This window comes from Cimex lectularius, unplaced genomic scaffold (assembly GCF_000648675.2).
Source record: "Cimex lectularius strain Harlan isolate CLEC.00 unplaced genomic scaffold, Clec_2.1 scaffold22, whole genome shotgun sequence".
Classification (NCBI taxonomy): Eukaryota; Metazoa; Arthropoda; class Insecta; order Hemiptera; family Cimicidae; genus Cimex; species Cimex lectularius.
The window spans coordinates 1,332,529-1,620,886 of NW_019392657.1; the positions used below are offsets into that span (position 1 = coordinate 1,332,529).

General features: G+C 35.8%; 8 protein-coding genes, 1 long non-coding RNA gene, 1 other non-coding gene and 1 pseudogene across 20 annotated transcripts in view; 4 read left to right on the plus strand and 7 right to left on the minus strand.

Moving 5' to 3' along the window:
* The window catches only part of LOC106662466 (ubiquitin carboxyl-terminal hydrolase 47-like), a 24,347-nt gene extending 2,543 nt beyond the window's left edge, over nucleotides 1–21,804 (minus strand). For 3 of the 4 annotated variants that reach the window (XR_001339903.2, XM_014386577.2, XM_024224752.1), the window contains exons 1-22: nucleotides 20,771–21,801; nucleotides 20,511–20,714; nucleotides 15,168–15,378; nucleotides 14,932–15,104; nucleotides 13,301–13,475; nucleotides 13,089–13,210; nucleotides 12,837–13,030; nucleotides 12,598–12,778; nucleotides 12,323–12,538; nucleotides 12,093–12,260; nucleotides 8,657–8,839; nucleotides 8,388–8,589; nucleotides 8,093–8,319; nucleotides 7,837–8,023; nucleotides 7,684–7,773; nucleotides 7,509–7,623; nucleotides 7,365–7,452; nucleotides 7,191–7,299; nucleotides 6,879–7,126; nucleotides 6,675–6,793; nucleotides 4,139–4,382; nucleotides 3,884–4,062 (exon numbers count right to left, since the gene is read on the minus strand). Coding sequence is in view for 3 of the 4 variants with exons in the window: in XM_014386577.2 (XP_014242063.1) it covers nucleotides 3,884–4,062; nucleotides 4,139–4,382; nucleotides 6,675–6,793; nucleotides 6,879–7,126; nucleotides 7,191–7,299; nucleotides 7,365–7,452; nucleotides 7,509–7,623; nucleotides 7,684–7,773; nucleotides 7,837–8,023; nucleotides 8,093–8,319; nucleotides 8,388–8,589; nucleotides 8,657–8,839; nucleotides 12,093–12,260; nucleotides 12,323–12,538; nucleotides 12,598–12,778; nucleotides 12,837–13,030; nucleotides 13,089–13,210; nucleotides 13,301–13,475; nucleotides 14,932–15,104; nucleotides 15,168–15,378; nucleotides 20,511–20,714; nucleotides 20,771–20,782 (3,647 nt within the window). In the remaining variant the exon portion in view is untranslated. Of the gene's footprint in view, nucleotides 1–3,883; nucleotides 4,063–4,138; nucleotides 4,383–6,674; nucleotides 6,794–6,878; nucleotides 7,127–7,190; nucleotides 7,300–7,364; nucleotides 7,453–7,508; nucleotides 7,624–7,683; nucleotides 7,774–7,836; nucleotides 8,024–8,092; nucleotides 8,320–8,387; nucleotides 8,590–8,656; nucleotides 8,840–12,092; nucleotides 12,261–12,322; nucleotides 12,539–12,597; nucleotides 12,779–12,836; nucleotides 13,031–13,088; nucleotides 13,211–13,300; nucleotides 13,476–14,931; nucleotides 15,105–15,167; nucleotides 15,379–20,510; nucleotides 20,715–20,770 lie in introns of all 4 variants that reach the window. The other variant, XM_024224753.1, reaches the window with a different exon arrangement.
* Nucleotides 19,532–19,652, minus strand: LOC112126195 (annotated as a pseudogene).
* A 2,081-nt stretch (nucleotides 21,805–23,885) lies between the features above and the next one.
* On the minus strand, nucleotides 23,886–34,038 carry LOC106673951 (ubiquitin-conjugating enzyme E2-22 kDa). Of its 2 annotated transcripts, none has more exons than XM_014406355.2 (5): nucleotides 33,106–34,038; nucleotides 27,693–27,845; nucleotides 27,546–27,628; nucleotides 27,308–27,471; nucleotides 23,886–24,461 (listed from the first exon to the last, which is right to left on the minus strand). In XM_014406355.2, exons 1-5 carry the CDS (start codon nucleotides 33,166–33,168, stop codon nucleotides 24,325–24,327), a joined length of 600 nt encoding a protein of 199 aa, XP_014261841.1. In that variant the 5' UTR covers nucleotides 33,169–34,038; the 3' UTR covers nucleotides 23,886–24,324. The 2 variants fall into 2 exon arrangements, with proteins under 2 accessions (XP_014261841.1, XP_014261850.1); XM_014406364.2 differs by lacking the exon at nucleotides 33,106–34,038 and adding an exon at nucleotides 29,162–29,221.
* LOC106673928 (ribose-phosphate pyrophosphokinase 1) lies at nucleotides 32,892–56,755 on the plus strand. Of its 2 annotated transcripts, XM_014406323.2 has the most exons (8): nucleotides 32,892–33,021; nucleotides 34,269–34,479; nucleotides 49,654–49,837; nucleotides 50,056–50,124; nucleotides 53,398–53,621; nucleotides 55,160–55,333; nucleotides 55,394–55,553; nucleotides 55,615–56,755. In XM_014406323.2, the coding sequence occupies exons 1-8, from the start codon at nucleotides 33,006–33,008 to the stop codon at nucleotides 55,705–55,707; spliced, it is 1,131 nt and encodes a 376-aa protein (XP_014261809.1). In that variant the 5' UTR covers nucleotides 32,892–33,005; the 3' UTR covers nucleotides 55,708–56,755. The 2 variants fall into 2 exon arrangements, with proteins under 2 accessions (XP_014261809.1, XP_014261816.1); XM_014406330.2 differs by lacking the exon at nucleotides 50,056–50,124.
* A 2,986-nt stretch (nucleotides 56,756–59,741) lies between these two features.
* On the minus strand, nucleotides 59,742–66,821 carry LOC106673943 (metallophosphoesterase domain-containing protein 1). Of its 2 annotated transcripts, XM_024224754.1 has the most exons (6): nucleotides 66,582–66,821; nucleotides 65,724–65,868; nucleotides 61,649–61,889; nucleotides 60,275–60,346; nucleotides 59,984–60,210; nucleotides 59,742–59,928 (listed from the first exon to the last, which is right to left on the minus strand). In XM_024224754.1, the coding sequence occupies exons 1-6, from the start codon at nucleotides 66,702–66,704 to the stop codon at nucleotides 59,804–59,806; spliced, it is 933 nt and encodes a 310-aa protein (XP_024080522.1). In that variant the 5' UTR covers nucleotides 66,705–66,821; the 3' UTR covers nucleotides 59,742–59,803. The 2 variants fall into 2 exon arrangements, with proteins under 2 accessions (XP_024080522.1, XP_014261829.1); XM_014406343.2 differs by lacking the exon at nucleotides 60,275–60,346 and having other exon boundaries at nucleotides 59,743–59,928; nucleotides 66,582–66,817.
* A 401-nt stretch (nucleotides 66,822–67,222) lies between these two features.
* On the plus strand, nucleotides 67,223–157,206 carry LOC106667003. The gene is made up of 4 exons (XR_001340508.2): nucleotides 67,223–67,390; nucleotides 101,860–101,922; nucleotides 133,155–133,380; nucleotides 157,125–157,206. It is a non-coding gene; the product is annotated as an uncharacterized LOC106667003 (long non-coding RNA).
* Nucleotides 157,088–177,815, minus strand: LOC106665492. Its single transcript, XM_014391942.2, has 9 exons — nucleotides 177,686–177,815; nucleotides 177,490–177,627; nucleotides 177,213–177,320; nucleotides 177,096–177,152; nucleotides 173,353–173,485; nucleotides 158,075–158,242; nucleotides 157,916–158,009; nucleotides 157,769–157,847; nucleotides 157,088–157,363 (listed from the first exon to the last, which is right to left on the minus strand). Exons 1-9 carry the CDS (start codon nucleotides 177,719–177,721, stop codon nucleotides 157,127–157,129), a joined length of 1,050 nt encoding a protein of 349 aa, XP_014247428.1. The 5' UTR covers nucleotides 177,722–177,815; the 3' UTR covers nucleotides 157,088–157,126.
* A 14,600-nt stretch (nucleotides 177,816–192,415) lies between these two features.
* LOC106664682 (meteorin-like protein) lies at nucleotides 192,416–225,222 on the plus strand. The gene is made up of 5 exons (XM_024224755.1): nucleotides 192,416–192,677; nucleotides 216,480–216,731; nucleotides 218,845–218,981; nucleotides 219,067–219,123; nucleotides 223,500–225,222. Exons 1-5 carry the CDS (start codon nucleotides 192,574–192,576, stop codon nucleotides 223,814–223,816), a joined length of 867 nt encoding a protein of 288 aa, XP_024080523.1. The 5' UTR covers nucleotides 192,416–192,573; the 3' UTR covers nucleotides 223,817–225,222.
* Nucleotides 225,223–256,811: 31,589 nt separating this feature from the next.
* Nucleotides 256,812–256,884, plus strand: Trnam-cau. Its single transcript has one exon. It is a non-coding gene; the product is annotated as a tRNA-Met (tRNA).
* A 2,330-nt stretch (nucleotides 256,885–259,214) lies between these two features.
* LOC106662578 (GPI inositol-deacylase) lies at nucleotides 259,215–274,047 on the minus strand. 5 transcript variants are annotated; one of them, XR_001339924.2, is made up of 17 exons: nucleotides 273,390–274,047; nucleotides 273,154–273,307; nucleotides 263,774–263,994; nucleotides 263,449–263,715; nucleotides 263,171–263,344; nucleotides 262,846–263,105; nucleotides 262,639–262,783; nucleotides 262,328–262,581; nucleotides 262,146–262,259; nucleotides 261,483–261,701; nucleotides 261,236–261,421; nucleotides 261,014–261,176; nucleotides 260,739–260,959; nucleotides 260,578–260,679; nucleotides 260,094–260,353; nucleotides 259,753–260,015; nucleotides 259,215–259,442 (listed from the first exon to the last, which is right to left on the minus strand). XR_001339924.2 is itself a non-coding variant. In XM_014386785.2 (16 exons), exons 1-16 carry the CDS (start codon nucleotides 273,525–273,527, stop codon nucleotides 259,876–259,878), a joined length of 3,018 nt encoding a protein of 1,005 aa, XP_014242271.1. In that variant the 5' UTR covers nucleotides 273,528–274,047; the 3' UTR covers nucleotides 259,634–259,875. The 5 variants fall into 5 exon arrangements, 3 of the variants coding, with proteins under 3 accessions (XP_014242271.1, XP_014242260.1, XP_024080524.1); XR_001339923.2 differs by having other exon boundaries at nucleotides 260,076–260,353; nucleotides 273,390–274,043; XM_014386785.2 differs by lacking the exon at nucleotides 259,215–259,442 and having other exon boundaries at nucleotides 259,634–260,015.
* Nucleotides 274,048–279,986: 5,939 nt separating this feature from the next.
* LOC106663854 (serine/threonine-protein kinase/endoribonuclease IRE1) overlaps nucleotides 279,987–288,358 on the minus strand; it is an 11,263-nt gene continuing 2,891 nt past the window's right edge. The window contains exons 3-14 of the mRNA XM_014389038.2: nucleotides 288,072–288,114; nucleotides 287,723–288,000; nucleotides 287,532–287,639; nucleotides 286,453–286,657; nucleotides 286,251–286,399; nucleotides 284,743–285,317; nucleotides 284,576–284,675; nucleotides 284,311–284,504; nucleotides 284,125–284,243; nucleotides 283,917–284,058; nucleotides 283,656–283,847; nucleotides 279,987–282,842 (exon numbers count right to left, since the gene is read on the minus strand). Of these exons, the coding sequence (XP_014244524.1) occupies nucleotides 282,405–282,842; nucleotides 283,656–283,847; nucleotides 283,917–284,058; nucleotides 284,125–284,243; nucleotides 284,311–284,504; nucleotides 284,576–284,675; nucleotides 284,743–285,317; nucleotides 286,251–286,399; nucleotides 286,453–286,657; nucleotides 287,532–287,639; nucleotides 287,723–288,000; nucleotides 288,072–288,114 (2,543 nt within the window). The 3' untranslated portion in view covers nucleotides 279,987–282,404. The remainder of the gene's footprint in view (nucleotides 282,843–283,655; nucleotides 283,848–283,916; nucleotides 284,059–284,124; nucleotides 284,244–284,310; nucleotides 284,505–284,575; nucleotides 284,676–284,742; nucleotides 285,318–286,250; nucleotides 286,400–286,452; nucleotides 286,658–287,531; nucleotides 287,640–287,722; nucleotides 288,001–288,071; nucleotides 288,115–288,358) is intronic.

The window sequence follows — 288,358 nt, forward strand, 5'->3', positions numbered from 1 at the left end:
TAAACAAGTGAATAGAGTGGTAACGGACTGAGTTTCTTGAAATTATGAGTGATTGAGTGAGTATGGAGTTCAATCCTTTTTAAAAAGATGGTTCCTACTCACATTAAGTTGTTTTGCAACAATCCACATTGAGCCCTTTAGCTCATCGTCAGGGTTGAAGGGTTTCTACAAACACGTCTCTCAACCCTTCAACCTGACGATGAGCTAAAGGGCTCAAAATCCGGATTGTTGCGAAACAACTTAATGTGAGTAGGAACCATCGTTTTAAAAAGGACTGAATTTCTTGTCACCCACAAGGTTGTGACAGTGTTGGGTGTTCCCAGGATTTTGTTTGGTACAGTTACACCCGTTGCTACTGATTCAAGATAAACCACTTTGCTTACTGCGATGAATTGCTGACAAAGCATGGAAAAATATAACAGCAACTGCAATAAAAAAAAATTAAAAGGATATCGAATGGCATCTCTTGTCATAAAATGAAGAAATTCCCATCACTTTTCAGAGCTTTGTTAATTTTGACAATGTCATTGCAGTTACGGGGATGATTAACGATGATCAAATTTTAACTGGAACAGACGATGGATGGTGAAAAAGATCCAAGTATACTAAAAAGGTCTAGAAATTATCAACTGCATGTCATTTTTTTGCGGAATCAAACGTGGAAAATGTGTTCGGGGCAATTCACACTATGGAATTAGCAATTGATAACATATGTTATTTTTTAATGCAAACAAAAATTGATAAATATTTTCACAAATACGTATAATGTTTGTAAAAATAATGATATGTGTACATGTAAAAACAATAAAAACTTTAATTACATACATATGTATGTACAATACACAAAAAAATTAATGTGTAGAGATTAGTGACCGTTAATCGATAGTAATTCAGATATCGTGAGATGCTGTCGACCGCATCTCACGATATCTGAATTACCAAAAAAATTTAAAACTCGATATAACTTTTTTTTTTATTTTTTACCCTGGATATACTAAACAAGCCATAATTTCAATACGGTGAACATTTTTTTGTAACTATCCTTTGTCCCATTGAATATATAATATATCGGGATTTAACTGTAATTTGTAAAATTTAAAAAAAATGCATTTTTATTTTGTAGAATTTTTTAAGCACAAGAAAGATAAATTTAAAAATGAAAGGTTTATTTTCTGTTTTATTAATTTATTATATTCTTCCTTTTATCACATTTTTTAACATTCATGTGGGCGCACAGGTGGTAGTCTGCCGCTCTTGTCATAAAATCGCTAGTAACTTTTTTCTACGGTTTTGCAGCGTCGTGTGGGGATTGTATTCTCGACTTACGATAAAACTAAATTGTGAAGTAATCATCTTCTGGATTGGCGAGTCACGCCTGTCATTCACTGACAAACATTTCTAGTCGGTAGTTTACCGCCTTGCATTAAAGTTTCACCATTTCAGCGAAATGTAATTATCAATTTTATATTGTTGTAGGTTTATTGTACAGAAGAATTACCAATAATATATTAACATTTTTCAATGCACTGCACTATTTGTTATTCTATCTAAAGAATCATTATGTACTGTTGGAATGTAAATTTGAATTGTTATAAAAAAGGCGGAACATGTTCACTAACGCCTGTTCGTGTAAAAAGTGTTATACTTGTAAGACCTGTAGTCACGTGGATGTTTGATTAAATCAAGACTGTAAAATTAATATCTTTTTTAAAACACTTTTTATTTTATTCCTTTATCCTACATGTACCATTCTCAAGTTTTTTCTTATTGTTAAGGTTGTTTTGTTCTTTTCATTATTAATTGATATATTACAATTAATTAAGGTTTTTAGTTGAGAGAAAAAAGTCAATGGCACGAGTGGGATTCGAACCCACGATCTTCGGCTAGATACCCGCTGCTCTACCACTTGAGCTATCGTGACCTCGAACCACTCGGACATCAACTTCCCATCTCAACTGCACCTTTTGAACTTTCCCTCCTTTTTGCCATTTTTCAAATGTCGTGTAATCCCACTCGTGCCATTGACTTTTTTATCTCAACTAAAAACCTTAATTAATTGTAATATATTAATTGGTCAAGCGGACCACGAAATTAGGGAATTTATTAAAAATGAAGTATACTTCACTAAAGCTCTCCGTGGCCATTTCATTTGTCGTCGAGAATCCAACCCGATTACACGACATTTGAAAAATGCCAAAAAGGAGAGAAAATTCAAAAGGTTCAGTTGAGATGGGAAGTTGGTGCCCGAGTGGATCGAGGTCACGATAGCTCAAGTGGTAGAGCAGCGGAGTATCAAGCCGAAGATCGTGGGTTCGAATCCTGCTCGTGCCATTGACTTTTTATCTCTACTAAAAACCTTAATTAATTGTAATATATTAATTGGTCAAGCGGACCACGAAATTAGTGAAATTAATTGATATATTTCTCTTTTTCTTATTTTCATTGCATACTAATCATAAAACAATAATATTATTGTAGGTAAGTACCTTCCAAATATACCTACCTACAAGGTGTAAATATATTTTCTCCTCATAAAGGACTGGGGTGTTTTTCACCTTTTTTAAGGTTCATCCATCAAATCAAAATGATTCTGACATTCAAGAATGTCTTTCACAAGTTCAAGTTTTCAAGTATATTTTTTTTTTGCGCTACATTTACTTCAAAAGACTGATATTGTCTGTTGATCTCGTATTGCTTGTGATTCATTATTTTGTCATTTTGAATACATATTTTCAATGTTTAAACGTGTGTGTTAGAGCGTCTATCAAAAAATACACCTATTTCATAGGATCGGGATGAAATATTGGATGAAAACGTGTTTAAACAAGTTGATGGTAGAATAACGCCCTGCATCCATGAGTGAAAAAAAAAAAAAAAAAAAAATCACGCCTGCATGAAGGTTCACTGATACGTGTAAATTACAATATTTTTTATTTTGCTTATTTATTAAAAAATAAATACATATTGTATGTACAAAATTTATATTTTGCATATAAATCCGTGCTCGGAATTGGCAAGAGCAAGTGTGGGAAAAATTTGTGCGTTTGACTACCAGTCCTAAGACAAATCCTCGGACTGTTTTGACAGTCAAAAACCAGTGAAAAACCTGGCCTGAAAACGTGATGAAACGTCTAAACTCAACTGAGCATACACCGGCCAGTTTGCTGAAGTATGGACATGTGATGGAACAAACCTTTATATTTTACAACAATTTTCAAGTGTCAGTATGATAAAATTTTAATAACATTATTTTTCATAATTACTTATTAATTTTATCTTTCATAATTACTTAACTGTAAGGTTATGAATCTCCTACACAACTTATACATTCCCGATTTTTTTATTGCTATCGAATCATTTACCACATACGAATTGCAGAATTATCATCCATTTTGCTCACTTGCACACAGAAACAATTCAAACTGAAAATTGATAGCTTCAGGGTAACTGGAAAAATTAAAACAATAGAAGAAGGGTAAGGGATTATGTCGTGAGTAGTACGGCTAAGCAGTTTTCCTATCTCAGTGAGTAAAGTGACTTAATGTATTAACAATTGAACTTAAAAAAATAAAATTAAAATTAAAGTACTGGAACAAAACAATTATGATGTGGAACCTCGATAGACATGTCTGAATAGACTAAATAAACAGAACAATAACAATGACATTTTTGTTCAAAATTTTCAAAGATTTAAGATTTAATAGAAGAAATCATTGGTGGGTAGATTAAAAAAAGAGACAAACAAGCGAAGAAAAAAATTCACTCATTCTCACAACAGCAGTGCGAATGTTAACAATCATCAGAGGCCAACCCAGCAAGGAGAGGTAGAGCGAGATGATCGGTAAGGATTTAAGGCAGACCCAAGAAGAATTTAAAATATTACCTGAAGAAAACTATGGTATCGTCCTCGGGCAAATATTTACAATCGTCTTCTCCGGAGTCGTCCTCCAAAGTCCAGTTTAACCTTGTGAGCAAGAGGGGCTGGATTTCGTCCTGAAAGCTTGTACCATCCCCTTTGGCGACTTCGATATTCTGCATGGGAATATCGCTTATTTCGGACAGCTGAAAAAAATTAATTGAAAAGATAAATTACTGTTTATTTGTGATGATGAGGCAATTAATTCAGATTGAATGTTACCTTCTGTTTGAAATTGACTAGTGAAGGAGACTCGAGCACAACCTCAACCAGAGGGCCGAGACTGAGCGACGAGGTGTGCCAACGGCGTGCGAATATCACCGAATGAGTATTCCTGTTCACCTGCTCGGGTTTGTCCAGGATCTGAACAAATAGTTCGACTGAAGAGCCCAACTTTTTATCCCAAACCTCATGGTCCAACAATACTGATCCGACACTCCTTGAAAACTTTTTCCTCAGACGGAACCTGATAATTTCAAAAAATTATCTGTTATAAAAACCTAATAAGTTATATTTATTTATTTTGCCCTTCTACCACTCCGCCAAGTCTGAGGGAGAATTGATAAAATAATGTACATTTGTTTAATATTCTAAAATTTGGTCTGACCATTTTCATCTGCCTATCTTCCCTGGGTGCCTGTCAGGCACACTGAAGATGGCAAAATGCTAAATTGTGTTTTGACAGACCGACCCAGTCTAGAATAAGGACAGGTAGATCAAAATCATCCGTAACGACCAAATTTCACGACTATCGACCTGGCAGAAATGAAAAAATTTCAGAATTTACAATCAATCTCTGAGAATAGGAAGTTTAATAATTCCTGTTAATTCTTATAACAAATAAATAAAAGCGCCATAGACAAATTGATTTTTTTTTTTTTTTTTTTTAACGAGGGTTTGCAACAGCAGAAGTCATATAAACCCTCAGGGTGCCGGTGTTTTTGAAAAAAAAAGCACATTTGTAAGTATGTCGTGTTTGAATGCAGGGCAGCTGGATTCGAACCCTGGACCTTTACCTTACAGTGATGAGCGCAGTGTCAATGCCTAAACTGTTGCGGCCACCGACGCCCTTCTAAATCTTAATATACATAAAAGGCATATAGCTCAACTCTAGCTATTCTTTATATTAGAACTCAATAATTCAAGTTACCTTCTACGAATCACTAATTATTAAAAAAAAAAAAAAATCAGTTTTAAAATAAAAAATGTAGAAAACCTAAAACTATAAAAGTTGGAAACAAAGTAATTTGGCCGTTTCCGATCATGTCTTGGTCTGCTTATCCATTCTGTCTGCTAGATGCATTGTGGCATTTTACCATCTTCAGTGGTTGATCTGAAGATAAGACAAAACCACTTTAGATGGAGAAATCCTAACAGATAAAATCAGCAATAATAGCTGCAAATGTAGTTTGATCATCCCAGTCTGCCAATTCTCACAAGAAATGGGAAAAACCGCTCTTTTTAACGATTGTATCAAAACGCTCACTCAGCGAAATGAATCAGATCTTTTTCCTGGCTCATTGCTTGCGCTAACCAAATTAATCTTATTTATGATTCTGTGAGTAAACTTTGGCGGGTTTTTGGAATTTCAACGTGCCAACCATAAAGATTGATTGTCTGAACTACAGGGTAAACCATTCTCATTTTTTATTACTACCCATAATTTAAATTCACTAATTTCATGGTCCGCTTGACCAATTAATATATTACAATTAATTAAGGTTTTTAGTTGAGATAAAAAAGTCAATGGCTCAAGCGGGATTCCAAAAATGGCAAAAAGGAGGGAAAATTCAAAAGGTGGGGTTGAGATGGGAAGTTAGTGTCCGAGTGGATCGAGGTCACGATAGTTCAAGTGGTAGAGCAGCGGCGTATCAAGCCGAAGATCGTGGGTTCGAATCCAGCTCATGCCATTGACTTTTTTAACTCAACTAAAATCCTTAATTAATTGTAATTGTCATTTCTTTTATATAACAATTAACTATTGTAATTTTAATTTTAGGGGACTGCAGTAGCGAAGGGGTCTCCAGGTAGACTCTTGGCTCATAGGCTCCATGGTTGTGGGTTCAATTCCTACCGTTACCCCTAGCCCTTGTTTTCATGCAACCCCCCCACCCCAACTATTATTATTGTTATTTAATCAACGGAATCATATTCTGGCTAATATGCAAGCTCATAAGACTATTAATTTTGAAATGTTTTGTGAACAAATGAATAAAACACAATTAAATAAACAGAATAAATAAATAAGAGCTAGAGTAATGCTCAAAGCTAGGAAGTGGGATCATGGAGCATAGAAAAACGTGAAAAAACAGGCGAGAGCGCTGTAGAAAAGCAGATTCCGGACAGCCTGGAGAAGATAATCAGGAGAGCAAAGAGCACCTTTAGGGGCAAACAGGGTGAAGTTGCATGTCAAGGTAATAAGTGGTGACAAAGAACTAATTCAAAACTAAGTGGCAACTGCTGAAGGGTAGGGATTTGAGCTACCTCTTTTATTTATTTATTTATTAAAAGAAAAAATTTTTTAAGCGGTTCATCGCTTGTTCAGTATAGTGAGTTAACTCTTCGCAATTTGTCATTGTCATTTCTGATTAAATATTTATGATGACAAAGCACATAATGTAAAACCTGTGATAACAAGGATAGACAAACTGTCCAATGAGAGGCGACCAAATTATTAAAAAAACTACAAAATATATTATTTCATCTCAAAACAACATTATAATAAAATTAATTTATAGAATAATTTGGTTAATTTCACCTGTCATAAGGTATTTTGATCTCAGGATTTCTCCTCTCTAACTCCTTAAGCATGGCCTTTTTCGTCTCTCCGACCGTTGTACCGAGTGTTATAACCCAGTCGAAAAAGAATTCAACTTTCTAAAATTTCAGAATCGCATTAATCGAGTTAAACGTTGATTTTTTTTATAGTTTGCAATGAAAATAGGGAAGAAAAAAAAATCACCCCTGAATCGCTGAGACTGAGCCTGTAGACTTTGACCTTCACTTCCCCGTCATTCAAAACTCGGTGCAGTGAAATTTTCACTTTATCATCATCCCTCAGGTCTTGCAGGGAACTGACGATGATCCCACTGCTGTCTGGATCCATGCCCTTGGTCAGCTTGAGATACTTGCTCGAGACACAGACGTACTTCTCCAGTTTGGATTTCAGGACGGGAATCGGCATCCGTACATCAACGACAACTTTTAATCCTAGTGGGAAAAATTGTTAAAAAATTTTCATTACGGTTATGTATATAAAAAAAAAATTGATTACGTCTATTTTGATTCAGGACGACTACAAAAGGGGATGCAGAAAAGTATAAGTTTTTGGCAGTGACTTCATCCCAGTTTTCTTCCTCCTGCTTCGGACTGAATCCCATACTCTGGAATAATTATAAAACTTTCAAGAATTTTCCATTTATACAAATGAAAAATAGTGTGAAAATACCTTTGCAGATGCTGGCTCCGGAGAGGACAACTGTTCTGAATCACTTCCACTGGATAATTGACATTCATTCTGTTCTCCGATGATTGTTCTAAAAATTAAAATCATATGAATATATAGATAATTTAAAAATTAACGCGAGTTTACCTCTCACTGTCTGTCAGGCTGCTGTCTTCACTTGTGCTCTGATCAGAAGTCCCGCCGAAAACAGCCTCTTCTTCATTTGCTCCGTTTACAAGAGGTGTACAGACTTGATTATCACCTATAGAAAAACAAAAGAAAAATTGTATCGGGTCATTAATATTTAAACAAATAAATTTACTTGTTAAAACAGGTTCCATAGGCCTTTCAGACTCAGAATTTTTCTCTTCCTCAAGAGGTGGGATTAGAAGATTCCATAATTTTTCATTAACTAAAAAAAATTTTTAATCAGTTTTCCTATACTTCAGTAACTTAAAATTAAACTGATCTGTACCTTCACAAGTAAGGGGCATTATAAATTCTAAGGATATCACATGTTGAAGCTCTTTAACCAATTTGTACAGTTGCGAAGACTCAAAGTTTGTGAAGTCATCTCCCTCGGTGCCTTTCGGGCACACAAAGACTTTGCATGTAGGATTAATCCTATACAACGATCTCATCGAATCTCTAGCAGCGGTGTCCTAGACAAAATTGAAATTATTATTATTATTATTATTATTATTATTTTCAAATAAAAACATTTTATTTACCCTGTTGTTACAAAATATGCTTTTGAATTGACATTTGTTATCATCGTTCAACAGGCAGACTTTAGGCGTCGTCAAGATTATGTGGAAGTCCATTGTATTAAGGCTCAGAGCTTTGCTGAAAAATTGGCGTAGGTCAGAGAGCTGCTGGTTCGGTGTCGTTCTAACGTGATGTGAACTCTGAATCTCGCCCAACTCGGGGTCAAGGACATGCACCACCATGTGAATATCTATAATTAAAAAAAAAAAAAAAAATTAAAAATCTGACGGATTTTCTAGCTAAAACAATATTTTTTACCTTCGGAGGTATAAGGCATGAATGGTTTGTTTTTATCCCTGAATTCAAGCAAGAAATCGATGTTGTGCGGTTTAGACTTCAGAATTTGGTTCAAAGGTTTGTCCTTCTCCGCCTCTAGACTCATTTCGATTTGGCCTGTGTCTCGGTTAAATAACACAAGCCGACATTGATCTTCAGCGATAATATTTTCCAAATTGAATTTCTATTAAAAAGAAAACCATATGGTCACATTTTTAGCCTGTTTTTTTATCGTATATATAATTAATTACACTCCAAGCGAGGCGGGTGGCGTCAGCAAGCGTGTCATAGCCATAGATATGTATCTTTTCCTCATGGATCATTACATCGTTCATAAGATCGATGGCAAAAATTTTCATCTTGACCATTTCCTCCTGTCGAGCTTTCATAGCCTTTTCTTCCTCTTCTGCTTTCTTTATATCCTTAAGCGTTTCCTATAATTAGAGATCAATTTCTAAATAAATAAAAATAAACGTAAAGTTTGAATATTTTGGGTCAATACAAAATGGAGGTTTTCCTTTTTGTTGGAGTTTAATAACAATTGTGTAAACAAAACTATAAGAACCATAATACTACGCGAAAGGGGGGGGGGTTCGCTTTAAGTGCCACATCGCCTGAAAGGCTCTTTTTCAACACACCTGGCATATGGCCTTATAAGTCACTTACTTGTTTATAAGGTGGGAGGCTACGAAATGCTCTCCGAACCTCTCGGCATCTCGTGGCCATTCCATCACTCCTGAATGGATGGGCCCCCCTTGGTTTCCTAACATGGCTTTCGATTTAAGAGGAATGTTAACCATTCTTAGGGAAGCCCAGTCACTCGGTGAAAGTTTCTGGTAAACAGAACCACCGAAGAGCAAGCTATGGGAAATTACTTGCGTCTATAGTTCAGTTGGTCATGTTCCATCCCCTGTCTTTTCAGACATGATCTGGTTCACTGATCCACCTGTGAGACTGATCATACACCCACTGTTATTTTACTGACGATTTCTTTCCTCTGCACACGAAGATAGTGCTTTAGAGGGTTCACTATGCTCTCTGAGCTGCACTATTATTTTGCACCGGTATGAATAAAGGAGTACTGCTGTTCAGGAGAAATGAAGGACATAAAAGATTAAAAAAGGGTTCCACCTTTTGGTACGTAGTCTTCCTAAGAAAACCAGGTCACTCCAGGCGTTTGTAAATGTGTCCATGAGTGTGAAGCTCACCTTTTCCAGTTGTGCTCCATACTCTGGGTCGATCTTGTTTACCTTTTTCATACCTTTTTGTGAAAGGGGCAGAGAACCGTACATGAAACAGTGCAGTGTTGGCTTCAAAAACTATATGAAAATTACCACCTTAAAACAAAGCAGGTGGCTAATCTGCTGTTTGACACCAGCTACAAGCTATGATCTTAGTTGACATCACAAGAACTACACAAAAAATGGTCAATCTACAATTGTTCGCCACATAGGACGGCTACTGGTAAAACAAAACAGCTCACCAAGTTGGTACTGCAAGTAGGAAATATGTTCAATGTTTTCCTTATGCACCAAATCAATTTCTTGATGAAATAACATGCGATGAAAAATGGATTTTACATGACAACAGTGAAAAACCAGGGTATTTTACGAAGCTGAGCTTGCACGCCAAAAAAATTACTGACCCTTTCTGGTAATTTTTTAAAGGATGACAGCTTCCTCACTGCGGTAAAATGTTGTAATGAAAATAAAATAGAGCAAAAACTGACGTTTGTTCACCACACTGATTGGACGGAAGGGGCGATTCACAACCACACAACACACATTGAATTATAGGCATATCAATGGAAGGCCAACCCAACCTCAGTGGCTACATGGCAATGGATCTGTTGATGCAAACCCCCATTTAAAAAAAAAAAAAAAAAAAAAAAAAAAGGCAAGAAATAGTTTATAAACCAGGGTGATATTGAAATTCCAGGGGTTAGTCAATTTCGAAAGACTCAAGTCTTCCGGGATAAATAAAATAGTTGTGCATTGACAAAAATGTATAAAACATAATGGAAATTATATTACAAGTATTGAGTTGATGATGGGTTTTGGTCTGTTTGTCGGTGAACTCATTTTCAAGCAGCACATGGCCCTTTTTTTCTCTCCATTCGTAGGAGACAGGCCCAGTTAGTGACCCTGTGATGCTTCAATATAAATATATTTTGTTAAACTACAGTTTGTTTTTAACACATTTAATACGAGAACACACAGGTGTGTCTTAAGTTTAAATCCAATGGGCCGATGGGATACTCTTGTTCATCCTAATTCCCTTTACTTTGGTGACTGATCAGCCTTCTCAGTTTAAATATTTTTCTTTTCATTAGGTATGCCTCATCCCCAATCTTCCTAACAAAAAGAAAAATATCTAATTCCCTTTATTTTCTTTTGAGGATTTGTAGGGTATGCTTTGTGTGAAAACGTTCTATTACCTGCCTGAACCAAGCATCTTATAGTGCGTTTTGCCCAATTTATTCCGACTTTTTTTTCTGTATTAACTTATGGCCGTTGTTTTGTAACACTAATCCTTTCCTCATATATGGATGTTGTTCCAAAAGACGCATCTCTTCTAGAAAACCCCTGCTTTCGAAGCTTGTTTTGAGGTGTTGGGGTATTTTTGGAAATGAATGGTGTCACGGGCATTTAGTACCACTTTAGCAGCTCTATTGTGAAGACCATTTTTCGATTTGACCTTTTGGAATTTTTTTATTAAAAAAAAAAAAAAAAATTAATAAAATGTTGGCCCTATCTCGGGAGAGTTTTACAAATTGTGTCATAACGAATGTGTTAGGCAGCCCATAGACGGTCAATATTATTGTATAATATAGATTGCACAATAATTTGACGGTTGCCCCTTAACGTTCAATAATATTGTACAAAATTTTGTTTGTGCAATGAAGTTGAATAGATTGAAGGTGATATTGAAGTTTGTGCAATATTTAGATACTGTACAAACTGACATATGGGCTGCTTAAAACACTTAAGTAGATGTTATTATTTATGTTTTCATGCATTTATTTCTTCAATTCAATTTATCAGAACTTATTGAATTTAAATTATTTATTTCATGTACATACTGATTCATTCAAATTTTTCACAGGTACATAATTTTTTTTCCGTCTTTATGACTGTTTTTATTGGTATATAAATATTTTATATTTTGTTACTATTTAGGGATGTCTGGGAAACAGTCGTCACCAACCCGGGCTGCCCTTCTAGCCTCCAAAAAATTTTCCAAGATTCATGACAGACGAGGAAATTTGTGTAATTCTAGAACAGGTTCCTACCCTAAGCAACCTGCTTTATGTTGTAAAAAATATCACAATTTTTACCAATATTGTATGAATTGCACAACTTAATTTTTGAAAGTATTTCATTGTACATTTATTTATTAGATTGTATTTTTATAGATTTCATTTGTTCAATGTACTCTGTAAATCTAGTCTTATATTTTACCTGACTAAAACAAATTCCATTACAACCTTGTTTCAGGGTACATTTACCTGAGTAAGAAGAATCGATTTTCAAATAAAACTAGGAAAATAGGTGGAAACTAAGAGAAGTAGAAAACAGGTGGAAAAAAAAAGTTAACGGATTAGGTTCCCGAACAATGTGTTAATGGAATCCAAAAACCTCCGTTATTATTGAACAAACCCGATATTTAAAATATTAACTTAATCACCTTGATATGAGGTGGAAAATTTTCTTCCGTCATTGCTGTACAGTTTTTATCTTTGTCGATTTGCCTGTACATTAGCATGTAAGCGTTAGTGCTCGAACTGTATGCTCCACTGTAGTAGCCTCTTGTCGGTCCACCTCCGTAAGTTTTTTCAATATCCTCCCTTGTAATCTTTATAAAGAAAAAATCAAAAATACAATTTACTGCCGTGCACCGTATCAAGAAAAACTTACAGTTGTGACAGTCTGATCATTGAAACAGTGCCATTCCCCTTTTGAGAAATCTTTGATGTAAGCATAATAGTGCCCACCGCTTGCACTGCCAGAATGGATCATGATGGAGTAAAGCTCGTAAACAAAAGGCCCTGAAGGCTTGCTGTCCTGACCGTTCTTATTATTTTCGTGGTTGTTGATTCCGTTGCTGCTCAAGTCGATTCCTTCATCTTCTTCCTGGAAACAATAATTTGCCAAGTAGCAACATTTTATTTTATTTTATTTTAAATCCTCACCTGGTCTAAATCTGATATGTCCATTTTCTTTTCTACCATGCTTTCTTCCTCAAATGGAGAATCAACAGTCGAATCGCACTTCATGGAAGTCTCAGAAGATTCTAACTGCTCAATGCCTTCTTCCGGCTCATCCAAACTCTTTATGAACTTGTTCAAATCGAGAATCTCCGGGAAAGAAACCCTGTGAATAAATTGTCCCTTTATTTTCTGTATATTATTAAATGCAACAGTCAACGAACTTATCATTCAATTTGATCCGATTCATCGATGAATAATCAAAATCGAATCTTTTTAAATGGAGTGTAAGCAAATAGGGAAACTTTGTGAATTTGAGACCCTTATGAGCATCGCATTTGCTGTTACACGACTCGCAGAAATACTGATTGTTTCCGTCCAGAGTTTCAGGTAGTACGAACGCATTTAGAGCTTCGGTCTGAAAATGAAGCAAAAACTGTACAAATGAAGACAAAAAAATTGAAATAATTATTTACAATGCTCCCATAAGCAACGGTACTACCAAATGGCCGGACAGGAAGAGGGATGTCTAAGAAAGTGTCCTCCCGACATTTCTCCTTTCGACACACAAGACATTCGACATAATCAGTCATTTTACCTGACAATAGTAAAAAAAAAGAAAAGAAAAGAAAAAATTGTAACAGATAAAAAGAAAAAAAAGTCGAATTGTATGTTTTTAAGTAATTACCTTGATATAGACGATTAATAAGATCAGCTTGTTCAGTATCTTTGAACTCGTGTTCTAACGCATCAAACATAACTCGACAAAGTTCCTGGATGTCTTGCTGTTGCCAGACTTCACCCGAAACCCAACCGAAGCTTCTTGTCAACTCAGTAGTTTCTACAGCTATTCTTGTAGAAGTCTATATAAAAATTAGTTACAACCAAAAATCATTTCAGTAATATATAAAAAATTATGTGATCAAAAATGAATAGTGCCTTAATTACTGGGCTAATGTAGCTTATTAAGGCTTAAAAGTCTCAGCATGACTGCTCAGTAAAGTCAGTAAGTAAAAAACTTGGTAGGCATCCGATAACCAACTAGCCAACTGGCGGTCAAGCAAGAACCGTAGACTGTCTATGCTAATTTTCAGAGAGTTACAAGTGCTGATTTTTTTTTTGTAATTAGTGAAATATTTTGTGATATCAAGTCAATATTTCAGTTTAGATTTACAGCGAACCACTCAGCCCAACATCAACATACTAAAGATATTGTAAAAGGATTTAAACTTAGCACACCATCCGCGCATTTCTAGATTTGGAAAAAGCTTTCGATAAGTTTGGCACTTAGGCTTAAAAATTCAGGTTAAAAATATGGGACTTCCATTATACCTTTACTCTCCTTAGCCAACGGGTCGTTCTACATTAAAATTATTGAGCATACCTCAGTGTCAAAGCAAATTAAAGCAGGCACTTCTCAGGGCTCTGTCCTTTCACCTATGCTTTTCTATACATACATGTGACCTTCCAAACCATACATAGTGACATTTGCAGATGCCGTAAGACACGCCAAAGATGATAATTATAGAGGCAGCATTTTTTATTGAATGCACTCAAAGAAATCAAATTGTACAATTGTAATCAGAAAAATGGAAAATCACCTTAGACGCATCTAAATGTGAAGCAAAAATTTTTCCCATTTTCCTCATGACCGCCCAAAGTTGATCATCAACAACCCGTGGAGCGATAAAAAAGACTTTTGTCCAATATCTTGGCATCCATCTGGATAGGAGACTTCCCTGGGGCAGACACATAAAGGAAAAAGGCTATGCTAGAGCTATGAAACTCATAGCTAAATAGAAAAAGAAAAAACAAAATTCTGCACACTGATATTCCAGGCGATATGTCCCTTTATCTTATATGGCATGAAGTACGGGGAGCTGCAGCAACCACGAAAATAAATCCAAGCACTGCAAAACAAAATGCTCATAAAGGTGGTAAATGCCCCATGGTACGTGAGAAACTCTCAACCTCATCGAGATTTAACTTCCCAAACATTAAAGAATCTATTACAACCAAATTCAAAAAATTCCACACTAATCTAGGTGTAAACGTAAACAGTGCCATTCACTTTAACCTGGGACATTCCGGTCAAAAAGTTAAATTGTGAACTTGATTTATAAAAATGTAACTGGTTGAAACTTCTTAATTTCTTCTAATAATAAAAATGGAAAAACAGTAAATTTACATTCGATTAAATTAATATTTAACAAATCCATTAAATGCATTTCTTTTAAAATGAAATAAATTTAAATCAACAAATGGCTGAGTTAATTGACCGTAATAAGTTACAAAGAAGCCTTTATAAATTTTACAAACCTGTAAATTGAGGAAGAGCTTTTGCAATTGATATGGTATACACATGTTAGGCTCGGTGTTACCGTCAAATTTCCAGATGTAAAGCGCGTTTCTGAATTCAGGCGTCATATAAAGCGCTTGAAGTAGGCTGTTGAGGTAGCATGTCATGGCCTGGTTCACAAGCCCGACAAAACCTTAAACAAAAAAATGTTTAATATTCGAAGAGTAATTTCAAATAAATTGTAGCTATAACCCACTGCTTCGTCGAACAGGGGGGGATGCAAAAGTGATTTCATTGTGAAACGGTATAAAAGCTTCTGGCGTTTTGATCTTCATAGCTTTATCATCGTCGTTTTTACTGGGCTTCGGCTCCGATTCCTTGATGACATCGAGAACAAGGGAGTTCCTACTCGGGTACAGGCTGAATCCAGCTGATTTCAACGTTTCCGGTGAAGACTTGGTAAACTCCTGGAATAATAATGAAAAAATATTTTTAAAAAGTTTATTACAACGGGAATTTCTGCTTTTATAAACTGTAAGAACACTTGGCAATAAAATAAAAACTTTTTTTTTAATGGTATCAGTGTCTACCACACTTGACAAGTCTCAATATGAGTATGTTGATGAATTTTTGGGATACGATATGGTTCAAAAATTTCAGCAACAAAGGTGGGAAGAATCAAACCCACAATCATGAGTAAGGTGAGTTTACACATGAGCTTTTTACTCTCAAGAGTGAAATTTGCAAGTGTAAAGGCTTCTGAGAGTTCAAAAGTAGAGGGAGAGCTCTCCATGAGGTGCAATGTTGCATCTTCCTCGCTAGCATAAACATTTTCCCAACACTCTCGGATTCTCTCAATCGTTTCAAAAAAATTTGAATTTGCTGAGAGTAAAACCCAAAACCCAATAAAAAAAAATAAAAAAAAAGACGGAAATTTGCAAGCTCCTTGGAGCATACAAATTGAATCCAATACAATTTTGGGACATCCAGAATACAGGTTTTAAAAATTAAGTTTAAAAAACCTTGTGATAGAGAAATTAGCAACAGACTTCAATTTCTCAACCCCTGAAATTAATCGTAAGGCAACCGTAAGACACTTACGAACAGAATTGCTTTTCTCATTGCAGTGACTTTGTTACAAATTAAGGGACCCACACATTCTACCAGTAATCCAACTTCAACACTTGAAAATCTGCAAAAATCCTAAATTGCAGGGTGTCCAGTTCCAATTCTCTATTCGTGCTAAAGGATTTTTTTTAAAGCACAAACCTAACGAAGCTGCTGCTATTTCTCTGTTTTGTGTTGAAGACACCTTGTCTAAAAATCACTCTCAGAACTGTCCAGTGCATGTGTAAATGGTCTGAAGCGGATTTGCGAGGGTTGTCATGGAGAGTTGCTCTCCAAGAGTGAATTAGGCGAATTTCACTCTCTTGTGCAAAGGGCTTGAAAGCTCTGGCTGCGAGTTCCTCTCATGAGTAAACGCACCTTAAGAGCAAAGTCTTGATGATCTAATTACTCAGCTATCATGGCCCCTTTTTATGTTTTAGAAGGCTTTTTAATATGAAATGTCAGTAAAATTAAAATAAAAAATAATAATGCATTATTCAAGTTTATTGTCATGTACTGATCCAGATAAATTCTCAAATTTATACTTTTTTCTGACACTCTAGACAATAAAATACTCTAGTTTTTCAACAAATAATCTATGTTTGTAAATACATTTTATAACAGGACTAGTAAAAGAACATTTTATAAAATTTCTGACAACGCTACGGATGAGAATCTGCTCTACATTTCGCCCACGCTTACTTGGAATTGCACAGAACTAAATTTAACTTTGGGCAAAGGCAATGCCAAAAAATTAATGACATAATGACTAAAATTGAACGGTTTACTAAATTTTATCCGCCGTAAGATTTAATAAATTAAACTGGACATTTTTCCATTAAATATTTCTTTAAGGATTTATAACGAAGATGAACCCAAAAGGGAGGTCAAGTTCACCACGGCCGTTTAGTGTAACCTGTGTCTTGGCGCATGTCCAGATCAAGAGTCAAGACGTTCAACAACCTGAAGCATTATTTAAGAAATCTGGGCTAAGCCAACGCTCTTCTCGTCTCAGCCCTTTTGAAAATAATACATCTAATTTCCTGTTTGGACTCTTCCTTAAGATATTAATACACCTGCCATCAGTGCTTATATTTTCTATATGAACTTTTTCATCTGTTATCAATAATAACATTAATTCAAAGCAAGTTGAGACAGAATCAAATAAGTGAAACTAACAAAATATTAGTAAATAAAGTAAAATAGTAACAAAAATATTGCTAAAACTATTATTTTAAATTGCATTTATGAATATCATGAAAATCTAAAGTTTAGACCTTTTTTAAATTAATACAAGAGAAAAAACACTAGACACCAGACAGAAAATAAATAAATCCATTTTAATATATTTTAAGTTCAGCCTTGAGTTTTCAAATAAAAACATAAAAAAAATCATCTAAATTGTAAAAGAACTGTAAATCCGTACTCTTTTTTGTGTGCTAATGGGAGGACATTCTATTTAAAGACAGGGTCAAATGGGGGTAGAACTTCCTCTTTAATAAAAGTAAGGGTAAAATTACTATAGAGCGAGAAGTTTTATTCATAGCTTACAGCGGAGGTTAAGTTTAAAAATAAATCAATAAAAAAATACTTAAGTTACAAATCTCACCAGCGAAATGAACTAGGTTAATGCAAAACTGAACCTATCCAAATGGATTGTTAACAAATTTAAAAGAAATACAAAAATATGTTAACTGTATTTTCCTACCAAGATTCATTTGAATTCAGATTGAAACATTTAGTTAAAAACCTGGTGGAACATTCCACAAAAACTTAATTGAAAAAGATATCAGGTAAAATTTTAAAACCAAGTTTTTTTTAATGTTATTTGTTTTGGAAGATGTTTCATGTTCCTTACCCTATCCAACCAACATATTTTGGCTGTATAATTTAGTCATAAGGACTTTGATATTGTCACCATCTTAAACTAATATGAAGCAAGAATGTATGAAAATGCATCTGAAATCATCGTACAAATGCAAACATCATCGATAATGAATCCTTGCCGTTTTTACAAGACACTATACTGGTAGACCACGTCTGTTTAATCATTCTTTCCGATTATCAAAAAAAAGGGATCTTTTGCCTTCCTTAGATCTTGCCTTAAAGTACGATGAAAAGGCCCAGGGGAAGGGGATCAATGATGATTAAACTTGGGTTACAACGCGTTTCAAATAATTAAGATTTTGTTTGATTAGAAATAATTAAAAAATTGACTCGATTGTTGGTACAGTAAAAACTCTGAAAATGACTTTTAAAAATGAATTTTTTTTGGATTACCTCAAATCTTTTTTTCTGTATAAACATCTAAATTTTCCCCTCATAAAACAAAAACAAAAAATGCAAGGAACAAGGAAAAGAAAATGTACTTAAGAAAGCCGTTCCTAAGCAATGAAAACTTCAATACCTCTAGAAACTTCACTTTAACAAATAAACGAAAATCTTCCATGAAACCCATTAGCAGAAATCAGACGCAAAGGCCCAAGTTTAAGTGCAAAAAAAAGAAAATCCACACTACGTTAATTTGAACTGGCACTGGGTCACTTTCTAAGTCCGCTGACTTCTGCAGGTTTTGATGTGACACAAATGCGTTTCATCGGTGTTACCCAGTCCAAAATACAACCATTGACATAATTTATAGCATACTTTGTTTACATTTATCGCTAATATTTAGCTTTGAATTAGTATTTATGTTTATAAGTGATGGTACTCTAAGAAAAACTCTTATTGTGTTATTTGTTGAAGTCGTGATTAATAATAATAATAAAATTTGACATTATGACATTTCCTTTTGAGGTCTGCAGGTTTATGAACCTTTAGGGTCGTTTCTAATCATTTCAGTCTGGCTATCCTTGTTGTAACCAAAATAATAAGTCTCAGACCGAGGATAGGCAGACCAAAACAATCAACAACCAAGCTAAAAATAATATTTTAATAAAATAAACAAATAAAGGAACCATAGGATGATTCATGATATTCCTTTATGTTTGTTGGATTTTGTTTAAATATTGTTAAATGGAACTGTATATAAAAATCAGCTCCTTTGGGGCAAAACTGGATAAGTAAAAAGCACGTTTCAGGATTTTAAAGTTTAGACCTTTGGTACAAGTGAAATAAAAAAAAAAATTAAGTGTCCAAAAAGGCAGGTTTGCATTTAAAAGGAAGTGGTTTCAACTTAATCAATTCCAAAGACTTACTGGACTAAGAATTTATCTCATGAAGCAAAAATTATTAACAAAACAGAATATTACCAATTTTGGATTATTTCCAAGTTGTTGCTAAGAAAAATCAAAAGGATAGAAAATATTTGCTATTATGTAAAAATACACAAAACTGGATTTTCTTGAAAAAGAGAAAACAAAAACAAGTCTTGTTTTTAGGTTAGTCTGGACATCTTTTTCTATTTCCCTGCACCTTTGCTTTACTCTCTGTATTTTCTGTCATCAACCTCTGCTGACGGCTATTCATATTTCCATTCCTGGATGGCAATTCCACATTAACGCATGACTGAGATTAAGTTCCTGCACTCCATAATTTTCCAAAAATCAATTTAAATTAAGTATTTATGTCTAGATGTTAAGTTGATAAGAGCAGATACTACACTTCAATCTTGGCCAAACCGCCTTGAAAAAATGTGGAACACTTGATGAGTGTTGGTCTTTGGGCTGGCCATAAATACTGTGGTTCGCCTGGACGATTAACCTGCGAGCAAGGTGTACATGGTTCGGTAAAACAACTCTTTTTTTTTCACGTATGATTCTTTGATGCGTCAGGCTCTGACTTCTTTATGAACATTTTGTCATAAGCAGCATCAGCAAGATCATGATACGGCTTGGTTTTTACACACACAATTCAATAAACTCTACGCAAAAACAGAAATGAAAAATGTGAGAGCGTACGCTTTTGACTAATCTGCATATTGAAACCTGTGCAGGTGACCGATGAGCCTCACACTACAGTGTAAGCTAATTCCAGTGAAGGTAGAAAGAATCAAATTGAAATCTAGGTTAGTTGAACAGGTCGCAACACCGCACAGTTTCACCGGAAGTATGTGGCACTCACGTACCGGTTTATCTGTACAGGTTGGCTGCAAATGTTTATGGCCGATGACGTATTAATCTTCTCTGTATTAAATTCACTAATTTCGTGGTCCGCTTGACCAATTAATACATTACAATTAATTAAGGTTTTTAGTTGAGATGAAAAAAAGGTTCACGATAGCTCAGGTGGTAGAGCAGCGGCGTATCTAGCCAAAGGTCGTGGGCTCGAATCCCGCTCGTGCCATTATCTTCTCTGTATTGTTCCAATTTTAATATATCAATGAAGTGGGTACATTGGATTTGACGGTTGTTGAAATTAATGAAATTGAAGTTGGTCGAGGTGATACCACCAGATGGTCTACTAACCTCAACTAACTTTATATAAAACAATTCAAATCATTTTTAAATGCGATTTTATGAGTAACGCTTATCAGTTCAGACTGAACACTTACCCTGTCACCACTTTTTGCCTGATATATGAGCTTGAACGTATCCGGCTCGTACTGCATGTGTTTGCCGACCTGGTCGAAAAGCTCCGAGAGGAGGGTCGAGTCATTGAGTGTGACCTCATACCTCTTGGGCCTGTCTTTCTGGCTCAGCGGGTTGTACCTGACGATGAACTGCACCCTGTGCTCTTCCTCCGATCCGCTCATACCCTGAAAAATTACTCCGGTCAAATCGGCGTCACAAAAACGATCAATCACAATTGTACCTGGAGGCACATGTTATTTTACTAAATTTTTTTCCAGAGTGTTCTCAAGTCGAATCTGTTTTTTTAAATTTCATTTAAAAACTTGGTTGCTTCGAATTTTTCGTTTGGAGGGGGGGGATTGAAATTTGAGAATTGGTATAATTATTGAGGTTTGGGGAGGGTTCTAAGAATAAATTTTGATTCTTAAAATATTTTTATATATGTATATATAAGATTATAATACAGATGGAAATTTTCTTGCTTGTAAAAAGGAAAATGAAAGGACTTTCTCGAATGTTTTTTTTTTTTTTGTTTTTTCAAGTTTTCCCCCGAGCGAACGGTCCGACGAGAGCGAATTTAAATGTCAATATTCACAGTTAGTAAAGTAGACTAATAGAAAAGTGGAAAAGCGACAAATTTGGATTGGAGCCAAGGGGGATTTTTATATTTAGGCACACAAGTGAAACATCTAAGAATAGTAACAAAACACATGAAATTTGTGAGAAAAAAAGAGATATCAGTCGTAACAACAAATAAATAAGGATGTAAATAAAGCGTTAAAAGGCTCCGATGGAGAAGCGGGTAAAATTCTAGGAGAGAAGAGTTAAAAACTGAGATCGAATGAGGATAAAAAGAGTAGATGAAAAGACTTACTTTGTCTTGGATAGAAAATAAATCCGAGGAAAGGGCGACGGAGAAAAAGGCCGGATCCACGAGGGCGACGAAGGATTAAACGTAAATTTGACACATCCTCCGATTTTGGGAATATCGAAAATAAAAGGGTATCAAATATCCAGCAGTTGTGCGTTTGATAACATTGCTGAGTAGAAGTGAGAAGAGGTTACGAATGTGACAGTGGGCCGGCGAGGGGCGTCCGGCCCTTCTAGGATTTCCGTTCAATTCTCAGAACGAGGCGGAGGACATTTCGCCCTGGGCCGTCGAGACTCGAGACGGGAAAGAATTCAAAAAACGCTCCGGATGAGGAAGAGAAAAAGGGGCGATGCGGATGAGGCCAGGCGAGGAGTGTCGCGTCGCGGGTCGCCGTCTTTTCGGGAGGGGGCCGCCTGACGTGCGACGTTTTTACGCATTCGCCTTGAATACGAGTTCGATCCGCGTTTCCCCGATTGATTTTTTATTTTATTTTATTTATTTATTTTTATTAAAGATGCCAAATACCGAAAAAGGAAAACGGCCTGGGTAAAGAATCGGACGGGGATTTTCTTTTCTCAGACACATCAGACCAAATTTGGAAAGTTGGTCTCGCCCCTTTGCGCGGGAGAGCCATTTTTCAAATTCCCCAGTTTATTTTTTTCCTAAAGGAAAACTTTTTAAAAAATATAAATCCAAGCGCTTTTTTTAATCTAGACAATCAGGAGACGAGGTCATGTCTCTACTGACAAATGGGGAAGACACAATAATAATACACAATGTCTATAGACAATCTGTAGACACAATAATATTAATAATCTACACAATGTCTATATTCAACCAGGAGACTCAATGAAAATAATTTAGACAATGTCCAAAGACAACCAGGAGACACGAGGATAATAATATAGACAATCAGGAGACAATGTCATGTCTCTACTGACAAATGGGGAAGACACAATAATAATATACAATGTCTATAGACAATCGGGAGACACAATGATAATAATCTAGACAATCAGGAGACAATGTCATTTCTATACTGACAATCAGGAGACTCAATAAAAATAAATAGACAATGTCCAAAGACAATTCGGAGGCGCAATGATAATCTAGACAATCAGGAGACAATGTCATGTCTCTACTGACAATAAGGAGACTCAATAAAAATAAGTAGACAATGTCCAAAGGCAATTGGGAGACTCAATAAAAATAACTAGACAATGTCCAAAGACAATCGGGAGACGCAATGATAATAAACTAGACAATGTAGTAATCTAGAAAGGGGGAAATTTCATATTTCTCCTGGCAATTAGGAGACCCAATAAAAATAATCTTGACAGTGTCCAAACACAATCAGGAATAATGTCATGTCTCTACTGACAATTGCGAGACAATAATAATAAACTAGACAATGTGTATAGCCATTTAGGAGGCACAATAATAATAATCTAGACAAAGTCCAGACAATCAGGAGACAGAGTCATGTCTCTACAGATAATTGGGAGATCAATTAATAGTAATAATAATAATAATCTACAATGTCTATAGATCAGGAGACAATCCCATGTTACTACTGACATTCGAGAGACTCTAAAAGTAATCTAGACAAGTCTATAGAGAATCAGGAGACTGTGTTATCTCTTCAGATAAACAGGAGACACGATAATAATAATCTATGTCCCAATGAATTTGAACTTGTTCTAAAACACTGTAAGGTAAAAGATCCTGGGTTAAAATATACCTATTATTTCAATATACCTATCAACAGGAACATACGTACCCTTTTGCTGTGTTGTGGGTTAGTGCTGTAATAACCAAAAAATATTTTGTTGAGCATCGGTAGTCGGATGTTGGCTATATTTTTTGACATTTCTTCCACACCGATGCTGATTGCGGCAGCGACACCATTTTGAGGTCAAGATTAAACCATTATTGTGCTACAATCAGTTATGCAAATTATGAACATAGTAAACAAATAGGTCATTAACAGTTTGAGAAAGCCAAGTGAATTTCCTACTGCTACCACAAATTATGTTTTATGAGAAATCATAGAATTAAAACAAAAATGTAAGAACAATTTTTTATTTATTGAAAACTATGCAGTACACCATTTTGATTCATTAATCTTACTTATTAAATATGTAATAATACAACAATGATAACAAAATGACAATTTTTTACAATTTTAATTTTTTTTTACAAATTATAAAATTGTTACAAATTCCTTCTTAAAAACAGTAATGGGAAGTAAACACAACAAAAGAAAAGAGGCTTTATGTACATGTCTTATTCTAGTTAAGAGAGGATGATAAAAAAGGCTTAACACAAATTGATTGACTAGCTATTAGCTATAAACAAATGTCAACAATCACCCCGAAGTTATGAAAAATTGTAACAATCTGTTATAAAATGTACGTAGAAAATAAAGCTATGCGATCTGTTAAGTTCATTATAAAAGGATTAACACAATAAATAATTACAAAAATTATATGAAAAATTTATTAACGATATTCTTTGAGAATATTGTGAAATATATCTGCTGTTTTCATCCAAGCAAGTATTCCTGAGGTGTGACTTGTGTGTATGGAAATTAGTTTTAGCTAAATATTTTGGATAAATGCAATGACATGATAATGCATATTTGCTTGTTTAATGAAGTGGCAGTGTAACTAAATGCAATTATATATTAAAAAAAAGAAAAATTTAAAACAAAAAAAGATCATGAAAATACTATTCCACTTTGAAAATGTGAGCATAAAAAAATATATATAATATATATATTTGAAAAGACAAGTTTCTAAGTGTGGATATGTCCGTTGGATCGTCTTACGAACAATTTTCAATTTTGGAGGTAGAAAGTCGCTTCTTTACAAAATAAAAAAGAAGTACACGTGTGTAAGTAGGGATAACAATTGAACCAGTCCCTAGCTGAAGAGGAGCTCGGTAGCACGTTCCAGGTCCCAGTCATACGAAGAGAGTGCTGTCACGGCCTTTGACGACTCTACGCCCATGTCTTTCAGCCTCTGCATCTTTTTCGTACATTCCTCATCTGCTGGAGGCCCTATACATAAGAAAAAAAATCGTTATCAACTAAATTGTTACAAAAGTCCACATACACAAATTTTTTTATTTCTTTGCACAATTCGATATCTGAGCCATAGCGCCTACTATTATGTTAACATTTGTTGGTTCAAATCCCAGCATTGCCCTTAGAATTTTATATAATTATATTTTAAAAAATAATAATAAAATAAAAAAATAAATTATAAGGTGATGTGACCAACACGCTACAGGCAGTTTGACTGGAATTACTTTTGAAGTTGTTGGGCTTGGTCTGAGAGTTTGTGAACTTTTGTTGAACTAGCTCTGGGTTACTTATTGGGTCCATCTATACTTGCGGGTTAATTGATTTACACAAACACATTTTGGCGTTGTATCATCTTCTATGAGAAACCGTCTGTCACCTTGTCCATGCAGGACATTATATATCAGACTTTTAGAAAAAATCTAGAATGGATTGTTTAATTTTTCTTACTTATATGCCTTCCACTATAAACTGTGCAATTTTCAAATATGTACATGTTTTATTGGCTTGGATTTTATTGGTACATGTCACAGGATGCCAAAACATGAACTTTTTTTAAAAATCTAAAAACATTCTTAAACATGTGATTTCACAGTTTCTGGTCAGGGTTTGATGAAAAACAAAACTGCAACTACTTGCCAAGCTTTCTACCTTTACAAGGTTCAAGCCATCCTCAGGGTCAGAGTAGAAGGCTAGGTTGGATACTGGGTAAATTATGTAGCCAAAATTCACTAATTTCGTGGTCCGCTTGACCAATTGAAAAATGGCAAAAAGGAGGGAAAATTCAAAGGGTGGGGTTGAGATGGGAAGTTAGTGTCCGAGAGGATCGAGGTCACAATAACTCAAGTGGTAGAGCAGCTAGCCGAAGATCGTGGATTCGAATCCTGCTCGTGCCATTGACTTTTTATCTCAACTAAAAACCTTAATTAATTATGTAGCCAATGTTGATTGATCATGGGTGACTTGGGATCTAGTTTTTGGTCAAGGTTTGATGGGGGGGGGAACTGTGCTTACATGCTTTTGAACTTTATAAGACCATCCTAAAGGTACTAAGGATTTTTAGACTTTGACTTTGAGCTTGATCCAGATGTCAAGGATAATGACTGAGCTTTACAATAAATCAAGTTTAAGTGGTGCCTGTATAGGCTCATGCACAGAAAATTGACAGCAATTGAAACAGGCAGTGTCTTGACAAAACTTACTTATATCCATGAGTTCCTGCTACCTGATGAGCCTTTACCTTTTAATTCAGCTTTATACCCCGGTGCAATACCAATTAGGCTATTGTAACGTAATCCCATGAGACAACACAGACAAATTTTAACATATTCAATGTGGGTAACTCCACCATGGAGTCAAGCCCCTCTCTCTGAGACATCAAAGTTTGTTTTTTCATTTTAATTCGTATTATGCTTCTGTAAGGCTGGAACAGTTCAGAAAAGACTTAGTGAGAGCATCATTCCCAAGTCTTTAACCTTAAACCGCTAGCTAGATAGCACTTCAAATGCTAACAACTTTCTTCTAAATAAGAATATGTTCTAAATTAAAAATAAGGTTTGTCTTTACATAAAACTGATAGTTTTTAATGCTTTAGTAAATAGAAAAAAATTACAAGTTGTTTTGAACAACTTCTACATGAAAGATTTTTGTTGACTTACCTATTTTGCGTCCAGTTTTGTTGGAAATCACCTTTGACAAGGTACTTAATTATAGCAGCAGTTAAATAAGTGAATTAAATTTTACCTCTATTTTCACGTAATGGATGATCCAGGTAAATATATTTTTAAAAATTCATCAACTGCTCTCAGTTTTTTGAAATTATAATTTATATTTTTATTTTCCTAGATTGTGTAATAATCATAATATTTTTTCCAGAAACACGTAAAGTTACTACTACAGGGATATGCATTCCAACATGTTTTTTTTTTGTTTAATTTCACAAGAACAAAATTTTTAAATCATTCAGGTAATAAAAAAAATGTTAATATTTATTATTTTTTTAATTGTAAATAGTTCCGTTGTTTTAATTTTTTTTTTAATTTTCATTTTATTTATATTCTTTTGTAAAAATTTTTTAATTTTAAAAAATTCAAATGAGTGAAAAAATTGGAAATATCATTTTACTATTGTAAATACGCTGTTTGTTTTTTTTAATAATAAAAAAAATCATTTTGTGGCCTTAAAATAGAACTGAAAATATTAGAGAAAATTGTTCTTATCTAAAACAATTTTTGTTCAGCATGGAAATATTCTTCACACAGTGGTGAAAAAAAAGTCGTCAAAATAAGTTTTTGAAATGGTTTAGAATATGAAAATTCCAAATAATTTGTGACTAACAGTCACACCAAGTTGAATCACACCAAGGGAAACTGGACTAAGTGCATTGAGTTGCGGGTTTGCATACTCAGATTCTCTGTGTACGGTTGACTCTAGTGTGGAGCCACAGTCTAACATCTTACAAAAATGCACTTATGAGTCATAAAGCATGATTTGCTATAAATGAGAATCTAAATATAATACTCTAAATGCAACCTATCAAGTTTTACTAAAAAAAATAAGTAAATAAATAAAAAATAATAATAATAATAAAAAATAATAATCCCTTAGATGGATGAAGGTCTCAAATTTTGATCCCGCATTTAAGGAAGAAGGAAAAAGTTAACTAATAAAAATAATTAGAAATTTAAAGATTCTAGGTGAAGATATGTAAAAAAATAATGTATTATATTGGAAGAAATAAATTTTGAGCATTTAATAATAATTTCTGATTAGAACTTTTATGCGTAAGGATTTTTTTAACTTTTTACAATAAGTTCACATACCTCCAGCGTATAATGAAGTCCAGTACCTAGCTGTGACCCTGAACATATCCTGGTTTTCTTTGTACTGCTTTGCGACTACCGCATCCTGAGGATCGTCTGGCTCGGGAGATGCCATCAACGCCTGCAGAGAGAGCAAAACGGTGCGTAATGTCATTGCAGCCGCCCTTGAACGTAAGAAATTTTAACGAAAAACTGTTCAAAATAGTTTAACAAAAAGGTCAAATAAATCAACAATTACCATTGGTCTTTTAATATGTCTAAACAAATAGCGCCCGTCACGGAGGAAATGTTGGGATGCCATATTTTCGTAACAAAACGCACCTTTGAAACATATGTAAAGTAATTTTGACACGAACTCAGATATTCTGAATCATTGTGCTCATACCTTAGGTGGGTTAAAAGGGTACGTTTCAGGAATTTTAATTTCTAACACAAATCTACCGCCTTCGTAAGGAGTGTCGGGTGGACCTCCGATCTCGCCTCGAAGCTCTGTGTACGAATCTCCCACCAGTTCCACTTTTATAGCGCATTTTGCTACCTAGAAATAGATTAAAAAATAAATTATTGAAGTCAAAGTAAAAAAATAACAATAATAATACACTTTTCTTTACACTAAAAGGTTACCATGTTAAACAATTTTTAACAAACAAAACAATTACAATTGGTTATTTATAAATAATATATTTGCATTAATTGTCATACTGTGTCACATTGCAGTTTTATTATCTGCAAGACTATTTTAAATCATTCATCAATGTAAAATAATGTAATAAAATAGTATTTTAAACAATAAAACTGTGTAAATATATCACAGGGTGCTAAAACACCCCAGGAAAAATAAATACAATTGATTAATTTACACAACTTCAAAATAAATTGCCTAAGAACAAAAACAAAAAGAAGACAACTATATATTTTACTTCAATTAATTAAGGTTTTAAGATAAAAAAAGTCAGTGTCACGAGCGGGATTTGAACCCACGACCTTCGGCTTGATACGCCGCTACTCTACCACTTGAAGCCGAAGGTCGTGGGTTCGAATCCCGCTCGTGACACTGACTTTTTTATCTTAACTTAAAACCTTAATTAATTGACTGATATTAATTAGTCAAGCGGACCATGAAAAATAGTGAATTTAATGTATATATTTTACTTTAATTTAAACAAAAAGTGAACTTTCGTGCAAAGTTGTCATCATCTGGCCAAGTTAAAATGAACACAGACCCCCCCCCAAACAAAACATTGAGATGAATAATTGGAAAAAGTGGGAAAATTAAACCTCCTTGTATAAATTTATACAAATAAAATTGACTTTGTACCTGCAATTTCCAAATGGAGCATCTAAACATATTTGGCTATTGGCACCATAACTGATTTTTAAATAAACAAATTAGTTGCAAGTAAAATGTATCATTATAATGTTGACTCATGCAATTTAAAATGCTAATAAAAAACAGGATTTTTCAGCATACTTTATGATTCAATTATCAAGCTGTGGCAGAAAAATTCTCATTATAATCAGGGCTTTGAACTCTTGCTATCAATTTGGCAAGGGCTCCAAGATGAAAAGAAAAAAAAAAAAAACCTAATAATAGAAGCACATTTAATTGGCCTGAGGGCAAGACTAGTACACGTTAATTTAAAAATGTTTGTATCCTGGGTCGATTATGCCAAATATGGATGTTTAAAAAAATAACTATGCGTTAAAATTTTTCTAGATTTCAATTAATTAATAATATCCTTGATTGAAAACAACCAAGAAAGACAAACAACTAGTTATCTTGAGCAACTAAATAAATGTATTGTGAGATAAGATTCTAAATGAGAGATGCTGTCAAAAAGATAAAAGACTTGCCTTGTATTTTTGTGTTCTCTTTAACCAGCTGGGAATAAATAACATATGGGAGATAAATTGAGAGTTGAGGATTTTTAATCTATCTTCATTACAAACAAGGAAGCAGTCTCAATATGAAAGATTTACATAATTATTTTAATTTTTTTTTATTAACGTAGGTTAGAAATTAAATCTAATTTAAATATATCTTATCGATATAAACTTCATTAGAAGAGATAATCGAGAACAAAGAAAAAAAATATAAGAGAAATTAATTTGGCTATTTGGAATGACAGAAAAATAAAGTTACTTGATTAACTATATTCACTAATAAAAAACTATATACAGTAAAAACAAAAATATAAATGGTGTATAGAAAAAAAGTCAATCATGATATAGCACTTCGTACATGATAGTTAATTGCTATCTGGAGGGCAGATCCCTAATTCCATATAGCTCTACTCCTCGGATTTGAACTGAAAATCTATTTAGGTGATTATTCAAAAGCAATTAAGGTCTTGTTAAATGTTGATTAAATTAGGCTCGGCACCCTGCATTGCTTCTTACAACAGCTCGGAATATGGCCGTGCTTCAATTCACACATAAACATGTGATTGGACATTGGAAGATTGGTGATGAGTTCTCTTTACTGATGAGGTGAGAGTTGACCTCAAACCTTCAGATGGGCATAATTTCATATGGAGCACCAGAGAGAAAGGTAAACCACATGCTGTCTGATTCTTCAGGTGGCATTCCATGGTGGATCATTTATGTCTGTGCATTTCCTTAGACACCCACACCGAATCGGTTGTTATACGAGAAAAATCTCTAATTTTACAGAGGTACTTACAAGACATATTCAAAGAACATGTAGTGCCATCCCCCCCCCCAACATTGGTAAGAGATTCTTGCTAATGCAGGATAATGCCAGGCTCCAAGACCACATATTATGGATGACTACCTGAGTGAGGTAGGAATTGAGTGCTTAGTGTAGCCAGCTCAAAGTCCAGATTCGAACACATTTGGGACCAACCTAGCGACGTACGATGGTGAAACCCAGGTCCTAACACCCTAGAAGAGTTGGAAATGACCGTTCTTGTTAAATGAGAAAGAATTTCTCAGAATTTTATCAGAAATCTTTTCCACGGAATGCATAGGCGTTTAACAGATGAAATTCGTGCTGGAGGTGGAAATACTCGGTATTAAAGGGACTGAATTTTTTTTCTTCTCCTCATCATGTTTGATTGTATTAATAATAATGTGATTTTGAGTAGGCACTTTTCAATGCAAATGTGTGGGTCGATGAACATGTACTTTGGTCTACCTTTTCGTACTGTTTTAGTCTGTCAAGATGGGTTTAAGCTTATGAGGTGAACAACTTCAGCCATCAATTAGACCTACTGAACAGCAAAGATTGGCAGACCAAAATAATCAGAAATCGAATTACACTTCATGCTGTAATTATAATAATAACCATGGGATTTTATGATAAGTATGTTATTTGAATTGATAATAGCGAGTGTGTGAGTAGGCAATTTTCAATGCAAACCTGTGGGTTGATGGACATTGTCTGATCAACTCCAACCTTTTAGCCTGCAATTTCTTACTGTTTTGGTCTTTCGAGACGGGTTTCATCTTCTTCACACGTTCGTCGATCAGTTTGTTTCTAATTAACCGCAAGGATAGGAAGAATGAAAATTATTGTCACCCAGTTCTCTGATTTTTTCCCTAACCGAATAGCAAGGATTGGCAGACCAAAATAATCAGAAACCGAACTACATTTCATGTTGTAGTTGAAGTAATAATCATCAAAGGTAGACTGTCAATAAAGCCTTTAGCTCAAACTGTTTATTAATTTATTCGGGAAGCCTTTCACTTACCTTGTAAGCATCTTCAGCCTTATCCTAATCTTAATACTTTACATCTAATGAATTGAATGAAATAATTACATTAATGAAAGAAAAACAACATAAACCAGCTAACATGACGATGTACTCTGTTTTTTGTCATTATCACAATACAGAGTGACTGGTGATACTTGTCTTAAATTTCAGGTGTTTCTACTCACCATATGCAACAAAAAACTTCCTATAAATCCCTGACCAAACCTCATCGGTAAAAAAGTAATTTCGGGGTCCCCCCCGCCAACAATTTTTTAAGCAATTTTTCAACTTAGGTCCTAAATACTACTAAATTGCTTATAAACTTCAAAATTACTGATTAGAAAAATCTGGTTTGTGCCACCTGAAAGAACGTTATTTACTGTAAGAAAACTTATTTACATTGCAGAATTGATGAAAAAATTCTGCATTAAAAATTCAGAAAAAACAAAACTGTTGAAATTTGGAATTTTTTGAAAATGTTGGATTAGTAACTGTTATTAACTACAAGCTCTTGGAGCTTTTGCAAATTCCCTCAAAAGTTCCCCATTCAATTAGCTTCCAGCAGTATATCCACCTTATTGTAATGCGCTTTTGGAAGGCCCAAAAATTTTGCATTTTGTTGAAAAAAACTGGTGTCAATGAAGGGGGGACACATTTTTCCAGGAAATCTGTCTGGCTCTTGAGTTTCGTGGCAGTTCTTTATTGTTCGATTCAATCAGTTTGCTTTACGTTATCAGCTGACAACGTTCTCAGGTTGGTGATTTAAATTATATTTTTGTTTCCTAATGAACATCTTGTTGATAGCATTTCATTTACGATTACTGCAATAGTAATGCAACTGCTGCAAAGAGAGAATAGCAAGCTTGTTTTTTCGCATCGAGATGTTCCAGCAGATCGCACCTTCCAACGATTTCATCAGAGGCTGAGGGAAACTGGGTCTTTCACTTGAAATATGATGAAATAATAATCGTGAGATTTCCTACTTGGATCTGCAGAGTGATGAATCTGTAATTTGATTATTACCATCTTTTCTGGTTCTCACTGAGTTTGCCATCATCTTCAGTCTGAAATGCCTGACCAACTGACCCAATGAGAACAGACAGACCAACATAAGGATCAAATTATGGAAATAATGTGTGGTGTTTATTGACCGTAGTCGATTTAGTTTAGTTAACGATTATTTGGAGATCGTGAGATGTGGTCTGGTATGATATAGGTTTTAGAAAAACATTTTCTTTATTGTGCCAATGTTTTGATGTATATTGAGATCATCTTCAGGACCTGGGATTTATAAACATTTATACAATGCTAGAAATTCACTTTTTTCATCCTACTTGTATTTGTATAATTTAAACAATGTTTATAAATCCCAGACCCTGAAGATGATCTCAATAAAGATCGAAATGTTGGCACGATAAAGAAAATATTTTTCTAAAACCTATGTCACACCAGACTGCATCTCATGATCTCCAAATAATACGGAAATAATAATCATCAGAAATAAAACCATATTATAACATAAAATTTCATCATGATACGAAGGAATGAACGACTGCAATGAACAAAAAATTAGATTAGAATTGATAAGAGGTATGCTGTGTTAGGGGCAAATTTAACGTGAGTTTGTGGTACATTTTTGTTCTACATGCACATGATGAATTGGCAAAAAAATTCGGCAAGATATTTATTCTAGTCTGAAAATTTCAGTATTTGATAAATCTAGGGTTCATGGAAGTGAAACAGATAAGATATTTCTTTTCAAAGGTAACGCGGATTTTATCACCCTTTATTTTTTTTTTCGTTGCGATCAAGGAGAGAAAAATGGATTGACCTTTTTCTCTACGATTCTCAGATAAAATCGAAAAATTGACGCAGTTCAGTTCCGTCGTAACGATAGATAAAACCCAACGGATGGAAAAAAATGGGGAGATATTGCGAAAATAAGAGATTATAAAAGTAATGATGGAAAAGAGCCCGAAGCAATGACTGACCCCCTGGGTAAGTTAAACTTCTTTTTTTTTAGGCGAATAAAAAAAGGGTAGATTTTTTTGTTTTATGGTAAAATTTTGTAAAAAAACTCACCTCTTCGCTTCGAATCACCTCTTTGAATTCCCTTTTGATCCTTTGGGCAGCTATGTTGGCCATTTCTCAAACGCTTCCCACTTGGTTTATACTTTTCTAATCGGGACCCTGGACCCCTTTACTGCTTACTGGCGAAGGCACTCATGTTTTTTTTTTGAAATTTTTTTTCGGGTGGTTCTTTTATGTCTTTATGTCAATTTTTCTTTGTTTTGAATATTTTTCCTTTTTCCCCTATGGACTGAGAGAAGAGACGTTACGCTACGCGGAGGTTAACCTTTTTATCCAAGACCTTTATGATAACACACTTCCCTCAAAATTTTCAACTCGGGTCCTGTTTTTTTTTTGTAAATAAGAAGATATTAAAAACCCCTGTTTTTTTGATCAGACTCGACTTAGAATTCGAACGAAAAAAATGTGTTCCTATTTCATTTAAAAACGAATAATGTTTTCAAAAATAAATTATTAACGGAAAAGAAAAAAAAACAGCAGTAACGCGGCCCCCTCAGGTTTTATTTTTCTCAGGGAATTTTTTTCAGCTGATTTTTTGCCAAGATTTTCACACGGGAAAATCGGATCGCGTCTCGAAGAAAAAGGGTCGGAAAAAAGTAAAATAGTAACAAAATGGGGCCAATTTGGTTTTTGCATGAGGTTTAGTGATAAGACGCGATAGATCGATTATCGACAGAACCTGGGTAAATTCGCACTAGATTATCGATATATTAACATAATCGATTGTTTCATCGAGACATGTTTTTCTTTAAATATTTAATAAATTTAAAAGTTTTAATATATAATAATAAGTTTTATGTTTCTAAACCCGTTTTGGGTGATGAAATTTTTTTAAAAGGTTTTTTGGTGATGAAGTAAAAATTCTTCTATTATGATCGATGTGTCATTGTTATCAAAATAAATAATAAACATTTAAGGGGACAGGGTGAGTAATTAATTTAAATAAATTTACCTTTTTCGATTTAATTATTAATTTAAATAGTTTTAATGATTAAAAATATAAATGTGAGTACGTCGGTATCGATTGGTCAGTTTTTGGGACGGATCGATACGGGCAGAGGTCCGGTGGGTTGATCGTAGCGCTTCCCGTTGCGAATCGGACAACGGGTATCGTCCCGGCCGGAAGGAGGATGGGATTCTGTGTGGGTTTTCAGTGATGCCCGTCTTATCAGAGTCAGTACGTGCCAAGAGTCTGTTGAGGTCGAAATTGGAAAAGTCGAATCTCCCATTCATCAAGAGCAGGATGCCGAACATAAAGGTTTTCAGCGGGACGAGCCACCCGGAGCTGGCCCAGAGGATCGTCGACAGGCTTGGCATCGACCTGGGGAAGGTTGTCACGAAAAAGTTCTCCAATTTGGAAACATGGTGAGCAGACCTTGTAAAAACCATTCAGTCTAATTTTTTTTTTTTTTAATTAATAACAATCCGGTTTTTCAACTTTTTTAACCCCTCAAATCTTCACTTTTCCAGTCTCTTAAACACTTTTGTATTTCAAACTTTAAAAAAATCATCAGCAATGCCAATAGAAATTGAAACTTAAGGTTAAAACATGCATTGTTTATACTGTATAATTAAATTAGTTTCTACGTGTCTTCTGATTCTAGAAACATTGTTGAACATGAACATTTTTCACTTGCGACACATTATAGAACCTCTCCAGCAATCAGTTTTATTCAACAATTTATAACACTTTGTCACTTTAAGTTTGTGGGTTCGACAATTTTCTCATTTAACAGACAAATGGTTAACCGATCGTATAATTTGTCCCTATGTATGCAGCATTTATAGTTTTTAATGGTCAGTTATTGTAATAGATGCTTCGTGGTACACTTACAAACTTCACGTCGACTTAACGTCGAACGAGAACAATTTGCCCCTTCAAATTTGTAGTTGGTCTCGACCATTTTTCTTTATGCTTACATACAGCATTTATAATTGACTAGTCAATCCTGAAACATATTCTGAATATAAAATGGTCAGTCAGCCAATCATAGTTTGGCATTTTATCTACATGCAGTACATGCATCATTCGTTGTAAATGACCAATCAGCCATTATAAAAAAAACTCATTTTACACTTAAACTATAATTTTTTCCTTTTAATTATCTTGGTCGTTGGTTTTGCGTACTTAACGTCGAACAAGAACAATTTGTCCCTTTAAATTTTTGGTTGGTCTCGACCATTTTCCAAATGGCCATCAATTATACAATTCGTTCTTATGTATGCATACAGCATTTATAATTGACTAGCCAATACTGAAACACATTCAGAATGTACATGTAGACAAATGGTCATCCATTCATCATACAGTTCAGCCTTTCGTATACATGCAGCAATATACCAGTCTGCCATTATAAAAAATTACTCATTGTATACTTGAACTGAATTTATTTGCTCTTTAATTAGCATTCGTCGTTGGTTCTGCGTACTTTTCTCATTATTTTCTAGACGTACTATTCTGGATTTATATCGACTTACCGCCGAACATTAACAGAATAACATTTTTTAATTACATTACATTTCTCCATGTAAATTTTCAGTTGGTCTCGGCCATTTTCGGATTATACAGACAAATGGTCAACCAATCACAAAATTTATCCTTATGTATGCATGAAGCATAATTTGTAAATGCCAGTCATTCATTGTGAAACATACTTCGTCCTTCACTTATACTTTGCTTCACTTATTTATTTGCTTAATTAGCACTTAACCATTTTATCGCCCACGGTTTAACGTCGAACATGAACAGAATAGATTTCATTTTCTGTACATTACATGTTATAAAAACAAAAGGAAATTTGCTTTTAATTATCATTTGTACACACTTGGTACGTGTCTTCTCATTCTACTGTGAAACGCTATGTATCTTGATTGACATTGTTCGAACTTAACATGAAAACGTTTCTTTTTCACTCGCTTTATACATATTGACATGCGATTACGGCTATTAATATAATAGTTTATCCTTATGTATATGTACAATTCATACTTAGTAACTGCCTGTCATTCATGAAACATAACTTCATTGTACGCTTTAACCGTCCTTATTTACGTTTAATTAGAATTCATCGATGCTTCTGTGTACTTTTCTCATTCTTTTCGAGATGTACGATTCTGGATTTACATCTGCATTAATGGAAAATTAATCAATATTTGTTTAGTGGTCATAATTGACTGTATTAATTATTCTTTTGATCTAAGGTTTTTGGTTGAGATGGAAAGCCGAAGGTCGTGGGTTCGAATCCTGCTCGTGGCACTAATTTTTCATCTCAACCAGAAACCTTACATAAAAATTATTTGGAGATCGTGAGATACGGTCTGGTGTGACGAAGGTTTTAGAAAAACATTTTCTTTGTCGTGCCAACGTTTCGATCTTTTCAATTAATTAAGGTTTTTTGTTGAGATGAAAAAAGGTCGAGGTCACGATAGCTCAGGTGGTAGAGCAGCGGCGTATCTAGCCGAAGGTCGTGGGTTCGAATCCCTCTCGTGCCATTAACTTTTTTTCATCTCAACAAAAAACTTAATTAATTGTAAAGTATTAATTGGTCAAGCGGACCACGAAATTAGTGAATGAAGTTTCGATCTTTATTGAGATCATCTTCAGGGCCGGGGATTTATAAACATAGTTTAAATTATACAAATACATGTAGGATGTGAAAAAAGTGAATTTATACAATGCTAGAAATTTAAAAACATAACAACTTACAGAAAAAGAATAATTTTAGTTGGAATAATTAACGGTTATTTTTAATTTTATATACTTTACATGCTAAAAATGATAATAAAATAAAAGGAAATGAATACCAAATTGTACACTTGCTGGGTTTAAATGAGCATTTCTTCATATTCTTACGTGTCAATCTTCAAGTGACATGTTACGAATTTACACTTTACATAATACATGATTTATATAATTGATGGTGTATATTTTTTTATTTTTATGTGTGCTGAGCTCCTTTCATCCTGTTGAATTGTTCGCTTACTATTTTCTGGCCAACAATTAAAATGCATATACTATGATATAATTTTTTATTTATCTTTTATTAGCTTATTTTGATTCTTTTTTTTACATGCAGCATTTATCGATGTTTGTATGTATTTTTACCATTCTTTTCGAGACGTAAGATTTTTGATTTACACCGACCTACCGTCGAATCGTGAATATTTTCGATCTTTTTATTCTTCTTGCAACATTTTATGAATTTTAATTAACTTCGTTAAACATGAACTTTTCACTTGCTTTATATTGACAGCGATTAATTTTTATCTCTCCAGCAATCCATTTTATTCAAAAATTTATAACGATTAGTTTGTCCCTGTTAAATTTGCGGGATCGACAATTTTCTCATTGAATAGACAAATGGTTAACCGATCACACAATTTGTCATTTTGTACACATTTGTTTATTGCAGCGTTGTTCAATAATTCTATTTTATCCTTCTTGTGTTTTGAAACACTGTTTACTTTAGTCATTACTGTTTACACACAAATGAAAATGGATTAGTTATGGTCCCTTCGAGATCTCGCATTTTTATTAGTTCTTTTACTTATTTAAAATGTAGAATAATAGTGCATTTTGCATTCATTTATTTGTTGTTGTTGTTTTTTTTTCTTGGAAAGGAAAAACCGCAGCTCATACTGCTGGGAAAATTTTGAATGTGTACCGTGATGGCTCACAGAATTTTGAAGACGCAAAGCGCTCTGGTCGTCCTACAACAATCGGTGATGATCAAATTAAGCTTTGTCACAAGCCTTAATCAACGACTCGAGACAACTCATAGAGACTTAACATATATCATACAAGAGTTTCATCGAATCTGAGATCTGTCGATATATTCTATTTCTCATTTTTTTAAAAAATAATCTTGATTAACTTTGTTGAACTTGGACTTTTCACTTGCTTTATATTGTCTGATGATTTTTTCATCATGAATCATCATCTATCTTTGTCCGTTACGCGTTGAATTGAATTGAAGGGCCACATTCCCAATGATATCTCAAAACAGAGTTTAATAATTATTCAGAAATCGTGAGTTGCGGTCTGGTGTGATGTAGGTTTTAGAAAAACGTTTTCTTTATCGGACACTCTCAACACGACACGCAAGAATGGCACAATTACACAGAAGACAAACACTTTGAGCCCTGAAGATGATCTCAATAAAGATCGAAACGTTGGCACGATAAAGAAAATGTTTTTCTGAAACCTACATCACACCAGACCGCATCTCACGATTTCTGAATAATTATTGATTAACGGTTACTAACCACCACACAGAGTTTAATCAAAGTTGGCCGATAACGGAATAACTTCCTAAGGCTAAGTTCTGCACAACCTGCAGCCTGACGGCTTAAGTGCTGCATGTGATACTCCAGGACCACCGCCTTGTACAGAGGTGGCATATTGTATACATTTTAACTAGCATTTATCGATGTTTCTACATACTTTCCCCATTATTTTCGAGACACACAATTCTGGATTTACATCGACTTATCGTCAAACACAAATGGACTATTCATTTTGTGTACATTACATGGTATAAAACCAAAAGGAAATTGATAGCCTATCGTTGTAAACTTACTTTCTTTTAATTAGTATTTATCCGTGTACCGACGTTCTTGTTTCTTAAATTGCCATCGTGCTCTTGTGCCCAGACAAAGGTGATTTTGTTGTTTTTCCAAAAGTCTGACAGAGCCTTGATGCAAGCCTAAACAGCTTCAGATTGACTAATGAGTCGGTAGTTGCCTTATGGCTAAGGTCAAGTGCCTCTCGTAGCGCCTAGTTACCCGATGACTCGCCTGGTACCTAGTGCCTAGATGCTTTAGTGGCATCAAAGTCTGTCGCCTTAATTGTGTTGATTGTTCACATTGTTGAAACGTCTTTCACCAAATTGGCTAGATAATTGTTTTTGCCTGAAAGTATGTATATCTTTGAAATATGAACTCTTGCGCCAGGTCCTTTCATGCTGGGTGCATCGGATTATTGAGAGAACAGAGAAAATGGTGAATTTCCTTTGCTACATCTTCCCAAATTTTCTTAAGGACCATTTATTTAAGAAAGTACGTAAGAAAGTAAGTTACAACTGCAGCTATTAAGTGTCTTCCATGATGAAATTTTAAAAATAACTAGGAAAAACAGACTCGACCATTCCTCTACAGCGACACCAAGCAACCCACGTGGTCGGTCTCAAATGTTCTAGATGATTGTTCACAAGGATGTATCACCAGAGGTTTTCAGAGTTCTAGGCGATCATCCAGGTTATTACTGAGTACATCTGGATTTTGCTGGTGGTTTAAGACCTGGCTGTAAAGCTAAATATGCATGTATCATCACCATATGCTATACCGATGGCCTAAATAATAAACTGTTTCTAATATAAAGTGCTCTCAGAATTGTAGAAAGGTGTTGTGAGGATATGGCTTTAAGTCAGCCAAAACAAGTAGTATCTACAAAGAGAACGAAGTCTAAAAGCACCCCGTAAAAAAAAAACGAAAATTGTCATTTTCTCCATAAGGCCATTTAAAAAAAAAATTCTTTCTTATCTGGAAAAGGCATATAGACAAAAAGGTCAAAATTTAAAAAATACCATTTTTTAAATTAAATCAAATTAAATTTTTTCGATGTTTGTTTAATTTGTTTATCTATCTGGCTGAAAAAATTAGATTTATTTCGTAGCTGTTCCATGCAGATTCCTTCTCACTGTTCATCTTTATCTTGATTAAATAACTCACTATCTCATTTTATTTTTATTCCAGTTTCTTTAGAGTTGTATTATACTATACGCTACTTTTGTATATTGCTCACTTTATTGAGAAACATTGAAATTAACGTTTTGTCTGTTATCTTTCTTTTACTATTCGATAAAGAATGTTTTTCTAAACCTACGTCACACCAGACAGCATCTCACGATCTCCTAATAATCTTTCTTTTACTGTTCACTTCATCATGTAACTCGTTCTTGATTCTTCATGTAGCTTTTCTTCTTCTAGTTGCCTCTTTTATCCTACTTTTTCTCATGTAATATACAATTTGTTTTTTCCTTGCCAAAGAAGATTGCTATGGCAGCTTTCTTCATACAACCATCAATTCAATCCGACCATTTTTTTCCTTCAATTCAGCTCCAGTGCAGAACGGAGAAAAGAAAAACTTTTAACCGCAGCAGGAATGGAATTCCAGTTGTCGTTTTTTTATCTCACAATTGCTAACATGTCATGCAATGTTTTACATATATGCAGTCATTGTTTCTAACATTACAGCTTTACATTATTGGATTTCCTTCATAATCTTTCAATTTTATCTTTTTTATTAAAAAATATTTTATTTAAAAATATATTTTAGATGTTTAAATTAAACTTTTTGAGAAAGATTGAAAAGAAAATTGACGTTTTTCGCTTTTCCTTCCTCCTGCTGTTTAACGAGCCCAATGTACTTTCTTCTAACCCTACCTAATTTGAACGATACATATTCCAGTGGATGGAGCCTGTACTTCTCAAATTGTCGAATTGCCTGAGAAGCCGTTGATACCTCCTAAGCAAGCTGTGGAAAATGTAGAGGCCTGTAGTCTAACGGACTTAAGCAGAAATTTCTAGTCAGACTGTTCAAAAACACCAAACGTATTTAAGTTTAAGATATTCTAAAATTTTGAACACTTTTTCAATTGGAAAGACGAACATTTGGAATTGTCTTCTTGTTTTTTATGCTTGTGCAATAGTACAAAAGGCTGACGTGAGTCTTTCTCGAATTTGATGAACTGGCGTTGAACTTTATTGGACAGCTAAAATAAAAAGGTTTTATTTATAGAAACAAAATATTTTAAGCTCTTGTTAGTTCAAGTGTCACACTTTGTTTGCTTGTTTGTTTGTTTTATCTTACTTGGCGTTGGAGTATTTGTAATGTTGTTACAACCTGTTCAGAATGATTCAAAAGAGTGGTTTTTATAAACTAACATTTTTATTTAGTTCTTCAGTGTGATGGGTTAGTAGTGTAGCGGTTGCAGATTATGCCGGCCAGCTTATCCTGTCAGCGATAGCCAGGCCAGGTCAGTAAGGAAAGGCAGATTAAAATGATCAACTATAATATATTAACTTTTAATCTTTTTTAAAAAGATAGTTTCTACTCACAGTAAGTTGTTTCCAACGATCCGAATTTCGAGCTTACAGCTAATCATCAGGTTGAAGGAGTTCTACAGTCTGATGATGAGCTGTAAGCTCGAAATCAGGATCGTTGGAAACAGCTTACTGTGGTAGGAACAATCTTTTTAAAAAGTTCGAACAATACGGTCACTCCACCATTTATCATTTCTTTTATGTCAGCTTTTATGTCAAGCTTTTCAAGTTTTATTTATTGTCATACAGGGTGTTCGGCTACACATGTTACATACTTTGCCAATAGATTCTACATTCAAAATGGAACCAAAAAGTCCTAATTAACTATGGCCCAAATCTCAACAATTTCGGAGTTATTCCCATTTTTCTGATGTTTTTTTTTTTTTTTTAATTTCAAGACCTCGCTTCAAATAAACAATATTAACTACACAACTAAAAGGTTTTGGACAAATCCGTTAATACCATTGAAAACTACTAAATCCATTAATTATATTTAGTGGTCTATTGACCAAATTACTTCTTTCAATTAATTAATCCTTTTTATGTAAGATTTTGGTTGAAATGAAAAAGTCACGATACTCAAGAGGTCAGAGCAGCGGCGTATTGAGTCGAAGGTCGTGGGTTCGAATCCCGCTCGTGACACTAACTTTTTCATTTCAACCATAACCTTACATAAAAAGATTAATTAATTGATTGAAAACTACGTTAAATTTCCAATAAGATGTGACCAATAATATTGTACACATTGGTGAAATAAGCGTTTTAGTAGTCAGAACTAAGAAAAAAAATTATCATTTTCAAAGTTTAAAAACTTACTATTGTGATTATTAACTACTATTTCCAAACCTAGGGACTAGTACATTTTAGAAAACTTTCTTCATTTAATACCCTTTTTAGTGGTGTAATTGCTTTTTTTACTTACTTTATTCATAGATGAAGGAAAAGGAAAAATCGTGGTTGAGGATTGGTAAGGTGGAAAGATTTATAAAAAAAACTTAGGAAAATTTTGAACGAATTTATTAAACGTTTTTTTTAATTTGGGTTCGAAACCGAAATAGGGCAAGTGTTTATTTATCATCACCACCGCAGCTTTGATTAAAGAATTATTCCCCCAATAAAAGAGTTGTAAGATTCAAAGCGTTTTTAGTTATCAATATGATATTTTATTAACACTACGGCTACTTTTTCTAATGAATACGCTGATATAAATCACGGTTTATTCCTTTCTTTCATCAGTTTCTTCATCTTTGAAAAAGTAATTAAAAAGCAATTAGTTCACTAAAAAGGTTATTAAATGGAGTACGTTTTCTGAAATTTGCTGGTCTCTAACTTTGGAAATTTCAGAATCACCATAGTAAGTTTTTTAACTTTGAAGATTTTTATGGTTACTAAAACGCTTATTTCACAACGCTTACAAGTTTAGTATTGATCACATCTTATTGGAAATTTAACGTAGTTTTCAATGGTATCAACCGATTTGTTCAAAACATTTTAGTTTTGGAGTTACCATTGTTTATTTGAAGCGAGGTCGTGAATTGTTATAAAAATCAGAAAAAGGGGAATAACTCCGAAACTGTTGAGATTCGGAACAGAGTTAACTAAGACATTTTGATTCCATTTTGAATGTAAAATCTATTTGCAAAGTTTGTAACACGAGTAGCCGAACACCCTATATAAAGTCTTACAACTAAGTAAACCGGAAAATGTCATAAATTGTACAAAATCGTGTTGTATACCATTTGCATATTTCGGTTTGACGAAAATAATTCATGAAAAATCATCCCGTTGTGTGCTATGGTTTAAAACAACTTAACAACAGAGTAAAGTAAACGATGGGCATAGTATGAAAGTCTGTAACAGAGAATACGAACAATTCGCTTATCTACTTTAAATTAAACTTTAAAACAATATACACACTGAAAGACTAGGAATGGGTATTTCAACTTCAGCCATACTCGTAGAAGTATTTTTACAAAATTTTGAAGAGAAATAGTTTACGAAATTATGGCAAAACATATCATCACATACAGATACACAGACGATTACACGTCATCAACATACTAACAAACCTGAACTCTGTATACATAAAAACATAAAATTCACAGCAGAACAGTTTATACACAACAGTATAAATTTCCTACTCTTAACATTCATAAAAACAGACGAGTACTGTGAATCATGGTACGGTATTGAAGAAAAATCAAATTCGATCGTTACTGCTAAGCTTTTCGATATACTTTAAGGTCATCATCACGGCAAAACAATGTTAGATATGTCCTAAGATGGACATAATAAATTTTTTCACAGACGATTTCAAAATTCTCCCAACATTGCCAAGGACTGTAACAGTATTAACTTAATTATGTCATTCGGTAGATTTTAAGATTGTTTTGCCCTGATGATGACCGGACCTTAATATAGGTCGAAAGCTGGCATCAAGACCATATACCGTGATCCAGAGTATTTGTGAGCGGAAAAGTGGTCGATACATAAAACAAAAACAGACGAAAAACTACAATTTGACATATATAGAAAACTGACATATCAGCATATTCAAACCACCCACACCGACAGACACACTAAAATCAATCACACTGATCAAAGAAAAGTACAAAAAAGAATTAAATGTAATACAGACCATAGGATAACGGCCATAATACAAACAATAAAAAAATGATATAAAAACACGTAAACAGAAACAAAACTATACCGCAAAAAACACACTAAATTAGACCACATTCGCACACATGGGGAGAGAAACGTATAAACTAACTTATCAACAAATTAGGCATAAAAAACACACTAAAAACTGCAAAAACTTTAGGAAAATTGTCAAATACATCGGATAGACAGTATAAAAAATAAAAGGCAGATAAAAGGAATATAAATTGTTTAGTCGACCCATCTAATAGAAAAGAACCACGAACCATAGACAAAACAAGCGTGAAACCAACGTACAAAAAGTACAAAAAAATGAACATAGTCGAAAATTTAGAAAAATAACTTACAAACATCGTTTACACCATGTAAAACTACGCAAATTAATACGGACGAAGATCAAAAAGACTGACTAGAACAATAAAAATCCCGACTTAATCTATCAAACAACACAGCCCCAACAACCTCGTGGCGAAACCTTCACAGACATCCAGAAATTCCAAACACTGAAGATGGCGAGATGCCGAAATGCGTCTGTACTAACAAAAAAATCAGGGAGGATAGGCAGACGAAGATGATAGGTCATCACCACGCAGACCATAGGAGGAAATCTCACAACTTTAAACTTTACTCGAGAGTCATCGATTACTTGCAAGAGCATCACCTTATTCGTAATAAGTTTGGGTTAACGTGCTTTTTGATCGAGTAAGTTTCACTTTGCGACACGTCCAATTAACTTAATGGGTGTAAAAAAACCCAGTCGATTGCAATTTTTAAGGTTTTTGGAGGTTCGAAGTTTTCTTTAGGGTTTTGATTTTTTTTTGTTTTTATTAACCATATCTCTTAGCGCGAAATTTGATAAAAAACCCAGTCGATTGCAATTTTTAAGGTTTTTGGAGGTTCGAAGTTTTCTTTAGGGTTTTGATTTTTTTTGTTTTTATTAACCATATCTCTTAGCGCGAAATTTGATTATTGCTATTGTTTCCGATTTAAGCCTGTTTGATAAAGACAGTTTATTTTTATAATGTAGACTTTTTGTAATAACAGTTCATTGTTTATATACGGATTTTCATCCGAGTCGGTCAATGTGTTATGGATCTAATGATTTGTCTTGACGATATATGTCAATGTTGCAGTTTGTAGTAAAATAATGGGTTTAATGTCTAATATTTAGTGACAGTTAATTACCGATTATTTAAAAATCGTGAGAGGTAAAGGTCCCGTATTCGAATCCAGCGGCCCTGCATTCCAACCTACATATTTACAAATGGGCTTTTTTTTCAAAAACATCGGCACTCCAGAGAGTTCAGAATTATAACCTCGTAGTTGAAATACCCTCGGAAAAAAAATCGTGAGATGCGGTCTGGTATGATAGGTTTACCTATTTTACCTACATATCTGTTGCCTACATCACACCAGGCCGCATCCCACGATCTTTAAATAATGGGTTTAATTGTTTTATTTATTATTATTATTTAATGAAAATATCGTATTTGGCGTCATTGGGGTCTTTGTAATTTGTACCCTAGCCCCTTGAACTGTTTTTCCTTCTAATTTCGAAATGGGCTCTTAAAGGTGAAAAGAATTTTCGCCTTTTCTACCTGTTTTTCAACGTTTGGCCCTTTGGAATGTGCTCCAGGTCTTTTATGTTTACCTGGACCAATGTCTGACAGGGCATTTTGTTTTCAAACATAGGCAAAGTAAATTTACACGAAGACTTCATATTTAAAAAAAATCAAATTCGCAAGGGTTGTTTCTTCTGTACTAATTGACCAATCGAAGGAACAAACATCCTCATTTAAATTAGCCATCAATCTCTTTTAAAGTTACATTTTATGATTTGAAAATGTGTACCAATGAAATTTTAAGTAGGAATTAATATTTGAACCATAATGGCACGGAGATAGCTTGATCTAAACTGAAATAAATTATATTAGGAAAATTATTGAGTTAAAAATCATTTTAATGTCCTTATTGACTTATGTTCTAGTTAAATTTCGTTGATGATTGAACCCTTTCACGTTTTATTAATTAACACAGCTCCAATGAATAATAAATGGCAATAAAGTGAAATTTTTAATCGAGACAGAAAATTAGTGGAAACCCGCGATCTCTGCCAAGCCCTGCCGATTTGACGGTTATTAATTGCTTTTTTGAAGGAACAAAAAAAATCAGACGAGAAACATTGTAGCTGGTAATCTTGATAAATTGTTCAATTTTCAAAACGTGTTATTAGGGCCTTAACCCGGCTTCTTAATTTCGTTGTCTTTTTGCTCAAACCGCGTAACCCCCAAGGCCAGACGATTTTTCTTCGTATTTTTTAACTGGGCCCTCCCATCTTCGGTAACATAACATCGAAGAATTTTTGGCCAAAACTTTATTTCTCAAATTGAATTACAAACTTTTTTGTTGATAATTTGTTGTGCGGTTATTAAATTAGCGATCATTTTGGCCCGCCTATCCTCGCTTTGTTTGGTCCGTCAGACGCCTTTCGTCATTTGCCATATTCATTGTTGGGGCGTCTTCGTGATTATTAAAAATAAAAAAAGATTTTTTGTACGCAGTAATAGTACATATTTGATTGTTCTTTCTTTAACAACTCCAAGAACTAATATAAACGTGTTTTAGATTATAAAAAAATTCCTATCAGTTTGGTGAGTTTGTTCAATTCAGCATTCTCTCTTACCAGGGGACGACCACGTTGGAGGGTCACGGATTTGGACCAAACTTTTTTTGGTGATTCCGCACTCCAAAATATCGGATACCGTTTTTTTGTGAATAGACCCTGTTTTCGCATAAAAATTTCCATTTTTTAATATTTATATATTGGTCAAATCAGTTATGTGAATATATCATTTTACAGCATTTTTTATGTAGATTGCAACAAATATATAGAAAAATTTGGTATGATTTAAAAAGATAAACAAAATACTGTTTTTTGTGTGTATATTTAACAAACATTCTGTAAGCAAAGTTTTAAGGGTCAAAAAATCGATAAATTTAGATTCAAACAAAAAATTATATTTAGGGGTCTCTTGAGGTCTCTAGATGTGCTAAAACGAAATTTCATATTAGGTTTATCAGAGAAAAATTTATGACCTAGTTTACTTGAAAAATATTTGGTTTTTAGAATTGCTTTGGATATTGATAAACTTTGATAGCTTTAAATATATTTTTCTTGCAATCTACATAAAATGCTGTAAAGTGATATATTCACATAGTTGATTTGGGCAAGGAAAACGGTGAAATAAAAATATCAAACAACGGAAAATGTTTGGCAAAACCAAGGCCTATTCACAAGAAGTTGCACGTGTCCATTATTTTGGAGTGCAGAATCACCAAAAAAAGTTTAGTCCAAATCCGTGACCCTACTTCATTATGCTGTCGCTAGGATCTCCCTTAAATCAGAAGCCCTGGAAATGGTCGCTTCCCAACCAATTCAAGCTCCAATGAAGGCTTTGGACAGTTAGGTCATTTCAGCCCCTAATACATTCAAACTATAATCTAACCTAAAAATAACTAACTTATATAATACATCCATTATATTTGTTGGTCTGATTGACCAAATTACTTCTTTCAATTAATTAATATTTTTATGTAAGGTTTTGGTTGAAATGAAAAAGCTAGTGTCTCGAGCAGGATTCGAACCCACAACTGCTATTCTAACCACTTGAGCTATCGTGACTTCCATCCACTCGGACACCAACTCCCCTTTTCAACTTACAACCTTTCTAATTTTCCCTCCATTTTGCCATTTTCAAATGTCTTATATTCTCAATCTTCTCAGCCTTCAAATGTTATATAATCCAGTCGTAAAAGTAAATGCATTCACACCTATGTAAATTGCACTTATTCTGATTACTTGGTGAAGTACTCTATACTTACTCTGTAGATTAGGTCCTCCATTGTCCTATAGTAATCTAAATTAGAGCCGATGGAGTACTTTTATAAATATTCTGCCATGGTTCTCCACAGAGTTCAACTTCTAGTGCTAAAGTTTAGGAATATAGAATTTTATTACTCAACATAAAATAAAATAATAACAAAAATAGCTTTAATAGTTTGTATTATTTGTTTAAGAGAAAAGACCCCCCAAATTTTTTACAATAATCGTAAATTATCTTTTTTTTAAATTTCTGATTATCCAATTAAAATTGATTTATAGGCTTAATTAGTTAGTGAAACAATAATAATCAATTAATTTTGTTTTTGTGAAAAATGTCTATTGGTTGCGTCAGCATTTTCACCTTTGACCAGTTGATGGAGAGATATAGGATTATTTTAGGAAGTAAGCCGTATAGGATTTTTTCTTGCTTGAGTTACTGTGTATTTCAATATTTTTACGCTTTTCATTATTTGGTAGGAATAAAAGTTGTATAATTCAGTTTCAATATTCTGACAAGGAAATGCATCAACATAAATTTTTTAAATACTATCCGTTATTCTTTTCTTATACCATCTGACTTGAACTTCCACATAGATTATGACATTTTGTACATAATTATCTAGCGTATACATCAAGGGCAATACGTTGGAGAAAAAATTCTGCTCTTCTTTACAGACCTTGATAAGCAATCTTGATAAATAATCATTTTTGCTAGGCGAATCAGAGATAAAATATAATACATTATTGTTCGGAATAAAGGACACCTCAGGAGTTGTTGAATGTTTACCATCTTTGATTACCCAAAATTGTGTACGGAATCATTCACTTTCATAGAAAAAAAAAATCACTTATGTTACTGTGATAAAACAAATCTAAATCCCCTAAATCTTAATTAACCATTAATAGTTCTATAATCTGGTTAATGTTTGTTTGTAGATTATACCTTCAATTAATAGTTATACAATAATTTATTAAATAGTTAACTAATTTTTCTTTGAAATAAATAAGTTAACCATTTCTGTTATATTATATTGATAAATTAATCTTACATTATAATTATTGATTGATTGATTTATATTTGCATGCACATGTTTGTGCAGAATCTGATATTTTGGAGATCTGAGGTCAAACCCTGGTCTTATCCAAACCGCTGACAAGTTAAGCTCCAAGCGGCTATAGACAAGAATGTCTTTAGCCCCCAAAGCAAGCAGTTTTAACCTTAATTGTCCCTTTCTTAATTTTTCGCTGTTCACATGTCGGGTGATTCTTGTATTACACTCACATTTACGCTTATAAATACATTCTCACAGTTAACACAGAATATATCTCTCACCAAACCTTTTATATATATGATAATAAGATTACCTGCTATAAAAAAAAATCTATACATACAGAAATCTTCCAGTGTCCTTCAAAAATCAAATTAGGGGATATAAAGATTCACTGCCATACTTGAGCACAATTCTCAGATCAGGTGGCATTCCTGCTCATTCTCTGAATGGAGCCATAAAATGGCACCTTTATAATTAATTATTTTAAATAATGTGTGGTATTTAGTGACCGTTAATTAATGGTTATTTGGAGATTGTGAAATGCAGTCTGGTGTAAAAAAAAACATTTCTTTGTCACCAGACTGCATCTCAGGATCTCCAAAAAAATCGTTTTAAATAATATCTGTAATTTTTTTCAAGCATATTTTTGAACTGTTCAATTTTTTTTGCATTGAAAAATTGAAAACAAAGTGTAAATTTGTTTGTTATGCCTGTGTATCAAGATTGCTGTTTATTGTTGGAGAGGCATGTTTTCATACAATTCTGGTTAAAATATAATTCTTGCCTTTTGAAAATAATCAGTAGTACCGATTCCATGTATGGATATTTTTTATTTTCCAGTGTTGAAATTGGTGAATCAGTAAGAGGTGAGGATGTGTATATTGTGCAGAGCGGGAGCGGTGAGGTAAACGATAACCTCATGGAACTTCTAATTATGATCAACGCTTGTAAAATAGCTTCTGCCTCTCGTGTAACTGCAGTCATACCTTGTTTCCCTTATGCCAGGCAAGATAAGAAGGACAAGGTATGTTCTATGACACACTATTGTTGCTATTTCAATGTCGATTTTTTTTTTAAATGTCAAGTGGTCATTTTTGAGCTTTGGTGTATTTATTTTTCATTAAAGAAAATGTACTTGTGAATACAAATTTGGGTTTACTTACAATTTGTAAGTAAATCCTTTCTATAAAATTCTTAAGTGTGATTATAAGCTTTGCCAGCTCATGTACATTTTAATCGCAGGCAGGTAGCGAAACTAAGCCAGGATCAACAGGAGGTCCACCTTTTAAAAACTACGAATGGAAATTCAGGGTAGACACACAATTTTTACTTTGTTTAAGCACACACATGGGATGATCAAATCATTTGCTAAGGGTTCAATTTGAGCTTTTTTGTACTGTTTCTACATTAGTTTTATTTTGTTCAATGCATATGGTCTTATGTTAGCCAAATAACACAATTTATTTGCAGCAATTTGTTTTTGTAGAGGGTTTGGGAAGTATTATTGTTAATTGTTGTTTTAAACAATTTTCATTGCTGCAGCTTTTACTAAATTAAAATAAAAAATAAAATAAAAATAAAAAGCATGTTTTATGTCTTGTTTAATTTATAGAAAAATTTTTTATAAAGGGAGAGAATATGTTTTAGTTTCATTTTATCACTAAGAGGAAAGTTTTATTTTTAAAATAAAAAATGTTTCACCATTAGCCCTGCGAATGTTACAGCTTGCAATATTTGCTTGTTGAACTCTTCTGAATAAAAGGATCTGGAATCTCTTAATTGTTAAAAGGCAAACTTTTAAAACACAATTTATATATTTAAATAAAAGTAAAGTGTTAACTTAAATTTACTCTTGAGTATATTAATTGTTGATTCATAGAAAAGTAAGGAGTTAAGATCTTGCCTTGCTATAAAAACAGATATAAAGTACAGGGTGTTCGAGAGTAATTATAATTACAATCTTGTTTTGATTTTGATACAACTTAAAATTTACAATACTTAATTAAAACAGTTAAATTAAATTTCTGAGATTTTTGTTGTGTGCACAAATTTGAATTCTAAGAAAACCTTGAAAATTCTTTCCTTGCGTTATTCCACATTTTGAATTCAGGACTGATTTTAACCAGGGAGTGAGTAATTGTGGGAAAAAATGGAAGAATGACACAGAATGGCTAACTGAGGCAATTTATTATTAAAATATTAAGAAATCATTACGACTAAGGCTTAATGTATTTATATCATTTGTGTTGTGTTCCATTTAAACTAGAAAAACCCTTCTAAAAAGAAAACAAATACAATATTGTTTTTTCTTTTTTTTCTTTCGATATTTTACAGGATTTTGTACCTGAGGTTGTCACAGTGAGTAGAAGTCAGCCAATGTCATTTGCACATCAGTCCTGTGTGAAATGATTTATTTATTTGTCATACTAAAACAAACAATAAAATAGAATAAAAGTGCAAAAAAATAAATAAAATAAAATTTTAAAAAAGAAACAGCTGACCTAGTTTTTGATTAACTTTCTCAACTTGCAGTTTTGTTTTAATAACATGTTCTTTTCTTTTTATTCTCTTTTTTATGCGATCTTTCCTCCTTTTCGTAATAATAAATCTTACATGCTTAAATTTTCAACTAACCTCAGCTAAGTTACTCAGGTGTTTTTACTAAAACAGGACATTCTTGAGCTTTTTATTTTATAGAGATGGTGTCTTTTTCTTAATATGGTGAATTAATCATAGCTGCACGTTAATAAATTAAGTTTTTGTTGTTTTTTCACATATTGGTTTTGGTACTAACATTAAAATTGTGTTTATTGCTTTAATGAGTTTTATGTTTGTTTTTTCTATTTATGGGGAGTCTTGATAGTTGATCTTTATTTATATTACACTATAAGTCACTAACATGATGCATTTGCAACACTGTCATTTTTACACGATCAATTTTTGTATTTCTATCTTTTTTCTATTAGAAATTCAATTCTTTTGAAGTGAGAGTGCGATAAGATTTTATTTACCACAAAATGACCCCGGAAAAGGTTATTGATTGTGTAAAAGAGACCAAGATTCAAAGGTCGTTTTATGGCTTTTTAAAAAAAATATAAGAATCTTCCTAACATTTTGGTTTAATTACTAAAAATTTAGCATGCTGTCATATTAAAAAATCATGGGTTAAAAAATCATATTACAATTTAAAAAAAATTAATAGCAGATTTCAGAAAGGAATAAAAGTGTGGTTGAATTAAAATGATCAATGTTTTAAATTTTGTTTTGCCTGATAGTTTTTTTTGCTATTTTTTGTGTGATTCCATTACTATTTCCTTGCCTACTGGTGTTGCAAATGCATTATGGCTGGCTTTAAAGGGTGAGACGGCAATGTGCCAGATATGAAATATTTTGCACAAACCTTTGTAAATATAATTCAATTAACTTTTCAAAACTTAATTCATTATATTATATTAATAATTAATTGATTCAAAGTTTTGGTTATAAATTTTTTTTAAGGTCGATTTTTATAATTTATAAATTTTATTTCCATTGGTGTCCTTCTTTAGTGAGACTTGACAATCTAATTTCAGAGCAGATCGATAGCACCTGCTCTTTGCAGTTACATAACTGGATTTGTTTTTGCCTCTGTCTGTCAGATAATGTTTCAGTAATCCACATTTACAATTAACGTCATCAGATTATTTACCATTCTGTAGGATCAATCTGGTGAAAATAATTTTGGCTTGGCTGTAATACAGTTTTTTAGTTTGAATTGATGCATTGTCAAATATGTTTTCAGTTTTTTAGAATACCAAGTAGACTAAGCTTCAGTAAAGGGGACCGAGTTAACTGAGTAGTCAGTGGGATAGGCTCTCAGCTCGTAGACCCCGCGGCCGTGGGTTCGATTCCCATCGTTGCCCCTGGCCCTTTTTTTCCATGCAACCCTATCCCCCAATTATATGATATAATATATATAATGAAATAATCAATGGAATCATACTCTGGCTAATATGCAAGCTCATAATGCCATAAAAAAGCCTCAACCAATTATTAACAAATTGTCCTATATTTATGTCTTTATAACCTTATAGTTAAGCAGGGTTTTCAGTTTTAAAGATCCTAGCTTCTGTAATAAAATTTAAAAAAAAAAAATCAAATTTCCCCTGTAAAAAGATATACAGCTTTTATAACTTCCTACCTAAACCACTAGAACCAGTCAAAACAAATTGTTCTGATACTCATGTATTTAATAAATAGTTTGAGTGTGTTTTGATATTAAAATTTTTCAAAGTAATGTTTTGTTCGATTTTATTTTTAATTTAATTTTCTTATGCTGTAAAGATTTGTTGTGGTTGTCTATCTCTTCCAATTTGAACCAAAAATGTCCTACTGTTTTTATGTTGATAGTTACTATTTAACCACAAGCTAAGTGTGTGTACACTAAATAATTTAATTATTTTGTTTGTGCAAAATATTTTATCATTACTTCACTTTTTAATAGGTTGGTAAATTCAACCAAAAAAACACATTAACATTAACATTATTGAGTTTTAAATTATAGTAGTAACTATGTTCATTTTTGTTATTCTCCTGGTAATACAGAGTCGGGCGCCGATCTCTGCAAAGCTTGTTGCAAACATGCTCTCTGTCGCCGGGGCCGACCACATCATCACGATGGACCTTCACGCCTCACAGATCCAAGGTTTCTTTGACATTCCTGTCGACAATCTTTATGCCGAGCCAGCAGTCCTTAAGTGGATCAAGGAAAACATTCCAGAATGGAGGAATAGCATTATCGTCTCCCCTGATGCTGGTGGTGCCAAAAGGTAGTTTTTTTTTTTTTTTAATAATTTTATTTAGTCTATTAAACCATTAGAACTGTTTATTTTCATTCTTGTAGTAGTATAATATTAGATATGGTCTGAAAAATGTTGAATCGTGATTAGTCATCACCACAATCATAGCAAATTCTGTTTTGTTTCCACATATCTTTCTTGCTGTCTCACATATTTTCCTCCCAAACTTCCTAACCTCTGTTACCTGTTAACTCTGGTTGTCAAATTACTAATAAAGTAAAGTAAAATAAAATAATATCTGTTATACAGGAGGGGTTAATAATAATTTGTGTTATTATCTGATGACAAAGTTGGTCGTCCTGGTAGTCAAACCACTTTTAATAATTTTTCATACTATAATTTGTAAAAAAGCCTTGTACTGTGCTGGGATTTGAACCGAGAACCATTAATGTGGCAAATATCGGTCTCCCCATCTTCCTTGGAAAAGTCATCTCTCTCCCTAATCTTACAACGTTAGCCAGAGTTGACGGAGTACGAGTTCAGATAATGTGACAGTTTTTATTATATTCATGGGGGAAGGGTATCATGAAAAAATGGCCAGTGGTGACAGTTGGATTCAAACCCATGACCACATGGAAACCCAGAGAGACAGCTGAAAGTGCAGTTCTAGCATCGTGGTACTAGTTATTCTGATTACGCAAAAATACCTCCATCTCCAAATTTTGCGATAAGTAGTCATTCACTCCTCAAAGGTAATTGATATTCCTTGGGGTGGGTTTAAAGCGTTATCAGAATAACTACTACTCCCATAACTAGAATAACTAGGCTCCCAGCATCCTTTAAAAACACACTTGTGGTGGGAACTCCCTCCTCAGCTGTAAACTTGTACAGGGTGTCTAAGATTCCTGATGTTTTGGAATAGTCAGCAGACAACACTTCGAAAGTGGAAGTGAACTTCAAGTATTGCAGTACTGGTTATTTTGATGACACCAGAATCCCTTCATATCCTAACAATAGACAAGGTTTATAACACTTCCCGCCACCTTTAGAAACGCCGCTAGCGATGGGAGCCCCACTTTCTGGTCATCAACTTGGACAGTGCGGTGAGGAATCCCATGCAATGTCCTGGAGATAAGTCAGCAGACAATTCCACCAAAACATACTCTACTGCAGCGTACCATTGAGCATACATCTGGCATCATGGTACTAGATATTCTGATGATGCTGGTATCCCTTCCCCCCCCCCCAATGATACAAATTTGGTCAGATTATACCCCCAAATTTTATTCTATATTCCTCAGGACATATCATTTCAAGGGCCCCTCTTCATTCTAAAAAATCCCTTTCAATCTTCAGACATCACACTCACCCGAGATCACTAGGTATTCCTCATGGGGGTTCCAGGATAGTCACGCTGATAATTTACATTCACACTAACATAACACTCAAGCACAAGTATATCCACTTATTTGATAGCCCTGAGGCACTGGGACACTGTGAACCTGCTGCATTTTCACTGTTAATTTTTAAAATTTTTGTTGAAAATTTTGATATCTATTGTTTTTTAGAGTGACATCCATCGCAGACAGGCTAAATGTAGAATTTGCCCTGATCCACAAGGAAAGGAAAAAGGCAAACGAAGTGGCTTCGATGGTCCTTGTAGGAGATGTGAAGGACAGGGTTGCTATACTTGTTGATGACATGGCAGACACATGCGGCACAATCTGTCATGCTGCTGAAAAGTAATTAAAAGAAGAAAAAAAATCAAACAACAGTTTTTTTAATATAACTTTTCCGATCAGGTTGATGGACGCCGGAGCTACTAAAGTGTATGCTATACTCACTCACGGAATATTCTCCGGTCCTGCTATATCAAGAATAAACACTGCCTGCTTCGAAGCAGTCGTTGTTACAAACACAATACCACAGGAGGAACACATGAAGGATTGTCCTAAAGTTAGGGTAAGCAGTTTCATCAATTACAAAGGAAAATTTAACAAATTAATCGTAATTTCAATTACAGTGTATAGACGTTTCAATGATGTTTGCGGAAGCCGTCCGACGTACACACAACGGAGAATCTGTATCTTATCTGTTTTCCAACGTACCATATTGAGCGTTCCGTACTATAATGAGATGTACTATATTTGGACTAAATTAATCATTATTTTTTATGTCAGATGGCCTTAAACTCTTACTTCAATTGGTTGAGTAATCAGAGTAAAAGTAGTAATATAGTTCTTTTTCATATTATTGATGGTTTTGACTCCTTTAAATTTTTTTTTGCCAGGGGAAAGTCTTGGTAAATTTTTTTTGTGATTCGTTCCTCTTTTTTTGTAGTTTAAGATTTATATTTTACATCTACTTCCTTTTTCTTAGAGCGTTTTTTTAAATTAAACACTAGGTATAGTTTAGTTGAGAAAGGTTTTTAAAGAAAATTATGAAATTATAAAGAAATATTTATGAAATTGTGTAAAATATTAGCGTGCTGAGCACCTGATTTAAGAATAAAATATTTTTAATGATGTAGATAGCACAACAATGTAGGCAGTTTTTTGTTATTTCTCTACAAGACATTTCTGTGTTTTGTACTGAGAAAATATCTTTGTTTTCCTTTAAATACTTAAAATTGAGTTTAACACTTGTTATTAAGCATATATCAATGGTTAGGCGTAAAGCTTTAACTTAAGAATTTAAAAAAAAAAATCGTAAAACTCATGAAGTGAGTAAAATTGATTTGTACAATAAAACCAATATTTGAATTGCAAAGTTGGACATGATTTAAGGAAATATTGACATTTTTATTGTTCAAAAATTTAAAGATGTATGAATTTATGTTGTATGCATGTTTTTGTGAAAAAGAGGCTGGAGCTGAAAATTTATGCTTGTGTTATACTTACCTCTGTAAGTACTCCATACATCAAGTTACCTCAAACATTCACATTGCTCTGCTTATAAAAATGAATTAAAAGGACAATACATTTGAAATAAATTAAAGAACAAAAAATTACACTGCAACACTATGACAATGAAATAGTAAAAACATTTGTATCTTTTTATTTGCAGTTGTAAAAATGTCTGAAAAATGAGACAATTTTCATTTTGAAAAAGAAAAATTACTTGGATATTTGTTGGAATACAGAAATATTTTTAAGAAAGGACAATTTTATATAGATTTATTAACCCCGAACCTTTGTTCCTAAGTGTCAGTGGCATGGGCGTCTGCAAATCACCAGAAAGAATGGAATCCAAGAAGGGGTTTTTGTCATCGCCATTGAAGTTTGCTGGAGATCCTTTGATACTTCAACTTTGCAAGGGATGATCAGGACTGTGACCTCTGTCTCTGAAGTAGGTGTCAACCTTGTATGGCGTATTCTGAGCCAGGTGAGATCCCACTTATATTTCCTGAAGGACTATCCAGCAATTGTTTACTTTAATCAAGCCAACCAGTCCTGACATTTTTATATTTTGTCGAGCTTTTGGCTTTAATGTCTGTGCAAGGAATAGTTCCACGATTTCTTGAAGATTCCACAATTCTCAAATTATTTAAATAAATATGATGAGACACCAGCCATTTATCCACATGAAAGGCTGTTTGCGATGCTGAGGTTTTTTTGGGTATTAGAAAAAGCTATCAAGAAGACTTAAGTATTCCACAGTATGTCTCAAGCCCTTGATCACATTATACTTGAAAGTGTACAAAAAAATAGGATTTATTCCACCTGCAACCTGTTCCTAAATTAGATATTTGTCAACTTTATATGGCCTATTCTGGGTCTTTTTTCTAGATCCGGAATGACTATTTAGCTTTTTTGCAACTTGAATCTTAGGGTTGTTGGTGCTGCAACGATTTAGGTGATGACACTCATTACATTAAGATAAAGGTCTCAACATATAAATGAACCCCCCCCCCCAAAAAAAAATAAAAATAATCTCATTTTGTTGAGCTTTTAACCCCAAGACTGATCATGGGACGTCCTGGTTATTGATTTAAAAAAAAAATTAAAAATATAAAATATATTTAATAACTTATTAAAAGTGCATTTTATTTTTAATAAATGTTTACAGTATCAAAACGGTGCATAAAAAAATTATAAAAATATAATTCTTATTTTAAGAATTATAAACAATAAATTACAATGTTGTACTAATTCCCAACAAATTTTTCAAAGGTCTGCAAGAAGCTAACACGAAAGCATAGAAAACATGAACATTTTATTTTTCACTACTCTGGATCCTCGTATTATCAATATTCATGAAGCACAAATATTTGATCAGCGTGTATATTTATTTGTAAACTTGTTCTTGGTTCAATTGGTGTTGATCCTATTTTTTTAATAGTTTGAGTTTTTCTTGTACATCTGTTTCTCTTATATTTGTTTTGTGATTTTCTTTTTTTCTAAATAATTCTTAAGTATTTTGTTAGTGTTTATGTTTTGTTTATTAAATTCACGGCCGAGTGGGTCGAAGTCACCAAGTGGTAGAGTAGCGGTGTATCAAGCTGAAGGTTGTGGGTTCGAATCCCACTCGTGATATTGACTTTTTATCTCAACTAAAAACCTTAATTAATTGAATGTTTTGTTTATTGTTCACTGTCATAGCTGTATGTTATTTTAGGTGATTGGCGGATTTCTTGTTTTTCTAACAATAGAACTTGTTACTGTATTTTCTTCATTTCATTCATGGGGATATTTTACATTTTGACTGATTGGGATACTTGAAATTTTTTATTAACATGATTGTCTAGGCCTTAACTATACTAAATATTTTTTTTTAAATTTTCTGGAATGTTGAGGAAAGTTATGAGGTATAAAGTATGTCAATTTTATTGTATAGCTAGTCGATTTATTGATGTAATATATTGATGAGTTGGCAGATTTGTGTATGTCTGTTGGGCTGCTCTTAGGACGTTGTCTACTTTGAAGCTCAACTTCATCCTGCAACTCCTAGATCACTTATTTGCCCCTGGTCTGGCTTCTGTCGGGCAAATCTTGAAGAATTCCAGCTTTTGGCATCTCTTGCTGTTTTCTCCAACCCCTTGAATGACCTTGCTTCTACTGAAATGCCTAATAAAGCTAATAATCGTACCTTTTCTTCTTCGCAAAAGGTGGTAGGCATTGCACAACCCTGAATAGATAGTTAAGAGTTTCTGCCTTGAAACCAAGCATGTCTTCCTCGTGGTAGCATTTAAGCTAGACTTCCTCATCCCAGGTTATCGCTGCTGCTTGGAATCTACCCTTAACATCTGAGGGGCCGTCGTGGCTGCTGCAATAAATCTGGCTGCTAGATCATCACAGCACTATTAGTTCAAGGGGTTAAACTAAGCCTTATCCTTTCTATCAACCAGATCTTCAGCATACAATTGTTCCTCTTGCAGGTCTGAAACCACTTTGATCAATTTACTCACTGGCTTCCACCAATTTGACACACGGTGGTCTTTATTCATCCTATTACAATTTCTGGAGAGGGACTTACTTAAAGGTCAGAGTGCACTCTGAGTTTGAAAAACCCCACCCGGTTCATACCTCTGAAAAGAAAATCCGCCAACTCATCACATCATCATATTCTTTTCTAATTGACTTGTTATAAAAATAAATTGACATTACTAATTATCTGATGTAAAACGAAGCTGTGTAGTTTCAAATTTGTATAATGAACGTTGAATGATTAGGGGCTATTATATTTGTCAATACATTGTTTCTAAGCTCTTTTTTTAAACTATATTATGATGTTAATTTGATAAGATGTAAATTATGAGGAATGAAAAACAAATTAAACACTTGTTCACATATGAAAATGATTGACATAGTATGGCAGAATAATTATATGTATTCAATTTAGAAGCAGGCGGCTCCTGAAACATAAAAAACTATTTGTCTGAAATGATGTTTTAATAATTAAAATTTCATGACAGAAATTATGCACTTATGAGTTTGAATTATGCAATAAAGGTTTTGTAGAAGTTAAAAATTAGAAGAATAACCTGGTTGTTGATTAAATCAACACTATCATTAATAGTATTAATCACATTTCTTATTATGCAAAGGTATATAGTTTTTAGTCTTGGACAATTATTAATTTAAATAAAATCTATAAAAAAAAATTTAAAATAAATTATAACAACTTAAAATTTTAAATACTTATTTGTTTGAATTATTAAATATCACTTTTTTTTTTATCAATGGTCGCATTAAGTATTAAAAAAAATGCAATTAATATCTTGCCCCTTCTGGTATTGCTACATCAAATACAATTGGTGGGTTTACAGGGTTGTATTGGATGTTACAAGTCGATGCGTTGACGTATATCACACTGCCATCGGTTGTTATCCCATAGCCTGAATCAAAAAAATAAAACAACTGGTGGAAATCGTTTAATAAATTTCCACGTACCTTCGTGAATGTGGCCGAAAACGTGATATTTGGGTTTAACACGTCTTTGCACGGTTGACAAGAGTTCAACACACCCAGCTCGAACTCCAGAGCAGCAGAGATCACCATGCCCGATCGGAGGGGTGTGCGTAACGAGAATATCGGTGTCGTCTGGTATCAGGTCCCATTTTTCTAAACATTTGCGTCCTCTTGGAACGTTAAAAGCCCAACCGTGGAATTCTGGCTGCCTGGAGAAATGCAAACAATTATTTTAGACACACCCTGCTCAAACTATAGAACAGCAGAAATCACCGTGGAGGCGTGTGTGTAACAAGAATATCGATTTTGTTTGGAGTTCCCCTTCTATATAAGCTGTACAAAGTGCTGTTTAAAGTAGAAAATATATACATGAAGATAATAAAATTCCAAACTAGGGGCAGAATAGGACCAAAATGTCGCTTAGATAGAATATAAGTATAAAATAAAGTATATAAGTATAATAAAAAAAAATAAAAATAAAAAAAATAAAAATGGGGAAACTGTCCATTGACCTTGTTACCATTTTTTTTCTTTTACACCTCCCATCATTGTTCCAGTTCTACTTCTTCCAACCTTAAATTTCCGCTTAAAAGGCAACCATCTATAATGTAGATAATATTACAAAATAGAATCGTAGGGCTGCTACATAAAGGATGTCGTGGCACTTCTGGTGCTGGGAGTGACAGTAGATGAAATTACCAGTTGGACTATGCTGAACAGGGGCATCCAAGCAACCCAAATTGGCTTCAGCTGACAGTGTTGAAGCTAGTGCTTCCTCCAAGCCATATCAGGGAACCATGCTGAGGAAAGCAAGACTCATGAAATGGTCATCAGAATTTGCACATTATCATATGTCACAAATTGACCATGGTTCATTGACCAGGAAAGAGCTCAACAACTGTTTTAGGATAAATTTCCAGAAGTAAAGGTGTCTGAGCAGAGGATTGATAATAATAACAATGTAACTGAATGATAAGGATTTTTTTTTCAAATTATCTTAAGAGATAACATTAAGGTTTATAATGATGGGCGACCTATTGACCAGATTATTATTACCAGATTATTCGAAGGGTCACATCATACATTTCTTATCTCTTAAGTATTCATTTTCTATCACTGATAATTTATCTATTTCTGGATTTAAATTTAAAAAATGACAACTTGGGGTTTTCCGTCTCCTTTGGCTTTGTTCTGGACTGCAGAAAATGTATCATTGGATCCACAACCTAATCAATAGCAGCTGGTTATTTCTTAAAGATAGAGGCATGGTACTTGGACAAATGCGTGCTACATTTGTTTGGTAATGTATGAAGCCAATCGGTACTCATGAAACACCAGGCAATGGTTGATTGTTCCTGGAGCAGACTGAAGCAAACTAAACGTTTGACTTGACCAGTGTGGTTTATCCCATCTTGAACCCATACTAAATTCCCGTTTATTTCAACCAATCTTTTCTTTCCTTTTCAAATTCTTTTCTTTTCAACCAGCTTTTTGACTAATTCTGGGCCTTACGGTTTCAAGAATAATGAAATTAATTACAGTGGGCGAGATCGGCCACTTGTCCATTCTCATATAAGCAAAAATTAAAATTGTCCCAAGAGTACAAATATGGAATAAAAAGACACGATACTGATATAAATCACCTACCACGGAGATCCGTATATCTTCAATCCTGCAATAACTACTGATTCATCTTGAAGGTACAGGCAGTTTGTAAGCTTGTCCTTCATGTTGGTCGTCGATATGGCATCAGATATGCTTGCCATTGGAATGCCGAGTGTCGGTATGGATTTGCTCGGATTCGGGCTCAGCGGGTGCGTGAATGTCTGGTCAAAACTCAGCTCATGGTTGCCTGCTATAACAACTTTATACTTGTGTGGTAGCTTACCTATAAAATGTGGATGAAATATGGTCTTATTGTTGGAATAAATATAAGTAAATATCTTTGCATAGATTATTGTCAATTTATACACTTAAAGACAAAAACTAGATGCACATATTTGGCTGTTTATTTAAACTATATGTATTTTTATCATTATATTAATTACAACATACTTATTTTAATGTAAACCAAATTAAATGAGATCAGAAATTCATGAGATTTAATAAAAATTATTTAATTATAATGGTTTGAAAGACAATTCACCAAAACACCAGAAAATCATTTAGTGATAGATTAACATTTTACTAGCAATTTATTATTATTAATTTATCTCGATATCTTGTCTGGTTTTGCTCTTAAGAATGCGTATTACCTCCTCTGGCCTTGTAAAGGGCTGTAAGTCTTGAGTAAATAAGTGATTGAATTTCATCTTGTGAAACAGAATCCCATTCTTCAGCAACTCTTTATCATGTTCCATAAGTGTTCTATAGGATCTGTGCTAGAAGAACGCGCTGGCCAATTAAATCCCTACATCTTCCAACTAATGGTTGGCCACTACATGCTGTTGAGCATTAACATGCAGTTGTTCCCAATAAATGGAACAAATGGGACCACAGTTTCTGGAAGACCTTCCTCAATGTAACTTAGTGATGTCAAAAATCCATTCTGCATAAGGATCAGTTCGGAACAGGCATGGACGTTGATTCCACCCCATACCGCGACTCTTTGAAAAGGCACTCAGGCATGGTAAAGCAAAGTGTTTTCTATGTCTTCCCTCACAAAGTCCTGGTCATCTGATTGCCACAAACTGAACTTAGGTTAAGAAAGCCATCACTGTTCAAGTATCAAGCAAGATGCTGATTTGATTGAACCTGATGTGGGACATCTAGAGACTAAGCTATTCTCATGAAGCCTTCTGAGAACTGAGAACTCATCCTTACATTATGGGCTGTTTGGAGTTGACTACCTATCAAGGAAGCCGTTAAATGACAAAACAATTTGTTCTAGCCATCATGCATCACGGTTGACTTCACCTTCTCTTCAATGGACTTCTGGCGGCCCTAAACCATTGTAGACCATCGTGGATGGTAAAGCGTAGCACACCCATGATTTGTGCTATGTAATGGATTCATTGGCCAAAGCATCTGCCCGGATGATTCTCGGCTTAAAACCATGCTTTTAAGAAAAGAAATTAACACTTAATTTTTTTTCAATTAATTATTCATTTTATGTAAGGTCTTGGTTGAGATGAAAAAGTTGGTGCCACAAGCAAGATTCGAAACAATGACCTTTGGCTCAACATGCTCTAACCACATGAGCTATCGTGACGACGTCATTTTTTACTCAAATTTATTGTTTCATCAAAGAAAACAATTTAAAAATTAGCTCACTTAAGTTGGCTGTGGAAAGGATGAAATTGAACTGATTTTATTTATTGTTAATCTAAAGAATGTAAAAGGATTAGTAACACCCTGAGAAAGTAAACAACAATTTATTAATGTTTTGTTTACACTTTATGTTAACTATTAATCTTTGCACCTAGTTATTATGGAAAATAAACAAAGAAATACAATAAACCCTTATTTATTTTGCTGAGCCCTTAACAAACAACTGACTCTTTTCTGAATTCTTTTTACTTTGTCAAGAGTTGAATTCAGTAAAGCCTTAAAAACAACAAATCACCAGGTCCCTACAGGATTCCATACAAAATCTATATGCTCCTCCGCCATTCCTTGACCATCTTCTATTTTTTTTCCATGAGGGTTCGCAACAGCAGAGGTCATATCAACCCTCGGGATGCCGGTGTTTGAAGGGCCGCTGGATTCGAACCCGGGACCTTTACCTTACAGTGATGAGAGCCATGTCAATACCTAAACCGTTGCGGCCACCGACGCCCCTCCCATCTTCTATTTTCCAACATAACATTTTTTTATGTCCTTACTCCTACTGCATTTAGTAAATCTATCATTTTGCATCTATACGAGAGTGGTAATGTTAACAACATAATTACAGGGGAATGTCTTGCGCCTATCCAGCATTGAGTCCTTTACAGTAAAAAAGTCTCTTTTTAACTAATTTCAAATGGGTTTTTTAAAGAGTTAGTCGACAATAGATAACTTGTTTATGTTGTCAAGCATAATTAATACCACATTGGCCATTCCAAATTTAAAAAAAAATAAAATTATTGCTTATATGTGGGTCTGAAAGCAGCCTTTGTAGTGTGATAGAGGTCTCTTTTTGAAACTTATAACTTGGGCTTTTCGACTAAAATGTTAACTTTATTGAAACCGCTTTTGTCTTAGTCGATGTCAGGGGTTTGTGAGAGTGAAGGGGTCTCAGAAGATTTTCAAGTTCATTGTGAAATCAGGCAAGGTTGCCTGTTAAGTCTGTTTCCTCAAAGACCTTCCATCATTTGAGTGTTGTGTGAGAATGTTACAATACAAATGGCTCACTCCGCACATGGTCTACAAAAAAATATAAAGCTACTTGAAGCTTTTTGTGACCAACGGAATTTAATGGTGCACCTCAAAAAGTCTAAGGTTATGGTGTTCAGAAGAGGAGGTGGAATTAATTCTTCAGCCCATTGGTATTGTAAAGGGGAAAGAATAGAGGTGGTTAATGAGTATAAATATCTTAGTATACTCCTAATTCCCAAATTGAAGTGGACGAATCATTTGAAGAAAAAAGTTTCATTAGCAAAGATTGTAATCAACAAGAAGTGGTCCTTTTTACATCACTCAAGAGGTCATCCTATTAAAACTGAAGTATCAAGTATTCAACGTTCAATTTAATTATGGTTACCAAGTATGGGGCTATCAACAATTTGATTCAACAGAAAAGGTTCTAAGATATTTGGTCCGTAACTTATTTGCATACCAATTCCAAACCCAAATTATTTGATTTATTTAGAAACATCACCAGTAATATATACCCACCTTAAAGCTTCACTTCTCATTAATTCTTAAAATCTTACACCTTTCAGATTCCAGGCTAGTGAAAATAACAGTGTTAGAAATCATAAGGTCCAAGATTTCCTGGGATGCATAATGGCTATATCTATACCAAAACCCAACTATACGCTAACCACCCTTGATAAATGGCCAGACCTCTTTTCAGCTTTGTTATCTGCAATAAAAGAGCAGCATAGAACCAAATGCTTATGCTGTGCTTAATCCTCAGTTAATTTCTTGTTGTTTAAATACCTATATAATTCACGTAGTATATTTTAATTTAAAGGAACAAAATTTTATTGGTCTTAATCTATCTGAGTTGCGTTGCATATTATTATACTTTTACATCTTACATGTATTTGTATAATCCAACTGTTTGTCAATCCCGGCCCTGACGATGATATAAATAAAGATCAAAACACACAATAAAGGAAATGTTTTTCTAAAACTACATCACACAAGGCAGCATCTCAAGATCTCCAAATAACCATTAATTAACGGTCACTAAATACTACACATTAGTATTTATATTTAATTTATTAATTATAAAATGTATTTAATTTGAATGTGTTAGTATTACTGTTTACATTCAATACTAATATATAATATTAATTAAATATTTATAAACTATTGGACGTATTTATATAACTTATTAATTATAAAATTTATTTAATTTGTATGTGTTAGCATAAATATAACTTATTAATTATAAAATTTATTTAATTTGTATGTGTTACTATTATTGTTTAAATTCAATACTAACATTGATGTGTACAAAATTGTAAAACAGAGTATTTTCTGTCTAACTATATACACATATAAATCCGAAGGTCCATGTTTTTTTGTTATTGAGTGTATTTAGTCTTAAGAAGTTAAAGTTTTATCTTACCAATCCACTTATTAAAATCAAGCACTTCGCCCTCAGCACCACACCTTGTAAAATCTCCAGCATGGATGAAAATGTCTCCATCGGGAATTTTAAATCTAATATGAGAGGTCAGTGAGTGCGTGTCACTCATACATACTATCCTCAACTGTGAATTAAAATAAATAAAATTACTGATACCTGAGAGTAAACTGTTAAATAAAAGGGTTTAAATAAGATGAGTTATTCAACAAGGTAGTATATTACCATTATCACTTGTAAGATGTTGTACTAACTTATACAAAAGTGCTGTAAAGATTAATCGATGAATTAATCTTTATGGCACTTAGTCATACCCTAATCTGTAATATGATATTTACATGATTGACCCTTTGCTTGTAAATTGTGTGACAGAAGTAACTGTGTAATGATATTGCCACACTAATGCTGGTCAAGATTAATCGATGAATTAATCTTTATGGCACTTAGTCATACCCTAATCTGTAATATGATATTTATGACCCTTTGCTTGTAAATTGTGTTTCAAGAAGTAACTGTGTAAGAATATTGTCACACTAATGCAGATCGTCACGGGCAATGTAGCTTGTGTGACTTGTCGAACATTTGTCAGTGTATTCATCATAAATGACGGTAATAAATTAAACTGGCACGTAAAGTGAGGAGATGATGGTCAAGAACAATACCTAGAGCTGATGAAGTTTAATGAAGGGAAGGCAAAAATTGTAACTTTTGTTCTTACAAACAATTCTTCAAATTTTTAAACTTATGTTTCATAAAGTCTTTACTGTTTATAGTTTGAAGTAGGACAACACCTGTGCTTATCAAGTGAGTAAACTTAAAGAGACTTATTCGGATGTTTACCTTGTTTCCCGAAGGCTTTTTAGGCACCGGTGGGACATTGATTTTTATGACTTTCTGCGTCAGGGAAAGTTCTTTCCACGCCTTGTTCGGGTCGTCCGTTAGAGGATGGATATCAATCTTCATCACAGACGGTCTGCTACTTTTTATATTGCATACTTTTAAATTTATGTTAATCCGGCTTAGCACCGACCCTGAGTGAAGTTACCTCCCCATGTACGTCAACCTTATCTCTTATCAATTATCACTTATGCCATACTTATCTTCTTCCGCTTTAAAGAAGTAAACAAAAAATTAAAATTTATTTTAATTTCTATACCTTAAACAAACAAATTTGATTTGATTTAAAATTGTTATTGCTCATGAGAACAAAAAATACATCAAAAGAGATAAAGGTTCAATTAATAAAAAATAAAATGAAAAGTAGACATAAATAATAATTAAATTATAAAAATGAACAAAAAATATTATGAAGTTTCTTGAAATTTTTATTAACTATCATTTGTCAATTAGAGAATAAAATTGAGGATGTAATAAACACTTAACTTGATATTTACTAGATGGCACTGTATGCACGTATGAAGATTCTCACTAGTATTGGGCAATTTACTTTTAACTCGCTTTATTGACCATACAATCTACTACAGAAATTGAACTAAGCAAAAAATTGGGGGAAAGGTTGTAGATCGATTGTTTAACTTTTTTACTAAATCGATACCACACACGATTCCCCGCGTTATAGTCTCCATCTTGACATTTCTGTGCTCGCTCTCGTCAAGTGAAAATTCTCCCGTTGAATTCAAGTTTATTTGGTTCGTATAAAAAGACTATTTGAAATATGATACGTATGATATATTATATGTAACGTAATGAATGGTGATTAGTATGAAATCTGAAAAATGAACTGCCTGTTTGAATATTTTTTCACACAGTTTCTAGTTTTGTCCGGCTGTTTCATGTCCTGAGTTTTTATAACTCAATCTCTACATGTATTGCAATAATTCGAGCTCTTAAAATACAAACTCATACACACTACACCAAATGCACGGATAAAATATGTAGATTCAAATTTCTCACCAACCTTCTTTATTTTCTCATTTTGCTCTGATCCCTCCCCCCCTCTCACTCAAACTTCATCTTTATCTCCTGAACACTTCCACATTTTTTGTTATTATTTCTTTTTCTCTCTCTCATTATTGACACTCTGTTGTATTTTCAACTCTCTCTCTCCTTATACTCACACACACTCTCTCTCTCATTCTCTCTCCCCCCCTCTCTCTCTTTACCACTTTCAATCTATTCCTCTCATTCTGTCATTATTACTCATCTTTATCTCTTGAACACTTCCCCATTTTTTTATTTCCTTTTCTCTCTCACTATTGACAATCTGTTGTATTTTCAACTCTCGCTCTCTCTCCCTCTTCATCTTCTTATACTCACACTCTTCTCTCTTACACACACACTCTCTTTCTTATCAGTTTCATTCTATCTCTTTATACATCTTCCTGTCTATTCCTCTCATTCTGTCATTATTCCTCATCTTTATATCCTGAACACTTNTCTCTCTCTCTCTCTCTCTCTCTCTCTCTCTCTCTCTCTCTCTCTCTCTCTCTCTCTCTCTCTCTCTCTCTCTCTCTCTCTCTCTCTCTCTCTCTCTCTCTCTCTCTCTCTCTCTCTCTCTCTCTCTCTCTCTCTCTCTCTCTCTCTCTCTCTCTCTCTCTCTCTCTCTCTCTCTCTCTCTCTCTCTCTCTCTCTCTCTCTCTCTCTCTCTCTCTCTCTCTCTCTCTCTCTCTCTCTCTCTCTCTCTCTCTCTCTCTCTCTCTCTCTCTCTCTCTCTCTCTCTCTCTCTCTCTCTCTCTCTCTCTCTCTCTCTCTCTCTCTCTCTCTCTCTCTCTCTCTCTCTCTCTCTCTCTCTCTCTCTCTCTCTCTCTCCTCCCCTCTCTCCCCTCTCTCCTTTCTCCCTCCCTTGTATTTATTTTTGTAAGTATATCGCAATTAAGGGTTACAATGAAGGGCCGGTGGATTCGAACCCGAAACCTTTACCTTACAGCGAAGAACTCCTAATCCATTGGGGCCACCGACGGCCCTGTAAAGGTTTCAATCTTCGATCTGTCCTAAAAGGCGTGACAAACGACAAAACGACCGTGGAGTGCACCGGCGTTTCTTTTTTTGGGGGGGAAACAGTACATTCCGTACTACTTTATTTCATTCTAGTTTTCTTTCCTTGGCGTCCTTAAGTTTCTAGCGTTTTCTCTTTGGCCAAGGGGGTCGACGATCCCCCGGTCCCACCTTCCTCTCTCACGTACTTAGAGATAAGGAAGGACGTCAGGTGTTAATACGACCAACAAAGGGAGTACACAATTACACGCTTACACTCCTCGACCGGATCTGAACACAAAACCGGAGGGTTTTGCGGCCTAAAAGTCTGCTCGTCGGTTTTTAAAATAATACTGTTAAATTTTTAATTATGTCTATTGTTGTTTATTTGCTAGATAACTAATTAATTACATAAAATAACTTATTGAATGAAGCAGGCTTGTGAGTAATCTCGGGGATTTGTGCAACAAATCAAGGCTATTTTCATCATGAATACTTGTTTAGCTTCACCTTTTATCTATTTGTGTTCAGAGCCATAGAAAATTTTACACAATTATTTATACTGCACTATTTTATTTTTAATATCTACTAAGTATTAAGTCTGGACTGTCGTGCTTATCGTGCGAGTGATCAAGAAAGTCAAATACCACACAATACATTACATATTTTTACATGACCTTATAAAATAGACACACAATGTTTAATAAAAACCACTTCTTTCTTAAATTTTGACACGATAATTTTCCATATGGTTTGAGTTTTCAGCTGTAGTAGGATGGATTTTTGCATAGCTCAGTTAAATATGGTCCTGACCTTTTCATTCTACATTTTTTCATTGTGATTTACGGAACGAGTTGACTTAAGTCCGACTCCATATGTAATGAGGCCCCTTTATCCTTTTTCGAGACGTTCCTACGGTGGGATAAAAGAGAGGGATTTAGGCTAAACGAAAGAGGGCTTAGACACATTAGGTGTCAGGAATGATGTCCTTTATTCCGGCCAAACTTTCCTCTGGCTCCAGAAAAGATCACATTTCCATAAAATCCCACTTTCCAAATATGAGTGGTTCCAGGCCTTTTAAATCGGCCTTGTGGATTATCGGATATTCTATTTTTGATTTTATAAATAAAATTGGGCTTACGAAATAGGGGGATTTCATAAGATTATTCGTCTTGAGAGTTTTTCTTGTGATCTGCCGATTTATGAATCTGTAGCTTCTCATTACAGGCATCATGCTGACCCAGTTATCTTGTAGATGTCCATCTTGCTGAACTCATAATTTGGTTGTTTCCGATCATTCTGGTTCGTGTTTTGGTTTGTCAGACGTGTTTCGGAATTTCGTCATCTTCAGTGGTGAATTTGTGAGTTGTTTTACTCACTTGGGTCTGTTACATAAGTTAGTAAATGAAGAAGTGTTAAATTTGTTAGTATTTGAGGTGTTGAACATGCAGTTTGGTGTCTGGACCAGGATGACCAGACAGCCCACCCTTTCTTCATCAGACATTTCTCTAAGAGACCAGAATAATGTGAAACGATCGAATTGTCATTGTAAAAATCTTTTTTTTTTTTTTTGTACAAATAAGAAATTATAAAGAGATTGCTTGATTGGGGAATTTAATAGCCGGAATGAAGATAAACATTGATTATGCAAACTGTCGTCTAGGTAAAAAAAAAAAAATTGATCAACTCTGGTTCGCCTTTTCTCGCTGATTGAAGTCTCAACGTTTGGCTATATAGCTCGACGTATTTCTGTCCTTTTGTATAGTTTCATGTGAATACAAGTTTGTGTGTTTGGTCGGACCACTTTGTCGAACGTCTTTTATACTATTGAGGTCAGTACTGGGGTTGTTTTTCAATGGGGTGAAAGTGAGTTAAGGGCTCGCTTTAAGTATATTGTCCTTTGTTGTTTATTTATTACTTTTTCGAGTCTTTTCATGAAATAAATCTCCTTGAGTATTGGTATTCATTTGTAATTTGTGCTTGGTGTAAAGTATAATTAGATATAGATATAAAAATTAAGCTAGCCTTTTACATTTCAGATGACTTTGTCAAAATTGTGTTAGTTACTCTATTTATAAATTTAGTCAGCATATTGGGCAAAAAAGCTATACCCAAAAATTCGTGAAACAACCACAGAACATCTCTGTAAGTAAATCTAGTAGCTCGCTGGATTAATAAAAAAATCAACCAGCTCGCGGGCCTGAAATGAATCATTGTTTGTTAATCAGCTCGTATTTGATGGGTGCCTGATTACAAAATCATCGGCTCGTAGAATATTAATAAGCCGTTTGACTTCACTTGACTTTTCGATTGGTTTTGTAGAAACGAATTCGAGATAGCCAGCCCTGAGCGCGTGCCATCCTTCATGTCTTTATTTTTCCACCGCGAGTCCCATTCGGTTCCTAAAGACAATTTCTAATCGATAATAATACGGTTAATAGATTCATAAATATTGATGAATTTGTTCTAATTGCTAAAACGGTGAAAACTCGTTAGAACCCACCTGAATTTAGACAAAGCATTCGAAAAGGGCTGTGCTTCTGTGAGTGTTTTAAATGTTGTTTACTGTGATTTCAGATGTTTCACGTTATAATTTAATAGTGTCAAACAAACAAGATTTAACAAGCTCTACCTTTATCGAATTACGTACTTTTTTTGCAAACTGCCAGAATAAAAACACAGTTTTATTTTATTAGAGTAGGTTATTTTGTTTTAAAATAAATAAAGAACTTTCAATTTCTACAAGACAGCATCACGGCACCAAAAAAGGAAGTTAGCCTGTTTAAAAAAAAAACAGAAGCCATCAAGGGGGGAGAAGAAATTAATGAGATTTCAGCCTCCATAATCATAAGTTTGCCGGCTCTCGTACACAAAAAGACATACTTCACGGTCGGACAATCCGAGGTGGCAGCCCCTTTTTTACAGCACCACCGGGAATCGTTTCCTTTACGGTGCAGCACACCTCGAATAAGACGATTGTAGTTTATGTAGGGAAAAAAAGGAAAAGTGCACGCTCTTACTACAAACAGAAGAATGTTTATTCAAGTTTCCACTTGAAATAAATGTCGTACGTTTACTCTTTAGAAGAACGACACACTTAGGATTATCGAGTTTGACCTTTCTAATAGGACTTTTCCTCAAAAATGAGACTTCCAGACTAAGGTTTAAGGAATTAAGGATATTACTTGCTGGGGTAATACAAGGGTAGGTTTTAGGCCCGTACATTAAATATTAATTGGCTAAATGACAATTCGGGAATTTAAATTAGTTAAGCTTTCACCAGTAATTTAGAGATAAGGGATACATTCATTATGACGGTATGACTGATCTCTAACTTAGTGGTGATATCTTGACGGTAGATTCATCCTTCTTTAGTTAATTTTTAAAAAAGGGTAAATTTTTGGTAGTTTTATAAGGGATATTTTATTGCCGATGTGTTTATTTTTGAATTTAAGTATTTTGGTAAGTATACTTTCTGTATAGTATAGGTAGTCTAGACGTTTCTCTTTCAGGAAGAAAGACACACTTGTCACACAGTTTGATCTCTCTATGGTCATTGCATTTAGGCCCGTTACTGTACCACCAGAAGTATGGACTTCATGACGCCCAAATCGCAATTCGGCACATGCAGTGTCAGATATGTATCTTGCGAAGGTTAAGGAATCTGATTAATTCGACCCTCGTTGTATTGGTGTTTGAAGGGAACGTTTTAGGCCCGTTATTGTATTCATTTTACACGCCATAATTCTTCAGACTATTGTTGGCCAAATCGCAATTCGGTACTTACATTATGAAGGTACATTAAATTATGAAGATAAAACTTGATGAATTCGATCGTTACGCATTATTCTGGTCTGATAGAGAACTATCTGATGAAGAAAGAGTGGGCTGACTGATCATCCAGTAGATTAACAAACTGCAGGTTCATCACCTTGCATATCAAGCATGCTAAGAACAGCATTCTTCAGTATGATATACACGTCATATACAGTAACAGGACCAAAACTTACCCTTGAATTACCCTGGCATATAGTGGTCTCGATTCTAAAAACCCTTTATAAAGGTCAAGCTCGATGGTCCTTCTAGAAAGATGTAGTCCTCAAATTAAAACTAACACATTTCGTATGAATTTTTATACGATCAAACTTATTGCTAGTAGATATTTTTTTAAGGAAGTCTTTTTTTGTTGCTAAAGTGCGGATTTCGATCTAAGAAGGATTCACGTTATTTGTGTACATGTAAATATCAAAGTGGCGGTGGAATGCGAAAGAAAAAGTGTAATTTTCATTGAAAAATTGCCCCTGTACTTGTTTTTATTCCCTAATTTTTTCCTCTTTCTCCGCGTCCGCCGGCCTCCTCTCATATAATGTCACGAGCCGCCTTTTTCTTCCTCTCACGAAGAAAGGAGACGTGGGCCCCAAATAGATTAGCTCCGCTCGGCTCACAATGTTAACATAGGTGCATAGTGAAGAAGTAAATGAGCCCTTGGGCACGTTCCGGCCCGCACAAGTACGCCGTGGAATCCGGATTTTAATTGTTATCCAAAATCCCATTTGTCTTGCCCACTTTTTACACCCTCTCTCACAAAATGGGTTCCATTCGGGTTCGCGACTTATGTGGAGAAACTTTTTGAACATAAATTGAGATGTTCGAATAAAATATCGGGTTGTCCGGAAAATAATGCAGGATTTTAAGTTTTCATTAAAAAAAATCTATATAAAATATTCTGTTTACGTTTACAGGATTACTCATTTGTNTATTTTGATTAAAGAACATTGCTTTAAAGTAACTAGTTTCTTTTTTTTTGTTTAATACCAAAATCCTGCATTATTTTCCGGACAACCCAATACATGTGTTGTCTGAAAAATTTCATTTTTTTAGAAGTTTGAAACAGTCTAAGAAATTTTTTTTAGAAGAAGCAGATTTCCCTAAATCTATAGAATTAGAATCTACCAGTGAACTTTAGGTCACCTTTTTAAGGGGGCAATACAAAACCCCCTTCATTTTTTAATCTAAACTAATCGACAAAGTGTAGAATTTGTCGGGAGAACACCATTTCTTTGTATAGCTTATTAGTTATATAACTAATTAATAATTAAAAAGATTATTGAAATTAGAATGAGGATATAGAAAAACCGAAGTAACTCATTCCGTGTCTTCCTTGGACTTGAGAATCCCCTCCAAAGTGAAGCTCTAGAAATGCAAAATAGCGAAGCCAGAGGGTGTAACTGCCAAGGGGAGGGTTGCAGTAGCCGGTGCTACACAAGGGTAGACACGAATATGGAACAGTTGAGGGACACCGGTCAGTTGGTCACGAGTCAGTTACAACTACAGTTACAGTCCCTACGGAGTGAGTGAGCTTTGGAGGAGGAGTGTTTGGCTTCGGCTGAGATACCTCTTTTGTGAATTTTAGTTAATAAACGTTGTTTGGAAATGTGAAGACCTGGATTAGTTGTTTTAACGCCCTAATGACAGATTCGGAAGAAAAGCCAATCCTGACGAATAATCGACTCTCCGTGATATCCGTCTCTCTCCTCTGCCATTGCCCTTCTCGAATCTACGATATAAATAATATAATTCCTTAGAATAAATTACGTAAAACTTTTGAAAAGGAAGAAAACAAAGTTTTAAAGAAAAAAAAAGGTTTTTTCTCATTGTACCAATGTTTCGTCTGTTGAAAACAACTGTTTTATAAAATTATAGTCCTAACTTTGGTAAAATCATTGGAGCACGTTTATTTTTTCTATAAGGAGTCAGATGATACACCTATTAATCAACAGAGCCCTTATGTTGACTTAACTACCTTTTGTCCCTTTATTCTTAAACAACCATTTGAAGAGCAATCTGCCCGTCGCCTCCCTGGCAGGTTCTTTCTTAAAAGCTTCGTTATTTGTTCTCTCTTTGGGTGTCGAGTAAACAAAGTGATCCTAAAATATTTCTTTATGGCCAAGTCACACACAGTGCCGCGTCGTGTTAAGGGCGCGTCTGTGTTTACCGAGGACATTCCATCGCCGACCCCATTCATGTGATAATTCTTTGACTCAACAGTCCCTTTCTTTCTCACCGAGAGCCAAATCCCGGCATTGTTTGACACTTTTCCGTTCGTAAATAAACCACGCCAATTGAAGCTCTAAAACGTTTACAACTCCATTTTCATGATAATACGGCACACGATGTATATAGCGGTTAGTAGGTGTTTCACGTGAATCCAGGACTATTGTCCTATACGAGTTGTTACAAGCCAATTTATCTCTCGGATATAAAGGAAAGGGGTATCACAAAACAGCCTTTGTCAGAATGATCGTTTTCCCAACGATCATGGTCAGTTGTCTTTGTCTTGACATTATTTTCTTCGGCCCAGAAGTTAAAGTACCAAGAAAGATCTTGTTTGTTCTTTTATATTTAACTTATATTTACTCTCAGTTTTGCTCAATTTAGGATATGTAAGTTGTAAATTCATAATTCATTGATCATAATCGAAGGCGATGAATTCCAATTCAGGATTGACATTTCTGAACAAGACATGTTTAATTTCACATCAAGCCTTGTCCGATGAAATATTCTCACAGCCTCTTTCTCATATTATGTTTTTACAAATAGTGATTTTTCAGAAGCCAAACACCAAAGCTGTCTATAGTACCTTTGGTATCTCGCAGTTTTCCACTTTTAGCCGATATTAAAATCAAAAACAAAAGATAAGTGTTCGAAAATTTACATGAGGATTGGAGAAAACAATTATTATTTCTCGATAACCTGGTAAAATGCTGTATTAAGAGCTCTTGTATCTATTTATCGAGCTTTTTCCTCTACCTGAATTAAGAATCTGTGTCTTTATAGGCTTTCGCATCAACAGACGATATTCTGTTTCTTTCCCTTCTGGAAAAATCTTCATAGACTTGTTTCTGCTTCTCCAAGTCAATAAATATGCTACCGCAGTCTTACTATCATTCTAGTCCAACTCGTCCTAGGTTTATTACTCCTGCCGTCAGTTTCTGCGATGAATTTCTTCACATGTCTTTAACCAGGAATACATTCTCAGTTAACCGAATTAGTCTTAAACTGTCTTATGGATCTACTGGATGGAGTATCTGATGGATCTGGAGTTCAGGGCCGATAGTGTCCTGATTGATCTTTCTTTGACCAGTTTAAGTTACATCCTCGTTGTCCATCCCTAACCATCTTTTCTATTTGCCGTTGTACCCAAACAAGAATAATTTTGTTCCCAATGTCTGACAGGTCCTTGATTCAATTCCAAACTAGTGTAGACTTTACTATCGAATGAAGTAGATATCTTTAGTTAAACTTTGCTGTCCGAGTAGAAGACTATTCTTTAGTTGACAATACTCAGATTTTGGATTCCACAGTGTTCAATAGACAAGCTTTCAAGGTTTATATGAATTCTAGTCCTTGGATTAGTTCATAGATATCAGTATATTCATACTCGGTTTTAGAATTGTATGCCAGATACAGATGGGATCCCTTTCTCCAGTCTGCTCTATTCGCTATTTTCATGTGAAATTTCTCATCAATTCTTCATTTTTGGATCATGTAATGGATCCACAGACCCTTGTCCTCCTTAAGATCTTCCGAAGCTTTAATTTCTCCATTTTATGCAGGGAGGCTAGAGCCTGCCTCTGCGTTACCTGCGAGTTGTGCTCTAGCCTCCCCACGGATGAAGTGTGTAGTAGTTAGCACTTTAGCAGCTTCAGGAAGATTTCCAGGGCAGAAGTGGGGAATTACGAGGTTTAAGGACTTCTATAAAATAAATCTATTAGACGATAGAATGGGAATATTTTTCTTGTTTCTTTCTGCTGTCCGTTCATATCTGCTCGCGTCAATGGTTATCAGTGTTATCTTTTAAGTTTTGTTTCATATAAAAGATGAGAATCAATACAGAAAAATATAACTAAATTCATCGGAAAGCACAATACAAAATTAAATTAACGTTTGTAAAAAATAGTTCTGATACATTGCGTGATGATAATGTTTCTATGGAATGTATAACTAGCTCAGAAGAGCACTCGGTAAAAACATTAATTCGTATTTTTTAGGTCACTGTTTAGATAATATGTATTTTAAAATTAATAAATAATTAAACTCATGTAACCATCTTTTTTGGAATGGTCAGAATTTTTCATAAATTCAATAAATTTTTATTAAATAATTACAAATCTATTAAATAAACTACATTCTTCATCTGCACGTCATTGATTTTTATATTTGGCAATTTTTTTATGTAGTTTTCTTTTTCACCCAATTTCTTCCAATGTCAATTAGGCAAAACTTGTGGTCATGGGATCAAATTTATGAAGCATGCGTTCACACCAGGACGTGAACTATTGGCTTTTTGTTATTTTAATTTATCGCCATGAACCGTTGGATCAGCGATTTGAAACCTTTGTGCTCTATCTCTATCGAACAATTGCTCAGAACACCCACGGTGCACAAATACATATCTCGTTTCTACTTGAAACAAAAATAGGACGTGTTTATTTTTCCAAGTGCACTTTTATTTAAGTTATTTCAAATTGTGCCGGCTGCGTTGTTAAAGCATTTTGATGATCCGCTCTGTTCTTTATCAAATTTGTTCTCTTAAATCTTTAAATTTTGAAGCCTCATAAATCATTGTCATATTGTAGTAGTATCATTCTTCCATGTCTTAGTAGTTTCCAGTCTAAGTCAATATCATTATTACCACTAAAATGTGTTTATAATAGATTCGCCTAAACATTAGCGTTCAGAAAGCGGATAAACAAATCTTGTTGATGGGAAGAACGTTAATCTTATGAATCTGTCATTATAAACAACAGCCCGAAGAAGTAAACAAATCTTTTCACACGGAATTAAAGAACTTGTGACAAACATTTATATTAGTATTCAGTGATTTATAGTGTAAAAAATTTAAATTTGTTTTTTTATAATAGAAATCGATGAAAAAAACAAAATAATCGAAATATTGAGATTTAAATTCAAAGATGAATCTACTTCAAACATCTACTTTCGAGCTAAAGACCGGGTATGTGTCTGGCAAATGCAGAACAAATGCTTGATCATCCTCACATGAATGAAGGATATCATTCCTTGGCTACTTACACGGTGTCAACGCTTCAACACAATCAAATTAGACCAAAAAATCTCTTTTATCCAAAGTCAGATTGTCGTTTGTATTCGAGATATTTCACTTTTCGGATTACTTCAACCTTTCACAACTTTATTCCATAAATTATTATTTGGAGATCGTGATTTATTCCATAAAATTTCTTACATCTCATAAAATGTTAATTCTACTGTAATTTTGATTACACCAATGGAAAAAGCATTTAAAGTCCTATAAGATATTTTGTAACACTAACCTTAAGTGCAGCCAATACAAAATCACTAAGCAAAAAAGCTTTACAAGTTTCTTGTCTAAAGTTTAATTAAGATTTTTCTGGTTCTGTAAATGCTGACAGATATGGTGCTTACAGAAACGTTGCCCCTTTTAATAAGCATTACTACTTAATTTCTCAAAGGATAATTATCCCCAACGTAAAATATACGTTTAATAAATACAAATTTGATTTTTGATTACGAACGATACACTGGTCAATGTTGGGTGTATAACATAGAACACATCACCGACTATCATGTTAAACCTGAGAAGAGACTGACCAAGGTGACAGGAGACAATCAACTTATATAAATATGTCATAAACTCTGTTATTATTTTACAAAAGTCTCGAAATAATAATTTTAACAACAGTAATACATATAAAAATTTTTTAAATGTTAAAAATAATACTAAATACAACTAGGATTGTAATTGTTAAAAACCATATAATGAAACATTTTAAATATATTACAATTAATTAAGGTTTTTAGTTGAGATAAAAAAGTCAACGGCACGAGCGGGATTCGAACCCACGATCTTCGGCTTAATACGCCGCTGCTCTACCACTTGCGCTATCGTGACTTCGATACACTCGGACACCAACTCCCCATCTGAACCCCACCTTTTGAATTTTCCTCCTTTGGAAAAATGGCAAAAAGGAGGGAAAATTCAAAATGTGGGGTTGAGATGGAAAGTTGGTGTCCGAGTGGATCGAGGTCAGGATAGCTCAAGTGGTAGAGCAGCGGCGTATCTGTTCGAATCCCGCTCGTGCCATTGACTTTTTTATCTCAACTAAAAACCTTAATTAATTGTAATATATTAATTGGTGAAGCGGACCACGAAATTAGTGATTTTAAATATTCACTGAGAGGCAAAAAAAGTGGCCACCCCTGTGGCCATCGTGTCACATCTCAGAGAGATGATGGTTTTATTGTTTGGAATATACTTCGTAATCGACATTCTACTGCTTTTGAGATCAAGCAACGAAAAGTTAGAAATATTAATGACAGTTTACGCACTGTAAGAAGAAGACTTTTAGAAACTGGATTACATGTGAGAAAGTCTGCCTCTGGTCCAGGCCACAAGGCCCAAGGCCCAAATCAGTTCGATTAGGTTTAGCAAAAAATCACATTAACTGGCAAGTTGGTCTAAACGTTTGTTTTTGAAGGAGTCAAGGTTTTGTCTGAGGTTTTCTGACTGCCGAGAGAGGTTTTGGAGAAGTACAGGAGAGCGATACATTTTCAATATTTTCACTCCGGAGAAGCTATGGAGGTAGTATTGCTATGGTTTGGGTAGGCACCAATGGAAGGTCGCACAAACCTGATCTTTATCGACGGTTTTCTAACAGCAGCGTGATACATTGACGATGTGTAATCAGAAGAATTTGTTCCTTATATGCCACTAATTAGCGACGGTTTTATTTTTATGCATGTCAATGCAAGACCCACACAGCTAGGATCGTTGGTGGCTACTTGGTAGGGGCTTCAATTCAATGGCTGGAGTGGCCAGCATGTAGTGCCTATCGAACACCTTTGGGACGAGTTGTCAAAGAGGGTAAATCGCCCTGTGATGCCAGAGTATTTGCAAGGAATTAATACTGGCGCTGTTGGAGGAGTATGAAAATATTTCACAGCACTAATTTCAAAACCTCAAAATCGATGCCACGTCGAATGCAAGCGGTAATCCTCGCAAGAGTAGGAAATACTCCGAACTGAATTGAATATTTTTTCCATTGTTTCCATAGAACAATGTTGGTAAAATTGCTTTACTCAGTTTAATTTTTTATTATTTTTTTATGTTATATATTTTTCTTTAAAAATATTCAGTAAACAGCAAAAAAATAAAAATTACAACGATTTTTAGCATTTACTAAATAACGAGAGAAGCCACTTTTTGCCTCTCAGTGTCGATAGAAGGAAAATTTTTCCGATGTGCCATGGTATTGGTTTTGGCGAAGCTACCTACGCTTTTTGCAAGCTTCCAATCCATAAAACCCCCACAAAATTGTATGTATAAGAACCAGCGATTAAAAATGTTCTTCTCATCCCACGATCCCAGTACAAATCCCCCTTGATAAGCCACGCTTTCAAAATAAAGAATATCCCAGTAGCCCTTACAGAGCACGACCCTTAAACCCGAATTAAACAGACGGATGCTTATTAATTTCTCATTCCGATCCTTTCCCACGGCTCCTGCGCCAAATTCACAACCACGATAAATATCTACCTCGATGGCTAAGGATCGTACATCACAGGCCATACCACTCATCATAGTTCATTACTTCGGTATACCCTGTAAATGCCGTTTAGACCGGCATTTCGTGAATGCCCGTCTCCCAGGCCGCACACCTTTGTATTCCTTCACGACCTATTACCCTATTGGATAATATTCGAAAAACTGCTTTTCTCCGAGGGAAATTGGTCAATAGAGAAAAGTGCTCTTCTGCTACATCGGTACAATGGTCCGTTTTGAAATATGCGGGTGTTCAATAAGCAGGGAAACAACTGCTACAATACAATACTACTGGGTAACAAGGGGTAATGTTTGCAGATTGAAAAGCAGGCAAATTTACCCTTTTCAGGTAAAAAAATTCAAACTTCATGATATACTATAAATACATAATTTTAATAAAAAACCTTAACTTCTTGCTTAACGAGACCAATGATTTAGCCGTAGCCTTCGGCGAATAATTTATAGCTATCTTAAACTTCAAGTGTTTACCTAAAAAGGAAGGGCTGATTGATAGGGATAGAGATTTGTGTGAATATATTAATTATTAGTCAAAATGGTCAAATAATTCAAACAAAATCGTATCTTTCATCAAATGGTAGGAACTGTAAGAAATACATATAAATATATAAATAATAACATATTTATATATAAATATATAAATAATAACATACACATAAATTTGTTTTACAGCTTCTGAGATATCTGAGAAAAGGTTCCGTGAGAATTTTTAAAACATTCCCTTTTGCCTTTTGTTCGGTAATTAGACAATCATTAAGCTGGTTAATTGCATCGTTATTTTAAATCAAATATTACATTTTCATTAACGTAAAAATATAATGAAGTATTGCATTTCCTGGGTGGGATTTTTTAAAAATAAAAATTTCACTAAGAACATTCATTCTTTATTATGGAAAAGAAAACTGGTCACACGCTTCAATTCTGATTCAGGCGTAAAAGTAGAAGTCCTCTCCACTTTCCAATATAAAAAAAAGTGTTCATTCTAGATCTCGACCCTATTTGAACATGTGAGGGTGTACTGTATGAAAGTAAAATTGTATAAGATTTCAAAATGATGTATAAAAGGGCAGAATAGTACGAATCCCTTGGCCATTATTCCGATGAATCGCATCGACATCCGGCCCGAAATTGGAGAAATCCATTGGGCCGCAGCCCTCAGATCAAAGCGGCGTCCGCCCCCTTTTCCACGTCCATAACTCGAAATTATCCGCAGCTAATTTCCCTTAGTGGTTTGAGGAAGGGCAGGTGGCACGGAAAATTGCCACTCGAGTTCATCCCCCGGCTGGAAAGGGTACAGAATCCCTGCTACCTGTCGCGGTTACGCTCCTTGCGCAAATGATGACATCAGCAAAAAAACACTCAAAAGATACCTTTTCATTAGATTTTTTGCCATCTTATTAATGTCACTTATTCGTTACTGGTGTCGGAATCACGCGAGGATTCATCTCATTCATTCCGTTCAAATCTTTCGTTCAAAATTTTTGAAATGTCAATTTAAACTGCACACAGCAGGAGAGAATCACATAAGTTGTTGGCAGTCCTTGGTGGTACTGGAACTCAGTCTTGTCCAGTCCATCAAAATTAAGCTATAGAGCTATAAACTCTTAGGTCATCTCAGCTTCAACAAACAAGTTTTAAACTTGAACATTCATTCTCACTAATTCTTAAATACATTCTTTCTTATATACACACCGCTCATTGAAGCAAAGGTACTGCTCCATTACTCTATGCCGACACGATACAACTAATCTAGATAAAGGTTGACTAAGTCCATCGGCCCTATTACATTATATTTTCTTGCTATTAAATCATCTTCCAAAATCGAAAGAGGAGGCCCAGAAGCTTGGAGCCGTACTGATATAACGGGTATCCTACTCGTTAAGAGGGGGCCTCGATAGGGTTCCTTGAACAGGCGACAATATTTTCAGGAGGTTATCGGATATGTCAAATTGGTTGAAAAAAGTCGGATTCGGAATGGTTTAGGATATATTTCACTTTTCAGGTTCCTTCAACCTTTCACAAGTTTAATCTATAAAACCGATATATAGATCTAGTAAAATCTAGATGAAAACTAATTTAACATATAATCCTAGAATTATTATGTGCTTTGATTGTTTTTAGTTCATGTTTGAACTTTTTCTCAATTTAATGGATTTTTTGTCTCTGGCCATTATTCAGGTGGTTTGATGTTTGTTACTGCTGGTTTTCTCTTTACGTCGATCTGGGGTTTGTATACCGATTTTTCAATAGTTAAGTAAAACTGTTGTCCTGCTCGGTTCAAAAGGAACCCGACAAAACAGAAAATCACAAATCTGTTGAGATTATAAGCGTACAAAAGTACAAACACGGACCAAAAACAATAAAAGCACACATTAAATCTATAAATTATATGTTAAATTAGAAATTGGAGATTTCATATAAATTTTGCTGTATAAATATCGTTTTGTCAAAACCAGTGCTAATTCGAGGTTTCATTGAATACTCAATCGTTGAGACAGTTGGAAAGTATGTTAGATGTAACCTTCTATGTACTTGTAACTTCTTTTTTTTTTTCAAAGTGACATGTCTACCTAAAATCGTTGCAAGAGATGTCATGTCGTATAATAATGGCTGCAATTAACTGATGGATGAAACAACGGTGTGAGAAATGGCGAGTCCAACTGAACCCAAAAAAGTCCAAACTAGTCTGTTTCACCTATAAAACTAGAGTCCAACCACAATCTCTAAGCCTTCAAATTATTTATTATTATAACAAGTAGGGATTTACTATTGCTTTGTTCATTGTCTTGGCAATGTTAGGACGGATTGAGACTTCAAGGAAATTTGAGATCGCCGGTAAAAAACGTAAATAAAACAATCAGTAGGTATCAATATTTTGCCCTTAACATAGGTCGAAAGCGTAGCAGTTACAATTGAATTGCCTTTGTCTTCAAGACCATACCTTGATCCAGAATGTTCATGAGCGAAAAGTAGTCGATACTTCTAATATTGTAAAAGTACCTTGGAATGAGCTTACTGTTAGATACAAAACTGTTGTGGAACAATTGGGAAAACTATACAGCGGTTGTGATATCGACTTAGACAGTTGCACTATCTTTTGAATTCGAAGTACTGCCTCTCGAATTAAAACGCCAAATTTACCTCGTAATTAAAAAACCAATATGGCTGCGTGTATTTGAGATCTGAGCTTCGGTGCGTATATCGCAAGTCAAGAGAGTGCAAACAGTGCCATTTAGAGGGTTGAAATTGATCATTTGGTATGGGAGAAACGCTACATTACACGCCGACATAGACATACCACTGGTAGCTGATGTCGCCACAATTGCTTATACCAGACTGAAAGGCACCATGACCATTCACACAAACCCATTTCTACGTGACATCCCTCCTCATCCTCGGCTACCACGAAACGTCTGACGCAAAGAAAACTGTTTCCTAAAAATGTATTCAGTATTTTATATTTATTGGCCCAAATCTAGACACTTGTTATTTATCTATTTATTATATTATATTAACACTAAGTATATTAACTGAAATTTGTTGTACATAGTCTATATAACTCAGAATTCAGATAGTACACCCAAGTCATGCCACATGTGAATTCGGGCTATCCTATATAAATGTCCACATGAATCCCTAACTAAAATTTACAAAATTTAAATAATAGTTAAAAAAAATAGAACGTACAGAACAATAGCTTCTTCTAATCCCGGTTTTCTTAAAATCTTGTGTTAGAAAGGTCTTGACTTTTTTTTTAATTGTGAAGATGCTGTTTTTAGAAGGTTAATTGATTCTATATCGGGGTTTTATGACCTTTTTAGTTTGGACTGTGTTAGTTATGCTAAGTTGAGGTTCGTTAGTTGAAATTGTATCTTTAATCTTACTAGTTCTTCCTTGTTTAATTTAGTTAAGGAAAGGTTTTTAAAGTAGTGGAATGGCATATAAACTTCGTGAAAATCCTTTTCGCCGCAATAGATGGCATGTGTCGATCCTCATAAACTGGCAGTGTTTTCAAAACAGAATATCCTCTGGCCTCCTGTCAAATCAGGACGTAGATAAATTCCATAAGGCGTTACAAATATTTTTTTGCGACCGTCCCGACTCCTTCTTTGGTGGCACCACATGGCATATGGTACACGTCGGCGGCATCGTGTGTTACATACCACGTCAGGGGCTAAACATATTCCGCTTCGGATAATATTTAGTTGTGAAAACCAGTTCGAACCGAACGTCTGAGGTCAAGAACTCGAGCCTGCCCATTTACGGCCGAGTTGCTGCGTTCCTTGTCAGTGTTTATGACGGGCGTCGTGGTGTTAATAATTTTTATATCCGACGGACGGCGCCGATCCGTAATCCTGGAAATAACGTCTATACATGTAGATGGTGAATTTACAATAGAAATGCGTTATTCCTATATTTCACATGGTGAATATTTTACTGAATAAAAGCATAAAACGTACAATACTATAACAAGCCGTTTCGTAAAAAAATTTAAAGACAACTAATCTTGCTATATGAAACAAGCAAGCAGTAATTGTCAAACACAACGCATAAAATGCAAATTTAATATTTTATCTAAACCAAATTTGAATTCTCCTGCCAAGCCACTAATTCTCGAGATAACTACTGAATTATACAAATTCTTTTCTTTTTCAAAATGCGTTAAATTTTCATAATTTCATATTTTCATCTACCTTCTTTTGGTCCAGGCCTCTGATCAAAATCATGAGCATCAGACCATGGTTGAAGATGTCATATTTTCTAAGATTACAAATTATAACTTACAAGTTTAGTTTAATAAATATCTTATCATATGGTATGGTCATTCTAGGTGGTTTCTTAAGTCTTTGAGTATGATAACTTTTTTTAAAACTTATATTACTTTGAAGGTCTTATTTTCTACCATGTTTGCCCAGCTCTCAGTCAGCGTATAGATGACGATAACCCCCTTCGGTTCTGATGTAGAAAGGGGCTTATCTTTGTAGGATTAAAAGTCATACGGAGAGGCAAGTAAGTAGCCTGAATCAAGATTCTGATGTATTTTATTCGTGCGTCAAAAACAAACTGCATTCCCAAAGTTGTGAAGTTGAAGAAAAATCATATAATAGAATAAAAAGGATAAACCGTTACTATTGAAGAAATGAGGAACACACTGAATGATTTTAAAGAAAATAAATAACCAGAGGAAGTTACATTTACCAAAATGACTAATCATTATTACAGCATGACTAATTTGTATAATAAGTGCTTGATGAGAAGATTTCTTTTTAATGGAAAATTTCGGAGACCACACTTCTTACCAAACCCGAAAAAGACTTACCCGATATAAGGGAAACTAAAAGAAAAACTCCTCACAAAGAGGTACTACCGACGAATTAATGAACATGAAAATTAATGAAGACCGTACAAGGTTGAATGGACACTTTATCGGTAACCATGGACATGGCTGAAGCCTCTGATTCGGCATGCTGGGACTGAATTCTGATTCATATGGTAAAACTAGGTGCTCGGAAAATCTATTCGATCCGTCTAAAGACTATTTTAATGACAGATTGGTATGTTTATCTACTAATGGAAGAAAATTGATTAGGATAATGAAAAAAAGTTGTACCCGAGGCTCAAGTCGTTTTGTAATATTGTGTAAAATGTTTACTGAAAGGCATGAACGTGGATGGAGCATTTGATTTGGCTTGTTAGGACTATGTGGGTCTATTAAACATCAATTTTCTGGAAAGTATAGTGGCGTAGGCTTTCGCTGTTGATCTGGTTTTGTCAAACTTGTCAACACCTCGTTTATAGTTGTTATTTCTTAGAAAGTGCAGAGAGGCAGTAATTTACCATCATCGTTTACTAAAGGAAGCTTTGGATGAAACGTCATAATCAATCCTCAGAAGCTTTGCCAAAACTCCACCTATAACTTATAAAGGCTCATAAAACAATCAAAAGTCCATCTCGAAAAATCCAAAAAACACTTTTCATGGTTCCACTATCTCTGAGACTTTCCCAAACCTTAACTTAGAAAACAAACACATCCCAAAAATATCCACTTTTCATGAACTGTAGAGCTTTCTCAACATCACCCATATAATCAAATTTGAAACAAATGTGTACAGTTGAGGAAGAAAGAATGTACAGAAATGTGTTAAAGCACGCTGTTTGACTTGGGCTTCTAGCAAATCATCAGTTAATAATCTTGGCCAAATATTCCGGATACTAAGCATTCCAAAACAGGGGCTTTCGGTAGAATCTAAAGCCGTAATTACGGCCGATAATTCACAAGCATTGGAAAGAAATCCTTATTTGGCAACTGTGAATAAATGGACATCATCATGGAGCCCAGTGTTAAATTTTAGAACCAATCTTTTGAAATATTACGATACATTTCGTAGAAATTTCTTCAGATGTCGTTACTTAGTAGTGTATCAGAAGATCTGACAAAAAATTTTATTCGGATATTCTAATATGAGTTTATAAAAGCAAATAAAATGAAATAAAAATTATAAGAGAGAAAATATATGAAAAAATTAACTTTAAACAATTATACACACAAATATGTAAAAAAAGGGTTTATATTTGGCTAAGGATCTAACAGCCTTTTCATGCCCAAGGACTCCTTACAGGGCTTGAAATATCCGGCTTTTGAAACATTGTTGAAAACAAACAACAGTAATATGTACGCAGTTTAAAAAAACAAAATTTCTAAACTGAATATTTTGCACACACTTAAGATGATTAAAACATTGAACGAGATTTATCATATTTAATTTCTCTTGCTTACTTTCGCGGTCCAGTTACTTAATCTATTTCTGGCCAAGGATAACCGGCGAGAAAAGGCGGATCCGGAAGAATTCATGCATAAAACATACAGAAAAGGTTGAAAGATAAAAAATGTGTTAAATCTATATACGGGTTTTTCATAAGTTAGTTCAAATGCGTCTCTTCCGGTATTGCAATTGTACCTAGTGTTTTACAAACAAAAGGGTTAGGAGCTTTGAAGTTGAAACATCTTTCGACGTTACCTTGTCTGTCATTTTCCATTTATCCACTTAATTCCGTTCCCACGATGATCCTTTATTATACCTTAGGTCTTTACGCGGACATGAGCGGTCTTAAAAAGCATTCTTTTGGGAAAACGACAATCCCGGTTTTGTCGGAACAGATTAATCCTGTAATTGTTAATGGGAGAATATTTTGAGTCTGTCCACCTTCTTAAAATTAACCAAGGCCCATTTTATCTGCCAATGCTTGTTAAGAAACAACTCAATAGATTTGTGGAGAGTACCGTAACATTCTCGCCACATGAGTGTACTTTGTCACTCCGAAGGAAATCCGCGAAATCATTCATTCACGAAAAAATAACGTTACCCGTTCTAGACCAAATATCCAATCTCATGCTAAAGAACCTTCCAATAAAAGCAATGCTCCTACTAACCCGCCTCTTCAATTCTATGATTTTCCTATGTTACTTTTTGAATTGCTGGAAAATCTCAAAACTATATACTTCAAAAAATCTTTGAGCAAGATCTTTAAAACAATAATATCAATACAGATTGTAACTCATTTAGCTACTCTAAATATTATAAGTGAAGAGCAATTTGGCTTCAGTCCTGGGCATTGTAGTAGGACTTCGATCCATTCGGACACCAACTCCCCATCTCAACCTACAATCTTTTGACATTACACCTCACGTGGTAGAGCAGCGGCGTATTTAGCTGAAGGTCTTGGGTTCGAATCCCGCTCGTGACACTAACTTTTTCATTTCAACCAATACCTTACATAAAGATTATCTAATACGTAATGTTTAGCATCAGAATTGTAGTTTTAATTGCAAGAATTAATTATTGTAGTGGCTTCACACGGAAAAATCAGAGCGAGTACTTTTATTCATGCCCTTTATTTATTTATATTTTCTATTCGTTTATTGTTCGTATTTCCGCTCACTTATGCAATCTTCTTGGCTTAGTTTTCAGCTTTCATGATATCAATTTTCCTCTTGTGAAATTTGTTCACTTAGCAAAAAGGGAAGAAGTGGGCGAGAGATAAAGCGGAGTGGGCGCAGAGTGTAGACGGATGTAGTGGCGAGAAGTGAAGGATAGCTTCATCGGCACATAAGCTGGCCCCGTAGATTGAATTAGCTTATCCAGACAATATAAATCACACCTATCATTCTCACCCAATGAATAAATATAATAACGATACGTTCTTTAAAAAATACCCCGTGGTGATTTGTTTTATAAAATACATGTGTAGCACGGATAATGGAGTTTCTTTAGAGAGGTTTTCCTTGCTTGAATTCAGTTTTAAAACAATTTAAAAAGAAAAATATTATACAAATTTTTGACATAAAGAGCAAATTAAATGAATTTCATGTTCATGAGTAATTAGGTAAGTACATATAAATTCGTGCGATTAGTTTAGCTTTGTTATTATTACAAAGAAGATTTTTTATCAATTGAACACACACTCAACTGTGCCAAAATTAGTTGGAACAATAACTAAACAAATTGGCAGAATCACTAAAAAATGAAGAATAATTAAAAATTTACATAAACTTTACATCGTACGTTATTTACATAACGATTCTAATAGACATATAAAAAAAACCGATATTTCAAAGATGCTTTCAAAGATCGAGTGATAAAGCAAAATATCTCACGAATTTATGATCACATATCCGATATTTATGATCATCAAAATATCCCAAAGCCAAAAACCACCGAGAAATTTTTTAATTTTTACCACAAACTTATTCAGTGACAATGACAGTAAATTAGTTTAAATTATTATTCGAACAGTATTATTTTGTAGGAATAATGTAAATATCCTCTCACCAGTTGCAATAGCTTTGATTAGTCATAGGTTTGTAGGTAAAAACAAATTAAATATATATAAAACAGAAAATTTAATATCCGAGAGAGGGAGAGACAGACAGACAGAGAGTGAGTGAGTGTGTGAGAGAGAGAGAGAGAGAGAGAGAGAGAGAGAGAGAGTGAGTGAGGGAGAGAATGAGATGAGAGTTTGAAGAGAGAGTGAGAGAGGGTGAAAAAGAAATATATAGACAGACAAAGATAAAGAGATGTGGGTAGATGGAATGACAAACAGCTGTACTGAAAGTCATACAAACAGATGAGAGAGTTTTGAAGGTTAACTTAGCTTGTCGACTTTCTTAGATCACGCAGAACAACAAAGAAATGAGAGAGGTAAGAAAAGAGTGTGTATGTGACAAAAAAGAGAAAGATACGAATAATCAGAGATAGATAAATATATATATAGATAGATAGTTAGAGAGGGAGAGAGAGAGAGAGATCAATACACCAATCAGATTCGTCATTTTTCTGTCATAAATGGTGTCAATTTCTGTCATAACATCGATATCTAAACTCTCCAAGAAGATTCAATGAATTGCCGAGATAAGGAAGAACACAGCTTCGCCTGTTTTGAAAGTTAACCTTTTGTTTAAAAAAATATCGTAATTAGACCGTTCGAGGTCATAAATTGCGATTTTATGAGATAACCGGCTTGTTAGCATGTTTGATATTTTTCCCCGGGGGTATGCCTACATTGGAGAAAGTTGTCCGAACAAAAACGGAATTTCATCTGTATTCCCTGCTACGACTTTTCCAAAAGGCGCATCCATCTACGAAGCATACAATCAGAGTCGATTTATCGTGGATCCACCTCATCTCGAGGATAAATGATGTAGGGGCCGGTGTGAATCGGGACGGACAAAAAAATACAACTTCGCCCCGTCGGACCAGGAATTGAAATCGGCCTTTTTCCATGTCTTAATCGCTGTCAGAACCTCGATCCATCTCGCCCTTTTTTACCTCTCGCCCTTTGGGGTCGGACTAATACGTTTCCTAGGCCCTACAACCTATTCTACCTTAACCATAAAATCATAAACAAAGCGAACAAATCTTATTGTTCTGAAAAAAAAAATGCACTTCTTTAGGCATTCGAGCACTTACTTGGTCCATGTTTGTTACTTACTTCCTTCCTGTGGGTCGGTACATTATTCCGGGACAGTCACATAGGACATGTTCTAAGTTACTTCTTGTTAAAGTATGTAGGCATGTTTATGCTTCTACTTTACCCATTAAAAAATAGTGAAGAAGCTTAAATATGTCCTTAATTTTTGAATGCTCAGTTAGAAGAAGAAAGTCATTTTCTGAATGTTAAAATAATACAGATTGCGCTTTAAGCAGTAAATATAAAGTATATTAATATATATCAACATCTATTTATTATTGTTAAGTCCAGTGAGTTTACGAAACTAAAAGTCGGTTCTATGACTTCTTCTTCTACTCGCCATATTCCTCTTGTTAGGATGGCTCCTTATCAGAGGGACTCTGGTGTTTTCGATCAGCTTGCAGTCTTGAATATTATGAGTCAGATCTGTTCTCTACCTCCAAACATAATCTGCGCTTCTAATAATGGAAACGCTGTAGGTAAGATTTTTACAGAGGGCCATAGTTGTCTTGAAGGTATGGCTAATAAAAGCGTGCCTCCTGTCATTAATGGATGGAAAACAGCTTCTTGTTTTGTTCTTTTGCTTTTATTCATATTTCATTCCATTTCTCCACACTTGACTTTATTTCCTGCATTTTAATATATCAACGAGGTAGTCTGCCATATTTGATGAATAACATTCGTTTTTGTCCCATCTTTTGCCAACTCATCTGCCTTTTCATTTCCTTAGTATCCCACGTGTCCTTTGGACCATCTTAATGATATCAACAAATGCCGATTTTTCCTCCCCTTAAAACTTTTCGGATCAATTACTTATTTTTTATTAAGCTCGTTTTAAACTTTCGTTTTAATAGCTCGATGCTCGATAGGATTTACGTCAGGAGATGGAAATGGCGTTTTTAATTGCCTAGGAGCATTAAACACTTCTTAACTGTCCAGGCGGGATTTTTGAGGTCGTTATCTTGTTAGACAATTAAATTTAACATAAAACTTAAGTTTTCGGCACTCTGTTTGAAACTGTCTTTAAGGGTTCATATATATGTTTATTCATTAGCTTTATTTTATTTAAGTTTCTTTACTTATTGACGACTGATCGAAACTCTTACTGCTAAACATAAGCCCCATTTAGATATCTTTTCTAAAACCAATCTGGACTTAGAGAATCATGTGGGGTTCAGCACAGTGCTCCAGCATCCAAAGAATCCAGTAGCTCTAATCCAAAATCCTTCTAACGATAAGCCAAAGACTTTCAAATCCCAGTTGTCCTGGAAACCGCAAGAAGTAAACACACAGGAGTAGTAGACGCCTCAATAACACCCTCGAGCCTCATTACAACCTGTTACCCAATTAAAAAAGTATTTATTTCGTACAATTAATCTTCAAAAATCGAAAATTTGAGATTTTGAGAAAAGCCTGTGAGAATTCCCTGAAAAAATTTTTTTGGGATAGTTATTGGGATTAGACAGAGATAATTCAAGCAGATAAGATGTGAAATATCACAGAAATCCTGTAGCCAAAACTACTGTTGTCATCATTGTTTAAGACAAACTCTTAAGACAAACAAGACCTTGTGAATCTGCGCTGATCGATAGTTACTCCTCTTGTGATTATTCAAAGTACAGTATTTGTTTGTTTATTTATTGGCCAATAACTTGCTAAGGAAATTTAAAGGAAAATGACGTTTGTTTGATGCTAATTTAAAAGGCATCCTATCGTTTTATACAAAACTTGCTGGGTATAAATTTTCGAAGATAGGCATACAGTTGTAATAATTTCAGTCCATAAAGATACACAGGATCCGAATGGACGTAAAAGTCGAAACGCTGCTATCTTTTTCTCGTCAAAGATTAGATTAGGTGGCAGATTTATAACCGGGGCTTTTTGTCCCGCCTTGAACCGGTCCCTTTCCACAAAAGAAGCCACAGGGCCAAAACTAAGACTGGGTGCAGTAAATCTTATTTCGAAATTAGCCTAATTGTGAAATGCCGTCTGTTATAATGAGACATGATTTTTACCATGTGTGGAAGATGTTTTGTTCCGAGAAGGAACTGGCGGTGTTTGGCGAGTTTCTTAATGATTCACAACAGGCAAGATTGACTCACATGCATGTGAGTCACTGCTCTAAATATTCATTTTATGTTTGGCCAAGCTGTGTAAAAACAAAAACATAGTTAAATATCATTTTGTTTTTCAAATCTGACATTATTTTGAACCGTATGTTGAAATAGAAAGACAAAAAATATCAAAACTCCATTCATTATGCACCTTGGTTTTAACATAATATAAAGGAATTCTTGAGCACCCGTCAAGAGCGATCCTTCGTCCTGGATTCCTTTTTTCTATTTGTTTTCATTTATTAAGGAAGTATATTAGGAATACATTTTGGTGTTTTATTAACATTTCTATGTTATGCTATGAGATTTGTGAAATAAGTAAGGAATTAGACATTTTGGAAATTGAAAGTGAAAAATAACTACAATAATAATACAATAACATAATATTAAATAATAACATTTATACACAATAAAATTTATTGTCAAATTTGTTTTCAATCTCGATTATTACAAAATATGTATGTATTCAGGATAGTAGAAGAGGTTGTAAATTCTTATTATTATCATCAAAAAATGTCCATTCAATTTTAAAATTTACGTTGTGCAATAGCTTATTGGAAAGGGTACAATGGTCCGTTTCTTCAGGAGCATTCTCTCCATTCTTCTCTAAATCTTCATATTTACAATCCGGCTTATCCCCTTGAAGGATTAACGTCTGGTTTTTCAAGCCATTTCGAATTGCAAATCTGAAAGGAAGAGGGGACAAATTATGCAACTGTTATTATACAAAGTTGCATTCCGTTCTACGCGGAGATGGAAAGTGAAATCTAATAATTGCCCAGATCCCGCTCCCGTCCTTTTTAAAGTCGTGTTTAGTCTATTTCCTGAGTAATTGGACTTGAAGTTTTTAACGATCGTCAATCAAATCTAAATTTTCAGATTGTTTTGTTGAAAAGTGGCTTTATAAATTTACAGAAACTTCCTTGCATCGTGCAGAATCTGTAGTTGGGAGGTTGGATCAATCTTTTATTACTGCAATTTTATTATCAATTATGTCTGGAAATTAAAACATGGCGTAATAATTAGTATACTTATTCTAAGTCCTAATTTTTGAGAAAAAAACATGTCAAACGCTAATGAATGGCAGGTCGAATTGTCACATTTCACCGTCTGCTTTCATCTGTGCCTCTTTTCAATAAACAGGAAGACAACTTGATCGTTGAGGTTTTGATTTTTAATTTAAAAGTAATTATTACTAATTTTAATTGACCTATTTAATGCTGTAATAACGCTACAATATGTTCCGAGTATCGGGAAATTCGCAGAATTCAAAACGAGATCAAACCATATAGACAAATATCGCTACTCCAGATACTCTCTGTGCTTAAAAGTAAAGGAAACCGAACTACTTAGTAAAAAGAATAAAACCCACAGTAAAATAAAAAATAAAATCATCCCAGAGACAACCAATTTCGATTCCGATCAACACTTTCAACAATAGACCAAATTCATGGAGTAACAGAAAACCAACCTCAAAACTCAAAACAAAGTCTGGCATGGAGGAATTTTGTGTAAATAAGTGGGTTGCTACCAAAACACTACATACCACTTAACTATCAAACAAAAAGAACAATAAATTCAGGAGTTCCCCAAGGGACCATACTAGGTCCAATGCTTTACTTGAATACCAGTATTTTCCAAGAATGTTCCAATGTCATATGGTTCGTCGGTGATATCAGTAGGTAGATAATCTTCAAGAAGCGTGTAACAAAATAAATAAATGGAAATGGAAGAGCACAAGAGAGATAAAAAGGTGAAAAAGTCTCTGTTCCAGTTCGAGCAGATTTTGGCCAGAATTCATGTCTCAAGATTTGGTCCTGCCTGCTAAAATCACCCTCTTTACTACGGTCTAGCTTTGTTATGCTAGTCGAATTTCGGGTTTTCGATAGTTTGACTTTTTTCCATTCCTTTAGCATTTTTAATTTAATTTTATAGTTTGCCTTGAAATTTTGGTTAATTCCTTTTTTTAATGCATCCTCAGCTACCACGTTAACTGTGTAAAGCTTGTGAGTTCGTCAATCGGGTTTGCTATTGATTCAATCATTGGAATATCTTGCTGAGATTTCATCCCATGGAAGAGCTTCTTCTCGGATAATACATCTTCTTGGCCTGAACTCGATTACAGAGGCATAGGCATAATGCTTCAGTTCAATTTTTAGTTGATTGAGCCTTTTTCTTTTAATATTTCTTTCTTCTTCTCTTTCCTTACTTTCAGATTGAAGAGTTTACTTGTCTTCATATTATATATTAATTCTGCGAATTTGTAATGTCTTGAACTCCAGCAGGCGACAACAGCAGATATTTAGTGTAATTTTTCGAGTTGGTTTGCATTTAACGCTTTTACCATACACCACCAATTTTAAGAATATTTTCGATTTGAATGATTGTTATTTCTTAGTCGTTGGAATGGGCTATTGTTATTATTGTTGTTGATTTTTTTAAAACAAAGTGAGATAGTGACTCATAAGACAGGTGGATAGACTAATGTAATGAACACACCTGAGGATAACACGATTTCTATATACCTGTTGCGTTATTCATAGCACGAAGTGTTTAATTAACATCAATTAACAATGCTGTATTCGCAACATGTGCATATTTATGGTATAATAAATCCCATCCGGAAAGTATAAAGCATTCGAAGCTGCTTAACTTTTTGAACTTTTATATATTTTCCATACTTTTTAAAATGTAGTTGAAAGGGAGGCTAAACGGAAAGCAGAAGGCGTCGATTTTTTGTACGGTTTCTCCTTAACACCTCACGTTGGTCGTGGTTTGCCATGTTAAGTAAATACTACAATCAACATGAGCCTTGAAAGTTGGCTGGTGGACCGAAGGACGGCTTGATTTAAATTCTCAACACAGTTTATTACGTGTTGCGTTGGGTGGTCTGCGAATTGTACCATCGTCAGCTGATTGACAGTCATCATGGTCTTGCTGTTTATTTTTTTGATCAGCCCTTTTTAACATTAAATCGTTTAGGTTTAGCAAATAGCAACGTTTATACGTGGTAAGGGATGAATGTAATATTTTACACATTCAAAACGGAATGTTCCAGCTTGAAGTTTTTCAAACAGATAATCAATAAAATTGGTGGTACAACAAAATATCAGGATTCCACCTTTAAACTTACAACAAAATTATTAGAATAAAAATAAAAATAAGCTTGTTGATGTCCTTCCTGTCATCTCCTATTAGGCTCTGATAATTACATCAATTGTCCTTAATTATTTGCACCTATTAATGGTTTGATAGCTTAGTTAATAAGTTGTGTACTTTGTATTTTCAGTTTTTAAAGTCAATTTTGTTTATTTATTTCTCTGGAAACCGTTTGCCAGAGAAAATTGGCTCACTTATTTAAAGGACTGTTTTTAAAGAGTTTAGACATGATTGCCAATAGGCATCTAAATTTTTTCTCGTTTCGGTTTTGTGGCAATAAAAATTGTTTTTACGTCGTTATTACTTTTATAAACGTTTCGTGTTTCGATTTATCTTCTGAAAATTCACTTCACAGTTTACTACCAAAACTCTAGTATGTTACCCTTATTTTTTGAGGATAATGAAGTACATACCGACATCCTTCCCCACCCCTTCAAAATCCAACGTATATAAACACAAAATAGCAAAATCTCACTGGCACTCTCGACACGACACGCAAGAATGGCACAATTACACAGAAGACAAACACTTTGAGTGTGTAGAGAGACTTAGATTGAATTAAAAAAAATATATATATATATAAATATATATATTTNTATATATATATAGAGAGAGAGAGAGAGAGAGGGAGAGAGAGAGAGCTCTTTACATTTTGAATAATATAAATTCGCTGACCCAACGTTTCTTTGTACAAATGAAACATCATAGGGTTTTATTGATTCCTTGCCAATTTTCCAGCGATTTCGTTATTAGAATTTATGCTTTTTTCAATTTGGTTGCAAACAGAGGTAGTACTATAGTATTTTTATTTACTTATCCTCCGCTTCACCCCTGTATCTGAGGAACGATCCAAATTAACTAAAATTTTGGTACAAAACAAGTATATTGAAATTAACTTTTTAAGGTTGAAGGAGTGGCTTGAAGAAGGCATAGTTTTTTTAAAATATTTAATTCATTGATTAATTAATCTCTTAAAGGGTCCCCCCTTCCTAGTATTCCCTTTACAATAACGCAAAGGGCACTTGTCTGCATTAAGTAAATTTATACTCGAAAAAATACATAATTCTCTACATGTGCAAGTTATTACTAAATAAATAAATATATATATATATTTAAATAACTACCTGACTGTAAAATTTTTCCAATTCATAAAATTAAGCATGACTTTGAACAAATAGGTTTCTTTTTCACAAAACCAAATTAAGTGAAAAAAAAGTATTTCTTTTTTACTCAACGTTTTTATTAACTTTATATTTGTTAGTTATTGACAATTAGACAAATTGTAATTTCTACTTTTTAATCTTAAAAACTTAATAAAAACAAGGAATAGCAAAATGGTCAGCTACAAAGTTGACATCGCTGATGTGTTTTCCTTTCCTATCGTTTTAGAAACTAGGTGAGAACAATGGCCAGATTGGGCTTTGAAGCGTTTGACTGGGACAGAAATAATTTTTTAACTATTTTTCAAACGTGGTGCCTATATTTTGTGAAGGAGAAAAAAGAAGAAAGGAAACGATCTCTCTGATCGTCCCCTAAGGTGATTCCGGTTTTCTTATAACCCATCATTTTTAATGGTTTAATTACGATTAGGCAAGTGACGCCAGAAACCCAAGCCGAAATAATTGAAGCTTAGACAAATGCATTATTCAAAAGCACAGTGATGCTTTTGTACACTGATTCATTTTACTTTTGAATATTACCGGGACGAAATTAGTAACCGTGCCTGGTGACATTCCCACAACGGAAGGCCGTTTTTCCGTAAAGACATGAATAATTTATGGTTTTAATTTGCCCGATTCTATTAAAATGAGTGGACACAAAGGCTATCCGAAAATCGACCTGAATCTATGAATAAATTTAGGCATATTGACTTCTTTTTTTAATTATTATTCTGATAAGCCTCACTGCTGAGTTCAAAAACGGTTAAATCAATCGTACAAATCATACCAGGTTCAAAAAAAAAAAATAATAATACTTGATTATTTAATCATCATTAAAATTTTAGAAGCAAAACAAGCTTATTTCTATAAAAGAACGCTTTAATATTTTCATATATTTTATAAGTTCACTGATTGCTAATTTATATAAGTTCAAATGTGCACACACATGTACATACAAGCGTGTACATAGTTGAGCCTATCACATCTTGCAGTTCACCAGCGTTGAGCTTTTGTAATTTACAACAAATCAGAATCAGGCAGTCAGATCTCAGTCTCATCCGTCCAGCTGCGAGGTTGTTCTTCAGGGGCTGTCAACAGCTTGGTTATTTTAGCCCAAAAGTCAATAAATTCCAAAATTCATTATTTATGTCGCAGGCAGATAGTCAAGCTTAGTTATTTAATGAAATGACTAGCAGCTAGTTAAAATCCAATACTGAAATGCCTAGACCCTTTATCAAACTCCCAGTCTTTTAATTAAACTTTGGCTCTTGTTTAGTCAGTTGGTCAAACACACAACAACATAGCTGTAATCCTTTCCTTTTGTCCCTTTGTGGCTTTTCTGTTATTGGTTCCACTACAGTATCCCAATGGATTCTTAGCGTGGCTGTTTTAGCTCGAGTCAGAGTCCCAAAAATCCTTGGGCTGAAGATGTCTTAAATGATAAAATTCAAGAGGTTCAGAAGGCCAACACTTCAAAATCCCAAGTTCAGTACTTTCAGGAGCATCCGTGAAGCGATTTTTAGAAGTTAAGAACAATGTTTCAATATTGAGACTAAGCTATAGTTGTAAAAAAATAGTGTTCCCCGAGATGAATTAGTGAAGGTGAAGGGAAGCAGTTAGTTTTTGCTTTGTATGTTGTATTACATAAGCCCATATTAGATACAAGCTGCTCAGGGAAATCGTGTGGCATCCGTATGCGCTCTCTATACGGAGCCAAGGAATTGCACTCTTCAATTAAGTGGGACACATCGAGCATCATTTCTCTGCATGCCGGAGACATTTTGGCCCGAAAATGTCCTTGTGTCAAACTCGCATTTCGTTTATCGGGTGAGGATAATCCTTCTTCGGGTCGTCACGTCTTCCAAGGACCACCAATCGACTACTTAAGGTTGGGCGTACCGGCCTTAGCCGCCACGTCTGCCTTTTCGTTACCATTTTATAAGTCTGTTGTCAGAAAATACTTGTTTCGTTTAGAAGGAATATTTTTTTTAATAAAGTATTATTTTCAATGTGTTTGTAAGTGAGCGAGTGCTTTGTGGATTATCTTGCAGTTTCATTTGTATGACGAAAATACATGTAATATAAAAATAAGATTTACTATTTTTATTCCTGTTTTTTTATTCTCTCCAACGATGTATTTTCATATTTTGTGTTTGAGGGGATTATAAAAATCCTCTGAACCACCTGAAGACCGAGAATTAAGGGAGATAGAGAAAACACCAGTCGGTGAATAAATAATAATACAATCTAACGCGGCCTCGAACAAATCATACGCATTTTCATTCGCGCCCTTTTTTTTTCAAGAGAACGGATTACGTAAAGTAAATCAAAGTTATTATGTTTAAATTGTTGCATTCAGAGCCGGCCAGGCGTATGTTATTTACACCAGTGCCGAAGCGTGGGAGAACCGGACTCTATGTGGAACATCTGGTTCACCTTTCACTGCACGTTCAACAGCACGCGGCAGGAAATTGACTTTTATCACCCTGTTAAACGTACCGCCCCCTTCGCTTTTAAATCCTTTTCGTGCTCGTTTGCGAAATTTCATCAACTTGTACAGCAGGTTATATTTAAAGAAAAACCTACCAAAATCTTATCTATTTTATTAATCTAATATCTACAGGATGACTTCGGATTTAACGAGGATGGTCACATTGACAAATAAAGCTATATAAATTTATTTTTAAATATTTACAACAATTGGAATTTACTGGCTTATTTTTGTAGGCTTAAAATCATTAATCAACCGTAACGACAAATAAATCCATTTATCCTTCATTTATTGTTTAGTCTATAATCAAATGTTAATATTATCACGCTAATTTATTTCCAAACATATCATCATCACTGGTATTAATTTTGTCGGACAACTACCATGAATCGTACTAGATTAACTGACTAATGATTATTGATTTATTTAGGTTCAAATCTATAATGGGTACAGACATACCTATAAAATCACCTACCCCGGTTTTTGCACTCCGGGGTCAGCCCTCGGTCTTATATATCCCGTCGAAGAAGTAGCTTAGGAGCTGTGGACAGCTAGGTCATTTCAGCCCCCAACGTATGCAGTTTTTAAATCTAGACACACTCTCTCATTCTTAAATACGTTTTTCTTATTTAACGGGAGTGGATTGAGAAGTACTCGATATTCTTCCTCCATCGGCCCTCTTATACAATAATTTTATTCTAATAAATACATTCATTCTCAATATACACAAACGGGGATACAAAACGAGATATCTATCAGTACTAGATATCTACTATATCCATATACAACAACTATTGTTCTCTGTTTATTCCAATGATTATAACAATGGACCCAAATATTTATTGTCGTGCACAAGTACAATTCTCATATCGGGTGGTATTCCTGCTCGTTTTCTGTAAGGAGCCAAGGAATGACTTGGGAATACCGAACAACTTTTCTCTACACGCTGGACACATACGCGGGCTTTGGGCTAAGTAAATGTCTGTTTTTCAACCTCACATGTACTATTCCTAATCGAGATAGGATGATAGCTCATATACAATTCTGACCCCTCCGAAGGGGGTTTGTTTTACATATATTATGTACCTAATCTAATGTGGTACTCAACATCGGACCTTTCACGTTAATAAATACATTCACTCTCAACACATGCTAGGGAGTAATAGTTGAAACAAAACTATATACAATAAAACAGCCCTGTTTCTTCCAAAAATTGTAACAGGTGACCCAAATACTCGCGTCGTGCTCAAGCACAATTCTCATATCGAGTGGCATTCGTACACGTTCTCTACATGGAACCAAGGATTGGCATCCTTTAATTAGGTGAACATCGAGCAATCTACCGGTCACATTTATTGATCTGTTGTATCTTTATCCTATCTTCCATTGAAAATATGTACCTACACCCAAAAAAATTAATAACACGGTAATAAAAATTGTGAGGGATTAGGGGTAAGTAGGCATAAAGGAGCATTCGGGGTCCCATTTGTTATATCATCTTTACTCCTGACTTAACCACAACTTCCAGTACTATCATCACCTATAATTTTATCCAAGCTACCTCTTACACCTTGAACCTATCGGAAACACAAAAAGTGGCAAGACTGAATTAAGAAAAATGTACTGAGTGTACATTCATATTGAAAGAACAATCCTGCCCTCCACTGTTCATCAACAACGTAGAGATACCGTTTTCCATTCATAGTCAAATACTTGGACTATATACTAGACAGCATACGAGGAATCCTCACACAAATCCTAAAAGACAACAATTCAGCAGAAGACTTGGACAAACTACGAAGACTTCTAGGATCGAAATCTGACTTGACCGTCAAAGCTAAACTAACCTTACCCAAGACTTTACTGGGAACACAGTAGACATCCGGGGTGGAACTGTGGGATTCTGCCAAGCCATCAAATATCAAGCGCATCCAATCCTTCCATTCAAAAGTCCTTAAACAAACAGTCAAAGCTCCTTAATACGCCAACATTTCCCGTGTCGATTTACAATCGATTCACAATTCGAAAAGTTCCACAACCTCCCGATCCATGCTGTTTAAGCCATCTGCATTTTCCCATCCGGGGAATCCGCCAGGTCGCCTTAATCGACGATATCCTCGAGACCTCGATGCCCCTTTATCCTTCGCAATTTTTATTACCATGATTTAATTTTTTTTATAAGTAGGTAAGTATATTTACCTTTTCGCATTTCAATCCTATATGTAACATTGGTTTCTTAAAAGTTCGTCTTTTCTTTTTGTTCGTGGTTAAGCTATCGTTGAATTTATTTTTGGGAAAATTTCAAAAAGAGAAAGTAGACAAGTCGTCAATGTAAATAGAGCTTTTGTGATCAAGATCAAAACAGGTCGAAACCGACTCGAAAGTGATTTTCATTTTGCAAGTTTAATCGCCAAAGGCTATTTATTCCTCCTTCGAAACAACTTTCCCGTCGATAAAACAAACATCTTAATTATAACTGATCCAATAAATATAAGCCTATCGTTTTATCAATGAATATATAATATTAGGTTTTAAGCTAAATTGGTATAACATTCTTCTATATATAATAAGGTTCATTAAGCAAAGAAGTCTTTTCACTTTTTTCACTCCTTTCTTTTCAAAATTCTTCTTAGTTAGTGATTTTTATAATTGTTGTTTTTCATTTTTGCAGGTACTCTGTGATCTATCGTCACCAATGGAGCAGCTATGTAGGATATTTACCTTAGTAAATCAGGTAAGATTTAATATTTTCCTTTTTGTATTTGTAAAAATGTCCTTTGTCCTTAGGTTTTTAAAGTGCGACTGATTGTTTATATCTTCCTTGCTCACTTGCATGGTGTTTTCTAAATATTCAGACGTGCTTACAAATGATTTTCCTCTATGGCTTAGTTCAATACGCGCCTTTGGATTATTTATTAATTTGATAAGTCTAGGTGGAGTGGCGTGGCTCATGAATAAGTAAATTATGAAAACGCGCCAAATAAACCATAAAATTAAACATTTTTCCTTTTATTTTAATCGACAATCGATACTCTAGTTTGTAATTATAAGAGGGAGTCTTGAAAAACAGGTTGTTGGAGCATTAATCCTCGCCCTGAGGCGTCTAACGCTACTTGACTCATCCTAAGACAGAAATCGTCTCCCTTTTAAATATATTTTCGAGCACAATGGAAATAAAACTGAAAAATTCGTTACCGTCATGGTGGTATTTATTAATTATGTTGATATTATGTTATGTTAATTATGTTGATGGATAAATCTTAAACGTTTTTATGGCTAATTAATTCCTTGATGAACATCGGCATTCGCAGAATTTTTAAAGGATCATCACTTTGGAAAATGGCTGCTTATTTAAGAACAAAATGTTAATTTGGGTTTTTTCAATTTGTTATAAAAAAATTGCCGGAACTTATAAAAATTGTTAGTGTGACCTAATTAATTATCAATTAATGTAAATGAAAAGGCGTAAGATGCACAACTTGCTAAGGCTTTTGACAATCTTTGTCAAAATCATACCACGTTTCTTTTTCACCTGATCTATACTACTTTTCACAGTGGTCTGAATTGGGTTTGTTGTGTTATAGCGATTGTAAATAAGATAATAAAACTAGATGTTCCTTAGACTTTATTTACCCGTTTTTATATGACATGATTGAGATTAAGATAGAAGAAATAGAATAAAACCGGTTTTTTTAGAAACTTTGAATTCTGTGTATACGATATTCCTGTTGTCTTGGTGTAGTGTTAATCTGGAACTAGTCTAATCGAGTGAGCGCTTTATAAACGGGCAGACACGGGGATCGTAAAAAAGTTTTGATTATAAACAGCAGAAAACAACAAAATAAAAGTCGGCCCAGTTGGAATAAATTATACAGGTGTTTTGGAACCCAACAAAATTTAAATTTTAATTACTTTAAAATGATTTGTTGGAATTTTGTCTAATGAAAAATTGCTCTACAGGGCTGAGTACGCTTACCTTTCAAAAAATTCACGGTCACCAAAACTATCTTCTTCATTTTTTTAAACTGCATGCATAGAAAACAACATCGGTCTATCTTTGCCTATCTTTGTCCAGCTGAAGATTAACTAATTAACATAAGTGAAATGTATAAATAGAATAGGATCGGCCCAAGTACAGATCCGTGATGAGCTCCGGCTATTAGCTAAATAAATTATTATTTTTTTTTTTTTTTTTTGACTGGGGCTTCCGACATCTAGGTCATTTCAACCCCCAACTAAGTCTATATTCTATTTACCCTTTCAAACACTACATTCATACACATAAATACATCATACAGTACACTCATTCCGTTTGGTCGGTGAAGTACTTCATATTCTTCCACCGACCTATACTTAAACTAATCTAGATTGGGGTCGATGGAGTACTTTTATAAATATTCCGCCATCCACCCCGAACACACACTCTTACGCTCTCTACTTTCGAGGGGCGATGATGACGTTATATTTCACCCTCACCCCTCGCAATTCACGCTAATAAATACATGCACTCAGACAAAACATATAGACACAACACAAAAGACATATTATATACAATAAAAACCCCAATTTTCCCTAAAAAGCGGAACAGGGGACTGTTAAACTCGCTACCGTGTTCGAGAACTCTTCTTAAGTCCGGTGGCATGCCTACACGCTCTCTGTATGGAGCCAAGGCATGGCACGCCTCTATTACGTGGGACACATCGAGCAACCTTTAGCATATTTGTATTTATAAAAACCATTTGGATCAGTCTTTGTCGATAATGATGATGATAAAATGAGATTAGGAAGCGGGGTTTTTTTATTCACTAAACATGCGGCTCTTGGCTTATTACACTTTCCCAGTTTTTATTTAGCCAATTGATATGATCTTTCTTTCTTTTAAAAAGTACAGTCTTTGACTCTCGTGGCTTTGACTCCTTTCCCTGAGTTTTCATTGTATCCCAGGTTATGCTGCATTGAGTGGTTGCTTCACTTGCAAAGATGATGTAGGTGGCTGTTTTTTCCTCCTCATTGGATAATCTACAAACCCCTGAAATTATCCTCAAAACAAGTGCATAGATTTAATTTTTAAAAAAAGTTCCTCAGCTTTAATCTAAGACGGATTCTTTCTTTAAACTTTAATGTTTACTTTTCTTTTGTTCTTCAATCCTTGATTATTTCTCGTAGTTATATTATCTGACGTCATGCTGTTGTTGTTGTCGATGAAATTTTCGTACAGTTTATCATGTGGGATTATACAACAATCCTTCAAATTTTGAAACTTCTAGAGTTGTTATATCTATTGAACCCAATTATGGGACCCCTTCAAACTCTTATTTTGATAAATGTCGATCAACATATAGTGTAAAACGCTAGAATTTTTCCTTCGTGTGGCGGAACAATGATCAACAATATAAAATGGACATTAACAAATATAAAAAAATGGACATATTCAATAGGATAGACTGCAGTACGGATTCTTGAGAAAATACGGCTTTTATTGGTGTAAAGGCACGTTGAGTATACCTGTAAAGTAATTGCAATATAAAAAAAGCGGTAAAAAGCACAGACAGAGGAGAGAACGTGTCCAGTGGTGTGCTTCCTAAATAACAAATAAATAACTAATACAGAAAAACTGTACTTTTTAGGCTTTTAGTATTTTCAAGTCAATTTTCGATTTTGTGACCAAAACGTAAGGTATCACCCGGACAAAGGAAAGATTGTCTGGAATGGTAGTGGAACTGAGCCGACGGTCCAAGACTATGAGATGTACCAAAGGGATTGATGTAATGTCTTGTAATTGGCATTCACTAGGTCTGGAACTAAGGGAAGGTGTAGGGGTGAGGTTGGATACACAAAAAAGAGGGTTAATGATTTATCTTATGATTTTTTAATGGAATCTTCGGATGCGTTAGAAATTAGAATGGGTGACTCACAAAATTCGACAAAATAAGACATAGGTTCAGAATAATGATGTAATGGTGGTGGCTCTTGTTGTTTTAAGTTAAGTAAGTCGCTTGTCTAGGTGGTCCCAAGTAACGTACGCGTTCAACACAGGGTAGTAAAATCCCTCTTAAAATAAATAGGTGGTAAGCTTTCTAACGAGGGGACGACCAGGTTGGTGGGTCACTGATTTGGACCAAACCTTTTTTCGATGATTCTACTCCAAAATATCGGACAAAATGTATGCCACTTGTGAATAGACTTTCTTTTCGCCCATTTTTTTTTTCAAGTTGAATTGTATTTTAATATTTTAATTTCGCCTTTCTACTCGCTCAAATCAACTATGTGAATCTATCGTTTTGCAGAATTTTTTATTTAGATTCTAAATGTAGTACAAGTTATCAAAGTTTATCAATATCAAAAATATTTCTAAAAACTAAATATTTTTCAACTAAACTAGGTCATACTTTTTTTCGTGAAACTAATACGAAATTTCGTTTTAGCACCTCTAAAAACCCCTAAATATAAATTTATGAATTTTTTTATCTCTAAAATTTTTCTGACTTTTGAGAAGTCGTTATCGGAATGCCTGATCGAAACGGCTATAATTCAACAACAGCTAAAAGGATTTTAACGTCAAACAGACCATTTGAAAGAAGAGGAACGTAATAACTTTGTAACGATGTATGTAACATTAAAATGTAAAGAATATTTCTGTAAGAAGATATAGAAAATACCACCAAATTATCAAAAAAGTTTGGTCTTGCGGGGTCTATGAATGCGGTGGAAGAATTGCTGTATCGTCAGGAAAAGGAGGATTGCTTCTAGTAGGCTAGGAATGTCAGCAGTATATATCGTATAAAGAAATAGTATAAATAAATAAAATAAAAATAAAAAATAAGATTTTCAATAATTTGAACTAGACTAGACCGATAGCCTGACTGGGACATAAACCCTTAAGAAATTAATGAAACGTATTTAATAAGTAGAATAGACTCAAGTACAGATCCCTGAGGAATACCGGCTCTTGCTAAAGTATTATGGCGGTTAGTTTTGCTTTAAATTTTTTAATTGTATTTATCACAATTATTTCGGTAAGATTAATTAGTAATATGGCAAATTTGCCCATTTTTTTAAATATCAATTTGTGCCATATATCGTCAAAAACATACTGAAAAATCCTGGAATAAAGCCAACGTGCCAAATGCCAATTTAGCAACAAAACCTTGAATTATCCGTCCACGGCAACGACTCTACTTGAAATTGAAAGTTTATTATTGTATGACAGTAGACCTATCATTGTAGGTCTATAAGCTAGGTCATTACAGCCCCCAATGGAATCAATCTCCAGACCTATTCACACTCTAATAATATTCCGTCATCGGCCCTCTTAGACTATATTTACTCTAATAAATACATTCAGTCTCAATACACCAAAAGATTCACAAGACGAGATATCTAAAAAGTACTATATACCGTAAAACAGTCCCATTTCCTTCACAAATCTGAACAAAGCTCAAACACAATTCTCATATCGGATGGAATTCCTGTTCGTTTTTTAAATGAAGTCATGGGATGGCACAATATCGAACATCCTTTTTTTTTTTGTATGCCGGACAGTTGGCCGGGTTTTGGCCCTAAAGTCGGGTTTCCTACCCGCTCTCTATATGGAGCCAAGGCACCCTTCAATCACAGGGGACACATCGAGCAAACTTTCTCTACATGCAGGACACATACGCAAACTTTGACCCCAAAAGAAGATGTCAACCTAGCATGGCCTATCCTTAATCGAGTGGGGATGACCTTTCTTCTAGGAGTGACGTCCTCCGAGGGCGATCAACAGTGCTCTTGAATGTGAGAGCTTCCCTGGCGATCTAGTCTACCGATTTTCTTTTGTTTATGTTTTTAATTTTTTTCTTTTTTAAACGACAGAGGGGCGGATCGCTGGGTTAAGTCCAGAAGTTGGGACGTCCTGGCCTTAGCCGCCTCGCCTGCATTGTCGTTACCCTCCAGACCCATATATCCGGATACCCAGAAAACAATCACCACGCAAATTATATTATATGAAATTCGTCTATGCAAGGAAAAACCCCGAAATATTTTAACATCACTTATGTTATCACCATTAGATCAAGTTTAATGAATCTTGATATTCAATTTTGATATATTGTTCTTAATCGCATGTCGCAATTGCTTTCTCGAATGCACGTAAATGAAAATATATTCCGACCACGGCGTAATCAAGATGCCGTTTTAGTTCTGACCTTCAAATAACCAGGAACATCGACCTTTGTTCCGTGTTTATCGGTCAATAACTCACAAAAAAAGTCAGAGGGTTTTTCTTCGAAAGTGAAAACCGATAACTCTTATTGGTGTTGAGATATGCAGGAGGGTGCGGGGGTTATCTCGAGATCTCCCTGGCCCGTTTATTGTTGCCACCGAAAGAAGAACAGATGCTTGAAAAAGATTTAAAAGAGGCTTTTAAGCTTCCAACCGCCAATTACTCTGGTTCAAGCGGGTGAAAAACGGTTGATAAATGGAAAAAGAATTTACCTGTTTGTACACCTCGGTGGCCCCCGCCGGGGCGTCTGCACTCTCAACAATAGGCAAATACAAAAGACGTTGGAATAGGAAAGCCAAGTTTGACAAGGGCACAATGCCCGTTACATTATGACATTTATCATTCGAACAACAAATTAGTGTAGTCCTTATATCTTGAGGGCCGGGCGAAATATACAGTGGGCCGATTCATGACCATTCTTTATTGTCTTGGAGTAATAGCAAATTTAATTAATGAGAAATACAGGCAATGCAGTTTGTAAAAAAAAAGATTCAGTTATTACTTTTTTATTGACTTTGTATGGCACCACCATAAAAAGTTTTTTTAAGAAGCGCATTATTGATCTAATATTTTATATAAATGAACGGTTGCGAACTTTTATATAGCTTATTTTATTTCTACACTTTCCGATTTTAGACTTGTGAAAGGAACATTTGTGCAAAAATGTATGAAAAATAACTTTTGTAGGCAGAGAAACTTCGACATTCAATGGGTAAGGTGTACGTACCCATATATGATAGATATTTGTCTGAAAACCCATTTAACTACTTTTTAAATTTAAAATGTGCCCTATAGTTTAATAAGCGAGTTAATTATATTAGAGTTCAAATTGAAATCTAGGGAGAGAGGATTGATACTCTTCAGTCTTTAGTCGTCTCACAGGGTGTCGTTGTTCTTGTAGCCGGCTAGCTTCCATATTTAGTATATGGAGATGTATGATTTTGGGCAAATCGTGCATGACACGAGTATAGATGCCAGGTAACTTCAGATCCCAATTAATATCTTTATTTTATTTTTTCCGATAAGATTATTTGATCACTTAAGCAATAGTTTCTCGAAGAGTTTTGCGTTGTGTGTTGGTGACTGGTTATTGACATAAAGCAGATAGAGAATTGACACTAGAACGCTTCCCTGGGGAACACCAGCCTTATTTCTAAAAGCTGGGAGTATTCGTCCTCTAGATTAATGTATAAAGCTGATAATTTAATATGAAGTGAGAAAGGGTGAGAGAGTGAGCGAGAGAGTGAGAGAGAGAGAGAGAGAGAGAGAGAGAGAGAGAGAGAGGGCGAGAGAGAGTGTAGAGTAAATAACATCTTAGCAAACAAAACTATCCTTTTCTACTTTGACTTTCTATCTTTTAATTTCTAGCATACCTCGATCGTTTCTATCCCTTATTCAGTAGGTATATGATTATAAATTATCATTATATATTTTATCATTTATTTAACAACGGGAATAAATTGCCATTCCTCTATCGCATACTGTGCTTGATGTGCTTGGTGAACCTTTATATAGCTTATTTTATTTCTACACTTTCCGATTTTAGACTTGTGAAAGGAACATTTGTGCAAAACATCCTCCGAAATCGAGATAATTCACATCTTTTTTTCCATGGAATACACCTTCCATTTATTGTCACAGAACAATTAAACCTTAGGCCTTCTGCGAGTGAACAGAATCACCTCTGTTTTTGACTAATTGGGTCTGATCTGCCACCTGTGACAGTTATTAAATGTTTTCTCAAGGACTACTGAGAGATGCTTAGCTACTGTATCTGCCCTGAATGACGAGATCATAAAAGCGGTTTCATCATCATATAAGGAACATTTTGGCTTAACTTTTAGTTCAGTTATACCATTAATAAATCAATTGAACAATGTGGGCCCAAGGACAGAGCCTTGGAGAACACCAGTAGCAGCAATTGGCCGAAAATCAGAGCGAACGTCGTTAAGCGATACACAAAATTTTCTATTTTCCAGATAACTCCTTATTAAATTAACGAGGTATTTGAGAAAGTTACAATTGATTAATTTAAAGACAAGCCCATTGTGCCACACGCAGTCCAACGCTTTTTCAACATCAACCAATGCCATCTTAGTATGCTTGTCCAAATTAAAATTGTGCTCAATAATATCTATGACCCTCGCCAATTGTGTTGTGGTACTGTTACCTGAACCCAAACTGCTCTGCCGCTAGTAAATTTTTCTCTTCAATAAACAGGCTGATTCTTCTTAATATCACGCATTCAGTGATTTTGCCAAAACAAGGAAGAAGTGAGATGGGCCGGTAACTGCTCACCTGAGATAAGACTTTACAAGGTTTAGGTAATACAATTATTTTAGCATATTTTGAAATTTTGGGGAAATAACCATACATTAATATGTAATTAATTATATTGATGAAGTGACTTTTATGAATGACTAGAGACTTTTAAGCATTGTGCTTCATATGATACCAAAACCTTAACTCTGATAAGTCTTAAAAAACTGTCGTAATATTCTCATCAGATGGTACATTAATAGCGGGAATTTTTGCACACCTTCCCGAAGAAGTTATTCTTCAATTTATCTTCAATGTCTTAGGGTTGGCATTCGTAGGCTGTATCTTGTGAAGAAAACTTTCCAAACCAACGCCCATAATTCTACATTACAACGTCTATCATCGAACACCTTACTATTCTTGTTCAACGTAAAAACTGAACTAAAATTCGTCTAAATACGAAAGAGAAAAAACATTTTAGTCTACTCATCTTTGCAGTGTCTGTCAATCTTGTTGTGTATTTCGCTGTCTTTATTGTTGGATCTGACCAAAACGTTCAGAAAACGTCAGAAGAATCTAACAAAAAACATCATTGTTAAATAAATTATTAAAAAGTGTGCTAGAAATCAACAGATAACTCTAAAGAGTTTTATTATAACAAAACAAATACATATGGAGAAATGACGGACGTCCTGTGAGTCTCACAGGGAATCGATGATAGCAAATCAATCTAATTTTAAAATCAGATGCCCATTTTTATCATCCATGTTCGCCATAACCAACAGTACAAATTTATCACCGCAAAATTCCATTTGGGTAATTTCCATCGCTATAATGGGCTGAAGATCAAAAAAGGCCTCGCCCTTCGAAGTCATAACGGATTGTCTCAAGAGTCGGGAGAGCGCACGTGCAAGCCCACAATGGCCACAAAGGAGAGCAGAAACAAAAGAATTAATGGAAGGCCTGTCAGAATAACTAATGGTCGAGGCCTTCGTAATTAAGCCCACGGACTTGGTATTTACCTTGAGCCTCGGAGCAGCGCCAAGTACCACAGAATAAGTCCATCGATGATCTATCGACAGATATTTTCCCCTTGCTTACCTTTCTTGAATCATTTTTTCCCCTTCCCTCCTTTACAAATCTCGTTTATCATATTATACTAGGGGTAGATAGTTGACGTTTCCATTCTCTAATTGGATATTTTATTACACTTTTTAAACGATGATACAACGAAAGCTTATGGTATTATGCATATGGATATGGATATTATAAACTAATATATGAATATTATCCAAGATGTAGTATCCAGTAGTAGATGAACCTATCAAGATGTAGTATCCAAGTTGGTTCGAGAATTTTTTAAAACACGCTATTTTTTATAAATAACGCGCAAATTTATCAAGAAATGTAAACAGGTAAATTATGGAAAAACGCAATTTCATATATGGTTTAATTATAGGAGTATTCGGTCCTGGAACCAAAACTCTGAATCCATGGGAAAACACACCAGTATCTTCCAAGCTGAAGTCCATGCAATCGAGAGATGTACTCAATTCAACTTGACTAAAAGGTACAAAAACAAGAACATAGCTATGATATCAGATAGCCAAGCAGCCTTCAAATCACTAAGCTTAAATATCATTACTTCAAAGATGGTGTTGAACTACAAAACCAAAGTAAACTTATTAGGTACGCAGAACAAAGTCAGCCTCTGGTGGGTCTCAGGACACATGGGAATAAAAGGCAACTAGAAAGCGGACACCCTTGCAAGGCAAGGAGCCGCTACACTGCTGATAGGACCCGAGCCATTCTGCCGCATAGGATCTCACACTATCAATGAGTACCTCAGACAGAAGGACAAAAAGTAAATGAAGGAACAATGGAATTCACCCATTGGACACAGACTATCTAAGAATCTCATAACAACCACTGAAACCGGGACTACTAATCAGGTTCCTGAAATAGGACTCAACCGTGTGCTTTAGGCAGAGAACAGGGGATACAATAGCTCTTAAAGGGTGCAGTATATTACACCCCGACGAATACAACTACATCTACATGGTTTAATTAGTGCGATTTTAAATTTATTATGACGATGTTGATTTATTTTAGACAGGCTTTTTGTATGTTTTTCACTTAGCCAGCTAAATCGTAAATGGCTTGTAATTAAAAGCCTCAGCGCCCATTTAATTAATTCGGCTAAAATAATTACGTCGGGACCAGATGAAGGAGCGAGCGGGGGAATGAAACAATCTAAAGACCTTTGCAAAGTAACGGGACCGGCGGTGGAAGTACAAGGAAGAAACAAACGTTAGGTGATTTGTGGGAACAATGTCGAGCTAATTGTTCTGCCGGAAACTGTGATTGTGCCTCTCGGATGAGAGACAACCATCTCATTCTTCCTTTTTACCAATCCGAGTCCTATTCTCACGGAGTTAATTAACTAACAGGTGTTGATACGAGTCGACACCTCTTTTTATGATTTGTGGGTTGATTTTTTTATGTAAACCATTGTTTTCCCATGCGTTAAATACTTTTTGAAGCGGAGTTTCACAAATCGCAATTTCTTTGAAAAACCACCAGTTTTTAGTTTGTGGCATATGCTTCCATGTAACCTTTTAGTAGTAACGAGCGTATTTTGAACGGCATCTTTATATCGTAGGGTCTCTAGGGCTTTCAAAAAAGCTCCCTTTGGAGTACTCTTCTCAATCTAGCAACAATTGTTCGAAACTCTATTACATCGCTGATTGTACAGTTTGGCGATGGTCTGAGTCCGAATAGATAAGATCCACAAATACCGCGGTTTTTTTTCACGGGGATAAGGTTCGGTAATATTTTCCCACTTCAACGGCGTCATATAGCTTTCGCCACTTTGTCATACCTTCTCTTTTGGCACCTTTTATTGGAGTTTCAACGGGGATTCCTTTAATTGTTACCCCTTGGCTAATTTATCGACTCTTTATTTATATTTAATGACTACGTGACCTTTGGCCCAGTATATCACTACACCTTGCTTGTTCACTAAATTTATATTTTTTCTCGATAAAATAAATACTATTGTACACGAACTAAAACAAATTCGTATTCATAGTTCGCAAAGTTGTGCTATGGTTCTAAGTTATTAGTAATTTTGCAAATTTTTATCGAAATTATTGTAGATGACTATTCAAGCTATCCCTTTCGCCTCGAATGAACTGCTAAGAGGCAGTAGGTACTGCCCATGATATACATTTTGAACATCACAAAAACATCAAGCTTTGATCCATCTGTAAAAATCAGAAGATTATTTGGAACCATCGCCTAGATTTCCGCTCTAAATTGCTCGTCAACTAAATGAGGTGGATATCCATCTCATATAAACACACAGTTCATTTACTGAATTATTAATTATTATTACAATTTATCTCGCTTAACATGGGATTTTTATAAGCTGTGAAGATAGTGGGACTATCAAAAGGCAACGGTCGGGGAATGAAGAAGGTCTCTTCTTTAGCCTTTCGTTTATGAGGACTTTTTGGGCCAAAAAACTTAATGTCGTGAAAGCGGACTGTCTTTAACATGTGATTTTATTAGCCAGTTTTTAGACAGTAGATGATGGACTTTGGTCTGCGGGTCGGTGAAAACGCGTTTCGGCATTGCGCCATCTTCAGTGAGGAATTCATCCTGAACTGAAGAGTTCCTCGCGTTTGAATAATTCAAACGAAAAAACTCGCGAGTGAAGTCAGACCTAGTAAGTGGCCGTGTGCCGGTTCAACATCAGTTTTTAGACAGTTTTGCACGTCTGATATTAAAGTGGGGGTTCGCAAGCCTCAGCCTTGATAGCTGGTATGGTAGAGCTAGGTAGACACCCGAAAATGAAGTAATGCCAAAACTACAATACTAATCTCCTTGTCTTAATATAACAAGGGAAATGCATAAATGGATAGCGATGGAAACCGCACTCGACCTTCCACCTTCACATATTCATCAACAGTCGGTGTCGTTGGAGAGTATCAACAGACTCCTGAAATATAAGGAAATAAGCCAGCCCGAAGGAGGAGCCAACGTAAAATTCTGGAGGGAAATAAAAATAAATGAGATGGCTATAACGATACATGACAAAATAAGAGAACACCTCAACTTTGATAGACCCTTCCAAGTTGTAGATAATAAAGAACTTTGAAAGAAAGATATCCCAAACGATTATGAAGGTCCCTAATACGATACACAGATAGATCGAAGATGGAACAGGGAGTAGGTGTAGGGGCAAAAGAGCCAAACTTTAACCTAGCAAATCCCCTTGGACAAGTCATAACAATAATTTTACAAGCTGAGCTCCATGCAATACAACTCTGCGCACAGGAGTTAATCAAAAAATGAAATGTCCACAGATTTACATACTTCAGGCAGACAGCAGCTATAAAGGAAGTAAATGAGTATGCTTTCAACTCCTAACTTGCCTGGGAGTGTCTAAATTGCTTAATCGCTTTAGGAAAACACAAGTGGTTCCCAGGCATGAAGTTTTAGAAATAAGTGAACAGAAATAAAAAGTGGCAGCACTCTCACCCGTGGACCAGAACCACAAAACGGTGCACCGAAGAGAAAGAAAAACACAAACACTGGAAAAACGCCAGGTATGAGGCAAACTAAAATTATAAATCCCACAAAAGGGAAGGTGAACTTTTCTCTCTGAACATGCAGGATTTGTGGAAAATTATTGCCAGCCATTGTCCTCTTAACTACCGCCTGAAAAAGATGGGCAGAAACATGGCGACTCTGTATGGAGGAATCAGAGACATAGGCACATATCCTTTATGAATGTGAAGCATTAGCATGGCTATGAAACAGCTTCTTCGGTAAGGCACTTGAAACACCAAAAGAGATGAAGAAGCACTGAGGAAAGTGCTTAGTCTTATAGGAAAAGTGCAATTTCTGGCTATATAATTTTTATAGGGGTTCCACCATAGATCTGCATAGGTCGCAGTTGTACAACCTCCAAAGCCCCAGGAAAACTAATCTCTTTTATTGACTTTATAAGTCAATAAAACTTACAATCCTCCCCGAAATCGAGTTGTTATTAGTGCCTGGGTCGTTTCAATCTCATTGTTACTCCTGGTGATAGTTCCTAGAATCTCGTACCCCAACAATCACCTACACGAAATGGATTCATATGAACGAGGCACTTTTTGGGCTTTAATTGATATTGAGCTTGAAGTCATCAGATTTTTAAGAAAAACGCGGACTTACCGAGCCGATAATGTGTTTCAAGTATACTGAAATAAGTTACAAATTATAATACATAATGTTCCAATTCTGTCTCTTTGTCAGATTGCATGCTTATTGCCATATTTTCTTTTCATGTTGCCTGCGCATTTCCTAATTCGTATCCATTTTATAAGTTTCTAAAACAGTCTTTATTCGGTGACGAAGAGAAGTTGACTATCAACAGTTCAAGCTGCAGACTTCGTCAAACGTTTAACAATGCGCAATTGTCAATTATAAGATTTCTTGCTTCTATTCATTATGTAAAAAAAAATATATAAATCGGTTTTGCTCACCATATGACTATATATAATAAATATAGTATGTAAAGAATAATAAGAAAATATTGACCGATACAGGAGAAATCATCCGTATAAAATAGGTCATAGCATTATTGAAAAAAATCGGTAACTTTCCGTCGAGAAAAGGCGTCGTTTTACTTTAGCCCGGTGAATTGCATCAAACAACCTAAAAATGAGCGTGCCTAATCGATTAGTTTACCGTTAAAAATGGGCGTTAGCTGTTCCAATTTTGGGACCAGGGCCATCTTCGGTATCTGCTCCGGTGACCAATTAGTAACTAATTAATAATCCGATTATACCATTTTAGTTCCAACGTGACAGTATCAGTCCGGTTAGAACAGAAGATAAACACTATTTTCGGAATTTTTCCAGATAATTTACTACGTTCCTAGTAAATATTTAACTAGAGCATGTAGTTTAATAACAGGTTAACTTAAATAGAGGTTGATACCTACGAGGTGTGGCAGGGCAGATACATAATGTTTTTGTTTTCAATGTTAGAAATTTCGACCGCTTTTCACTCAAGAACACATTGGATCAAGGTTTTGAATAAAAAAACAAATTCAGTTGTTACTGCCAAGCTTTCGAGTCTACATTTCATACTTGAAATATTGCTCCAATTTATTGCCTTGATAACTTAATAAATCCTTTGAATTATCATCCTTTTTTTATCTTTAAACTAGTAACTACAGTAGTGTAGATTTCCTTTACACATTAAACGAAAAATTTGTTCAAATCGCTACGTCAAATAAGTCCTATTTTTGCCCGCACTGAAGAAAAAAGTTTTTTACCCATATTAATAACTGCACAAACATGTGAATACATATCCACGTGTGCATAGTTGAGCCTATCACTCCTTATAGTCTACCGGCAATTTCAGCTTTTGTAATTAACAATAAATTATCGGCAGGCCTCGAAAATCACCCACCACACATATTATATGACTTACCTAATTAAGGGTTGATGGGGTACTCAGTATTCAGCAACCGACCTCTCACACTACACAAAAAGACGAGTAAGTACAAGTACTATATACAGTCAAACAACAAAGAAAACCAGTTTCCTCTAAAAACCTGAACGGACCCAAATATTCGTTCTCAAGCACAATTCTCATATCAGGCGGCATTCCTACTCGCTTTCTATACGGAGCCAAGGATTGGCATCCTGTAATTGGGTATAACACATCGAACAAAATTTCTCTATATGCAGTACACAATCGCTGGCTTTGGCCCAAAAGTACGTATCGTGGGTCAACCTCGTATGGCCTATCCTTCATCGGGCGATGATGACCCTTCTTCTACAATCAGGTCTCAGAGACGTTCCTCACGTATCAAGAGTTCTACGATATGTCGCCCTCGGAGGATCTGACTCGTAGAAGAACGGTCATCCTCACCTGATTAAGAATAGGCCTTGCGAGGCTGAAATATCTAGAATAACTTGACGGAATGAAGACCTTTTTTAATTACATTTCATGATATTTATCGAGTGATATTAAAGAAGAAGCAGTTTTTTAAATCAAAATAACACAATGATTGATTTTGGTACACTTGCCCAGAAATATTCTCTGCAGGACTTTAAACTATTTTTTGATCCCTTGCCACAAAATAGTTTATATATTTCCTGTTGTAATTGTTAAAATCATGAAGTTATGAAAAATTGAAAACTGCAAAGCTCTAGATTTTTTGAAGACTTTTTTGTACATCAATAAAACGTCTATTAATGAGGTTATAATTTTTTATGGGTGCACATATTTTTTTGTTGACTCGCATTACTTGATAGTTCGCATAGGCTGTATTACGTTAGGGTTCGGTTAGAGATAAAATTATAGACTAGTTAGGTGGATACGCTAGATTATGTAAGGTTAGGGTAAGGATTATAGTTCAGTTGGATTAGAGTTATGGTTAGAGACAGGACCACCTGGTAAGTAGTTTCCGTCAGATAGAACATTTTATGTCCGACTTCTAAGAGTTCAGCCATCATTGGGAAGCATTGGACCGGGTGTTCCTCAAGGCTCCCGCTGAGTCACACACTATTTAACTTCTAAACACCATTCAAGATATCACAAATCGTTTTCAAATTTAGCACCGTTACCACATGAATTATTATATCTAAAGAACTAATGCTATTTGTAAACAAATAAATGTTTCAAATACTTTAATAATTGGAGAATTACACAAAATAACAGAAAACTGAAGATATTTCATATCAAGAAAAAAAAAGCTTAGCTAATATAGCAGCAATGAACATTTCCCCCCTGCTCAACAAAAGATGTCAACCAACGACAATCTCATTTATGAATTATATATTAGGCTCATAATTATGCATCTCCTGTATGGTCAAATGGACGTGCATTTAATTATAATGAGTTTCGACCTGTCCAAAACAAAGCAGTAAGAATAGTGGGTAACTTGTCGAGGTGGACTAGGATTGACTACATTAAGGCATTAAATATAGGCAGTATTTTACATACATACAGAATTTAATGATGAAGCGCACCTCAACAAGTCCCACTGTCTACATTAATAATATATTTAATAAAATATATATCTTGATAGATGCTGTTATGTGCTAACAAAATTGAGGTTTTTCTTACTTTTTCCTCTGATTGAGTAATTTAATAATTTGATAAACAAAACTCTCATTCTTATGTTAATAATCATAGTCTGGGGTCGTAAAGGAAAGGATTTGTTCTGAGTCGAGAAATATTTATGATATTACGTTGTAGAAAAATTGTTATTATAAAAGATAAAGTTTATTATTTGTATAATTTGTATCTTGGTCAAATGACCATTCGTTTCCTATGGGTTTTATTCAAAAATAATTCCTGTTTGTTCTTTTGAGATTTTAATGCTGAGAAAAATCTTAATTATGTTCTTACGGTTTTAAAATCATTTTACGACTTTATTTTGATTTTGATTTATAAGGTAGGAGCGCGAGGTAACGGAATCTCACCAAAAACTCGTTAAATTGTTTTCATGACAGTTTAATCGATAGAAATACTGATTTTATGAGAGATGAAATACGGGTTTCGCCTTCTAAATTTATTGCTTTTGCATCCCTCGTGGCCTGACCTCTGTCTTGTTTAAAATATACTGCTCTGTTGCTCGGGCAAGCCACTAATTTTTCATGACTTACGCCCTTCAAGACTAAACGTTGGGAAGTATTTTTCTTGTATTTTTATGGTTTCTTTGTTTTTATACTCATGTTCTCCTCCCGACGGAAAATCTCTTTTTGTTGAGAAGAAAAATCGTTAAATTTTCGTAATTTGTAATAACTATTTAAAATGTTAACTGAAAAAAAAAACTGAAACGAACATGGTCAAAATCCGCCACACATACCTGATCGGCAATCAACGCATACCCGACATGCTTGGAACCTTGATCTGACACTTCAATAAATCTCATTAATTACATCCATAAGACCGAAGTAATTAAAATGATTTTTAGCCTTTAGCGCTAACTGTTCCTTCTAATATATTATTCACGAATAAAAAATTTCCTGTCTTGTCAATCATAAATTTCGAATTAAGAAATATAATGATATTGCCTGAGCTACTAAGTGTGCAAATGAGCGACGAAAAGGTCGCTTCCAGTAAAAATTTAGCCACGCTTCATAATTTTCACTTTATTGACAGTGATATTATACCCTGTATAAATTTATGGTTTTTGATTATCATAACCTGAATCTGACCTGTTTATAGACCGGCGAGAAATGGACCAAAATTGACAAATCACAAAGAAGGTCTAACAGGCGATTAATTAGATAATCTAAAGATTATCAGGGACGATGAAGCTATTGATTATTGTTGAACAAATAGCAGTCCAATTTTCCAAAATGTGTCAATTTAACTTATCAGGATTTAGATTATTTAATCCCTGATCATATTTAAAAAGCTAACGAAACTCCTTTAGCCTTTAGCCTTTCTAACTCTGTTCCATAAACGAATTAAATGTAACCCAATTAATTTTGAAAATTATTGAATTTTTTAAATTATTTATTAATTAAATAAAGCCTGTATATATTAAATACATATCACAGTTATGTGCTGACACTAAAGGGACACATTTTAGGGAAACCAGCGCTGGCTATGATGAATAAAGTGGCGAGGAGGTCTCGAAACCATCTTGTTCAACTTTATTTGGTTCTCAGGTTCAGAAAGTGTAGTCGGGTTAGGATGGATCAAGAGGTGGCATGAAACCCCTGGCATCGGGATTGGATCAGTTTGTCGACAAAAGGACTGTTGAGGTCATTGTGAACAGTGATACAGTGAGGTTAGTGACGTAGTAAGAAGCGTTGGTGATTTGCCTGTAGTTTTTTGATTAAAGCATTGGATGGCTTGGCAGAACCCAACAGTTTCACTCTGTAAGTACAAAGTGGTCGTAGTGCCTTCTATAGAATTAGTTGTGCTTTAACGACCAAAAATATTTCGGTCCTTAAATTCTTCGTGGTTGTTTAAATTTTTCTGTTAAGTAGTAGTCTCTTAAATATTGTGCGGGGATGTCTGCTATGTGTGTTCCATAAGTATGGAGTATAACTATCAGGCTTGAATGTAAGTCGGTTGCTTCTTGTTACTAATGATTATTGTTATAACCACATTTTTATATAATTACGTCATTGCATTAACATAAGGAGGATCTGAATCCTAAAAGAGGGATCATTGATTGAGATTGACATACTGGCACCTACTCAGTGGAAGAGGGCCATAGCTCGATGTTCCCTTGTCATTCCACATAGAGAGGGTGTAGGAATGTTTGAAAATTGTGCTTGATCGGACGGCGAGCTTTTGGGCTCCCTGTTCCAATTTTTTAAAGAAAGAGGGCTTTGTTTTTATCGTATTGATATCAAATGAATTTATTAGCGTGAACCGAGCATAAGAGGTAGATGGCGGAATATTGAATACCTCTGTATCCTGAATGCGTGGGAACACAGACGAGAGTCTGGATATTATTGCCACTGGCTCACGACAAGAATTTCATGTCACCTTAGCGACCCTATGTCCAATTAGATTAAAATTCCCTAGTTAGCCTTAGGCTGTTAATTAGGTTCCATAGCTAGTGTTTCTTTTGAGTAACTGTTTGCTGTTTTTCATCACCTAGTAGCTCACTCTCCCCCCACGAACAGTATCGACTCTTGGCTAGTGGTCTGGCCTGCTCATTACCTTTGGTCCTGAGTGCCCGGGACCCAGGGGAGAGTCAGGACATATTGTCACTAAAGCCCGCCTAGGATTGCATGCCACCCCATCTACCCTTAATTAGATTATATTAAAACTCACTAGTCAGCTTTAGCCGGTTAATCAGATTCCATAGTGGGTTTTTGGTGTAGGAGATTGTTTGCTGTTTTTTACCACCTAGTAGGAGAAACCTACGCTTGGATAGACCCTCATAGTACCACAGAATGTGTTTCTTCTGCCAGTACAATCCGGTACATGTGCATTCTTAATCGACAGTGTCTAGGAGTGTAAATTCGAGTTTTATTTTGGTTGTCCGACCTTCGTCTGTTGATCCACAGGGATTATGAGCCCATACCGTCTCCCTCTTGGCTCATAGTCCGGCCAGTTCATTGCCTTTGTTTCTTGAGTGCCCGTTAACACAGGCGTGAGTCAGGACATATTGTCACTAACGCCTGCCAGGGATTCCATTCAACCTACTCGACCATCAGTATTAATTATATGTAAATGGTGATGGAGTAATATGGAGTAATCTACACCTTACTTGAGAAAATGGCATGTAAATAAACAATAATCTCGATCTTACTTCTGACTGGTACAAATTTAGCTAATTAACATACATCACAGGAGCGGATAAACTAATATAGATGCCTAGGCATGTCGTTAATTTGTTCTGTTCAAATGGAGATCGGTGAGGTAAAACAGCAGTATTTGATTAGCTGACAGAGTTTTTTTCTTATTTGTCAGAGTAATAAATATTTACACGGGTTGTGTGAAAGGCAATCTTGTTCTAGCTGATTTAAGGGTGTTGCCATTTAAGGTGGGTTAGGATATGCCTCTTCCTCGACGAAATAGATGTACTTCAGTCCCGCGAAAATGCACCACAAATGGCAGGAGGTCGCGTGCGACCATTTTCCAACCCGTACTTTAGCGGGGAGGTACAAGAGAGACTTTACTACCATTAGAGCGTCTAAGCCGCCGGTGTGCGGCACTCATTCTAATGGACAACTCGTGTTCCATTTCTTAAGGACCCATCATCCCTGGTGGGGACAGAATTTAAATTGTAAATCTCTTCGAAGGGGCTTTTGATAGAAGTGGGCGTCACCGTCCGGCCACGTGTGATGATGCCACGGGTTCCGGGTTACGGATTTGTCGGTTAGTTTAAAAATTCACCCAAGGCCGATAATTAACCGCTGGCCGGTTTCACATTCAATTAACTCTCTGCCACCTCGAGGCTTCGATTTTTCAAAAATCAAGACTATTAATCTCATTCAATGTGATGCCTTAAACGTTCCCGGATTGTTCTGAAACAACTCCTTGTCATACCTTTGAAAATATTCGAAATTTCAGAGAAATTTGACTCCTTTTTTTAATTTTTTAAAGACTATGCTATTTAAGCATACATGAATAGAAAAAACCATTAAATAATTTTAACGAAAACAAAACATTTACTTCATTTGTGTGTAGTTAAAGTTTGTACTTGAATGAAATCAGAATACAACGGGTAATTCTCTTGCAAGAGCCATTTTATCATTTTCACATTATTTCTCACTAGCTAACAATCTGTTTCTTGTGACATTTTGAACCATTATGGCATCATATGTTTCACTAGATTATTGACAAAAAGCCCTCAAGATTTAGTTTTATGCAACTTTTCCCCTTCGATATTACCTCATTCTTCATATAATGCATAAGGTTTAAGAATAAGAATATTATCAAATGAGATCAACGAAGGATAAAAATTAACTGAAAGCGATCTTTAGGCATAGCAGTAGGGAAGGACATAATGCTACTTTCTGTACAAATGGAAGTGAACAAACCATTAATTACTGTTTATTTTGACTACGATAGCTCATCATCACTAAACCTGTAACTAATGTAGAAAAATAATGGATTTAATACAATTAATTAAGGTTTTTAGTTGAGATTAAAAAGTCAAAGGGACGAGCCGGATTCGAACTCACCATCTTCGGCTAGATACGCCGCTGCTCTACCACTTGAGCTATCGTGACCTCGATCTACTCGGACACTAACTTTCCATCTCAACCCCACCTTTTGAGTTTTCCCTCCTTTTTGCCGTTTTTCTTAACCTAAAAACCTTAATTAATTGTAATATATTAATTGGTCAAGCGGAATTAGTGAATTTAATGGACTTCATTTTAAACTAAATAAATAGAGTGGTGCATTAAATTTGACCATCAGTGTAGGTCTATTGTGACCCTCTACTTTTGTTCGAGCTCATATCTTAGGGTGCTAATCATCTTCTGGTGGTTCTTATTATGTAGGAGACTGCTTATGGTTTTTCCTAATCTAGCAGCGGAAACCTACTCCTCAATAGACCCTCATAGTAACCCAAATTCCGCTTTCATACTTTTCCTGACGAAATTTGTAGTGTTTCTTCTGCCAGTAGTGCCTTCGTAAGCAACAGTGACCGGTGAGGAGCCTTACCAAACTAAAGGTCATGATGACTAGATCGGGGTAGTGTGCAAAAGTCAAAATCTAAACTTTTCTACCTTCAAACATATTGGACTTCATGCTCTAGTGTCTACACTGAAACCTTTTTATACACCAAAAGAGTTCTTAATCATCCTTAACCTTTTTATCTACCAGCTATAGAACTATATGTAGTACCATTATATTTAATTGTCTATTGACCAAATTACTTCTTTCAATTAATTAATCTTTTTATGTAAGGTATTGGGTGAAATGAAAAAGGTAGGTCACGAGCGACATTCGAACCACGACCTTTGGCTAAATACGCCGCTGCTCTACCACTTGAGCTATCGTGACTTAGATACACTCGGACACCAACTTCCCTTCTCAACCTACCTTTATTTAGTCGAAGGTCATGGGTTCGAATCCCGCTCGTGATACTAGCTTTTCTATTTCAACCAATTCCTTACATAAAGATTAACTCAAATTTTAAATTTACCATAATTTATTAAATATAATTATCTAAACTTCTGAATAGAATCTAAATTGACAGTCCATACTGTAAGCAGATAAAGTTGCTTTCAATACATATATTTTTTTAGGAGAGGATTTTATTTATAGATTTCGAGCCGTTGAAACCCGAACATTATGTCCTGTTTGATTATGATTATAGAAATTGTCGTTCCAGCTCATTCGTCCCAACGGGTTGGATTTGTGAGAGCACAATGGGTATGAAAAACTCTTAGGCCACTCCTTCACTCTCGGCCAGCCCTATAAAAGGATCTACCTGAGGGTTATTGTACCCAACAGATTAATGTTGAATTCGGATTTTTTACCCCGCAGGGAGGGCGTCCAGTCTTCCACCCTCGGAGGATTACCTCGAGAAACTTCCCAAATGATCTTTGACTCCGTTTTTATGCCATGGGTGTCGGCTAGGAAAAGCGACCATAGAGACCCAGTGAATACTTGGGGGCTTTTTTCCCGTGCCGCCATGTGTAGAATTAATGGTTCTGAAATGGGCCTTCTTTTTAAAGTGAGTTTACCGCCCACCCAATAAGTTGCTCGAATGACCTTAGAACCTACGAAACTTTGACCAACTCGGTTGAAGGAATAATGACTTTTTTCCCCGTTTTATCTATTATTAAATAATAGAATACAGTCAATTGTATCGTATTATACCAGTGTAATATGATGAATCATTCAACAGCAGTTATGGGAGTGGAGTAAACTGGTCCGTCTTTTCTCGCTCGTAGGTCGGTACAAGCACAATCAGCCACTAAATATGGCCAAATGCCAAGATTAAATAGGTGAAATATGTATTATCGCATTTACAAAACATCCGTGACAATCAACTATAAACAAAAATTAGAAATAACAATCACAATTATATAAAAATACACGCGTAAGTTCAGAGAAAACGTTGTTAAATTCAAACAAACAAATTAATAAGTTTCTTTGAAAAATAAATAAAGAATGAAAGATAGGTTATACGTCATAATAACCTACTTACATAAATTATTATTCGCATTGTATAAATTCATTTTTTCACATCCTACATGTATTTGTAAAATTTAAACAATGTTTATAAATCCCAGACCCTGAAGATGATCTCAATAAAGATCGAAACGTTGGCACGATAAAGAAAATGTTTTTCTAAAACCTACGTCATACAAGACCGCATCTCACGATCTCCAAATAATCATTGACTAACGGTCACGAAACACCATACACACCACTTATATAAAATTTCTTGCTACTATTTTTTTAATATATTTTAAATCAAAAATTTAAGGAAAATAACTGTTTTGACTGAGCACAGTTACCTGAATTTATTGTCAGTACAAATTATTTCGGGTCGTAGCTGACAAAGGCTGATTGATGGCAGACCCAGCCGACAAGAAAATCAGGGAAGAATCTTCAGGTTCTTCACCCCGCAGACCAGACCACAACGTTTCAAAACTTATTAAGCCATTGATTATAAATAAGTCGATAAAATGCTTTATACTGCAATATAAAGTGCAACTGTATTTATTTCAATTTTAAAAGCATGTGGACTGTGGGTTCAGATATTCAACGATGACGCCTGCCCAACAAATTAACGGTTATTATTATTTTATTTGTTACCGTATTACTGGTATCATAGAATCTAAAGATAAAATTAGATAAAAGTAATATTATTCTTAAAAAAAAGGGTAACCTATAGTAAATTGAGACAAAATAAGAACGAATTTCAGCTCTGATAGTTTTTCCTTGGACTTTACTTATAGTTTTGTATTGACGACAAACTTCGTCAGTCTGCTAGGCGACTGATTCAGAACTTCTTAGCTTTTAGGCGTAGATTAAGGGTCTAGCTGATAGTGGTGTGAATAGGATTTCAATGAAGTACATATAATTAATCTTTTTATATAAGGTATTGGTTAAAACGACAAAGCTAGTGCCACGAGCGGGATTCGAACCCACGACCTTCGGCTAAAACGCCGCTGCTCTACCACTTGAGCTATTATGATCCTCTTGGACACCAACTCCCCATCTCAACCTACAACCTTTCCAATTTTCCCTCCTTTTTGCCATTTTTCAAATATTTCGAAAGGTTGTAGGTTGAGATGGGGAGTTGGTATCCGAGTAGATCGAAGTCATGATAGCTCAAGTGGGAGAGCAGCGGCGTATTTAGCCGAAGGTCGTGGGTTCGAATCCTGCTTGTGATAGTAGCTTTTTCTTTCAACCAAAACCTTACATATGAAAGAATTAATTTGGTCAATAGACAATTAAATATACTGGTACTACATATACTTCTATAGCTGGTGAATAAAAAAAGTTCAGGATGATTAAGAACTTTTTTGTGTATAAGAAGCTTTCAGTGTAGACACTAGAGCATGAAGTCCAATATGTTTGAAGGTAGAAAAGTTTAGATTTTGACTTTTGCACACTACCCCGATCTAGTCACCATGACCTTTTTCATTGTGCTACATGCATCGCTATACTTGCTAAAAGTATGGCCACCTCGCATTTTACTGTTATTACTCTGACAGGATTTTGTAGTTTTTAGTTCTTTTTTTTAAGTGCGAAGAATGAAACGAGGATGAAGAATGGGAGGCTGGTGTCCCCTGAAATTCAAATAAATTCAATAAAAAGATAGATTGAAAATTTGTTTTTCATAAACGACTATGATTATTATTTTTCATTTTGGTGAACGGTTGGATATAGTAGGTGAAGTACGAACATATATCCTGTGTATGTATATTTTAGTTATACAACCCCCTGGGGCGTTTTGTTTATCATATATCAATCGGCAATCTGTAGTATAATGTAGCACGTGAAGATTTATCGGCAGAGCTCTATCGCTTTCATTACCATTTCAAAGACATTTTGAAAATTGCGAACGGACCAGCAGCAATCAAGGGATCATAAAGAGCGTTTATTGAAGAATTGGATCACGTCTATTAATAACTTTTGGCGATCCTATTTATAATTTATCGCCATTTTTGACACATGACCTTGTTTACAAAAGCCTCTTATTCTGGTTTTTAGGCGATGGATAGAAACGGGATCGGTAAAAGAAAGACACTCCAACGAAAGATGGTAAATAATAAATGGGCCGAGATAGGAACTCCTAATCTAATCGTCTCACATCCCGTAGCAAATGTGGGAAGTCTATTTACCGAAAGTTAAAAGCAAGTCATGGAGTGGTTTCTTCTGTACGTGGTATTGTCACGCCTTCTGTTCTACTGTGTTGAAATCTCCCGTGTCACTTCTTTTAAATGGGCCCTCATCCAGGCCCATTTTCCCCGCTGCGGGGCACAAATCGACTAAGTTGAAATGTCATAGTGCCATAAAGTGTAATTCATATTTATCGCTTCGGCAATCAGCATTTAACGGATTTTTTCATGATTGATTGGCTTCTCCGATATCAAATTTGTATCCTTTTGACCGTACCTATTTGTCCTATAATTCTCATATTCCAACTTCAAAGGGTCAGTACCAAAAAATATTTAAATAAATAAATATTTATTAAATTTAAATAAATAAATATTTTTGTTTAAGGTAAAAAATGAAACAAACACAAATTGATTTTTTTATATTAAACTTCAATCCTAGGCCATTTTGTATAAATGACATAAAAATCCGCTCACCAAACGTACCATAATTAATTTTTTGAAATGTTCTCAATCTTAAGGTCTCAAAATTTGGGAAACACTCAGATCTCGCCCATTATCGATTTGTCAAAAGTTGTCTGCAATCTATTATATTTCGTCGTCCGATTGACCAAATAAATTCTTTCAATTAATTAATCTTTATGTAAGGTATTGGTTGAAATGAAAAAGTCATTGTCTCGAGCGGGTTTCGAACCCACGACCTTCGCTAAATACGCCGCTGCTCTTCCACTTGTGACTTCCATTCCCTCGAACACCAACCTCCCATCTCAACCTGGCTGCAATGTTCAATACTCTATCACAACAGTACAAATGCTTTAAGAACGAAACAGTTAATATAAAAATCATGTGAGGGGAACGGTGTAGGGTGAGGTTTTTGATACAAGGTGGGTTAACAATTTTTTTTAAACTTTTAATTGGCATCTTTGGATGGTTGGGAGTTGGCATGTTTGGTTGACCCTCGAGTTCGAGACCGTAAGTCCACATAGATTTCACAACAGTGATATATCAATCTTTTGTAATTATGTAAGATTTTGTAGTGTCCAATTAGTCCGTTTCGTTTTGGTTTTGTGTGTGGGTTCCAAGCAAGTCGTTTTAGAGGTAAAATCTACCTAATAGTAGGTAATACCTGCTCTTTGTTGCATTTGTTTTACTTTTGGATCAAACGTCTAGGTACTGCAAACGGTTTTGATGTTATCTCTATGGAATTACTGGATCTTTATGTTGGGAAAGGATTGCTGTATGATCACCAAAAATAGAAAGAATTGTTCCTGGAAGGATAGGATTGTCAGCAGAATATATCGTCTAAAAGAGAGGTCCAGGAATGCCCCCTTGTGTAATGCTGGATAGGATAGATAGAGGATATTACTTCCCTATCAAACTCTGATGTTCAGAAAGTTACAACATTAGTATTAAATAGTAGGATGTCCTTCAGCTTCCACAGGAGGCCGGGTACCAAACCTTGTCAAAGGCTTGAGCAATGTCAAGGAACACGTCCGGAAAACACTGCTTTTGCTCAAGGGAGGACACTGATGGATTGGAGAGTGTACGGACCTAAATCCAAACTGGTGACTCGGAATAGTTTCTTGAGATTTCAATGTAGGTAGGAGTTTTAACAGAAATTTTTCGAGACTTGTACTGATTATAGGAATTAGACTTACATGGCGGTAGGATGAAGAATGAATGAAGATTGAAAGGTTTGGTTAGTTTATATAAAAGAGTTACGGTGAAACTTCCAAACAGCAGGAAAATATGTTGTTCGCAGGACGGAAATAAAGATGTAAGTAAGAAAAACGAGGGCTTTTCTTTATAGATATATGAAAAAGATGAAAAGGCAACATCCCTCGAAGAAGAAGAAGAATCAAGTGGACCATTGTAAAATAAAATTATATTAAGGTTTAACTTTTGATATATTTCAAAGACGTTCTCTTCTGTCAAAAGGTATAATGCACAATTCGGCGTAATAATTAAAATTCAAACTCATACTCAAAAACTCCGTCAAAATTCGAGTGTTTTATCAAACCTACTAAAGACAATTGTTTGTCCAGTTCCTTTTCGTTTATTTAACTGTTGTATTTCAGTATGTTTTTTACATATTTGCAATTGATCATTTGGCAGGCTAATTTATTGTTAAAAAATCGTCCGATTGTCCAGTCTTTTTATCCGAACGAATGATGGCCGTTAACGTTTTTGCGCCAACTATAAATAATAGGGGTATCTAAGTAAGAGAATTTAATACTTAAGAAAAAATCGTGAGGGTACATTTCTATAAGTGCACAATGTTTATTCGTAGCTTTTGGTGAAGAACCATCACAATAATATATATGTATAATTTATTCCATTCTACGCAGTTTTAGAAAAAGGGATTTGAACCTTATCCTCCCTCTGTTTCAAGCAAATTAAATAATAAAATATGGTGTGATAAATTGTATTTTATGCGAATGCCATAATCTCTCTTAAACCATGGATTATATATCGACGTTAATTGAAATTATCATTACATTTATGAAAAATTATTTATTACTAATTTAAAAAACATACGGCTTTAAAATTTATTAGCCCACCAAGTCAGTATTAAAAATGTCAGCGTTTTTTTACCATTAGTAGTTCTTTAGTAATGAAACAAGCAACATACCAACACTTTGGTACAAAAACATGTCAATTACACTAATGCTTGAGCATATGAATGTAAGAACTACTTGGATGTTAATTTCAGCAAAACATCGCCATTTAAGTTAATAGGCGGGAAAACATTTTTCGTCCGCAATTAAGCTAAACCTAATTTGCCCGCCAAAAAAAAGTAATTCGTATGTAAGAATTAAAGTCTTATACACGATAAAACCGCCTTAATGAGTGGTCAGAAAAAGTCATTTGTGGTTGCCCATTTGACCTAATGAGATGGTTATTTAATAAAAAAAAACAAGCAACGACCTCATTATAATATATTGCGTGTGGTCTTTAATCATTATTTGTGATTAAGGCAAACTGGTAGGAAAAAATCTCCGAAAACAGAATTTTAAATGTTTTTACAAATTTCATTGGGCGAAAAGAACTACCGATGTCAGTTATTAAATATAAAGTGTTATGAAAAATGTAGCATACTATTTCCCAATTTAAAATATTTATTAAACTGTGATTAATTACTTGCAACTTAAGTAATTTTCTGTCAGATTCATCACTTTTTCAATCTATTTTATTTTCCATTATTTTACAAAATTTAAGAAAATAAATCGTCAAATGAGTGAAAGGTAACATTAATAATGTTTGTTCATTTGAGAGAACGTAATCAGACAATTATTGTGCTTCGAGAGAACTTACATGATTTGAGTTTAGATTTTTCAATATTTTACATTTTTTTAAGTAGTGTTGCTTTATTAGAATTTGCCTGTATCGCTTTAACATCCTTTTCCCTGTTGACCAGAGTTGAAAAGCAGATTGAAATCAAAGTTGATTTCACGGCCCATTTTGGGCATAAAACCCGGTGAAATCTCGATCGGAGGGGAACCCGTTGCCCGGGCATCCTATTGATTTAATGATGTTTGCCTTTTTTCCGAACCGACACTAAATTGGACCCGTTTTCGGGTCCTAATCTCTCATCTGGAGGTATGCGGACTGTTTTAAATCTACCATATTAAGCACTCGGGACGGGGAGAGGGAGATAAATAGACGGGGTCTGCGCCAAAAATGGTCCCCGCTAACGGCCCTTTTTCTTCTCATGCCGGATCCAAAAAGCCGAACTTTGCCCAGTGTGTTATTAAGAGATCAAAACGTGTTTTTCAACTGTGTTGTCATCAATCGGTTTTCATTTGGCACTCTAACTCGTTTTAAAAACTAGATTATCAATCAGAGTTGGTCAAATTTGGAATTACGAAGTGTAAAAAAATAGTCCATATGTGATTAAATAAATTGTTAGTGGTTTTAAATAAATCTATCACAGGAGGATAGGTGTCCATCTCTCTTTCCCTCGATCAATCTATGTCGGACTGTTGCTATCTATCTATCCCTATATATAGGGATAAAAGAGGCGGCCACAAGGCCTACTGCACCTCGACCTGAATCGATCTTGTGCTCCCCTGTTATTTATAACTCACTGGCCAGCTTCAGGTTATTTGTGATCTCCGCCCAAGCAATTATGTATGACCTTCGTTACAACCCCGGCCTCGCGGGAGACGAAGGATCGGACCATCGAAGAGTATAGCGTTGAGGACGCTCAGACTTCGCTGACGGAGTCCCTCGAATGCGTGAGAAGTGGCGGATGGGAACGGATAGTGGTCGGTGGTGCCTACACGAATGGCGTCCTTTACCGAAGGCAGCCTCCTCTAGGGGATGGTTAGCAATTCCACTTTAAACAAAACCGCGGCCGGAGCGGATCCGGAAGTTCTTATGCTGGAGGAGTCCCAATATTCTGGTAGATAGAGTGGCATTCTCTATCTAGGGAGTGCGTGAGATACCAGACTGATGCATTCCAGCATTCTTGGGTAGCCCTTTACGCGCGGCATACGATCTGATGCTCAATGCAGACCCGACCACTCGGAATGGGCAAGCGGGGAATGGGGTTCATCTTGGACCCTCGGGGCTGGGACAGCTTCTACACCAACGCTTGCGGCTGTAACTCCCAGTCAGTCTTGATCTCTCATCTTCAGAATCAAAACGTCCGGTAAGCCCATGAGCCAGGTAGGGACGTTAAAGATACGTCCTTTTAAGGACGACCGAGTATTTGGGAAAGCTGCCCTGACAGGAGTCCAACTAGAATCCTGGTTCTGTTGCAATTGCCTTCCAGTAATTATTTTGTAAGTTTTGCGGATGGTCCTTCCACCAGGTTTTCAACTCATTAAGGATCATTTTAAGATGTATCCTCTTTTGTAGCGGGATGCAAAGCCACAGTTCAGGACCCAGAGAGTAGTCCCCTTTTTGCCCAACATTGTCAACCTTTTCGTTGCCACTATGCAATTATATCTATCTAGGTATCTAATCTATTATTAATATATATGTATCTTTCTATGTATATATTCTATGTATATATCTGTGAATCCTTTTCTTTCAAGCACAACACAGACGCAGACTCTCACACCCACACCACTTGCGAACTCACAAGAAAAGACATATATACACAACACTTATCCGTAAATAAAATTTACCAAATGATACAGAGTAGATATTCCTCTTTCTCTCTCTCTCTCTCTCTCTCTCTCTCTCTCTCTCTCTCTCTCTCTCTCTCTCTATCTATCTATCTCTCTATCTATTTCTCTATCTATTTATCTATCTACCTATCTATCTATCTTTCCATGTATCTATCTGTCTATCGATCTATCTATCTATCTATTCTCTTCTCTTACTATCATCTCTCTACCTATATATCCATCTCTAGCTATCACAGACACAGACTTACACACACACACACACACACACTCGCGCGCGCGCACGCACACGCACACACACCCTCATCACTGAATATTTTTTTACTCATATATCTAAGACATCGCAAGAAATCATTACTTTTAAAGTCGTAGGTCATACATACCCAAGCTCGCACACTGTCTCCCTAGTATTCAGTTCAGTTCATGTTCAACCCGCCCTGCACTTTATATATCCGAACCAGATTCTGGGAAAAAATTGGCTCCACGCCTGCAATCAAGCAGGCTCGTTGTGTGAGATCCTTTGATGTATCGTATGATGTACGTTTAGGTCCTTTGAAAATCTTCAGGAGAATTAACTTTAAACACCTCTCAAACAAACCCCTAGAGCTCTGGACAACGCATTAACAAATGGCCGGTTCTTCTTGTGAATATGCTTCATATGTAGGTATCTCAACCTCTGATAACCCTGAGGTGTTTCAACCTATCGCCTTTTTTTCAATCTTTACGTGTCCAGATAAATTATAATAGCCAAATCCAGTAAAGGTTGCGTCCGGGCTTAACTCCAGCCCGTTCGTTCTGGCGATCATTGCTGCGGGCATCCTTTGGTACTCGGTGCCTCTTTGCTTAGGCGGTTTAAACTAGAACTATCTGAGAAACAATCTCTGCTAAGGGGAATTTGTTGTTCGGGATTTTTTCCTGAGTTCACTGAGGTTGCCAGGCCACCAAGCGGCAATAAATGACCCCTGGATAATAGCAGCTCATCCCATTGCACATTAAAACATTCTTCAATAAATTTAGGGGCACTATTACTATATCTACAGTAGATTTTTGAATTTTGAGCTGAATTGAATTGCTGAAACTAGTAAACCATCATAATTTACATTTAGAAAGCATACCACATGCCACTTCGCATCCGTGATCTTTCAAGCAAACTGAATTAACGATAGCAATAATATAGCATAATAATAATAGCACTCTCAATACGACCCACAATAGTGCCACATCTACCCAGAAAACAAACACTTTGAGCCCTGAAGATGATCTCAATAAAGAACGAAACATTAGCACGATAAAGAAAATGTTTTTCTAAAACCTACGGCACAGCAGACCGCACCTCATGGCCACCGACGTCCCTGTTTTATATATTATTCAATAATATATAGGAGATTTTCATAATTGAATAATTTTTCAGTGATTTAACTATCCTGAAGATTATGTCCGAATTATCTACTGTTTGATTATCTGCAAAACAGTTTATTTACGTTTTCTTACATTTTATGTTTACATGTTTTAGGGGTCGCCGATACAGAAGTTTCGAGTTTGATGATGTTCGCCAAAAAACTTTTTATTTGACGTTCCACTCACTTTGGCGGAACCGGTTGGAAATCAAAGTTGCCCACACCCACTCCCTCCCTTTCTGAAAAGGAAGGACCGGGTTAAAAAGCGGATGGGCCCTAATAAGGCCGTGATAGGACGCGTTTGATATTTGGACATTGGAAGCGCCTCAGTTTAACATAAAGGTAAATATATTTGAATTAGTTTGTTCGAGTTGTGTCAAAAAATGCCAATATCATCTTGGGTCGCTAAAAACGAAAGATTTCATAATGAAAAATGTTGTGTCATAGGTATTTTACGTTGAATATAGAAACAATGTGTGATGTTTCCTCATATGACATTTTGACAATTAAATGATCAATTTCAATCATATAGCATATACCATGGTTAAAACAAGTCCTTTTACTACGAGAAATAAGATGTTTATCGATTTAAAAGAAAAGTAAGCGGGGTTTATGTTTTTAATGAAGGAGTGTATCAGAGGTACTCCCTGCAGGCAAAAACTCAGAATGATTTTAATCAAAAATATTAAAACGTAAATAACAGCAAAGGTGTAGGGATGCTTGTTGAGGATGAAAATGCTGGGTTTATTTATGTTTTGCAGGAAAAAATAGGCTTACCTAAGGGGCCATGGGTAAGTGAATATCTTTTCATACGCTTCCAAGATTTTTCATTGAGGACCCGCAAAGTCGTTAAGCCATCCTTTTGACAAACCTAGGCGCCCTGTCCTTGGCGATGGCGAAAGCCAAATGAACGCCCATTAAAATTCTAAGGGCTGACTTACGCCGAGGGGTCATTTGGTAGGATTGTAGGATTATCCTTTACCATACGGACCTGCTTCCTAAGAAGAGAACGAGAAATACTGTCTAGCGATGAGCCCATTTGTCCGGCCAAATCTTAATTTTTGTTGTGGAAATCTAATATTTTGATTGGTTTCGATGATCTGATAAAAAAAATCAAATAAAAACTTCACTGAATATGAAAATGAACTGAGCAGGTTTAGATTAATTGTTGATAATTGGTGAAATGTGCAATTTTGTCACACTGTGACCAAAAAACATCGAGAACAGACGGACCAAACCGGATCTGTGAGATCAAACTGAATTGTTAATTACCCAATATCAATATCATTCATATCATTATCCTGGCTAGAAAATAAAGATTGGTGAGTTTCTTTAAAAGTTTCACATTATAATTCATTAAGCTACCTATTTTTTCGAAAATTCAATTTTTGACTTTTTGACGAATTGGAATGTTTAGGCCGTAATTACAACGTATTTAGAACTCTTTGCCCCATTAAGAAATTTGCATTATTTTCTAACCGGATTATTAAATTTAATATACACTTGATCTAAATAATTTTAAATAAATCAAATCCGATACTAATTAATTATTAATATAATATATTCGAGAAGATAAAAAGTCGCTCCAGTCTACATGTGTCATTAATTAATCACTTACATAACCGTTAATTTAATTTAATTAATTATATGTTTAATAGGGGTAAATATCGAAAATATAAGTAGAAAAGGAAAGATAAAATCAATAAACTTCCTTATGTTTTGTTAACAGCTACCGTGGGTATCCTTCAGGCCCGGGCTTTTCCTCCAAGAGTTTTCTTCCATTTTCTCGTTCCTGGTAATACTTCACAGGATCGTTCCTGTTGTTCGTAGCCTATACATATAACTACTAGTAGTAACTACTATCACTCTAGTCCTTTTTTTTCTTCCTTTTTTTCGAAAATACCGACACCCCTAGAGTTGAAATGACCTCTGTTGTTGCAAACCCTCGTAAAAATAATTAATTGCGGTTGGTGTGTTTATAAAAATCGTCTGTCATCAATATCAATTTAATTTTTATAGAGGACAGAGTATTTAATTTCTCATGTACGAAAAGTTCGATTATGGTTATCTTTAAGCAATAAATTATGTTTTGCATAAATGATAACCGCAATCTTTGTGTTCTACAATTTTAACCCATTAATTATACAAAATTACAAATTAAAAAACCTCGCTATAGGCCACGAGTGAAAGAAGGAAAATCACTAGGTGGCAATTATTTATTTTACATTCGTCATTCGCGTTTTCATTAGCTCGGCCAGAAGAATCCTGTGGTTAAGCTTTTAATTCACGTATATTACACGATGTAATGGGTCCGGTAATTACAATTGCATTGTAAATCGGAGGGGAAAAAGAGACGAAGCTTTCAACTAATGGACTCGTTCGTAATGACAGTTAATCGCCACTGGAATCTCCTTCTGAAGACGTCCTAAAACCGCCGGTTTCCTTCTAATTGTCCCAGGAGAGGCAGGAGGCACAAAATAAAAACATTGGGACTTTATAATGGCAAAACTCTTAAATCGCTTGCTCCGGGATTGCTTTTTAAATGTACAGCGCGTTTTGTCTGACGCTCCACAAAACTAGTTTTTAATGAGAGACGAATCCTTAATTGGAAGAATGCCGAGTCGTTTGTTGTTATTGTCCAAGTTCAAGTTCAACTTTCGCTTTTTCTCTAAAAATAAAGCAACATTTTACTGGAAAAAAAATTTCCGACCACAATCAATAAAACGAAGAAGAGATAATTCAGTTACATTATGAAGATTAATCTATAAAATCAATTTTATTAAAAGCTCTGTTAGTTCGGCTCTTTTTAGTAACCCGAAATTCTTTACAAAATTATATAAATGATCAATATCTGGAAAAATTAATTTTCATTTTTTAATTCAATATGATATTCTACTATATTTATTATTCTAAATTACAACACCCATAAAGCCACAGAACGTACAAAAAATACACTTACATAAAGATAAGAATAATTCAAGTAACACTACCTACAGCATAATTTATGGTTTGTGAAATTTTAATTCAACCCATTATATATAGGCATATATTTTAAACCGTAATTATATAAAGGAGCTTTTATATTATTTTTAGGTTTTTAGTTTTATATCGGCCTTTTATGGCCTTGCGCAACGCGACCAATATTGGCCTATTGTTTGGTATCAATTATTATCTAAAGCTCTTCATTAATAAGACTTTTTACAAGTTCCCAAAGCAAACACTTGAAAGGTATCATTCCTTGGCTCCTTATAGAGAGCATGTAGGTATGAAACCAGATATGAGAATTCAGCTTGAGCACGGCAGCGAGTATCTGGGACCCCTGTCCAATTTGGAGAGAACACAAAGCCTTTTTACTGCATAGAGTACTTTACGGATATCTCGTCTTGTGTTTCTTTGAGTATGCTGCGACTGAGTGTATTTATTAGCGTGAATGTGTAGCGTGAGAGAGCCAATAGCGGACTATTGAGTACTTCATCAATTAGGTTAGTTATATAATAGGTATAAAGGGTAATGGAGAAAGATTAAATACTCCAGTAACCCCTACTGCCAACGTCCGTGGTGAGTGATTCTCGAGGCATGCCGCTCATTTATTGTAAATCACAAATCATTGAATTTCCAGTCGACTGGCATACGTGTAAGCAGATTTGAGCTTAAATAAATAAGTAATCAAAAAAGAATGAAAGGAAACTGTATGAAATAAATATTTGTATAATACCAAAGCACACACATTAGCAGCACGTACACAAACTAAAATGATTACTCAACCACATAAATAACTACATACAAATAGAAACGAAAGTATTTTGTCCAAATCTTTGTCACTCTTTAAAAAAATCTGTTCCTTCGACCCATTCGTCTCCATTAGTACAGATTACGAAGTCACCTAAACAAGGATTAAAATCTCTCAGAGAGCTTAAGAATTTGTAATGGGCTCCGGCGAAGAGGAAAGAGCCGGAATAGAAACAAATAAGATCCTGTAAGATAAAATTTTAGAATTGCTAATTAAATTGGCCAGGATCGGATCAAGGAACAGCAAAGGGGAGAAAAGGGGGACGGGAGATCTGAAGATTACAATTCGAAATGCTAAACATGATCGAGTGCCCATCTTTTCCACTTGCAAGGCCTCTCCTTGTTACATTCCGACTCTGGCCGATTGTAAGTTGATATTTCTCTTATAAAAACGGCGTTTCGTATTTAAAACATTGAACATTTTCAGCTTTTATGTGCGTTTTGATAAGTGAACATTTTGTCTTGGTCATGATGTAAGAAAAAAATTCTTGAACGTTTCACTTTTATTCCCACCAAGTTATCTGGTTTAATATTCATTGAATGTTAAGGAAAGGATCGACCAGTTTTTTCAATGTTGAAAACGATCAGGATTATGGTCTTGAATGCAGTTACAAATTTATGAAAACAATTCAACGAGCTTTCGCGACATATAGTCGCATTTGGACCATTGTGTGCTCTTTGACTAGATTCTTTGATCGTAGTTGTGGTTTTTTTTGTGTTAATGCTCTAGTTCTTTTGGAGTAAAGTTGATTAGGTGAAATTTAAAATAAATAGTCGGTCTCCATCGACATCCCTCTGTCTACGAGAAAAAACAAAACATTTTTTCAAAAACAACTAGACCATTAACACAAAAAAACCACAACTACGATCGAAGAATCTAGTCAAAGAGCACACAATGGTCCAAATGCGACTATACAGGGTGAATTGCTACTCGTGCTACAAACTTCTCCAGTAGATTCTTCACCCTAAAATGAACAAAAAAGTTCATATTGTCCATGGTCCGATTCTCAACCATTTCAGAGTAATTTCGCTTTTTATCGATTTTGAAAGATATCACGTCCTGGCGTCGGAAAATCGTGATATCTTTTAATCTAAACATTTCTCTGAAAATCTAATAGCACCGTTGAAATTCCCGTTAATTTTTCAATAAGAAGATGACGGTGGCAAAATGTTTGGGCTAATTTTTTGTGTTTTATTTCAGCCAGAACTACAAAAAGAGTGGAAAATTGTGTAAATCGGAAAGTGTATAAAGTAATCCAGAGTTTCTAATTTTAGTCTCAGAAGGCAGCAAATTTGAGGAAAACTACCTGATTTAATAACGCTTCCAACGCACTCGTCATTTTCTTATTTAGTGGTTGTGAGACCAAGATGTTGATGACAAAAAGAGAAAAAATGGTGGTTCAAGGATTGCTAATGTTTGAGAGTGACTTGCTACTCGTGCTACAAACTTCACCAGTAGATTCTTGACCCTAAAATGAACAAAAAAGTTCATATTGACCATGGTCCGATTCTCAACCATTTCAGAGTAATTTCGCTTTTTATCGATTTTGAAAGATATCACGTCCTGGCGTCGGAAAATCGTGATATCTTTTAATCTAAACATTTCTCTTAAAATCTATAAGCACCGTTGAAATCCCCGTTAATTTTTCAATAAGAAGATGAAGGTGGCAAAACGTTTGGGTCTTTCTTCCTTGACCTTCTAGCTGTTTGTAAACTTCTTAAGCATTACATACTAAATGGGCATTAAATTAAATTAAAAAATTTCAATGGAATTATGATTTTGATTCTCTCTAAAAATTAACGGGGATTTCAACGGTGCTTATAGATTTTAAGAGAAATGTTTAGATTAAAAGATATCACGATTTTCCGACGCCAGGACGTGATATCTTTCAAAATCGATAAAAAGCGAAATTACTCTGAAATGGTTGAGAATCGGACCATGGACAATATGAACTTTTTTGTTCATTTTAGGGTGAAGAATCTACTGGAGAAGTTTGTAGCACGAGTAGCAATTCACCCTGTATATCGCGAAATCTCGGCGAACTGTTTTCATAAATTTGTAACTTCATTCAAGACCATAAACATCCCTCTGTCTACGAGCAAAAAAACATTTTTTTGCTTGTTCAAACCTTTTGCTTGTTCTCAAACAACAAAAAAATGTTTTGTTTTTTCTGGTAGACAGAGGGACCTCGACGGAGACCGACTGTTTATCTTCAATTTCACCTAATCAACTTTACTCCGAAAGAACTTGACCATTAACATAAAAAAACCACAACTACGATCGAAGAATCTAGTCAAAAAGCGCATAATGGCCCAAATGTTCTCTGAACTGGATAAAAATAGTCGTCTTTCTCAAATATGTAACATATAATTCAGCAGCAGTGCCCTGATGATGTAACTATATGTCGCGCAAGCTTGGCGATTTGTTTGCATAAATTAACTTCATTCAAGACCATAAACCTGATCCTCTTCAACATTAATATTCATTGTTATTAATACTGAAAATGAAAGCGCAAGGGTACAAAAGAAAACGGTTTTAGGAACATAATGAATGCCTAGGCACAATAAAGGCCAAATTAACGAGTTTGCCATTTTTCTTTACGCTATTATTTTACTGTGTGTTATGAAAAAAACAGCTGATTTTTTTTTATCCGATGCGATTCAGTTATTATCAGATTCGTCACAGTCCGCAGGTTGAAGAGGCCAATTTTCCTATTCACCGGAGATCGTGATCTTATTTTATGCCATGGTAAAACCTAGAGGCTAAACCAATTTATATTCTTCCCAATAGGCTGATAAAAACTGATAATAAAAACCTACTGATAAGCCGAAACATAAAAAAATAGAAAACATGTAACCTGTTATTTTCCTATCATATTGGTCTGCGTTCGCTGTTTTGGTCGGTCAGACGCGTTTTGGCTTCTTTGCCAGCTTTAGTGTTTGGACTTTCTGTTCTATCAATCTTGTCTGTTATAGATTGTCATATGATCGTCTTAAGACTTTTTGAAGAAATCTCATAATTGTAAAATGGTGAGTTTAAACAGTGCACAATTTTCCCAGGTGTTTAGGCGTTCAATAGCAGAAATTTCTTTTAATTTATCTCTGCTTTTGAAGGCGAAAGGACGTTTCAAGAAAAATCCGACGATTTCAGGTGTTCAAGCTGGTCGTAAACGGCACCGGACTGCGTGCTTGACAAAGCAAATCAAGCCCAGGTTTTATGATTCAGGTGGCAAAATCTCCGAACTTTAAAGTTTGACAATTACCGTTCCCGGCAATAAAATTCTCTAAGGTACGAGGCACTCCCTCGCGAGGGTTACGAAGCGTAAAGTGCCGGCTGAATTGTAAATAACACAAATTGGTCTTTTCGTATCGAATAGGAAGTGTTTTTATTGCGGGGGAGTTTACCTTTTATTGCCCCCTCTAAACTTTATTGTCGTCTTCTTAGTGAAGGACGAAACTTATGAATTTTACAGGTACACGACCGGGACTGTCGGGCAAAGCCTTAATGGCCTGTCAAGGTGCGAATAAGGGCTGAGTCGCGTTCTTGGTATTTTAGAAGTGGAAGGCTTTGTCTTCAGGTTTACGAGGAGAACAAGTCTGACTGAGATAATCAGTGATGTTTATTTTTTGAGGAGCGTCACATCAATGCTACCCACTTGTCAGAAAAATCTAATTATAAAATAAACTGAAGGTTATAAATCAAATCGGGTCAATTGAAAATACAAAACTTTTAAGCCATTGGATTCAATTAGTCGACCAAATCGATATTGGGAATGAGCAGCAATTTAAAAATACTAATGGTGGAATCTAAAAAAAATGAGTAATGAGTTATGAGTAATGATTATTTGCAGATCGTGAGATGCTGTCTGCTGTGACGTAGGTTATAGAAAAATATTTTCTTTATCGTGCCAACGTTTCAATCTTTACTGAGATCATCTTCAGGGCCTGGGATTTATAAACATTTTTAAATTTTATAAATACATGTAGGATGTGAAAAAATTAATTTATACAATGCTAGAAAAGGTTTGATCAAAAAATTGAATTTATGCAATGCTTGCCTTAACGTGAAAGGCAAGTAAATAAAAAAGTAAACGATTCGTCCTAATAGATAGAAAACATTCTATTGTATCTGCTAAACATTTTTTGTCGTTTACGATCATTCTGGTCCGTAAAGTCTCGCTGAAAGGGCAATTTGCTTTTTAAATAGATAGTAATTCGTGTCATACCGGAAGGCTTGACGTCCAACTACCCTTTAGGTGAAGTGGTCGTGGGGTGAAACCACTTTATAATTTTTTTAAATTTATGTCAAACGAAATTTCATAGGCTATGCCGTGATTTGAACCCAGAATCACTAACGTGGAAAACACGAGCCTGACGCCTTGACCACTCGGCCACTGAGGTTTCAGAAATGTTGTAAAATGTATTTATTTTTAAAATCGTCTTCATTATGGTATTTATCATGGGCAAAATCTACATCGTAATATTTTTTGTATATGTCTAGGGAAAAATGAACATTTCTTTGGCCTTTTCCGAAAATCCTAGCCGGCCTATCCTCACGTTTGTACCGCTTTTGTGAGTCTAATTTCAGAAATGCTTATAAATAAAGTATTTCCTGTCATCCAGGCCTTTACTTTTTTTAATACTTTTTTCAAAAGGGGATACGGCAGGAACATAAAGTCAAATGTATGTTGTTAATAAGGGTGACTCCAAATTTGACCAAATAATTACTTGTTTAGGCAAAGCAAGTTTGAGGGCATATTGTTAATGTTCTTGAGGTCAATGAAGATTTTCTTTAAGTAGATAAATTGATTTTATTATTATTACTAAGCTTGCGTGTTTATTCTAGATCGGTTTTCATTATGCATGCCTTATTTGTGTAATCAAGGTATAATTTTTTTAAACATCCCCTTATGCAGCAAGTAAAATGGAACAATTTTAGTCCAAATTTGGTCAAAACATAAGAAAATTGAAAGAATATCGATTAGTTTATTTGATGACAGTTTATTCTTCCATCATCAAAACTTTTTCCATAGCTAATTCTGTTTGTGTAGTGTTGTTGTTTTCTATCCTTTTTGTCTATCCGTTTTTGATGGGTTATGTTGGTGTTACAAACACAACTCAAAGTGAACACGATGGGCAATATCGCCCAGACCATTGATAATGGCAACGGTTCGAATCATGTCTATACAAGAACAAGCCAAAAATGAATGGCAGAGTTGGGTTATTATGTTTTATCTCTATTATGTAACGTATATATTTTACGGTACTTGAATAAAGTACATTTTTGATTGATTCAGTACATAATTCAATTTTTAAGTAACACAATGATCCTTTATCGGTGAAAATCTTGATAGAACAAGTTGTTATTTTTAATTCAGTCTTAAATCTGTAGTTTTATCTTTTACAATTAAATTTGGCTAGCCCAATCTCGCTGATTTTGTCTATCACATAGGATGATGGCAAAACTATAGTCATCACAGACCTCATAAAAAATCTCACAATTTCAAGGCTTAATCCTCATTTGCATTTGGCCTTTTCTTCTCCTTTTTGAGTTTATTTTCTATTTAATTAATTTTTAATAGCTTTTTCCATCGCAATTATCTGTAGTGTTTTTTTTGCGATGTAGTTTGGCACCTTCTTTGTCCTGTTCGAGATTTTCAGTCGATGCGCTTATTCCGGACATCAAACGGGAAATCCTGTGAAAAACTGCCTGGGTGACGGAAAATCCTTTTTTACACAATTAAAAACATCAGACCAACACAGGAGACCAGACAAACCGGGATTTCTCCGCAGTTCACAATCAAACAATATCGTGATGGACATTTTGCCAATGAGGTAGGACGAATATAGTGAAAGCTATTTTAAAAATAAATACGCTTTAAATAAGCATTTCTGGGGAACACTGTTTCCTTGTATTTTTGCTATATCTAGTTCGAATCCAAGCCAAAACAGGGAATTTTAATTGAGATTAATTTGAAAAAAGTATTGTCATCCACTATGGCAGAAATTACTTATCTATAAGAATTTTTGAAATTAAGCTCACATCCCGGTGTAAAAACGCGAGGACAGGTAAATCATGATTAACAGAAACGACAAAACTATAGATTTATTTCCTTGTTATGATTCTGTACTACTTCATGCATTCATAATATAGACTTTTTAAAAATGAAATTGCTAATCATTATTTAAATTTAAAAAATTTAAAAACAGTTTGTGGCATAATTTAAACAATATTTTTACCATTTGGCAGGAATGTTGTTTTTTTGTTATTTTTTTGTTAAAATGGCTTGGATTTTGAGAATAAATAATGATAAATAACTATATTTAAAGAAAATATAATGAATAGGTTTATCAGAAAGAATAAAATATTCTTGCAGTTGCGCATTATTAAGTTGTAAGACGGTCTTAACAGACTTCGATCAATAGGTAAAAATACTAAGCCGATATTTTTTATTATTTTTAAGAAAACAGTAGAAAAATCCTTCGAGCAAAATGAAATCAAGAGAAGCATTTAGAGTATCAGTGACTCCGCCGTATTGAGATTAGTTCTGGAGGACACAAAATATCTCGTTAAAAATGAATTATCCTTTTTGACCGTTAATAGCTTTGAGTTCCAGAGGAGAAATGGTTCCCTTTCGACTTCTCTAATGATAGCCCTGGTCGAAATTAGAAAACTCCCGACACCCGCGAACAACCCGATTCTGAAGAACTCAATCAGTAAGGTGCTCGCCAGCTGTCTCAGAAATACTGAATCCTCGTAACGAATTATGCTAATGTGAAAATGAGGTGTCGTCGAAAGTGTGGAAAGACTGCATACTATGCAAATTAACTATGTAATTCCTGGGTCAGATTGTAAATCCCACCGCGTTTTGATGATGATGAAAGCCATTTTAATAACGGGGTGGGGAATCAATTCGATTCGGTAACCGATTTCTTGTCAATCAAATTATACCCGTTTTGAAATGGTGATCTAATTAGCGGTAATTTGATCAGTAAAGTGAGATTTAATAGTCGTTATAATGTAAGATCCACGAGAAAAGAATGTCAGATTTTGCCTAATTCAAATTTCGAGATAATTTTTATACCCTGTAACTAAGTTCTAGCACTGTGCTACAAACAATAATTTAAACAACGCACCGTATTATAACGGACACCATATTCCTCCTCAAACGAAAGAGGGGATGGCACTGAAGTCTGAAGGATAGACATCGGTGATTGGATTTTTGTATTATTGAATGTGAACGAATCTTTTTGGCCCAAGCTGGTAAAACTCCCGTGTTTCACAATTAACTATTGAATCGATCTGACCAATTTTTTCAACCTTAGTCGGTGTAATTTCTAAGATGACGCCTAGCTCCTCAAACGTAATATCACCGTAAAGCTTGGTAACAATGAGAAAGTTGTGCTCCTCGATGACTGCTGTATTCAGTATTGTCACTTGTTCCACTCGCTAGATAAATTTATCTCTATTTTCTCTTTTGAGATCTCCTTGATTTTGGAAATAGTCAGCGTTAGGCCATAGGTTTCTTGTGCCCAACAACGGTGTTCATCATACATGGATGATGATTTATGTGTCGACTACTGTGCAGTATGTTATTCAGATATGCCCCATTGATCCGGATTTAGTAATTAGTAAACGTTTAATGAATACCTGTTTCGTCTTGTGTATTCTGCACTAATTCAAACATCAGCTTTAATTCACTTAATTATTCTTTTTATGCAAGGCCTCGGTTGAGATAAAAAAAGTCAGTGTCACGAGCGGGATTCGAACCCACGACCTTCGGCTAAATACGCCGCTCCTCTACCGAGTAGGTGTCCGAGAGGATCGAAGTCACGATAGCTCAAGTGGTAGAGCAGCGGAAAATTTAGCCGAAAGTCGTGGGTTCGAATCCCGCTCGTGACACTGACTTCTTTATTTCAACCAAAAAACCTTACAAAAAAGAATAATTAATTGAAAGAAGTAACTTGGTCAATTGACCACTAAAACGTAAATGGATCAGGTTTTAGAAAAACATTTTCTTTATTGTACCAACGTTTCGATCTTTATTGAGAACATCTTCGGGGCCTGAGATTTATAAACCTTGTTTGAATTTTACAAATACATGTAGGATGTGAAAAAAATTATGAATTTATACAATCCTAGAAATTTTAGATAAAAAAATGAATTCATACTATGCTAGAAAATTTTCTAGCATTGTATAAATTAATTTTTTTAAGTTTGAATTTCTAACATTGTATAAATTATTTTTTTTAAAGTATGAATTTCTAGCATTGTATAAATTCATTCCTTTTTTTAATCTAAAATTTTCTAGCATTGTATGAATTCATTCCTTTTTTTAATCTAAAATTTTCTAGCATTGTATAAATTTATTTTTTTAATCTAAAATTTCTAGCATTGTATAAATTCATAATATTTTTTTCACACCCTACATATATTTGTAAAATTCAAACAATGTTTATAAATCCCAGGCCCAGAAGATGATCTCAATAAAGATCGAAACGTTGGCACGATAAAGAAAATGTTTTTCTAAAACCTACGACACACCAGACCGCATCTCACGATCTCCGAATAATCATTGACTAACGGTCATTAAATACCACACACACGTAAATGTATCATCTTTAATTTTTCCTATGAGGACTTTTTAAATAAAGTTATCAATCGTATTTTAGCCTAATCGTGCCTCAAATTAGATAAAATCCGATATAATGCCGTGCTCATTCAATCGAGGTTGTTTGATCAGTAGCCCGGATCAATCGGTTGGGCGATTTGGCTGAAATTAAGTGTCAGAAATAGGCGAATTACCTTTTCGTGATCGGGGCTACCAAGATTCTAATCCTATTAGCGGGAACAGGATTTTAGTTGACCGTTAAAATAAACTTTTATACTTTCTAAGAACTGCTAAGCAGTCCTTGCTTACCTGTCGAGTTTCATGTCGCACAGGTAATGGCCTTAATTTCCAAATGTCTTCTAGGAGTTTCTTGCCCCTTATCCTCGGGGGACTCGGGGGTGCCACGATTCAAAATATTTGGTTTTCTCTCCTTGACCTCCCACTGCGAATATTCTCCTTAAGCCTAAAATGTGACGAGACTTCATAATTTCTCACAGGTTAGACATAGCAACAAAAATTATACTTCAAGCCCATTAATAAAGCCCAAAGGAACATTTTTTTTCTCCAAATTCCCTGGTGGCGTGTTGTGTGTTGTTGTGAAAAAGAAGCGATCTATTAATAAAAACGATTCGGAATGCACCTATGGGGTTTGCGTGCAGAACCCACCCCCAGTAACCGGTAAGCATAACAGAGCGCTTCGGAAATAAAAGAAGAAAAAATTAAGTGCCTCACGTCAGTCGGCTACATCAAAGTTACCGATGATGGACTGGGCTCGAGGCCATTTCAAACCTCTATTTATGTTGATAGATTACCACTGGGAAGCTTTTTCAATGCTCGGAGAAAGCCTCCGAGATGAAACGAGGTGACAATAGCAAGAGTACACTGTTGAAGATAAACGATAACTATTCGATTTTTGTAAAATTTCTTGTGATGCTTTTTATGCATTTCCTGATGATGATGCTATTTTTGCATGTAACATTTGTACTCAATTGTAATAAAGTTGACGAGCAACGCCAATTTGAAAAATTTGAAAACTTGTAATATTTGCATTTCGTGTATGACGGATTAGGACATAAGGTGATGAAAACAAGCCAGAGCAAGAGTAAAAGTTGCCCGACAGTTGTAATGTGTTTTAACCGCCCTGACACACATATTTATGGACAATTACACTTTCCCAGGCATAAAAGTTTTGGCGATCAATAAATGTTTTAATGGCACGTTGCACTGCGGTCCAATGTTACGCAAACGCTTTGCCAATTACGTCTGCATTTCCTTAAAAAAACAAAACACATTAAAGGCAAATGTGAGAAACCTGTCCGACCTTTTTTTGGTATACTTTTAATCGGATTAATAGCTCCGTGAGAAGTCACTCGTCGAACATCGCCGGGGACATGACGAAAGCGGCCGAGCACAGATGCGACCATGTGCATGTGTTCCCGTGTGAAGTGTCCGGGACACATTTAGACATCGGGAGTTGGGATTGTTCAGACGACCATTCCCACAACTGATATCGTCATTCATTTGCGCGAACATGTGTTAGAGATCTGACAAAAAAACATTTGATTGCGTCCTTAGTGGTAAATTTAGCCCTTTGCTCTTTAGAAAACTGGTCCCAATGGAAAACAAGTGAAAGTCTTGTTTTCATCATTCATTTTATTTACGCTCAACAATTTCTATAAACATATTTGACCTTAATTTTGATTATGGGTGTTAATCTGCGAGTCCGGTAAACATTTGTTGACCCGGCACTAGGACCATCTACACTCGGTTTTTGATTTCGGCCTTATGTCATCGTCAGTGAGAAATCCAAACTGCTTTTGAATAAACTTAAAAACGAGCGAGTGGAGACGGGACCAGAAAGTAGCTCAGTGCCAGGTCTTAATGTTCTCCAAGGCAAACTGAATTTCTTACGTTATTGTCTTCCTTTTCATGCCTGGTACTAGTTGTCCAACCAAGTGTATTGCACAGCTAAACAAGGATAGGAGAACCGGGCCCATTTTATTATTGCAGCTAAAAATAAAAGCAAAGCAAACTGGCAGGTAATTAACTCACTAAAAAATCGTAACAAAAAGGTCAACAGTATTACTAAAATTAATTAAGGTTTTTAGTTGAGATAAAAAAGCCAATGGCATGAGCGGGATTCGAACCCACGATCTTCGGCTTGATACGCCGCTGCTCTACCACTTGAGCTATCGTGACCTCGATCCACTCGGACACCAACTTCCCATCTCAACCCCACCCTTTGAATTTTCCCTCCTTTTTTGCCATTTTTCAAGCAGCGGCGTGTCTAGCCGAAGATCTTGGGTTCGAATCCAGCTCGTAATACTGACTTTTTTCTCAATTAAAAACCTTAATTAATTGAGAGATATTAATTGGTCAAGCGGACCACGAAATTAGTGAATTTAATGAAACTATTACTAAAATAAGAACACGTATGGATTCTAGGATAACACTGCGATCATAGCTGCAATTGGTTATACTCACATCATTTTTCTACAGCGTTTAGTGAGTTGTGCAAAAGAAGTAAACTCACCTTGATGATTTATCCACTCGAGCTTTTAGTCAATAGTTATATCTAGGTACTTAGTTTCTTTGGAGGAGGTTACCGCTTCATCTTTTATTGTGTGTTTTAGGTTTAGTTTTCTTATTCTTGTGAAAGGTACGAGAGATGTTTTCTTAGGTTTGATATTTCAATCCTACCATCTCTCTATAATCTTTAAAACATTTTGTATTTGATTGGGCAGAGTGTCATCAAATTATGATTATCAGGTCATCTGGGTAAATGCTATGGTATCCTAATGTGTTATTAGGTCATCTAGTTCTTGCAACCATAGAAGTGGTGATTGTATCCCTTCTTGGAAGCATCCTTGAGTAGGTGCTATTTGTATAATCGATTTTATTTATTTTAATGTTTGCTTTAAAAACATATTTTCACAGTAAGTTGTAAAAGAAATAGCCCCGGACAGATACAACTCTAGGAAATTATATCAACAATAATGCTAATTTCAATTTGATCTCAGATATTTTAAATGTGGCACAGGAGGCCAGGAGCAGATACAACCTGGAGAGGACGTGTGGATGTTCAACATCAAAGAAACACTCCAATCGGGAAAAAATTAATCCTGACGAAAATCAATATAGATTACTTTAATGACCATTGAAGTAATTGTATCCTCGAACCAGGATGATTTTATATTACCACTCAGTAGGTTTTTGTTTTAATGGATTCACCGGAGATGGAGAATGCATTGGCCAACGGGGGTTTAGCACCAAATCTCCCAGATCGATTATTTCCTGCTGTTCGTAGGGCGACTAATATAAGGTCGCCCAACAAATGATTTATTACAAAAGAAAATTAAGATTATGTGTTTCTTTCAAAAGAATTGCTTCTATTATAGATAAGTATAATGGCGACGATATTCTAGAATTTCAACATATAATTAAAATAATGAGAAATATGGGTCGATTCTCACTACTTTCATTACACATCCAACATTACAAAAACAACAGAGGCTATGATACTACAGCCGCAGCGACAACAATAGGAGTATTCACGATCTTTGTGTTAACCCTGTTAAGTCTGTTAAGTCCTGTTAGATCGAGAAAGAATGATGACGTAGCCTTGTAAGAACCGGCCAGTTAACATTACTCGAATTAACAGGCCAGAGCCAATGTTGGGTGTTGGGTCGAAAATATAGTCACTTTGCTCTCCGTTAGGGCATAGGTAGCCAACACGGCAGCCATGAATTTAACAGCTGTTTTTTGTTTACACGTATTTATATTCTTAAATACCCATTAATTAAATCAGGCCAATACATTTATTTTGTTAATTTCTGACATGTCCCTATACTATCATTCATAATAGATACATCCCCTTCCTATGAGCCTACAGGCTGTTAGACGTTAGGATACAAGTTATCTATGTCGGCACGAATTGATGCGGGTCATTTGTTTTAGTACTTTTCGAGTGCATAGATGCCTTTTGACTGAAAGAGATTATTAATTTTGATTAATTTTTTTATTAACTTCTGGCATCTTACAATCTAACACAAAAGAAAACCAAAACAAACAACAACAAGCCTTAAGGACTGTTGTAGCTTTACTTTTGGTTCTACCAATCGCCAGGCACAGCATTGCGGAAAAATTACCGTTTAACATGCTAATAAAAGAAGGGAGCTTCACGATCTTACGACATTTCTCGATTCGAGTTAACACGAGTTAACATCTTACAAACATCGTGAATACCCCATATAATCTTCATCGATGCCTTTAACTACTTCATTGCCCCAATCAACATCCAGGCAGTACTGAATACCAAACTACACAGCAACAATTTGATTCAAGAACTCAATCCATAACAAACAATAAAAACATAAGATTAATATAACTTCTTTTGACACAAAGTACATATTATTGCACCTGGTGAATTAATGTTTCATTTTTTTTTATTATAAATTATAAAAGGCGATCAACCGCTTTGGGTCATTTTCCGCCTTAAAAAATTTCAAGCTAGGTGGTGAGTGGACCTCAGCTCAGGAATCCCCCAATAGCGGGAACCAGGGCCCCGGCAGCATCACATGCCTCGGACACCCCCTCACAACCTCCACCAGGTGGGCACCCAAACCGCAACCCAAGACACCACCCAACATTGAGTGGATTACAGATTATTGCATACTGAACTTGAATGATTTTTTATTAAATTATTATATTATTTTATCTTCATATTTCCGAAATTAGTTTAGTTTTTTTAAGGAAAGTTACTAGTTTGTTTATTTGGTCGAAGTCATCACCAAGCGAGTCTTTGAGATTGGTTGGAATTTTCAACCGATGTCTTTCTGCTACATATTTTTTGCAATTTGTCAAAATGTGTTTCACTGTTATTCTTTCTGCGCAAACATCACAAAGCGGAGTCTCTTTTTTTGCCATGAGATAAGAATGAGTAAGCCTCAAGTACAATGACCAATTCTGAGCCTAGCAAGGACAACTTCTTCATGCCTGGAACCTCTATGAGACGAGGCCCAAGGTTTTACACTATTTTTTATCTCCCTAAGTTTGACATTAGAAACACTCCGTTTGCCATAACTGCCAAGACTTTCTTTTATGCCAAGCTGCCACATCGGATTTTGGTGTTTTTGTAATTTTAACTCCATTAAGGATGGCCTGTTTTGCCAAATGGTCCACCTTCTCATTGCCAAATATTCCGCAGTGTCCAGGAATCCACATGAAAACTACTCTATTTCCCTGATTTTGCAGAGATTCAATGCTAAATAGGATGTCTTGTATCAACGGATGTACAGAAAAGTTGTTTTTAAATGCCAATAGCGCTGACAAAGAGTCAGTACAGATGACAATCGTTTCCCTGGATGGGGCTAATGTAGTTAAGCATTTTGCTATTGCTATAATCTCAGCAGTATAGCTGCTACATATAGGTGGTAGGGTAAACATATATTGTGCCTTATTATTATAAGTGAAAAAAGCAGGACCTGTCCCTACATCATTTTTTGAGCCATCTATAAAACATAGTGTGGGATTCGAAAAGATATCTATTATTTTATAAAATTCTTGACTGTACATGTAGGTGGGAGTACTCTTCTTAAAAAATTTAGTGAGGCTAGGGTTCAAACACTACATGGGAATTGAAGTATACCGCAACCTGTTTCCTAGCATGCGTGCGACGGAGCGGCCGTGGATGCAGCTAAATTTACCGATAGTGTAAAGTGGCCCATAGACGGTCAATATTATTGTACAATATAGATTGCACAATAATTTGACGGTTGCACCTTAAAGTTCAATAATATTGTACAAAATTTTGTTTGTACAATGAACTTGAACAGTTTGAAGGCGATATTGAAGTTTGTGCAACTTCAGAAACTGACTGATATTGCGCAATAATGCCAACGGACGGTGCAATATTTGCCAGGTTGTACAATATATTTTCAACTTTTCGTCATCATGCAATGTATTGTATTGCACAAACTTTCAATATCGTCTACACACGATCAATTAAATTGCACAACCCAAAATATTGTGCAATAATATTGGTCGTCTATGGGCCGCTTTACTCATGAGCTGCCCCTCGGCGTCCCACCATTGCTGCAGAGTCAGCTGGCGCTTGACTTCGCTATCAGCCGACTGGAATGGGCTTTGCTGGGACTGTCTCCGATCATTTAGCGGAGGAGACCTAAATCAACGAGATGAGATGACTGGCGGTATGCTTACTGCGGCTGCCCTGAATACCAAAAAATGAGCACCACGCCTCACTCCTATATGCTGATCACTTTTTACCTGAATACTCAAAGATTGCTGCCCCTTTACATGCCCTTAGGAAAACCTGCTGAGGTCAATGGTTGAGTCTTATCCCTCAAAAACAGAATGACTGGTTTTACAACCCAATCTAAACTATTGTCTTCTGATCAACTTCACTATATGAAATAAAAGTGAGATTTTTTCATGTTGGGTTTTTTGGCCGAAAAACGACTTCCTGGTCATTTGAGGTTTGTACTGTAAGTGAAACGTCCCATTTTAAATTCCTCCTGTAAAGAGGCCGAAGAACAAACGGAGTTTCTAAATTATTTAAATGACAATTGAAGGCGGGTTGTTGTCCTTCCTCACGCGGTTTGGCTGAAAAGCGGCACAAAAGCACGGTCGAGGGACTTTTTTTCAAAGGCCCCAAGACAAAGCGCCATTTGAGGTCGTACGAGCACAATCGTGAAGCGACTCACGTATTTGACAAAGAATCGTAGGAAGAGCACCAAATTAATCGCGAGGGAGTGCCCGTTGTTAACGGATTGTTAAGAAGATAAACAGTTGCATTTCAGGATGGAAATGAGGAAAGAGGTGGCAGGAAATCTCCGTTTCCCAGTACTACTAGAATTCAGCAATCGGATTACGATCCGATTCTGGCATCTGCCGCCTTTATTTATCTACCTTGTTAGTCGTAATGATTCAGATCAAGTCCAGCTTATTTAAATACAACTATTTTTGGGTTAAGCGAAAAGCTCATATAAATAACCTCGGACCAGAAATTTCCTGTAATCTACTTTAAATATTTTCCAAACAGAATCACATACCTGCTACAATTGAGAGAAGTTGAACAAAATAAAGGTCAAAGTGAAAAATGCGTTATGTTTGAAACAATGGCTCTATGAATAGATTGGAACGGAAGGTATTAGAAATGACAGTGTGCACATTGTCTTTTTTAATCAACGTCTTCGGTTGCAATATTCTTTTGTCTCTCAGTCACTCTCTTTTTTCCATTCTCGGATCGTTCATTGTTTCAGCCGCAAACAATGGCTTGATATGAGTTTCAAGGTGAAGAACCTGGCCGACCTGAAGGCGGCGAGTCTTTCATGCCCTCGGCGACGCCCAGGAGGAAGAGTCAACGGGACTAGGAGATATCGGCCGTCTAGGAACAACCTGTATAAAACGGGTCTATTTCTAACCGATATAAAAATAAGCCAGAATATTCAGATATCAAATTCGAGTTGGTCAAGACACGGCAATATTGAGAGTATGTAATGTTTTACCGGCGTTAATGGATTTTTTTTTTTTGTAAAATAGTTCATTTTCACACAAAAATTTCTGCCTTTGCAAACTAAGCGCACAATTTGTGTTTACCCGTTGGACGTTTGCGTCAATTAGCCGGGCGCATGTCGCACACGTGTCGTGTGGCACCTACGTGCGCATCGGATATCCCACGGGAACCTCCTTCCCCACGTCTACACACGCCACGATATTATTTGTACGAGAAACATCTGCCTATCGCATCTTTATCACCCGTCGATCTGTGATTCCCACAGAAATAGTTTAAACGCTGAACCCTCTTATTTTTCCAACATTAGAAACAATTTGAAATACTGTTTGACATAAAGTTAACTCCGTTTTAATTATCAAAAATAATAACAATTACAATATTAATGTGTTGATTATTTGGTGATCGTGAAATGCGGTCTGGTGTGACGTAGGTTTTAGAAAAACATTTCTTTATCGTGCCAACGTTTCGATATTTATTGAGATCATCTTCAGGGCTCAAAGTGTTTGTTTTCTGTGTAGATGTGTCATTGATGTGTCATACCCTCAATGACACATCTACACAGAAAACAAACACTTTGAGCCCTGAAGATGATCTCAATAAAGATCGAAACGTTGGCACGATAAAGAAAATGTTGCTCTAAAACCTACGTCACACCAGACCACATCTCACGATCTCTAAATAATCATTAACTAACGGTCACTAAACTCCACACATAATAATATATAAAATAACCACAATATGTTTTTGTTAGAATCATCATGCTTCCTTGTATTTAAAAATATTTAATTCTAATCATTTTAATTGACGGCTTAGATGAAAGTTTTTGATTAGTTAATTGGTAAATAAATTGTTGCTAGTTGTGCAAGGCAGTTCTCAATTAGTAGCATTATCATATTTGTTCCTCTAGGTCGGGCCAATCAAGAAAGATATAGGCTACTCAATGTTAATAACTTGTGTGATATCAAACTTTTTTTTTTAATGTCAAAAACTTACAGTTTTAAGCCAACCCAATGTTTCAAAATATGGAAATTTCATTGGTTGGGATCTTGTGATAAAATATCTGTTGTTAGATAATTGGTTCAAATCCGGCCCGGAGGACCAAAATAATATTTTATGTTGGTTAACATCATCGGAAAATGACGAGATGAATGGATAACCCTTTATTTATTTTAGAGGTACGGAAGCGAAAATGCGAAAACCAACCCCTTTTTATTGGGTTATGTAGCGTTACAAAAACATTATTTGATTGTCTTTTTCAGTTCAGAATTGAATGAAAAAATTTCATTGTTGACTGAAAAAAAGTCAGAAGAATAAATTATATACACAATGGGACCTAATATGCACCCTTGTGGGACACTAGCTTGTATTGGTCTAGTTTCTGAGAGAACTCCTAACTGTATCTAACTCTGAAGCAGCGGTCAGTTAAATGCCAGGGGTAATAAGAAGGTAACGTTTAAGGTTACATAATGCCTTGATGCCCCTATCAAAAGTCTAAGCCACATCCCAGGCAATACTCTTTGTTCTTCTTAGGGGAAGAAATTGTGTCAACAAATCTGAAAACTTCCTGGACCGTCGAATAATAGGGAGGGAAGCTGAATTGGTGATGAGGAATGATTTTACCTAGTTATAGGTACATTCTGAAAGGAGTGTTTCGAGGATTTTGGACATAGCTGGAAGGTTGGGTCTATAGGAAGGATATGTTGCTGGGGGATTGTGAGCTTCAAGAATGATAATGACGACGGAATAACTCCATAAGAGAGGAAAGTAAAGGATTGTTTGGAAGTATAGTAGAGATAATTGAATAAAGTCCAGGAGATTTTATGGAATTTAACTTCAGAAGGGATGCTTTTGTATGGGTAAACCAATTTAAATTTTTCTTTTTTAAAACGAAACCCTGATAGTGCGTTCGGAGACAAATTGTACACTGTTTTTTCTTCAACATCATATAAAGGTAGTGTGGTGACTGGCTTATTAAAGTTTTGTCCAGGTGCCAACTTTGTCACTCTCAGTGTTACAACTGTAATTGGGGGGGGGGGGTAAAAACAGCCAAATTTGAAGTACTTCAACCCTACATAAATATATATCTACTTTCTAAGTTATCTATTTTTTTCTTTTTAAACTCGAGTGGGAACGAAAACCTGAAAATTCAATCGGGTCCAAAGATTTTTTTTTCGAGAGACGAAACCCATTAAGGAGCCGAGCAAATACAGGCTCCCCATTATAATATTAGAATATTTAGCCAGGGCCCCGGATGACTCTGCAGTAACGGACGGACATCCACTTAGTAGGCATGGCCCCGGGCCTGATGGGTTGATAGGGGCATTGAGAGAGGTGATACAGCAATAGGATCAACGACGTCCGAGCCGACACTCGTCGATAATTGCCCCGTGAAAAGAACTAGCAGCCCAGCCTTTTGAAGGACTTACCTACTCAGATTTCCAAACCATTCTTCTGTGCATTTGTAAACAAAGAAGATATTGAGTCGACTTACGAAAGATGCTCGATTCTTTTGAACTCTGAGAAGATTTAAAAACATATTACAGAATTCATTCTTGTTACGCGGTCAAAATTCATCTCGGTACGGTCAATTTCAAATTATCGTCGAAGGTACACCGGCTCACAAACCACCCCATTTCACCACAAGTTTAATTACACTATTAGTTACCAAGAGTAATATTTACGCATGATTTGATTTGGAGGCCAATTTGCCGATAAGGATCCGTCTTTTGTGGTTTTTCTTCCCACATAAACACGATTCACACAGAACACCTCGTACATTTTCTTGAACACCGACCATGTGTTACTTCTTTTTTGGATTTATTAGGAAGACAATATTTTGTCTTCTCCTATTTTTTTGTTCCAACATGCAAAACAAGGTTATTCATTATTAGTCTTATAATTTGAAATTGAAGCTTAGCTGAAATTCATAAAAAATTATTTTAGTCCTCCGGGCAGGATATGAAAAAGAGTTCTTATTAATATTTATAATATTCCACGTACCTCACAAACCTCTGGATCTGGCACCGAGGCATCGTAAATAAACACAAACGCTTCCTACCCATATCTTTACCTTTTCCTTGAATCCTATTTAACTTAATGCTGCTTGAGTGAAGTGTGGCAAGGAGTACTTACAATTAGATAATATACCAATACGAGCCGATGTCCCACAAGGGTGCAATTTGGATCCCATCTTGTATATAATTCATCCTTCTGACTCTTCATCAAGTCTTATCAAAGACTGTAAAAAATTGAAGACAAGACTGAATGAGGAAAAATGTTCACAGTGTACATTTCCATGGAAAAAACGGTCTTGCCCTCCATTGTACATTCAATCCAGATACTTTGGACTACACCTCGACACCAGGCGTCTGTGGGACTATAACGACAAGTACAATATTAGATACTAAGATTTTACATTGTTTGGTCCTCCGGGCCGGATTGGGACGAGTGGACTTATTGATATTTATAACATTGGCCATCGACTGTTTTCGATGTAGGTCATGGAAATTTGACGAGTCAGTATTGAATTCTTTACTGAAAAACCAAACAAAAAATGTTTTAAGGAAACCTTGCACTCGTATTTCAGGAGGTTTTGGCGAACCAAAGCTGTTTAACGACTTAACAACATGATTGTCTCGAAGAGTGACAAATTACCATGATATTTCTTAAATAAGAAGAATTTCTGGGGGCCGTATTAGAGCTGGCGTACTATAACTTTTAAGCAGATTTTCGTACTGCTAGATAACCCAAAAAAAGGGTTTCGTTTTTGCATTATCGCTTCCGAACCTCTAAGAAGAATTGAAGGATTAATCAGTTATCTCATCATTTTCCGCTGAAGTCGAGATAATATATTATGTTGGTCCTCCGGGACGGATTTGAAAAGGATGTAACTTATGGATGTAATAATCTATACCTACATGCAGGAAATAACACAAAACAAGATTTTAGTCAATGAGATTTTTTAAATAATGTTTTTTTAAGTAATGGGACAAGTAAATATTGCAAATCTGCTATCAATTCTCATGTCAGAAGTGCTTGTCATTAGACGGACTAAATAATATCTTAAAAATAAGCTCTGGGCTTAAAACCTTATAGTTTATAGAAACAAATTAGATTCATATTCGAGAGTTTATTGTTTCTTTCATTTTCAGGATCAATTGGACGGAGGTCTGTACGCGTCTTGGAGCGTCTTGAGCGGCTTGAAATGTTCGCCGAACTTCTCCTCTGGTATGATCGGTGGTAGTTCCCCACCGTCGGGAGGTTTGTTGAAGCACTCCTTCTGCACCTTTTGCTTCTGCTGCCACTCAAGGAGGGACTCGAGGTAACGCCGGGCCGACTCGACGTTCATTATCTGCTTCTGCCGAGCTAGCAGGGCCGTGTCGTAGACCGCCTGAAACCAAACAACACGGTAATTTCCTTCTTCTACTAATTGACACAGAGTTAATAGGTTTTCCCACATCTATTCTCTTCTTACCTGTGCTCACAATGTTTCGGCAAGACAGGTAGGAGGGTACGTGACTGGAAGATAGCAATCAACTTGTCGACTTTTAATTAGCACTTACCCATAATAAACGGTCGGGAAAGACCAAAACTCGTAAACCCCTTTTTTCTTTCATTTTTTTTGTAAAGTAATGTGCTATTTCCTAATTTCCGGAATACCGCGATGTATGAAGCTCTCTAGACTTCTGTCCATTTTTTCCAATTGAATGATGTGTATTTTTCTAATTATTGCAGGTTAAATATATTCTGAGCATTTCTAGCTAAAATAGGATAAAAATGAGACAAATGGTCTTACGAATTCGACTTCTTCCGGTGGTTCTGGAGGAGGAGGGACAATTATCATGTCGAGGAGATCTTCAACAAGGCCCAACTTTCTGAAAATGAAGTCCTATTAAATTGCCATTGCCGGTTTTTGGATTGAGCCACTCTGCTTTACACTTACGCGTTTTCGAAGAACTCCGCCTGGCTGACCAGGCCGGTTTTTTCGTCGACAACAGGATTGGTGGAGAACTCTTTTAGAAACATGGTCTTCATACCTGTGGCGGAATTTTTGTACGGTTGATATGTGGGCGTTGAGCGTTTTTTCCCCTTTTCAACTCACCGTTTAAATACTGCTCGACGGTGATGAAGCCGCTCTTCCCAGGGTCCATGGCTCGGAAAATTGAGTCGATGTGCTTATCTTCGAAAAGAAGGGGCGCTCTTTCTGCATGGCCCGATCGGAATAGAAGACACTGGTCAAGCAGACCTCGAAGAAACTCGAGCGGGTGTTCTGAAATAATATATAATATAAAAGAACACCAATTAATTAACATAGATTGACGGATAAAAAATATATAAAATAGTCTAACAACAACATAAGACTTAATATAATGATTATTATCATTACTAATCGTTTCAATGTGAACTGGTGGTTCATTTGAGTTCACCCATACAAGAAGAAGTTTGTCTAAGTTTACGGAATTTTGAGTAATTTACATACATTTTTTATTATCCGAAAGTTATGTATAACGAGTATGCTATAATTCCATGTGTCATGGGTGTTAAAACCAAACATTTTTATGGCACAAGTATGCCATAATTTGAAGCACCAAAATACGTGACAAATAGACTTTAAACCGTAGCACTTACAAAATAAAGAAAGACAACGAACTAAAAGCAACCCTCGACAATACAGACAAGCACGAAACTACTAGAATATACAAAACGGGCGAAAAATGAACAAATTAGAAAACTTGGAATTCAAAAATATCTCATTTGATACATAAAAATTACTAAAAAAACATCAGAGGATATAAACGCGTTGACAGACCAACACATTGAGGATAAGCATTGAAAAATGACCAGTAACAATCAAATTATAAACTTTTTTATGTTTATTGTTTTACTTACGACTTGTCCCAGTTGTCAGTTGCTCAAATGGAAGTGTTCACAAAATTGTCAGCAGATTAGAATGAAAGAAGGAAGGTTAGATTAAGAAATGGAGTATTGCAAAGGTCGTCAAAGCAAGATGAAATTCTAATAATTAAACTAGCAACTCTGCCTTTTTACGTATTTTTGGAATTTTTTATTGAGTTGTTTGTATCCTTAACATACATTGATACACAGATTAGTGCCTCTGATTTTCATCCATCATTTCAATATTGGCACTATAGTGTCGTATAAGGCTAACTATATCCAAAAATATTATGAAAATATTATGAAATATTAATCGATTCCAAAAGACAGCACTAAATTGTCAAATTTACTTGACCTCACATTTCTGTACCATTACAAATTTTTCTCTTCTGCAAACCAGTATATTATCCCTAGGATTATAGAATTCACACTAATAATTAACTTTTTGTACTGCCATGTCCTAGCAGGGTTGTATAACGCAAAATGTAGAATTTGCTTAATCAAATTTTTTTCGCATAAAAATACGATCCAAAATGAGAATTTATGATAAATCTGAAACCGAATGATACAGTAGAAGTAGGACGAAAAGCAAGATTCTGGGGTTGAGAGTAGAGCGGGCTTGAACAGAAACGACGATAATTTTTGCGTGGAACTTCAAGACGCAGTAACGGATCTAGTCTTGAAAGAAGAGAATGTTAAGGATTTTAATTGATCAGTTGTGAGCTTAGAGAATTTTTATGAGGACTTTGTCTAATGCTTGGATGGGTTGGATATTTGATGGCTAGATGGTACCCCACAATTCTGATCCTTATATCGAAATAGGTCTAATGTTTTGTAGAGTGATTTTGGCATTAGCAGTTCTTTTTAGTTGTTCAAGCCTTCTCCCCACTTCTTGTCGCTTCATTACTGTTGGAATCTTCATCAGTCTGCTGTTTATGTAGACTTTAGTATTTCACTTGTGTTGGATGTCGGTAATTCCTTGTTGTCGTATAGTCTAGTTAAAGTTAAAGTAATTTGGGTGCATTTCTTCTCGTTTAGTTTCATTTTCTACATTTTCCACATTCTTCGATCAAGGTGTTTCTGGATATTGAAGAAAGAAGATAAAACTGCAGTATCGACCACAAAGTATAACTAGTACATATAAGAAGAATAGTACAATAAGAAGAAGAATGCTCCCTTGTTTTTTATAATCCCATTGCCGCACCTAATTTTGAAGCATCTGTCAGTTGGATATTAGTATTCGGTAATAAGGGGTGGATAAGAACTGCTTGAGCTTGAAGTTACTAGAGCCAGGTCATGTACGAAAGAATCGATCATGCCTAAGAACGGACCTGTATAAAATCTCGAAAGGTCTTTCACCTCAATTCCTAATTATTATGTTAAGATTAACGTCCAAGTCAGCTCGTTCTTACTGTGTTTTAGTAAGAAATTGGATTATTTGGGAACGAAACATTGACGACCAAATAATAACAAATGTTAATTCAATAAACAGCTCTTAAGCGATTGGAATTAGTTAATTTTAGGGACAAACAATTAATTAAATAAATTAATTTCTTTGAAGCAATCGTTGAAATTTGAAGAAATAACGTACGCGAGTGTTAACATGTTTTTACTTAAAAATTAAAATTAATTTTTTCGCCTTTTCATCTTATAAATATTTTTAGTTTATATTAAAATAAAATATCCATATACACAACTCTCCCGAATTGTGAAATTTTGCGCGTTAGATTTGAGATTAGAAAAAATAATCGTTGATAATACATTGAGGAAGGAGGAAACCGCAAATGTTCCACGGCGATAGGGCATTTCCTCGGTGGTTCCCACCAGTCAGTATGAGAACTCGTATCATTGGCAAGTATTGGGTGAAGGACTTGGGTTTAATAACAACATTTTTGTTTATTTCTCGTGAGAAAAAAGCCCTTTACACAACCGCGTCTCTATTAGAACGTCAAGGAAAACACGTTGGATAAACCGATGCGCGTTTACCGTACAAAGTTACAAGACACAGAAAAGGAAATAAGAAAATGTCTTAGCCAGAGGCTTGGGAACGTTTCATATCAAAAGCCGGTTAAGAAATAGTAGGCGAGGACGGACATATAAAGTATGAATTGACATGGTCTGAAGAAACTGTACAACTTCCTTCCTTGGAATCGTTGCAATGCATATTTTATATAATAAGATCTGATTCTCAGAGAACCAAAATTTTCAACAATTGGGTAAAGCCCGGGAACACACTTACCCGATGCAACGCTATGCGACGGTACCCGACGCAAATCCAAAGTCCAATTTTCTATTAGATTGTATCACCCCCCGTGCAGATCTGCCCGATGCTATGCAACGCTACCCTACTCTACGCTCTGCGATCCCCACTGTCCAGATTTTCGTCGGGTAGCATCGAGTATAGTCGAAGACAAAATAATCGCACACTCATATTTTTATTCAAACTACATGTATTATTGTCGTTATATTAATTATAACATACTTTTTTTTAAATTAAACCAAACTAACCGAGATCAAAAATTCATTAGTTTTTATTTAAAAAAAAAAATTTTAATGGTTTGATAGAAAATTGATCAAAACACCGGAATACCATTTTTTGATATAATGAATTTCACTAACATTTTATTACACGGTTTTGCTTGTAAAATTTAGCTAACAATTTATTTCATTGTTTTGCTCATAAAATTACACCATTTTCGTCGAGTAGCGTCAGAATAGGACACTCATATTTTTGTAGTTTATTTCAAACTAAGTATATGTAATTTTGTCATTATATTAATTGCAGCATTCCTATTTTAATGTAAACCAAATTAAATAAGATCAAAAATTTATGTTTTTATAAAACTGATTTAATTACGATGGTTAGGAAGAAAATTTACTAAAACACCGGAATAACTTTATTTAAAACCATTAAATTTAACTAACAATTTATGATATGGTTTTTCTCAAAATAATGCATTAAGAACAAAAGGGGCGTTGCGATTTGTGGTACACGCTGTGTGACTGTATGTGGCGTGCGCTTGACGTCGCATAGATGTGCACACCCTATCAAAACGTGACAAGGCGTCGGGTAGCGTCACATAGCGTTACATCGTGTGTGTGTTCCCCGCTTAAAACGTGCGAAAACCCTGCTAATTTTACAACCGTACTTCATAAAACAAGAAATTATTCAGTCAATTTATTGAAGTTGTACATGTTTGTCATAAGTTATGAACGGTATTTTAAATATGTGTATTTCAACCCTTGATCTACCAGTCGATTTTATTTCAATAATTATTTTTAAATCAATATAAATTATACTCGTAAGTAAAGAATTTTACATGTACAAAGTTACATTAAGTATGTTGTCGTGTTAACAGAAAATATGCATTATTTATTCCACATATTAACAATTTAGAACATAAACCCAACTTAAAAGCGTAAATAAGTTTCATGTTATACCACAGAAATTTGTATGGCAACATGCATTTTACATGTACAAAGTTACATTAAGTATCTTGTCGTGTTGACAGTAAATAGCCTTATTTATTCCACATATTAACAATTTACAATGCATAGCACTTAAAATTTACAAACCAATTAATTTTGAGGGAAAAAGCAAACATAAACCCAACTTAAAAGCGTTAACAATTTTCATATGTTATACCACAGAAATTTGTACATATAACATATTTTACATGTGTTATTTTCCCAAATAGTGATCTATTTTTATATAAATTTTTTATTTAACGTTTTTAACTTATTAGTAGGACCTCGTATCGAAAAGTAACAAAAACAAAAAGACGCTTCTCGTAAGTTGGATAAAATTGGTTTTAAAAACCCAATTCATATTCGTTTTAAGCAACTTTTAACAACGTTTAATGCGAATTTTTTATTGTGATTTTTCAGGCAATCTTGCATGGAAATCTTAAGGATCCCTAAAACTTGCAATTCGAATGTTACAGAACTATCTTTACTTACAGATTTTATTTATTCATTAATTTTGTTTCCCAAATTTGTTCACCGTCCATATTTTCAATTATCAAGAAAATGATTATTCAAGCATGAATAATTAAATAATTTGTATGAATCATGAATTATTCAATTATGAATCATTCAAATATTCATCACTCAGACAATCCTACTTTGTCAATCATTATTAATAAACTAAGATTAACGATAATAAGTAAGTCTAACAGTCTAATAAGTCTAAACTGATTTATGATTATTTAATTTTATCTGCACTTACATGTACTACATGCGTGTACAATGTTAAGTTTCATGTTCATTCTTGTTGGCATTTCCAACTTTTAGGATTTACAGTTAATTACTGGCATGCCTCGTGAATCACCCTCCCGTGGTGTAGGCAGTCCAGTATCAGAACTTCAAGGTTTGTCCATCCAGCCACCAAGGTTGGGCTCCAGGGCTATAACAGCTAGGCCATTTCAGCCCCCAGTGCAATCAATCTACAGATCCAAACCGATTCTCATTCACTCTCACATATTCAGTTAGAATAGTGGAATAGTTGATATACCTCAATCACCCTCCATACATATTTTACAACTAATCTAATTGGAGGGTCGATGGAATACTCAATATTCTATCATCAGCCCTTTCACACTACACATGCAGGCTAATAAATACATTTAGTCTCAATATGCACACACAAAAAAACACAATACGAGATAGCTATAAAGTACAGTAAAACAGTCCTGTTTCCTCCAAAAATCGGAACGGGGACCCACATCAACACACTGCAGTTCTCAAGCGCAAATTATATCGGGTGGCATTCCTACACACTCTCTATATGGAGCCAAAACTCGTTAGATAAAATGATGCGCGTTTACCTGACAAGTTATAACAAACAGAAAAGGAAATAGGAATATTTATAGTTTAATTTAATTAAAATTAGTAGAATAAGAATAACTTACAAACATCCATATTCATTTTTTCGTCATTCATTATATTCGTGGTCTAATTGAACAAATAACTTCTTTCAATTAATTAATCTTTATGTAAGATATTGGTCGAAATGAAAAAGTTAGTGTCACGAGCGGGATTCGAACCCACGACCTTCGGCTGAATACGCCGCTGCTCTACCACTTGAGCTATCGTGACTTCGATCCACTCGGACACCAACTTTCCATCTCAACCCACCTTTCGAATTTTCCCTCCTTTTTGCCATTTTTCATATTTTTAATAATTTTCAAATTAGAGTTTTCTTTTTAATAAAAAAATTTATTTCAGAATTGGCAGGCAGTACCCGAGACCGTTAAATAAGCACTGTTTCTAGATTTAATAATAGGGATTCGTATGAAAGTGCTGGAGCGAAAGCAGAAGGAATTAACAATAATCGATTTAAGGCGTTAACGGCCGTTCGAAACCGTACCATTAACCTTTTCCCGGCTCATAACTGGGTCTCTTGAAACGTCAAGACTTTTTGAACTTTCGGCCAAAGACGTGTCGCAATTCTGCCACTCTCTGTGTGGCCTATTTTACCTAAGACTCTCTCACTGAACGCACATACGTTCCAGCATAAAATATGAAACGACGTTTCGGAAAAATTACATTTTCGATTTTATCTTATCTCAATTTCCCTGGAATATAATAAAGAGCCTTTAACTGTGAATGTACTCAATTTTGCAAATATTGGGCTTTCTAATGCCCGTTATATTTACTATCACACTTTATAGAGGGTTAAAGTTACCTGTTTCCCAGCAAGATATTTAAAAACTTTAATAAATACAAGTAGAAATTTACATTTTAGTTTAATTTTAAAAAGAGACAACGGAAAAATCAAATTGGTAATGGCCACTGTTGTGGATTCAACCTGGTTAATTCTTTTGCTCAAGCTGCACAAACCAAGCAAGTTTCATTTAACTGCAAATTTTTTCAGGAGAGTTTAAGAAAACAAATTTCGACAGATTGATGACGAAACAGTGGGACCAAAACGCAAAAAAGCGGAAAAAATGCAGTAACCCCCAAGCTATTTGAGACAAGTTCACCAAATTTTGACGTTAAGGTTTTCTGGTGCTCTGAATGAAACTTTTTTCGAATCGATTGGACTACAGCAAACTGTCCAAAATCGGCGACTGTAGACGAATAACTGCTACACGTTTCAAAAAATAATCGGGCGTATTGACTCAGGTGGACTCAAAATTATTCACATAGTGTTGAAACACGAAGTGTAAAGAAGATAAGAACGAATTCTGAAAAAAACCTCCATCCTTATAGGAAATTCAACGCTGATCACGAATACTACCATGAAAAAGGTATTAAGTTGCTTTTTTTGCAAGTAAATCATCAAAAATCCTGTTTTGAGATAAACAAATTGAATGTTGCGCACGTTTTTGCCAATACATTTCAAACTAAAAATTATAAAATTGTGTTTAAAATAAAAGCTGAACTTAAGAGCTTCGCAATGGTCATATTTTTAATTCTCTTTTGCTTTTTCTGTTAGAGTAGTAAACTGGCTTTTTTAAATAAATTTTATTAAAATTTTCGGTTTTTATTAATATTGCAAACTTTCAAAATTTCAAAACTATCATTGAAAGACTTTTTTTATAGAATTATTAGAATCGGTGTACTGATCGATATATAATGATTTCTTATTCCAAGAAAGTTGTATAATAAATGAAAATTTGAACTGACAAAATAGCTATAAACTGACAAATAATAACTGGGACCAACTTTTCCGTTAGGCTAATTGAAGATCCCAGGTTTTTCAAGGTATGTAGTATGACTTTAGTTAAGAAATTTGGTGTTCAAAATTGGACTTTTATAGAAGAGCTCCAGGTTTATCTCCTTTTGATTTATTTTTCCAATCGGCTCTCTTTTCAGTAACATTTGTTACATGCTTTCTCTCCACTATCCGACGAATTCTCATTTCTTCTCCGCCAACTTTTCCTTATATGTAGAATTGTCAGCTTGAGTAGAAGGAATTTTAAGTTGTAATGGTTGCATTTCTGCCTCAAGTGTGGTACGTTCCAAAACAACTCCAAATGCACTCAAATGCCAGATGATTCTGAAACTTCAGGTTCTGTGTCTTTTCCTGCTTGATGCTATTGATGAATTCTGTGATGTCTTTTCTTTCAAATCTTGTGAGTTGTGAGGGATTCCCATTGTTTTCTCACTCTTACCTTCAGGGGTTATAATTTGATCTGTACCGATCATCTGCCTATCCTGACTCCCTTTCAACGGCATTAGGTCGTCGTTCAACTGACTCCTGAATGCTCTCGTAAAACGACAGATTTTCAGACACTTGATACTTATAGGAATTGTTTAAACTCCTCACGCCTCATCTAAGTGAACGTCGAGAGATTTGTGTTTCCCTGCTTGTCCTTGGATCTTGTTTGTAGCATGTCTTGCTTGTCACAGACCTATTGAGCATTGATAAAAAATTAGGATGTTTTTATTGCACAGAACTGTTGTGATATAGTTAGGATCTGTAATTAACACATAAACAACATAAATGAATAACACTTATTTTCAATTGCAACATCGGCTAAAGATCAGTTAGATCATCTCAGAGTTAAGACAAATGAGTTTGTTTATAAGGAGAATCCTTGAAGCCTGGATAAAAGGGCAAACCGAAGTTATCACGATTCGATCAACAGAGTTTATCCGATCCCGTAAGTCACGGTTCGTGGGTTCATTATGAAAATCATTCTTTAATAATTAATAATAATTATTTCAATCCTTAAAATTTTCTCTGGAGTATGGGGTATGGAGTGATGGTGGGCTCCCACGTCTAATTGTCTCAAACGAGTATCACATGGATAGACCACAAGTGCCTTTCTCACAGTAAATAAAACATGTCACTATACGTGTTTGCTTAGATAAGACGTTATCCGTCCAAGTGGCCGGCCCAAGTGGTTACAATATTGTTTTATCGGCCTAACGTCTGTTCTCATAAAACATTCCCACATCCGCGTCTCAGTGGTTTTCGATGGTTTTTGGGCGGATAACAGATGCACCAGGTTTCCGCCGAACTCATCCACGATTACGATGGGAAAACTGCTATCAAAAGGCGATTAGGGCTGTACCGAATCAGAGAGAACAAAAGGATTGGCCCAGAACCCATTACCGGATATACAGTTAGACAAAATGCTCATAATCTCTTAATTCGTTAAATCCCGATTTAGAAATAGCTGACCTGTTTCGAGACAGCTATTAAGCATAGTTGAAAAATATTTAAAGTGTTCTAGTAATGAGATTAGGCCTATGATATATCTTGATTTTTATCTAAAGAAACAATTGGGTCAAAAAATCCTTCTCGCTATTACAGTATTTAAGCTAGCCATAGCCGAACATAAATAATAAAAACAAATCGGTTAGTCCATCCAAAAAACGATTTTGGATAACTACATATTAAAAAAATTAGAAAAAATATCCTATCTTCATTTTAAGTATGAAAAGTATAAAAGTTATAGTGGATTGTTAAACAGTTTAAAAGTTCTACTCTACTTCTAGTTAATTGGTAATAATTTTATTACACATTTCGTTTGGAGGAAAAGTACGGACTTATTGCTTAAGCGTCATTTTAAAATTTACAGCATTTCAGCATTATTTCAAGGTCTCGTTCAAAGAGAAGGAAGAAAGAAGAGTCAAAAGTTTGCCAATTTTAGTACCAAATTTCTCAAAATTTATTCGACCTTTTGCGACAATATTTATTAACGTTATAATTACACAATTGACATGAAAAACATGTGAGGAGAAATCGCCCAGTGGAGAGCCTCATCTGTAAGAAATAAATAACGACCACTTTTTCAATTTTCTTCGACACTACGTCGGGGGGCATCACGTGGCCATCGGCGTTTCAGTCAATGGGAAGATGATAGTGGAACTGAGTTGACGGACCAAGGCATTGGGATGTGTGAAAAGGGCTCGATGGAATTTTTTCTAACAGGTTTTCGCTTCTTCTGGAACGAGGGAATATTAAGGTCTCGTTGTAGGGTTTGATACATAAAAAGAAGGGTTAACTATTTTTCTTAGGACTTTTGATTGGAATCTTTGAATGCGTTGATAGTTGGAATACTTGCTTCCCTATTCCAGGTTATATACCCCAGAGTTCGATACGATAAATCTAAATAGGTTTGAGACCTATGAAGCAACTAACAATAAGTCGAAGTTTGTATCGACGGTAGTGGTGATAACAGTTTGTTAAACCTGTTTTTTTTTTCGAGGGTTCGCAAAAGCAGAGGTCATATAAACCGTCAGGGTGCCGGTGTTTTTGAAAAAAAGCCCATTTGTAAGTATGTCGGGTTCGAATGCAGGGCCGCTGGATTCGAACCCGGGACCTTTACCTTACAGTGATGAGCGCCGTGTCAAAGACTAAACCTGCGGCCACCGACGCCCCCCTTGTTTAGTTCATTTCGTTTTAGTGTTGTGTGCGGATTCCAAGTAAGTACGTGTGTAGGTGTTTTATCCTTTATTAATTACATTGTCTAATAAATTATTATGTGGCAGCATTTTCTTGTTTATCTCTTATCATTTCTTATAGTGCACTATCTATGTCCAGTTGGGTTGAAGCGTAGTAAGGAATTTGTAAAATGCTTCTGAGGCCTTTTGGTAGTTGGATATTAGAAGGCTTCGAGGTACCTCACGCATGTGTAACCATCCCTAACCATCAATTAATGTACGTCCAAGGTCGATGCATGGTAAGGAACGTTGAAAATTCTTCTGATGACTTTTAATTTCATCTGACTAGTTGGATATTATATGGCTTACCTTACAGATCTATTCATGCCTCAGATAGTTTTGGAACGTAATAAGGAACCTGGAAAACTGAGTCTTTTGACTGGACTGCTTTTGACTAGTTGGATAAAATGGCTTGATACCTTACAGTTCTATGCATGCCTAGATAGGTTGAAGGGTAGTAAGGAATTTGGAAAATTGTTCTGACTTTTGAGTGGACCGCTTTTAACTAGTTGGATATTAGATGGCTTGTAGGTACCCCCACAACTTCATGTACGTCCAAATAGGTCAAGTAATGTTTTGTAGTGTTAGTTTGTTCTTTACAGTCTGATGTCTGATTTCTTCTGATGTGTCATTTCTAGCCTGAGCTAGCTCTGGGTACTCTAAAACAGAGGAATAGTGCCAACAACCATGAAACATTGCTGGACAGTGAAAAATTCTAGTGCTGTTTGAAATATACGAAAAAAGTATTGGCTTGTCTGAAAATTATCCTTGATTAGTTATCCTTGCCGAGGAGACAGACACTTTATTTGTTAACTCTGAAAATTTGATCTACCGAATATTTTATAGGAAATTCTAAATTGAAAATATTTTTATGGCATTTTTAGAATTTTAGTTTATACAACGTAAATAAACCGACGATTGAGCTTTTGGCATAATACAAATATTTTTTCTGAACTAGAGATATATTTTATTTAATATAATGATATTATCCATAATCACCATAAATCAAAATATGTGATAATAAGTTTCCAAATTTAAAATTCATGGTTTTACAATAAAGTATAACCTAACTGTTCAAGTTCATTACAGCCTTTATAATTCAGCACATTTCTTTTGAATATTAAGAAAAAAAGATTTAATCTGTAGCACGTTGAATTTAGGTTCAAGTTTTGACCTGTTATTCAGCCTATTTTCTTCGCTTTTACGTGAGAAAACCCAAGATTTGTCATTGTTCTTTCTTTTTGCTTACTTGGGGATTATTTTTCTGAACAATGTAATCCTAGACTGTTCATACTCGAGCATGACAATTAAATAAATAACGGTCCCTGTCTTCGGAGAATAATTTAGTGAAATTAATAAAAGGGTTTCGCAACTGTACAAAATTATGTGTAGATATAAGGAGTAAAGAAAGCAGTGGGTAGATGCATAAATATTCGCTTTAAACAATTAACCTGGAAGATATTTCTTATGTGACAAAATGATTTCCAAATACATTTTCTCCAATTATTTGGCTATCCTGGTCACTTTTCATCGTGCTTCCTTGGCTCCAAATCGTCAGAGACGGCGTGCAAGCCTCCCCGAGTCGGTTTTCGGCCGATTAAGTTTCCAAGAGGCGTAGATGCACCGAGATGGCAGTTTTCCAAATGCGAACCATGAACGAACAATCGGGCACGAACAATAGCACCAAGGACGACTCTCGTCCGCATAGGCAATCGGCTCTTCCAACACCAGCGCCGCCCATGCGAATAAATTGCCATATAAATAATACATCCACTTTTTTAAATATATTTCGGCCAGGATTTTTATACAAAACACTCTGGATCGAGGTGTGATCTTGAGGAAAAAAACAAATTCAGTTTTTACTGCCACATGGTGAGTGTTCGTGAGTGAAACAGTGATCGATATCTCTAGCACTGAAAATAGGATTTTTATACAGTGCGATTTTAACTATATCCTAGTTCTTTACAAGAACTTTCATATCAAAATATTTTAGTAAGATAGTTACGAATTTAACTGCCTTGACTTTTAATTTTGATTGTTAATTAAGGTGAGGCTCCTCTTGAGATCCTTAGGGTGAACCTGTAGTTTCGCCGTTGCCTAACATGCTAGGCTGCATGTTCTCACAGTTTTGGACTCAGAGGTGATGTGGACCAACCTTACTTCTATATTAAGAAACTGCACCTCATTCATATAATTGCATGAGAAGAAGAATGCATATGCAATCAATAATTGTGTCATATAATATTGAAAATAATACTGGTATGCCGATTGATGGTCATAAGAGGTGGAGTATGGACGGAAATTCGGATTTTTCTGTTTTTCAGGCAGAAACACAAACGAGAAGGGATATTATCAATTATTGTTGTGTGAAGGCTGGTTTTGATATTTTTATCAATAGACACGTCGTGATCTGACGGAGATGAACTGGAGACAATAGCCTACCCTTAATCGTGGAAGGTACAGTTCACTGTTCAGTCTGATGAAACATTGGCAATCCTAAGTCGTCAGCGACTGCTGTGAACCGAAAATTAAAGCCCTACATAAAGGAGAGAATAAGACTTTCTTCTCCTTGGAAATAGGTTATCTCCAAAATGATCAAAACTGCTGAACCCTACCTAAGAGAAAAAATTACCAACGCTCTAGTGACAATCCCTGGCCACTTCAACAATTATCAGAGGCTACCAAAGATGCTAGAATATGGTCTTAGCGTCCAACGCATTATCAATGAGCCGACTGCTTCAGCCATCGTTTATAGTCTCTACAAGAAGTTGATGAAAACCGGAGAAAGGAACGTCCAGATTTTCGATATTGGAGCTTTTACTTTTGACGTGTCCATTTAGGCAATCGAAGATGGTATTTTCAAAGTTCTGAAGGAGAAGACACTCATTTGGGAGATGAATATTTTAACAGTAGCATGGTTAATCACTTCGTTCTGAAATCCAAACGAAAATACTGTTGGTACTCTATAAGACAAAACACATCAATACTTTAAAATATCCATAATATTTCGTGGTCCAATTGACCAAATAACTTCTTCCAATTAATTAATCTTTATGTAAGGTATTGGTTGAAGTAAAAAAGCTAGTGTCACGAGCGGGATTCGAACCCACGACCTTCGGTTAAATACTCCGCTGCTCTACCACTTGAGTCGTCACGATAGCTCAAGTGGTAGAGCAGCGGCGTATTTAACCAAAGGTCATGGGTTCGAATCCCGCTCGTGACACTAGCTTTTTTATTTCAACCAATACCTTACATAAAAATTAATGACTTTGAAATATCTTGGTCAAGCATCCGGAAGATATTTCCTTATACTCTCACAATGGTTCATAGGTATTTATTTTCATTTGAATGTACATAGTTCTTGCATTGTTCAACTCCGCTGAGGCTGATTTTCTTCTGCAGTAGTTGAGAATATTCTTCCTATTGTACAACTATTCCAATCATCTAGTGTTCTCGTTTCACTTGTACCAAACGCTAGGATAATAGCTTTTTTTATTTTTATTTTTTTAACGAGGGGTCCCAACATCAGAGGGGTGCTGGTGTTTTTGAGAAAAAAAGCCCGTATGTCGGGTTCGAATGCAGTGCCGCTGGATTCGAACCCGGGACCTTTACCTTAGTGATGAGCGCCATGTTAACCGTTGCGGCCACCCCCCCCCACTAGTTAATATTTTGTACAATAACGTATTCTTTTGAAGTACTTAAGCCAAAAATAACCGAAAACACTGGAAAACATCCCTGAGATCAGCTCGTTGGGCAGGAAGAGATCGAGATAAAATAAATTTAATGACAAAAGTATTGTGTACAATAGTGATCGCGTGAGAGCAGTATTTAGGCTGGTTTATACGAGGATTGCCAATATTTGTAATTTGGTCGTTACCATTCATTGTAATGTATGAACTTACGTTGCTAAACCTTCTCATAACGTTTATCTGTGTACCTACTAGTATTTTCACCATTCTCTTCAGTACTTAGGTAGTTACCGACAATTTTAGTCTTTCTATCTCTGCAAACACCCCCACAGATGGCAAAATTCCTAAATGCGGAAATCCTCCTGATAGATCAAACCGGCCAGGATAGCGAACCAAAATGATGAATGGCCAAACCTTCAGGTTCATCACCCCGCAGACCACATGGAGAAATCGTACAATTTTCTTCAGAAATTTCATCGTTATCATTACGCCATCTTCAGCTTTGGGTCTGTTATGCATTAAAATATCAAAATCATTTGACAAAAATGATAGGAGCAGAAATGTACGCATGATGAATCGCGTTATCTACGATTTTATAAAGGACGAGAAAACTTGCTGGAAATGCAAAAAAACTGACATTTCCTTATTATTAGATAAGCGCCTGGTCATTGTAACTTCACTGTTATTAGAAAAATTAAAATTGTGGTGTTTTGTCGCTTTGTATGCGAGTTATTAATGATCAGAAGTTTAACTGTACAAAACACGAAAGACTGACCAGGGGACAAAATGTGCCTTCAATTCATATCTTTAACAATTTAAATATAGGTTATACACTTTCTCCTTGTGCCTAGTAAAAACCAGCTCTTTGAGATACCATTAGTCATGATGGTTAAATTTGGCATAGCTGGTTTAAGGTGATCAATTGTCCAAAGTGGTAATCTAGAAAATTCAAAATATATGTCTTTTTGGTTTTACATAACTCAGGACAAATGATAAACTTTCAAGTCTTTAACTGGCGAAATGGAATTATCCCCCTGGAAAATCGTAAATAGGCGATATATTTTCTTGACGATCCATCATTGGAGAAAGCGGCACATTTATCATAACCCACGGTGCGAACTCTGTCCTTTCGAGCGCCTTACGCTTCAAAATTCGGCCTTTTTCTAAACGACTGATATCATTCATGTCTGAGGTTTTGACGAGTGACGAGAAATCCGTGAAAGATGTGAAATCAAGTTCGTGAAGATAGGTCTGCGCTCATTACGCTAAATCGCCCGTTTAATCGCCATATTTTCGTGTAACATATCACAGCTTCAAGAGGAACCCATAAAAAATATTTTAACACAACTTACGACAATAATTTACTTTTCTCTGACATACTTTTATGCTAGATTACCTGGCTCATTCGCAAGTAAGTGATTCATCATAAATTTGAACAGGTCGATTATCCTCCTCCTCCTGAAGTACCGAAATAGCGTTTTCTCGCGTTGGGAAAGTGTGCCACGTTTGTTGAACAACAACAGGTTCGCCTGGGACAAAAGGAAAAGGTCAACTTTGTCCTAGAAAAACTCTAAAAGTAGCATCCTTTGATGAATTACTTTAGCATTTCAAATTGTACGATTTTTTAAACAATTATTCAGTTTATTCTAATCAAGTCATAGAATATAGACAGAAAAGAGAGTAAAAGTAAATTACCCTAATTTGCAGAAGAAAATATGCTAATTAATTGACAAGATATTACGAAAAAACAAGAAATCAGAGAAAAGATCTACTATACATTTTTGAGGTTATTGTTTTATTTTAGCCTTTTAACCTTTTTCTCAAAGGATTTGTCGGATCTAATTTCAACAAAGAATATGTCTGTTATCGAGGTTGATTTTATGTATGTGCTTTTGCTTCATTATTGATTTGCTTTGATGTGTTTATGTATATATATTTTGAATATTATTTGTTTGATGTTGAGTTCGTTTTGGTAGCTACCTTGCTGATTACATTAGTTATTAAAATCTTATGATTTTGATCGGATTACGTTAATTTGGTTTCAACAATATCAGATTTGTTTTGTACCAGACAACTATAAAAATTTGAATAGAAAACCCGTCCAAAAATGCCTTTCTCGTAGTTTGCTTTCCATCGTCTCCACTGCTTACTATCGTAAATTAAAATTTTTCCATTTTGCATTTCGTCACATGGTCTCTTTAGATCTGCTGCATGCACGAATCAATATTGGTACGAGAGTTTTTTCCGTGGCCTAAAATGACGAGCTGACGTTCGATAATTTTTTGGTTGTTACGGCTCCAAAAGTAGCGTTCATACATAATTCATCAATTGAAAAGAATCTCTGTTTAGGTTCTCCCAAGAAAAGACCCAGGACATAACTTGGACAGCTTATTCTTCTGCCTTCCTTAGCAAGGTGTTTCGGAAATTCGTTTCAGACTATATCGACTGATTGGAAATAGTCCATTCTGATTTTTGTAAATCAATAATTGCCTTACAAATCTGGTTTTAATTTTTTGGTGTTTAATTATATCCAGAGGCACTTTTGAAACTTGGTACTGATTTTTTCTGAGTATTTCTAGTTTCTAGCGGACAAATTTTTTAATCATCAATGTTTCTAATATTTGCCCCAGACACATTCTTCGGCCGATTTCCCAAGCTTAATAATTCTTTGCGAGATTGTTCATATTTTGAGTTGTACTATTTACTACTGTGCTAACGATTTCTTCGCACATATTTTCAGGTCCTGAACCTTTGGTCACTCTCAGTGTAGGGTATTAACGATGCAATTAATCATCAATCATAAATTTACGGTAAGAAAGAATCTTCTTGTATAGCCACCTGTTTCGCTGTTTGGGCACCAATTGCGCATGGTGGAATTTTATTATTACTTATGCGTTACATGGTGCCAGTGTGCTTACGCGGTTTGATTAGCACCATGAAGATTCGTTTCGTCGCGGTAGGCGATTTCGTTGATCCTTTATAGTTGATAAGGATGCATTGCTGTTCTTCCAGATCAGTGCACTTTTTCTGGTATTGCACTGTTCGTTCAATTGCAACAACCACTCGACGGTTTTCTGGATGGCCAACATTTCCGCTTGATTATTTGAGCAGTCTTTAGAGAGTCTCACTTCTTTTTAAATATACGGCCACTGGTTGTTATATTTCTTGGACAAATACTACCATAGCAGATCCGATCTTAGTTTCTATTTTATTCCCGACGATGTTTTATATGTACTGTTTTTATTTGATGTGTACGAGTGTTTTGACAAGTCGAACTCCTACCATGATTTTTACCATCGATAATCTGAAACATTTCTGCTAGCTCTTTCAGAACAAAAGGATGCTCCCAATACTATAATGCACGTAGCTCGGATAATAGTCCTGTACTCTTTTATATTCGAAGCAGTAGCGATCTTGGATTTCTCCGTAAATTTTTGATCGCTTCTCATCGTTGAAGCAATGTTAAACCTGAGTCCGTCTATACTCGCGTGTTTATGATATTACACAAACGGGTTTCGGCTTTGCGCCATCATCTAAGTGCAACCCAACATCCATCATCAAATTTAATGGTATTATTACGCTTCGCTTCCATGTTCCAAGTAATTACTTTTGTTGCGCGTGTGTGTATGTTCGCGCGCGGATGTGAATTGAGCGTTTACCTGTGTGTACTCGCTAGTTTGTTTGTTTGTTTTCTCTGTATGCGCTCAATTATTTGTTTGGGTGTATGTGAGTATTTGTTGAATGATTGTGCTTTTTAAATTCTACATCATACCTACTTCATATCTAATGTATTCATTAGGACAGATAGGTGTGTGCGCGTGTGTGTGTGTGTGTGTGTGTGTGTGTGTGTGTGTGTGTGTGTGTGTGTGTGTGTGTGTGTGTGTGGGGGGGGGGGGGGGGGGGATGGATAAGTAAATAAGGCTTTATTGAAAGCAACAAAATTTGACCTAATTTGACCCTTCGTACATCTAATGTCTTACAGCGAGAGAGAAAGAGGAGGGAGAGAGATAGAAAGAGAGAAAAAAGAGAGAGATAGAGAAAGAGGAGAGAGAGAGAGACAAACAGGGGAGAGAGAGAGAGACAGACAGACAGACAGAGACAGACAGACAGAAAGTGCAAGAAAGAGAGAATGAAGAAAAAAAGCTTTATTTACAGTAGCAGAATTTGACCCCTCTTACATCCAACGTCTTATGGCGAGAGAGAGAGAGAGAGAGAGAGAGAGAGAGAGAGAGAGAGAGAGAGCGAGAGAGAAGAGAGAGAGAGAGGGAGAAAGAGAGAGAGAGAGAGTGAGTGAATTTTATTTACAGTCGCAGAATTTTATATAATTTGACCCCTCTTACAAACAACATCTTTGAGCGAGAGATAGATCAATATGAGAGAGGAGAGAGAGTGAGTAAGAGGGAGGGAGGCTAAGTAAAAGTCTCTATTTGCTAGAAGAGTTTAATTGCTTGTTGCTTGCTCTATTTGTGTTCATTTATTTGTTGTGACTTTGTTTGCTGCAAGACTAAATTGGTTATTGGTTTTCGGTTATTGGTGTAAACATAATTTTGTGCCAGAATTTAATTAACTTGTTTTATTACGTATGGTCAGTTATTTACATTTTTTTCGTACAAGGCTAAATGTACTAAATGATTGTGATCTTTTATCAATTGTCATCTCATAATTTGAAATTATGATGGAGTGTACGAAACGCTTCTGGCTACAAACAACAAGGAAACATTTTTGGATCCTGGTTTGATAAAAGGTTTTTGTTTGTGTGAAAGCCAGAGAGAGTGCAAGAAGCGGAAGGCTTCCCATTTTTCACTTCTTAAATTCCAGGGCCATATTTTCAGCAAGATTTTTGATAGCCGAGGACTGGTTTTTGTCGTGCTGGATCTAGGCTGGCCGATAAACAAAGGCCGGCACGGGAGACAACGCCGGGTTATCTTTACGCTTTATGCTGAAAGGGGCTGCAACGGGATCTACCCCGGGATATGATAACCGGAGGCGTTGTATTTTTTTTCCTACGAATCGATCCCGCTGCTTTCACCGTGGCGTAGGCGTCCGACCGGGTCAAGGGAAGTACTAAGAGCAATTCCAGCCGAAGCGTTTCATCACTCGAAAGGTCATTGACGATATATCCGAATTTCTATTACTCACCGGGAGGTGGACGTTGATCTTCTGCGTCTCTCCGTCTTGTTCGGCGGCTTCGCTCATCTGAAAAAAATTGTTAAATTTTTTAATTTTTGCGCTTCGGCTTTCACTACAAAACCTCACCCTGAGTTTACATGATGTTTTACTCTTTGTTTCCGATTTAAGTTCTTCCGGCAGCCCTTCCTCTTCCTCCTCCTCTTCTAATTCGTCTTCATCTTCATAAGTAATACACTGTGAATCTTGTTTCGGTTACCACAAAAGACATGATTTACTTAAATAATTTGTAAAAAAAAATATCTTGGTTATTGGATCGCAAGAATAATCTCATCGCCTTAGGACGATAGCTTTATTTACAATAAAATTTGACAATTTAAAAAATAATTAGTTTGATTTCACTCACAGGCGTAACTGGCAGGAACTGACCCAATCCTGGTATCCCAGGGTAAATTTCATTTTCTCCTTCGTCCTCGTTAAGGATTTGTTCGAGAGTTGATACATTGTCCTTTTCTGTCGTGTAGATCGGTTTTTCCACGAAAGCCTGGAACCGAGTCGAATTTTACAGAAGCACTGCAGACGAGGCTCGCGTGTATAATTACCCTCAGGTCGTCGACAGTCAGTTCGGGCTTAAACATCTCGGTTCGAAGCGAGAAATAAAAGGAAATTTTCGTCAAAATAAAAAACAAAAACAAACAATCCTCCTATTTAATCAGTTGTAGAACAGATGAACTGAATTAACAAGCTGGCGGAAAAAACAACCCAATATTTTCCAATCAAGGGCGATAAATGCAAGCCAGTCTAATTAGACTTTATGTCCTTCCTCGCCTGGGTTGCAGACTTTATTCTTCTTGGGTTTTATTTATCGCCAGCATTGTTGCAAATCATGGCCGGCAACGACTTAGAAAGTCAGATTTAGTTCATTGTCCGATTCCTTAAACGTTTAACCCTTTGGCTAGATTGTCGAAGCCTTTCTATAAGTGTTTCATAACCACATCACCTCTTTTTCCTTATAAAACAAATTAAAAGTCTTGGACTTCATTGCCTTGAATCATAGTTTATAAATGTTAGAAAAGAAAAATTTAGTCCAATAAGTAATCACAGATCTAAGCAAAGCATTTAATACTGTAAACCATGTCTCGCTTTTTGGAAAACTAGAAGCAAATGGCGTAGGGGAATAGCTCTTGATTATAGCAGAGCGTACCTGTCATACCGTACACAATGCGTGAAATGGAAAAACGGGACATCTATGGAGTCACAGTTGAGCATGGAATGCCGCAGGGTTCATAAATTGGACCACTTCGGTTTATTGTGTATGTTAATGATCTGAAGAAGTGTATCCCTCCAGAACATGAAAGTTGCCTTCTTCCAGTTTGCAGATGACTCGCCATTTGTGGTCTCTGCAAGCAGTATTGACTGTATGATTTCTGTTACAAATTCCACACTGGGCAACATGACTTTGGTTTACAAGCAACTATACGGCAATGAATGCTCAAAAATCGAATGCCATGATAGTATCTCTAAATCGTAAAAAATACCAAACACTGAAAAATGTAAAGTTCTAGGTGTGTGGATTGATAGCCTCACATGGTATGTACATGTAAACGAAACAAAAAGTTGTCTTCAGTTTGTTTCCTAATTTAACGATCAGGGATGCGGTCTCCCTTGAAGTTAGGAGAGTAATCTACTTCTCACTATTTCAAGGTATCATGTGCTTACTAATTTGGGGAAACAGCCGTCTTATAAAAGATGTACTTTTAGTCCAAAAACGTATTTTAAGAATAAGGTTGTACATGGCAAAATGTGAGTCTTGTAGAATATCATTTAGTGTAAACAACATATTAACTGTGATAAACTTGTATATATATTTAAATCTTATAAAGAAAAATGTAAGAAATTATGAACCTGTAAATAATGTACATAACTATAATACTTTTTTTACTTTTTATTTGTTTTTTACAACTACATTCTTCGACGCAACAAGTAAAACAGATAATATTTACATATAAACATTTTAACGGTAGCATGAAAGCTTGAAAAGTTACCATCCAGTGATGGAAGCCGTTAATAAATCAATACGATGAGCGAGATGTACTCTGTCGTAGGAGATGTCAACTGTTAAGCGCGGGGCCACCGACGCTTCAGTCTTCTGTTGGGATTATTAGGTAATGTGGTGGATGACAGGTTTTTGACGAAAGGGTTCGGATGATGGGGTAGTTTGGAATGGAACGTTTTGTAGCGTGATTGGGCTAGCTCGGTAACAAAAGGGATATTTAGGTCGGTATGGATCGTGATTGGATACATAGAAAGAGGCGTTGACTATTGCTCTGAGATTTTGGATTGAAGGGATTGGATTCGATTGAGGTAGGAACGCTTAGCAGTCCCATAAATTTCAAGTCGTATGTCCAAATGGGGGCCTGGAGGGCAATGTAAAATTTTCTTTTGTTTGTTAGTGAGAGTTTTGATCGTCTGTCGAGTTTAAGCATGAATAATCGTATGTTACAGTCTGTGCGCTTAAGTCGTGTATGAGAGTTCCACGTCAGACATTTGTCCAGGTAGAGTCCGAGGTATCGTACATAGTTCGCAATTGGGATGGGAACGTTGTTGAGGTATACTGGTGGGAGTGTTTTCTTGTTTAGCGTAAATGTTATGTTTGTTGATTTGGTTTCGTTGATCTTGATTCTCCACCGCCGGAGCCAGCATTCTAGGATGTTTAGGTGATTTTGAAGATTACGGGAAGCTGTGACAGGATCTTTATCAGGAGGAAGGATTGAGGTATCATCGGCACAGGTGAAGGTGTGTTAGGTTGCGTAGGTAGGTCGGAGGTATAAATTGAATAAAGGAAAGGAGTGAGCACGCTGCCCTGTGGGACACCTGCTGGAATAGGATGGATAGGAGACAATGAATTTTTGTGGGGTACTTGGAAGTAACGATCGTTAAGATAGGATTTTAGGATAAGGTAATAGGTTGCTGGTAGGATGTTCTTGAGCTTCCACAGCAGCCCAAAGTGCTTTACTCGGTCATAGGCTTGGTGTGGCAAGAACACACCCGGGCAATACTGTTTTAGCTCAAGGTCTGTGGAAATAATGTCGATTATGCGATGTGCTTATTGTACAGTTGAGTGGCAACTCCGAAAGCCGAATTGGTGATGGGGAATTGTGTTTTTTGGAATTTCCTTGGACAAGCGGATCAATAGGAGTTTTTCCAGTATTTTGCCAATAATGGGGTCGGTAGGAGATAGGAAGGTGATTTGGTTTCTTAGGTTTTGGGAGCATCCTGATGGAAGAAAATTTCCAACAGGTGGGGAAATGGGTTGTACGTAGGACAGCGTTGAATAGGTAGGTAGTGAAGATAATGGCTTTTTTTAGGTAGTTGGGATAGGATGATGGGCGTGATTGGGCATTTCTTTTTGGAAAGGTTTAGGGTGGCCTGCTTGACTCCATTAGGAGAGAAAGGTTTTGGATGGAGGAAGAGAGGCAATGGTTCGTCAAGTTCGTTAAGGATTTTTTCAGAATGGTGGAGGTCTTGGATGTCTGGGTGTGGATTGAATACAGCAGAGGTGTTGGGCTAGGAGTTGGGCTTTGTCCTCTTCGGATTTGGCCCAAGTTCCATCTGCCCGTTGGAGAGGAAGAGATGTGTTTTTACATTTGAGGATTTTTCTTGTAGCAGTCCATAGTGAATTGTCGTCAGTAGTTAACTGTGTCACTTTTTCCAGATAAATACCCAAACCGATACTATAAAGGTCGACATAGAACTAAGATATGTCACTTTTCGTGAATGTAGACAGTGCGTTTCTGCCAATTCAAAATGGCAAATGGTGCTGCCTAGCTGCTGATCCCACCTACAGTTGTGTCATTTTTCCTGTAACATCACTCACTCGAATACTTTAAAAAAAACAAAAAATAATACGGTTTTTATAATTTTTGGACTTGTACCACTTTTCTTATGGGTGTGCGATGCGTCTAACATTTTTCGATCTAGTATCACCGAAAATGTTTCATTAAAATGAATGTGTAAAATGTGTCCGGACCCACACACTACACGTAAATCTTAACATTATTTATACAAAAACATAGTTATCAGGCTTGATAGATTACCAAAGTCAGCAAGAAGCAACATTTGGCTATGTGTACTAAGCCCACTGACCTATACCTACCGCATCCTTTTCGTAGGGCACACAGATTTTACAAAAATGTTTTTGAACGATTCCAGGGTACGGCTTCCTGTGAGCGAAAGAACCCTGAAGAGATGGTTGTCTCTCGATTAACTTCTTATAAGATAGGTTGGTGGATTCTGCAAGATGGACTGTGAGACAAATTTAAGCGTTTTTGTATATTGAATGGTTGGTCCAGCTAGTTGTTGTTTTGTTAATCGTGTCCTTTTAATATGCTTTTAACATTACCAGAGACAATTGAACAAATTATTTTCAATGCTTATGGGACTGCTGATCCCCACATTCTTAAGAACTTTTCTTTTTTAAGAAGAAGGGCATGTAGCTATATTTTCGACTATCACCAAAAAAGTTTCAGTACAAATCTGATTTCACATCCGTGGTTTGACCTTGTTACTTAAATCCAAATAAAAATAATTATGCGTTTTGCAAGTAGTTTCGTTGATATCGGCGCAACGACTCCGATCCAGTAATCTAAATGCCAAATTTCTAACCGATTTCACGCCCAAAAAAATCTGCCCGTGTTGAATTTCGCACAAAACAAACCTCGACGAATTAATCTCATAATCAGACCCGGTAGGCCAAGATTAGCGCGTGGTTGCTCAGCGCGATTTGCGATAGCGATTTGGATTATCAAAGCGAACCATTGAAATCGACCGAATTGGAATTTATGCGCACCTTCAAATCGCACAATAAAAAAAATTTCGGAAAATTTTGAAAACGTCCAACGTAGTAACAGTAAAAATAATCAAACTGCTAAGACTTGATTCTATCGAAGTTTATAGCTTTCGTTTAAACTGTCGGCAAAACTTTTTAGACTTTGTGTAGTTTTTGATACGGATCTTTTCAGCAAGTTAGTTTTTTAGCGGAATGCTTTGTGATTATAAATCCTCTTAGCTCTTATCAATGACTTGATATGTTAGAAACCGACTATCATCAATATGTTTAATGTAATCTCGACATTAATAACCTCAAATAGTTTATAAATTTTTATGCGCAAATCGTCGGTGACCACATGTTTTATCTAACTTGATAACTTCATCGGGTCCGTGTACTCTCGCTGGTTCCCTGCTCTCTCTGGGCGTTTCTGCTTTACGGCGGAACTATTCAAGTGATCCAGTCTCGACCTGTTCAAAATTAATTTGACATTACGATTTACAAAACATTAACTAGATAACGAAATAATTATTAATTTTATAAGCTCAGAATTTTTTTAAACTAATATGTTTTTTAAGTTTAAAGCTTGGAATTAAAGTAAGAAAATCGTCAATAAAAAATTATTCTAGGCAGGCTTATTCTCTCTCTCTCTCTCTCTCTCTCTCTCTCTCTCTCTCTCTCTCTCTCTTTTCTCTCTCTCTTTCTTTTTTTTCTCTCTCTCTCCCACTCTCTCTATTTCTCTCCCACTCTTTCTATGTTTCTCCCACTCTCTCTCTCTCTTTCTCTCTCTCTCTTTCTCTCTCTCTCTTTCTCTCTCTCTTTTTTCTCTCTCTTTCTTTTTCTCTCTCTCTCCCACTCTCTCTATTTCTCTCCCACTNGGCATTATCCTGGTTGCTTTCTTTTGTACTTTTTCCAAGTCGCTAATGAAATTGCACATAATTATATCACGGACAATATCTTTTGGAACAAAGCCCGCATATTTTCCCGGAATGTAGAGAAATATAGATGTGCCCCACTTAATTGAAGGGTGGCAAACATTGGCTCCATATAGAGAGCGTGCAGGGATGCTACCCACGATAGCGATTATATTTGGGTCCTCTAGGATCGGTATTCCACCACAATAGAGAAAGTTTGCGGTAACATAATTGAAGGACGTCATTATTTGGCACCAAAGCGGGAGTGTGTAGGGTTGCCACGCCATATGAAAATTATGATTGATCAAGGCGGCGAGCCTTTTTCATTATTTGTAGGGAAAAGGGTGTTTTATTGTTTAGTAGATATCTCGTTTTGTGTTCCCTTAATGAATTTATTTATTAGCGTGAATGTGTACTGAGATAGAGCATATGATACTAGAGTATATAATACATTAGTTGTACAAGATGATGAAGAAATATTGATTCCATTCTCCTTAAGTAAATCCTATGTAAATGGGAAACGGAGCAAAAGCCTTGATCTCGGTATATCTGTATGCATATGCATATTTGTGAGGAGTTGAGTTTATATAAATCGATATAAGTTTATATAATCGATAGCTCCATATTTTTTATGTCAAGTTTATATTGTACGCAAAGTACGTGTTTAGTCATCAAAGACATCAATCCCTCGCCGACGACACAGCCGTTCTTTCGTCCAATCCCGATCCTGAAAAAGCTTCGGAGTAGCTCCAATCATCGTACAACGGATAGCAGAATGGAGCAAAATATGGAGAATAAAAATGAATGAAAACAAGTGAACCCATATTACATTGACCCTCCGAAGCAAAACTCCTCATACAATACACCTCAACATCATCCCTATCCCCAAAGCTGACTGCGTACGAACCTCGGGCTCTATCTTGACTCACGACTGATGTGGAAACCACACATCCAAATAAAAAGACAGGCTGAATAGACGATTCGGACTACTCGGACGCAAATCTAATTTGTCAACAAAAAACAAACTAACACTGTACAGAACACTACTGACATCGATTTGGGCATAGGAACTAGAACTGTGGGGCACCGCTAAACCTACCAACAACCAACGAATTCAATCCTTCCAATCCAAAGTCCTTAGAATTATAGTTAATGCTCTTTACTATGTCTCTAACGCCATCCTCCAAAATGACCTCAAAATACCCTTTGTATATAAATTAATCCCGTCCAAATTCACCCAATTCCACGACAAACCCTCCACTCACCCCAACCTACTCCATGTCCAACATAATCCATTCCTACAATCCTGTCCGCAGATTAAATTGGAGATGGCCCGGGATCTCCTCATCAAGGACTAACCTTGCACAAAACTGAGAGACCAACAATGGTTGGCAACTCCCCTCAAGACGTACAGTGTGTAATGGAAATATGTAAAAATCCTCAAATTACGAGATGTATATTTTATTTAAACAGGTAGTAATAAAAAAAGACATCAAAACGGAAGTTTTAACCCAGAGATTTGATTTCAACTCATTGATTTTTGTGTACAAGATTTTATTTACTTTGGCAGCAAAATTGACTCTTTAATGGACTATCACTGTTATTAGGCTGGAATAACATAGTTTAAAGAACACGCAAGAAAGTTGATTTTGAAACCATTAAACCACATCGACGTTTGCGTTTTTAATCTTACTAACCTTGGAGGATTATGTAAATTACAAAGTGCTAGTGTTTGTCTTGTAATTGGCTTTGATTTTATTTCGTAATCCGGCTCGAAGAAATATTATAAAGGGAAAGGACGGCGGAAAATGCCGAGTTCAACTCGTCTCGTTAGAGTCGGTATTTGGTTTCACAAGAGTCACCCGGATTGGCTCATCTTAATTGATTGCAGTTTCTTCTTCGTCTTTTGCTATTCTCCGTTCGTAGATTCGTGCGATTTCAAGGGGGGAAAATCGTGCGGACCGCCCGGGACATCCGAGTCTGTTACCCAACAAGAGGCGGAGAAAGTGCAAACACTCGGGAAATCATGCTCGTCGTATCCATAAAACGGACCGGGCCGTCCCTCGTCCGCGTTCCCACACTCGCGGAGTCCTTCTTCATACATAGAACTAGATTTCGACTATTACAGACAGAAAAAAACTAGCCTCTTATCGACGATTTTCCCGGGCCTTTCTAAGAGGGTCACCGTTAAGGAGGTAACCGAAAGCTGAAATTGTTATTCAGATTATTGGATATTGGCAAAAATAGAAAGGGAAGTAGTGAAAGTCAATCAGCATAAATATCAAGGTCCTCCAGCCAGCGATAAACCTTTCCTAAGAAACTAATAGTATTTTTCAAAAAACCAATTCATCTCTTTCCACGGTATTGATCCTTGACCCGGCGAAGAAACAAAAGATATTGCTGGGCAGAATATAAATCAACGTCAATTTTCCATACTGTTATCTAACGCTCCAAATATTGTAAAAAGTCACATGAAATTTGTCAACTCATTGAGGTTTATTTTAATAATTGATAAAAACCAAAAACATTTCCTATAGAGTTCTGCGTGAATGAACCTGTAGGTTGGTCGTTTCCGATCATTCTAGTCTGCCTATCGTATCCACCTTTCGTCCTCATCAGAGGTGGATCTGACTAAAACATCGAGGATAGACAGAAAAAATATCAGAAATTACCAGGCTACACAAATCGATATTAATTAATTTGTTTTTCTTTACGGATTACAATGCCAATCACAATATACATTTGTACGTTTGCGTTGCAAAATAGGTCCACTTGAAAAGAATTTACAAAAATGACACATTCTCATAATTGGTGCTGACTGTAAATAGTTAGTTCGACAGAAGGGGATATAGAACAGATTTTGATATCAAGTTACCCTTTGTGGAACATTGAACATAACATTCGATAACATTTCAGGACATACTATTATGTAATTTAGCAATTTAAATAAACATCATTTATATCTCGTCTACATTTCAGAGATTCTAGAGCAACCATATGTCTTAGATTATCATAAGTAACTATTTATAAATTTATTTTCATTTTAGGCAAGATATCATAAAAATTTGTTTTGTACTCTTTCAGTTTTTTCAATGTACAGGGTGAGTCATTTTTTGACGCACCATTAGAAACGCGGGAGCGTTTAAATCTGACTCGAGGCTTATTTCCTTTGATTAATACTTGAATAAAAGAAAGTGAGTCAATTTTTGGTGCACCATTGGAAAATCAACGTGGGTGCGTTTAAATCTGACTCAAGGCCTATTTCTTTTGATTTTAACATTAAAAAAAGGAAGTGAGTCAATTTTCGGTGCACCATAGGAAAATCAACGTTGGTCCGTCTAATTATGACTCGGCACATTTTATTTTGTTAGCCTCGTACCAAAAAATAGGCGAGCCACTTTTCGACGCACAATTGGTTACAAATTAATTTTAGTAGGTTGGAAGGAAAATAAACAAAACCAATATTATTAAAACATTATTCAAACACTATGTAAAAATTTAAAAAAAAATTCTTCATTTTTTCTGGTAAAGTAAAAAAAATTAAATAAATGTAACAATCTCCTTTGTTAGCAAATCAAAAATGTTCAAAATCATTATAATAATTGTTCGAACAGACTCCATTTGCTGCAACACAGTAGCCTAGTCTATCGTAAAATGATAATCGGACGAAAAAAATACTCTTAAACCTTAATCAGATTAATTTGTGAAGATTTTTTTTTTAATTTTTACATTGTGTTTTCATAATGTTTTAATAATGTTGGTTTTGTATATTTTCCTTCCAACCTACTAAAATTAATTTGTAACGAATGGTGCGTCGAAAAGTGACTCGCCTATTTTTTGGTACCAGACTAACAAAATAGAATGTGCCGCATAATTAGACGCACCAACCTTGATTTTCCTATGGTGCACCGAAAATTGACTCACTTTCTTTTATTAACGTATTAATCAAAGGAAATAAGCCTCGAGTCAGATTTAAACGCAGCCGCGTTGATTTTCCAATGGTGCGTCAAAAAATTACCAGATTGTTGAGTTGAACTCAAGAATGGACCTGACTAATGAGGTGTATAGTATTTTAATACAATTGATATTTTTAAATTCTGATGTATTTCTTTTTAAGAATCCAAGAGTTTTAAAGGGCATCGGTGGCCGAAGCGGTTTGGGCGTTGACACGGCGCTCATCACTGTTAGGTAAATGTCCCGGGTTCGAATTCAGCAGCCCTGCATTCGAACGCGACATACTTACAAATGGGCTTTTTTTCAAAAACACCGGCACCCTGCGGGTTTTATCAAATACAATTCCTAAATCTTTAATGTAACTCACAGCGCTTAAACTTACGTTAAATGTATAATAATCACAGACCATTGAATTTACGTTTCTGTGGAAACGTATTACTTGACATTTACATTAAGATACATATTGTTATTGTCACACCAGCTGATTAATTCATTAATACCACACTGTACATGAACACAGTCCGTTTCAGTTTTTATGACTTTATAAATTTTTAAGTCATCAGCAAAAAGCTGAAATTCGCAATGAGACAAACACTGAGATATATATCATTTATAAAAATTATAAATAATAGGGAGGAGTGATGCCCGCCTGATGATACTTTTATTGGTTCCGATTGTGCATTGTTTACGGAGACCATTTGTATTCTATTTCTAAGAAAATCGTAATGCCATTTTAACATTGTACCATGTATGCCTACCGCTTCCAGTTTACTGATTAGGACGTTGAGATCTTCTTTGTCAAATGCCTTGCTAAAGTCTGTAAATCCATTTGGCAATTATCTTTGAATGCATCAAGTATGTCCTGTTGGAAGCACAGTACATTGGTTAAAGTTGACTTATGTTTAACGAATCCACACTTTTGAACAATGGACTTATTTTATTATAAACTATATTTTCAAATAATCACAGATAATTTGCTTATAGGCCTATAATTATTTATAAGTTCTCTATCTCCATTTTTATGGAATGGTACAACGTAACACGTTTTCCATTGCACAGGGAACATTCCTGTATTTGATGACCGGTATAATATAAACATTAACTTTCGGAAGAGAAATTTTTTTGCAATATAAAACAACATATTTCAAGCAGTCTGTTGGTTACATTGGGATTTTATCTCAATTTTCTGATTAGCCTAATCCACGGTTTTTTCAGTATTCCTCCCTCTTTACACATGCCTTATTCTCTACTTTCTTTCTATTTATTTGCCTGTCTCTCTCTTCTTTCTTTCCTTATTTATTTATTCTTCCCTTCCTTCGGTTTTTCCTTTGCCTGTCTCCGACCTACCCTGTCTTTCATTGGCTCTTGATATGTCTCTCTCTCTCTCTCTCTCTCTCTCTCTCTCTCTCTCTCTCTCTCTCTCTCAGGCTGCCTCTGCATGTCTTCTATCTGTCTCTCTGGTAATCTCTCTCTCACACTTATATGCCTGTTTATTTGTTACCCCGTCACCGATCATGGAGAAAGGCGGAAACAACGAGGTCAGGCTGTCCAACCAGAAAAGTTGTTCATTTGTGTTATTTTTTAATCTGTTCAATGCGAACAAGGTGTAAAAAATGCATTTTATGTGAACTCGTTAGCCTTTTTATTGCGCTTCGTCGAAGAGGGAAAACTAAGTACATTAGAAACTAAACGTTTGTTTGTAATTTCATAGCGGCATAAAACATACAAGGATATTTAATGATTCGCATTATGTCACGGAATAAAGATATAAGCAGGCGACACCTCTTTACGGAAGACTCCAAACATTTTAAAATTCTAATTCGTACGAGTCGTGGGAAAAACTTCATCCTGAACGAGGTGAAATGTCACAAAGTGTAGTTAATAACGGCCCGGTTCGCGTTAATAATCTTATCTCCCACGTCGATCGGCTTTTTTTTCACCCCAACGTCCTTTATTGTTTTCTTTATTAAACACCTGTGCGTCAAACGGGGTCAGCCGTGTTGTTCCGATGATGTTAATCGTCCCACTTTCCGATGCGCCCGCCCAGGTGGGGCCCATATTTTATTTACTAAATTATCATGCCGTACTGTTTAGTCGTTGTGGAACCGCCTTCCTTATCTGTGTTAACAAGTCTATTTAAGGCAGGATGGAGGACTGACTACCGAAGCAGAAAATGAGCTGAGTTGATACACGACAAATTCAGTCGGACAAGCGAAATTTCAGATAACTGCCAAATTCAACTGGCAAAATCAAAATATTTTGATGACGTCGGACGAGATTGATTTACCGATAGAATTTGTCAGTTGATAACATTCATTTGTGTCCGATATAATTTTCTCCTAGAGAGGAGAGATATAGAGATTGAATGGTTGAACGTTTGATTTAAGCTTGCACAATTAGGTTTCTCGGGCGTTTCTTACATTTAACGGGAAAGAGAGAGCACCTGAGAGAAAAGGGAGGGAGAGAGAGAGAGAGAGAGAGAGAGAGTGACAGACAGACAGGTAGACAAAAAGACAGAGCGAGAGGCAATGAGGGAGGGTAGGTGGGAGAGAGACAAGTAAAAAGAAAGAAGAAATGGAGAAATAAATAAAGAGAGAGAAAGAGAGAGAGAGAGAGACATGCTGAAAAACTGAGAAAGGAGTGAGAGAGATCGAACGACAGACAGAAAGGCAGAGAAGGAGGCAATGAGAGGTTTGTGTTCCCACTACAATCTTACAGTGTACAGTGGGATAGAAACAAAGAAAAAGCTATAAGAAGGAGGAATGAATTAAATAAATCAGAATCCATAGACACGATATATTGTTTGTTATATAAGATAGATACATAACACATAAAAAATAGTTGGGACGCAAAGAAAAGTAGTCTTTTTTTTTACTTTATTAAATAGTGTCTCGGTGGTAAATTTTGACAAGACAGTTTTCCCACCTTTTGATTCTGTGAGACTATTATTTACCTAATATATATGAGCAATGAAAATTGTGAGAATAAAGGCTTAAATTTGAACTAGAAAAAAATAACTTCATATTGTAAACTCATTACAGTAGAATTTGAAAAATGCTTAAACTCTTTTTCTTCTATATACAACGATGGTTGTTACCGGGGTTGAAAAAATTTACAATTATCGGTCATAAAGTTTTTAATACTCTGGGGTTCTGGAGGGCCAATTCGCGTTTATGAACAGGTAGTTTTCCACAGTAATCTCTTCGGAAGCAGATTTCAAGGGGAAATGTTGAAATTTCTCAATTTCTGACTGTTAACGACTGTTTTATTTTCATGCCTGCAAACAGTTCCATCGACTTGGATGTTTCAAAAGTCACTTTCCCTGAAAACAATTGTTATATACTTAACATCTTATATTTTTGTTATCGGAAAGCATCCTTGTCTCACCTTGCTTATACCTCTGACGTGGCGCTACTGTGGCTTTTCCGCATAACGGCACTTTTTTTAAAGTTTTTTGAAATAAGGATAAATAGATTGTTGAGTACTTAATCAAACGGAGAACTTCAAGTTTGGAGGGATAGTAAAAAAAAAATTAAGTAATTCCTGTCACACGGGAGGGCTTAACGCCCGTTTGAAGTTAGAATTAATTAATTAATCTTTTTATGTAAGGTTTTGGTTGATATGAAAAAGCTAGTGTCACGAGAGGAATTCGAACCCACGACCACTTGAGCTATCGTGACTTCGATCCACTCGGACACCAGCTCCCCATCTCAACCTACAACCTTTCGAATTTTCCCTCTTTTGGCCATTTTCAATTTTATTTTGCCGAGTGGGTCGAAGTCGCGATAGCTGAAGTGGTAGAGCGTATTTTGCCGAAGGTGCTCGTGACACTGGCTTTTATATCTCAAACAAGACCTTACGTAAAAAGAATGATGTTTTTTATGTTTTAATTACGTTCTTTTTAATAATCCATAGAACCTTTATTTCAACAATTAATTTGGTATTTTTTATAATTAATTAGCTTTCACTCCTGGAGGCAACGTACATTTGTGTACAAAATAATCTTAGTAAAACTTACTACATGGATATTTATGCCCGAACCTTTCGAATTTTCCCTCCTTTTTGTCATTTTTCATTTCATTCATTCATGAAAGGAGGGAAATTCGAAAGATTGTAGGTTAAGATGGGGAGTTGGATCGAAGTCACGATTGCTCAAGTGTAGAGCAGCCGGGTATAGAGCCGAAGGTCGAGGGTTCGAATCCCCCTGTGACACTAGCTTTTTCGTATCAACCAAAACCTTAAATAAAAAGATTAATTAATTGAAAGAAGTAATTTTGTCATTATACAACTAATTAATCTTAAATAAAATTTCAAGATACAAAAATTCAAACACAAAGCCGCTAGCGTATAAAATACGAGTTACTGGTGTTAAAAAGGATGTCCAATTTTTATTTAAATCTGCACTGTTACAGCTTAGTTATTTGTTACCTTTTGGCTTTCCTGGCACCTTTTTCGCCTTCCAGAGCAAAATCTGTTCCCTTCGAAGGTAAAAATTATCTCAATTTTTCTATTAATGCTTTTGGGCCAAACCATGGGTGTGTGTCTGTTTTGAAGGGTAATACGTTTTTCCATTTGGAGTCGTACGGATCTCCTCCTTTAGCGCATAAACCTGCATTTATTGTGTACGATCTCCGTCCATAGATTTCCTGGAAGATTTTCGCTTGTTTTATTAAAGCACAGGATTCTTCTAAGGGGTATGGAATCTTAGTTTATATGTCTCTGTTTATATTTCGGCCACATCGCTCGTCTAGACATAATCGACTTGGTCATCAGTTAGTTTAATAGTTTTAAGAGTTATTATGGTAAATATTCTTGTTAGAGGCTTTAGTTGCTTTCTGTTAAGTAGGATTTTCATTTTCTCTCATTGGTTTGTTTTTAAGAGTAGTCTTTTTGCCTCATGCTTTGCATACGTTTGTGTTCTTTGATGTGTAATTTGGGCCTATATGTTGTTCCTTCCCTTTTTAGCTAGTCTGCTTCTCCGTTGGACGAAATCCCCTAATAAACTGCGGTTCCAGACTAGTTTTTCGTAGGCTTAGAAGCTTAAAAAGCCTCTAGAGCTGCCTGGTTATCTGATAGCATCACTTATTTCTTTCATTTCACGTGCACATGTTTTTTCAGCTTGCGATTCAGCTTGAATTAATGGGGGTGGAGCGACATATGATAAACTTGAAATAATTGCGCGAAGGCAGCATAATACTTTTTGACTTAATATTACAAAAAAAAAGTTACAGTAAAATACAGTTACAGTAGCATCCAAGTTGTTAGTAAAGAGGAAAATGACGTCATTCATTCAAAATAATTAAAAATTGGAAAGTTGAAATTTTTCAGTTTGTTTGAATTAATTTAACCAGCAGTTATTGTTATTTACGTGATTCTGATTTAGTTTTTAATGCATCGTTCCAAATTGAGTACAACTTGCACTAGCTTAGGACAGATGAGATCCAGATGAAGGTTGAAGTTCATGATTGTGTATCTTATTTATTTATTGAAATTACTATTAGAAATGTCCCAAACCAAAGGGTAAGAAGGGTTGGAAAGGATCGGTGGTAATCAGTGGTGTATCTATAGGAGTTTGACGGAATGACGTTGTCTTCGTGCCCCTTCTTCCTAGCCAGCCCTGGAGCGGGGGAAAGCGAGCCTCCAAGCCGAACCAAAAGCTGCCTAGCGCCTTCAGTCGTGAGTGAGCACCAGATGCTGAACCGTCTGACGTCCGTACCCGTTGAAAATTTGTGTCGGATTAAACGCAGTGGTGTGAACGTGAAGTGATGATCGACTTCGACGGACATGCTGGGATATGACGGTCGCAACGACTTCTTTTCTCTTCTCCCTCTTCCTCGCTCTCCTCCTCCGACGGATCGGAGCTCATCCCGTCGGACAGCAGTGCGACTGGAACGGAAAGTAAGCCTAAATAATTTTTTTCTTTTAAATAAATAAATTGTATTAAATAAAAAGTCAAGACCTTACAACACCAAGCACACTTAATACCGTACCATTTTATGTTAAAACATAAAAAAGATAATTCATCAGAGCTTTCTAATTATTTATTTTTGTAAGGCAAAGACTAAGATTTTTTATAAAAATAAGTCATTTTAGATTTTCTTTTTTTTATTGCGGGAAATTGCATGAAATTTATTTGTACCCAAACTGCCACCAAGCCACAAAAATTTTAAATTAATGCATATCCAAAGAAAATGTTTCATCTCAACGAAGAACTTACATAAAAAGAATAATTAATTGAAAATATATCCAAAGGTTTTATTTCGTGAATATGAAACAAGAACATTCATTATTGACAGTCACTAGAAAAACTTTACGATCAAATCCCTAAGGTGATTTGATCATTGGAGTAGCAATTACAATAGCTACATACATAAAACTTTATGTACCTATATTTATAAACATAGGTACATACTATGAATGTATCATATATTATAAACCGTTCGGGGATAAGGCCAATCCTAAAGAAAAACACTAAGAGACACAGATCGCTGATCCAATATCTCAGAGCCATAAACATTTTTAATCGTATATAGATATTTGTACCTTCTATTCTGTGATATGTGATATTTGTTGAAACGAGTGTATTTATTTGTGTGAATGATGACTTATCCACCAATTACCCCGAGAAATGGATATTCTGGGGTAGTGCGAACAAAGTCTGATGTGTGAATATTATTTATTAGCGTGAATGGCAATGTTTATCTTCAATTTCCTCGAGGCATATCACGTACTCTGGGTGTGAACGCTAACTAGATATGATGTTTTTATCTTTTTTTCTGTGTTGCTCTGTATTTGTGTTATTTTATCAACAAGTGACGAGACCCTGAGATAGAGAGAGGCTAGCAATAGGATAAAGAAAAGAGAAAGAGTGGGTTAACGTTATATCGTAAAGCATCATAACAAGGCAATCTATAAAAGATATTAGGTTTAAAGCGAGAAAAAGATAAGAAAAGAAACGCAAAGCTAAGGAAGAGAAGTCCAATGTAGTTTATCACCCCTAAAACTGAAAAAAAAAATCTAAAAGACCAAACTTAAAACTTTCTAGAAATACACCCTCTTCAACAGGACTACACACACACAAATAATACACAAATAACTTATTTATTACTTATTTTTTTAAGCCTATTTACAATTTTTATTTGGAAATCGTGAGATGCGGTCTGGTGTGATGTCTTCAGGAAGATGATCTCAATAAATATCGAAACGTTAGCACGATAAAGAAAATGTTTTTCTGAAACCTACATCACACCAGACCGCATCTCACGATTTCCAAATAAATATCGATTAACGGTCACTAATCACCACACATTCCTATTTACAATATTAAAGCCTGTGGTTTTAAATTACAATATAATTAAATATGATCAAATATGGCCATTGCATATAATAAAAATATAATTTTTAGTGTATTTATGAAGGAAATTGGTAAGTTTTCTTTCTAATTATCCTGATCTTGATTTTTTTAAATTTAAAATCATAATATTTGAAATTGTAAAAAATTGATATAAGTATTAATATTGGTATATGAAGCCATATTTGCTTATTAAAAAACGGGGGAGGGGGCATTTTATTTTAAACAAAAGTTAATAGAATGACTTATTTATAAATGAAATTGAATAGGTTTTGTTAATCCATGGAGATATATATTTATAAAAAATAAATTATATATGGAAAATTGAAAGATTTTACATAAAGGAACGTAATCCAAGGTGACTTATTTATAAATGAAATTGAATAGGTTTTGGATAATCCATGGCGATATATATTTATAAAAAATAAATTATATATGGAAAATTGAAAGATTTTACATAAAGGAACGTAATCCAAGGTGACTTATTTATAAATGAAATTGAATAGGTTTTGGATAATCCATGGCGATATATATTTATAAAAAATAAATTATATATGGAAAATTGAAAGATTTTACATAAAGGAACGTAATCCAAGGTGACTTATTTATAAATGAAATTGAATAGGTTTTGGATAATCCATGGCGATATATATTTATAAAAAATAAATTATATATGGAAAATTGAAAGATTTTACATAAAGGAACGTAATCCAAGGTGACTTATTTATAAATGAAATTGAATAGATTTTGGATAATCCATGGAGATATGTTTTTATAAAAAATAAATTATATATGGAAAATTGAAAAATTTTACTCAAAGGAATGCAATCCAAGGTTAGCCTTATTTATTATTAGTTATTTCCTTCCTCGTTCAAGGCTTTTATCTATTTGTAGTCTTTACTCTGTCTTGAAAGAAAATTCCTATCGTTTAATGTATTTTTGACGTAAGGCATTAAACGCTGAGCCAGTGGGGAAAGGTATTTGCGAAAAAAAAGTGTTTAATTATCCTTGACACGCCTTGTTAAACGAATTCCCGTTCTGGCGATTAAGAATCAATTCGATTCCACTTTACTGGGTTATATAACATCTGGAAATATCCGCGCGATTAGGATTAGACGGATTTATAAATATGAGATTTTGTGTAAATTTTTATTTTGTTGCACAATTCTAGATCATATTTGACAAATTTAGCATTGAAGTGTTGTGTTTTTAAATGTAAATTGTTTAATTTTGTCATCAAATGAGCTTTATCCTATTGTTTCTTTGGCTTAAAAACGTAAATAAATAAATGATAATTTATTTATTTCGGACCTGATTTTTACCTAAATTTTGGTTTAACAAAAAACCTTGTGGCAGAAAAGTTTTTAATAAATTAACCACCGTTTTCAATTTTCCGCCCGAACAATGGAGTTACGCGGGGCTTCGGTGATGCGATAATTGGTCCAAAATCTCGACAAAGAAAAAAAAGTCCATTGTCGTCTTAAATTCTTCCATTATGTGGAGCTGCATCTTCCGGGCGGCCGTTACCTTCCAATAGGCCACGGGCCCGTGGGAGAAAATCCCTCCTGTCTTGGCTTTATAAATGGCCATCGTGCCCGTTTTGATCGGGCACGGATTTTTTTGTTATCGCCCCTCTGAGGAAGAGAATCGGCCGGTTTTTTCCCTCCGTCTCACTGGTCCGGTCATGGACGGCGGTCCGTTGGAAGCGGAGATTCGTTATTTCCAAAATATTTCCCTTCCTTGGACGAAAAAAAACTTATGAAATAGGTGCCTCTTTATCCCTTCAGTCTGTCAGGCTGTAGGGGAGATTCCTTAAAAAGCACTCTTTCACTAAGAAAAACCCTGTGAGAAAAACTGAAGAAAATCAACACTCAAAGTTTCTTTAGTGTTTTAATAAATTTTATATTAGTTTAATCATAGATGTTACGTCTTTAAGCAAAGGCTTAAATTTCGATTTAAACTGTTACAAAAAGAGTCCTTCTAGTTAAGTCAACATCAAATTTGAAGTGTGTTGTGTTTAGTGACGGTTAGCCAATGATTATTTGGAGATGGTGTCTGGTGTGACGAAGGTTTCAGGAAAACATTTTCTTTACCGTGCCAACGTTTCGATCTTTAATAAGATCATCTTCAGGGCCCAAAGTGTTTGTTTTCCTTGTAGATGTGTTATTCTTCTGTATCGTGTTGAGAGTACCTACGTCACACCAGATCGCATCTCACCATCTCCAAACAATCAAATTTGAAGTGTGTTGTGTTTAGTGACGGTTAGCCAATGATTATTTGGAGATCGTGTCTGGTGTGACGAAGGTTTCAGGAAAACATTTTCTTTACCGTGCCAACGTTTCGACCTTTAATGAGATCATCTTCAGGGCCCAAAGTGTTTGTTTTCCGTGTAGATGTGTCATTCTTCTGTGTCGTGTTGAGAGAACCTACGTCACACCAGATCGCATCTCACCATCTCGAAATAATCAAAATTGAAGGTTGTCAACTTTATCGAAATTTCCACCGAAGGGATTGCTGCGAAATCTCGATCCAGCTCTATAAAACCCAAAATTTCAAGATATCGACGAACTTTCTGTTTGTGCATAATTAGCCCATTAAGCTGATGTCTGTCGATGGACAGATTCAACTGCCGATCTCCGTTGGCGGCTGATTTATTGACTTATCAGCCCGATTTTGAATAATTAACTGTATTAATTTAGAAAAAGGTTTTTTTTTCTATCTGGAAATCCTCAGAGTGATTATTAATCTTTTTTCGTTCGTTTGTTAATTCATTATTGATAATATGAATCCATTTACGTTTTAGTGGTCAATTACTTAGTTACTTCTTTCAATTAATTATTCTTTTTGTGTAAGGTCTTGGTTGTTGATAATGAAGGATTGTAAAATAATGAGTAGAACTAAGCTGTCTTCTTCAAAAATAATCATCCTTTATTATTTTGACTTTATGACATCTTACTTAATTACTTGCTTCTAAGGTGTAACCATCTTGGCCTAAAAACATAGCAAGGAAGTGCGGACCAATAAATGCCGTACAAAAGGTCTTTTTGTCGATTGGGCAATTGTAACATGATATTGTTTAGTTTTTGCATAGTTTTTGCCATTAGTGTAAACTTGCGTTAAACTTTATGGCAAAGTAAAATTTAGTTCTTATTCATACACAAGCCTAGTGAACATAGAGCAAAGTGATTCGTAACGACCAAATTACAGATTAACCTGCAGATAACAGAGAAATGTATTAATCATTTGTATATCGCCAATGCTAACAATGTTGTTTTTGTTTTATTTGATTCCCTTCTTGTTTTTTGTTTATTATTCTGTTTTAGTAAAGATTTTTAAATCATTCTTCTCCAATGTTATCTCGACAACAATGACCAAGACTGTCTTATCTCTCTTTTCGAATTTCACGTCTATCTCCGGTTTTGTTAGTTCAGACCGGACAAATTCCACCCGGTTCTCTGTCTTCAACCTATTGAAAATGTTTATATTATGCTACACTGATAAATTCGCTTCAACACTAAGAAAGCCTGAACTGAACAAACAACCCAAATGTAAACACGTCTACAAGCCAGGAATTGTGTTAAAGTCGAACTAGTCGGCATTTAAATATTTATAAGATGCCTCGGTCGATTTGCATACGGTGCTTTACGTCTCTGACATGCCCATAATCGATTAAAAACATGATAAAAGAAACATGGTAATGACGGTAGAAAAAAAATTTGGTTTCTGTTTAACAGTCTTCTGTATAAAGCCAAAATGATCCGGAAGACGTGTTGAGGCATTAGTAGAACATATGGCCGCAAGTCTAAAGAAATCCATTAGAAAGGGCATTAGTTATTGTCGATTTATTTAGAAGGTCAAAACTCCAAATGGTACCATTTTTAAGAAGATCGTTAATGTCTGTGTTGACCTAAGAATTTCGGACTATGAAATTGCCCTTTTTAAAATATTAAATCAGAAAGAAAACATCTTTTGACAAAAAAAAGAAGAAATCGCGCATTAAACACCAGGAAATGAAACGGAAGCCGAATCTTCCACGGTTGAAAGTTCGTGAGCGCTCGAGGCCGAAGATGCGTGACTACAGTGGCCCGCGACTGCATTTCGGTAATTGCACCTGAGGATAGTTTTATTACTTTTCTCGAAACGTCTCGGGTCCCCTAAGATTCGAATTTTGACTACTCCTTCAATCAATTAAACGCGGGACTTTCCCTTCCACGGGCCGCGGTTCGTGACCGACCTCCTTACCGCGAAGGACTTGCACAACCCTTCTACACGACTTACTGTTACTCTTCTATCCTCGCATACAATCGACCCATTAGAGACATTGCAATACTACCAACGGACCGTCTCATAATTCCTATGCTTTATAATCCAAACATTGAATTTCTGCAAAAAAGTCCTCCAAAACACAAAAACTAGTTTCATTCATACTTTATTTTAAACGGTTAGTTACGAGAGTTATCTTATGAAATCTCGTGTGACATTTTAAAATTCGTACATTCTTAAAAGTTTCGTGTAAAGATTGTAGCCAAAAGAAGACCACAGTAACTGATATTCAGAACTTTTCTCAGTGTATTACTGATTAATGCAAGATCAGGCTTGACTTTTCGAGGCTTATAGTGTAACAAGGTTATTTTATCTCCCAACGCATGCAATTTTAACCCACACTCTATTTCATTCTTAGATCGGTTTTTTTCTTATTTATATACCATTCACTCGAGTAGAAGTACTTCCGCCACCTCCCTTTACTAGTCTAATTCTCTGTGGTACTTGATCCGCCGTCGAAGCTCTTGTACAACAAACACAATCATACTTATAAATACATTCTCACAAAACAGTTAACACAGAATATATATCGAACTTGCTATATATATAACTTAATAAGATAACCTGCATTAGTAGTTTCATTCAAAAAGCGGAATAAACCAAATGATTTGCTACGCTAAACGTTCTGGGTTCGAATCCTATAATCCATGGCATTTTATTATGAATTTTATTTATAAAAAAAATTAAATTTATAATTGAATGGACAATGGCCAGTTCATTTTTGCCAGTTGAGAGAAAGATTTTTGCCTTCCTGTTTGAGATGTTGACCACTTGATTTTTTTCACCTTAATTTTTATCAGTCTGTTCTTTACCTTTAAACCCGCCTTTATCCTGGCACTCGGGTTGCTTGATTTCACTTTCTCAGGTGTTTGGCCTAAGGCGTTTCTAGGCTTTGATTTTAACGTGATTTTAAGAGTCTATAGTCTGATTGTCGGAGAATTGCCAAATCTCAAAGGATACATATTTAGTTTAAAAGACGCCTTTAAACGGATTTACTCTCTCAATCTCAAAGGATACACTTGTTTATTAGTTTCTGTCCATTTTCAAAGGATACATTTTGGTTAAAAGAACTTGTTCTTTAAAAAATGTTCTATTGGATGACGGGATAGTCCAATCTCAAAGGATACACTTTTTTATAAAGAATCTGTCCATTTTCAAAGGATACATTTTGGTTAAAAAAAGGTCACCCTTTAAAGACTACTATCCTCAGTTAAAAGGAAACACTTTTTTATAAGGGTCAGTCAATTTTCATATGATACACTTTTGGATAGAAGAATATCCTTTAAATGATGTACGCTTGGATCAAAGGACAGTCCAAAATCAAAGGATGCACTGTTCGGTGAAAATGGACTGTCAAATCAATCTGTGCACGTTTTAATCGTTTTTTAAGTTTTAACTATGCACAGAGTTGCAAGAATCTCGGCTTCGAAAGTTTTTTTTGGTTAACTCTTTTAACCATTACAGCCATTACAACTTAATGGCTTTGTTTTAAAAAAATATTCTATTGGATGACGGGACAGCCCAAACTCAAAGGATACACTTGTTTATAAGGGATCTGACCATTTTCAAAGGATACATTTTGGTTAGAAAAACTCAACCTTTAAAGAAAGAAGTTTTCATTTCCACCAATACCTTACATAAAGATTAATTAATTGAAAGAAGTTATTTGGTCAATCGGATCACGAAATATAATGGATTTAATAAGTAAAGCAAAGTATATCTTCACTAAAGCGCTCCGTGGCCATTTTATTTCTCGCCGAGAATGGAATCCTGATTACACGACATTCGAAAAATGGCAAAAAGGAGGGAAAATTTGAAAGGTAGGTTGAGATGGGAAGTTGGTGTCCGAGTGGATCGAAGTCACTATAGCTCAAGTGGTTAGAGAGCGCTGTATTGAGCCGAAGGTCGTGGGTTCGAATCCCGCTCGTGACACTGATTTTTTCATTTCAACCAATACCTTACATAAAGATTAATTAATTGAAAGAAGTTATTTGGTCAATCGGACCACGAAATATAATGGTTTTAAAGAAAGGTTTGGGCCTTAGAGGTTTTCCCAGGTGAAAATTTGTTTTTTGTTTTTTTAATTCCATGATCCATTTTGGATCCATCAGTATACCATAATAAGATATACGTTTTTATTCTTCCAGTTATTATTGTGTTGATTTTCAGCGTTTTAAGTATAACGTTGGGGCCGCGGTAGCCGAGTGGTTAGCGTCGTGGGTTCGATTCCCGCTGTTGCCTCCGGCCTTTTTTTCATGATAACCTTCCCCCCAAAACGAATTCGCATTATAACATTATCATTGGCTAATGTGCAAAGAACATAAAGCCACTTAAAAAAAAAAAAACGTTTTTCTACCAGATTTTGGAAAAAAACAGTTTTATTAATTATAATTTATTGAGGACCGAATGGTTAGGGCGCTTGACTCGTATTTGCATGGAATGCGGTTCTGGGGTCGAATCTCAGCATTGCCCTTGGCAGTTTATTTTTAAAATAATTTGGAAAAAGTGGTTTAACACGTAGATCACGAAACCCGATAGTTAAGTAGACGTTAAGTATGATAGAAATCACTTTTCCTTATTTAGAAACAAACTTTTGACTAAATTTACTTTGAAACTATTATATTTCCAATTCTTTCGTTCTTCTTTTATCTGGCGAACTCCAATTTTAGTTAGACAAATAAGTTAAATAAACCTTTTTTCTTGATCACTCCTTGATTATATAAAAATGCATCCGTGTGAGTGTTGGGTTGGATGTTTGAGACTACAAACCACTTGGTCTGCCAATTTTCAACAGTTTATATCATAAAATGAGATTTTTTCGAGTAAAACAATCTGGTAGTCCTTGAACAGTCCAAACAAAAACGTGCAATACCATCACGAATTTCATAATTCAGACACGCGCGAGCATTACACACTGCAGAAAATTGGAACACTGAGACACCAGTGTTGCCTTCAGTTTTCTACAATTTCCGAGTGGATCTTCTTGAGCTGAGATCCTCTGTCCGGTCCCAGACGTCCTGAAAACAAGCAAAGGCTTAATCGCTTTACAACCTTTCAGACAGGGCGTTACACGAGAAGGCAATCTGTCTCAGATCAAAGCACTTACGGCTTGGCCAGAACACTAAAACCCACCCCTTGTTTGTCCTTGGGCACGAACGAACTATAAATTAGGTTTTTTACGTCAACCACCCTTTCTACCTCCCATTTGTGTAAAAGTCACTCTTTGATTTATAAACCGTTCCATGTCCACGCTTTCCTAATTGCATCCGTCCTCAAGTTTGAAAAAAGAAAAATATCGTAAAGTTTGACGGGATTTTGGGTGTAAGGTCGATATTTTGACTGTTTTAAGTGACAGAAGATTTTCGTACGAGGTTATTTCTTCTTCTTTAAAGAGGGCTTAAGAAGCACAGGTTCTAATTAGCAGAGCGGCTTCTACTCCAGTTATTTATCGCCGTGGCAGCCGGGGTCCACTTAACATTCTTCAGATGAGAAATGGTCATCCCTCCGGCTCCCGGGCCATATGGCGACACTGTCACTCCTTTTCCCCATAAAATCAGTCGTAATGTATTCGCCGTTGGCGGATGTGGGCGTAAATCTAAACCCCTCCTTCGGATTAAAGCCGTTCGCTGTCAAACGTATATGGCAATGTCAATATCTGCCTCCAAGGACTTGTCGCACATATGCTGGCTAAAGAGTTTTTTATACTTAGAGAATCGACACAATCCTTTTTTTATTTTTTTGCAACACCAAGGCCGTTCGCATTGCGAGAAAACTTCCAACGGAAAAATCCAATCATATAATATATGTTTTTTTTAATGAAAACAAGTTACAATTATGGAGACGGCACATACCGCACACAAAAAAGTGACACAAGTCGAAAAATTATAAAAATCGGATAATTTAGTTTTTTTTTTTTTTTTAATTATTCGGGTGTGTTGTTACAGGAAAAATGACCCAACTGTAGGTGGGACTCTTACCTGGTAGGATTATGTGTCACTTTTGAATTGGCGGGAACGTACTGTCACCATTCATGAAAAGTGACATATGAAGGATTTTATGCTTGTGTGCGGAATCACATTTTCACATTATGAAAAACAATTGTTGAATTCAAATAAAATTGTACAAATATGTTTTTCATCAAAGAAACTCATAGGCCCTGATGATGACCTTAAAATAAGTCGAAAACATGTCTGTAAGAACGGAATTTGATTTTTTCTTCAAGACCATACTTTGATTCAAAGTGACCGTGAATTATTTTAGTTACATGTCTTTTATTTTAATAACGTTCTTAATTATAATACTGTTTTGTTATGATATTTTTAACAATTTTGTCTTTTAACTTCTACATTATTTTATAGTTTCAACCATTTTTTTAAATCCAATTATGTTTTAGTGGTCTAATTGGCCAAGTTACTTACTTCAATTAATTATTCTTTTTATGTAAGGTCTTGGTTGAGATAAAAAAGCCAGTATCACGAGCGGTATTCGAACCCACGACCTTCGGCTAAATACGCCTCTACCACTTTAGCTATTGTGACTTCGATCCTCTCGGACTCACTCTCCATCTCGACCGAGTGGGTATTTTGCCGAGTGGGTCGAAGTCACGAAAGCTGAATTGAAAATTAATTTCGTATTTTTTATAATTAATTAGCTCTGACTCCTGTAGGCAAAGTACATTTGTGTACAAAATAACCTTAGAAAAACTTACTTCATCGATATTTATGCTCGTTTGTTAGGTTAGTATGTTGTCTTTTACTATCACAAAAAAAATTAATACCTTTACAGACATTCATCGACCACCGTTATCATTAGAGCAAACGAACTAACTTAAATTACTGAGAGCCAATATATGCGAGAAAAGAGTCACAACTCAAAAATGGGTAGTTTTTAGCGGTAGTACAGCTGGATTTGTAAAATTTTGTGTTTTCGCTTTAATCTTGGACAGACCGAAGAAAATATTGATGAATCATGACAGTTTTTATTGCCAACAACCTTAATTGCGTGAACTTAATACTAAGTATAAAAATAGTAAACTTCCATCTGTCTCTCATGTAAAATTTTCTTTTTTTGAGTTTGCCCCTTTTCTTGTTCGACATGTCCGAGATTTTTGCCAATAGGACCTAGAAACTGAAAAAAATATTTAAATTAATTTACATATTTTTTAAAATATATTGCCTTCTGTCCTTGTTGGACTCTATTTCAAGTAACATTTTATTCCTTTCATCAGTCGATTTTCCTTTTTACATAGCAAAACAAATTAATATTGCTTTTTTTCCATCAAATTAACTATTTTAACTTCTAATTAACCTTTTTTAATTTCAAACTAACCCTCTTTTAAATTAACCTTATTTAATATTAAATTAACTCTTTTAATTAATTAATATTTTATGTAAGGTTTCGGTTGAGATGAAAAAATTAGTGTCACGAGCGGGATTCGAACCCACGACCTTCGGCTCAATACGGCTAGCCACTTGGGCTATCGTGAATTCACCTCACTCCTGAATCCTGCTCGTGACACGAACTTCCTAAACTTAATGTTTAAAACGTTTACGAAATAGAGGCTTCTACACTGGTTAAATACCCCATTTTTTCCAAACATTTTTCACAAGGGTTCACGACAGACGAAGTCATATCAACCCTCGGGGTGGCGATGTTTTTGAAAAGAAAGCCAATTTGCAAGCAAGTTGAGTTCGAATCGGCCGCTGGTTGCGAACCCTGGTCTTTTGCTTTACAAACCACCGACGTCTTTTTTTTATTTTTTGTCTGAAGTCCAGAGAGTGAGAGTAGAAATCTGATCAAAACTGGACGACTTCACCAAAAATTATTCGAGTGATCCATCTGTTCACACAACCCGTTCCTAGCAATTTAACCTTAAAGTTTTCATTTTTTTGTTTGACGTTTTCTTCAAATTTAATAGACTAATAAATAACCGGTAACAGTAAAAAACGAATGATACGCATATGAGATTTAACGAACATGTGGTTGGCATCCCTGTGAATAACCCCCTACTCATGACGGTTCTTATGTAGCCTTTTTTCCCTTTTCTCCAGAGCGACTCCAGAAGAACCCTGAGGCACTATTTCGTAATTTTGGTACTTCTAACGCAGCCCGGTTTTATGCAATTAACGATTAGAAAAAGCTCGATCCTAATTGATCCAAAAATCGAATCGGTTTTTTACCTTCTATGCCAGGGGCGGTTTTTTTCTTCCCAGAGTAGGACAGGTAGAAAGATGGACTTCCTTCGAAATTAAAATATTTTTCCATCCGGGACTGCATCGGCTCGTTGCGACAGCTTACAAGGGAAACAAGTTTTTTACTCGCCGGGAAGACACGAGCACAATGCTGGAGATTTTTCACCTTTCCTGTTAGAATTTCCTGAAAGATTTACAAAATGATTCCTTCCGTCGATTGTTCCATTTCAGTAACGCTTGTAAAATAATGTCCTTTGCATCGAAAATCGTTTGATGCCTCTTTGCGGTCAGGGCCCAGTTCACCGCAGATTGAAAAATTTCCTGGTGTCAACTAACTGTGGTAAAAATAGGAAAATGCGAAAGGAAGTTGTCTCTACCGCAAACGATCCCACAAAAGTTTCTGACAAAGTAAAAATGGATAATTCGTTATATACCAATGAATAATTTTCCATTCTCGGGGCAAAACTGGCTAAGACAAAAGCACAAATTTTCAGTATTGTGATTTTAATGTTTAAACTTTTTGTACAAGTAGTATTGACAAAATGTTTCGAGGTGTCTAAAAAGAAGATAATCAATTGTACACAGTCTATTAACCCTAATGACTTACTGGAATACACACTTATCTCATTTTCTACCTATCCATTTTTACCGCAAGGGTCTGGAGTCTTCGAGATGAATCCGAAGTTCGAGCGGATTTTTAACTTAGGTAAATACGCTACCGTTTTTCAGCCTGAAGTCATTGTACTTGAACGATGCGCCAGACTAATAAAAAGGGTAAGAACACATTCCTCGGACAGTTAAGCACTTAAGGCCTTATCCTCATGAAAGGCAACAGCAAAAAGCATACGAAATTGTACAGAAGCCCTGCAGAAGTCAGTGACACCAATGACCTGACCCTAGCATGGGTCCCTGAGCCTTCCGGGACATAGAGGCAATTAGGACAACAAAAGAGCCAATATGAACTCTCTAGGCCCCGAACCTTGTTGTGGCCTAGAATCCACAAAAAAAAGTGTACATCCAAAAACGGATCCTTAATAGATCAAAACTTGGTGGAGCAACAGGCATGAGGCACGCGAGATTCATAGAAGGGCCATCCCCAAGAACGAATCTCGAAGAGGCAATTGATGACAGAGCACCCTTCCTAAGAAGGCACATGAACCAGTTAGGAGTACAGACAGGACAAACATTGTGAACCGCCAGGAAAAAGAGGATTCCGCAGAACACGTTTTATGTTTTTATGAGGGTCTATGTAGGTGTAGATTTTTTACAACTAGGAAAGGAAATGCCACAATTCCCTTTTCTGAGGAACCGCTGGCAAGGCTATGGATTGATTAACTACCTGACGCTGGCCAATGCATTGTAGATCTTAGGTCGAGCTGCAGAAGGCGGAAGGTCCAAGGTTGCAAAATATTTTAATTATTTTCCGATTTTGGTCATTCATTAAAATATGGGAGCTTATTTTATTTTAATTAAACGTTCATTCAATACCAAATTTTAGTGGCTTTACTGGTGGGTGAATTGTAACTTGTACCTCCGTCATTTTCCTGCAAGAAAATACCTGATATTTCTTTCAGAAATAAATAGGAAATAAAACTAATCATAAAACCATAGAAAATGTTTTTTATGGAGAATGGTGTCGATGCGTCAAATAGTGAACTAAATAGTATTTTTTTGCAAGATGTGCAACAAATATTCTGGCTAGACGACAAAGGACTTTCTTTTAGAAAACCAAACTCCAAATAGAGCTTAAAAGGAAAACAACTTTAGTAGATAACTTCATTGCCTTCAAAGTGTAGAAGCTAATTCAGCCAGCACTCTAAAAAATCTTACTTTCTCCGACACGGGGCATTCTTATCTTTTAAAAAGTCAAATTTGCCTTTCTCGAGACCCGATCGCCGGCGGTGTTCTGGGTGCAGCTTTGTTTTCCTCCGTACGCTTGACAGAGGGGAAAAAATTATGTCACGGCCGTGAAATACGGCTTTGGGAGACGCCTAAGGCTGATTTATATATCTAAGGTTACAAATGCAAAATGATGTTATACTGCACTAGGCGTGTATTGGCCCCGGGTCATGAATAAACCATCGGCCGCCGATACGACATGGTCGGCGATCCCCTTTCCTACGCCTAACTCGTAATTACAAGAGACGGAGGAGGGAATGCCGTTTCTGTTAATATGTCCCTTCCAAAGGTAAATCCCACGCCTACCCTTACAATTAACATTATAAAACATTGTGGAAGTCTGTTTAAAAAAGAAAATTTCTCTTCAAAATGGGGACAGTTTAGATTAGGAAGTGGGCACCTTGGGGTGGGTGCTCGAATGGGTTGGGGTAAAGGGCAAGTGTAAGGCACACACGTGGGGTTCTTAGGGTACACCTGCCCCGACGGCCGGAGACGCCCATCGCATAACAATAAACTCCCTCTTATATTTGTACAGTTTCGTGTTGCAAGAGTAAAAGGTTTCTGGGGGTAAAACTCTTCTAAAATGTTTGCCAGATGAAAAGATTAGGGGCCATTGTTCACTTCTGACGCGATGAAGTTTCCTAAAAGGGAGAAAAACAGCCGAAATAATTGCTCCTTACTCATCACTTTTTATGTTTCAAGATGGCGTCGTAATAACTAAGGGATGTAATGATATGAATCGGGATTCCTACCTGTCGTTCGGTGTGTACCTAAAAGAACGGGCTAATGGACGCGGTCGGAAAACCGCAGACACGCAAGCAATCTCGGACTGAGGCCTTGTATGCTTACGTGTGGCTCTCCCTCGGCCAGAATGATTTGAAAACAATCACAGTTCCAAAAAGGGCGTGGTAATCGCCTAAAGAGCCGACCGCGCTTCTAGTTATTACAGTTTTTAGCATAGATTTACCTACGTTTGATGCAAGGTCAAACATCCGATTGAGTTCAACGGCCAGAAACAACCATAAATACAGTCATAATCTGTGGATTGAAAATTCCTACATTCGTACAATCAAAAACTCTTGCTTACATTTTAAAGCCGCATTTCAACTACCTCTCGGTTCGCGTAATAAGCTTTTCTTCTCCGATATTTCAAAACGGGAATAATCATAACCGTTCATTATAAGCAAGACCGTAGCCATTAGCCCGGGCCCCTATGTTTTTAAAGCAATGAAGTGGGTGCCCACTCCGATGGGTGCATTAGCGAATTCATCTTCTCTGGTCGTAAAAGAAGGATCCAGTTTTCATGGTAGCAGCTAAACCGGACGTTCAACTCTCCCTACTATCCTGGCTTTCACTGATTTTAAATTCGTCCGCATTTAGACTATAACATCACAATCTGTGTCGAAACTTTCTTACATGTCCCCAGGGGGAATTATACAACCATCTCCGCAATTTGCGCGACTACATCATAGTAGCTCCACCATTGCTTTCTTTTTTCCTAGTTGTCTAATGGATTATGTTGACTATATAAACTGTTTACTGCATATCACGTTATGTAAATGTTTTGTCATGCTGATATTTTATGTTGTTGTTGATGTTCTCTTCCGTTTGAACTTGCTTAGTAGTCTACTCCTTTCAATCATCCTGGTATGCCTTTCTCCACTGTTTTTTTCCACCATCTTCAGTGGTGCGTTTGGGTTCAGAACTGTAGTTTATCCCTCCTCAGATATTAAAAAGAAATCCCAAAATGGCTTTGGATGGTTGGGGCTATAATTTGACGCGTTTCTACATTAGGCAATGCTTTCCCAACTTCAAAGCAGCCTATTTCCAGGATAGTATATGATTTTAACATCATTAAACGTCGAAACTATTTGGCTATCACTCCTCAGAACTCAAGAAGAAATCACAAAATAGTTTTGGGTGGTTTAGACTCTTGTTTGGTCGTATCCAGTCTTGCTGATCCATCTATCTCGTTTTTCCTTCTGAAAGCAGCCTGTTTACTGCATAATAATATGTCATTTTAACATCATCAAATGAATAAATTTCAGTTCCATTACACCTCATACCTAAAAGAAATCACAAAATAAATTTGGTTAGTCAGATCTCTTTGGTCGTTTTGGATAGTGCTGGCCTACCTACCTCCGTAGTTTTGGTGAGACGCGTTTCTGCATTTCGAAATGCTTTCCCAACATGAAAGCAGCGCTTTTCCTGGGTGATAATATATTACTGATATCATGAAACGTGGCCAATCACTCCTCAGACTTCAAGAAGAAATCACAAGATGGTTTTGGGTAGTTGAGACTCTTGTTTAGTCGTTTCAGGTCAGCTGGTCTACCTATCCCCCCTGCAAGCCCTATTACTCTACTAGATAAAATGTGATTTTAACGTTATAAAACGATAAAGCTTGAAATCCATAACTACTCAAGCCTTAGGAAGAAATGGCCAGGTGGTTTCGGGGGTTGACTCTTGTTTGATCGTTTCGACCAATAGCATCCAGTAAAATTTTAGGACGTGTCTGTTAACGGCTGCTTTTTAATGTGTACTTTTTAATGAAGGAACGCGAATAGATGTTCCAATTGATATCTGAAATAAAGTGGCAATAAGGAAGGTGGTGTTTTAGGTCCATCGTGGAAAAGATTCTAAAACGGAACTTAAGGTTGGATGGGTGTCTAATCCGTGAGGACTACGTCATGAAACCGGTTCCTACTTTTGATCCAGATCTATTGCACGTGCGCTCGCCTTTATGCGTTACATTATCATCCCGGCTTGTTTTCATTCCTCTATTATTTGCACCCGTGCCGAAAAGGAGAATGTGAAGTTCAGTAACTCCGGGTTTTTGGGATCTTTCAATTTTATCAACCGTTCGCGACATTTTCCTCTTATTTTCACCACGGTCGATGACGCTTGCGGGCTGCGGTTGTTGTTTCTTCGGGCCGGATCACTCCCCCTTATTTGGATTTGCGGTCGGACTTGGAAAACAAACAGGTCAGAGGTGAGCAGAACGCACCGGCCGTCACGTCTCGCCTCAGAAGCCGTTCAAACCGCTTAAACCGATTATTCGTGAATTACCAGCCGAATCGCTAACAAAAAAAAATATACTTCCACCTGATAAATTCCATATCATTATACGAATATGTAAAACAAAGAAATCTGCGAGATAATAAATGAGCAGATTAGTCGGGAAAGAACAGGCACCGGCATTAGCACTACGAGCCAAGTCCTTTAGACGGTGGAAGTTTTTACGTGACGTTCAACCGAGAAAGTAAGGAAATGACGTCTTTTCTCATTTATGAAGGCGGTCGACCGTTGGGCATCAAACGAAATGGTTACAACTATAAAAATTGCGCAATTACATCATCTCTCTCTCTCCTTCCTATTGCATTTTTCTGACTTTTCAACTGGTAGTTAAAGGTGTAATTGAACAATAGGAAAAAGTACGAATGGAATAACTCAAGTCGTCTAAGCAACCAAAGCTGTACGGTTTTTCATCTTCGTTTAATATTTGACCTGGTGGTCAAGACTACCTGAGCCCACCTGAAATTTATCTGCCGGCTTTTTTAACAAGGAACCGGTCGTTCTTGAAATGGTACGAAATTCAAGATTTTTCTACCTAACGGTAGATTTGTGGCCGAGATGGCTTCATTATGAATTCAATGTTATTTCGGACAGAGGAACTTTCTTAATGGAACGAGGTTGAATAAAAATATCCAAAAAGAGGAACAGTAAAAACTGAAGTAGCTATGCAAAGTAGAAAATATTCACTAAAATATACGGCCTGACCCACTTTCTTAACTTCGGACAGCTTTTACCGAATATTTAAAATGTAAAATTTAAAAAAAATTATGCACAGTGGTGATTATAAGAAGTTGATTCAATACCTCAAACAGATAAACGTATATGGTCGATTATTGGGAGCACTTTCATACCTTGGTTGAAATAATACTCTTAATTTGAGCAGATCTATTTATTAGCGTGAAAGTTGTATGTTTGGGTGTGTTTAGTAAGTAATCTAGATTATTTAGTTTTATATATATTTGCAACGTTATAGGGGTGTAATATAAAACAATCTGGTGACTACCGATAGAGTATTTATTTTCATGAGTGGTTAAGGATGTATGGATACGTTGGCTATATACGGAATATCAAGTATCTACTTGTCGAACCAATTAGATTAACTTAAAATAGTGAATGCGTGATTTTTACTCTGTGTGAATGTATTTATTGGCGTGAATGAAGGGAAAGCCGGTGGAGGTCTTAGCAGTATATCGAGATTCCAGCAAAGCTTAGATTAGGTTATCATCTTTTTGAGTGAACAGAAAAGGAACAAAAGTTGTTAAATTTTTCAGTAATTTTTTTGAAGAAACATTTGAATACAAGACCATACTTACTTTATGAATACGTTTTGAATAATAAACAAAAATGAATGGGTTTCACCGAATAAAAATCACAGTGGACATTAATCGAGAAATGTTGAAGGTAAACTTAGCTGAATTATTAGGTATTGTTGTCAGCTAGACTTTACTTATGTATGTGAAGCCCCCAGCTGTTGCTTTGTCGTCTGCCCTCACATAAAATCGTCTTCGTGGTACAAAAACCTTTAATAATTCAGATGGTGTGTAGGACGTTCGCCCACTCAGATAACATCGCCGTTGGAACTAGAATGACGCTCTGGTTATTGTTTATCACCGTGGTGAATATTTAGGTCCGGACAGATTTACAACCGTATGGGCTATGCCGTGGACCTGGGGTAGCTGGGGGAAAAAAGGGAATTATTTACGGACCGTCGGCCAAACAATATCGTGTTTTTGCCGTCGGGGGGTTTTGAATTACTAAAACAGAGCGCTTATAAATTTCCTCCTTGGCTTTTTGTTAGCTCAATCCTACCCCGGTCACTTTGTGGTGACAGACGCCGGACGATTTACAACGCCTGCTTTCAATACCTGACAAGCCCCAAACAGAATCGGACGTTCCTTCTATGAATTTAGTCGTGAAAGCTAAACAACTGGCTCATTTACCTTAAAAGTTTTTTTTTAATGTGGTATATGGGCATTGCACCATGCCCCTGCATAATTTGGAGTTTCATAAAACAAAATCGCTGTTGGGGTTTTTCATTCGTAAAGGAATAAATTCTTCTGGTATAAAAAGTCCTTGTCATATACGATAACGATATAAGGAGTTTACGATTATAGGCAACCGGCTGGCAGGTCTTACAGTGCAAGTCCTTAAAGGAGAGCCCGTGTCCATTTTAGTCTCTCTTCAGTAAAAGCGAAGAGAAAAAGAGAAAGAGAATTGAGTTTTGTTTAAAGTGGTGACGGTAAGCGGTTCAACCGTATATGGCCCCGACAATGGTTACCACCTCCTTACAGAGACCGCTTTCCGCCTACAAAAGTCCTCTCTTTATCCCTGCCTCCACCCACGGGAGTCCGAAGGGGTGAAATTCCCCCATGGAGGAAAATAAATATTAATGCTATGTTAATAAAGGCACCTTATGACGATGGAGATGGAAAAAAAGGGCTGGCATAGTAAAAACCAGCCGTTTAATTAGGGGTTGAAGAATATTGACTTTCTCATGTCCCATTACCCAAGCCTCTCTCAATTCTGACAAATGTGTCTTATTGCTAAAAAAAAACCGTTGAGAAGGTTTGTTTAAAAAATGTATTGAATTAAATTAGGAATCATGGGTGGTGTTGGGTGGTAGGGCTAGGCACGATACGGGTGTTTAAAGTGGCCACTTCACTTTAAACCTTTATATACGCTAATCGGTAACTTCCCATCACACTTCTATTTGTCATACCCTTTCATTAAGAGAGGGAATCAGCGTTGTTTGTTGTTCATGAAGGTAATTCGATGATTCCGGCCGAGGAGGTGAGCCCAATTCGGGATTTGAATGGGGGAGATCATTGAAGGGAAGGAAAACTGTCTATTCAGAGGGAACGACCTCAAACTTCCAGCCGAGAGTATGAATTATTCAAAAAAGCAGAAAACTACCGGGGTGGGATGATCTCATTTGAATAAGGCTCCAGAATGCTGTAAATGATAGAGTGGGAGAGAAGTCGTCCGATAATTCCCTACAATTCTCGACTCGTGGACCTGCCGAGTATTTTTATTAGACGCCAATTACCTGCCTACTTGGGCCTCCTTCTGTTTTCATTCCCCTTTTACGCTCCGATTCGCTTCGGTTTCTAATGGTTAAAAAATCTCCCGTTAGACCCGCACCCCCGGTGTGCATTCGAGATACATCTGATTTTCACGAGGTCAGACGTGCAGTGCAGTAAGTTCGTCTTACTTGGACTACTAGACATACCGAGCGGAATCCGGCCCGGAGGACCAAGTTTAATCGTTTCGTAATAACGATTCAAAAAGGGGAATCTCACATGATATTAACGAAAGATATAGTTTATTAGTGCACCTGAGAATAGTTTCCAAAGGAACCTTTTCGGTCAATTTCGGATTCCTGTCGACTACGCTACTTCGGTCCCACGTCTGTCAGAATCTTCGGAGGAAACAGCTTCGGCAATATAATCCTGAAGGACTTATTCGCTGGTTTTCGAAATTAATTAAGCACTGACTTGTAATAGATAAATTAAAATAGAAACCGAATTGGATAATAACGAGATTTAACTAGATTTATGTTTGTTCTCTTAGAAGAGGAGCTTATCGCATCTTTATAGAATTATAGAAATAATTGATTTTAACTATACGTTTCAGTCTTAAACACTACACATTAGAGCAGCAAATCTAAACAAAATTCTTCAATTCAAGTCCCTAGTTCAAAGTTGAAGTCTTCAATTACATACAGCATCTTCAGCTGTCATTATTTAGTTCTTCTCGACAGTTCTTCACAAATATTAACTATCTCAATGACATTCACAGGTGTTTTCTAAAACCTTTTTATTGTTGGGTCCAATTGTGGGAGCGGATCCGACCGGTGACCATACCGATCTCAATAGTCCGAATGGGGAGAACGGACCCACCCCGGTGGAAAATCTTTAAGCCCGGATTTGCTACATTCGGACATCTGTTCTTTGAAACTCTCCTTAAGAGAGCTGGGGTCCCATTCTAGTTTTATCAGTCATCACTTTCCCTTCTGTTTCTTTTTCGAGAAGGGAAAATATACAGGGTGCACCGTGAACATACTTCACTACTTCAGGCGGTTATCAAAATTAACAGTTTATCTGAAGGACTTTATCGAAAATTGTTTTGAAAGATTGAAGTAACCTGGAAAGTCAAATATTTCGAATACAGTCGTTTCAGAAACTCGTCCAATAAAATCTTTTTTTTCTCGCGATTTTCGAATTATTTTTGTTAGATGTTCAGATTACCGTACATTATAATCTAGTTTAAAAATGGTTTGAAGTTGCAGGAACAAACAGAAACCCATCATTTCCAGCACAAAACAAAGGTGTGATTGAGGGCTGATTCAAATTTTAACGTACCCAAACCTAAGAATACCAATCAACGATTAAAAAAAAATGAATAACCTTCGAAAGATGAAAAATACCTGCTTGAAATCAAAAGTGTTCAACTGTTCTAGAAAAAAATCAATTGGTCAACAACTAAGGAAACAGTGGAAACCTTTAGTTGATGAAGTTTAGTATACTTTGTTGGGATTTCAACATACATAAAGTTCTTATTTAAAAAAAACTTTGGACATTCAAGCCCAGTCTAAGAATATGTTGCTGATTTTACAACGATTATTCGGAGAGCGCGTGATGCGGTCTGGTGTGACGTAGATTTTAGAAAGACATTTTCTTTATCGTGCCAACGTTTCGATCTTTACCGAGATCATCTTCAGGGCCTGGGATTTATAAACATTGTTTAAATTTTACAAATACATGTACGATGTGAAACAATGAATTTATACAATGCTAGAAAATTTTAGATTAAAAAAAATGAATTTATACAATGTTAGAAAATTTTAGATTCAAAAAAATGAATTTATACAATGCTAAAAAAATTTAGATTAAAAAATTTTACAACATTTTTCATTTCATTTTATTTCGAAAAAAAAAACAATTCGGTAAATTTCTGGTGTCTTTTTCAGCAGAAACCCGTCGTTTCTAAAATAAATTCAATATTTAGGGTACTTCTGATCAGTGTTAAAAAATGTAAAAGCATATGCAATTCAAAGCAACCGATAAACCAGAAAATACAAAATAAAAAACTTTAAAAAAATATACAGCATGAAAATGAAACTTTTGTTTCCAAAAGTTTGATTCCTAGGACGTGACGGGTTTCTGGAACGATTTGTTCTATTGAGAACCAGATTTTTGGAAAGAAGAAATGTTTTTAGTCCAATTTTGATGTAAAGGGTAAACAACTTCTGAAGTATTGACGTCTGTAATGTATCGGTCAAGTATTAAAAGTAAACTTTGCTTACAATAAGCAGAGGAACTTTGTTTTATTCTATGGGCACGATTTTGCGCTTGTATGATCGTTTTATGTTGAAATTTGCATAGCGTAGATCTGATAATGTTTAAAAAGAGAAGAGGTTCAGAGAGTGCCGCACTCCACGCCTTATAAGCATAGTATTATATGTAATGCAGTTGAGATTTATGATAGCATTCGGATACAATCAGAAATTAAAAATTCAGATCTCGAGAGTTCAATGTAAAAGTCGCTCTGGGCACTTGCAATTTGCTCGATATCCATTTGCATCTAAGGATCGACGAGGGGCGGACGCCCTCCGGGCAAAGGAACCGATTCTTCTCAAACTTTCACTTTAAGCTTGTTTCTATTTCGTAAGTGGTTTTGTCTATTTCGTCTGACGCGAAAATAATTTCCGGTATAAAAACCCTGACTTTTTACTCTGTATTATCGGTACGATTCAATTGGACACTGGTTTAGTGTTTTCGGCTCGATTGGGGCAATGAAAGGGCTAAATTATAGGGAACCTAGGCCAGTTGTCCCTCCCGATTTTATTTCCCGGTGGGAACATCCAGTATATCTATTGAAGAAAGCACGAAAGATGGAAAACTGCACCTGTACTCTCGGTGGAAAGGGGAGGAACAAAGATTGAACTTCCTCCCCAAATTTTTTTTCTAGTACGAGGGGGAGGAACATATGGCCTGCCTGGGTTAGGGCGTCTTCTGTTTCAACCACCTGCATGAGGACTCCCAAGGAAAAAAAAGAAATCACGTCCATTTTACAACGGTTGTTGCACTTGGGCGACCGAGGATATGACCTCGAATAAACGATTTTAAGAATGACAAATAATCCCGGGACCAAAGCCCATTAGTTCTAATCAGTTTAAATCTGAAAGGACCATATATATTAACTGCTATCCTTTGATTGATGTTTCAGATACCTCTGCCTCTATCTGAAACAAGTCTCACCACTTAAACATATGTCAGCGCCTTTGACAGACACTAGCCATTAGACTTTTTTCAGTTTACTTTCGGCCTTCTAATCTAGTTATTTAATATCGAACGGAAATATTATTTTAAAGCTTTTGAGTAGTGTTGTAATAACTCTAGCTAAGCCGATTATCATAAATATGGATTTGAAGAGAACAGCAAGGTCTTCAAAACGTACAAAAAACTAAACACAACTCATAAAATGCACAAAAATGTAAACTAAACGATGATTTTGAAAATGCAGATCCCTTATGTATCTGCGAGCTAAAATTTTAATGAAGAAACTATACAACTACATATACTGCGACAAACATCTAATATAAATGAGATTTCTTCTTGAAGCCTGATGAACCTGTAGTTTGGTCATTTCCGATTATTCTGGTCTGCCTAGCCTGTCTATTTTGGCTGGTGAAGCTATTTTCGGCATCATCAGTGATGCTCTAACAGACAAAATCTTCGAAAACGCATACCAGATTGACCAGAAAAGACCAAATTACATCTAAAGTATACCTATAATAAATCATCAGTTCATTCCTTTCTACCTTCTTAACACAGGGATTTATACTAATGTCTTTTCCAGTGGACTGAGCGGAGGAGAAAAACGCGGCGTCCGTCCCGTGTACCTGCGATGCAGCGAGGGCAAGGTCGGCTGGAGTTATCCCGACGGTGCTTTGCGTGTCCTCCTCAGGCTGGGCAGCTCCGGAAGGGACTTCAGAGCCTGCCTCAGGCCGGCCCCGGGCAAGAAGCTACCCGCTTCTATATACTTAGAAGGAGTCCGCTCCCTCAACAAGCTCTACTCGCCCCAACAGCCGACCGACAGGCCGCACGTCAGGTAATTTCGACTTGTTTTTCTTTCCGGACCGGATTCCGATCGGTTTTTAAGAAATGTATGGGATGCTTGATCGAACGGGTTTACATTTTCTGAAATCTTTAAGAGTTCCGATTGGTTTTTGATATACCAACACTCTTGAGACGCTTAATGAGGATGACCTAAAGTTACAACGACCTGAGTAAAAAATTGCAAAAAGAAGATCACTATCGGGGTTCCTTGATCATCAAGATACTTCCAGCTCGTTTTTCCCCAACAAAATCTCAAAATTAATTGGATTATATTAGCCAAAATTCACCTATTCCTGTACGCTTCTTCTGGCGGGATTTTTGTCAACAGGTCTGTAGTTCATCGATTCCCAAATCGCCCGAGTACCACAGTGGGATAGGGGATATGGATAAAAGAGGCGGCCACAAGGCTTACTGCACCTCGACGTGAATAGATCTATTGTCCTCCCCTGTTATAACTCACTGGCCAGCTTCAGGTTATTAATCACCCTCCATAGATTTGCCAGCGGCTCTTTAGTGTAGGATCTTGCTTGCGGTTTTTCTCGTCAAGAACCTGCACCTACATAGACCTTCAGAGAAACATAAAATGTGTTCTGCGGTCTCCTCCTCTTCCTGGCAGTACTTGCACAGTGTTTCTTCTGACTGTACTCCGATCCGGTGCATGTACATTCTTAAGTGAAAGTGTCCTGACAGGAGTCCAACCAGAATCCTGAATCGGTTGCTGTTGTCTTCCAGTAATTATTTTGAAAGTTTTGCGGATGGTCCTTCTATGAATCTCCTCGCGTGCCTCATACCTGTGGCACCAAAACCAAGTTTTGGACCGAGTACCACATGTAATTAGACCCCTGTACAATATGTAGACCTACATGATTTGTTGGTAGGTACCGCCATTTGTGGTTTTATCTTCCCACGTGGACTCAACTCACTCGTTCTTAGATTATTTTCTTGAATTTACTTTTTAAAACGAACAACCCGTGTATATTTTAGACGAAGGTATGTGAAGAAACATCTAGACATCTAAACGACTCAAAAATCAGTTAAATTAGACATGGTTTTGAGCGTTTGAGAATTACACTAGCTACGATCCATTACGTTTGAAACCTGGTGGTCTAATTAAATATGTCATATTGAACATGTCATTTATGTTCACTTGGCCGCCTGAAGATTTAAAGCTCCAAACAGTGCAGCATATATGAAAAAGCGGCATTTATTTTTCCAGATAAAAGAGAAAATAGCCCGGGGAAGATAAGGGAGGAAAGTCCCAGGGTTGTCCTCATTGGCCGATATTGTCGCAAACGCCATGTGGCATATAACCGCCCTTTCGTTTAAAACCGAGAAAACTGGTGAAATGCAAATTATCCTCGGTCAATATAAATATGAACTGAATACCATCACGACGTACTTTCTAATTTTTATCGCCTGAAAGACTTGAGGGGTGATTTCACTTTTATGAAAATCGATTGTCGTGAATCGTGAACAGTTACACTGATCGGTTCTCTCCAAAACTCTTTTAATCTCGAGCCACAAGTAAAAAACCAAAAAAGATAATTGACTAAATGTATTTGTTTGAAATAGTTTTTTGCCGTATGGTACAACATGTCCAATTCGAATTTGACGTTTATGGCAGTTTGCTAATCAACAGTCAGATAACAGTCACAGCTCAGAAGTCTATTGATTCGAAATTAATTAACCATCGTTTTGGCTTTGTTTTTCATGTTCGGTTGTAAGCATTTTAAAGGTTTTCTTCATTCGAACGCGCTCGAAGTTGAAACAGTGGATCTCGATCTGAATTGCGACCCCACGTAATCACCGCGGGCGAAAACGCATACAGACCAGTTTTAAAAGATATGAGCTCATCCACCTGAGGGAATGCCCGCCGCTGTTGAAATTCATACCGGCGGTTTTCAGATTCAGAGAACGATATGCGTTTTGAAAATCCGAATTAAATTCAAGTTCAAAACTGAACAGTTTTTCTTGGTTATGTGTATGACGATAACTTCCTGTATTTCAGTAATAGAAGTTGATTTAAGATTCAATTTGTCTTCTATCGAAATGTAAGATTCTAGAAGGTGTTAGAAATTCTTTACAAAGCTTTGTTCGTTAAACAGGTGTGTCTTGAGTAGAGGAGGTCAAGTGGCATTGTACGTGGAAGCCGCCGAGGAGCCCTCTTTGACCAAACAGACGATTGAATTCGCCTACGATCTCCAACCGCTGAAGAAGGGCAGCGTTTACGATCCAAACGAAGGTAAATAAAATATAAAATACCAAAAATATACAATTCTTATGTTTTAAAAAGCGTAGCAGTACTAATTGATTACTTGCTGTTTCAGAATGCAGACCGTGCACTAAAGAGGAGATGACGCACGCATTTTGCACAAACGAACTCGGTGAGTTTAAACTTTGTGACACTTTCATTTTAATCTAATAGACCGAAAGTTGAACAAACTCTTTTATAAAACATCAAATAATTTTTCCCAAATCCTTGACGAACGACATAATTATAATTATTATTTATATTGATATAAAACTTTGTACACTTTCCCTCTTTACAAAATGGAGTGGACCAAAAAAGTTTATGATCAAGGCACCATTGTTCAGTTTCTTAAGTTTCTCCTCTAGTTTCACTCATATAACATTTCTCCCGGAATTCTTCAAAGTTAAACCAATACTGTTATTTGTGTACGAAATTTAACCACACACAATATGAACTTTAACGCAATCAGGTAATTTACTATTTACAACAAACATTTGATTTTTTTCCCATTTAACAAAAGAGAGAGGGCCCAAAAAATTCTCGAGATCAAGGAACCATTGGACATGTTCCTAAGTTTCTCCGATAATGTGACCCAAACCATGAATTATTCCTGCTGTATACTCCAAATTTTCGCCAATAGAATGAAATTTTACAGATTTTAACTGCAATATCAACATTAAGAAATCGGTGTTACAATTTCAAATAAATATTTGGCTTTTTCCCACTTTACAAAATAGTGAGGGACCCAAAAGGCACACGATCAAGGCACCATTGGCCAAGTTCTTAATTTTCTCTTACAGTTAATTAAAATACCTATGTTACTTAAAAATAAATCACCTGCATTATGCTTACAACTCAAACCAATAGAATGATTATTCTTTATAAATTTTAACGGGTTACAATATGAACTTTACGAACTCGGTGTTATTTTCCATTTCCAATAAACATTTGACTTTTTCCCACTACAAAAAACTTGAGATCAAGACACCATTGGCAACGTGCTTATTTTCTCTAATGTGACCCAAACTATAAAACATTTCCTTTCGCTGAATACTCCAGATTTAACCAATAGAACGATTTTATTAACAAATTTTAACGGCATACAATATGAACTTTAAGAAATCTGCGATATTTCCAATTTCCAATAAATATTTTACTTTTTCCTTCTTTACTCACTGGAGAGGGTCCAAATGCACAAGAGCAAGACACCAATGGCCAGGTTTTTATTTTTTCCGTTAATGTGACACAAACCGTGAATTATTTCCTGCTGAATACTCCAAATTTTAACCAATTGAATTGAATTTACTTATCAATTTTAACTGCATACAATGTGAATTTTAAGAAATCGTGTTATGTCCCATTTCCATTAAACATTTGACGTTTTCCTCTTTACAAAATGTTTCGGGCCACAAAATGCTCACGATCAAGGTAGCATTGCCCACCACGTTCTTAAGTTTTTCCTCCAGTGTGACAAATCATGAAAAATTTCTCGTTATCAAGTTTTAACTATGGAATTACTGTCAATGATTTTCTACTTCTTAAATGAAGTATCGAGTCAATTGAACTTAGGAACTAAAAAGGTGCGATAAGCTAAAAATACTGCAGTGGTTGTGGAATACCAAACTCCTTCTTTCTAGCTTCCTTCTCATGATCAACACTACATCTCTTAGATTGCATGTTAAGTTTAGAAACGTAATTTGTGTTAAATTTATATTTATAACGGTTTAAGATAAAATAAAAAACACAATTCCCAGCTATTGATGTAAAAATAAATAAATATTCTCGACGAAAGATTTCGGATAATATTTCAGGATCTTTTATCTAGGAATTTTTTAATGGGTCGAAATAAGTCTAAATCGCCCATCAAAGTGATCCTATCGGTCGGAGAAAGGCCTCTGAAGGAATAGCTAGAGGTCCCATCCTTATGCCCCGGAGCGGCTGATTCTTTAAAACTCTGCATCGACGAAATTATTTTTCAAATTTCCGAATCCACTTGAAATATCCTTTAATATTATAATTTCAAGAAATGAACACATGGTCGTAATTGAATAATAACAGGTCGTTGATTTTCCCCATTGACAGGGTGTGCGAGATTTGGACGATTTTCCGTTGGGCAACAAAACGAGAAATTTCGGTACTGAAAAAAATACGTCAGCTCGTTAGGCTTATGTTTGCAGGGTCTTTAAATGGCCAAAAAGTATGGTGTTTTGTTCACTTTTATACTATTTTGGCATATTAATGGTTTTAATTGTTATTTTTTGTGTTTTTCTGATCAAAACTGAGATTGTACATGCAGTTTGTAGTTTTTATACTTCCATTTTTTTTGTACTTACTGGTTCTGTTCGTTTTGGAATTTTTGGCCCTTTTAAACCCAGGTTTGTCTAAATATATATATTTTTCGAATCAAGAGCCGAAAGAGCGTCGTAACAAAAGTGATTTATTCAAATGTTATTCAGGTCCGAGTTGGACCGAGGGCTGGAGTTATTATTTTAATAGTTATAATAGAATAGGAAGGATCTCGATAAGTGCTCTGGTATGTGATGTGGAAATTGGTATCGGACCCGGTACCGGCTCGTTGCCGGTAAGTGCGCCAGACCGGGTGTGGGTTGATAAATTGCCGAGGGGCCCGCAATAACATCCTATGCCGGGCCCATGACCCGAGCCCCCTCCAGCATAGCCGGCACACCCTCAATAACAAACAGCATAACAATACGAATGCAAAACTGCTCGCTCGGGCAAATCAGAGACAGCGCGACAGCGATTTCTGGAGGGCGAAGATTGTTAACGCTGCACTTTGTTTAATTAAAACTAAAATGAGATTATTGACACAATAGCTAACAGAAAACCACAATTTTTAAAAAAATCTTGTACATATGACACGTATTAAACTGAGACCTCTTCCACTTTCTACCATGGCAATGAAAAATAGTCTACAGCAGTGGGGGAAAAAAATAAAATTTTCATCTTCTCAAACTTTTCTACACGACTTTTCACAATTTTCACATTGCAACTTTCCCAGAGTGTGATAATTATTAAAACATATTTTGACCTATAGCTTGCTTCTTAGTTTTATGGCGTTTCGCCTTCTTCAGTGGTGGATCTGACAGACCAAAAATTAGAGTTCCAGAAAAACTACCAGAAACGCCCTACCTACAAAAATGGTTAATATTCTATTGCCAAAATGAGGAAGAAGCTATGTAACAACATCGTCCATTTGGGAATCTATTTGAACATAGTAAATCAACAGATTTTCTTATTGAAATCTACACTTTGATTGCTTTAATGGATGGACAAAGATTTTGTCATCGCTGATTACCCCTGGCCATCCCGATCAGCCAAAATTTCCTGTTTCAAACAGATTTTTATTTCCTCTTCCCTCACTGTTGTAACATTCTTTACTTAACATTTATGAAATTAAGTCAGATTATAAACTGGATTATATATAGAAAAACCGGATATGAAAATGATTAACACAATCATCCTATTTAGGATTGTCTAGAAAGATTTTTATTTTACTTTCTAGTATAAAGTTTTGACCAACTCTGCTTGAAAATAGTTTATTTATTAGTTAATAAATTAAAATAAAATTGGAGGGAAAAAAATTATTATTTTTACACTTTAAATTTTTCTTTGAACCAATATTTAGGAACTGACTAAAAACGTCCCTAAGCAGATTGCGCAAATCAAGGTTATAAGCAGGGAGAGGCAAAATACTAATCCTCCTTCCCATTTCTACAAAATTCGAAACCAAATCTAATACTTTGCTGCGCTCTCAAACCTCAGTGCGACTTTATTCATTGAACAATTTTATTTTAATTTGACCCAAAGCGGAAAACATCTCAGTTCCATGACAAGTACGAGTTTTTTCCCAACCTCCATTGTAAATTCTCCTAGTGCTTAAGCTTTATATTCCTCTTTTCATCCTGCTTAATCAATCCTGTCTTTATCTCGAGTAATTATACATAATCGATCAGTTTTAAAAGACCCGGAATCAAAATTTTTCCACCCTGAGACATTATCATTACAACTTATTGATTATTTGTCAAGTTTTTATAAATCTTAAGTACCGTACCGATGACGAATGGCATTAAACGTTCTTCTTAAATCATACAGTCCAATTTTACAATTTAATAAACCAAAATGATACGTGTTCAAAGAAACACTAAGATAACCCTAAGCACAAAGGATAGCAAGCATATAGCAAGATTTCTCACTCTAGAACAGTGTCATGGAATCACTAAATATTATTTACATTTTCTTATCACTATTGTATGTCAAATGACCCACATAATAGGCCAAAAGTTTAGAATAGGAAGCTCACAATGATCTGCTTAGTCATATGTTCATGATTTATATAATTGAACTCTGGTTTAACTACCTAAGCAGACCTGACCGAGATCTCTTTTTACCATAAGCAAATGTTCCTGTTTGATCTGTTGTTGCTTTTCAGCCAAAACGGATCAGGAAATACGTATATGATGTCTTTAACGTGTTTTTGCTTTGTTTCAGTGGTGAGAGGCATGATCCAGAGGGTGGAACCGATCGAGGACACCGACGTTTCCGAGATCACAGTCAAAGTGACCAAGACCCTCCGGCGGTGGTCGCCCTGGGGCGAGAACGAGGTGTACGACGACGGTGCCGACAAGGAAGTCGTCCAGGTCGGTCGTCACTGCGGTGCTCAACACGGAGGAGGCGAGATGGTCATCATGGCGAGGAGGAAACTGGGCCAGCTCGTGCTCAGCTGCGCGCCACGGCTCTCTGAGTGGAAGGACGTCGTCAGGGAGGCAAATATCATGGATTCGGCCCATTGCGTGCTGTCCAGTTAGCCATCCTTTCACCAACTAGTCTATTCACTGTCTAGTTTAACCAACTAGACCAATATAGTCACTGCCCTTTCCAGGGTTCCTCGCTTAGTCAAGAGCGAACTCAATACATTCGAATTTTCAAAAACGCCCTCGAGTCCTCCCCTCAACAAGCGTTTCTTTCAACAATTTATTTTATATTATATATTTTTATAAGGTTATCAGTTTTTATTTCTGAAAAATCATACTTGGTCTATTTAAAAAAAAATCTAAGGAAATATATAAATTATTCATTCCTAAGCACTTTCTATCAGATTTATACAATGACATAAACCTTAGCAAATGTCGTTTCAAGTCTTGAAAAAAATTTGAGTTGTTTAAGAATATTTTATCAAATTTATCTGTTATAGTAAGCATCAACAATCTTTTACAATTTTATATGTACTTAACAATCGCAACTAATAGACTGTGCAATAAAACTCCATGATAAAAATTATGTAAAATAATTGTATAAAAGATTGTAAATAATGGTCTTGATATTTAAAAGAAAAAAGTGCAATAATCAAATTATTAAAAAAATTATTATTTAATGTTTATAGACTTTCACGTTCTTCTTTGGCTTGCTTTGTACTCCACTTTGTGCTAGACGCTTTTTTTATCTTCCTCGCTTAGATTTTTCTACTTTACAATAGGCTTTCGTTTTTTAACGTACTAATGTGTTTTTTGTTTATATAAGCTTCCTTGTTTTTGTACATTTGTGAATTCCCAGTGCCAAATTATGTTGTTTGTTTTTATGCAAACTTTCAGTTTGACAAAAAGCAGTGTCTTTGGTGCTTTCTAGTGCTCCCGTTCAGCCTTCATACGATCCACACTTTTCCGCGTTTTTTCGAAAAGGAAACAATTTTTTTTATATATTTAAGCAAATAAAGCGAAATGTAGCGACCATTTCACCTTTTATAAACAAATACGAAAACCACACCATTTTTTTTTTCCTACGCGCACTATAATCACCTTGTGTATATTATTTTGCACATATCTTTTTTTTTTGTAATTTAGATTTTAATTTCTTGTTAAGCACAAACTTTTCTTTAAAAGCTTGTGCGTTATAAATACTGTAAATATAAAACTAAAAGAGCTACCAATGTTTTTATAATTTGTTGATCTCATATAAAGAAAATTTATTGTAAATAATCTCTTTTGTTTATCGGTAGCAAAATGGACAATTTTTATTTTCTAAACGTAGATTTCTAATGTTAAGCTTGTTTAAACATAGTTTTGTTTAAAAAGAAAATATATGAAAGTATAAAAAATGTAGAAGAGGCCATATGTAGTTTGTAGAATGTATTATGAAATTTAAAAAAGAAAAATGTGATATTTTGTAAATATTATGTTAAAAAAGAGAAAGTTACGATTGAAATTTATTTTGTAATTAAATGTTAAGACATTCAATTATTGTTTTTGTTTATCCAACAATCCTACAACTTCTACAGTGATGATACCAGAAACTACCTACGTAGTCGAGGAGTTGGTCCATTGCCATAGCAGTTCCAGGCAGGCTTCAGGAAAATATATTCGACAATAGAGAGTAACCATTTTCAGTAAAAAAACCTTTTAATATTAATATCATTCTTCTTACATTCCAGATCTGCCGTTAGAGGTGAGGGGATTTTTAGCTTGAGAGAGTTGAATTCTGGGATAAGGCAGGGTTGTACCTTAAGCCCATTATTGTTCTCTTCTTTTCTCGATAATCTCCCCGACTATTCGAATACGAAATCCATGCTGTATTTTTCTTCGTGAGTTTCTTCTTCGTACCTATAATAATCAATATAAAAAAAACATGAATGTCTTATCCTAACTGGAATCTTTCCAGTCATAGAAAGTAGAAAATTACGGTCTTTCAGAGCATGATGCTAAAGAGCGCTGATATTCCAATTGTTCTCCCTTTGAAATTGTAAATAAATCAAAATATTTTGGTTTAATTTTCAACTCTTTTCACTCATCCCCACTAGCAAGGCTAGGATCCACAACGCGAAATATAATCTGAAATTTGGCCTAATCTCATCTCTAATACTCACATCCATGTTAATCCAAGCTGTTTTTACCTGTGTACAGCCCTGTTACAAGTTTAGCTTGCCTGGAGTATTCGACAGTATGATACAATTGAAGCCCAGCAACATTAGTTCTGTGATGTCTATCACCTCCCCTCGTTCACCCCTAATTATATTATACAGACCAAGTTATTCAGATATCGTGAGATGCGGTCGGGTGTGATGTAGGTTTCAGAAAAACATTTTCTTTATCGTGGCAACGTTTCGATCTTTTATTGAGATCATCTTCAGGGCTCAAAGTGTTTGTCTTCTGTGTAATTGTGCCATCCTTGCGTGTCGTGTTCAGAGTGCCAGTTTCTATGAACAAATTTCAACTACATACGGACACGCAGCTAAAAGTATTCTGAAGAACATCGCCAACAATGAGAAGAAACTCGCATCGGCCATCAATCAGAGAACTTTTTTGCTGAAATGCAGACCACCCATTGTATTTCCTACTCACATCAAGAACAATTTCAATTTCACAAATGCCACACTAACACAGCCAAACACCAGAATTAACGACATACGTAAAGCCACAGTAAATTTCAAACGAAACATTTTAAACATAGAAATCACCACGAGCTTCAAAAACATCAAGTCATTAACACAAAAATTACACCAATTAAAACTCAATGCCGCCAACATAATACCTACAGACATTTTAAAAGAATTTTACACACATCAAAAAGATGCATACAACGCCCACTTTGACCAAATTAAAAATAAACACATCAAAAAATTAAATAACTTAATCAACAAACAAACACCTTCTAACACAAACAAATGGTTCCTAAACCTAACCAAAAGGAGCACTCTCAACACGACACGCAAGGATGGCACAATTACACAGAAGACAAACACTTTGAGCCCTGAAGATGATCTCAATAAAAGATCGAAACGTTGGCACGATAAAGAAAATGTTTTTCTGAAACCTACATCACACCCGACCGCATTTCACGATATCTGAATAACTATCGATTAACGGTCACTAATCTCTACACATTTCTACAGACCAAGGTTGACATCATTTTCCTATAGTCATGACACAAAGTTTTAAATTACCAAAACATCGGCTTCCTACCAAAAAAAGAGCTACAGATTATTAGATACAAAATATCATAGTTCTCCTGGAATGGTTTGTCTCAAGAATTTTGACTGGATAATTTTAATGAATAGTCGGTTTTACTTCCTAACCTGATCCAACCTGATCGCTCACACTTACAACTCAGCTCAAAATTCCCCCAGATTCTTTCTATATAAACATCTCGTTATGTTAAGGTCTGGTTTAATATATCTGGGGATGGTTATGGAAAGAAAGACACAGATTTTTTTTCGAATGAACCTGATTGTTTACTTATGTTTTCGATGTTGCACCAGCCTGTATAATAATCCTGTCAAGCAGGGTCGATAGTTATTTATTTCAGGTTACTAAACCACCTGCTGTATCAAACCTCAGCCATATGGTCCGTTTCTTTGTATTGTTATTTTTAACATATAGTGTCTTAATCACCAGATTTAATTCGTTCCTTTAATGTTATTAAAGTATCAATTGATCAGTAATTTTTTTATAGTAGAAATATTATTTATAGGACAAACAATGTACATAATCATGTCTTAGTTTAGAGGGAAACGTGGTGAATCACCTCAGCTAGAGTTTGAATGAACTGTGAATCTTCAGTTTTGTCATTCTTTTTCGCCTCGGGTCAAACGGGATTGGAAGACACATTCCGAAACGGCATGTCATCATGCCGAACCTTTTTGCCGACTAATTATTTTTCCTGACATGGCCTTCATGAATATGTAGCCGCGAGGAGGTCCTCGTCGAATTACCGCCCGTCAAATTGCCAAATATGCCGGGTGTGGTCGAAACGTCGTTGTGATTTAATGCGAGCAGACAAAAATGAATAAAAGCCTAATTAATACAAACCCACGTACAGTAAAATAAAATAAAACAAATACAGCTGTGAGTATGAATATGCAAACGAATGCTACTGCTAGCCTTCTCCTGAAGACTTGACAAGCGAAATTGATTTTAGAACTGGTACAAATTAATAAAATATGTACATATTTTTTAATAAATAAACTGTGATGCACTAAAAACTTTCAACGATTGCATAGATTGACATTAATGATAAGTTATAGACAGACACAAAAACATAAAGTTATTGGTGAAGCTCTGTCCATCTATTTATCTATGTAGATGTATTTTCGGGCTGGATGTATGAAAAATTTGATTTTCATAACCAATTTCGCGTTATTTTTAGATAGGATTAAGCTTTTGGACTGGTAAGATTAGGTGAATATGTTGAAGATGGGGTTAGGTTAGGTTAGTAGTGTTAAATTTAGGACGGCTTATGCTTGATTAGGGTTAGGTGAGTATGTTGAAGGTAGGGTTAGGGTTAGGCAGGCTTTAGAATGAGATAGGTTAAGATTGATAGGGTTAGGGGAGATTAGGATTATCTTCCCTTTCTCGCTAATCTTACCATTTCTCTGTCTCTCGGTCTGTCTGCCTGTCCGTCTCCCTCTCACACACTCTCACTCTCTCTCTCTCTCTCTCCTCTCTCCTCTCTCCACTCTCCTCTCTCTTTCTTTCTTACTCTATTTTGTCTCACGTACACACTCTCTTCTTCCATCATTTAGGTTCGCTTTCTGTCTAAATATATTTTCAACATATTTTCTGGGTGTTTTACATACTCCCTACCTTTTTCATTTTTTCCTCACNTATATATATATATCCATCTAAATCTGTCTCTATATATCTATCTACCTATTTATCTTTATCTCTTTCTCACTTAGTTTCTTTGTGTCATTTTCCTTCTGTCCCTACTTCACTCTTCTCATTTTGCTATCTCTTTCACCTATCTATCTAATTGTCAATATGGCTTTGTTTATTAATCTCTGTGAACATTTTTCCTTTTAACTCTATGTGTGTTTCTATTTTAGCTTTCTTTATCTATATGTACCTACATAACCATTTTTTTCATACGGTCACTATTTTTAATATAGTTTATCACTGTTTATAATTTTAACTGATGCATAGCATTCAGAACGCCTCTGTTGAAATGCAAATGGGAAATAAAATGATACTATTTTTAATATACACAATTTTCAAATTTAATCAATATACAGTCAATGCATGGTATATATGTAATGTTATAGAACAAATTATTTATAAAAAAGCAACGTTTAAATAAATCATTGATTCGTTTTTATAACACTTTAACAAACAGTGTACAAGTGTAGAAACATTATTGAGTCGGGCGAAGATGTGGAGTGGAGTAATCTGAACCAATTTACCTCCTCATCTCATATACATATCGCGTGTGCAAGTCAAGAGGCTCCAACCGAATAAAAAGCTATTGGCCCATTGCTCCTCCTAATTGAAGACCTGCCATCTGTAAATAATATTCTAAGAATTAACAGAAAGGGGAGAAAAATGTTGGCCTGCCTGAAAAGGGAAAGAATGTTTAAGTACATTGAGTTTACAAATGTCTTGAGGCTAATAGATAGAAGATACTCTAAAGAGTTGTTTCACTGTTTGACTTTTCCTTTTGCCTTTATCAATCTTAACAGATTTTCAATTTATAAACATACGCTTTACAAAAAGTCATAGGATCATAATATTCACAATCAATTGCCAAGTTTACTAACGAAAACGAATGACAACGCTGAGCACAAAAATTAACGCTTTTGAATCGGTATTTCATATTTCTATAAATAAAAGAATCAAAATTTAGTTATTCAACAAGATGTATTGCCAAGAAGGAGGTTTTATGTATTTTAGAGCTTGTCACTTGAAATAATTGCACACCTAATAATAAGAGGCGTGCCAAACCCTGCTTATAGACTTAACGACGTTGCGGCATCAATGTTTTCTGCAATATCACATTTTTCACACATTCCCTCTCGTTTTCTCTCTCTCTCTCTCTCTCTCTCTCTCTCTCTCTTTCTCTCTCTTACTTTCTTTCTTTCTTTCTTTCTTTCTTTCTTTCTTCCTTACTTTCTTACTTTCTTTCTGTCTTTCTCGCAACGAAAAGACACGTTAACTTTTTTTCCGGCTTTACAAGTTGTCAATTAAAAAGTTTGATCAACCAAAATACATCCTTCAGGTTTGAGGCAGCGAAATTCTTAGAAATGAGAGGAACCAGTGTCTTGCCTCGACCTGCTTCTAGCCCTGACGTCGATCTGCTTTCCTTCTTCCATCATTTATGTTCTTTTTCTTTCTAAATCTTTCATTTTATTGTTTTACTCACTCCCTACCTTCTTCATTTTCCCACTCTCTCTCTGTCTGTCTGTCTGTCTGTCTGTCTGTCTGTCTGTCTCTCTCTCTCTCTCTCTCTCTCTCTCTCTCTCTCTCTCTCTCTCTCTCTCTTTCTTTCTTTCATTCTTTCTTTCGTGTTAAATTTTTTCTCAAGCACACACTTTCTTTACGTTGGCTTTCTGTCCAAAACTCTTATTTTTTTATTGTTTTACTCACTCCCTAAACTTCTCATTTTCTCCCTCTCTTCTTTCTCTCCCTTTCTCTGTCTCTCTCCCTCAACCTTTCTCTCTTTTTGCCTCTTCTCTCACTCCCTTTTTTCTCTCTCACTCTCACTTTCACTCTTGCGCTCTTTCTCGATCTTTCTTACTCTCTTTCACATTTTAACACTCACTTTATTTTGTCTCACATAAACAATATTTTCTACCTTTCCACATGTTCTCTCTGTATAGAACTTTTTCTCTTTCATTATTTAACTCTCCCTTCAAACTCACTTTTCCTGTTTCGCTTTATTTTCTTATTTATCTCACATACACATTTTTTTTCCTACACTACCGCTTTTCTACTTTAGAATTCAATGATAACTATAAATATAATTTGTGCTTTGACTACTTGTACGATGTAAGCCCATTTGGCCCGGTCTATTACTTAATATACTTGGGCTCAACTGGTTGAGACGCAGTCGTGATTTAAACCAGATCGCAGAGATGAAAGGAGGCTCGCGTTATTAGTAATTACGTTTAAATGATATGTAATTTATGACCGGTTCAAGTAGCGAGCATTCTAATATGATCACGTAGCCGAGGGAAAAATCCGTATTAATACATTTTTATCACTATTACAAACTGATCGGGTGCGAGGGATCGGACGCATTTCCGAGATATGCCAGAGGTTGGAAAGGTTTATCACCAATTTGAGATAAGCAGGTACGTAAGCTCCCCAGGTATCGCACGACAACTCTGTGTAATTCCAGTAAAGAAAATACAGCGTTCACGGAACAGGAAACCAACCGAGATTTGTGTCTTTCGATAAGAAAAGCCAATTCTGTCAACATGACAGCCTAGTGGAAAGGGGACATGAATGGAAGAATCGTTTATCTAAAAATTACTTTTAAGCGGCCAATTTGGCAGAATTTATCATTTTAAAAAATTTCTTATTCCATGCAATTACATAGCCAACATCAAGAAGGATAATGAAAAACCTACCTTATATAGGAGGATTTATACAATCCTTTTTAAAAAGATAGTTCCTACTCACAGTAAGTTGTTTTGCAACGATCCAGATTTCGAGCCTTTTAGCTCATCATCAGGTTGAAGGACTTCTACAACCACGTCTCTCGACATGAATTGCCAAAGTGAACCCGCTGATTCCGCCAACGCGACGTTCCAATTAGCAGCTGATTTGTTTAATGGCGCTCAATTTGAACGTGCGAAACGCGGAAATTATAACACAAATAAATATTATACTAGTAAATACTTAATATTATTAAATTACTATAAAAATAATAACAATTAAAATAATTAATTTAATTATTTGGATGTTTGATATTATTTATGTACATTTAAAATGGGAGGTAGATCAAAATCTGTTATATTATAGAAATCCTTTTTACATGGCCCGGCTGAATTTTTCTTCAACCAAGGCCATCAAGAAAACAAAAAATTCTGTGTAATATTTTTTAGACTAGTTTCTAATTTTTACCTTTTTTTTAGAAAAATTTTACAGGGTTCCTCACGCCCAGTCCAACTTCAAAATTTTCAACCCTATACTTCCTGATACTTCATTTTAAAGGATTTTTTGCGCTGAAACAATGGTGCAATCGGATTGGTCAAAAAATGAAAAGTTAAGGCAAAATATGGAAAAAAAACAGTCGTTTGGTTAGCTATTTATTAATCACATTTCATGTTCAAACTGCCTGCCTTGCGAAAAGTTGCAAAAATTTGGACTTTTTAACCATTCTTCACCGGTGCTCTGAGCGATAGAGTCATGGGAGATGGATTGACAAGCATTTTCTATCCTTGCCGCAGTTCTTCAACTGAGGTTGATGGGTTATGATTGGCTAATAGACACTGTTTTTTAAATGGCCCACAGAAAATAGTCAAGTGGAGTTAAATCGGGTGACCGAGGAGACCAACAGATCCGGCCATGCGGTCATCCTGTCCACCTCCAGGAAGTGTCGATTCAAATAACGTCTCACCTGAAAAGAATTGTATGCGGGGCATCCATCAAGCTGGAGAATCATTCTTTGCAGAGAACATCATCTAATAGTGTTGGTAAAACCCCCTTTGAAAAATTGAAGATAGGGATAGGGATAAAAGAGGTATTGTATTGTGCTCCCCTGTAATTTATAACTCAATGGCCAACTTCAGGTTATTGATCAATCTCCATAGCTTTGCTTGGTTCCTTGGTGTAGGATCTTGCTTGTGGTTTTTCTTGTCCTAGGTGCAAGAACCTTCACACAAACATAAAATGTGTTCTGCGGTCTCCTCCTCTTCTTGGCAGTATCTGCACAGTGTTTCTTCTGTACGGTGCATGTGCTTTCTTAAGTGGCATGCCGAGTCAAGAGTCCAACCAGAATCCTGGTTCGGTTGCGGTTGCCTTCCACTAATTATTTTGTAAGTTTTGCGGATGGTCCTTCTATGAATCACTTCGCGTCCCTCATACCTGTGGTATTGTTCCACCAGGATCCTTATTAAGATGTATCCTTTTTTTGTGGCAGGCTGCTAGGGCGCGTTCTGGGCCCACAGGGTTCATTTGGCCAACATGTTAACCTTTTCGATGCCTCTATGCCCCGAATGTCCAGGGCCTCATATCAGGGTCAAGTCATTAGTGGCGCTGTCTTCCGTCACAGCCTCCATGCAGTTCCAAACACTCTTTGCCTTCGCCTCGCATGAGGCCCTGAGAGCTGCCTGGCTGTCAGAGAAAAAGGCTATCTTCCGGGAATGTATTCCTAGCCTTTTTATTTCTCTGGCACATTGTTCAATCGCTATGATTTCCGACTGGAAAACAGTAACATACTTAACTAGGTTTATCGTCAGTTCGGTCTTGGGGTTCATCCCAAAGACCCCACTTCCCGTACCCTCGTCGGTTTTGGAGCCGTCAAAATTGAGGAACTAAGCGCCATTTAAATTATCTTTGTATAAATAAGGCCCAATTAATTTATGTCCCAAAAGTCCACACCAAACGTTGATACTAAAACCCATCTGATGCTAAGAGTACAAAAATTTTTTCTGCCCACTTTCGGAAATTCCAACGGTTTAGTATGCCATTAGAGGCGAACTTGGAATTCACTAATCCATTGTTCGGAAGAACTTTTTTTTCAGCTTCCCAAATCGACATTTGTGAAAGGAACGACTCCTGTCATAACCAGAGTCTCGAAGTCCCTGGACAAGATGAGAGCGATACGGCTTAAAATGGTAAGTCCGATACATATCTCTAATTTTATTTTTCAAAAAACCAAAACCCTTCCAACATTTCGGAGAGAGCAATTCGGATTTTTGCGAACATTCAGTAAAATATTCAGTTCCTGTTTCTTTTTGCCATAACTTTGTCATTTTTTGACCAATTTAAAATTCGTTTGAACCATTGTTTTCAGTGTAAAAAAATGCTTTAAAATGATGTGTCAGGATCAGTGGCGGATCCAAGGGGGTGTAAAAGAGGAATTAGCCATGTGAGGATGTTGTGTGTTAAATGTAATATGTCTTAGTTTACCTTAATTAAGCGAAGAGGCTAATATTTCAGAATTATAAAACCTCTGATAAACCTTCCCTAAATTAAATCAGTTTCCTTTTAACTGGTCTTTTGTTTTGTTTTCCCCCGGTTCGATACTTTGAACACTCGATTTGATATCAAGAAACCTGTAAGTTGATGTTTAGTTTTAGGTAGATTTCTTTCAAAAATCTAGCGGCCGCATTTTTGATCGCATTGCAATGAAATTTGGCAGGGTGGTAAAGAAGCCTATAAGGACGGTTGAGATTGTTTTTCAGCCAAATCGACTGGGGGTCGCAGAGTGGTAAAAATAAAAAATGCAATCAAAATTTTTACCATTTTTGCGTTTTATCCCGTACAACAACCAGCACGGTTTGTTTAACTTCACTCCCTCCTCGCTACACCCCATTACTGAAATTTTCACATTTTTTGTACCGATTTTAAGCTGGATTCTTCCTGAAACTTTTAAGCTCGGTATGGCTCAAATCCAAGTAGTATTTTGAATGTTATCATAATTTGAAAAAATCCACTTTTTAATTGGGATTTTTTCTCAAATACGGTACTTTCAAACCTAATTTCTTTCGATTAAAAGATCAAATTAATTTCTTTTTTTATAATGAAATGAAACCGTAGGCGTTTCTTAATTCTTCTGCCAGATATCTTTTAAATTAACAGAGTAATGTCGGTAAAAAGCATAAGTCCTTAAAATTTTGTATATTTTTAGTAAATATGGCGTGGATATCACACGTCTTTTGGCGTAAATCTCCCATGGTTCGAATGGAGGATTGCCAATGTTTAACTTCTTTTTTAATTTGGAAAAGTTTATTTGTAGTGTGTTGTCTATTCCACTCACGATCCCATTCTTTCCAAATGATGTTTTTGATATGTGTGGAGAAATCCTTGTAGGGAACTTTTGTATAGGGAATTCCACACGAAATTGATTCTTTAGCTAACTGATCGGCTTTTTCGTTCCCTTGGATGCCAACGTGACTTGGGATCCACATGAAAATAACTTTAACATTTTGAGTGGAAAGTTCTTTTAGTTTGTAAAAGATATCTTGGATGCTCGGATTGTATGAAAAAATATTTTTGATTGACATTAAAGTTGTGAGTGAGTCAGAACAAAGTATGAGAGTTTTATGAGAGACAGATATAACGGTGACGGCTTTAAGAATGGCGACAAGCTCGGCAGAAAAGTTGGAGCATTCTTGAGGAAGTGAGAAACTGTATGAACGGGACCCAGAGATGATGGCCGATCCCATACCTTCATCGGATTTAGATCCGTCGGTATATATAAAATCGGCTAGGGGTAACGGGACGAAAATTTGGAGAATTCTTGACGGTATAAAATTGGGGGAGTATTATCTTTGTTAAAGACGGAAAGCTGCAGGGAGAGTACAGAGGATGGAAGAGTCCAAGGAGGGATAGGCGATGCTTGTTTTTTTTTTTTGGATACATGGTACTTTGATCTTTAAGTCTTGAAGGTTTATTAGAACTCTTAGTGGAAAAGAAAAACGTGGGATGTGCCAGTTTGGAAAATTAGGAAGGGGTGCATTATTGGGAAAGAGAGAACGAAGTGGATGTTGAGGATGGGAAATTACTTTGCCAAAGAACGAAAGGTCTATCAGGCGTCGCCGAAATTTTAGGGGTAGTTCGCCCGCGTCATATATGCTGTTTATGAGGCTGGTACGGAAAGCACCTATCGCCATTCTCAGCGCCGCGTTTTTGGCAGAGCCATAGGCAATACAGCCATATTCTATTTTGGATCGGATTAGTGTTTTGTAAAGCTTGTGTAAGCTGTTTCAATCAGCTCCCCAATTTGTGGAACACAGTAAATTATATAGATTTAATGATGAAAGGCATGTTTGTTTTATTGTTTTGAGGTGAAGTTTCCAATTCAAGTGTTTATCAAAAATTAAGCCTAGGTAACGTACGGAGTCTGCGAATTGAATATTTTTGTTGTTTAATTTGAGTACAGGAATATGATGAGGTTGCTTCTTAGCAAAGAGAATGGCGACTGTTTTTCTTTCTGATATTTTGAAGCCATTTACGTTGAGCCATTCGTTTACCAGAGATATTGCTGATTGAATTTGTTCTCCTAATGGAGGAATATTTTTATGCTTATAGAAGATAACTAGGTCATCGGCATACAGCATAGCTTGGATAGGAGGCTTTATTTTTTTGAGAAGTTGGTTGATGCAGATACTAAAAAGGGTAGAACTAAGAACACATCCTTGCGGGACATCATTTTCCAGTCGTGGACTCTCGACCTTGCATTTGCTGAATATGTCTTAGTTTAACGGTATATTAAATAAAACTTGGTATCATTCTTATATAAAGATAATATTAGTTTAAAAATATAACAAGTTAAATAGTATAAAAGGTATCCTTAAAAAACTACAAATATTCCACTAATGTGAACAATGGCCTTGCATTTCCCTGGAAAGTAGGGGTAAGTCAGGTTTGTTTGTTGTTTTTAATTTTAGGAACGATTCCAAGTTTTCATCGATAAGCCGATTTCTTAATCTACTCTTGATAAAGTTCATGCTTGGAAATGATTGTTCGCATAAATATGTAAATCCAAATAAGGAAAGAACAGCAACCGCCAGTTTCTTCAGTTGATCATCATTATCCAGGTGTTAAAAATCAAGATCTTTCAAAGCAGACCATTTGTGCTTTAAACAACACTTCCAAAATTCTTTATTTTTTAAATCCAGCAACTGCATTTCAAACCTGCCAATATCAATATTAAAGGGCAAAAAATTAATTTATCTTATCGTGGCATTCAGAGGTTTTTTTTTAACAAAGGCTAGCGTCGCTTTGTTGTTTCTAAAGTCTTTGGACCTGCTGAGCAAATTTCTTCAGGAAATGTCTGAGCACATAGTGCTTCCTGATGAATAATACCATGTAAGTATCTCGTGATTATTTTTTTCTTTAAAAATAGCGACAATCACATTTCTTGCACCTGTCATACTTTTCGCTCCGTGTCTGCACTAAAATTTTTAGCATCTTTTTTTTACGAGGGTTCGCAACAGAAGAGGTTATATCAACCCTCAGGGTGCCGGTGTTTTTGAAAAAAAAAAAAAACATTTCTAAGTATTAAATTCACTATTTTCGTGGTCCGCTTGACCAATTAATACTTTACATTAATTAAGGTTTTTTAGTTGAGATGAAAAAAGCTAATGGCATGAGAGGGATTCGAACCCACGACCTTCGGCTAGATACGCCGCTGCTCTACCACTTGAGCTATCGTGACCTCGATCCACNGGTTGAGATGGGGAGTTGATGTCCGAGTGGATCGAGGTCACGATAGCTCAGGTGGTAGAGCAGCGGCGTATCTAGCCGAAGGTCGTGGGTTCGAATCCCTATCGTGCCAATAGCTTTTTATCATCTCAACTAAAAACCTTAGTTAATTTCTAAGTATGTCGGGTTTGAATGCAGGGCCGCTGGAATCGAACCCGGGACCTTTACCTTACAGTGATGAGCGCCTAGCCAACGCCAAAACCGTTGTGGCCACGCCTTTTTTTGTTCGTTTAAGTTTTGTAATAAAAATTTACATTGCAGACCGTGATGTTTTCGTGATTAGACATGTACTTCTTGTGCTTTTGTTTATTTTTGCCTCTAATCTTCTTATTCGTTCTCTTGATGTGATAACCTCTAAGTTGGTGATTAATTTTTTATATTCGTTAATGTTGGTGTCTAAAAACATTAACATTGCAGACTACGACGGAAAAACATTTTGGAAGTATATGAAAAATATGTTTCTTTTTGAAATTAAAGTACTTTTAAATCAAGTTTTTTTTTCAGTTTTCCTTTTGAAGGAGAAGAAAGTATTGCATTAGGCCGAAAAAAGATGTGTAGTGTGCCTTAAAAAAATCGACTTTTTCACCCCCGCTCCCTGATAGCCAACCTGGATCCCCCTTGGTCAAGATGTATAGGGTCGTATTTGAAATTTTGAAGTTGAACTGGGCCTAACCTGCATAATTTTTCTCAAAAAAGGTAAACATTTGAAATTAGTCTAAAAAATATTAAAACGTATTTTTTGTTTTTTTGATAGCGTCATTGGTTCAAGAGAAATTCAGCCCGGAAGGGAAAAGGACAGCCTGTATAGTCCTACCATATGGATGCAGTGCGAAGATCAACAAATCTCTCATTGCGCCGAGTCAGCTGAAATAAGATCATTCTTTTCTGATAAGCTTTCTTGATTTGTGTAAGGAATTTAACACCACGTTTTTCTTTTCACTCTGAGCCAGCGAAGTGGTTAATTGGCGGGAAGCGGTCTGCCAAAAAGGGCTTCCCTTCAAATTTGTCTCTCGGCCCCTGGTTAACGGCGGTGTTAATGGTAAAAATCCGGAGGTGCACGTGTGAGGAAGTCATGTTTCACGTGGACAACCCTAACGAGGGGTCAGGCGCCGAAGGAACACGTGGGCCCCACCTCTGACCACCCGCGGCGCCCTTCGACCTATCCGATTTCACCCTAGACCACTTGCAGAAGCCTAGGGTCGCATTAGAGAACGTGACGCTTCGTCCTTCGCAATTGTCGCATCATGAGTGGTATGATCAAAAAAGCCCATTACGGCTAGACAAAGAGCATAAATTGCCCTCCTTCGGGTGGTCTTCACTTACCTGCTCCATATTTTTTTACGCCCTTCACGCATCCCCAGCCTTGATTTCTAATCATAGGCCATTCAACAAAGGTAAGTACAAAATCATCTCATGTCAAAATATTAAAGAAACACCTAAATCTTAACCTATGAAAAAGTATCTAAACGCGAGGATGAATGAATGCGACGGAGGATGCATGGAGTAAATAAGTCTGAGGCAGTAGGAAACAAGGCTATTTGGTTAATTACATGTTTAACAGTTGCGTGGTTACGAGTAATTTCTTACTTATGTCAGTATTCTACTCCCCTATTTTTTCCACTTGTTGATCCTCGAAATGTAAACGAGCGGAAGGTCAATTACTTTTCATTGTCCCGAAGTGGTAAACTTGCATTCAAACCGAATAAACCTAATTTAAAACACAAAAAATATTCAAGATGAATCCACGTGTCTGGAGTTCCAGATCTTTTATTTTCTTTTAACTACAGACCTCACGCACTGAACAAGAATTAAAAGATAAATTTATTAATCTGTTAGCAAGCCTTTCCTACTGAGTCTGACGGTTTACAACTTCACTGGCAATGGTAACGATAGGATATCTAGCCACATATGTGAAAGAATAATCCTTGCTAGGAAAGAGGCTGATCTATCGCTGAATGGTCCTGAGCCCTTAGGTGTGGCACAGGTATTTTCCCTATCAACCTGACACAGAAAGACAAGATGGAAATGATATAACAGTGTAAATCACTCACTGGACCCAGAAATCCATCCTCCTAGTTTCGGAAAGAAAGAAACAATAGAATCCATCAAAAGCAGCAGCAAAAGCTTCAGTTACCATTCAGCTAACAGGATTCTTTACATGGCACTTCGGACTGTCATTTGAGCAACAATAAATCCTCAACGATCCAACATAGTACATGAAGATTCTGCAAGAAAGCAAAGGAGACAGGAACGGCGTCTAACGAACAGTGGTGCTACACTAGCCCACAGGAGGATGTGCTTTGTGATGTACAACGTAATCTTAGTCGAAATTCAACCATTGATACCGGGCCTTCTAATCAAATTCCTTGATAAACTAGGACTCACCACTGTTCTGTAAGTACAGAATGGGGGATACAGTAGCCATATGTCGCCATAGGTCGAGAGTCCTCAAAGGCGCAGTACATTAAACCGTCCCAAACTTATTGAATTTCACATCTTACTTCTTCTTTTAACTTTCCATTTGAAATTTCAAAAGAAGCCAAGACAGTAGGAATTGCTGAAAAACCTCGCAAGACTGCAACTGCCCCATCTGATACAAGACCCTTTTGCGGTATAGGGATTCGCACTCTCACAGGAATTCCTAGTAGTATGAAGTATAAAATAGTCACTGGGTATAAGATATCCACAAATCTTCTAAGTAAAAAAAGAAATGACAAAATGCAATAGAGTAATCAGGAAGTGAAGCGAATCTTGCGAGGTTTCTTGATGGGATAGTGCAGACCCCATAAGCATCTGAGAAACCTGAATTAAGTGAAAAGTCTGCAAATTGGCATAACCGACCATAGATGCAGATGTAATATTCGGGTGTACTGCGCCCTTTAAGAGCTATTGTATCCCCTGTTCTCTGCCTAAAGCACACCTAAGTACCACAGTAACCGAGTCCTATTTCAGGAAGTTGATAAGTAGGCTTCAATAGTTGAATCTCTTCTATGGTCACATTGTATATCCCAAAGTGCTTCCTCCTGCGGGCAAGTAGCACCGCATTTTGTCAGTAAATGTGTTGGCGTCTCCTCTGCCTCTTTGCAGAATCTGCATGTGCCATCTTGGATTACTCCAATCTTCTTTGAACGTCCATTTAGCTTGTGACTCTTCTGTCAACAATCCGATTAGGATTCGCAGTTTATTCCTGCTTACTTTGACCCATTCTGTTATTTCTTTTCTTCCGAAATTTGTTAAGAGATTCTTGGATTGCCTGTGTTCAATGAGTGAATTCCATTGTTCCTTTATTTTCTTTTTGTCCTTCTGTCTGAGGTACTCAATAATAGTGTTGGCTCCTATGCCACAGAAAGGTTCGGGTCCTATCAGCGGTGTAGCAGCACTCCTTGCATGGGTGTCCGCTTTCTCGTTGCCCTTGTGTCCTGGGACCCAGCAGAAGCTGACCTTGTTCTGTGTACCTAATACGTTTAAATTGGTTTTGCAGTTCAGCACGATCCTTGAAATAATGATATTTGAGCTTAGTGTTCTTGTTTTTGTACCCTTTCTTCAGATTGAATTGAGTACATCTCTTGATTGCATGGACCTCAGCTTGGAAGGTACTGGTGTATTTCCCCATGGGTTCTGAGTATTTGGTAACAGGACCCCTGTACTTTCTTGTGTACTAGATACGAAAGGATGATACCATTCTTAAAGGTGGTGTTTCCCTCTCTTTTTTGGTACATAGATTTATTTGAAAATTTTGATTAAATTCGAACATCCTGTTCTTGTCGCCTCTTGGAGCCATGAGTATCGGATGGTATTTCATTATTATGTTGCTTTCTCTCCATTTTAGTTTTACTCCTGTTGGAGGTTTCACTTTGATAATACTAATGATGGTTTTCTGTACTGTCCTCGTTACGATGTGGTGTAGGGAGTAACCGACCATAACACACCGGCAGATTTAGTACAAAACTTTTCTTCTGAAAAAAGTTCTTTGAGACCTACAGCACAACGTTGGAGAAAATAGAGTAATTACAGGTCTTATATCCAAATACCCGTTGGGTGTTGTGATCGAGGAACTTTACAATAATGCCTGCATATAATTATCAATTAAAATTTTACGGGCAGGCCGGGATTCGAACGCTAACCTCTAGCGAGGCAAATACGAGTCGGATGTCCTAACCACTGCTCACCCAGGAAGAAATATTTACAACCGATATCTCAAAACAGGTTGACATATACCTCAAATCTTACGAAGAATCTTGTAGCACGTACCGTTGAATCTTGCCAACTGAAGATGTTTTCCAAAGAGATAAATTAACACAACCCTCTAATCCGAAAAGTACCAAAGCCAGTTTACTAAATATTTAGTTTAAGGACAATTCTATTTTGGCAGAGAGAATTAAGTCAGTCGGAGAACGAATTAAACAGAAGAGGACTTAGAAAAACTCCTTGTAAAACTTCCAAGGTGTTGTTAAAAATAATCAGCGAGTTTTACACGGAATGAGGGCGTCCGGAGTTAAATCGGAAGATAATAGCCTAGTTGTCGACCGGCGGAAGTATATGGCGAAGATTAAACGACAATGTTAATTGTGACAAAGGTTTTGTCGAGTGAGAGGCTACAATTAATAAAACGGGAGCGTTGCATTCACATCCAGAGGCCCACATCCTCAGCCCCCGAACGACAAAAGGCCGTGTTTAATTGTCTAAGGGACAGCTGCTTTTCCGTCACGAGAGACGAATGAAGAATTGATATTAGGATGATTTATTTAGCCATTGTTGTGTCCGGCAGTCGGGAAATGTAAGGAGGTGAATAACGAAAGCTCACGATCAATCAAGCCCTGTGGGGTTAAGTGAGGATTGTTTTCGGTTCGTCGGACATCATCAGAAAATTCCAAAAGTCACTTTTAACCCGTCTTGTATGAATATCTTAAAGTGTTAATAGTAATAATAGGTAAATATTTAAAGCTCATCCAATTATTAATTTTTGCAACAATAGGAATTTGCTTAACATATTGGGATGGTGAAAATTAATTCAGTTCTGAAAATTTGTTTTATTTTCGCAGGTGCTTGTCAAGTTCAATCAACCCTGAAATATAAGTTGTGGATTATAATAAATACTTTTAACACTTATCTTTTAAACAAAACATGTTAGTTTATATTTAATTTTATAAGAGTGAGGACCTTCGAAATTAAATTTGTTCAAAATAGACTTTCTTCAATTTTATTTGTACGAATTTTAACTTGGACAAAGTGTGGCCCAAATCGCGTTTACAATCAACAGTGTTTGGGGGGAGGGAAGCATTAGCGAATGCACGGAGCAGCGATAATTTCAGAGATTTCTATTTCGAAGACTGGGAAGGTCACAGTAGGTCGTCTGTTGTGGACGAAGACCAATTCAAAACGTTGATTGAAGAAAATTTACTTAATCCAATTGTGGAAAAGTTTAGTGTTGACCACTCAACCGTTGTTCACCATCTGGAGCAAATTTTTAAAGAAAAGAACCTCGAGAAGTGGGTACCGCCCGATTTAACCGAAGCCCAACGAAATCGAATTTTGAAATTTGAACATACCATCCGTTGCGCCGCCAAAATTTCTCGATTGAATCATCACGTACTAAGAGAATGGATTCTGTACGATAACAGGAGATGTACAGGTCAGTGGCTAAGGAAGAAGCACCAAAATACTTCCCGTACCAAATCTGCACCCAAAAAAGGTTATGGTGTTTGGGGTACTGCTGGGGTTGTTCAATGAAGTTTCCGGTGACACTATCACAGCAGAGAAATATTGCCAAGAAATTGACATAATGCACGGGAAACTGCAACGTCGTTGTCCAGCATTGGTAAATCGTAAGGGGACGATTCGCAATGCCTGCGGAAACTTACGGACTTAGGATATGAAACTTTACCGCACCCGACCTCTCGCCTACATAGACGTCTACTTATTTAGACATTTGTTCACTTCTGAAGGGATAACTATAGAGAACGCGGTGAAGTCGAAAACGCCTTCCAAGACTTTATTGTGAGTCGAAATAAAGATTTTTATGACAGCGGAATAAAAGCCCTAATTGCACGTTGGCAAAGATGTATTGATTGTGATGGAAAATATTTCGAATAAATGTTCTTTATTTTATAAAAATTAAAAATAGTTTTGACTACTTTTCCAAAACCTGCATTATTCTTGCACCAGCCTAGTACTTTACTGGTCCAAGTTATGTATTTTGATGTCTACCATACACATGGGCGGCTGATAAATTTATTGAAAAAAACCTATTTATTAAAAAAACGAAATAGATTAACTTTACATCCATTATATTTCGTGGTCCGAATGGCCAAATAACTTCTTTCAATTAATAAATCTTTATGAAAGGTATTTATTGAAATGAAAAAGTACAAAAAGTAGTAAGGTGGCCTACACTATCAAGCGGCTTGATCAAATGCTTGAGTAAATCGATTGTATCAAGCGTGATTGATAGTGTAGAAACCTGATTGACGCTTGAAGCAAGCATTGATGGTGATTGATAGGAAGTTGTATGACTCAAGCAGATGATCAAGCGGCTTGATAGTGTAGGGCAATTTTCATCAAGCATTGCGTCAGTCACTCGGTGGAAGTCATGGCGTCTCCACTCCAGTAGATAATCAAAACTTTCTTGGTCCATTCTCGAAAAGTTCCTGTAGTCCTCTGGTTCCGATTCACACAGAAAGTTTAGTAGATGTTCATGAGTGAAGCGGTTTCTCAGTTTGTACCACTCCTTAGCCCACCGTCGTTTTTTCTTTTGCTGTTTTTTCTGCTTCAGGGCAACCAATGTTAAGACTAGGAAGCCCAAATCTGTATTTGAAACCATTCAGCACCGAAACAAAACAAAAAATCAAACAGCGAAACGCACTGCTCCACTTCACGGCTTCCACTGATGAGGGTCGAGGGAGTTTTGACCGAAAGATTGAGGGGTTGATTGAAGCCCGCTTGAAGCTCCCATCAATCGGTGGTTCAAGCATTTGATCAAGCCGATAGTGTAAGGGCACCTTTAAGTGTCACGGGCGGGATTCGAACCCACGACCTTCGGCTAAATACACCGCTGCTCTAACCACTTCAACTATCGAGATTTAATAAGTAAAACGAAGTATATTTTCACTAAAGCTCTCCGTGGCCATTTCATTTGTCGCCGTGAATCGAATCCTGATTACACATTTGAAAAATGGCAAAAAGGAGGGAAAATTCGAAAGGTAGGTTGAGATGGGGAGTTGGTGTCCGAGTGAATTGAAGTCACAAGTGGTAGAGCAGCGGCGTTTTAGCCGAAGGTCGTGGGTTCGAATCCCGCCCGTGACACTGATTTTTTCATTTCAACCAATACCTTACATAAAGATTAACTTTACAATTAAAACTAGTATGTTCCAGCTTTGTTCGCTCTTATATCCTTCGCCACACACAATTATTGATCACGCAAACCTTTAAAAATGTATTATAAGGGGCCTCGAGAAAGATGATTATTATGTTTTTTGTACTTGCCCACAGGTACAACGGTATTGTATGTAATTAAATCGATTTTATGTGGTAAAGAGTGGACGGTTGATGGAAAAGGGTTCTCGTAGCCATGCAATCCATTTGGCGTGCGGCGTAAACCCATTTTCATTATCCTGTAACGTCCTGCCCCTCATGAACTATTCATGATCGGCGTGTACAACAACAAAAAAGTGAACGAGTGACCTTCGGTGAAGAACAATTTTCTTACGGTTCACCCCCTTTGAAAAGAGGAGATTAGGCCGGTGATTTACGCCCAGGGCCGGCCACGGGCATATATCATATATTAAGTTACACGTTGGGACCGTCAACTCTCGCGTCCACGCCGTGTTTTATGATAATGCCTCCGAGCCGGCATAAATTCAAAAAGCACAAATCCATTGTGCTCCGGACGGAGTTTCTTCCCCGCCACACCACCGGCCGATCCAAAAGCAGTTCTGTCTCTTTTACACAATATTGTGATAACGGAATATAATTTTATTTTTGAGTTATTAGCTCAAGCGCTTATCTCATGTTTGTATCTGACTCCACCACGATCCTTTATTCTTGTTTTTCATAAAACAAGACAAATATGCAGATCTTGTAACATATTTCATCTGACACATGTGTTGCTGTCAAGTCTTAGAATGTTAGCTGATCACAGGTTTCTTACTGTTCGCTTTTTATCATTGCAACTAAAACGTATGTTAATGTCACGAGATTTCAATTCAACGTGCAACAGGTTCAAGTATTCAGCAGTGTAGTAACCAAAGACATATTAGTTTTATAGCAGGATTTATATAAGTTGCCTAGTGAATGCTCAAGAGTAAGACTATTTTCTGTATTAGAGATGGTGTGAAATAATTTTAGATCGTCTGTAAATAGTAATGACCTTACAGAATGAAGAATATAAAGAAAGTCATTGATAAAGATAAGAAATAGAACAGGACCCAACGTGATCCCTGAGATATGCCTGAATTAGCTTCCAATTCAGAGGAATAGATCTTAAGTCGAACTCTTTGAACGCTGTCTTTTTTGGAAAGCCAAATTATTTGAGTTTTAGAAGTAATACACTATGATAAACCAAGTCCAAGGCTTTGGAGAAGTCAGTGTATGTAACATCAACTTGCGAATTTGATCTAAAGGCAGAAATGGTGTTATATGGTAGAAACTGAGCTAGAACCAATATATGTTTTCATTTTAAATTCGCACTTTAAGTACATAACGAGAGAGGTTTACCATCGCCCAGGCTTCCAGGGATCATGGCGTGTGAAATGTAGAAAAAAGGGCTATTCTGTACATTTCAATGGAAGGCACTAGCTCGTAAACATGACAATTCCAACGCTATCTTTGTCTCTTATTTAGATTTTTGTGACACTCGTGCACTTAAAACCAATCTCCATTCTTTAATTATAATAGAGAATCCCTAAGAGAAGAGTTTGTGGCAAGAGCCGTGATGTCCCAACAATACACACTGTACAGGGAACTAAATCCGAATGTAAAATGTGCAAGCTTGACTGGGAAAAAACAAGCACAATTTATATCCTCGATCCATCAGACGGTTAGTGAAGTTAAGGGGCGAGTTGCTTAACTTGAGGTACAAACCGTACCAAGCTTGTGAACGAGAAGAATGCGGTCTTTTTTAAGGTGAAAGCAAGGGAGGACATTTTCTATTTTAACACGTTTACCCTGCTCTTTCTGAACATAAAAGATTGTTCTTCGGGTGCAACCCCGGGGGTTTTCACAAGAAATTTTTTTTTAAGTTTATTGGATGCAACCAATTGGGCTGCATTGGTAGAATAAAACAGGGGAGCCTGAATATATAGGAAGGATTATGTTGAATAATAACATGTTTTATTTTATCTATTATTCCATCTTATTATTATTCTTAGTTCTTTTTTATTCTCATGTGTATACTTCTTTCCCTTCTTACTTTTATTCTTGTTTATCTTTATTTCTTCTAATTAATCTATTTTTATTGTTTTTATGGAATTTAACTAATTCATTATATTAGTTTCTATTTAGTTATTTATTTTATTTCAAGAAAACGTATACTTTTGTTAACCGTTTACAATAATTTATTACCAGGGAGGCTTATATAATTTTAAAATGTATAAAATTATTTATTTATTTTATTTATACACTTTACTTTTTATTATTATTATAATTATTATTATCAACATTATTGCTACTAGTTATTCAGATATCGTGAGATGCGGTCGGGTGTGATGTAGGTTTCAGAAAAACATTTTCTTTATCGTGCCAACGTTTCAATCTTTTATTGAGATCATCTTCAGGGCCTGGGATTTACAAATAATGTTTACATTTAGCAAATACATTTAGGATGTGGAAAAGTGAATTTATACAATGCAAAATATATTTTATATTCAAGCTAAATATTTCTACTCACTCAAAGTGTTTGTCTTCTGTGTAATTGTGCCATCCTTGCGTGTCGTGTTGAGAGTGCCAGTGAGATTTTGTTTATATATGTTTGGTTTTGAAGTCTCAACACGACACGCAAGGATGGTACAATTACACAGAAGACAAACACTTTGAGTGAGTAGAAATACTTTGTTTGAATATAAAATATATTTTGCATTGTATAAATTCACTTTTCCACATCCTAAATGTATTTTGTAAATCCCAGGCCCTGAAGATGATCTCAATAAAGATCGAAACGTTGGCACGATAAATGTTTTTCTGAAACCTACATCACACCCGACCGCATCTCACGATATCTGAATAACTATTAAATGTATCACTGTATCATTGATAAATCTTCAGCCTCTTGACAATTCTTCTTGCTGTTTTTGAATTTTCCATAATCCAATTTTTTTAAATATATTTTAAATAATGTTTTGGCTTTGCAAGAGTGTGGTTGAAAAATGTTAAATTGACGAATGTATATTTAGGTTTTGGAACAAGCGGGGGAGACGTGTCGTTTAAACGAGGCAGACGCCTGGAATAATGTCCAATCAACGACCTCCGCACTTGCAAACTGCTTTTATACCGGCACTGACTACAAAATTAGCTAGTTGCACAGCGGTCGCCGTCAATTTCTATTAACGACGACCTCCGGTTTCGGGCACAATCAAATCGCAGACGGGTCCTCGGGCCGGCCGTGGCGATTCGGCGCGAATTGAACGATTGATTGATGCCTTTTTAAAACATCGTTTTGATCGGGAATTAATGGAAGAACTGGGCCGTCAAACGTCGAAGGATGACGATGGCCAGACGTTGTAATCGAGTGGTTTACTCGAGTTCAAAATCCTTTGACATCGCTTGTCTTCCATCACTGATTAAGACTTTGACGTTCGAGTGGTGCCAACAACTACAACTTTTTTTTCCATTTTCTCTTTATTAGTTTCCTTACGTATTTTGTGTCGAGTATGGGATAAATGAGGCATCTGCGATTCCTCACGAGTAATTAAATACTTTCCCATAGGAATATATTATTTCATATAATTCTTTTAACAGCAATTTTAAACAATTAGAGTCAGAAGGACAAACACAAGAAAAAGGAACACATTCTGTATTCATCCAGATACATAAATGCAAGACTAAACCAATACGCTAGAACATCATAAACATAAAAGTTTCTATCTGCTAATCCACCGGAGGACGAATGCTCTCTAAAACCAAGTCACCCTGCTATACATTCAGACCCTGAGTCTATACTTAAAAAGTTATTGTGTAGTTGTTATTAAATTATTAAATATTACACTGGTGAGTTTTGGATGTACATAAGGCCTTTGACCACTATGGATTATTGTGGAAGCTCAAGAGGATCCTACTAGCAAGCTGTTACCTAATCCTATGACCCTATCTTAAAGACCTTTACATCCAAGTATCCCTCAAAACTATCCATCCTATTCTAGGAGGTGACCCAGAGGGCAGTGTCCTCGCTTCTATGTTTTACTCAATTTGTATCTCCTACTACCTACGCAACCTAACACATTCACCCCTCACCTTTGTAGTTAAAGAACCCGTCACAGCTTCCGGTAATCTCCAAAATCATTTGCATATCCTCGAATCCTGTCTCCGACAGTGGGAAATGAAGGTCGACGAACCCAAATCAACAAACACAATATTCACCCTAAACAAGAAACCACCAGTACAACACTGTTCGCAAGGTACGATAACTCGGACTCAATCTGGACGAACTACTGACCTGAAATCCACATGCACGACTTAAGCTCGTAGACTGTAACGCAAAGCTTATCACGATAAAATTACTACTCGACAGACGATCTTATCCCTTTATGACAGACAAAAAAAAATTTTACATGCCCTCCTCCCGTTTGGTCATACGTACTTGAACTTTACGGGACAGCAAAATGTTCCAACCTTAATCGACTACAATCCCTTCAATCTAAAATCCTCAGAGACCATCCATACCGACCTAAATGTTCTTCTTGTCACTCAACTAGCCCAATCCGGCTATAAAAAGTTCCTTTTCTAAACTGTCACAACATCAGAAAGCGTACCTCAAAAACCTGTCAATCAACACGTTAGCAAATAATCCTCACAGAGACTGAAGCGTCGGTGGACCCGCGACAACATCACAACTTGACATCGGTCCACCAGCCCATCTCACTCTTCATATTGATGTAATTACGGCTTCCAGGTTGTTGTACATGTTTCCAAGTTATTGTTTATGTTAATACAACGTTTTCCCGTGCAAACTTTCCTACCTTTTTATCTGTCTCTCTCTTATTTTTTCTTTTTTTGCGTTTCTCTATCCTTTATTACATTTTACGGTTTTAATTAATTGCACATGTATCTTAATTTATCCTTGGTATATAGCGGCCCACCAGGGATTAAAAAAAGTAAACACCCAAAAGATTATCCGTTTATCGCGGACCCTTGGCCCTAATTGACTCATAGGCCTTATACAACCTTTGACGACGAGACGCCCCTTTGCCCTTTGGCCTATTGATCGTTGTATCGATTTTATATCGTCCTTCGACAATTTTCTCACCTCCAGGACGAACTGTCATTTTGGACCATCGCCGACGGCATCGTTCTTTACCATCCCATCTTTATTTTACGTCATCGTACTGCCATCTTGGACCATCGCCGACGACAACGTTGTTCACCATCACTCTTGTTTGCGTCATCGTTATTTTTCTGGAACGCCATACATTTGATTTATTGTCAGCGTCCGGCAAATTATCAAACCCACCTTTGAACCAGTGAGATACGGCTGAAGAGGTTGGTTTTATTTCATGATTTTTTAACGAAAGCCTCTCCCCCCCAACAGTTTACATGTATGTACTATATGTTCCACTAGCTGCACCGTAGAATGAAGTTGTAAAAAAAAGGAGAAGAAAAATTGGCTGTGTCGTTTTGTGGTGATGATCAGAAGACCAATGACACCTATTTTTATGGACGTAAAATGATTCCTTAAAGAAGGAAAATTTTCAGCCTTTAAGCTTTAAATATTCCGCTTTCTTATTAAATCTTTTCCAAGGCTGGTATTCAAAAAAGTTAACATGAGAATAGATCGTTCGTTGCAAAATGGTTTATCGCGGCGCGTCCATATCTCACAATCGGAATTATTTATGGAAGGCGAGTACGCCGCGGGCAGCCGGGCAGGACTCGTGCCATCCTTCACTCCCTTATTACATTAGACGAAACCTGTATGGAGTTTTCCACTTCGTTCTCCTCGATCCGGTTCTACCCCACGGGTTATATTTCTTAATTAGCGGCTCCGATTTTCAATTTATCGCGAGGCAGCCGGCTCAACTTTTCTCTTTGTCGTCTGAGCCGATGTGGCCGTCCCGACATCCTCATTTAATGGATCTGGTACTATGTTAGTTACTAATGATTAAAGTAACTGCTTGTTTTTCTATCTTGTAACAAAGGACCAGATAGTCTCACGGTTAAGAATAAATTAATATTATCTTCCTTGGAATGGTGGTACGTTAACTAGAAACACGTTACCTTTATTTCCCAGCTTTAAAGTTATCAATTGTATTTTTTCTTTCTACAAAAAAGTATTTTTCTCTCTGATCATCTTCTCTTAGCCGCAGGATAAAACTTGTGCACAATTTGTTGATTTTTTTTTTTTTCAACCAAAATACATCCTTCGGGTATGAGGCAGCGAAATTTAGATACTGAAAAATTTTGTTCTGATCTCTCTCACTCTCTCTCTCTCTCTCTCTCACTTTCTTTCTTTCTTTCTTTCTTTCTTTCTTTCTTTCTTTCTTTCTTTCTTTCTTTCTTTCTTTCTTTCTTTCTTTCTTTCTTTCTTTTTTCCTTACTTTCTTTCTCGTAACGATTTTTTCCGGCTTTACAAGTTATCAATTAAAAAGTTTGATCAACAAAAATACATCCTTCGGGTTTGAGGCAGCGAAATTCTTAGAAATGAGAGGAACCAGTGTCTTGCCTCGACCTGCTTCTAACCCTGACGTCGCTCCGACTGTCACATTAAAAACCGATAAAAATTGCGTGTCGATAATCAGCAGTTTACGTTTTTTAATTAAGTGGATGTTGATATTTGGATGAACTTTTGTCAAAGAGGTATAGATACTGAGAAGAGATTTTTTCTGATCTCTCTCTCTCTCTCTTTATTCTATCTATCTATATACATATCTATCTGTTTATCTCTACTTATCTATCTATCTATTTATCTATCTCTATATATGTATCTATCTATTTACCGCCGTATCTTTCTCTTCCTCTCGCTATCTTACTCTTTTTCTCTCACTTTATTGTTATTTTCACATACATATAATTTTCTAGCCTTCGTCAATTTCTCTCTCAATCTAAATCTTTGTTTTTCTCTTTCATTGTTTAACTCACTCACTACCCTTCTCATATTCTCTTGTAGGCAGTTCAAAATATTGGGAGTGGCAAAGACAGTATGCGCAATTTCCTCTTCCTCCTACAAGAAGAAGGACACCCCAGAAAAATATACTGCTAAGAGATTTCTTTTGACTGAATCCAGTTAATAAAACTGAGAAGTCACTATGATGGCTATGGAGGGTGAATAAATTTTGAAACTGGATAGTGAGCTATAGTGTCATAGTAACATAATCAAACTATATTATGTATTCACCGCCTCTAGAATGACGTAAGAGCGGACCCAGGTCAATTATTGTCTCGAACGTCTTAAACTGTGCATTTGAACATAATTTTTCAGAAAGAAGATTAGATCAGAAAATGAGATTTGCAACCTGAAGTTTATACTTTAATGTCTCTTTCTATTTTTGTTGGCAGGTTTCCCGTCTTGTCGATTTTTCAGGGCGATTTGACATATTCTGCTAGGTATCGCCTCGCGCTCCAGTTGACAAGTGAGCGGCATTTAACATTCCGATGGGCGACTGAAGTGGAAAAACTCTAGGCAGAAATATTTTTTGGCACGCGAAAGAATCTCTCCTCCGGCACGACCTCGTCTCTCTGTGGCGACAAGTGAGAGAACAGAGTCAGAAAAACCGGTCCGGCCCGGGGATGGGTCCGCCCCGCATCTCTGAGTCAACCGAGATATTAACATAACACAGAATATTGACCCGACGAGATCGTATTCAAGCCCGGGGCTTTCGATTTTAAACTGGGACTAAATAAATAATTCAAAAGGCCTCATAGGCAAAGATATCTCATTTTAAAGGAGATTATGGTTTCTCGGCCTAAAACAAAAGAGAGAAGAGAACCGGGGAGCGAAGACCTCAACTACCAAATTCCTTCGGACCCCCGTAACAGGCCTTGTCTTCACACATGAAAAAAAAAGCTTCATCAAAATCCAATTGTACTATAAAAAAAAAAAAAACTATGGATAATTACAAAAATGACGATGATAGAAGAGCCTAATTAATTATATCACCTCAATCACGGAACTCAAGGCAATTAAAGACTTTCTTTAATCATTTCATTCCTTTTTGTTTTACCCAATAAAAAGTAGTCCATTATCCAATCAAGTTCTGCGTTTATAAATTTTAGTAGGTACTTGAAAATAAATATCACCCAGTCAAAAAACAAAAATTCTGCCTGGGCCTGCTTGTCACCCTTATGCAGAGAAAGGTGATATGATAATAGAAGCTTGTTATGCCTTGGCTCCTTATTGAGAGCGTGTAGGTATGCCGCCGAATTTAAGAATATATCTCGACCAAAGTGAGTCTGGGTCCCCTGTTACGCTTTTTGAAGGACGTCGGGTTTTTTCACACCGGTGAGTACTAGTTCATCAAGAATCTTGATTATAAGGCCCAATCTCGGTTTGAATTTCTTCTACGGTTACATGAATCATTCTAACCCTTCTGGGATACGAATACAACGATCAATGAGCACCTCAGACAGAAAGATAGAAAGAAAATGAGGGAACAATGGAACTCACTCATTGGACACAATCAATCCAAGAACCTCCTAACAAACTTTGGAAGGAAAGAAGTAACAGAATTATCAAAGGAAGAAGGAAAAACAGCGAATCCTAACAGGATTCTTAACAGGACACTGCAAACTAAATGGACATCTGAAGAAGATCGGCATAACTCAATACCTGCAGATTCTTCAAAGAAGCAGAGGAGACACCAGTACACCTGCTAACAAACAGTGGTGCTACACTTTCCCGCAGGAGGCTTTGGGACATACAGCGTAACCGCAGAAGAGATCCAACCACTGAAACCAAGCCTACTAATCAAGTTCTTGATGAACTAGGACTTACCGGTATGCTTTAAGCACAGAACGGGGATACAATAGCTCATAAAGGCGCAGTATAAATGAACCCCGACTAATACATCTATCTATGGTATATGCCAAAACACTTCCTTCTGCGAGAAAGTTGGATTGTTTATGTCCAATGAGTGAATTCTACTGTTTCCTCATTTTTGTTTTGTCTTTTTTTCTGAAACACTTTTGACAGAACGAATCCCTTGTCACAGAAGGACTCAGGACTTATGAGCGGTATGGCACCAAGGACATCTGCTCTCTCGTCGACCTCTCACATGCCTCCCGACCCTGCAAAGTTGAATATATTCGTATGCTTAATCGATTTAGTTTAATTTTGCGATTCAGCACCATCTTTGAGTTAATGTTTTCAAACTTTGATGGCTCCTTGGCTATCTGTCATGATAGCTATATTCTTGTTTTTGGGCTCTTTGTTCAAATTGAACTAGGTACATCTCTCAATCGCATGAGCCTCGGCATGGGAGATACTGGCTTATTTTCCCATGGGTTCTGATTATTTGTTTCCAGGACCGAACACCCCTGCCTCCGGTACCTTCCTGCGTTCTAGCGTTCCAGCAGATGGTGCCGTACTAAAGGAGGGGTTTTCCCTATTTCACATTCTTTTTTGATGCTTAAGCTTTGTTTGGAAATGTTGCTTAACTCAAAGATTGTATTGTTTTAGGCTAGTTTATATTTTGTATGCTCCTGGGGGCTGATGGCTCAGGTGTCGAAAGCTCCCGGTGGATCCTAACCCCGTTGAATAGACCAAAAAAGTCTCCGACGTCGCTCCTTCAGATTCCTAAGCACGATTTGCTTACTTTACTCCTTTAAGAATAAATATATTAATAACATAAAAGGAAAGAAAAGGATCTCTCTTCCAGAAGTTGAAATTTTTAGAGTAAACGCTTCTCCAGTCTCGACCAGTTTGCCGACGAGAATGATTTAGCAAAATGCCCAGACAGGATGAAACCCTTGTTGTCAAAACTCTTGAAATTCTTACGCGTAGGTGGTCACGTCTATTCGGATTGCTACCGCAAACAAACAGGAGGAGTCATCAAAGCAAAATACAATCGGTTGTACTTTTTTTTGGTTTCGCCAGCTCTGAGGTGAGTATACAAAGAACGGTGAGATACTATAACCTCTTTATAATATGGACGGACAAAAAAGTCTTCCTCCCTTTGTAGCGTCCTGGTTTTATTTTCATTACTAGCTTTTTTCGGGGGAGGCAGGGGATCCGCGATTGTGTTTTTTACCCTTTGAACAATATGTAGACTTTGTTGAGTTTTATAAAAGGGCGAAGGGTAAAGAAAAAAAAGGTCCATTCTTTACTCGCCTACGGGGAATAATAGTTTAGTTATTACAGTGTTCTGGATTATTAAAATTGTATTAATTAGCAACACATCAACTTAAATTCAGTACATATTGCATTGGCTGACGTTTTTAACTCACTAAACCAATATTAAAGATAGAATATAATCCGGGGCCGAAATCCCACCTGTAATACTTAAAACACATTATTTGTTCAATGCTTCCTTGAATACAGGACTCTTTCATAATCATTGGATAACCAATTTTATTATGCCATTATTTAAAAATGGCAGCAGGAAACGACATAATTAATTTAAAGACCATTATTACAATTAATTAATGTTTTTAGTTGAGATAAAAAAGTCAATGGCACGAGCGGGATTCGAACCCACGATCTTCGGCTAGATACGCCGCTGCTCTACCACTTGAGCTATCGTGACCTCGATCCACTCGGACACCAACTTCCCATCTCAACCGCACCTTTTGAATTTCCCGCTCGTGCCATTGACTTTTTTATCTCAACTAAAAACATTAATTAATTGCAATATATTAATTGGTCAAGCGGACAGCGAAATTAGTGAATTTAATGATTTAAAATGAAGTATTCTTCACTAAAGCTCTCCGCGGCCATTTCATTTGTCGTCGAGAATCCAATCCGATTACACGACATTTGAAAAATGGCAAAAAGGAGGGAAAATTCAAAAGGTGCGGTTGAGATGGGAAGTTGGTGTCCGAGTGGATCGAGGTCACGATAGCTCAAGTGGTAGAGCATCGGCGTATCAAGCGGAAGATCGTGGGTTCGAATCCCGCTCGTGCCATTGACTTTTTTATCTTAACTAAAAAAACCTTAATTAATTATAATTATTATTATTATAACACGCTTCCTGCGTTTGAGTAAAATTTATCAGTGCTGATTAAGCTAATGCATTGAGTAGAGAGGCACCCTGTATAAATTTGTTTTATTGAAAACCGAAAGCGTAAAAATGACATCATTCTCGTGGACTATCAGCATCTCTTATGAAATTGTAGGCTGTTTTCATTCAAAATAATCTTCGAATATGCCGGACCCGGTCGACGTTTGAAAAGAGAAGCTTCTCGAAATTACACATTAAGTTGGATTGAAGGCAGAGCGGCCTCTAATTTGCAAGGTGAGTACACTTGAGTAGGTCTTCGAGTCAATTTTCTTCGGCTACCGGGTGCGACGTTTTACGGCGCCGGCACCGAACATTTAAACTATTCCTTATTAGTTCGAAAAACTGGTGGTTACCGGCAATTTAGCCCTTCGTTCAACGATCCCTCTTGTCCTAAATGTCGCAATTTTCCCCCAAAAAAATTGTAAAGCCGAGCCTACTTTTCGAGCGGTTCCGTGAGATATCTTTCAAGCTAATAAATGGAAAATACAGGGCCGTGGTCTCGTCGGGGTGAAATTAATGTCAATCAACCCTTCGGCCTTTATGGGAAATTGGTTGTTGGTCGAGGAAAACCGCTTAGAAATCTCGAGACAATTACCGGTCATTAAGGGATGTCAGATTCGCCGTCGCCCGCATTCAATTAATTTCACTACCTGTTCTATACCGATAATAAACAAGTTGATACATTTAATGGTTCTAGTTACCAATTACCATCTTTATGACAAGGAAAACGTTACAAAAACCCTCTTTTCCCACGTGACCCTGTGAGCCATCCTAAAAAGAAATTGGCATATTGATAAGCCGTTAAATAAATATATTGTCAAAAACCAAATATTTAACCAAAAAATATATTTTTTTAATATAAAAAAAGGTTTTCTTAAAACAAGAAATCGGTGTGCTCAAAATGGGTCATGATCGATTTTCTTTGGCTTATTCTGTATCGTATCCCCAAAATCTTCAACTTCCTGCTAAACAGTTTAACTTAATAACTATTGAGTCTAGTCAGGATCAAAATATTAAAACGTTTTCGGAGTCTGAAGTACTTAAAAAAAGTATCATACTGGCTTCTTTAAAAAAAAAAAAATTATTACAAAATATTAATCACTGAAACTATGGTATTTGGATTTGTACTGGGTAAAAATCAATGAAACTTGAGCGGCAAGCTTCTGATTTTTCCTTCTCGAAGGTGGAATAATAGGTCATCTCAAAAATATAACAACCAGCTTTTTTCAATCCACGCGTTTCGGATTTACGGATGGACCGGACCCACCCGGTCACAAAACAATATTCTGTGCCAACTATCACCTGCCTCGGTAGCGCAGTAGGCAGCGCGTAAGTCTCATAATCTTAAGGTCGTGAGTTCGATCCTCACCCGGGGCAGATATTTTTAGCTGGCGGACTCGATGAAGTCCATGATTAAAAACGTTTTTGTAGTAAATATTTAATTTTAATTCTACATTAATAACTTCTCAGTATTGTAACTATTTTATGCTGACGATGCCAAAATCTACCTGTCCTATCCCTATGAACTACCATTGGCCATCTCTAAGATCCAGAAAGACCTAAATTNTATACTTATATATGAAAATGTCAAACAATTTTTATATTTTATAACTTTTAAATTTAATGAAATCAAAACTCAACATGTTTGAAAAAGCCCAAAGCCGTAGAATCTTGTGATAGCAAGATTATCTTTGCTTTTAATACGGGTTAACATTTGTCAATCTTACATTGCGTAATAAATCCAATAATTCAATGTTTCAAACTTTTTTCCCTTGCCCAATAAATATTTAGAATTTTAAAGAAAATATGTTTTAATTGCATTAAACTGCCAGTTAAAATAAAACTTATTTACTCCGTTGAATTGATTAGATTTACCGATTTTTTACACATTTTTTGTTTGCTGTACAAATAAGTCACAAAATTGCTTTGGCACTGTAATCATATTAAAATCCGAGGTTACATTAAGTATTTATCTGATGCTTACCTGCTTAATCCCACCCTCTATCATTTGGTAAATTTTCTTTATGAGTACAAGCATATCTAGTATTGAGTTGATTTGTTCAAAATGAGTACCACTTACATTTTGGTTAGGTTAAAAGGAGTCATAAAGCATCTGGAATTGAGTTAAAATGAATTGTCCAAAAATTTAACTCATTGACATTTAGGTTGGGTTAGGAGTCAGTCTCTTTACTTCCATACCTTGCATTGCAGCCAATATGGGCCTATTGTGATCTCCATCATTATCTAGAGCTTTTATTAAGTTATTTGGTAAGCTTACGGCATTTCATCATAACCCAAAGCTTGGAGGGCTGTATATCCTTCAGGCCTTGGCTTTTCCTCTCCCCATTAATTGGAATCTCAGCCTGCAAAGGACTTTGTACCAACGGAGGTTATGTTGTTTCTTCCTGGCAATATCTGAACAAGCTTTATGCCCTTTGGGTCTATCCACACATTACTCTAGAATCCTAGGTTCTAGTAGTTCTACTGTTTGATTCTGTGGCAGACCCTTGTCACGTGCTCTTGTTGTTGAATACAATTCCATTCGAGGACTTAATTCTTAACCCATTGTCTGATGGATTTTTTACAATTTGGTATATTTCAAAAAGATTCAGGGCCGATAGGTGTCCCGATTGAACTTGAACTCTACAAACTTTAAAAAAACTCACTAATCAGTACAGGTTTCTCAGAGCCTGAAAAGCAAATTTTTTAAATTCTTTCAAGCGATTAATGAAGATGAGTAGGTTCTTCAAAGAAACCCTGACACGTTTGAGAACATGACTACTTCAACATTATTTCATCATTTAAAAACTGAAGGCCTGAAAAAATAAGATGAATCTAGATGAGATCATCAAGCAAAGAACACTGAATATGAAGAAGAATCTGTACTTTGGTTGTTGGCCGTTCATTCTCTGCCTAATGTCACAGTTTTATGTTTTATAAGTAAAATGAACCATCAGTGAAGATGGTAAGAAGCCGAAAACATGGATGTTATTTTTTCTTTTTTTTAAATATGTATTTAAATTTGAATTGCTGGCAAACTTTTGCAATAAGGAAGTTTTATCAGTTAACCTTTAATTTGCCACCCTGATGAGTTCTCCATGTCTGGAGTGCCTACACAACCGGAATAATATTTTAATACCAGCAATAAGGAAATATTTATGGAAATAGAAAGGAAAGCCGACGATTACATATTTACTTATATTCAATCTGTAATGTTTTTCTTAATTTAGAAACAGTTTTTCCACATAATAAATTATGGTAAAATATTTCATTAACAATATTCTAATTAGCTACATTCTGACCAAATTTAGACAATTGCACACCTAAAACATCTAATTATCACAATTATCAATTAGGTATAAAAAGCTTATTGTATTTGGGTTTTTTATTTTGTGCTATTTACCAATACTTATAAAAAAGAAGGAAAAAACATGCATCTACAATTTATTTGAATAAAAATTGCAAATAGCAGTTTAAAAATAATTAATACCTTAAACTATCACAAAATTTGAAAGGATTAAATGCTAATAAGCCATTTTCCTTAAGTCTCCCTATAGTATTTTTTTTACCATATTTATTATTATAATTTTTTTTTAGCTTAAATAGCATGGCATGCAAAAATTTTCCCTATTTTTCCTAAATATATCTTTTGTTCTTGAATCATACGATACACACTAGAAAAATTATTTTCAATATTTTAAAAAATCTTTTCTTTTTAAAAGTTTATTATAAAAAGGCTTCAAAAGTCACATAGTACAGGAGCATAATAAATTTATGAGTATCCAAAATAAATTTTAAAAAATTGTACCCGTCCAAAACACCGGAAAAAAAAAATTCACTTGTATATATATTTCTACGTTGAAATCTGGACCGTCGAGCATGTAGATTGAGTTTTATTATAATTTTATCTTGTTTGCTCAACCAATAAATTTCATCTAGAAAAAAAAATACGTGAAAGAATATAAATTTAAATTTTAGTATTTAAAAATAAAAAAAAAGCAATGAATTTAAAATAGTCAGCGGAAGACAAATAAACTGCCGATGGACGGAAATGAGTAGAGAGCCTCGTGTGTCAAGCTTAATCTTAAACTCAAACGTGATGTTTCTAATTTTTTCAACGTTTACAATATCACTACATAACTAACATAGTTTACATATAAAATAAAAATAAATAAATGTCTACTCAAAAAAATCACAATTTTTTTTACTGTTTTCACCAATTCTTGCAGAAATCTGGTAACATACCATTTTTAGTGTTTTGTCAATGGTATTTATTTTGCTATCACAGAAATCCTTTGTTTTCTCATTTCTCACTTCACGTATTTTGAAGATTCGATTGACTAGAATTAAACGGTATTTACAACTTTATTAAACCTCCTTTTCGGATATTTGTTCAAAGGAAGATGTCGAAGTGTCACTCGAAGGGGTTATTTCGCCGTCTTTCTCTCCGGTGTCTTCATTTTTCTGTCCATCTTCCTTGGATTCTTTGATCTCTGAGACAAGGGAAGCTAAAACACAAATAAATTTAATATAAAAATCGTATGAAAACCAATTAAATAAGCACTAACAAGGAGCATCAATATTACTGGCGAGATCTGTTCCCTGGAAAATCTCAGCCAGCTGAGACTTGAGTTCAACGCCTTCTTCCGGTACGCCCACAAGCTCAGGAGGCTCGTCCTCTTCATTGATTTCTTTGGTGAACCAAGGTGCAATAATCTGATGGAGTGTGACTAGAGCTATGTTAACTGTTATTATCGTTGATAATCGGTATAATGATGTTTGGGCAAAAATCATGACGAGTACTGCCGATGTGAATACAAAGTGACTCACGGTTTTGCTCCCAGCCCTGGAAAAAATTCCAGTTTATGATTGATCAGATAAATTTGTTATTTGAGAAAAAAAATTGTCATTTATGACAATATAATTTTATAAATTCAGAAATATTGTAATGAAGAAAACATATTTTTTTTTTAAATACTAATAATAATATTTAGATGATTAGAAAAATAGTATTATAAGAATTAAAATTAAATTTATTTATTTGATAGAAAATTTGTACTGATAACTTACAGTCCTGTCCTTGGGAATTCAGACTGCCATAGAACACCTGCACATATTGTCAAAATAACACAATTTATGTACCCAGGATCTGGATCGAGTTTCGAACTGTATCTACGTTGAAAAAGATAATTAGTTTTTTAAACCTCATTTCAAAATTTAAAGAGAAATACCTGTAGTTTTTAGCCCAGACGAGCACGCTGGGTACGTTTATAATAGCAACTTGTGTCCAGAGCATCAGTAGCGTCAAATGAAAGCTGATGTCGTCTATAGAAGGGATCTGGAACGTTGGAATTTCAACCGACTTGTCCTTCCTCTGTTTAAGTTTGGCTTTAAGAGCCCTGAGCGGCCAGTAGACGATCTCCTCCCAAAAGTCCTCGTACAGAGTTATCATCTGAAATTAAATTTTATTATCACTTCGAGTGTATTGTCAACTGGTAATTTTTACCTTAAAGCAATAGAATCCCAAGCCGATGCAAACCGCCAAACCCCCACAAGCTGTATAAGCGACAGTCATCATAAAAGCGGACACAACAAGCGGCACTTTGATCGCTCCGCTCAGTGCGTACTCAGACAGCCAAGCCAAACCAAAGAAAAACTTACTCAAAAACCTAAACAAACACAAGCATTAATATATTTAATTATAGTTAATGCCATTAGGAAATATTACTTTAAAATAATCCCGTTGTAAGCTTGCCCTTGAAACACGATACCAACAATCAATCCTAACCCGACAATGTAAGTTAAACAAAAAGCGACCAAATACAGAGCGACAGGAATGACAAGCATTTCTATCATCCCGCTGTTGTTTCTCGTGTCGATTGATGGGATGAACGGAATGTAGTTCGCAAAGTGCCTAAAGACAGAGAAAATTGACACGACGTACATTATAAACAAAACATCGATCGAAAACTCACTGTGCTATCGCCGTCGTTATGGCGGAGGCTTGCATCACGATGTAAGGCTTGCCCGCCAAAGGCATCGCCGTATGCAAAAGCGGACAGCTGAGATTTTCCTTCATAGATTTGATCTGGTAAGCAAGCGTTAGGAGGAGACAGACAGACACATAAGTGAACACGGAAATGCCCTGTTTTGAAATTACAGCGCTTATTCCAGGTAGGAACGTTCTGCTCAACCTGAAAAACAAAAATGCAAATAAAGAGATAACAAAACAACATAAATAACACTGATAATATTATCCACTTTCAGTTTGTAAAATAAAATAAAAAGTCATCCACCTAGCTTTGTAGGCAGTAGTCAAAGTTTTCAAATAGTTCTAATTATTTTTATTTTTTTGTTAATTGCTAATAAATCTCTGCTAATCTAAGGATATTCTTATGGAAAAAAAGATAACATTTCTCAATATATCTAAAAGTAAGTAATTTTATATTTTTACTACACTCCATTTGTAATTATACATTTTTATTATATAAATTTGAACTTAAATAAAGCACATTTCAACTTATACTACATTAGATATAATACTCTTACTAGGGACAAAAAAAAAATTGTCTCAAAAGCAGCAATTTTATATTCTGAAGTTTTATTTCATCAAACAAAAAAAAAAAAATTATACTCACTTTATTCTGTAAGCACATTGATGATTGAGAAAGAATTCGACTTTTACATTTCCAACATCTTTCCCTACTGGTTTTGAAGAATGCAAGAAAACTGGTACCAAACCGCTTGATCCGCTACACAAAAAAATCAATTTAATATTTTACGACTAAGTGTTATATTCAATATAAAAAAAAACCCCTACTTAATTAGAAGCTTTGAGCCTTCGTGGTTCCAAGGGACGTTGACGTAGACTTCGGCGAGATCTGGAGAAGTGCAGTTTTTCGAACTGATGCTGAATACGTACGTCTGCCAGATTTTCTGCAGGCTCGACATCTCAACGGCGTAATAAAGCGCTCCCCAGCTGTTCTCTTCTAGGACGACAGTGCTTGGAAGATAATCCATAGACCCTTCGATCGTACGAGCCCGTTTTTTGAACAAGTCCAAAGAGATTTTGACCTGAAAGAAGGAAAATTAAACTCTTTATATAGAGAAATATTTGAATTTAAAACATACTTCTTCACTATTTGGAAGTGTTCTAATGACTACATGCGAATAGCCTGTCATTCGTAAATGTGAAAGATCAATCAGTGCTGATTTTCTTTTCTTCTTTGAGGTCAGTGATATTTTAGCTTTCCCTGACAAATTGGTCGCCGTTTTGCTATCGAATAAAAAATGTCTAGTGTTATTTCACGAGCATTGAAAGCGCAGGTTTTCACTCACCAAATCCTCATGCGGTTTACAGTGGTATCAACAACGCAAGCAAATATCCAATCGCGGTTTTCATGGTTTTCTGTCAAAACTGCCAAAGTGTCAGCGGCGGTTGCGAGGGATACAGTTATGTGAGTCGTTTTATCGACGTACTTTTCAAACCATGTCATGTGACTCCCGACCATCGGAATCCAACTGTGCTGCATTTTATTGTTGTATAAAATCACTTCTGATGGGTATCGGGCTGAATGAAACCTCTTGGAACCACTTCTCTAAAATGTCAATGATTGTAGCGCATTCGAGACTTTTTTAAAATAAATCTTTTAAAGAAATTTACTTCTAAAAAGTGATACTCAAAAATATCTTTCCTGAGGGCAACATCATCTGTGATTTGTTTAGTTTTAAGGTCTACACTGTCAAAAAGAGACCTGACAATTACAATAATCAGTTCCCGACACCACAAAATACAAAGATGGTCAACTGAGAGCCACACTTCAGGTATCAAAGATGTCTAAAAAAGTTTATATTATATTAAAATAAATGTACCAAATTTATTTTAAGATATGTTCAGTAAAACGCCGACAAAACATAGGAGAATTAAAAAATTACACTTACAACAACACTGATATCAGCGTGAGGTGTAACAGTCAAGTTTGTCCGTACGAGTAGATCCCTGGGGCCACCACCAATCGACAAAAAGTTTATTTTTTCTTTCAAATGTGGACTGTTATCCCAGTAGTTGTTCACTTTTTCATAGTATTGTGCCAGGTAGAGGTCAGGTAGGATTGCTGGCATGTGCGGTGTTGCTAAAGTAATTATGATCTTGACTAGTGACGGATCGAAACCTGGCTCAAGGAAGAGTCCTTTTGCGATAACTCCTCCCTGTTGAAGTAAATAGGTCGGTTTTTTTAAACTTTTAACATATTAAATTTCAACTTACAATAGAATGGCCGATAAGGACGATTGAAGAAGGCTGGCTCTCTTCTCGGTATAGTGAAAGAATCCTGCTCATGCAGATTTTGACAAATTTGGTTTGTTCTTCAAGAAATCCTCCGAACAGTGCGTTGAGGTCTTCGTTGAGGTCAATCGCAAAATAGTCAAAATGGAATGGGCTTCTTGTGGCAAGTGATTTTCTCAGGCTGACTGATGCAAGTGAGCGAACTAAACAAAAACGCATTACTTGTAGAATAAGAAAAATTTAAATTATGTATAAAAAATAATTTGAAAAACTATTTATTATGTATAAAAAACGCTCAACTATTTCTAATCATTTTTGTGACGAGACCAAAATAAGAGATAATCAAAATAAAAACGGTACACTCTTTAATGATAAAAAAATAACAATTTGATAGTTATTCAGATATCGTGAGATGCGGTCGGGTGCCAATTCTTCGTTCTTCTCGTGTAGAAATGTGTAGAGATTAGTGACCGTTAATCGATATCTGAATAACTATCGATTAACGGTCACTAATCTCTACACATAACAATTTGAATTGAACGAAAAATAAACTCTGATGTATGTGTCCAGAATAAAACAATAAAAATTAAAATTTACTTACAAAAAAATAATAAATCTTCGAGAGGAATAAGAGGAAGGAAGATTCGTTTGAACACGCTCAGCCAATATCCGAACAACATCTTTCCTGTAGATGGGCAAAAGAATCGACTCATCTAAAAGAATCGATCGCCCAATCGATTCCTTTAAGTGAATTGCGTTTCACTTCAGGTAACTGGAGGGGACGGATACGTTACACTGCAACTCTGCAAGTACTCGTGGACGGTGGAAGTGTTGAGTGAAGTGAATCACCGCAAGTGCTTCTAATTCGTGACTACTGTAATTTTTTCTCGGTCCCTCAACACCCTTGACGTAACAGATATAGAATAATTAAAGAATAGTTCTTAACATCGAACTGATCAGTATTAATTATGAATCCGACTATTCAATCCGAGAAGCGTGAGATAATTATCAGGACTGGTCCAGGGAAGTTCATCACTAGATACCTCCCGGATCTCTCCGGTTTTAAATCCACCGCATTACCCCTTAGAAAGCTTTTAAGCAAACCCAGGAAAGAAACCTTCCGTCCTGATACCACAGATGGGAGTTCCCTACAATGAATTACTGAAGTTTGTGGGAGACAGTTGGGGTTCCGATGTTAGCATTAACGCAAGTTTGGAATTTTTATATGAAACCATTCAAATACTTTTCAAGGAAAAATTACGAACTAAATGGACCACATACAAAGTAACAATAGGAGACGTCGGAGACACTATCACTCCATTTTCTCTATTGGATGTAACAAGGGTACGTTCTCCGAGACCTCAAGTCACTGGAAAAGCTTTGGAACAAGATCAGGTTTTGGGAAGAGTGGCCGAAATCCTATCAATTTATAGTGCCTATACTGCATCTCGAGGCCCCGGAAATGATCAGATGAGAGTTTTGGGACGAATGAAAACCATCTTAACTGATTCCCCTTATAACCTGAAGTCAATGGACACATCCCCAATCTTGGCCAAAGTGAGTTGGGGGAGTAATGGAAACTTCAAAAAAATAGTAGCTGCAGTGGACATGTTTTTCAACAAATTCCCAGAGAGTGTATATGCAAAAATCAAGGTTACGACATTATCTTCCCGAGATAGGGATTGTGGAGGATTGCATGCTATCCAAGATCTAAGCAAGTATATTGGTAAACCGACTTCTGTTGCTCTATCCTATGCCATGGACCCTAGAATCGGCCCAGAAATAATTAGATTAACCACCGAAAATGATGAGGCAACTGACTCAAATTCTTACTTTCATTATATGAGGGACATGGGTCTTAGTCAGAAAAGTCCCTACTCCTCGTCTATAAACCCAGTAATCTATAATTTTACCTATGCACTGGGCACTTTCCTAGGTGATACTAGGGCTTGCAATGCAAGAAAGTTCTCTGATAAGGGTATAACTAACACAATTAACGTTGCCGCTTACGTCGCCTATTATCTAAAACAATGGGGAATACCAGAGGTCAAGCGTAAGGTTGATGAGCGAGACAAGATGTTTTCGGAAGAAGGCAAAGACGATGAAGAAAAGAACATTCTCTTCATTTTGAAACAAATCAAAGCAAATGGAGGAATCATAACTGAAGAAATAAGGAGGGATCTTCAGAAAGGATTGAGTAAATTGACTGGTCTTTGAACTGGTACCATTGGTCATTATGTCAGTATATCATTTTAAGTTGATCGTAAAGAAATCAATTCTTTACTTTCTGCCAAATAGATATATCAGGGGTTTACACTAAAGATGTATTTAATCATATAAGACTTCACACTTTTGAAGATTGTATTCAGAGACTGTAACTTTAAGTATGTTTAATTGTAACACGGATGTCAATAAAGTATTAAAATGAGGTTAATTCCAAAAGACTTTATATACCAGGTACAAAGATCTATTATTGATTGTAGATATAATTGCTAAGATATAAAGAAGATTAGTTTAAGTCACACCTTATGGTTTTTCTTGAGGACTCAGATTTAATAAATCCTCATTAGGTAATAAGTTAATGAAAAAAAAAAACTTACACTTGTCATTTGAAATAATATTAATTACTATTACCAGGATAAATTTCTTTAACCCTTTTTTCCATTCCCCCAAGTAATCCTTCATTCCATTCACGCACACTAGCCATCCTACAACATAGCTTCTGCTTCCACCTAGCCTTCTCCAGAGAAGGTCCGAAGTATTCGCATCTATTGTAGGGAGGAAGCAATCCGGACATCAAGAAATCGCCTCACTATGAAGACCCATGTATCTACCTCTGGAAGTACCGATAGAGACTGGACTCAGCTGAAGGGGAAGCAGTCAAGGGTCATATTTGACAACCAGGATTCTATCTGTCATCCGCCAAGGAAAGGACATCAATTCAAGAGGCTACCCTAGATGACACCGCTGAAGACACATCCTGTACTACCTTGCCAAGCATCAGAGGAGGACTATGTTAAACATATTTATATCATTATACTGTTAAAAAGTTTTCTTGGTCAGATATGGGGAATGGCGAGGATAATCCGAGTTCGGTTGCATCCGAAATGTTGTCGCAATTGGAACAAAACACCCCAAAGACACAAAAGTTAAAAATAAATGAGATGGCCGGATCTGAATTGATCCCATTATGTGAACTGATTATGAGGAATGACCAATTCATGAACTTAATGAAGAATATTGTAGCGAACGCCTGCCAAAAAACGAAATTTCATTCCAAGCAGGTGAAACCCTTAATAAAGGCATTTGAAAGCCAATTCGAAAATACGGTAAAGAAGAAAGTGACGAAACAGGGAAAGAATCAGCCCAAAATTGAAAATCCGAAAGTTGTAATGGAAACAATTTCAGCTCCAAACCTGAAAAGAAACGAGTGTTCGGAAAGCGATGATTCAAGTTCGGAATCGGATTCAGCAATTTCGGTGGTGGAAGCAGACTTGTTAGCCCGACGAGATCTCGCCGGTGCCTCCAATTTTTGTGACGAGACCAAAATAAGAGAATCAAAATAAAAACGGTACACTCTTTATTGATAAAAAAATAACAATTTGAATTGAACGAAAAATAAACTCTGATGTATGTGTCCAGAATAAAACAATAAAAATTAAAATCTACTTACAAAAAAAAAATAAATAAATCTTTTGAGAGGAATAAGAGGAAGGAAGATTCGTTTGAAAACGCTCAGCCAATATCCGAACAACAACATCTTTCCAGTTTCCTGTCCTTCCTCAACCTTAGGGTCTCCCCACTTGAACATATTATCGTCACAATTTTTCAGCCACTCTACGAAGCTAAATTCATAAATTATTATGGTTGAAGTCACACTTATTATTTCAATTTTTTTGACCTCACCTATCAACAAAATTCCAACTCCTAATGACTACTGCCCTATATCTATCCTATCTAGGGAGGTTAGTCAATATACAAATCTCCAACCACCTAGAATATTCCAATCTTCCTAACCCCGCCAATCCGGATTTCGAAATTGTTTCTTTTCACAGACTGCCTTAAACCAGTAAGCCTCACTCCGTAATGAACTAATAAAAAGTTACGCCCTAATCCACCTTGATTTCACCAAAGCCTTTGATTCCGTCGTTCACACGTCACCCCTATCCAAAACTCAAATCGATTTCTTCCTTCACCAGCATCATCTGATGGTTCCATTCCTATCTTACCGTCACCATCCCTAAAGGCCTCCTCCTTCCTTCTAAAATCTGGTTCCCCAAGGCCCTATCATGTCTCCCATCCTTTTCAGCATCTACATTAATAACCTCTCAGTATTGTAACTATTTTATGCTGACGATGCCAAAATCTACCTGTCCTATCCCTATGAACTACCATTGGCCATCTCTAAGATCCAGAAAGACCTAAATTCCATCAACAACTGGGCCCATGAAAATTCCCTCAACCTCAATCCTACGAAGTCCAAGTCGCCTTCATTAAAAACCTTATCTCTTTTAATTAATCTTTTTATGTAAGGTTTTGGTTGAAATGAAAAGTTAGTGCCACGAGCGGGATTGGAATTTCATTTCAACCAAAACCTTACATAAAATAAGTAAGTTGGTCAATCAGACTACTAAATATAATGAACTTGGGAGTTATGCTTGACCAAAACCTCTCATGGTGCACTCACATTTTCCAAATTTTCCGTTGTTGTATTGCCTCCCCATCCAATTCCGCCTGTCCTGGTCTCTCTTCTTCAACTCCAGCTGTGATGTTTATGGTGGGTTTACAGGGGAGTAAAATAAGCGCCTAAAAAGACCAATGAACTGTTGTGCCAGGTTTATATTCGACATCCCCCGAGGGTCCAGGGTATCACAGCTGTATTCTGACCTTTCCTGGCTCTATCCCTCTTCCCGAAGTCTTTATTTCCTTGGTTCCTTCCTTTACCAGACCATTAACACCCATCGTCCTTATTAATATTCAGTCCGTTCGATTCAAATTCCCTTTCCACTCCTGCAATACCCGATCATCTCCCTGTGACCTAATCCTTTCCCGGTGTAAAGCCTGCACCTTTAAATGTGCATTCCTTCTATCTTTGTCCAACCACGATAAAAAAAATTCCAACTCCAAGCACAAAATTCTGGAACTCTCTCTCCCAACTATCCGCAACGCCACGCCCCTTACCTTTTTCAAACATGCACTTCCTCTCCCTCCAAACAGTCTCTATTTAACCACAGTTTAAATTTTCTCAGTAATTATTATTTTTCTATGTTTTGGGTTGTTATTATGTTGATCACCATGACAAGGTTTACTTTTATTTTTGTATCAAGATGTTAATAATTTTCACTATGTATTATTCTACAGGGACACTCCTTTCCCAGAATACATTATTTTCTTCTTCTTCTTCTTAAACTCACAAATTATTATGGTATAAGACACACTTATTTTATTTCTTATCTCTGACTTATTGTAATATTAAGGCTGATATCAATCACACCAAGAAAATTTTAAAATTATATAAAACACAACAAATATATCAATCAAGATTATTTTTTATTGGGTCCTTGAAATATGCATATTCAACTATATTATCTAACGTAGATGTATTGCACTATAAACTGTTTCAATTAAGAATCATTTCTCATTATCAAACTGAGATTGGACATTTCCTTAATGGAGATCGTATGTCGACTGGTAAAATAATTCCTGCACTAATCAGCCTGCTATCAGATTCGAGTATATTTATGGAACTTTGCTATACTTATATATGAAAATGTCAAACAATTTTTATATTTTATAACTTTTAAATTTAATGAAATCAAAACTCAACATGTTTGAAAAAGCCCAAAGCCATAGAATCTTGTGATAGCAAGATTATCTTTGCTTTTAATACGGGTTAACATCTGTCAATCTTACATTGTGTAATAAATCCAATAATTCAATGTTTCAAACTTTTTTCCCTTGTCCAATAAATATTTAGAATTTTAAAGAAAATATGTTCTAATTGCATTAAACTGCCAGTTTAAATAAAACTTATTTACTCAGTTATGACGATGAATTGATTAGATTTACCGATTTTTTACACATTTTTTGTTTGCTGTACAAATAAGTCACAAAATTGCTTTGGCACTGTAATCATACCATTTGATCATCATATCCTGTATCATTTGGTAAATTTTCTTTATGAATAAGTGTTGTGTATACAAGTCTTCTTTTTTGAGTTCGTATATGGTGTGGGTGTTAGTGTCTGTGTCTGAGTTGTGCTTGTAAGAAAAGGGTTGACAGATATATACATAGAAAGATATGGATGTAATAATAATGGATAAGATACATAGATAGATATAGTTGCATAGAGACAAAAGAAAATGTTTTTCTAAAACCTACGTCACACCAGACAGCACCTCACGATCCCTGGCTAATCATTGACTAACGGTCACTAATCACCACACATTATATTTTGAAATGTAAATGTAGAACTAGCAATTTTAAATTTAATTTTCTTAGCAAGGCCCAAATTCCCTAGAAATTCAAATAGCAAGTGTCTTTGTTTTTAAACCAGGACAACCCTTCCCTATCTCATAATGTTGTGTAATAAATCGAATAATACAACATTTTAAAATTGTTTAATAAATATTTAACACTAGCTTTATGTTTTAGCAAATATGCTTTAATCGCATTAATTTGCCAGTTTATGTAAAACTTTATTTAGTTATGACCAGGAAATAAATAGATTTGCTAATTTTTGTTGTTCAAATAAGCCACAAAATTGCTTTGGCACAGTAATCATATTAAAATCCCAGGTTATATTTAGATATTTATCTGATGCTTAGTTATAACATCCAGCAATATGTAAATTTTATTTACTTAACACAACCCAAAATTCTGAGAATTTGCAAATAAGTTATTTTTGGTTTTAGCAATTGGCTACATTTCTCCACCTTGCAACACTGAATAATAAATGAAATAATTATATGGTTCAGTATTCATATAATTCGGTATTAATATAATTATATGGTTCAGTACGGCTCAATAAATATTTAGTGTCTGCTTTGTGTTTTAAAGAAAATATGCTTTAATTGCATTAAACTGAAAATTAATAAGTTTTCATATAAACTTATGCAGTTATGGCCAGCAAACAAATAGCTATAAATTTCCTTTAATGAAGATATAGTTAGCATATAAAATGTCCGTATATTTCATCATGTTGAAATCCCAGGCTTATTTTGGTATTTACACGATGCTTAATTAAAACAACCAACAATATGTAAATTGTATTTACTTAACAAAACCCAAAATTCCTAGCATTTACAAATAACAAGAGTTATTTTTGGTTTTAGCACTTGGCTATATTTCTCCACCTTGCAACGTTGAGTAATAAATGAAATAATTATAATGTTTCATTTATTATTCATTTATTACTCAACGTTGCAAGGTGGAGAAATATAGCCAAGTGCTAAAATCAAAAAATAACTTGTTATTTACAAATTCTAGGAATTTTGGGTTTTGTTAAGTAAAAAAAAAAAAAATTATATATAGCTGGTTGTTTTAATTAAGCATTGGATAAATACCGAAATAAGCATGGGATTTCAATATGATGAAATATATGGACATTTTATGTGATAACTATCTTCACTAAAGGAAATTTATAGCTATTTGTTTGCTGGCCATAACTGCATAAGTTTATATGCAAACTTATTAATTTTCAGTTCAATGCAGTTTAATGCAATTAAAGCATATTTGCTTTAAAACACAAGGCAGACACTAAATATTATAGTTATATAGTTTATAAACTTTTATAAAAACTTATTAATTTTCAGTTTAATGCAATTAAAGTAAATAGTGGGAATTTTGGTTTTTTTTTTTAAATAAATACATTTATGTGTCGCTGGTTGAAATAACTTAGCATCGGATAAATACCAAAATAAGCCTGGGAGTTCAGTGTGATGAAATACATAGACATTTTATGTGATAACTATCTCCATTAAAGGAAATTTATAGCTATTTGTTTGCTGGCCATAACTGCATAAGTTTATATGCAAACTTATTAATTTTCAGTTCAATGCAGTTTAATGCAATTAAAGCATATTTGCTTTAAAACACAAGGCAGACACTAAATATTATTCAGTTATGGACAGCAAACAAATCGCTATAAATTTCCTTTAATGAAGATATAGTTATCATATAAAATGTATTTCATCATATTGAAATCCCAGGTTTATTTTAGTATTTATCCAATGCTTAGTTATATTAATCAGCATTATTTATTTAACAAAACCCAAAATCCCAAGAAAATACTACTACTTGGTTCAAATTACGATCGATATTCCAATGAACACAACTTTAACTTGTGCAATGGGCCCTTACCGTTAACTTTGTATTTTAAAGCAAATATGCTTTAATCGCACTAATCCGCCAGTTTACATAAAACTTATTTACTCAGATAAGACCAGCAAACAAATCGAGTTACGAATTTCATTTTGGGGTCTGTAGTCATATTAAATTCCCAGGTCGTATATATTTATCCGATGCTTAGTTATCGCAATCAGCTGCGCATAAATTTTAACTTAAAAAAAACTCAAAATCCCTAGGAATTTTAAATAGCAAGATTGTTTTGTTTTAGTGCTGCTTTCCTCCCCTTGCAACGTTGTGTAATAAATCAAATGATATAATTCTACAAAAGGGCTCAATCAATATTTAGGGCTTGCACGAGCCCTACAACGCATTGAAAAAAAGGAAGGTAAGAGAACTGTTACATAAAACCTATCAGATACTTAGTTATCACAATCAGCAAGCGTTGTCATACAGAGCAATAATTTCATTATTTTAAAATTAGATTGTTAAATATAGGATAATTTTTAAACCTTTTTTTTCTTGCTTGATACAAAAAATTTATTAACTTCAATCAATACTTGATTGATTGCGTCGGTTTTTTTTATTGGGAAGTTAAGAGTAAACTTTTTGGACAAGTTTTCAGAATTTTATAAATTTAACTTTAGACGGTTAGAAGTGTGACATATGCACGGTTTTTTAAAATTAAAGATAGAGGCTGTAGCAATTAATTGAAATAGATGAAGGATAATTAATTACGCTGATGTTAATTGATGGTCTAATTATTCAGAAATCGTGAGATGCGGTCTGGTATGATGAAAAACATTTTCTTTATCGTGCCAACGTTTCGATCTTTATTGAGATCATCTTCAGGGCTCAAACTGTTTGTTTTCTCTGTAACTGTGCCATTCTTGCGTGTCGTGTTGAGAGTGATGGTCTAATGGTGGAATTCGTTGTCCATGATAGTTTAGGTTTTGTTTTTTAAAATTTATGTCTTTATGTTATGACAAGGTGTAATAAAAGAGGGAAAATTGTACCTTGTTTAGGAGAACCACGGTTTCCTGGTATGAAGAGGACGGGTATGCCGGTGAATTTCATCTCCCTGGTCTTCTCGATGAACTTTCCTTCTGAGTAGGCATACAGGCCGTATTTTTTGTAAGCGGCTGTGACATTGACCGGGAGGGAGATCCTCTGGAAAAGGGCCGATCGATAAAGTGCGACTCTTTTTCTCCCTAGGCTATTTAAAAACCCCAAAACAAAAATCTTCACTTACGATCAGTTGTGGGTACATGTACATGTATGTCATGTTGCATCGGTTCTCCTCGTAGTCTGTTAAGAAGTTGTATAGTCCGGCGGAGAAGAAGAGCAAGAAGACGCCGGTGAAGAGGACGAAGCCGATTCTGAGGCCCATGGCTCGCGGTTCGCACTCTGTCACACGTGGGTCGGCTAAGTTGTTTTCATCGCAGCTGCAAAGTTGCGAAGTCCCTCCTCGCGTCGGACGCGCGTACAACGACGGTCGGTTGCGATGCTGACGGCGACTGGTCGCAGTCTCGCAAGTCGCAGGACACACTCAGCAGAGACGATTACGATACTGACGACAGCGCAGGCGCTTTTATCACAATCGACCGGTCATATTCGAACTTTCGAACTCATCCCTAACTGTTTTAAGCTTTCACAAATTAAATGTAACGAAAATTTTTTTGTGTGTTTTCTTGAAAAATCTGCTGTGAGGATGTAAATTAAATCATTCGATTGCAAGTACAATGCTACACTTTTTGACAGAACAAAACAAAAAACAGATTCTCGATCTTAAAACAAAATCATCACGGTATTAACGTTAAATTGGCTTTAATAAAATTACTCCTTTTTAAACACATTTCCCTTCTGAAACTCTAAGAAAAGACTATCGCGTTATCGGAGACTGCACATTAATTGATCACAATCTCATTGTCCTGACAGCATCAAATTTAAAATTAGATTGGCTTTTGTTTTTATAAATTTATTAGGTTATATACGTAATACGTAACAATTTTATTTTTTTCTGTTTCAGTTCTTAGTACATATTTGATAAATCTATGTAGAAAAATTCTTGCCACTTTCTTCTACTCTTTGCAATGACTCCAGCACTTTCTGAAAAGCAGATCCGTTGGAAAACGCCCAATTTTGGATTGAAAAACAAATCAATATTTTACATTCCTATTAAGATCAGTCAAGGGTCCCTAAATATATTACACTGATGGACAAAATTAACGCACCCCCCTTATATTTTAATATAATGTCTGTTCATATTATCTCTCCCACTCTCTCTCTTTCTCACGCTCTCTCTCTCTCACTCTCTCTCTCCCTCTCTCGCTCTCTCTCTCTCTCTTTCTCTTTCTCTCACGCTCTCTTTCTCACTTCCTTTTTTCTCTCTCTCTCTCTCTCTCTCTTTCACTCTCTCACTCTTTCTCTCACTTCCTTTTTTTCTCTCTCTCTCGCTATTTCACTCTCTATCACTCACGCACTTACTCTTTCTCTCTCTGACGCTCTCTCTCGCTCACATTCATTCTCTCTCACTCACTCTCACTCTCGCACACAAGCTCTCTCTCTCTCTCTCTCTCTCTCTCTCTCTCTCGTTCTCTCTCTCTCTCTCTCTCTCTCTCTCTCGTTCTCTCTTAGTCTCTCTCTCTCTTCTTTCTGTCCGTCACGCAAAACGCTTGTAAAATGGATTTAGTTTAAAATCGCTTCCTTGTTTACAATTAAACATCGTTTTGTTTTTACATTTGACACTTATCTCTAAAGATTATCTCTTAAACAGAGCCAGACTTGCTCATCAAATGGCCCAGTTTTTATTACAATCTTATTTCATCTAAATATGGCAGAAAAAAATTGTTTTTAGTGTCGTCTCAACGTGCCGACCTTTATTTACCCATTGGATTGCGCTAGGACGAAAAGGTATCTCAAAGTCTCTATGCCAATGTAAAGCTTAAGGAATGGGGTAGGTATAATTATCCCATTCCTTAAGCTTAACATTTGGATGATGCTACGATAAGGTCAAGAACAACCAGAAGCCAATACTGTTGGGAGTGTTGGTAGGGAACTCCTCAAACTGCCATCGGTCGATGCAGATGACCTGGCGATAGCCATAAATGGACGTTTTATAGAGGCATTATGGTGCGGGTGCAATACGCATTCCACAAACAGGCGGTGAAAAAAAGTGCTATAAATAAATCCCAATAAAACCATTGTTTACCTCGAAAAGGGCACTAGGAGGACTTGAGCAACCTGTGCTCATCAATCCTACTACGACATACCAAATGACCAAAAACGTAGATCCAACGGACAATTGGTTAAAAATTAGTCCTCGGTTCAATGAGTATATATTCCAAGAAAGTACCAAGTAACGGCAGAAGTACTAACCTAGGACGTGTTTGGACTAGAATGATAGAAGAACTGCTGTATCCAGAGGCGGTATAGACTCAGAGGAGCAGAACTAAGGTTGAACAGGCATATGCCAGGAAGAAGAAAAAACAGCGGAGCATGCCTTCTGTTAGTGCGAAGGTCTATGCTGTTAGAAGAAAAGCCTTTGGATCTGATAAAGAGCCTTAAATTGATACGTTTGCTCTATAAAACGCGTTTGGGTTTCTCGACATATTTTGTGGAGGGTTACAAACAAAATTATTAGTAAAAACCGAACATCCGGCATCCTGAAAATGAGACGACTTACAGACCCAAAAGACCCGTAACGACCTCTATCACCCTTGTCCTGCTCAAAACGTACTGATTATTTTTAAACGTATACTTGAATTACACAGGTTGATTACTGGGAGAGTAAAAGCCAAAGCTTGGAGGATGCATAATAGAGCTCTTAACGCTTTGGGTTCTGGTAAAAAGAAGCTTAAACAAGAACTCAAGAAAATGATGCATATTGCACAATAGACGAAGTGAGCAAGGTAACCGTTACCTCATCCTTTAGATCTATCATTGTTCTATTCATTTTTAACTTTCCGCAGTTGGGTTTCCCCTTGACTAAATAACTCGCAGCACGCTCACAGTCCATGTAGCAGCACATAACGAACTAAGAATACAAATTAGCCACACTAAAAGATCCTGCGGCCCGTGAAATTATGTAAAAACAAATGCCACATTTTAGAATTTATTTTTTTTTTTAATTATAATTTTCGTAAATCACGGATTAGATCTATTGTAAAAGTTGACTTAAGCCTTTAATTTTTAAAGTAGCACTTGTCCAATTCTGTTATTGATTTAGCTGACGGTCGGTGTTTGAAAGAGAAAAACACGTGTGCTCGTCCCTTTAAATAATATTTACACCCCTTCTTTCAGCTTGAACAATGGAACCAATTTTTCAAAAATTGTTTACACTCCAATTCTGTAATAAACCAAGTCATTTACACTAATCGTGGCTACTGAACAAACACGGGCGCCGTACAAAATTTAAATAATAAAAGCCCGGCTAATCTAGAGTTTTAGACCCAGAAATAGCCTGCTAATAATTTTCCTTATTAATAAACCTAAGTTTTAAAGGAGTGTATTTAAATATTTCAAGCTGCGTACAACAGAAAAGTGAAGAGGTCATCAGACATTTCACCAAAGATGCCAGATACACCTCGCTTATTCATCTCCGTCTCAAATTAAAAATTAGGATGTGCTTGTGCTTTTAGTCATTTTTGACAGCTTTTATATACTATCCAAATCAAATTTTAACAGAAGAAGAAAAACTTTTATTGAAAAATAATATACAATTTTATGCCTTTTTTTTGTGTGTGAGTAAAATAAACATTACAGCATGACCGGAAGTTCAGGTCTACTTTGAAAAAGAAACAAATGTAAATTTGAACTTGACAAAAGAAAGGAAAAGAAAAGTAAGCAAAAACTGAACATAAGAATCAGAACTGCAAAAAGAATACAAAATGGCGAACCAGAAGATTAATTTAAAATAAAAGGAATTCCTTGAATGTATGAAATAAATTAAAAGTACTCATGGATCAGAACAGTGAATTAGAAATTGAATTCTATAACCAAAAATCGACGGTATCTCCAGGTTGTTCTGTAGAAGTCAAGACGTTTTTCCATCCAACAGCAAGCTTAACGACTCTTCATGTGTCAATCGCATTTTCTTAGTTTGTCTTGAGATGGAATGTATTTATTAGTGTGAATGTATGATGTGAGAGAGTCAACTGCGGAATACTGAGTACCATCGACCTTTTCGTCCATGTTACACATTGAGCACTTTGACTGTCTGTCTTTATCTTCGTCTAGGGTTTAGCGTCAAGGCTTAAAGATTCTGCCCTTAAGCCGAAGATCCACCTCGATACAGTGAGGTTCTCTCCTGCATGGTTTAAGCGCTATTTAGATTGAGTCACTTTTGATGAACACGAAGTGAATCATCCTTGATTTCACATTTGCATACAGTTGTTTTCACTGCTCAGTGTTCCCTTTTCGCGTAAAAAGTGCCAGGATATGTTCGAGGAGGAACTCAAGAGGTGTGCGTACAGGCATTGACTTCATTTCACGCGGACTACTTCATGAACTGAACCCAAGTATATTAGCAAGTTGTGCTCAAAGACGTTGGTGGGTGAAACCATGGATTTCAAGGAGAGAAAGTTTGGGTTCGACTGGCGAAAAGGTGAAATACGGAACAGTGAATGCGAGGGGGGACGTTTCTTTACATTTCTCACTGCGCCTTCACTCTGGATGAATCATCGGTTGGAGGAACGACTCTTTCATGAAAAGTTAGTTGGGGGGTGAACTGGAGGAATTGAATATGAATTTGCCACTTTATATGATTCGTTCAAGATGATCTTCCGAAGTGACAAATGTAAACGATCCTTTACTAATCTTGAACGTTTGGTGGTCATCCTCCGGTACAGCTTAAAATTGTTGATCGGTTGAGCGAGCCTTTTGAAGTTTGTTTATTTCTCGTCGGCGAATCTTTTTAAAAATCATTTTACGTCCTTTTTTAGTACTTTTTCATCCATCCGTGAGAGGTGATCCGGTATATGGGACTTCCTTACCAGACACGAGAAATTGCCTGCCTAAATTTCCTTTAAGACTCAGTCCCAACGCTGCCAAGCTTTTTCCTTTTTGCCAAGCTTTGCTGAGTCGGTCTTCAAGGAAATTTGAGATCGCCTGTAAAAAATGTAAATCTGTAGACATATTTAAGGTTGTTTTGCCCAGATGATGACCTTAGAATAGGCCATCCCTATTAAACCCTAACCATCCCTAGGCCGAAAACTTGGCAGTAGCAGCTGATCTTTCTTTCTTCTTCAAGATCATACCTTTATCTAGAGTATTTAATAGTTCTGCCATTAGTTTCTGCGATGGAATGGAATTTATTCCCATTGAACCGGACTTATCCTAACCTATGGCTGATGGATCGTTGACTGTTTGTCATGCCGCAAAAGGGTACAAGGCCGAATTTTACTGGGTGGTCCGTCTTTTCTTGCTAGTTTGTGTTCCACTATTACGCGTATCGGCTTCAATCTGTCTTCTGTAAGTAACTATATTTCATAGTTTTGTGTCCATTTGAGCTAACAAGCTTTTTAATCAAAAACTCCTGTAAAACTTGTTTTTCAAAACCATTCTGTCAGGAAAATGTTCTCATCTCGAGTCTTGTTTGGTCGGCGGTTAAGAAAATAATCGGCGAAAAACACTTTTCGGATGAGGAAAATCTGGGCAAGACGTCAAAAAACTTTTTCGTCCGTGATACTCCTTTGTCCTGTGCCAATTTTCCAATTATAAGCATGACACAAGTTCTTTAAACGGGTTGAACACGAAAGTCACGAGACCGAACGATTTGATTCCGATTTTCCATGGGCCTTTTAAAAACGATGCCCTTGATTTTTTTGATATTATAAGTAACGGACGACCTGGCGTTTTGCCCTCGCGTTGACGCAGGCAGTATTTTTAAAGAGGATCGCCACGTACTTCCAAATGTTATTTCCGCGTACAAAACTAATGAAATCGGAGAAACATGAACGAGAGCAAAACCACAAACCGTAATCGTGGTTTTACAAAATTATATGAAAAAAAAGACACATGCAAACATGTGCCGAGTTGAGCCTATTCACTTCTCCTGGTCCACCGGCAATTCTAGCTTTTGCTATTTATAGCAAACTGCCGGCAGACTGGAGAACCGCAGGTATTGGCAGTCCAGGGGCAGACCTGAGTCTTAGGTTGAGCGTGACACATTCACGCTAATAAATACAGTCACTTTCAACACAAACTAGATGTCATTATTATTACTATGTACAATAAAACAACCCTGTTTTCTTCAAGAATCGGAACTGACGACCTTACGTGCCTTTGGCCCAAAAGTGTCCGTGAGTCAACCTCGCATGGCCTATTCTTAATCGGGTGAGGATGACCCTTCTTCAACAAGTCACTTTCTCCGAGGGCTACTTATCGATGCTCTTGATACATGATTTCTGCTTGTTTGTTTTCAGTCTGGGACATATATTATAATTTATCCAGGAATAATCTGGATCTGGTATGATATGGATGAAAAAACAAATTCAACCTATTTTGAAGGTCAACATCAGGGCAAAAAATCTTAAAGAAGTCTACAAATTGACACAATTAAATTTTTAATAGATGATTTCAAATTTCTTTGACGACCGACTCAGCCCAAGATTGCCAAGGACTAACTAGGACATATTAGGTTAATTATAATTTATCATGACCAACTCTTTTTTCCCTTTTCTCTGGCCTTTTGGGTCATACAGTTAGTAATTCTATCTTTTTTCTTTATGTTTTTAAAGTAGAGTCTGAGTATTGTCTCAAGCAGTGCGATCACCTGGATCACAAATGAAATATTTTAAAAAATTTATACAGAGCTAATTTCAAGTTATATATTGAATATAAGAAAAGATACATCAAATACATATTTTATTAATCCATATAATTTAAAACTGTCGATTTACAAACAATATACAAAAATATGCGTCCATCACAATTATTTACAAGTTACATTCGTTTCGACTGTACAAATTTCTCCTAAGTGATTTTTGAACAATCCCAAATTTTGTAATGTCGACAATTCTTAATTCAACTACCCTAGTAGCGGCGGTACAAAGCTACCGAGAAAAATTGGTGTATTTCATTACAAATTGTGTCTGGTTTTTAAAACAGTACTTAAAGATTAAACATTCGAGTACCAACTGTTTTAGAGCACCCGTAATAATGAATGCTTTGCGCATTCACGCCCCCTGTTTGAACTAAATGAAACAATTTAGTTAAATTATCACAGCCAGATATTTTCTCTCTAGGGAAAGCACAGGGGAAAAAACTCAAACAAAAAATCTGTTTCAACAAATTTTGGAATATCATGGTAATACTAAAGAGGTGGGAGAATATTGTCAACAATAATAAGGGTTATTCTTCATAATCATACATTTTCAATTCAATTTTTCTTTTTTTTCTTTTCAAAATCGATACTGAAGACTTAAGATTAAAGAAAATAGGATACTACACTAGTTAATAAACTTTATACATTTTCATTTGCAATTAAGCAATGATTTAAAACACTCTAATTCACCAACACCAGTGATGCACACTTGTAAAAATAAGTTCAACTGTCTCTTAACTAGAAATTACTTTTATTATAATTTAAAAAAATCAAACTTATCTTTTACCCATTTATTTTTTTTAACAATAATGTTCTTAAGATAAGTAAATGGAAGATAAAGCAAGTTTAAAGTAAAAATGACAAAATGCAAAACAGTAAAATAAAAGCACCGTAAAACATAGAATACCATAACTCAGTTTGGAAAGGGTGTAAATAAAACATCAAAAAGCGAATGCACTTGACAAGTTATGCAAAACAGTGATTTAAAAAATATATATACATTTTTCAGGTTAATATTCACCCTGTCATAAGTCAATAATTAATCTTTATGTTTAAATATCTAACAATAAAACAAAAAAAAATGTTGAGTGTCGAGAGAAAGAAGATTGTATACTAGAATATATAGTATAAGTTTAATTTATATATTAGTTCTAATGTAGTTTATATATCATATTTAGATTTAGCCCTACTGTTTTTTTTGTTTTTGTTTTTGGTGGGGATGGACTAGTGCAATTTGAATTTTTTTTTTGCAGTTTAGTTAGTGTCTTTTTCCATTGACATTATCATAAATGTCATGATCGAACAACCATATGTTTTTGGAATGGGAAGCCTTAATAATCCAGGCTTTAGTTTGTACCAAAAACATTTGTGGAAATACAGTTGCTGACTTTTTATTAGATATTTTATACATTTCATCATCGCCGTGTGCAAACACGCACACCCATACATCAAAATATTGCAAAAACTACCCTTTTTTACTATTGTAATTAAAGTTAATTTATTTATACATGCTATAATTAAACTTCTAGCGTCTGTAAACACTGATGTAAGATATCATTAATCATATTATCTCGCTCAATTGGTTATATTTATTTTTTATATCTAGAAAATGTAAGCTCTAAACCAAAATTAATTTCCATGCATTGTAATATTTAGAAGAAAAAAAATGTTTTAGAGCAAAGTGTATCACAATGCAATGCAACAATCTGATTATTAATTGTGACACCAAGGTTAAAAATGTTTTCAAGATATCAATCATCATTACTGATTGTACAAAGTACTGCATGTCAGTGAAAAATGCTTCACCAGAATTCATTTTTCTATATAATTAATTATAAATATAATAAAAAAATAACTATAAATATCAACTGTATTTATGATAAGAGGAAAATATTTAATTTCAAGAAATAGTTATACATAATCGCACTACATTACAAAACTAGAACAGACACGATGAAAATTTCTTCAAAATCATTATGACTAAATTAACGGTAACTGGATTTTTATCAGCTCTAAATAATAATAATTAATTAACCAGGTACAGTATTTCCAAATATGTCAAGCTGATTGATTATGAGTTTGTAGTACAATTAAAATCCGTGCTTATTTTTCACCAATTGCTAAGCACCCGTCGCTTAAAATTCTTGTTTTAATTAATTGATTTTCTTTAAGATACATAAATGTAGAATTAAAGGAGAAAAAATCTCTGATCATGAGTCAAATAAAATGTACAAATGAAGAAACTAACAAAACCATGGGAGGCCTGTTTTCTCTAAATTTTTTCTTTACCCACTTCTGTGGAATAAAATTTAAGTCTTTAATATCACAGTCTTTGTTAAAAATAATAATAATAATAAAAATAGTTTCAAGTGAATAATATAATAATAATAATAATATATAAAGGAGACAGTTAAGAGGCAGTGAACTATGTTCAAATTTGTTTTACATAGCGGCTTCAATTGAGTTTTTACTTACCTCTTTCCGCCTGTTTATACCAGGGCGCCATGCGCCGTTTTCCTTTCCTGCTTTAAGCCAGGCTTCCTTTTCCGGCGTTCTAACCTCGTCTTTTTCTTTCACCTTTGCTTCAGGCTTGACCCGCCTCTTGAAGACTTTTTGCGGTGACGCCTTTTTCTGTTGCGCCTGATGCTTCGATGGAAGCTCGTAGAACCACTGCGGCACTTCGAGCGACTTGTTGCAAGGGAAGGAGAAACAAGGGTCGTAGTAGTGCGTCAGCCCTGGTTCTGTACGTAGGAACTGCATCGATGACCAGCTGTGATAGAGGAGAAGTGGAAATCTTTGTAGCCAATAATTAACGTAGCTCTCTGCTGTAGTGCCCAACAATGCCTGCGCCTTTTCAGATAATTCCCGGTAATGATGTTTCTAAAAGAAAAATATACATATATATATATGTAGTAATAAAAAAATTCCTATCATGCAGAAGGGTACCCATTAGGTATCATAGACAAAGGGGTCCAACCAGTTTATTATAAATTTTCTATATTATGTTCAATTAATTATAAAAGCCAAGGCTATGCTGGGATCCACACCCCAAACTGCTAGCAAGTAGTCAGACACCCTAACCACTCAATACCGTATATAATTTTAATTTTTTAGTGTGTGATGATTAGTAATCGTTAATCAATAATTATTCAGAAATCGTGAGATGCGGTCTGGTGTGACGTAGGTTTCAGAAAAACATTTTCTTTATCGTGCCAACGTTTCGATTGAGATCATCTTCAGGCTCAAAGTGTTCATCTTCTATGTAATTGTGCCATTTTTGCATGTCGTGTTGAGAGTGATCACTAATCACCACACATTTCTACACGAGAAGAACGAAGAACATGGGATTCTATGAACAAATTTCAACTACATATGGACACGCAGCTAAAAGTACTAGGACATCGCCAACAATGAGAAGAAACTCGCATCGGCTATCAACCAGAGAACTTTTTTGCTGAAATGCAGTCAACACAAGGTATTTCCTACTCATATCAACAACAGGGCATTCTGAACACGACACGCAAAAATGGCACAATTACACAGAAGACAAACACTTTGAGCCCTGAAGATGATCTCAATAAAGATCGAAACGTTGGCACGATAAAGAAAATGTTTTTCTGAAACCTACATCACACCAGATCGCATCTCATGATTTCTGAATAACTAATTTTTTATTAGAATGATTGTTCCTACCTTATTTCTGAAGGCTCTCAATAAATCCCTAACGCTGTCTCCTCTGTACGATCTGTATTTTCCCAGGTCTTGCAGCACATCAAAGTCTATAAGCTCTTTCCAGTCTCCTTGGCATACTTCAATTCCTCCGGTTTCTAAACTTAGAAGAGCCTTGCTCTCCGAATCTTCCTTTTCTACCCTGTCACTCACATCCTGAAGAAACAGAAACAATTAAGCAAAAAAAAAAAAAATGCACATTTAATTCGAGGTTACAACGCCAACCTGCAGAAAGGACAAAATGGTGGATTTTTCCCAGAAGACAGGATGCTTTCTTACAGTCATCGCGCTAGGCCTTTCAAAAGGGTTGTGGCTTATCATCTTGACGATGAGAGACTTCCAAAGTTCATCTTCCAAAGATGATATTCTGATTAAAAAAATTTAATATAAAATTTTCACGATAAATTTAAGTGTTTTCTAAATAAAAACTGACTTGTGCTCTCCATTGAGGATATTGCTCTGCCTTCTAATTGGCTCTCCAAATGGATGTTTTCCATTTAATAAAGAATAATAAAAGACGCAGCCCATTGAAAATATATCGACTGCACACATCTTTAAAAAAAAAAAAATAAATAAATAAATAGCATTAAAAAACAGTATGTATAAAAGTTCAATGTACCACTCGTCCATTTGAATCAATCATTTCTGGAGCAATCCATCCTTCTGTGCCTGTGATCCCAGAGCGTTTACTAAAAGAGACTCTGCCATTTTGCAATTTTTTGCACAATCCAAAGTCAGATATCATGACCTTAATGGCCAAGGTGCCTGGGACAGTTGCAAGGAGGATGTTGTGAGGTTTGATATCCCTATGTACTGGATAATAAAAATTAAAATAAATTCTGTGATTTTTACATTCTTGCAACATTATAATGACTATAATTTACCAATATTTAAGGAATGGAGGTGCTCCAGTCCAGAAATTGCTTGTCTTAGAGCCTCAACTACATCGAGGTCGTCTTTATGTATTCCTTTTTCAACAAAATCCTTTAAAAAAAATTATTACTAAAATTTATTCTTGATATATGATAAAAGAGATAATATAAATTAATACCTGTAAGGTTGCAGAACACAATTCTAACGCTATGTATCTGAACTGTGAGTCTTCCTCCATTGAAAAATATCTAATAACATGAGGATGGGCATCCGATTCCCTAAGGAGCTGCACTTCCCTGTCGGCGACTGTAAAACATTCAGGAAGGAGTCTTTTGACTGCAACACTCCTGCCGTCGAAGGTGCCTTTGAAGACGAAAGTACCCTCGCACCCTTTGCCCAGTATTTGCTGTGTGTCGAATGAAATCTTCCCGACGGCAACAATACCCTTTTGCTGGTTCAGCACAGCACCCTGTGAATTGACGCCTTGCGAACTGCCGTGTGACGACTGCTTTATGTCCCTCACTTGCGCCATTATGTAGACAAACATGGCTAACACGAATATGATAAGAATCGCAACTATTATCCCTAATATTTTGCTTTCAGGGCTGAAGTTCCAGCTCAGCTCTTCTTTTTCCATTTTGTAGCTGGTCTTCCTCGTGAAATTGAAATGAGAAGCATTTGGCTGGATGATCGAATCTGACCTTCCGGTGATTAAAAGTTGCGTTTTTGACACTGATGATATGAGGTAGTGGCCTAAAACCAATATAAATAGTTTTCCTTTATATCTATAAACTTATGTGATTTACAATGATTAATTATACTAATTCAACATTAATATTAACAATTCATTATTTGAAGAACGTGAGGTGCAGTCTGGTGTGACGTAGGTTTTAGAAAAACATTTTCTTTATCATGCCAACGTTTCGATCTTTATTGAGATCATCTTCAAGGCCTGTGATTTATAAACATTGTTTAAATTATACAAATACATGTAGGATGTGAAAAAAAAATGTGTGTTTATAAATCCCCGGCCCTGAAGATGATCTCAATAAAGATCGAAACTTTGTCACGATAAAAAAAAATGTTTTTCTAAACCTATGTCACACCAGACTGCATCTCACGATCTCCAAATAATCATTAACTAACAGTCACTAAATGCCACACATTAACAATTCATTTGCAATTATAAACACAAAAGTTATTTGCATATATAATTTAAAAGTACGATACAAACTCAAGGTTGTAAGATTGCAGGGAGAGGCAGTAGATGAATGGTTCGGGCGTTAGACTCTTGGTCATAGTCTGATAGATCATGTGTTCGATTCTCACCCTAATATTTCTCACCTCTGCCCCTCCCACAAAAAAATTAACATGCAAATATGTAAAACATAAGACTGTATATACATTTAGAAAAAAAAGGAGATAGATGGCAGTAGCAATTAAATTTATTTATGGATTAATTTTCTCAATCTCTACAAAAATTGAATCATTGAGAAATATTTCTTTTCTATATATTTCACTTGGGAATATTTTGTTTATTTATTTATTTGTGTAGGTATTTCAACTACAAGGTCATATTAACCCCTGAGGTTCCGGTGTTTTTGAAAAAAAAAAAAAAAGAAAAAAGTATGTTGTATATGAATCAGCAAAATATTTTTAAAAAATTTGTTTCACTAATTAAATTACCTAGAATGATGGAATTTTCTTCTTCAAGTAAATCAGGCCCTGTGATAAGAAGTCGCTTTGATATGTCGGTGATTAAAGGCACGCTTCTATCTGCAAGTGAAGGCAATGCATAAAGTCCATGGCTGCCTTCCCCGATGTACAGAGTCGATCTGAAAATAATCATATTATTTTGTGTAAACGTCTCGAAAATGTAATTAATTACGTTAGCTGGTCTTGGAGGTAGTTCAGAGAAGAATCTAGTGTCGATTCAGCGATCGAGTGGTACGGAATAGTGAGTATATCCTGCCCTCGTCTCACATACAGTCCGATGATAGGAGAGCCGAAATCTTTTTCCCATAATAGGTCACCGGTTTTCCTGTCGACAGTTTTCAACCTACCAGAGGAAATACTTGCAAAATGCTTACTACCTAAAAAATATAAAATAATTTAACATTAACATATTATTATACAGTTAAATTTAAAAATAATTACAAATAACAACTAATTACTCTTCATCGAGGAGGGTCTTTGAAACAGATTGTTGGTAATAAGTAGTTAAGAAAGAATAACATTTCTTGATTTAAAATTTTACGGAATTATGCAGTTTGGTCGGTTCTGATCATCCTGACCTGCCTATCTTCTTCAGTTGTGTCTAATCATCAGGCCAACCAGAGCAACATACACAAACCTATTGATCTTTACATATAACTACTAATCATTATTTTTGTTTTGGCTGGCAGTGCATGTGAATGAAACAAGGGGCCGGGTTGTTAAGGCATCCGACTCATTTCATTCTTATTTTGACAATGGACAATCATACGTGAAATGGGAGTTTGATCATTTCAAACGGCTAGAAAATGAGCTGAATTTATTTTTTAGGGACTCAAACTTCTACGAGGGAATAACTGGGCTAGTAACTCTCTCGCCAAATTTTTCTGGTTAGCTGGTACTTAAATACACTGCAATATATATTTATATATACATACATACATATATATATATTTTTTTTTTTAATGACTTTTCTCAAGGCATGCTCACAATAACAGAGGTCATATTAACCCCCCCCCCCCCCGGGGGTATCATTTTTTAAAATTAAAATTCAAAATTGTTTGGGCCCACTGAGATTAGAACATGAAATCATTTTTATTTTATTTTTAATTTTAGACCAAGAACTTATATATTTTCTTAACTGTTTTCATATTAACAATATTGTTTTTCAAATAGTTGTGAAAATATTGTATAAATTTTATAGTAAATTCTAAAGATTTTTACGAGCATGGATATTCTAAAAGACCATCTTACCATAGCTTTTCAGTTGATCGTTTGATAATGAACTTGAAGCATAGTTTGAGAATGTAATATTCCAGTATCTATTATTATTTTTGCTATCGTACATAAGAAGATTATATTCTGAAAAAAAAAGTCCAAAAGACAGGCAATGAAATTATTTACACATGTGCTGTACTGTTAACACAGTTGTGTGATCTGTGTACCTGTCCGCCCAATAAAAAGTGTGTTGCTCGGGGACTGGAGCGGGCACGTCTTCTCAAATTCCTCAAAACCGAGGAGAGGCAATTTTTTCCCCGAGTGGAGATCAACAGAAAACCAAGTGTCGACTTTTCTCCCTGAGTAAAAGACGCCATCACTGCTCCTGCAGGGCGAGGACGTGACAAGTTGCTGGATAGAGAAGGGAAGCTTCTTCAAAGACCTCTGATTAGCATTGTTCAAAAGATACAAAGTCCCATCTTTAGGATCCGGCAAAAAGACCGGCCTAGGGAGGAAAAAAACCATTAGCTAATTTTCCTAAGTCTGTTTGATTTAATCCATTGACTCGTTTCTTACTGTATATCTGTCTTTGAAGTAGTAGAAACTTTAATTGCAGGATCTGAAAATATAAAAATGATTATGGACTATACAAAAAACTTACAGATGATAGCATTATCTGTTTAATGTCTTCCATCACACCAAATTACTCCCCTTTTTGATAACATTTTTACTCCCTTTCAAGATAAATTTGGTACAGACGCTCAACATTAGCAGAATTTAATAAAGTCAATGTGATAATCTATTAACAACCCATTTAAAATGACATCATCATAACTTTAGCAGAATTGAATAAAGTCAATGTG

What these genes read in the sequence shown, in the direction of transcription:
- LOC106665492 (XM_014391942.2), bottom strand. Translation starts at nt 177,721, where the DNA reads ATGTTTAAGCCCGAACTGACTGTCGACGACCTGAGG. An exon ending in GCGGAGTTCTTCGAAAACGC is followed by an intron (nt 157,848 to 157,915) that starts GTAAGTGTAAAG and finishes CTTCATTTTCAG; the next exon opens with AAAGTTGGGCCTTGTTGAAG. An exon ending in CACCGGAAGAAGTCGAATTC is followed by an intron (nt 157,364 to 157,768) that starts GTAAGACCATTT and finishes GTTTGGTTTCAG; the next exon opens with GCGGTCTACGACACGGCCCT.
- LOC106673943 (XM_024224754.1), bottom strand. Translation starts at nt 66,704, where the DNA reads ATGAAGATTGATATCCATCCTCTAACGGACGACCCGAACAAGGCGTGG. An exon ending in AAAAGCCTTCGGGAAACAAG is followed by an intron (nt 65,869 to 66,581) that starts GTAAACATCCGA and finishes TTTAATTCACAG; the next exon opens with TTGAGGATAGTATGTATGAG. An exon ending in AAGATATACGGATCTCCGTG is followed by an intron (nt 60,347 to 61,648) that starts GTAGGTGATTTA and finishes TACTTTAAACAG; the next exon opens with CACTTTGTACAGCTTATATA.
- LOC106673928 (XM_014406323.2), top strand. An exon ending in TTCTCCAATTTGGAAACATG is followed by an intron (nt 34,480 to 49,653) that starts GTGAGCAGACCT and finishes TTTATTTTCCAG; the next exon opens with TGTTGAAATTGGTGAATCAG. An exon ending in ATCTGTCATGCTGCTGAAAA is followed by an intron (nt 55,334 to 55,393) that starts GTAATTAAAAGA and finishes TTTTCCGATCAG; the next exon opens with GTTGATGGACGCCGGAGCTA.
- LOC106664682 (XM_024224755.1), top strand. Translation starts at nt 192,574, where the DNA reads ATGACGGTCGCAACGACTTCTTTTCTCTTCTCCCTCTTCCTCGCTCTC. An exon ending in CAGTGCGACTGGAACGGAAA is followed by an intron (nt 192,678 to 216,479) that starts GTAAGCCTAAAT and finishes TGTCTTTTCCAG; the next exon opens with TGGACTGAGCGGAGGAGAAA. An exon ending in CGTTTACGATCCAAACGAAG is followed by an intron (nt 218,982 to 219,066) that starts GTAAATAAAATA and finishes TTGCTGTTTCAG; the next exon opens with AATGCAGACCGTGCACTAAA.
- LOC106662578 (XM_014386774.2), bottom strand. Translation starts at nt 273,527, where the DNA reads ATGGGCCTCAGAATCGGCTTCGTCCTCTTCACCGGCGTCTTCTTGCTC. An exon ending in TTGAGTATCACTTTTTAGAA is followed by an intron (nt 263,106 to 263,170) that starts GTAAATTTCTTT and finishes TTGACATTTTAG; the next exon opens with AGAAGTGGTTCCAAGAGGTT. An exon ending in GAATTCCCAAGGACAGGACT is followed by an intron (nt 260,354 to 260,577) that starts GTAAGTTATCAG and finishes AATTTTTTCCAG; the next exon opens with GGCTGGGAGCAAAACCGTGA.
- LOC106673951 (XM_014406355.2), bottom strand. Translation starts at nt 33,168, where the DNA reads ATGGCCAACATAGCTGCCCAAAGGATCAAAAGGGAATTCAAAGAGGTG. An exon ending in AGGTGATTCGAAGCGAAGAG is followed by an intron (nt 27,846 to 33,105) that starts GTGAGTTTTTTT and finishes ATCTATTTCTAG; the next exon opens with GTAGCAAAATGCGCTATAAA. An exon ending in GACATATTAAAAGACCAATG is followed by an intron (nt 27,472 to 27,545) that starts GTAATTGTTGAT and finishes CTTACGTTCAAG; the next exon opens with GGCGGCTGCAATGACATTAC.